The sequence below is a fragment of the Saccopteryx bilineata genome, chromosome 3 (assembly GCF_036850765.1).
Source record: "Saccopteryx bilineata isolate mSacBil1 chromosome 3, mSacBil1_pri_phased_curated, whole genome shotgun sequence".
NCBI classification, from domain to species: Eukaryota; Metazoa; Chordata; class Mammalia; order Chiroptera; family Emballonuridae; genus Saccopteryx; species Saccopteryx bilineata.
Window position 1 is genome coordinate 89,666,977 of NC_089492.1, and position 202,342 is coordinate 89,869,318.

Genomic DNA, 202,342 nt, shown 5'->3' on the forward strand with positions numbered 1-202,342 from the left:
GGCTCCATTGGAGCAAAGATGGCCCGGGCGCTGCGGATGGCTCTGTGGCCTCTGCCTCAGGTGCTAGAATGGCTCTGGATGCAACAGAGCGACACCCCAGAAGGGCAGAGCATCACTCCCTGGTGGGCATGCCGGGTGGATCCCGGTTGGGCACATGCGGGAGTCTGTCTGACTGCTTCCCCATTTCCAGCTTCGGAAAAATGAAAAAAAAATTATTAAAATACAGATCTAGATTCACAAGGACCATTACCTGTTTAGAAGTCTCTTGCCTGACCTGTGATGACCCAGTGGATAAAGCAATGGCCTGGAAGGCTGAGGTCGCCAGTTCGAAACCCTGGGTTTGTCTGGTCATATGATTGTGACACATATGAGAAGCATAAGTTCTAGAGGTCTAATGCATAGCACCGTGATTATAGTCAACAGTTCTGTATTACATACTTTAGAGCTGCTAAGAGACTAAATCTTACTGTTCTCACTACAAAAAAGAAAAATTGTGTGACATGATGGAGGTGTTAGCTAACATTATGGTGGTGATTATATTGTAGTATAAAAACATATAAATACTTTGTACACCTTAAATTCACACAATGTAATATGTCAATTCTATGGCAATAAAAAAAGAATTCTGGGTCAATTCTCCCACCATTGCTATTTTCATTTGTCTCAATACTTTTTATGTATACTGAATAAGAGTGTCATACAGTTTAGTAAAGCTCTTTTAAAAGTATTTTTTGGACCTGGCTGGTTGGCTCAGTGGTAGAGCATCAGTCTGGCATGTGGAAGCCCTGGGTTCAATTCCCAGCCAGGGCACCCAGGAGAAGTGACCATCTGATTCTCCACCCCTCCCCCTCTTGCTTCTCTCTCTCTCTCTCTCTCTCTCTTCTCCTCCCCTCCTGCAACCATGGCTCGATTAGAGCAAGTTGGCCCTGGTCACTGAGAATGACTCCATGGCCTCTGCCTCAGGTGCTAAAAAATGGCTCTGGTTGCAATGGAGCAATGGCCCCAGATGGGCAGAGCATTGCCCCCTAGTGGGTTTGCCAGGTGGATCCTGTTCGGGGCGCATGCAGGAGTCTGTCTCTGCCTCCCCTCCTCTCACTAAAATAAAATTGTTTTTAAAAATTATTTTTCAAATGTCATTCTGACGGTCCTGTGTAAGACAGGTATTATATTATCTATGTGGCTAGTCAGTAGGATAGACTGGATTCAAACAGTCTTCCTGTTTGAATTCAGACAGTTCTTCCTTGAAAATTACTCCCAGACTGAAAGCCTAGAGATGAGAAAAATGCTAGTGGCCTGTACAAACATGAGACTGTTCCTAATTTAAAAAAATTTTTTTTACTATACATAATATATTTTTTGTATTTTTCATTGAAGAAATATATCTTGGAGATCATTCCTTAACATATATAAAGTGGTTTCTAATTTTCCATCTGAATATCCCATTGCATGAATGTTTCATAATTTATAAATTTCCTATTATTTAATTAAAAAAATTTTTAAGCCTTTTAATTGAATTTTGGGGGTAACATTGGTTAATAAAATCATACAGGTGTCGGCCCTGGCTGGTTGGCTCAGTGGTAGAGCGTCGGCCTGGCGTGCAGAGGTCCCGGGTTCGATTCCCGGCCAGGGCACACAGGAGAAGTGCCCATCTGCTTCTCCACCCCTCCCCCTCTCCTTCCTCTCTGTCTCTCTCTTCCCCTCTCGCAGCTGAGGCTCCATTGGAGCAAGGATGGCCCGGGCGCTGGGGATGGCTCCTTGGCCTCTACCCCAGGCGCTAGAGTGGCTCTGGTCGCAACAGAGCGATGCCGATGCCCCCGGAGGAGCAGAGCATCGCCCCCTGGTGGGTAGAGCTTCGCCCCTGGTGGGCGTGCCAGGTGGATCCCGGTCGGGCGCATGAGGGAGTCTGTCTGACTGTCTCTCCCCATTTCCAGCTTTAGAAAAATACAAAAAAAAAAAAAATCATACAGGAGTCAAGTGCACAACTCTATAACACATCATCTGTACACTTCATTAGGCACTGACCACCCAAAAGTCAAGTCTCTCCACCACCATTTACCCCTCCCCACCCGCCTTTGCCCTCTTCCACCTCCCCCACTCCTCATTCTCTCTGGCACTCAATACTGTTGTGTCTGTGTTTTGTTTGTTTTGCTTAATCTCTTCACCTTTTTCACCCAGCTCCCAACACCCCTCCCCACTGATTGACAGCTGTCAGTCTATTCTCTGTATCAATGATTTAAAAAAAGAAGGAAATCTTACCATTTGCAACAGTATGGATGGACCTGGAGAGCATTATGCTAAGTGAAATAAGCCAGTCAGAGAAAGACAAATACCTATGATTTCACTTATATATGAAATCTAATGAACAAAATAAACTAACAAACTAAACAGAAACAGACTTAATTTCTGATATGCCGAGTTTCTGGAGACAAATGAAATAGGCAGCTCTCTAACTTTGAATAGCTTGCCAGTTTGAAAGATAATTGGTCCATAGTGGCCTAAGGCATTACATTGTCCTGTCCTTCTTTTGCAGTATTAGATCTGAATTTCCCAAATCTCCTTAAGTATCTTTCAAGTCCAAGCCAGTTCAACTTGGATGTCCTCTAAGTAAGATAGGGACTTTGTGTACATGACGATTTGAAGCACAATGCTGACACCTAGCGTACTGAATTTTTCCTTTTGTTCTATTTTTCTTCTGTCCCTTCCTTCCTGCTGCCCCTCCTTCCACCCATCCTTCCTTCTTTCCTTGTTTTCTTTCTTCTTTCCTTCCTTCTCTTTCTCTCCTCTCCTTCCTTTCCTCTATCATTCCCTCCTTCCAAGAATGGCTGTTAGGATATAGCAAACATTAATTGAGAACTTACAACATTTTAAACATTGTGCTAAGCACTTTGAACATATACTGCTCACAAAAATTAGGGGATATTTCAAAATAAATATGAAGTGATAAAATATCCCCTAATTTTTGTGAGCAATGTATGTATTTATCTTCCTTAAATATAAATAATTCTTTATCATCCCTATTTTGCAAGTCAGATTGTTTTATTGGACAGTTAACATTAGTTTATATGTATTCACTTGGAGTACAGTTACATAGACTTCATTCAAGACTATTCGTAAGTGGTAATGTAGAAAATATGAGAAATCTGAGGTCTGCAACTTTGAGCCAGGGCTCCTCTTGATTTAATATCTTTCTATGGCAGGATGTCAGCCCTTGCGTTACCCAGGTGCTTTGCTCTTATTCTCTCTTTGAGGGTAGGGAAGACTCTCAGAGTCTCTGGGTAGGTTCTAGCTACCTCTGAGATTTCATAAAAAAAAAAAAACACTTATCCTATGAGCGGCATACTTTATAGTGTATTTCTTTGTGGGGTGAGAATATCATTCTTCAAGTGATCTCATTTCTTCGTCTAAACTGGTGCTCCAAGAACCCAATGCATGTTCCTTTCTCATTTTTTGAAGGCAAAATATTTGTCATATAGTGGTTACTCAATAATGTGCTAAATATGTTAATGACAGGCTGAGAATCTGTTATTTCTTTTGTAAAGTTATTTTCTTTGCACCTGTTATTTACAATATACAAGTATTTGAGTTCAGTGGCTTAGCGCCTGGTGCTAAGACTATGATGTGAATACCATCCCAAAGTGAGCTGCTTAGCTTCTCTCTCAGAAAACATGGTTCCCAGGGTGTCGCAGTGCCTCCATTCAAGGGCTTTCAATGGGAATTTTTATTTCCCTTTCTCTTTTCCTTCTCTTACTGTTCCATTGTTTCAAATCTGCTATTAAGAAGCACCAACCGTTTTTATTCAGTGGGAATGGAATAGTTGGAGACAGGAGTAACAAGCTCAGTGTCACGCTTTTCAGCTAGCTTGATGGAACATAACTTGTCTGCTTCCAGGGCTTCCCTTTGGATCTGCCTGATTTTAAACCTTTGTATTTAAATCTTAATCATTAAACTTGAAAAGAACCTGTTAAAATAGTTTTAGACGAGTTCCTCAAGTTTTTTCCCCCTATTTCCAGTGTCTAGTATAAAATGGATTCTCATTGAGAGTTGAATATTATAGAATATTAAAATATAAGCTAACATTGATCAAATAGTTGGCATATGCTAGTTCTTTGCTTACTCTAGTACACACAATATCTCATTTCTCAATGCTAAAAGCGATTATTACTGTTTCAGTTTTATACTTCAGGAAACATTATCAGAGAAAGTAAGTTACTCATCCAGGGTCAGGCTCCAGATGAACATTTGACTCTAAAACCAACACTTTACAACTATGAATCCCAAGTCAAAAACTGAGCTTTCTTTTATCTCTGTTAGAAGAAAGAGAATGAAGTCTTTCCTAAGTGCCAGGCCTAGACTTTAGTGTGAAACTGTTCTCAGAACATACACGTGAAACATGTAGTATGGCCTTTTTAGATTGTACTCAAAAATATTCTCAACTCTGGATGTAGAGTGTTCTGCAACCCCTTTCCTGGGAAACTGTAGTAAATTAATTAAAATGTATGTGAACAATGACTGTTGTTTTCTTGAGTTAAGGACTTTTTAGGTAAAGTAGAAATTAGAGTTGACTTAATACCATGGTCTCCTTTACAGAAAATCAGATTCAATTATATTTGATTTTTTGTTGTTGTTCTGTCAATATGGTAAAATACATTGGCTGATTCTTAAATGTTAACTAAGTTTGCATTCTTGAGATAAAAGCACTTGGCCACCATGATGTTGTTATCCTTTTGATGTGTGGTTGAATTCAATTTGCTAACATTTTCTTAAGAACTTTTGCATCAGTGTTCATGAGGAATATTTGTTGATTTTTTTTCTTGTCCTGAGTTTCTCTGAGTTTTTGTTTGGTTTTGTTCTGATTTTATTTGATATCAGGATTGTGCTGGACTTATAACTTAGAAAATGTTCCTTCCTGTTCTATTTTTTATGAGTTTATATAAAATTGACATTGTTTCTTTCCTAAATGTTTGGTATAATCTGTAAGTGCAGTCATCTATACCAGGAATTTTCATTGGAAAGTATTTAACTTTAATTCCTTTAAATGATACAAGTAATTTCCCCTTACTAGTTTAAGTGATCTTGGCAGTTGTGTGTTTCAAAAAAACTATGTTTCACCTGACTTGTTAAATTTATTGACATGAAACTCCTCGCCTGACCTGTGGTGGTGCTGTGGATAAAGCATCGACTTGGAAATGCTGAGGTCGCCGGTTCGAAACCCTGGGCTTGCCTGGTCAAGGCACATATGAGAGTTGATGCTTCCAGCTCCTCCCCACCTTCTGTCCCTCCTCTCTCTCTGTCTCTCCCTCTCCTCTCTAAAATGAATAAATAAAAAAATTAAAAAAAAAAAAAGAAACTCTTCATAATCTTTCATTATCTTGGTATCTATAAGGTCTGTACTAATAGCCCCTCTTTTGCTCTTCTTACTAGTTGTCTTCACCCTTTTTTTTTCTGATATACTTGGCTAGGAGTTTATCAATTGTATTGATCTTTCATAAAATCAGTTGTGATTTCATTTATTGGGAATCAGCTATGATTCCAGCTTCACTGATTTATACTCTTTGGTCCTTGTTTTCCATCTTTATACTTTAAGTTGCTTTGCTCTTCTTATTCTGGTTTCTGAAACTAGAAGAGTAGGTTGTTAACTTGAAATATTTTCTGTTTACCAAAATAAGCATTTAAATTTTCCTCTAAGCACTGCTTTAATTAAGTCTCGTAATTATTTTTCATTTTCATTCAGTCCACTGACCCATTGATTATTTAAAAGTACTTTGTTTCATTTTCAAATATTTGAAGTTAGTCTCGATAACTATTCATTTTAGTTTAATTCTGCTGTAATCATAGGAAATATTTTGAATAATTTCAACCGTCCTCATTTTATTGAGGCAAGTTCTCTTGCCCAGCATATGGTGAATCTTGGTGATTGTTCCACATGGGCTTAAAAGACAGTACATTCTGCTAATGTTGGTGGAGTGAGCTATAAAAATGCCAGTTAGGTTAATTTGGTTAATAATATTGTTCAAGTCTTTTACATCCTTACTAATGTTCTATTGACTCATTCTGTCATTTATGAAAAAGTTCTTCTGAAATACCCAACTATGATTGAATTTGTCTACTTCCCCTTTCCATTTGATCAGTTTAAGGTTTTTGTATTTTGACACATTTAAGAATTTTTATTTATTGATTTATTTTAAGGAAGGAGGAAAGGGGGGGGGAGAAAGAAACATCAGTTTGTTGTTTCACTTATTTATGCATTCATTCATTGCTTCTTGTATGTGCCCTGACCAGGGATCAAACCTGCAACCTTGGCCTATCAGGACGACACTCTAACCAACCCAACCAGGGCTTGACACTTTGTTATTAGGTACAACAAAGTTAAGAAACTTATTTCCTCTTAATGAATTATCCATGGTAATATTTGTTTGTTTTTTATTAAACTTATTGGAGTGGCACTGGTTAGTAAAATTATTAAGTTTCAGGGTATTTGTTGATCAGAAGTATATTTTACGTGACACAGCCATTCCAGCTTTCTCTGGATCACTGTTTACATAAAATTGGGTGTTGCTTTTTTTTATCCAATTTTGACAGTATCTACCTTTTAATTATGGTGTTTGGACTATTTTCATTTAATACAATTATTCATGTAAACAGCCTTTTTCATAGTTGTTTCTACATGCGTCATGTGCTCTGTTTCTTTCCTCTTTTCCTAATTTCTTTTGGGTTCACTGAAGGTTTTTTTTATTTTTTTATTTTTTTTTTATTTTTTTGAGAGAGAGGCAGAAAGAGAAGCAGAGAGAGAGGAAGGGAGGAAAAGAGAGAAAAACATCAACCAGTTTCTCCACTTAGTAGTGCATTGCTTACCTCTCATGTGTGCCTTGACCAGGGATTGAACTGGTGGCCTTGGGCTCCAGCCAGTGACCTCGGGGTTGAGCCAGGGACCCCATGCTCCAGCATGAACTAGTTGTGCCACTTAGTTGTGCATTGATTGCTTCTCATATGTGCCTTCACCAAGGATTGAACTGACAACCTTGGGCTCAAACCAGTGACCTTTGAGTTCAAGCTGGCAACCTCAGGATCGTGTTAGTGACCTCTTGCTCAAGCTGGTGACCCTGAGCTCAAGCCAGCAACCCTAGGCTCAAGCCAGTGACCTCAGGTTTTGAACTGGTGACCTCAGCATTTTAGGTCGATACTCCATCCACTGTACCACCATTGGTCAGGCTGAAGGTTTTTTTGTTTTTGTTTTTAATCATTGATTGATTTTAGAGCAGAGGAAAGGGAAGAGGGGGAGAAAGAGAGAGAAACATCAATTTGTTGTTCTACCCATTTATGCATTCATTGGTTGTTTCTTATATGTGCTTGTATGACCAGGGACCAAACCTGCAACCTTGTCATATTGGGATAACACTCCAACCAACTGAGCTATTTAGGCAGGGCTCACTGAAGGTTTTTTTGTTTTTGTTTTTGTTTTAAGAAATTCCATTTTATTTCCATTATTGGCTAATTACTATATTTGTTTTGTTATTTTGACTTAGTAATTGCTAGAGTTTACAATATAGTCTTATCTTCAAATAACATTATACCACTTCACACTAAGAATCTTACAAATGCATACTTCCCATTCGCCACTCACGCACTTTGATATTTCTTCCATTTTACTTCTACATATGCTATAAACTCCATTATTAATATTTTTGCTTTAAACAATAGATTATTTTTAATATTTAACAATCAGGAAAACGTCCTTTTTATTTACCCACATATTTACCATTTCCCACATTCCCTTCTTTGTATGGATCCAAGCTTCCATCTGGTACTTTTTTCTGCTGGGAAACCTTATTTTACTTCTACTATTGGTCTACTAACAATAGATTATCTCATCTTTTGCCTGAAGAAGTGTTCATTTCAATTTTAATTTTTAAAAGTCTGTTTTTTAGGTCAAATATTTCCTGTTTGCAATTTTTTTCTTCTTCAGTACTTTAAAGACATCCTTCCACTGTGGTATAGCCTGCATAGTCCCTGGTAAGTCAATTGTCATTATCTCTGTATTTATTGTTTTCTCTTCCTCTGGTTTAAGATTTTCTTTGCATCTGTGGCATTCAGCGATTTGATTATAAAATGCCTTGCTGTGATTTTTTTTTTAACAGTCTGTTTAATCTACTTCCTGGATCTGGCTTTTAGATTTAATAAAATTTGAAAGATATTTGGACATTATTTCTTCAATATTTTTCTTGTCCCTTCTCTTTCCCTCTTCTTTTCTGGGACTCCAATTACATGTATGTTAAACTGCTTGATGTTATCCCATAGAACACTGATGTGCTGTGTATTCCTTCTTTGCTCCTCTTTACTTTTTGTGTTTCACTCCTGTTGGTCCTATATTTAAATTAAATCTAGTGCTAATATGATGTTAATCCAATTTATTGTATTTTTCATTTCAGATACTATATTTTTCATTTCTAGAAGTTTCAGTTTGGCCTTTTTTACATCTCCCACTTCTCTCACCATGCTATTCTATTCTGCCTCTTGGCCACATGGAGCATTATTTATGAGCAATTTTAATGTCCTCATCTGCTAGTTCTGGTACCTCTGGCATTTCTGGGTTTTATTTTGATTACTTTTCCCTGCTTTGTGTGGGTCATATATTTCTGCTTCGTTGCATACCTGGCTTTTTTTTTTAACTGAATGCTGGACTAGATTCTTTAAAATTCCTTGGAGTTTATTCTGGCATGGTTATTTGGAGTCAGGTGCACTTGGAGTCTTGCTCTTGAGCTTTTTACATATAGGTACAGAGCAGAGCCCTGGTTCCGGGCTAATTTAACCCTTTCTGAGGGTTCTCCCATATATTGTGATGTCTTTCTACCTCTGTCAGCTCAGGAAACCATTAGGCCTAATCCTTTACAACCTTTTTCCTGACCTCAGGAAACCATTAGGCCTAATCCTTTACAACCCTTTTCTGACCTCAGATAATTTCTTCTCAAACATGCATAGGTTGGTACTCACCCAAAGATTCAATGAGATACCTTTGCAGATTTCTAGAGCTCTTTCTCTGTAAAGCAAACCTTTCCTTTCTGGTACTTTGCTCAACAAATTTAAGTCATATTGGCTTCTGCACACTCTGGCTCATCTGTTCTGTGATGACAGGTAAAATATTATCTGGTATATTTTTTTCTTCTGTCACTCACTTGGCAGAACTAAAACAAAGAGTGTGATCATAAGCTTCTTGGCTATTTATTTTGAAAACCATAATTTAGGTACAAAAGAGGAATTACCTGGAAGATGTCATCAGATAGAAACTATGTCCCTAATCCAGTGGGCTACATAAATTCATTCCAGCTGTGGCGGGGAAGAGTGGCAGAGTATAAAGAGGACACAAGTGGGTCAGAAACAGATATGAGGAAGGCAGGCCAGCACCATGCAACACTACCCTCTACCTCCTCAGACCTAACCCCAGAGAAACTTTAATCCTCTTATAAGATTGGGAGTTTCTAGAACAGAATGGGCGTTAGTTATTTTCCCCCAAAGAAGTAAGCTGTGGAGAAAATCCCCATGCCCAACAGAATGCCAGGGAAATGAGCTGGGGTCCAGACACAGAAGCCCACTCAGATCAGCACACTGGGGCATAAGCAGAGGTTGACTTAGAGCTGGCAGTCATTTCAGGTACACCCTCCAATCACGGGTATGGAGGACCAGTCAGTGGACAAAAAAGACAATCTAAATGCAGCAGATGGAAGGGCCAATATCTCAGCAGATGTCTGCGGAAAGGGGAGACGACATCCAATGTCCAGCTGGAGTCAAACAAGGACCACACGTACTTAGAATGCCTAGCTATCATGTAAGTCACTTTTGTACTCAGACAACACATAGGAAGAAAGAATAAAGAAAAAAAGAACTGATAGAAAAATTTCTTAATCTGATTGAGACAACTTGGAATCAACTAAATTAGTTTTTTCTATCAAATTGTCATTAAGAAACCCAATAAAACCTGAGTTATTAAAAAATGGTAATATTTCTGTGTGACTTACAATATAGCATTCTACCCCTTATATATTCAGTGGATTATTATGTAGCCATAAACACAATTTGGAAGAACTTTGATCCATTGGTAAAAATCTTCCTGATGTTAAATTTTTTAAAAAGCAGAATACCAAACTGTTTACATGGTATGAGTCCACTTAAAATTATACATATCGATGTACACACACACACACACAGACACACACACACACTGGGTGGGGCAAAAGTAGGTTTACAGTTGTGTGAAAATAATATAATAAACAATACAAGAATAAACTGTTTTGCAAAATACAACTATAAGCATACTTTGCCCCACCCTGTATATATATACACACACAAATATGTATGCTCAAAAAGTCTTGTTATAATCTATAGAGCATGACACTCTTTTTCCCCTATCCTTTTATTTGCCCACTTATAAACATATCATTGGATTTCTTCCTGCAAAAGATTTTTTAAAATTTGTATGTTAGGATATGTCCAGGGTGTGGATAAGGAGAACTTACAGGCTTGCAGCACCAGCTAACATTTGCCCAGTTGATGGCGAAGGAAGGAGTTTCTTTCTGTCTTAGAACTCTTTCTAGAGTTAATGTAATTAAATGGCAAGATGTCTACATTCTTAAGAAGGCAAGGAGTATGGGGGAATTTGCATGGGTTACCATTTCAACGTACCCGGTACCAAAATAGAAAAACTGTTTAATAGCACTGCTATTTAAAAAGCACAGCCAACAGTTTTTAAATGATACCACTTCTCTAGGAATCAGAATGGCCGATGCCTTGATTTCTGTGCCCGCTTAAAGAACATCAATTCATTACCAAAAAAAGTAAACTAAAGAATTTGAATTCAGGCCCTGGCCGGTTGGCTCAGCGGTAGAGCGTCGGCCTAGCGTGCGGAGGACCCGGGTTCGATTCCCGGCCAGGGCACATAGGAGAAGCGCCCATTTGCTTCTCCACCCCTCCGCCGCGCCTTCCTCTCTGTCTCTCTCTTCCCCTCCCGCAGCCAAGGCTCCATTGGAGCAAAAGATGGCCCGGGCGCTGGGGATGGCTCTGTGGCCTCTGCCCCAGGCGCTAGAGTGGCTCTGGTCGCAATATGGCGACACCCAGGAGGGTCGCAACATGGCGACGCCCAGGATGGGCAGAGCATCGCCCCCTGGTGGGCAGAGCGTCGCCCCCTGGTGGGCGTGCCGGGTGGATCCCGGTCGGGCGCATGCGGGAGTCTGTCTGACTGTCTCTCCCTGTTTCCAGCTTCAGAAAAATGAAAAAAAAAAAAAAAAAAAAAAAGAATTTGAATTCAAATACCTCTTTTAAATCTTAATAAAGTAAAAGTTAACATTTTCTATCTCAAAATCATTAATTCAGAATTCTCCAAATTTCATAGTGGTTTTTTTAAATTTTTTTTTGTTTTTTGTTTTTAATTTTTTATTTATTCATTTTAGAGAGGAGGGGGGGAGAGAGAGAGAGAGAGAAGGGGGGAGGAGCTGGAAGCATCAACTCCCATATGTGCCTTGACCAGGCAAGCCCAGGGTTTCGAACCGGCGACCTCAACATTTCCAGGTCAACACTTTACCCACTGTGCCACCACAGGTCAGGCTTCATAGTGGTTTTAAGGGAATCTAGTTAACAAAAAATAAAAAACTTAAACTTTAGCATTTTCAAAAACTGTACTTTTGCATCACTTATCAATTTTAAATAAAATGTCCAGGAGTTTCACATGTATACTTTTTAAGTATATGAATAATTTGCATTCTTACATAGCCTAAAGGCAATCTATCAAGTTAAAATTTTGACTATTCTTATATATTTGAATTTAAGATAAAGTAACGATTCTTAAACTTCTGTGGTGAGGTGTATTCTTTCTTGCTTCCCTCTACATCCCACACCCACTACACACCACACAAAATGGATTGTAGCATCACCCTTGATAATGAATTCTATAATCTCACCGTGACTTTAAAAAAATTTCTAAAGGTCCCTTAATCTTTGAAACTTTCCCTAAGCAGAATCTCACCTACACCATGATGAAGTTACCTCCCTTTTTCTTCAGCAGACCTTCCCTGACTGTAAGGCGTGATGCTCCTGACCCTGCATGAGCTGTTTGCCCAGGTCATTACGGCTGCTTAAAACTATTGACTAAGACAGAAAGCAGCTCATCAGCACACAGAGCATGTTCCTTGTCATCCCTACAGATACAGTTCATCCTGATCCTTGTCATCCCTACAGATACAGTTCATCCTGATCCTTGTCATCCCTACAGATCCAGTTCATCCTGATCCTTGTCATCCCTACAGATCCAGTTCATCCTGTTCCCTGTCATCCCTACAGATCCAGTTCATCCTGATCCTTGTCATCCCTACAGATACAGTTCATCCTGATCCCTGCCATCCCTACAGATCCAGTTCATCCTGTTCCCTGTCATCCCTACAGATACAGTTCATCCTGATCCTTGTCATCCCTACAGATACAGTTCATCCTGATCCTTGTCATCCCTAGATAGTTCATCCTGATCCTTGTCATCCCTACAGATACAGTTCATCCTGATCCCTGTCATCCCTACAGATACAGTTCATCCTGATCCCTGTCATCCCTACAGATAGTTCATCCTGATCCTTGTCATCCCTACAGATACAGTTCATCCTGATCCTTGTCATCCCTACAGATACAGTTCATCCTGATCCCTGCCATCCCTACAGATAGTTCATCCTGATCCCTGCCATCCCTACAGATACAGTTCATCCTGATCCCTGTCATCCCTACAGATAGTTCATCCTGATCCCTGCCATCCCTACAGATACAGTTCATCCTGATCCTTGTCATCCCTACAGATACAGTTCATCCTGATCCTTGTCATCCCTACAGATACAGTTCATCCTGATCCCTGCCATCCCTACAGATACAGTTCATCCTGATCCTTGTCATCCCTACAGATCCAGTTCATCCTGATCCCTGCCATCCCTACAGATCCAGTTCATCCTGATCCCTGCCATCCCTACAGATCCAGTTCATCCTGTTCCCTGTCATCCCTACAGATCCAGTTCATCCTGATCCCTGTCATCCCTACAGATCCAGTTCATCCTGTTCCTTGTCATCCCTAGATACAGTTCATTCTGATCCTTGTCATCCCTACAGATACAGTTCATCCTGATCCGTCATCCCTACAGATACAGTTCATCCTGTTCCTTGTCATCCCTACAGATACAGTTCATCCTGTTCCTTGTCATCCCTACAGATACAGTTCATCCTGATCCCTGTCATCCCTACAGATCCAGTTCATCCTGTTCCTTGTCATCCCTACAGATAGTTCATCCTGATCCTTGTCATCCCTACAGATACAGTTCATCCTGATCCCTGTCATCCCTACAGATAGTTCATCCTGATCCTTGTCATCCCTACAGATACAGTTCATCCTGTTCCTTGTCATCCCTACAGATACAGTTCATCCTGATCCCTGTCATCCCTACAGATAGTTCATCCTGATCCCTGTCATCCCTACAGATACAGTTCATCCTGATCCTTGTCATCCCTACAGATACAGTTCATCCTGATCCTTGTCATCCCTACAGATACAGTTCATCCTGTTCCCTGTCATCCCTACAGATCCAGTTCATCCTGATCCCTGTCATCCCTACAGATACAGTTCATCCTGTTCCCTGTCATCCCTACAGATAGTTCATCCTGATCCCTGTCATCCCTACAGATACAGTTCATCCTGTTCCTTGTCATCCCTACAGATAGTTCATCCTGATTCCTGTCATCCCTACAGATACAGGTCATCCTGATCTCTCCACTTTCCTCTACAGCCATTTTTCTTCTTTTTAAAAAATAAATTGATTGATGGCTTGATTTTAGAGAGAGAAGGAGAGACACATTGGTTTGTTGTTCTTCTTGTTTATGTCAAACATTTTTAATTTTTCCTCCAAATCTTATTTCTTCCCATCATCATTCACGTGTGCCACTTACCTCAATTTTTTTCTACTCTTTGCATGCGTGCAGTCTAAAATCAAGCACAGAACTCTTACAAATGTTTATAGGATGTGTGAGGACTCTGAAAGATTGTTAAGATAGCCATTTTTCTCAAATTGTACATATACCTTATTGTGAGTGGATGGCAAATAGGCAGTTTCTATCTCCAGAAGTGATTTTTTGTCTCTTTTTGGAAATTTACTAATTTTTCACGAATAAAAGCATATCATAGAACAACCAACCAATCGTTAGCTTTTCAATGGTTTAGTTTACAGTGGTCAGCAAACTCATTAGTCAACAGAGCCTAATATCAACAGTACAACAATTGAAATTTCTTTTGAGAGCCAAATTTTTTAAACTTAAACTAGATAGTTAGGTACATTGTTATTAACTTAATTAAGGTACTCCTAAGCTGGCCTTTGCTAAAAACATCCTCAATCTGCTTGAGCCACATGTGGCTCGTGAGCCGTGGTTTGCCAACCACTGGTTTAATAAATGCTGTTGGTCAAACAGACCTAATTTATCCAAAAATATTTAAAATCAATGAGAGGCAATTCAAGACGGTAATGAAGGAAGATCCTAAACTTACCTTCTCCCACGGACACACTGAATCCACAGTCACATAGGAAACAGTTCCCTCTGAAGACACAAAAACTAGCTGAACAATTCCTCACCCTGAACAAACAAAGGCCACATGGAAGCGGCTGGAGGGGCTGAGACCCAACCCTGCATCAAACCCACTGCCAGCAAGCAACACCATTGAGGGGGTGGGTGGGTTCAGTGACTTCTCCCTGAAGAGGGGAGGGTTCCGACCTTACATCAAGCACCCCAACTTTTAAGACCTGCATCTGAGAGACAGCCTCTGAAACATCTGGTACACAAGAGTGGATGATGAGACCCAAAGGGCTGTGGTGAACTAAGAGGCCGCTCTTAAAGGGCCCGCATCCAGACCCACTCAGTCCAAGGCCCAGTGCACAACCAACTATTGGAAGGTGCCCAGACTTTATGTACAAGGGATGTCTTTGCTAATCTTTAATGAGGCAAGGGCAGAGGCTGATGGGGTACAATACCAGACCCAAGACCCAGGGCACCCTGCACCACACAGAGTGCCAGATTCTCCCAGTAGGGAGCCTTTACATGAGTCCGGTGGTGCTTGGTTTTTGTGGCTACCACCCAGGGCACACCCCTTGATCCCCCGGCTCTGGCAGGCAGAAGAGCTTGTGTCCCTGGGTCCCAGAAGACTGGCAACCAGAAAGAGTCCTTGGCTAACTGCCACCCCCAGGGCACCGCAAGGAGAGCAGACTGAAACACTCCCATCTTCCTAGAAAGAGGCCGTCTGGCTTGTCCTGGAGCTTTGGTTTGAGATGCAGGCCTCAGGTTTGCCACCTATCTACAGACCACGGAACTGCTCTCAGGAAACGTGAGCCAAGGCATGCTATCTTTGCATGCTCCCGCTACCTCGCTACAGCAGCCATTAACTCCCAAAAATGAGTTTATGCACCAGTCTGGAGCCACGATTTTTGCAATTACCACCCAGGTCCACTTCCAAAGCGCCTGGATCTGGTGGCCAACAGGACTTACACTTGTAGTCCTATAAAACTGGATATAAGCCCTGGCCAGTTGGCTCTGTGGTAGAGCGTCGGCCTGGCATGCAGGAGTCCTGGGTTCGATTCCCGGCCAGGGCACACAGGAGAAGTGCCCATCTGCTTCTCCATCCCTCCCCCTCTCCTTCCTCTCTCTCTCTCTCTTCCCCTCCCGCAGCTGAGGCTCCATTGGAGCAAAGTTGGTCCGGGCGCTGAGGATGGCTCCATGGCCTCTGCCTCAGGCACTAGAATAGCTCTGGTTGCAACAGAGCAACGCCCCAGATGGGCAGAGCATCGCTCCCTGGTGGGCATGCCGGGTAGATCCCGGTTGGGCGCATGCGGGAGTCTGTCTGACTGCCTCCCTGTTTCCAACTTCAGAAAAATACAAAAAACAAACAAATAAACAAAAAAACTGGATATAACCGGCCTGCCTTCCAATTGGCCTGAATGAATCTAGGTGCTGAGATCCTCCCCTTTGGGACACTGACAAGTCTTGACACACCTTCAAATTAAAAATAAAACAGGTTGCTCGAACAGCCACAAAGGTTTGAGAGCAACCAGAGCTAGGGCAGAGTAGAAAGATAAGGTTCATCTCAACAAGGCCACTCCAAGGCTGGGAGAAATGGCGGTTTCATCTATTGCACAGAAACCAACACAGAAATGAAACTGGACCACTGTCTTACACCATACACAAAGATTAATTCAAAATGCATTAAAGACTTTAATGTAAGACCTGAAACCATAACACCAGAAAGAGAACATAGGCAATTAGCTCCTTGCCATCAGTCTTGGCAATGACTTTTTAGATTTCTCTACAAAAGCAAAGGTAAAAAACAATATATAAACAAGTGGAACTCCATCAAACTTAAAAGCTTCTGTACAGCAAAGGAAATCAATTAAATGAAAAGGCAACCTGAATGGGAGAAAATATTTGCAAACCATGTATCTGCTAAGGGGCTATTTATCAAAAAACATACCTGACCAGTGGTGGTGCAGTGGAGAGTGTTGACCTCAAAAACTGAGGTCCCAGGTTCGAAACTCCAAGCTCAAGCCCAGGCTCAGTTGGCCTGAGCGCAGGCTCACCGGCTTGATTGAGCACGGTGTCACTGGCTTGAGCATGGGATCATCATTATGACCCCCGGGTCGCTGGCTTGAGCAAGGGTCACTGGCTTGGGTGGAACCCCCCCACTGCCGCCGCCACCACCACTGCAAGGCATGTATGAGAAGAAATCAATGAACACCTAAGGTGCCACAACTATGAGTTGATGCTTCTCATCTCTCTCCCTTCCTGTCTCTCTCTTCCCACCCATCCCCCAAATATATATTACATATTATATATATATATATGTATATATATATATATATATATAAACTCACATAACTGAATAGAAAATAACCTGAAAAATGGGCAGAAGGCTTGAATATTTTTCCATGGAAAACATACAGATGGCCACCAAGTACAAGATGCTCAACATCATTAATCAGAGAAATGAAAATCAAAACTAAAATGAGATCACCATATACCTTCGTGATGGCTATTATCAAAATGATAAAAAGTGTTGGAGATGTGGAGAAAAGGAAACCCTTATGCATTATTAGTAGGAATGTAAATTGGTGCAGCTTCTACAGAAAAACAGCATGGAGCTTTCTAAAAAAATTTAAAAATAAAACTTTAATATGATCCGACAATCTTATTTCTGGGTAGTTATCCGAAGAAAATGAAAATGCTAACTTTGTAAAGACATTTACACCCCTATGTTCATTATAGCATTATTTACAATTGCCAAGATACAAAAACAATCTAAGAGTCCATCAATAGATAAATGTATAAAGATTATGTGTGTATACATATGTATATCTATTTATATATAATATGTATATTATTCAGCCATTAAAAAATAATAAAATATTGCCATGTGACAGCATAGATGGACCTTGAAGGCATTGTGCTAAGTGAAATAAGAGAAAGACAAATACTGCATGGCCTCACTTACATGTGAAATCTTAAAAAAAAAAAAAAACTCAAAAGAAACCACCAAGCTCATAGGTACAGAAAAGGATGGGAGGCTGCCAGGGGCAAGGAGTGGGGGTGGAGTCAAAAGATATATGCTTCCAGTTATAAAGTCATGAAGATGTAATATACAGCATGGTGGCTATAGTTAATAATAATGTATTGTATATTTGAAAGTTGCTGAGATTTTAAAAGTTCTCATCACAAGAAAAATTTCTAATGATGTGTGGTGGCAAATGTTAACTAGACTTATTGTGGTGATTTCACAATACATGCAAATAACAAGTCATAACAATGTTATATGTCAATTATACCTTAATAATAATAAAGAAAAATCCGTGACATTCTTTCTTAAATAAAAGAAAAAAACATCAGTTGATAAATGACGATAAAACAGGGAAAGCTATATCCCTTCTAAGGTCATATAAGAGAAACTCAGACTGAAGTGTTACTTTAGGCTTGCAGAATTTGCCCTCCTGTACACAAAGGAACCCCATTCCAGAAGAAACTAAAAATCCATTTTTATTAGTGATTCTTGGAATGAAAACAACAGTTACATACATGTTTACAAACATTTGTATAAAATGGTTTTCCTTCCCTTTTAAAAGATATCTTTTCATTTGGAAAAAGATTGAAATATTACTTTATCATAAGCAATGAAGTCCATTACCATTATAAATGGTCATTTCTTCCCTTCACCCTTTTCCTTATATTTGATACACTTAAAGGCAACGTAAATTGGCAATGACATTTAGGACAGTTAACTAAAGTAGTATGATTAATGATAAGACTTTTCTTTTAGAAGATAATGCTAAAATTATAAGTACTAATTAAAAATTATAGTGCCTGACCTGTGGTGGCACAGTCAAGCATTTACTTGGAACAGTGAGGTCCCCATTTGGAAACCCCAGGCTTGCCTGGTCAAGGTACATACGAAAAGCAATTACATACAATGAATTGGTGTTTCCCACTCCTTCCCCCATCCCCTGCCTTTCTCTCTCTCAAATCAATCAATAAAATTTTTTTAATTACAGTAATTGCATACTTATAGGTATTATTCTCCCTGATGTATTTCAATGAAGGAGGATAAAGAAACAGAAAAGGAGAGAGAGGGGCAAGAAAGTGATTAGCTTTTTGAAAGGGGACAAGGGTTGGATTTTTCTGGGGTGCATAAGGCATCCTAAAAGACCACTACAAGGCGAGAATGTGCCCAACACCATTACTGTATACAAACATGGGGTTGCTGTATGAAGAGTATTAAATCTCCTGAGCTACAGTTTCCGTTAAAAAAAAAAAAAAAAAAAATCATGGCCCTGGCCGGTTGGCTCTGCGGTAGAGCATCGGCCTGGTGTGTGGGGGACCCGGGTTCGATTCCTGGCCAGGGCACATAGGAGAAGCGCCCATTTGCTTCTCCACTCCCCCCCCCCCCTTCCTCTCTGTCTCTCTCTTCCCCTCCCGCAGCCAAGGCTCCATTGGAGCAAAGATGGCCGGGGCGCTGGGGATGGCCCTTGGCCTCTGCCCCAGGCGCAAGAGTGCTCTGGTCGCGGCAGAGCGACGCCCCGGAGGGACAGAGCTTCGCCCCTGGTGGGCGTGCGGGGTGGATCCCTGTCGGGCGCATGCGGGAGTCTGTCTCACTGTCTCTCCCCGTTTCCAGCTTCAGAAAAAAAACAAAAAAACAAAGTCATGAGTAAGATACCAGAGGAGGAATAGATTACCTTCAGCCAGAAGCCACAGGTTTAGATTCCTCAAAAAAGTGTCTCCCAGGTATAAGGAATCTCCCTGAGACTGAAATGGGACTTCGGTTGTTTTAAGTATACAGGGAAAATACAACAAAGAAGAAAGGAGGGTGGACACAGATCAGTGTCTTTTCATATCAGTATTTTATTTTAGAGGAAATGCCTTTTTAAATGTTAGTAGATAATGTGCATTATAGAATTAAACCAGTAATTCTATTATATAATCACCTATGTCAGTTAACTAAAAGAGGGAAGGTGTTCATGAACTAAAAGGGAGCAAAAAACCAAAAATGTTTGCCATTTCCTGCTTTAGTTCTTAAATACATAGAATTAAAACATAGTTTCTTTTTCTTAGGAATTTAATTTGTGAGTTTAAATTTTTAAAAAATATTTTGACTTCATACTCATTTCTTATACTCTTCACATATAAATCTCATTATCTTCATTTGAAAGCACATTATTCTTCAATGAACTTCACAAAATCCATGCTCAAAAAACCAAGTATTTCCATTTTGCTTCACAATCCTTTATTTTACTAGGGTATTCCTAGGCTGGTCTGCAAGTCAGTACATGACTTGGTAAATAAAGGTTGATTCTCTAAGAATTTCAAGTGCTGTAAGCTCTCTTATAAGAGAGGGAAGTAAAGTATACTGCCCTATCACTGTACTACTCATCTTTGGCAGAAAAGACTAAAACTCGGTGAACTTAATTCCACTTCCAAATGTCTAGTTTTCCTAGAGGAAGCAAAAACTAACAGAGTAGAAACTAATAAGAAAAGCTAAAGATTCTACCCAGAAAGCTTTATTGTTATCATATAATACTGAAATTACTATAAAATTTCTACTAAAAATATTTTTCTAAGCCATTTTATAACAGGAGTAACTTCAATCAAATGAGTTGGTCACAGAAAACTGAAGCTATTGTAGATAGACATCTCTTCATTTAAGGAGGAAAAATATCAAGGAAAGGCAAACGTAATTATACCATATAAAAGCTGTTACTGTGTAGTAAACCAAAGTTCAAGTAATAAACTAGTAATGATTTAAATATTATCATTTGCCACATTTCTATTATCTAAAAAATTATATCTATTTTTAAATCAGCATAAATGTAGAAATTAAAAATTAACTTGTTAACGCAAAATCTCTACATTACATTTAGTATGTAAATTACAATTTTATTATTAACTCTTCTATAAATACCTGAGTGGAAACTGATATCCTTTAGATATCCAATCATAAACTCTATGCAAAACACCATGTCTAAATTTCAACCTGTAGAGCACTAACAGTTAGTCGAACTATCCCCAGTGCACAATATAAACATTTAGTTAAAAATTACTTTTGTCAAAAGATAATAAACATGAAAAATTCTAAGACACAGCAAAAATTGCAAATCAGGTACTGAAAGGTACAATATTTTCCTAATGCAGAAGCAATCATAGGAACCAGAAATTATAAAATTATCTGTGGCAATTATGGAGATCTGCTTTTTAAATAGACTTAACACTTATAAACAGCAGGAGACATTTTTAAACGTTAAAAAGATAAGTTGTACTTTACTACTTTGGACAGAGGTATTGCTTAAGTGGCCTACTGGTGATGAAACATGTAAACTTTAAAAAAGATAATTTTTCAAGCTTGTTTTACATCAAGTTATCACGAGACTGTTCACATTTAACACAAGTCAGCTTTCAGTAAAGACTTTTAAAAGATATTCCCCATTTTTAATCACATTGTATAACATTCCTTAATAAAAAGCTTTTAGTGTTCAGGAAATGGGACAGATTTCTTGACATATTTTAAAAATCATCTTTCGTTCTTACACCAGATTTTCAACCTACCATATTGAGATATTTGAAATGCCAAAAGCCTTGACTTTAGTAATAAATTAGGTAGTTTTATTTTTTGTTTTGTTTTCCTGAAGCTGGAAACGGGGAGGCAGTCAGACTCCCACATGTGCCGGACAGGGATCCACCCGGCGCGCCCACCAGGGGGCAATGCTCTGCCCATCCGGGGCGTGGCTCTGTCACGACCAGAGCCACTCTAGCGCCTGGGGTAGAGACCAAGGAGCCATCCCCAGTGCCCGGGTCATCTTTTGCTCCAATGGAGCCTGGGCTGCGGGAGGGGAAGACAGAGACAGAGAGGAAGGAGAGGGGGAGGGGTGGAGAAGCAGATGGGCGCTTCTCCTGTGTGCCCTGGCCGGGAATCGAACCCAGACTTCCGCAGCCAGGCCTACGCTCTACCACTGAGCAACCGGCCAGGGCTAAATTAGGTAGTTTTATTTATACATGCCTACAAAGTAATAAGATTAATTTTTTGAAGTAACTTGTATTACCTGTACGTACAAATGAATAGTTACTTTAACAAACTATAACACTTATTCCATTATACCACCACTGGAGAGTTGGGGAGCTTCCACTTTAGAGCAGTTTAATGTGTCTCAGGAGAAACATATTTTTCCCGTAAGCCATATTATGCAATCTAATCACCCAAATGACTGACCATTTTTAGCAGATAAATAACCTCAAATGTCAAGAAATGTCCTGCCATATATTCAAAAGAACATGGCAGAATCTGAAGGTACCACAAGGAAACTATATTGGGGGAAAACACTCTCTACACTCTCTAGTATTTTTGCTTAAAAATGAGAGATGTTAAAGATGTTAACTTTAGAATCAGAATAACTAATTAAAATATATTCTTTAAGTGTTTTGTTTTTCCTGTAGGGAAATATTTGTGCATAGTAATCTCAGGGTAGCCTTATAAAAATAAAACTATAACGTTGCTTAAGTTTATCTATGCTCCATCCCACAAATATAATCAATAAAGGACACATTTCAGATACATAAAGCACACGGGAAAAAGCAAGGAGACTGATAACATGTGCCTTATGTGAACATAAATTTCCCACTTAAAAAAAACCCAACATAAAAACCAGTATTTCTAATTTTAAAAAGATATCAAAGAACTATAAAAGATGTACTTATGATGCACTAAATTTAGAGCTTATTCGGTTTATAAACTCCATATTCCTTAATTCTTAATAAGACCATAAAATGTACTGACTTAAAGATCACAGAACAGAATTTGGGAAAATTATTTATTCTTACAGTCAATGTTAGGAAAGGCTAATCCTGGTCTCTTGCTTGCTGATAAGCAAGTCCTGGTAAGAAATGAGAAAGTTGGATTGAATTAGAAAATAATCTATAATTTTGTTTCAATTAAATTCCATTTTAATTTCTACCAAAATAACCACTGTGTAATTCTTAAGTTATCTGGATAATCAGTCAATATTTTTTAGAAGAAAAATAGATGTGAAAGAAAGATTTCCACATAGGATGTTTGCCTTGAATTTTTACCTAAGATTTTTTTACCTCAAATCTTTCCTTTGTTACAAAATGAGGCAAGAAAATTAATGTGGACATGATTATGAGGCAAATTAAAATAGTCCGCATATGAAAATACTTATCCAAAATAATTGTCATCATTTTTCGTATCCAAGAAAACACTAGTAATGACTTATTTCCCAAATCAAGCATGTTTTAGTTTGTCCCAGAAACAGGCTCTGACAAGGATTCAAAGACAAGAAGCTAATTTGGAAAGTAACTCCAGGAAACATTAATAAAGGAATGTGTAGTGAGACAGAAAAGAGGAGAAAGAAAATAAAACACATTTAAGAGTTTCCTGCTGTGAGCCATGAGGTCCAGCCCCATTGGAAACTCAGACAGTGTGAAATTTGCCTCCGATATCAGCAATAGGACAAGGAAGCTGGAATTACTATCTTCCAACACCCCCATCCATCACCGGCTGATGGCTGGCTCCCGTGGATTATCTTTCTAGCACTTCCACTCAGCCCTGCATGCAATCAAGGAAATCCAAGGCATACTCGCAGGTGCTTGCAGGACACTTTACACATGGACTAGAATGGTGAGTCAAGTGTCTGCTGCAAAGTCCTGCCATCAGTAATATATACCAAGTAACTTAAATTTCATTTTTGTCACCATCCCATTACAAAGAAGCAGTGCATTTTAATGCAAGCTACAGAAAAGACTTTTAAGGTCTAGAAGTAAACTTCCCAGTGAAGAAAATAGAACTCTGCAATCATTAGAAGTATTTTAATCCACCAAAAGAAATCTATATTTGCCTGAATTAATCAAAACAGACATTTACATGAATGATTCCCATTTTTATTGAAGTTGCAAAACCCCATTGCTTTTCAATTCAATATAATATCTCAAACAGCCAGCACCAAAAATAAAACACAGAATAACAATATAGGATATAGTACATATTTGTAACAGGATTGAAAATCAGAAGAGCTGAATTGTTGTCTGAGCTCTGACAGTAACTAGCCATGTAAACTTACATAAGTCATGTTATTTGTGTGGGCCTAAGGTTCTCTATCAGTAAAAATAAGATAATATCTGGCTTACTTGTTCTTGAAATTGAGAAAAGAAAAAGTTGTGAAACATTTTAAATTAAAAGTGCAATATATTAAATAAGATATTTTTATTCTGGTAAAAAAAACATCAAAGATAAAAGGCCCTTAGGAGTCATATTTTTTAATTCTAACTCGCATCTATTAAGAAATAAACTCTTCTCCAGAAAACAGCAGTGATTGACTCCAGCAAATCAGTAGCAACTCGCTGGCACAGCTGAGAATGGCTTCCAGTGCAAAGTTTCTAGCACTCCCCAGCATCTCTCTACTTGAGATCTAACTGGACATGTCACAGACAAGCAACAAAGAGTACATTTTAGTTAATTATTTTAAAACTTTGCAATACTTTTTACTAACAGTAAACACCATTAAAATACTGCAAAATATGAGCTAAGAATCATGAACCAATAGTTTCACATTTACCAGATCACTTACACACCATTAATTTCATTTGGCATTACACAGAGCCTAGGAATATTAAATTCTATCTACCCTCTTTAAAAATTAGTAAGGAAGCTGGTTTCCACAATTAAAAACTGAAAATGGGGGGGCAATTAAAAAAGTGTTTCTAATTAAAAGGTTTACGCTTTCCTGTCCTTTAGAACACACTTCGTATGAACTTGTTTTCCTTCAAAATTCAATTCATCAAAATTAAACACCAATTAAATGTCTATGATGTACTGCTAGATTCAAATGGATAAATTTTAAATGGAAAAAAAACAGAAAAAAAATTTCATTTATAAAATTAAGTTAAAATAATTTTATTAGATCTAGTTCAACAATCTAAGTATTTTGTTTTTAAAAAAATCACAAAACTCAGTGTCATATATCATTCTAGATATTGTTTTCATCTTTTTACTTAAATGTATTTAACATCATGTTCAGTAAGTGAGAGAATATTAGTCAAAAAAATTAAAGTATTTTCCAAAAGTTTACATTGGCAGATTGAATGAATAGAACTCAGGTCTGATTTATAGTCAAATACACTTGACCTTCAATAGCTTCTCAATAATGATATTTGTAGTCTCTTTGGTTTCATTATTAGGCTTACAGAGAAAAAAAATGACTACATCTAGTAAAGTCACAAACCTCACTTTACAGTATAAAATATGTATTTGAACATAATTTACAAGTTATATGAAAAACCAATTGAATTACATTATGGCTTTCAAAATTAGGAGAACTGGCTTTTAAATTTTTTTCCATTACAGTGGTACCTTGAGATACAAACAGACCAACATATGAATTTTTTAAGATATGAGCTGCAACTCGGTCAGTATTTTTGTTCGTGATCCAAGCGAAGTTTTGAGATATGAGTCGTGATTTGGGAAGCTGCCGCTAGTTGGCAAACGGGTCCAGTATCAGCAGTTTGATATACGAGTTGACTGACTTACGAGCTCGGTTACAGAATGAATTAAATGTTTTTTAATTATATTTATTTATTTTATTTATTTATTCATTTTAGAAAGGAGAGAGAGAGGGAGAGAAGAGAGAGACAGAGAGAGAGAAGGGGGAGGAGCAGGAAGCATCAACTCCCATATGTGCCTTGACCAGGCAAGCCCAGGGTTTTGAACCGGCGACCTCAGCATTTCCAGGTAGACGCTTTATCCACTGCGCCACCACAGGTCAGGCCAGAATGAATTAAATTTGTATCTCAAGGTACCACTGTATTTTTATAGGATTGGCCAAAACAATTACAATTACACATACACACACACACACACACACTGAATAAATCATCCTGGGTACAAACCACTCTGGGGTCACCATAGAACCCTCGGAATAATGACAGAACTAAAACCCTAAAATTCTTCACATGGTGCCCAACAAGCACACTATATCAACGAACTCATGATAGGCAAACAAATCCACCCCCAAGAGTGACTATTAAAAGGCAGAGGTCCCAGATACCAGCATTGGCTGAGGGTAACTTTACCAAATGAATAGCGTGGTCAGTGATGACTGTGACATGCCACTCAGTTCTATTCATAGGGTCAGAGAAGAGGAAGAGCGCAGAGAAAACATCTGCCAGCTGCTGCTGGTTCCCCTTCTACTATTTTGATAGTAATAGATATAAAAAAGGGAAAGCTGCCTCGGTACCCTTTTCTGCTAATGATATGGCTGTTTTAGATTCAAGAAGCATCTATGTTTAAGTAAGCTGTCACTTATTCAAAGAACAAGTTAAATTTATTTTAGTAAATAGAACTTTATCTTGTCTTTAAATGCTTTAACTAAAAATGTACATTAATTTTTCTAAGGGTCTAGTGTTCTATCACTAACAAGTAACAATCATCAATTTATAATGTGTTGAAAGATTGTTCAATGATCAAAGTCAATTTTTACTTAAAAATTACTTCCCTTATGAGATTTATACAAATGAAATGTTTCATTTTACTTGTACTAATTCCATTAGTTTTTCTTCAGTTTGGTGACCCATAATTTTAGATCTACACCAATTACATGCCAGGTGATGCTGCTGCTTATTAACAAGGATCCTACTTTAGAATCCCTATCTAGATTTTGTTTGAATACATTCAATGATTTTATGAGGACAGAGCCAATTTCACTTAGAAAGTCTCATATTAAACATTAAATATAGAACCAGAAACTTCCATCTATTCAATTAATTTTTCCATCTATAACAGAATAATTCTATTTCTTTTTATATATGATAGTCACTCAACTATATGAAGAAAACTCCTTGTTTTAAAACTTCTCCAAATAAGTATCATGGATTTCTTTGACTGCATCCCACTTTCCACAGCACTGGGGCCTTTCGGCACTTCAGCTGCCTCCCTAAGAACGCTACAGTTCATAATGCCCCTCCTTAAGACGTGGCACTTACAATTTAACACAATAATATAAAAGTTTTAGTCTGAATATCAGAATGCACGTGGTTTATTACATCTTCTAACCAATAATAGTTTTATAACTACATTAGGTCTTTCAGCAACTATATCACAGCACTTCCCAACTGCCAGTCTATGGGCTGATACTTGATGAAGTTTTCAGTGATCTAGAGTAAATGAGAAAAGAACAGTGTAGTAATTTTTTCATCAACTTAAAATTATTCAGCTTAAATAACTCTCTTATTCTGAGTTTATGTCCTTCCAAAATGTTGGGGTGTGTGTAAATAAAGTGATGGTGATACAAGATGGTAGTGGTTTTTCTATAAGTCTTGACAAAATAAAGGCTCATATTTCACAATATCAAATTATTGGTCAAGTGTCCTAGAATACTCAGGTAAAAAGGGCCATCTGATGCATTTTTTTCTACCATGTAGGTAGTTAGGTGTTTAGAATAACTTACTTGATTTGCAACAGCGAATCACAACCCCCATTCATCACTCTTAATTTATGGCAGCAAAGCAAACCTCCAATCAGCTCTAGCAAAAAAAGAGCTTCAACGTGCTTTAAACACAGCTCCTAAGAGTTCTTAGTTTCCCTTACACACTTCCCACTTACCTTTATAATCCTAAATAACCCAGCAAACTAGACTACTTCAACTTAAGAGAGGGTTGGGAGGTACAATCACCTGTTGCAGTTTAAATTATTAGTCAATAATTTGAACTACAAGTGAAATACACCATCTAGGACAGGGGACAGCAAACCACTACCCATGAACTAGAGCCAGGTCAATGTCTGCTTGCATTTGAAACACATTGTCCATGGCTGCTTTTGTGCTACAACAGCAAAGATAAATAGATGAAGCAGAGGCTGTTTGGCCTGCAAAATAATTACTACATGGTCCTTTACCCAAAACATTTGCCAACCTCTAATCTAGGGTAATGAATCATTTGCTACCAAAGAACAATTTGAAATCTACAACAAATAACTATTAACTCAGGATACCTACCATCCATATTAAAATATCTAAATATAAACACTGGAATATCTGAATAGTCCTTTACCTTACTCTGTATGAAGATTTGTTGCCCACCCAAGATGAAGAATTTACTTACCTGCTCACTGAGCTAATCTTTAACATACATTTTTCAAAAACTCACTAGTGAAATAGTGAAGAATCCATGAATATACTGCTCTGTGTAATCTAAGGTTTAAAAAAAAAGTCGCAAATAACTCAAAGTAAAATAAAAAAGCTACATAGAACTATATAATAATTCCCTTTACATTTTAGATTTCAAATACAAAACTTTTAAAGGCACTTAAAGTAGGAAAGCTTAAGTTCAACAATTTAGGTACTATTAACATTAAATAATACATATTAATTTTCCTTTTCTATTAAAAAAATTTTCATTTTCAGTATGTAAAGCTGAAATCAAGCAATAGATAACACTTCTAACTCAATTATGTGTCTTTTTAACGTAAGTGACACCAGAATTTCTAAAGAGTAAAGTCACAACATTAAAGTACTTTGAAACTGGAAAGTGCTAAAGAGATCACCTCCACGTTTTACAGATGAGAAAATTTTGATACAACATGAAATATTTATGGTAAGAAAATTAGTGGCAGAGGCAGAACGAGAACCCAACACTCAACTATCAGTTTGGAACTCTTTCTACTTAATGACTGAGAATAAAAGATATGCCCATATTCTAGGAAAGGGTAGATGATGTTAAAATAGTCTAGAGTTTTAAATGTACAGTTAACATACTAATAAGGTTACTGCCCACTCAACCTAAGCAACCCTTTTGTTTTTTATTAAACAATCAACTGTAAAATTACAGAAGGATAAAAAAATGATTCACCATAAAGCCACTCATTAATTAGAATGATCAAAAGAAATATTTGTTTTAACAAACTGTCAAAGATAAAAAAATAATAAAAGTGGAGAAGGAGCAGTATGAGTACTCATATATTGCTAATTTGGCACAAACTTTCTGAATAGTAATTTGGTCATATTTTAAAGAGCCTAAACATTTCTCAGCATCTAAACCAATTATCCCATTCCCATGAATATACCCTAAAGAACTAGTCTAACACAGAGTTCAAATTTCACATACAAAGACATCCATCTGCTATTACTTAAAATTGTAAAATATTAGAAACAATCTAATAGCCAAGGAGAGAACATATGCAATTATGGTATATTCATACAATAGAGTATTAGGCAGCCATTTTTAAAATCACATTTTCAAAGACATGGGGAAGTACTTAAGATGTTAAGTTATAAAAAGTAGAATATACAACTGTATGGTTGGTATCATCTCAATATTGTTATTATGCACACACGCAAAATCATATGCACACTCATACATATAAATAGCATAGACAAAGACTGAAAGAAAATACAAAAAATTATTAACAATGTTATCTCTGGATAGTGAAATTGCAGTTAATTTTTTTTCTCTTCTTTATACTTTTCAGTATTTTCTAAATTTTCCATAATAATCATGTATTAGTTTTGTACTCAGAAAACATTAAAAATTCATTCTATAGTCAATTTTGAAATTTTTATAGTCTATATAATAAATAAGGAATAAATATAGCACTCAAAAGTGTATTTAAATGATGGGAAATAAATCGGTAATATGTAAGAGTATAATTTCCATACATGTATAGGTGGGTAATTTTGAATCCAAAAGACAGTATCATTTAATCTCAATTCTTGTGTATAGAAAGTTGATATTTAGTAAATAAGAAATGCAATCTTTAAATAAAATTGGTGCAAGGCATCTAAAAATTGTGCTATTCTGGCATGACATTGAAGATAGAAATGTTCTCCAATGTAATAAAGATACCCAGTGTTAGATTAAAATAGGTATAATCTAGTACATGCATGGTGGCCAATAATTAACTAAGTGAATTATATTTTTTTCCAAAGTGACTATAATTGGTCTAGGCTTAAAGAAAGAAATACAACACCATACCATTATTTTAGTTGGAAGAGCCGCACCAAAAATCATGACAAAAATATTTTAGAACTATAAGAAAATCCAGTGGCTTTTTGTTATTATTAATGATTTGTTACTAAAAATTCAAGTCAAATTGCTTAAAGCACTAAAAAAGCATATAGCAGCAGTGTACGGTCTGCAATGATTTGAAAAACTCTAAGAACACTCTCCAATGTCTCCTCATTTGCAGACTACTGCCTATCAAACAGGATCTTTGAAGGAAAGGACTACCTCTGTGTTCTTTCACCAATCTTGAACGTACAATAGTAATGACACAAGTAATGTCACACACACAAAAACAAACTGTATGTAATTTAAAAAGCTAACTTTAAAATATGATTCTAATATTAGTGATAAAAAATCACATAAATATGCAAAATATAAAATACATCCTAACATTTTTATATAAGAGCTGATGTTTACCATTTTTAACATAAAAATTCTGAGATGAATTAATAAAAAAACAATTTTCATGTATACCACAGAGCAATAAGTTTAAATCAGACTATTTTGAGTTGTGTAGCCCTTTATTAGCAACTAAAATAGAAGGTATCTGTTGTACAACACGGGTAGTAATTGACTATAACTGGAGAATTATTATATTCTAATACAGACCATTTATAAATGCAATTTCTTTATTAAAAAGCTTCCACCGTTTTGTTTGTGTACAATTTGCAAAACTATTCTGAAAGCATAATATATGTGCACAAGTCTGCAAAGAGTGCAAATTTAGGATATGGTAAATGCTTTACAAGTTACTTTCAAAAAAATGCCACAGCTGGGCCATTACATTTCCATCTTTTTTGATCAAAATATTTGATGCCAGCCTTCCTTCCACTGCCTAAACTATAAAGCATTTTTTAATGAGTTGAAATTAAGGAAGGACTACACCTACTAGAAAAGAAGAGAAGAAAGTTCTATTAGTTTGAGGTTTTGGAATCCCCCAAACCAGGACCAGTATCTTGGTATGGGCTAGGTCAAGACCCCGGACAGAGTATGAGTATGTGCAGGTGGCATCCCTGAGGATTCAGAGCTTCAGTGGACCGTGAGCGCTCCAGCCGCGTAACTCACTGAACTGTCTTGCCAGTTTCTACACTGGCTTGACTGGGCATAATTCAAAAAGGAAAAGCTCATATTCATTCCATTCTTCTGGAGCTCTGTGATAGCCTAGAAAAAGAAAAATTTGGTTATAACAGACATCATGTAAAAAAAATGAGCACTGAGCTTTGTTGAAAAAGAATAATAATAATAATAATAATAGCACTCTTTGAATGTGTTAGGGGCTTATCTCTGTCCACGTTACAGCTGAAGCCTAGACCTTTCATGCTTCACCTTTTTCTTGGACTTCTTATCACCTCATGTTAGGTAGGAATAAATGAGAATTCCTTATTTAAGTCTATCAAAGAAGTTCTTCTAACATAACTCCTAGATAAATATCAGTCATCTTCCTCCCCTACCTCTCCTTGTATTTAATAAGGCCACTTAAAAAAAAACACCTAAACAAACAAGCAAACAAAAACAAGTAACTCATAGCATCTCTCTGTTCTCTAGACCAAACCTTTAGCTACTTCTACTATCTTGAAACGTTGGAGTCTTGTCTTTGTCTGATTTTGGTTAGGTCTGAAATATGTATAAATTAAGTTTCAAAAGGTATACCAAAATTTTTACTTTAATGATGTATTGGTTGGTCATTTATCTAATAAGAATGTTATTTAATTCAATTCAGAAGTTAGGAAATTAAGAGTCACTTATTCCAGTTTAAGTTTCAGGAATTAGTTTATTAAGCCCTTACCAGGCTTTTCTTCCAATTAGTCAATACTGCTTAAGAGAAAACCCTTTGTAAAAATCCACAATGTACTGTCTTTCACATCACATTAAATTAATACTTGGCCTTCCAATCCCTACCTCAGACTATTCTAGGCTATACTGCCTTCTCCATTATTTCTCTGCCTTTCCAAACAATGAGCCATATGAGTTCCTCCTCCCATTCCTGAGTATATACACTTTCTTCTTTAAGAGTCTTATATTTTCTTTCAGAAAATCCATACTGTTTTATTAAGAAAATAATGTTATTATCTCCTTCAAAATCCAGCTAATCAAGACATCTGCCTATTATCACATTCCTTAAATGAATTACCACTGTTTCTCTTGTAAAAACATACACACACCATCTGTCTTGCTTTACTAACTTATACATACCTAAAGTTCAAAAGCAAACCTTCCATTTATTTTTATAGAGTCTAGGACACTAAATAAAACCAAGAAATCTATAAGAACATAACCTTTTGAAAGGTTACTTTGGTTTATATTTATAAAGAGCATACTGGAATTGGCTGCGAATCTAGAGAAAATGGGTTTGTATTCTAAATAACTATCTGTTATTTAGAAAGTATTGGCCTGTCTTCCAGTGATAAATAACTATATTCAAGTAACTAAAACAATGAAAACCCAAATTATCTTAAAGGTACTAGAAAGAAACTGACTATATGTACCTGAAACCAATGCTAATAAAATATCACAGATAATCATAGGATTAAATGTTAAAAATCAAGGCTTCCTGCTCTGGCCAGTTGGCTCAGTGGTAGAGTGTTGGCCTGGCGTGTGGAAGTCCCGGGTTTGATTCCTGGTCAGGGCACACAGAAGTGCCCATCTGCCTCTCCACTCTTCCTCCTCTCCTTTCTCACTATCTCTCTCTTCCCCTCCCATAGCCAAGGCTCCACTGGAGCAATGCTGGCCCAGGCGCTGAGGATGACTCCATGGCCTCTGCCTCAGGTGCTAGAATGGCTCTGGTTGTATTGGAGCAACACCCCAGATGGGCAGAGCATCCCCCCTGGTGGGCAGGCCAGGTGGATCTCAGTCAGGTGCAGGCAGTAGTCTGTCTCTCTGCCTCACTGCTTCTCACTTCAGAAAAATACCCCAAAAATAAATAAATAAAAATCAAAGCATCCTTAGAATACTCACATTTAATAACACTCCAATGGGATGTCTTCCACATATAGTATTATGGTATTTCTTCAAGTAATTGCTAAAAGATACAGGGTCTAATTGTTCTATAATACTCATACCCTAAAGAGAGAAAGAGAGAAATGAAAGAAAAAGAAAAAAAGGACACAATTTATTATTTCCTATTTACATTTAGAAACTATTACTTAGAGCTAAACGCCATTAATTTTTCAATTAAGGAACATAATAAAATACATTAAATAAACTTTGTGAAATAACAAATTCATTCATTCAAAGCTAATCTCATTACAGTCAACTCTCAATAATACATACACTTGATTAACAGAAAATTTTTAATCCTCAGTTCAGTTTTCTCTGATCTCCTTTGTATGTTTTTATACCCCTTTTAATAGTTGTTACTTAGCTCATAATCCTCAAACATTTTACAACTGTATATTTTTCTTATATAAATATACTTATAAAAGCAAATCTGTTGTGAAAAGTTTCATAGGAATCTAAAACTTTTACAGAAATCTAAAATTAAATTTGCTACATGCCTGTTTTTCCCCATATCCACTATATTTCTCTTACCATTGGCATAACTAATTAAGAGTTGATTATAATTCAACTATTTTCATAACTATAGTTAAATATTAGAAGTGTGCAAGAGCCTGACCAGGGGTGGCACAGTGGATATAGTGTTGACCTAGGACACTGAGGACCCAGGTTCGAAATCCCGAGGTCACCGGCTTGGGAGCAGGCTCATGAGTTAAGAGTGGGGTTGCCAACTTGAGTGTAGGATTGTAGACATGACCCCATGGTCACTGGCTTGAGCCCAAAGGTCACTGGCTTGGCTGGAGGCCCCCCCCACAAGGCACAGATGAGAAGCATGTGAACAACTGAAATGCCACAACTATGAGGTGATGCTTCTCATCTCCCTTCCTGTCTCTCTTGCAAAAAAAAAAGTGTGCAAGACATTAAATTATCAGTAATTATCTAGGTATGTGATAAAAAGATACTATAAACTAAAAAAAATAGATTACATATTCTTAATTAACTTAAAGCCCATAAAAGAAAAGGTTAAACAAAATAGGTCTTTTAGGAACAAGTTAAAAAAAGAAAAGTTTCGCCTGACCAGGTGGTGGCGCAGTGGATAAAGCGTCGGACTGGGATGCTGAGGACCCAGGTTCAATACCCCAGGGTCGCCAGCTTGAGCATGGGCTCATGTGGTTTGAGCAAAGCTCACCAGCTTGGACCCAAGGTTGCTGGCTCAAGCAAGTGGTTACTCAGTCTGCTGAAGGCCCACGGTCAAGGCACATATGAGAAAGCAATCAATGCACAACTAAGGTGTCACGATGCGCAACAAAAAACTAATGGTTGATGTTTCTCATCTCTCTGCGTTCCTGTCTGTCTGTCCCTGTCTATCCCTCTCTCTGACTCTCTCTCTGTCTCTGTAAAAAGAAAGAGTGTAGGACTGGGATGCGGAGGACCCAGGTTTGAAATCCCGAGGTCGCCGGCTTGAGCATGGGCTCACCAGCTTAACTGCGGGGTCACTGGCTTGAGCATAAGATCATAGACACAACCTCATGGTCACTGGATTGAGCCCAAAGGTTGCTGGCTTGAGCAAGGGATCACTCGCTCTGCTGCAGCCCCCCAGTCAAGGAACATATGAGAAAACAATCAATCAACAACTAAGGAGCCACAATGAAGAATTGATGCTTCTCATCTCTCCCTTCCTGTCTGTCTGTCCCTGTTTGTCCTTCTCTCTGTCACGAAATAAATAAAGAAAGAAAGAAAGAAAGAAAGAAAGAAAGAAAGAAAGAAAGAAAGAAAGAAAGAAAGAAAGAAAGAAGGAAGGAAGGAAGGAAGGAAAGGAAGGAAAGGAAGGAAAGGAAGGAAAGGAAGGAAAGGAAGGAAAGGAAGGAAAGGAAGGAAAGGAAGGAAAGGAAGGAAGGAAGAGAAAAAAAGCTTTAAAATATTTTTTAATATAAAGGGGTGACACAGCTTAACAAAAAGCATTCAGGTTTCAGGTGCACAATTCTACAACACATCTTCAGTACTACACGTTATGTGTTCACCCCTCCAGTCAAGTCTCCATCCATCACCATGTATTCCTCCCTACACCCCACTCCACCTCCCCCAACCAACCTACCTACCCTACCCCCCACTCTGGCAATCACCACACTATTGTCCGTGTCCATTAGTTTTTTTCTCTTTTTTTGTCCTTTTTTGGCTCAATCCCACCAACCACCTTGCAAGCACCCCCACCCCCAACAGTTAAACTAGAAAACTTTATTTTCAAGATTTTCATTCAGAATCTAAGTTCTTAGACTACAATTAAAACAACCACTGACTCAGACACTTCTTTACACTAAACTCCATATTCTTCAAATGCATTCAAATAATGTGTTCATGATATATTAATATAGAGCAACTTTAACTGATCTTAATTAGGCAAGTAAATGATTCTAACTCATTCTTTCAGCAATTAGCTTACCTTGTTTTCTTATTGATAAAATACTTTACATTTGTGTTCAATAAAGTAGATTAATATTTATTGGAGAAATATAAATGGTAGCTTAACTAGAGAATTAACTAATATATTTTGTTTGGTTTTAAAATTGTATTTTGACATGTTTTAACAAAACAAGCAATGTGTAAAGCACCTAATCAGATGAACAGTCTTCTGAAAAGTGGTAGTAATCAGTTGATGACATACAAATATTGCAGTGGCAGCATCAAAATTTAATTAACCCTTTTTCAGAATATTCAAGCCCTTCATAAACATTATCACCTTCTTCTACAACTATATCTAAAAGATTAAGCATATGCATCTATAATCAATTACCAGTGTTTAATGCTAAATTGGTTTTCCCCTGCCAACTAAAAGGCTTCCACATTAATAGTCTCCACTGAATAAGCTCAAAGACATAAGAACTACGTAATTTAAAAGGTAAACCTAGCCGCAACTGGGTAGCTCAGTTGGTTAGAGCACTGCCCTGATATGCCAACTTGCAGGTTTGATCCTGGTCAAGGGACATACAAGTGCATAAATAAATATGTGGAGCAACAATTCTCTCTCTCAAATCAATAAATTAAGAAAAAACATCAAAAAATTTTAAAAGTTAAACCTAAGACAAACAATTAGTATTATAATTCTGGTGCAAAGAAAATCATGCAATCTATTTCTAAGTTAAGCAGTAACAGAGATGAAAGTAACAGATCTCTCCCATAAATACAGATAACCAAGATATAACTCCCTAAAGATGAAAAAGCTGAGACATAAAAAAGGCTAAAAGCTTGCCTCTAAATTTCTAACCTAGGTTCCTTCTCATTGACTACTCTGCTTCATATAGTGTAACAAGACTACTAACAATTTTTAAAATAATTGGCCCTGGCCGGTTGGCTCAGCAGTAGAGCGTCAGCCTGGCGTGCAGGGGACCCGGGTTCGATTCCCAGCCAGGGCACATAGGAAAAGCGCCCATTTGCTTCTCCACCCCCCCCCTCCTTCCTCTCTGTCTCTCTCTTCCCCTCCCGCAGCCAAGGCTCCATTGGAGCAAGGATGGCCCGGGCGCTGGGGATGGCTCCTTGGCCTCTGCCCCAGGCGCTAGAGTGGCTCTGGTCGCGGCAAAGCGATGCCCTGGAGGGGCAGAGCATCACCCCCTGGTGGGCAGAGCTTCGCCCCTGGTGGGCGTGCCGGGTGGATCCCGGTCGGGCACATGCGGGAGTCTGTCTGACTGTCTCTCCCCGTTCCCAGCTTCAGAAAAATACAAAAAAATAAAATAAAATAAAATAAAATAATATGGTATGCATATTATATGAGAACTCTTAATGCTCTTGGGTGAAGTCTAGGACAGCTTACCTTAAATAGAATTCCACTCATTAATAAATTATGTGACACTGAGGTTCCAATGTAAGATTTAATATTAAAATTTCAAAGCACATTTTTGGACAAACATAAAATTTATATTTTGACATGAGGAATTGAAGAAGGAAACTAATGATCCCACTTAAGAAAACAAAGAATTCAAAGCAACTGACCAAGAAATTTCATATCAAAAATATAAAGTTATAAATGTAGAGAAGACGCTACTAAATAAAGTGTTCAAAATGAAGAGATAATGGTTAAATTACAACAATAAAAAATTGTGATGATGGAATATAAGGGATTACATTTAAAATTTTAATTCCCTAAAGTGTATAATGTACCTACTAGGGCAAATCAATTTCATTACACTCAATTCTCTGACAAATACAATAGAGAGAAAAGTTAAGCCTTTACAATTGAAAATTCATTAAGTATACAAACAACAGCAATACTGATTATAAAATTGCAAAATGGGACATTCATTAACTAATACAGAACACTGGCAAATACGCTTTTGTATATATTTATGTTTTGATGCTAACAATTTTGAAATTACTATTACCAAAATTCCAAGATGATAAAAAAAATGCTTCTCAACTTTTCTATTTTTTAAAATAGTGGAAGATATGATCAGTGAATCTATGGTCCAGGCAATGGAAAACTTGCCTAGAGCCTAGGATACTGAGTATTTGTTTGCATGAATTTAATCTAGTATGAAGTAGTGAAGTGGGTCACTACCCATTCTGCCCTAAGATACAAATCACACATAATAAACATCAAAAGTCTATCCATCATAGACTGATTTCTGTGGAATTTAGTAGCTTCAGCAAGAAATCCTCAGACTGAAAGTTGACTCTCTACCTTGAGTAGAACAAGGGCAAAAGGAATCTATTGTGCTCACTCTTCAAGTAATGGGTGGAAACTTGCAATGTCAAATCTCAGTGGCAACCCTAAACTAAACAGGCAGTTTTAACTGACAGAACTGCAAATTGAGGACTCTAGTAAAACAACAAGTATCTTCCCTTTAAAAACAATTTATCTAGCCTGACCAGGCGGTGGCACAGTGGATGGAGCATCGGACTGGGATGCGGAAGGACCCAGGTTCAAGACCCTGGGGTTGCCAGCTTGAGCGTGGGCTCATCTGGCTGGAGAAAAAGCTCACTAGCATGGACCCAAGGTCACTGGCTCGAGAGGGGGGTTACTCAGTCTGCTGAAGGCCCGCAGTCATGGCACATATGAGAAAGCAATCAATGAACAACTATGGTGTCGCAACGAAAAACTGATGATTGATGCTTCTCATCTCTCTTCGTTCCTGTCTGTCTGTCCCTATCTATCCCTCTCTGACTCTCTATCCCTGTAAAAAAATTAAAAAAAAATCTATATATAATAAAATATTTAAATTTTATTTAATTTTAAATATTATCACCCAAAAGTAATCTCCCTCTAAAATAACAAACACAAAAAAGTAGCTAAACTTTTTAGAGGCCTTTAAGAAATAAAAATTAGAATCATGCCTTTTATGAACACAATCACCACATTATCAAATCATTAGGACTCATTTTTTTAAGTAAGAATATGCTGGAGCGGTGTACACATTTAGGGAAGTAAGATGAGAAAAGGAAATATTCTGGTTTCTGTAAGAGGCATCAAGATGAAATCTTATAGTGAAAGAAATTTTATGGAGGGAAAAAATCACCCTAAAGATAGCAGTGCTAAGAAGCAATGTACTATCTTAAAGATGACATACAGCTATCTTAAATCATTACCTTTTTTAAAACTACTAAAGAAACTATATTGGTATAAGTTCAAGAGAAAGAAGTATGAGTAGAAAAGGTGAACAATTTCACTTTCAAAAGAGTAGGAGGAAAGGAAGAAAAGTAGTTGAAGTTCAAAGAAAATGAAGTGACTACTAATAAATGTGGAAGGAAAAGAAGTTTTAAGGATGACTACAGTGACACTTTCAGGTTCTTTCTGCCAAATCATAAATAATTTATCAATGTCCATATTGAAACACTGGTCTCCATCAAAAGTAGTACAGAAAAAATAACACGATCATGTAATATATATAAAATATGTATAAGTATGGCTAATGTTTCAAGTATGTTATCTAAAAAGTTAACAAAAATCAGTATCTTAAAACATGTTTTGCTTTGGTCACTGTAATTACTGAAATTACTGTAATTACTGAAATTATAAAAAACTATTTATCAAAAAACATGGTCAGTAGCTGGTAACATCCTGACTTTCAGAATCCACATTTCCCATAACTAACCACCCCCGCCCAAATACAATATTTGGAAAATCCAGTTTGTTTCCATATATATTTTTTCTTTCTTTATGTTGTTTTTCATGTAATTAATTTCCAAGATATTCAAATGCTACATATATAAACATTTTGTAATAAAAACAGCTATTTTTCTTTTGCTTTTAGAATCTAGAAATACTTTCACTTGTTTTCTAGCTTTTTAGTAACTACATTTAGTAACACTTTTCTGGTAACAAAAAAGAAACAAAACTACATTAACACACAGATTCTGAACAGGTTAAATCTAAAATTTTATACTTAAAAATAATTTTCACTCTACCAAACTTTCAAAATATATTATTATAATTCAGCATTACTTACATTTTTGTAATACTTATACAGAGACCCATCACACTGTATCTGCTCTAAAAAGACTGCATATAGGAACTAAGATATTTGTTCTCAAATAAATGAGATTGGCCCTGGCCGGTTGGCTCAGTGGTAGAGCGTCGGCCTGGCGTGCAGAAGTCCCGGGTTCGATTCCCGGCCAGGGCACACAGGAGAAGCGCCCATCTGCTTCTCCATCCCTCCCCCTCTCCTTCCTCTCTGTCTTCCTCTTCCCCTCCCGCGGCGAGGCTCCATTGGAGCAAAGGTGGCCCGGGCGCTGGGGATGGCTCCTTGGCCTCTGCCCCAGGCGCTAGAGTGGCTCTGGTCGCAACAGAGCGATGCCCTGGAGGGGCAGAGTATCGCCCCCTGGTGGGCGTGCCGGGTGGATCCCGGTCGGGCGCATGCGGGAGTCTGTCTGTCTCTCCCCGTTTCCAGCTTCAGAAAAATATAAATAAATAAATAAATAAATAAATAAGATTATAACATTAAATGACACTTTAAAATACAGAGGGATATTCAACATTTGTTTATATAAGTCAATTAAGAAAACGCATTATATAAGAATCTGCCTAACAGTGAGTATACATATATATGTATGTATAAAAAATACATACATACGTATAAAAACAGAGTTAACCATTCTTACTATTTTATTTTAATCTACTTATTCTAATTCCCAGAATTCATTTATAACTTGAATTAAAAGCATGCAAATAAAAGAGCAGAACCTTGTGGACCATTTAAAAATTCTATAGATAAATAGAAATGTTTCAGTTAATGGACCACAAAAGTCAACTCCAAGTTAAATGTTATACCAAATATTAAAATCAAGTATAATATTATGAAGCAAATACCTGGTATTTATTCAGAAATTATATTCCTGGCTATTTAAATAAAAATTTTAAAGTTATAATCTGGTAACTTTGAATATCTAAAGTAAGGTAAATTAGGCCCTGGCCGGTCGGCTCAGCGGTGGAGCGTTGGCCTGGCGGGCGGGGGACCCGGGTTCGATTCCCGGCCAGGGCACATGGAAGGGGCGCCCATTTGCTTCTCCACCCCACCCTCCTTCCTCTCTGTCTCTCTCTTCCCCTCCCGAAGCCAAGGCTCCATTGGAGCAAGGATGGCCCGGGCGCTGGGGATGGCTCCTTGGCCTCTGCCCCAGGCGCTAGAGTGGCTCTGGTCAGGGCAGAGCGACACCCCGGAGGGGCAGAGCATCGCCCCTGGTGGGCGTGCCGGGTGGATCCCGGTCGGGCGCATGCGGGAGTCTGTCTGACTGTCTCTCCCAGTTTCCAGCTTCAGAAAAATACAAAAAAAAAAAGTCATTTAAAGTAAGGTAAATTAGATGCAGATTTATAAGTCAGCTAAAGTTCATTGGTTCTACTTACTTTTTGAAGTTTCAAAGACTTAGAAGCTAGCAGAAGAGGCAACAATTACAGCAAAAGTTATGATAACCAAGCCAATAAGTAAATGATACTCTTTTTTGCTCTGCCTAAAAGTAAGAAACCAAGATCTATCTAACTGATCATATACATCAAGAGAGGCAAATAAAGCTAATACTCAATATAAACTAACAATCAACATAGAATAGAAAGGCTAAAAGAATTGTTAAGTATGGATGTTTATATCTAACCCAAATAGAAAATAACAAAAAATATTCAAGTATTTAAATGTGAACACAATTCTAGAGAGTTCAAAGGATGCTATTATGTTCACTCACTTGAGAAAAGGCAAGCCAATGTTTTGGGGAAACCATCTTCCTTATGCTAAAAGTATCATCCACTGATTTACAAATTCTTACATTTGCAAAATTAAATGTTGCCTGATTAAAAGTTCACAAATGATTTAAAGAGCTAACAGAAAACAAGGGGAGAAAACAAGGAAATTTTGTTCTACTTCAACTGAGGAACCTCAGTCAGCCAGTTCAAATTTACCCACAAATCTATTTTAGGAATAAAGATGTCAGGACTCGTTCCATGCTACTGAAAGGGGCCCTCTAAGGTGGGTTATGGGCAAGTCTATATTGAAAAAAATTCAGATTATTTCAGTTGTAAAAACAGGACTGCTTACTACAGTAGACAATCTCATCTCTGTCCTGGCTTTAATTACCATCTATCATCTCTCCCTAAACTACTGCCAATGCCCATTGTTACTACTCTTGACCCTGTTACAGAACCCATTCCCTACAACAGCCAGGGTAACCTTTAAAATAATGTAAATTATATCATCACACTTCCCACTGCACTTACATAAATTTCCTACCCTGGAATATAAAGTCCTGCGTTATCTGATCCCTGCCTATCTTTTTTTTTTTATCACAGTTTGCACCATTCTTACCCTCACTTACTATATTCCTGCAACACTGGCCTTTTATCTTTTCTTCTAACACAAGCATCTTTCTCATCTCAAGGTATTTACACTAGCAGTTCCTTCAGTCTAGGTCTTCCCTCTAATCTTACTTGGTTTGCTCCTCCTCATCATTTATATCAGGGATCCCCAAACTTTTTACACAGGGGGCCAGTTCACTGTCCCTCAGACCGTTGGAGGGCCGGACTATAAAAAAAACTATGAACAAATCCCTATGCACACTGCACATATCTTATTTTAAAGTAAAAAAACAAAATGGGAACAAATACAATATTTTTTAAAAAAAACAAGTAAATTTAAATCAAGAAACTGACCAGTATTTCAATGGGAACTATGGGCCTGCTTTTGGCTAATGAGATGGTCAATGTGCTCCTTTCATTGACCACCAATGAAAGAGGTGCCCCTTCCGGAAGTGCAGCGGGGCCGGATAAATGGCCTCAGGGGGCCGCATGTGGCCCGCGGGCGTAGTTTGGGGACCCATGATTTATATCTCAGTTTAATGTTTCTCCTCAAGCATGCCTTTCTCCAATCAGCCTCAAATTATTTACCATCTCAAAACCCTTTTAATAGTTTCCTAAGTTTTTAAACAATGTGTATCTCCTTCTGTGAAATCAAATCTGCTTGTTTATTACCACATTTCCACCAGCACCTTCACTGTAAATGTACTAAAAAATAACTGACAAGGGCCCTGGCCAGTTAGCTCAGTCTCAAAATGACAAGATTGTGGGTTTGATCCCCAGTCAGGGCACACATAGTGTTGGGCAAATAAGTTTGTAAAATGTGATTTTTATGTTTGCTCACTTTGTTAAAAATGGGGCTGCCCACCTGAAATTGTTAATTACCTTCCTGCTTAAGAATGGCCATTGTTATGCTAATGTTGCTGGAGGAGGGGTCTTTGTGAGCCCAGGTAGTTTTTTAGAAGGAGAAGAAGAGGAAGAAGCCAAGATGAAAGGGAAGGAGAGAGAAGCCAGTTTTGCAGAGTAAGAAGCCATGTTGGCAGATGGGGAACCAGAGGTGACTGATACTAATGGGGGCCTTTGATTCTAGGAAAACTGGATGGATCGGGGGCTTTGGGAGCCCTGAATGGAAAGGGAAGTGTTTTCCAGCTGTGTGTTTACTCACTGGCCAGTTGCAAGGCTAGAATAAAGAAATCGCCCACAATTTTTTGGCTCCACTGTTTCTTTACCATCTGCCCGAACCTAATGGGAACCTGCATGTGAATGGCTGCAATGGCAGTGGCGCCTGGCCTTACACATGGGAAGCAATCAATAAATGTAGGACTGAGTGGCACAATAAATGGATGGTCCCCTTCCCCCTCCCCTCTCTCCATCTCTACCAATGAATAAAAATAATTCTGGCCTGGCCGGATGCTCAGTTGGTTGGAGCACTGTCCCTGAGTAAGGAGGTTGCAGGTTCAATTCCCCAGGTAAGGCACAGACAAAAGCAGCTCGCTGTTCCTGTCTCTCTCTCCCTGCCTCTCTCAAAAACATTTAAAGAAATAGAAAAAAACTGGCAAGATGAAAACCCAAATGCCTACTTGATTGACATCTCTACTTGGATGTCTTAAAGACAAAGCAAATATTCCCTAATAGGAGTTATGATCTCACTACCTACTAAGAAATTGTGTGTTTCTGATGTAAGTGAATAGCAACACCTCACCAGCAGCATAAACCAGACATTTTAAACCAATCATTGATAATTCCTTCTTCAAGTCCTATCATAAGTTTATCTTTTAATTTTATTAAATGCATCCATCATGTCCCTCTCTTCCACCATCACTACACCGTCCACTGTCTAAATTACCATTTCTTGTTTGAATTACCCAACTGGTCTATTCATTTCTCCTCTGGCATCCCTCCAATCCATTTGCTCCACTGCAAATATATGATCTATTCAAATTCAATCTAATTTTATCGCATTCCTATTTAATATTATTAAACATCCTGTTCTAGATTCTCTAGCTTCATTTCTCACCACTCCCCCACCCATTGAGTACTCACTGACAGGCTGATACAAAAAAAACAGATCCTGATTTCATGAAGCTTATAATCTAATACAGGAGGATATCACCAAAAAATCAGCAAATACTTAGTCATAGTCACATACTAGTAAGTCCTAAGATGAAAAATAAAGCAAGGTAAATTCACTGAACAATTCTTCAACATAGGGGAATAATGAAAAACCATGGCCACATTTTTTAGTTGTCCCACTAATGAGAAGATGCTATTGGGGGTTTTAATAGGTGAAGTCCAAGGATACTGACTACCCTGCAACACAGGACAGTCCCACACACAAAGTACTGTTCTCATCCCATGGTACCTTCACATGTCCATGTAGGTGAAAAACCTGCTTATAGGCCCTGACCAGGTAACTCAGTTGGTTCGAGTGTCATCCTGACATGCCAAGGTTGCAGGTTCAATCCCCAGTCAGGGCACATATAGGAATCAATCAATAATAGCATGAATAAGCGGAACAACAAATTGGTATATCTCTCTCTCTCACTATCCCTACTCCCTTCTCTAAAATTCAAGAAATAAAAAAAATTTTAAACCCTGCTTATAACTGTCTACATCCTAACTCCATTTTATATGCAAGCATAAAGAAGTTTTATATGATTTTAATATATAGATTTCCCAGGAATGAAACTATCTTACAAAGTGAAGAAAGACTTATACTTTGTTTACAACTTGACTAAGAATTGATCACCATTTGGCAAATTAAGTCACCCAGTAATGCAACTTAGTAATGTGAGTCACAAATACAAAATAACTGTAAATTTGCATTAGTAGTTGTTATATTAATGATACTATGCAGCATCTAACTACACTATGTATTTAACTAATAAGAGTTGTACCTGGGCATTTACATTATTAGGTATATATTACTATAAATTACTTTCATTTTATTTTTTTCTCATCTTCAATTAGAGTATTCATTTGACTTATGTATATTGGAAGGTCATCTGCACTAAAATTTACTCATTTGAGAAACATTTATTGAGCACCTACTTATGTTCTAATTACTATTCTTAGCACTTCAGACACATCAGTGAAAACAAAATATCCTGAATAATATAATTGTAATAAAAAGTAAATAAAACATTTAGTTTGTTAGGAAAAAAGTAGGGCAAGATAAGATGTTAGGTCGGTTGGGAGTGTTGAATGGGGTTGAGTGTAGTATAGGATGCAAAATTAAATAGGGGGTCGGTAGGCCTCACTGGGACAGTAAAAGCTGAGCAAAGCCATGAGGTGAGACGGCCAAGTGCAAAAAGGGCACAAATCTTAAGTTAGGTGCCTAAAAGGCATTACTGAGGAACAGTAAGGAGACCAGTGTCTCCACACTACCTCCTAAATACCTCTTATTCTCTATAATGTAATAAGTTATTTTTAAATCTGTTCAAAGATGAGACTGCAAGTTCCACTAAGTCAGAGACCATGTTTTCTCTTCATACTATGATCAATACTGCACAGAGTACCAGATACAAAGTACACCCATTAACCATTTGTCATATGAGTAAGCGATGAAAAAACCAGTCAAGTTTTCTGAGGCAACTGATAACTAAACCTCAGAAAAATGAGATTAGAGCTAGAAGCCAGAAAAGAATTAAACGACTGCAATGACAACATAATAAAGCCAAAAGGAAAAGTCAGTAAACTACAATCTAGACAAACTCCCAAACATAAAAGTATTAGGCCATAATTGCATTTAAAGTAACGAGATAAATTTAAAGATATAATAAAATCTCTTAAGTAACTAAATTTGCATTCATTCCATCTGGCTTTTAATAAAATATACTATGTGATATAGTCTACTTATAGGTTCAGATCCAGATTCCTTACTATACACCATGTATTATAGACTAAATAATCTTGTACTAAAAAATATACATAAAGATTTAGACACAATGGTAAAGTTGATTTTAACAAACACAGATTTAAAGGCTGATAGAGTTTAAAAATAATTTAGAGGATGTCTACTCAAGTCTCTCATCTTAGTGATGACCACCTAGGGACTCAAGAACTGAAAAGATCTGTCACAGGTCACCACAAGTTAATGATACAACTGCTAAATTTAATATTCTGTTCATGAGTAGACACCAAAATGATGTGTATGGCTTTTTAAATATTAAAAGTGCTATAACTGTCATACTACTTCAAGGAAAATGACAGGATCAATATCTACTGTTCTGGGCTAGGTAAAAATAAAATCGTTTTAAAATTCTATATTTAAAGTAACAAACTGAAATTCCATTTAAGAAAAATCTAAATGGCCAAAAAAAGAATTAAATAATACAATAAACTAAGAATTTGCCCTGGTTGTTTCTGCTTAGCAGTAAGTATTGGCATTAGTATCCTGTTGTCCCTAAAACTAACACACTCCCCCAAATAATAGCTAAAATTGTGTCTATTCTTAGGTAGTTTCATTAATCAAATAAAATTAAGATGAAGAAAATTTGTACTAATAGAACAGGGATTATTTTTAAAATCACTACTCATATGGTTATAAACTATATTTTGCACATTTAAAGATAAAGAACTATTAGTCCATTGTATATTTCAACATATTGTCTTGAATCACTAATCTGAAATTAAATTTAAAAATCTTAGAGCATTAAAACCCCACACCTGAAAGACTTACCATTTTATCTAGATGTTCAATGGATCTATAAATCTCCCCCTGGGATTCATCATAGTAACTGTAACGGAATCTTTGACCTTGAAACAAATATCATGTACAAAATAAAATAGGGAAAAATTAGAAGCTAAAAAGAAAGCAAGCGCTTACCAAATAATTTCAGTTCTCAAGGAAGGCAAAGCATAGCTTAAGCCTCTGAGAGAATCATTCCCAAGAGCCCTTGTACATAAAAATAAAAGGCATATTTGGGAAGGTAATAAATATATCACCAGTGTTTTATGATATTAAATAACTATTTCAAATTTTAAAACCTTATAGTCATGAGCAATACAAAAGACTAAGGAAACAAAACAGCTTAAAAGTTAGAAGCATTGTTAAATATATCAGTCTGTAATGGAAAGTAAACCAAAGAATATGAAGCAAGAAAACTTGGTACTGTGTCTCAATGTAACAAGTCAATGAAAGCTTAGCTTTTCCTGCACAAATGCAAAGATTTGATCTCTAATACAGAAAAAAATGCATAGATCAGAGATATATGTGGCTTGTGTGATTTTTATGACCTAAAAAAATTTTATCTCATTTTCACAAAACTTGCTACTCAGAAACGGATCAATACAAGTGCCTTAAAATAAAATTCACAAAAGAATATAATAAATAGTCCTACTCTGACAATAAAATCTCAACAACAGTACAAGCACAGAACATTGATGTTAACTGTTTTCCAGAGTATAAATGGAAGAAGCTCAAAAAGACAACCAAAAAAAACCACAAACCCAAACAAACAAAAAATCCATATCTAAACCCACATAACTAATTGTGGATTGTTGTAATACTGATTATGTTGCATCTAAACCTTTATTTCAGCCACACCTTTATTTCCAAGAACTCCTTACTTTTATATTTCCTTATTTTAAAAGATTCCCTGAAATGCACTTCTAAAGGTAGTATAGCACACCAATCGTGTGCACATGCTACGTATCTTGTGCTTCATTTTAAGAGCAAGTTCACATATCCAATTATTATCCTCACATCTGAGAAGATGGACGGATTTCTTTGGCTAGATAATTATGATTTTTAAACTTTCTGTTTATCTTGCTAAAAAATATAACCTTATAAATAATGAGCAGTGCAAAATTATAAAACCCTTTTTATGTCTTTTTGGAAAAAAGATGTCACAATTTTTAAAACTTCATTTACTCATTGATGCTAATAATCTTTGATGGTCACCTTTCTACAATATACATCATTTCCTCAACTGTCACATTTTACCTTTTCATATACATTACTATGTACAATTACTCAACATGGTAGTTCTTATTTTCCCCCAAGAACCATTATTAAATTAATACTGCATCTTACATGACATCCTATAATCAAGCAATAGGTTCTAAGAAAATTATCTGCTTTCTTAATTTAAAAAAATGATAAAACAGCTTTTTTGTAAACATTGAGGATTATAGTCCTTGCACTAAAAAAAATTCTTAAACAATGACAGTTCATCACTCAATAACCCTTATATTAAAATAATTCATCAGACATTTCTTTCAAAATTTAGGATTAAGAATAGATGTTTTTATCCTCAAAGAATTTATGTACTTTCTTCTACCTAATAATGAAAACTATATAATTTGCCCCATTTTTCATATTTGCCAGGTGACTGTCAGAAGGCTCAAAGACAAATCTAAAGTCTGTCACAATAATTTATTGATTCAAATAACTGGTATTAAAATTCTCCTTCAATTTCAAGTTCTTTTGAAAAAGCTGCCCAAAATCTTTGAATGAACAATTAAATGAATAATCTTAGACAAGGAAAATCTGACACAATGTCACTGTAGTAAGAATAATATCCTTGTAAGAAATGAAGATGAATATTCTTTGAACCTGAACTGCTTCAGATATATACTAATGTATTCTTTTTTCTTGCTTCTGGAAATAGCCATTAGTTTTAGCTGTAAATAATCCCTGTGACCAGGACTTAACTGTCTTTTCTGAAGACTACTACTCTTGGGTGTGAGAAAAATAAATGTACTTTGTGATTCCCATTTGCTACCCAAAAGTCTGTTTTGCTTATTTCGAAATTCAGAGCTACTGTTTCAAATGGTTGGAGGTGGCCAAACCGCCTTAATCCTAAATGAAAAGTATACTAGATTTTGAAATGCTGTCTTCTTCATATAGACCATTTATTTTAAAGGTAAGTTTCACTTAAAAACTACTTCTAAAGTAAAATTATATAGAATATTTGAAACTTTAAAATACTAAAACATGTAATTTAATAAAAAATACACAGAAAAGCAATGAGCCAATGTTCAATATTTTGCTACCTACTTTTTGCTACTCTTCAGTAGCCACCTTATCTTTGTAGTTGAAAAACTGAGTAGAAATATTTGATGAGCTCTAAAGAATCTACCTATTAAGAAGCTACTACATACAACTACTACATATCTTGTAACAGCTCAATATATGTCTTACAGTAATTTCTTCAATGTACAAACATTTTAAAAAATTTTCAGGAATTCATTCTGGTTAATATATATACAGAAAGTATGAAATCTAAAATAAGTAACTGCCGACATCTTAACCTATGTGTATGTATGTATTTGTGTGTTTGTGTGTATATGCATGCACATGCTAATACACACTTAATGTTAATTAAAAACCCATTGAAATTTGAGGCCAAAAGATCTTTCTTTGTTTCCAATTACTAAAAAAGTAAGTTTATTGAGATTTTATTTCATAAGCAATAAAAGAAATGACTAGATCATAAATGTACCTTTAACTAAATATCGTTGGTTTATAATACATTATCATTCCATGTACCTCATGAGCAGACCTATTTTGTCTTACACTATTTCTAACACTCAGTAAAGCTTATCTACCTGAACTGAACAAAAACAGTTGTCTATGCCCCTGGAGAACAGGACTTGTGCACTTTTATAAGTATGAAGAAAGCATATCACATAGTAAGAGAAAATTACTTACCTGAAACTTATCCTTTCAGAAGGTACACTGGGAAAATGGATTCTTTGAGCCCCTGTTTCAACTCCAAGTATGAGCTTTCTAGCTTTAAGAGCCATTGACACTGCCCCTAGGGGCAGCACAAGCTTTGGAACTCCCCTAGTGAGTATGTCAGTAGTTTCTTCAGGTGCCTTCCCTCAGTTCTTTTCAAATTCAAAAGATGAGAGGAAAAATAACCCAAGAAAAAAATCCTGTAAAGCAGAAACCTTACTCTTTGAGAGAAGGAGGGTAGCTCATTTGTGAATCCATTCCAGAGCACGCTTTCTGAGAAAAAGAAATACAGGTAAGTAATTTTCCCATCTCCAAAGGTGACTGGTGATTAATGAGTGGATTCACAGAGTGTGGAGAATAAGCTCCAGGGATGTCTGTTTAACACACAACAATCAACTAATGAGGACAAACATAACAATGAATGGTACAAGAACCAATGCTACCTTTTAAGTTCCTTGAAAAAAAAAGGTTAAAAAAAATTTTTTTTAACCTTAACATTAAGCTACACATTGAATAGTGGAATTAAACAATGAGCTTGGAAGGTTGATCTATAAACCCTCAAAAGATCAGTCAGTAAGACGGACTTTCAGACATATGTCCAGTAAAAACTGTACTGTTATACACTCTCTTAATCACTTTATATTTATATGTTAAAACATTTTCAAATATTTTTGAAATATTTTGAAATATTTAAAACTAAGAACCTATGAGGTAGATTGCTAAGGACCTAAAACTGTGGAAATTCTTAAGTAAAATCACTATTTAAAAAATGTATTTCACAAAGGAAACATATTCTAAGTACTCTAATCATTCTCATAAGAAAAATATATACTATAGTCCTTTCATTCTGAAATCTTAGTTATAATGTAAAAGTATTATTAGCCTTCTCTCAAACTTGGAAAGGATTAAAAAAACTATATAAATGAAATCAGTATGTATAAATATCAAAGGTAGGATAAGACATATTTCAGGAATTAGCTAACTTACACTCAAATCAAATTAAGTAATTCCAAAATAGTAATTCCCTCATAACCCAAGAGACTACCAGCAGAAAGGAAGAAGAGAATACATGAATAATCACTTTTTAATACATATTGAAGTAGAAATCTGAATAAAGATACAAAAATTTAGAGGAACACCATTTTTCATAGGTGGCACATATATATAAAAAAGAAATGATATAAACCTAGACAAATATAACTTTACAGATAAAAACTGAAAATTTTTAAAGTGACAAAAGTAAACTTTATTCATATTTTAATATAATTCATCATTAATATTTACCAAGTAAATTTATTGAAATCGATTTGTACTTAAAACCACTATAAAAGGAAAATTAAACAGAACTATGAATCCGCTTTTAAATAATATATTTCTGTTAGATCCAATTTCTCTTAGAAACTTCTTTAAAGTTAGTTAACTGAAAATTCTGTTAATGAAAGCTGTTAATCTAAATTTGGAAATATAAATTTCATGGAGGTCAGGAAACACAAATATTAACAGTATAGATGGAGAAAGGAAAAATGAAACTTCAGAAACTGAAATGAAAATCCTACTAATTACAAAAACTAAAATAGACCCAGACAAAATTCTCCTATATGGAACCATCCAATAGAATGTGGAACTTGATAAGGTACACAAAGGATGGGGACAGCACCATTTAAACATAATAAAAATCAAACACTAGCAGCAAATGTCCTTTCACCTATGTCACTCTTCCTGACAGTAACAGGAAAGCTGAAAAGAGGGGGATCATTATGAGCATTGGTGGGGAAACAGCATCCAGTTGGGCTGACTAATGACTATATAAAAGGCAAGAACTGAAATGCGGGGGTTCTGTCTGCAAGGCAATTCAAATGAGGGGATGGAAAGGAGGGGCCTAGCAGAATCTAGGTTCTCAGCTCTCCCTTAGCTCGCCTCACCTCAAGGAGAAAACTTGAGAGTATTTTAGTCTTTCTACTTATTTCTCTAATTATCTAATTTAAGTCTGAATGAAGCTAAATGGGATATGAAAGATGAACAACTTTAAAGCAAAATATACTTTTAAAAAAAAAAGGAAGTCATTCATGTAAATGGACACTGGCTAACGAAGTCAACAAGGCAAATTTCTTCCGACTACATACAGGTCTCCCAACTGTCTTTATCACAAGTTTCTCCCTTTACTTTCCACAGAAGCTGGACAATATATTAAAAGCAACAATGACTAGAAATGAAAAATGTCACAGCCAGTATTGTCATATACTATTAACATAAACAAAATTCCACTGTATATAACTGAGTAATTTTATCAACTGTACCATAATCAATTAAAAAAACAGCAATTTATAAATGTGGGATATGTTAAGAGACTCACTCACACAAGAGAAATTAAAGTCTCTAAGTACCTGAGGAACTAAATTCTTTCTGTGGGATGATTTAGAATTCTTTGGTATCATTACTTCAGCATGGTAAAATCAAACTGTACAGAATCTTTAAAAAAAAGGAGAGGAAACCACTAAATATTATCTTCATGAGAAAAAGCTAAATTTTTGAGATGAGAATGTAGTGCTCATTAATTTAGAAAAGATGACTAATGCCAATAAAGCATGAATTTGAGAAATGTGAGACAATTTCTGAGGCAGTTTAACCCATAACTAGCCAACGATTCATATTACTACTTCAATAGGCATGTAAAATAGAAAATAAATCTTACTTTACAAGTGCAGCAGTTACTATAGATATTACTATTGTAGAAAAGAGACTACCAATTTTGGAAGAATATCCATGTAACCCCTTCAAATTACTCCAAAACCTCAATCAAATTTCCTAATAATAAATAGTACAGTGCTTCCTGTAAGTACAAAGTAAGCACTTAATACACATTGTTAGTGATAGTAATAATGAAAAAACAAACAGCTGGAAAAGTTCTATTATTTAATCACCAAACGTAAATATAAATGTTTTAGTCTATGTTTAGCTTCCAATAAGCTAACTTATCACCAGAAAGTCCTATCTTACATCTTAAATACCAAAATTTTCAAGAAATCATATAAAATGACCTAAATAATTTTCTGAGAATCTAGGTAGAATGTAAAATAAAATTCATTTTTCTCTCAACATTATACTAAAATATAGTAGTGCAGTAGAGTTTGTTAATGAGGTAAAAAGGATGATACCACCGAAAAGAGCGATATTAAGGTGTCCACTGATGTTTTATGTGAATTTATGTTGTAGTTGATTGTACATGGTGCCAATCTAGAAAAGCTTACTTAGATTCTGAAAAACTGTATTATGAGAACCAATTATTTAAATCATAATGTAATTTAAAGTGATTCATAAGAGCCTTAAAAGAGAAAAGTGCTTTAGAAGTTTTAATTCATGCTTCAAGAATTTTTAATTTCTAAAGTATTTTAAAGTATTATTTATTTAATTTCTAAAGTATTATTCCCAATGTAAATTTACACTACTAAAGAAAAATAGCCCTTTTTTCATTATAATACACCTCAATTTTTAAGATCAACTGTTACTAAACTTCCAAATTCTCAAGACACTCTTTTTAAGTGCCTACCCTCAGATGTAATATACTTATGTCCATAAAAAATTAACTTCTGCCAAAGGTAGCCAATACAACTGGTTATTAATTTAACCCTTTGAGTAGTGAATTTTTTTCATGCTCGCTGACCCCCGGGAGTGAGTTATTTTTGTTTTTTTAATGAAATTAGTTCCAGTTACAGTTTTATTAACTTAAAATCATGTTTATTTGATAACCAATTTATGGAAACAGGAACATACATATGCCTTCTTTTAATGTTGTCTTACACATTTTTTAAATAAATCAATCATACTCTGGATGGTCAGGAGGCACGAAGATGTACATGAACATTCATGTATATGAACATTCGTACTACTCAAAGGGTTAAAGAGCCCTGAGAGCCTCTCAGGATGTCTGGCAAGGTAGCACAACTACCTGCAAACCCTAACCCAGGGCTTTCAACCTCAGCACTACTGGTATTTTGGACAGGATAATTCTTTGACATAGAGGCTTTACTGTGCGTTATAGTATGTTTAGTTAGCAGCTTCCTTAACTGTATTCACTAGATGCCAACAGTATCCCGACCTCCCACCCTACCCAGTTGCGTTTATAAAAAATGTCTCTAGGCATTTGCAAATTCCCCCTGGAGGACAATCTATGCCCCATTTGAGAAATTAGTGACTTAAACAAAATTATTTATCTATGTCATTAGGGAGGATGGGTCTCTCAAACTGAAATCTCAAGGCCACTCATAACAAAACGTAAGAGAAGAAAATACCAGACTAACTAGGCCAGGTGAATGATGAATCAACTCTGGCAATCAATGGGTAAGATGTGAAAATACAGGGCTCCCTATATCTCATTGAGGATGTTTTTCTGGCCATTCTAATACTCTGCCTTAAAATGTATGGTCTTATGCCTTATGTTTTCTAGATAATCAAAGAAATAACTGAAGGATGAACAGATACTGGCACCCTTAAACCAATGAACACATAAGTCAAAGAGATGTCCTATAAAGAAAAGAATTCAGAAATATTCTAAAACGGTAAATGAGAACACATTTTGTCCAAAGAAAGAATTTGAAAATCACAATTTACTAAAAGAGGCATCCACAAATGTCTCACAATCTATTCACTATGAAGCTTCCTTATTCTTTTAATTCACAGTAGTAACAAAAATCACTTAGGAGTCCTTACTCTTATGAACCATTACCAATGAAGACCACAGTGGTACTAGCCAACGTGTTACAGTCTTTGGAGTACAGCTTTAAACTGATGGCAATTACGGGCAAATACTAAGCACTAAAGGAAAAAAAGAAAGAAAAAAGACTTTACAAAACAGGAAACGTGGGAAAGAACTGCCACTGCACATGATACTCTTCCATGTTCTAAAGAAGAAAATTTGTTTTATCCACCAAAAAAACCAACTTCGGGCATCTACCACACAATTCTAACTGGAAATGGGGTTAAAAGATCTTATCTGCCACTAATGTAAGTGTCTAAGCAAGGATGCCCTCACAGTGTGAATCCAATTACACCAGTCGCCTTTGGAAATGTATCCATAATCCACTATTATAATCTGATCCTTTTTAAATGCCCAAAAAACTTTTTATTCACTTTTAAATATTGCTGCTAAAAGTAAAACTTTCCAAGGTAAGTGATAAAGCACTGAAAATCAGAGCTTAGAATGAAAAGATACCTTTAACCACAGTATATAATAGCTACCATGATATGTTAAAATCTAGAACTTACCCCAATGGCAGAAATCAGAAGAAACCACAAAGAGATTACTAGGATCCGCTAGATATTTACTGAAGAGTTTTCCGAATTCCTGTTCTTTTGACTCACTCAGAGCTCCAACCAGTACAGGAATAATGGTAAACTCATCCTTATGGCTTAAAGAAAACAGAAAAAAAGTGTCACTTAAGAAGTATAAGAATAAAATAGTTTTCAATGTGTTTGCACTAAAAGGTGGAACATTTATTAATACATATGATATTGTTGAATTCTTAAAATCTATAAATTAAATGTTTAAAGAAGACCATTTAAAATATAAGAAGTACAAAAAATGAGAGGTATAAAATACTCAAAATATCCATTTAAATTATAGAAATGCACAATACTTCTTTAGTTAAACAAAGCTATTTTACTACAGGTAAAATAATATCCTCAAAAATAAAAATAACCCCATCAGACAATCACCACGTCAAGTCTTCTCAACTAACCATCAAAGCTAGAATCATCTGCCCAATCCTGCAATTTTAAAAGCACATTTATAACTCTTCCTCACCTGTTTTAATCCTATCCCATTATTAATACCACCATTTCTGGCACTTGTTCTATAAAACTGACAAGTGAGACCTACAACACTTAATATTGGCTCCATAAAATTCACCAACTACACTTTCTCCTATACTAATAAACAGATACAGGACATCTGAAAATACAACTCAAAATCTGACATTTGGGGTGAACACAGAATTCAAGGAAGTAGGTATTAATTTCTAGCAGCAAGAAAAAGACACCATGGCCACCCCTACCCACAATGTTTATGACATATCCACAAGTCCCTTTCTCACTCTACAGAGATTCACAGATTTATGGAAAAGGAACAGAGCAGATTAATAAAGAACTATGATGGGCTATAAAGAAATAGATGTTTTTCCAAAACCTTTCGATTTTTCATTGTAGTGAAATTTTACTTACATATATTCAATATTATTTATATTCTAAATGATCTCAGATTTGGAATTTTAGAAGCATGAAATCATGTTTGTTTGATCTGTTCTGAACAGGACTTAAGGGAGAAAAAACCACCAGTATAATAAATGCCTTTTAATATGATAATCTGACAACTGATGCAGGACAAACAGAATTCATAAAAAAGTTCTTTAAAATACTAAGTTTAAGTATTCCCCAAATAAACGTTAGCCCAGCTTCATAAAGCTAAATTCAGGGAACCCAAGCGCCTCCCCCACAAAGGCCCCCTTACCCTTGTCAATTGCGAAATAAACAGATCATACAGATCTCCAGTCCCTCTGCAATGCAGGGGCTTCTTGGGCAGAATCTGCATCTATGGAGTAAGAAAAAAAGAGGAAGCTGGCAGAGGAAGCTGCCAGGGGGTATTTCTTTCTCTGACTCTTATCCATTTGCTTAACAACTGCATGAGTGAATAGGGGCTTTTCAATAAGTTAAAAGTGCTTATCATTTCAAAGAAAAGAATTTGAGCTCTAGTAAAAATTCTAGAAGATTGTTATGACCTGTTCTAACTTCAAGTGCCACCTACATAAATAAATACACTAAGATCATCGAAGTTTGCAAATTATAACATGGTAGGAAAAGTTATAAAGAGTATAAAAACAAGAAGTCAGGAGAAATGGGTTCAAGTATTATCTCTACCATCTACGAATGTTGAGTGCATGGCTAAATCACTAACCTAAAAATGTCCTTATCTATAAAATGATCATAACTAAAATACCTATTCTATAAAACTGTTGCAAAGCAAAGAATACTATAGGATAGTATTTCAACAATAGCTGGCCCACTCTGAAGAAACAACACATGTCTACCCTCCACAAAAGCCACCAAACCACTCAACCTATCTGAGCTTGCAAATCTATCTATAAAGAGGTAAACGTCTCATATTACCTAGAAATATAAGCTTTGATTCAAGATTCATCTACCTCTGTCACCTCCCTTTTTAAACAATTTCTTGTTGTTCTCTATCCTCACAAAGCATGAGTTAGAGAAGAAAATTTAGCTTTGGTGGTAGGCAACTAGAGACATGAGCAGAGCAAGGATGATGGGCCAGGTATAGGTCACCAGAGCAAGGACAAAAGGTCAGATGGACCAGGTATAGGTCACCAGAGCAAGGACAAAAGGTCAGGTACAGGGGGTTAACAGGGTTGAAAGCCTCAAATGCCTAGCAACAGGCAAACTGAGACAACAAAGACCTTGCCCCCAGAGTGACCTTTTCTTCCCTGCCATGTTGCTGGCCATGTGAGTTAGACCCCCCTTAGAGGTGAAAACAATGGGGCCAAAGAAGAGCCCATAAGCAATAAGCCCCCAGGACAGTGAGGTTCTGACCAGTATCAAATACATCTAGGCTTCAGTTGTGTTTCAGCTCCAGGCCCAGAAAAGCAGCAAACCAAACAACTCCACAGCCCACCTTAGCACCAGCAAGCTGCATTGATTAAGGACCCCTTGCCCTGCCACCAACCAATCAGTGGAAACCACAACCCTGAAAGGACATACCTAGAGAGCTGATGAATATTCTATGAAGATCTCTCCCCACCCCATCTCCCCTAAAATCTTCACCTTTAAAAGCCCTTAGGAGGGAGGACCCAGGTATTCATCCTCCAGAGTCTTTGCTCCCCCCACAGTCCTCCAGGCTCCTTTTCTGTGCCTTTCTCTTTCTCCTAAGCTCCAACAGTCCTTCTTTGACCTCTGTGACTTTCTAAATAAACTTTCTCTTATAGTTTGAGATGACTCTGAATTCTTTCCTAGCCAGAACTCAAATACCAAGGTTGTTGAAACAAAGTTCAGTCTGCCCCTGCCTAACACCTGGTGCCATTTCTCCCACCGCCAACAGCTTTGGTATGTAATATGCCCAGGTTTTAGAATCAATGTGTAAAGTTGGTTCTCCCTAGTGAAAGAGTACAAATAACAATTTATGAAACTGATAAACTGTCAAAGACAACCATTTTGTGCTCCAGAAATCGACCAAAGGCAAAAACAAGATTAGAGTTTATTCTTGAAAATGACTGAATTTCTTGGGAGGAATAGTGGAAGTCTGGCATTTTAGGAAGACCTATTTCCATGTCCCTGCTCCACTCCCATGGTCCTTCCAGCAAGGTGTGGTTGGCTGGGAAAATCAGGTACTTCACTGCTAAAGGGAGCTGACTGATTCGAAACTGAGAGCAGAAAACCCACACCCAGCAGGAAGTAGAACAGTATGCAACTCTTGCTTGAAGCCTGAGAGTACTGTACCAGTTGAGGCAAGCCACAAACTGAAAGACTATCTAGAAATTTAACAGGGAAAGGAGAGAGGCATAGAGCAACTTGATAAATTCACATATTCTGAGGAGAGAATTGATATTCTCCACACAACCCTGGCTAGAAGGCACTGCCAAGCTCCCCAACAATGCCAGCTAATTGGGATGGTGAGATCATGCGCAAGGAAAAGTAGAGACCTGAGAGACCAAGCTCTCACACATCCCTGGCTGAATAGAAATCTGCAAGAGGACACAGGGAGACCAGAAAAGGTCCAGTAGAAACTGAAGGAGGCAAACCTGAAAACAGCCTGAACTTTCAGAGTGTGCACCAAAACCCACAAACTATCAGCAGAGGGAGATGGTTAGGGTTAGGGATTAGGGTTAGTGTTATAGTCATGCCTTACTGGCTTGAGATATGCAAGCACAACTGCCAACCAATCATCAGCTAAGCACTAAGCAATGCAGTACTAAGAAATCCAAAGCAAAAACACAAGCAAGAATATTTAAAAAGGGCCCTGGCCGGTTGGCTCAGTGGATAGAGTGTCCACCCAGCATATGGACGTTCCAGGTTCAATTCCTGGTTAGGGCACACAAGAGAAGGGACCATCAACTTTTATTCCCTTCTCTCTCCCACTTCTCTCTTTCTTCCTCTCCTGCAGCCAGTTGTTCCACTGGTTCAAGAGTCTGCTGTTGGTACTGAGGATAGCTTGGTTAGTCCAAGAGTCAGCCTCAGGTTCTAAAAATAGCTCAATTGATTTGAGCATCGTCCCCAGACGGGTTGACAGGTAGATTCCAGTCAAGGCACATGTAGCAGTCTATCTCACTATTTCCCCTCTTCTAAGAATAAAAAAACATATAAATAAATAAATAATTTTTATAAAGCTGTGGTAGACAGATTGTGTAGTCAGAATACATGAAAGTTACTTTTTAAAATAAATGAAAGAAACAATCCCTACCACCTACCAAAAAAATTAATAAAATCAGAATCTAGCTGGTATAATGTACTACTATGTAAAAAGTCTAGTGTCAAGGAAAAATTATCAGCCAAAGGAAAAACTGGAAAAATGTGACCCATTATAAAAAGAAAAAAAAAGTCAGTAAAACTATATCCGAGTGGGACCAGATACTGGCTTAAGTCAGTGGTTCTCAAAAGGTGTGCGCCAAGGTGCACTGATGTGCCCTAGAAGATTTCCAGGTGCGTCCTATGGTATTCCAGAGAAATATGTGCCTGTTGGGAACCAAAAAACCAACAGGGTTTTTGGAGTTTAGATTTTTGGGAGACAGAGGTGTGGGGAATTGGCTACAAGCTGATAGTCTGCCCAACCCCCCACTTCACTTGCCTGATTAGGCTGCAAAAGGCTGTTAAGCTGTGGTGCTGGATTGTTTACACTACCCCCATGTTCCCTGGAAAGACCAGAGGAAAGTTTCTTCTATCCTTTGTTTGGTGTAAAGTTAAGATAATATGTATGGTGGGGGTTTTGGATTGATGATTAAACATAAGGAATTGTCTCTTAAAGTCTTTTGGATTTCTATAAAAGAAGAATATGTGGCAATATCTTAAAAAGCTCTGAACATTTTACTACAATTTTCAACATCCTATTTATGTGAATTAGGATTTTCTACCCTCAACTCAAGAGTAAAAAGAGAGGAGATCCCTCCGTAAGCAGAGAGGGGGAAGGGGCAACACTGGTGTCTCCACTCTTCCTCACTTAAGGTGGGGGCCCAAGCCCGGTCAGCCGATGTCTCCGCCTCGGCCTCTAAGGGGCCGCCCGGAGGAGGTGGGGCCTGGGTGGGGGAGCTGACTTCACACCCCTCCCCCTCTGGCCACAGGCCCTTCAGTGAACACCCCACCTGCCCCAGTGCAGCAGGTGGGGGAGGCAGCTGAACAGCCCAGAGCCCTGCTGCGGAGCGGGGAGGAGCGCGGCCAGCAAGGCCCCCCATGTTTAAGGGCGTGCAGGCCCCAAAAGGGAGGAGGCTGGGGGTGGCAAGGGAGAGCACCGACTCTAGGATTGTGTCCCCCACTCCTTCACCATTCCCCCCCCCCAAAAAAAAAGTAAAAAGAGAGGAATTCTTCAATGTATTGACAAGGAAATGAGAGTTTGCCTTTCAAATATATGCCCAAACATTGAAGAAATCGCTAGGACACATTAGGCTCATGTTTCTCATAAACACAAGAATGGAAAAACTTAACACATTCGCACTGGATCTGCCAAATTTACTAAATCTTACTAAGGATGTATCTACATTATAAATAGATAACATTTTTTAGCCCCTCTTTTTTATGAATTCTAAAAAGCACAACTCAAAAAGTATAACATAAAAATGTTTTAATATCAGAATAAATTTAATTTTGTCATACTTATTTCATTTAATTACCATAAAAGCACGCTTGGACTTTATATTTTCTTTAATATTTGACTTAATTATTATAACATATTTCTCAGAAATTTGTATATAGTGCGCCTACAATTATTTATAGGATTTTAAATGCACCCCGACTTCAAAAAGTTTGAGAACCACTGGCTTAAGTGAAGACCTCAAAAACAGTTATTATAAATATATTCAAAGAAATAAAGGAAACAATACTTAGAGAAGTTTTACCATATATAGCATCATATATATGACAATGATTAAACAAACAGTAAATATCAACAAAGTAACACAAACTATTAAAAAGAATCAAATGGAAATTTTAGAGTTCAGAAGTATAATTACAAGTATAATTACTTATCTTTTCATTTTCTTAGTGGTATGTGTTAAAGAGCAAATTATTTCTAAAAATTTATTTATAAATTTTATTTTAGTGAATTGAAACAATCACTAGATGGTCTGAAGAGCTAATTCAATATTACATAAAGAATCAGAGACAATAAAGATAAAATAAATTATCCAATCTGAGGAAGAGAAAAAAAAGATTGAAGAGAAATAAACAGAGCATTGGAGACTTGTAGACAACACAAAACATACCAGGAAGCAGACAATAAAAGTTCCAGAAATGGCACAGTATAATTAGAATAATGGCTGAAAACTTTCCAAATTTAACAAAAAAACATTAATCTACAGACCCAAGAAACTCAACAACCCAAACTAGGATAAGTGGGATAAAGATTCCCACTTTAATATTCCATATTGAAATTGATGAATACCAAAGACAAGCAGAAAATAAAATCTTGAGTGCAGCAAAAGGACAGTAACTCATTATTGACGGAACAGTCTTTTCAACAAATAGTACTGGGATAACTGAACATTTATATAAAAAATAGTGAACGTAGAACTCTACCTCATACCACACACACACACACACACACAAAAACCTCAAAATGGATCACAAACATAATTATAAGAGCTCAAATTATAACATTTCTAGAACTGGGGTCAGTAAACATCTTTTGAAAGGGGCCATAAAGTAAATATTTCCGGTTTCCTGAACCATACAATTTCTGTAGCAACTCTTCAGCTGTCACTGTAAAGAGAAAACAGCCACAAATAATACAAGGTGGGACAGAGGTAGCTTTACATTTGTGAGTATGTGAAACACAGAGTCTATTGTATTTTACATATTAATTATTGTATCATTTTCCATACAAACAACTGTAAACCTACTTATGCCCCACCCTGCTTATGAATGAACAGGTGTGGCTATTTCCAATAGAATTTTTACAGTAACAGGCTATGGGCCTGATGTGGTTTGCATGCTGTAGGTTGCTGATTCCTATTCAAAAAGGTAAAATTTTTGTGAGCCTGGACTAGGCAAAGGTTTCTTAAATATGATATCAAAAGCAGAATCTGTATAAGAAAAAATTAAAGTGAATTCATCAAAAAATTTGCTCTTTGGGGAGGGGAGGATGCATTCGGGGTGACCCTAGAATCTATGTAAACACAATTAATTAAATAAAGAATTTGTTTTTTAACACATACCACTAAGAAAATGAAAAGACAAGTATTATAATGGGAGCAAATTTTTGCATATCAAAACATATAGATGAATAAATAACTTGTAACCAGAATATATAAAATCTCTTACAACTCAGTAAAAAGACAAATTACAAATTAAAACTAGGGCAAAAATATATGAATAGACTTTTCTCAAAAGAAAATATGCAAATGACAAATAATCACATGAAAAGTTGCTTAACATCATGAGTCACAGGAGAGATGCAAATTACTGCCAAAATGAGATTACATTACATATCTATTAGAATAGTTATAACTGAAAAGACCGATATTGGCCAGAATGTGGAGAAACTGAAACACCCGTGCATTGCTCCTGGAATATAAAGTGGTGTCATCACTTGGCAAACAATTTGGCAGTTTCCGAAAGAGTTACAACATAGACTTATCATGACCCAGCAATTCCATTCCTAACGACCTAGTCAAAAGAAATGAAAACATATGTTCATATTAAACACTTTTTATAAGAATGTTTTTAACATTACTCCTAAGAGCCAAAAATGGAAATGATCCTAATGTCCAGCAACTTGGGAATGGATAAACAAAATGTGGTATATTCATATAATGGAATAACTACTTGGCAATAAAAAGGAATGAACTACTGATACATGCTACAACATGGATGAACCTCAAAAATAGTATGCTAAGTGAAAAAGGACAGACACATACGACTCTATCTTGTATGATCCCATTTATATGACAATTCAAGAAAACAAAAATCTATAGACAGACAGCAGATAAATGGTTTACTGAGGTTGAGAGTGGGAGCAGGAATCTGCCCTCAAATGGAAACAAGATAGCTTCTTGGGGTGATGAAAATGATCTAAAACTAGAGCCCTGGCATGATAGCTCAGTCAGTTGGAGCATTATCCTAAAGTGCAGAGGTTGCCGGCTCCATGCCCAATCAGGGCACATACCCTGTCCCTCTCTTGTTCTCTCCCTTCCTCTCTCTAAAAAATTCAGTAAAATAAACATAAAAGAAAATTATCTAAATCTAGATTCTGAGAGTAGTTGTACAACTTTATAAATTTACTAAAAATCATTGAGTTGTACTTTTATGTAGATGAATTTGACAGGATGTAAATCATATTTCTCAAGCTGTTTTAAAAAAAAGAAAATCTATTTTTGCCACTTGCAAGTTCTGCTACCTGCAGTAGATTGCTTAAAACTATCCTAAGCCTCAATTTTGTCATCAGTAAAAATAGTTAATAATGTTTACAATGCTCTTGAATAAAGAGGAATGAAATGTTTTATCCCTTCTTTTCTGTCCTATACCTTACACTAGGGGTAGTCAACCTTTTTATACCTACCGCCCACTTTTGTATCTCTGTTAGTAAATTTTTCTAACCGCCCACCAGTTCCACAGTAATGGTGATTTATTTATTTATTTATTTATTTATTAATTAAAGTAATGGTGATTTATAAAGTAGGGAGTAACTTTACTTTATAAAATTTATAAAGCAGAGTTACAGCAAGTTAAAGCATATAATAATAATTACTTACCAAGTACTTTATGTCAGAATAAATCTTTATAAAGGAACTTCCTATAGTTAAATCTATCTTTTTATTTACACTTTGGTTGCTCTGCTACCGCCCACCATGAAAGCTGGAACACCCACGAGTGGGTGGTAGGGACCTGGTTCACTACCACTGCCTTACACCATGCAATAGAAAATTAATACATCTAAGACATGTAACAGACTAAAAAGAATTGATATCCCAGAACCAATAGTGGGGCAGTCTCTTTAAAAACAAACAATATGGTCCTGGCCAATAAGCTCAGTGGGTCAGTCATCCAGAAACACCAAAGTTGCAAATCTGATCCCCCATCAGGGCACATACAGGAAGTGACCAATCAATGCACAACCAAGTGGAACAACAAATAAATGCTTCTCTCACTCTCCCTCCCTCCCTCCCTACATCTAAAATCACACAATTAAATATATATATCACCAATGGTCCTAATGGCACAGAGCATGAAAAGTCTAAATTCTAATGTAAAAATTCTAACATAAAAATGTGAATTCTACAGAAAATATATAGTTGATTCTACAGTTAATAATACTGTATTGCATATTTGAAAGTTCTAATAGGAGATCTTAAAAGTTCTCTTGGCCCTGGCTGCTTGGCTCAGTGGTAGAGCATAGGCCCAGCAAGTGGAAATTCCAGGTTCAATTCCCAGTCAGGGCACACAGGAGAAGTGACCATCTGCTTCACTCCCACCCTTACCCTCCTGCAGCCACAGCTTGAATGAGCAAGTTGGCCCAAGGCACTGAGGATGGCTCCATGGCCTTGCCTCGGGTGCTAAAATAGCTCAGTTGCCAAGCAACAGAGCAGCGACCCCAGATGGGCAGAACATCAGCCCCAGATGAGGTTGCCAGGTGCATCCCAGTTGGGGCACATGCGGGAGTCTCTCCACTTCCCTACTTCTTACTTGATTTAAAAAAGAAAAAAAAAGGGTCCTCTTGACACGGAAAGAAATATGAATCTTAATTTAAGTATACCAAATGATAAGAAAATAATCTGCCAGTGTTTTTGCTTAATTAGTGGTACATAAATTATTTAAATCGTAAATTGATAACATTTTAAACTAGATGAAGTACTGTATACAAATTGTTATTTGCTTATTCTTCCCCTGGAATTAATTTGTATATCTGTCCCCTGAACAACATTAATGAATATGAGAATTTTCTTCTTTATACAAATTCTTCCAAGTTCCTAAAGATTTTAGAAGCAGTCCAGAGCTTCTGAAAGTGAGAATTAAACAAATCATAACTAAGCCAGTAAGAAGGAAAATTATCCTTATGCCTAAGGTGCTAAAGCGGTTGCCAGAGTAATATCATTATATTATAACTTGTGCCCCTTTCCTCTTTTAGACAGAAAATAATCATGGGGAAATAAAGAGGATAAAACATATGTAGACAGCCTGACCAGGGGTGACACAGTAGATGGAGCATCGGACTGGGATGCAAAGGACCCAGGTTCGAAACCCCAAGGTCGCTGGCTTAAGCGCAGGCTCATCGGCTTGAGTGGGGGCTCACCGGCTTGGGCGTGGGATCATAGACATGACCCCATGATCACTGGCTTGAGCCCAAAGACCGCTGGCTTGAGCAAGGGTTCACTCGCTCTGCTGTATCTCTTCCCTTCTCTTTCAAGGCACATATGAGAAAACAATCAATTAACAACTAAGGAGCTACAACAAAGAATTGATGCTTCTCATTTCTCTCCCTTCTTCTCTGTACTTATCTGTTCCTCTCTCTGTCTCCAAAAAAAAAGTAGATAAAAAATATAAATGCCTTATACTACCTCTTTTTTTTTTTTTTTAAAGGGACAGAGAGGGAGTCAGAGAGAGGGATAGATAGGGACAGACAGACAGGAATGGAGAGATGAGAAGTATCGATCATTAGTTTTTCGTTGCAACACCTTAGTTGTTCATTGATTGCTTTCTCATATGTGCCTTGACTGTGGGCCTTCAGCAGAGCTAGTGACCCCTTGCTACAGCCAGCAATCTTGGGTCCAAGCTGGTGAGCCTTTTTTTTTTTTTTTTTTTTTTTGCTCGAGCCAGATGAGCCTGCGCTCAAGCTGGCGACCTCAGGGTCTTGAACCTGAGTCCTCCGCATCCCAGTCCGATGCTCTATACACTGCGCCACCGCCTGGTCAGGCCTTATACTACCTCTTGTTCATCCTTTTCATGGTCATAGAAACTGAAATTGTTCCACTATGACAAGCAAAATCATTTTAGCCATATTCCCGAGATCCTCCATACTCTATAATTCTAAATAATCTCTTGCTGACGTATAGGTAATACTCAAAGTGTATATGAAAAAGGAAAACTCAGAAACACATAAAGAAAATCTATATTTGTTCTAAAATCTCAGAAAATAATAACAAAAAAGACTGAGCTGTAAGACATATGCAGAAATATACAAATAACCATGAGTATAAAAGTCACAGGAAGGCCCTGGCCGGTTGGCTCAGTGGTAGAGCATTGGCCTGGCGTGCAGAAGTCCCAGGTTCGATTCCCGGCCAGGGCACACAGGAGAAGCGCCCATCTGCTTCTCCACCCCTCCCTCTCTGTCTCTCTCTTCCCCTCCCGCAGCTGAGGCTCCATTGGAGCAAAGATGGCCCCAGGCACTGGGGATGGCTCCATGGCCTCTGCCCCAGGCGCTAGAGTGGCTCTGGTCGCAACAGAGCAACGCCCTGGATGGGCAGAGCATCGCCCCCTGTTGGGCGTGGCGGGTGGATCCCGGTCGGGCGCATGCGGGAGTCTGTCTGACTGCCTCCCCATTTCCAGCTTCAGAAAAATACAAAAAAAAAAAAAAAAGTCACAGGATAAGAATACATTAGAAAATGGCACTGTTCTTGTGACTGTTGTTTCAGCTGGACAGACAGAAAATCTCAGACTTGTTTCTATGTCCTGTGACAGACAATTCCACTGTTAAAGGCTGCCTATGCAAGAACAGATCTTACTTTTCTCTAAGCATTTTTAATATCTGAAGACCTTAATTGAGGCCACAATCAGAAAGGAAATTAGGCCCTGGCCGGCTAGCTCAACAGTAGAGCCTCAGCCTAGCATGTGGAAGTCCCGGGTTCAATTCCCGGCCAGGGCACACAGGAGAAGCGCCCATCTGCTTCTCCACTCTTCCCCCTCTCCTTCCTCTCTGTCTCTCTCTTCCCCTCCCGCAGCCAAGGCTCCATTGGAGCAAAGTTGGCCCAGACGCTAAGGATGGCTCCATGGCCTCTGCCTCAGGAGCTAGAATGGCTCTGGTTGCAACAGAGCAACGCCCCCTGGTGGGCAGGCTGGGTGGATTCTGGACAGGCGCATGCGGGAGTCTGTCTCTCTGCCTCCCTGCTTCTCACGTCAGAAAAATACAAAAAAATAAAGGAAAGTAAAATCTTAAAATCTAGTACCAACCTAAGCTAGTAATAAGGGTTAGGATGGCATGTAAGTGAATCAAAAATTTAGAAAGTTGGAATGGCAATATGGCAGCCTGGAATTGGGAAAGAGGAATGGGAACTCTGTAGTACAGTTAACATAGCAGGTCTGTTGTACAATCTTTACAACAGCGGTTCTCAACTTGTTTCTGATGGCTTTAGGCGACCCCTGTGTTTTGGTCGTTCGACCCCCGCTGGGGTCGCGACCCACAGGTTGAGAACCACTGCTTGTGTGTGTGTGTGTGTGTGTGTGTGTGTGTATTTTTCTGAAGTGTGTGTGGAAACTGGGAGGCAGTCAGACAGACTCTTGCATGCGCCCGACTGGGATCCACCCGGCACGCCCACCGGGGGTGATGCTCTGCCCATCTGGGGTGTTGCTCTGTTGCGACCAGAGCCATTCTAGCGCCTGAGGCAGAGGCCATGGAGCGATCCCGATCCCCAGTGCCCAGGCCATCTTTGCTCCAATGGAGCCTCGGCTCCAGGAGGGGAAGAGAGAGACAGAGAGGAAGGAGAGGGCGAGGGGTGGAGAAGCAGATGGGTGCTTCTCCTGTGTGCCCTGGCCGGGAATCGAACCCGGGACTTCTGCACGCCAGACCAACGCTCTACCACTGAGCCAACCGGCCAGGGCCAAGAACCCCTGCTTTAGAAGGACCTGCTTGTAAGACTATCCTTGGCTGACATCTGGGAACTTGGCTTTTACAATGTTCCTTATGTTGACTAAGGCTGTTTTACCTTCTTGAGACACTGTAGCAGCTTGCCCAGATTGTGTATAAAAAGGTGATTACAGCTAACACCTGCTTTCCTTCTGGGAGTCTGGAATTTCAGTAGTTGTGGCTAATTACACCAGTAGGGTGTACCTATATAATCAGCCCCCAATGAAAAAACCTGGATTTTTTCATCTTAAAAGCAGGCTTCCCTGGCCAGAAACATTATGCACATGTTACACAGCTGGTGTAAGCATGTTCTATTCACCCACCCCTATGGAAGGTTGGAATGTCAGAAGCCTGCACCTGGATTCCTCCAGATTCTGTGTAATGTGTCTTTTTCCCTTGCTGGTCCTGCCGTGTATCATATTTTTTCTAATAAACCAGTTAGGAATACCACTGTGAATCAGTCTAGTGAGTCTTCAAACATGAGGCTGGTTGTGGAAATCTCAAAACAGGTGTTAAAGGGAAATAAAGGAATCTTAACTACAAGCGTTTTAGAATTTCTCTCATTTCTTCTCAATTAAATTCACTTTCAGACCACAGTTACACACATCCAGACTTTATGCAGAATACTCTTGCTGTGAGAAAGAACAAACTAAAACGATCTTGAAAACATCAGGCAGAGCCAAAGAACTGGGGAAGGGAGAGGAGAGAGGGAGTAAGGTAAACTAGTTATCAATGACAACTAATATTAACAGTTAAGTTATTATAAATCTGTACTGTTTGATCAGTTAAGTAAATCTAATCATATTCTCAAAATTAATCCAAAGGCTCTATCTTTCTGAATTTCCATTTGAGTGGGAATAATGATAAAGATTTTACAAGGGTGGGCATATTTCAGGTACTAGAGAGCTATACTAAACTCTATTTTGTAAAATCAACCCTTTGAAGCAAAACAAACAAAACATCCTGCTATGTATTGGCCAAGTTGACTAGAGAAACTCCAGTATTTTGTTAGAAACAAGTCAACATTTCTATGTCCTATATTCTTAAACTTTTGCATTTTCTTAAAATCATCTTACTCCTCCATATTTAAACATTTACCAATTTCTATTGGTTTTAACCTTTAAATGTCTCCCGCAGTCTGCTCACTTTGCTATCCCAATCATCTCTACCTAAGTTCAAAGCCACCATGGTTGCTTTACTAAACTATTTCTTCTATCTCTTCCTACTCTAGCCCATCCTTCACAGTACCATCACATCATCAGGAGTAATATTCTTATTGTCAAGTTCTAATAATCGCCCTCCCCACTTTACTAAGGAACATTAGCTAGGTCTGTAACAAGCATGGAATAAAACACAAATATTTTAAAATGACTTTCAATGCCCTCCATCATCTGGTCTCAACCTACTGTTCCAAATTTCTAATCCTGTCCCTCTCATTCTATGTCTCTACGGGTCACTTACCCAAATGCCTCCAACCCAAGTTAATATCATAAATGGGAAAAGTTAGATAAGGCATAAGATAACAGGAAGTGACAGGACCAATATCCAACTAAAAATGTTCATATACATTGAAAAACTTTTTCTAACTATAAGGCCAAACAAAAAGCATCTAAAAACAGAATTCAATTAGCCAAGCCTTTCTTTTCTTTCTCTTAAGAAAAAAAAAATTTCACATACTTTACAAAGTGTTCCCCATTATTTCCAAGACCTACATAGCACTATACATAAATAAGCATTACAATATTATTGACTATATTTCCTATGCTATACTTTATACATCTCCAAAAAATAATTTTGTAACTGGGAATCTGTACTTCTCAATCCCTTCACCTTTTTCACCAAGCCTCCAACCCACATCCCCTTTGGCAAACCAGCAGTCTGTTCTCCATTTTTACAAGTCTATTTCTGTTTTGTTTGTTGTTTTGTTTGTTGTTTAGATTCCACATAACTCATATGGTATTTGTTTTTCTCTGACATTTCTTTTAGCATAATACCCTCCGGGCTGTCACAAACGGTAAGATTGTGTTCTTTTTTATGGCTAATATTCCACTGTAATAAAGTACCACCACTGTTTTATCCTCTTGTCTACTGATGAGCACTTGGGTTGCTTCTATATATTGGCTACTGTAAATAACACTGCAATGCACATAGGGGTGCATATAATCTTTCAAATTAGTGTTTTGTGTTTCTTTGAATATATACCCCAAAGTGGAATCACTGGGTCATAAAGCAGTTCCACTTTTGATTTTTGAGGAACTTCATACTGTTTTCCACAGTGGCTGCACCAATCTGTATTCCCACCAGCAGTGCCCAAGTTTCTTTCCTCCATGTCCTGGCCAACATAAGTTCTTAAAATAAGCCCTGGGTTTATCTACTCCTATATTTTGTGTTTACAATACTCCCCTCCCCACAAAAACCTCTGTACCACTCTGTGAAAATCAGAGCCATCTTCAAAGTCCATGCCACTGCCTCCAATATGCCTTCTCTGTGCTTCCCTAACTAACTCAGCTGTTATCTCTTGGCTTCCACTTCCCTTTTTTCTGCTCCTATAAACTCTTCAATTGTACTTATTACATTTTGAGTTGTATTACATTTATTTATATACATTTCTTAACTCTCCAAGTCTATATGCTGAGAAACCACAAAAAGTTTCCTTATTTTTGTATTCCCCATCAATCCTTTTTTCAAGGATTAGTATTATCAGGTCGCTCTATAACAGGGGTCCCCAAACTACGGCCCGCGGGCCACATGCGGCCCCCTGAGGCCATTTATCTGGCCCCCACCGCACTTCCAGAAGGGGCACCTCTTTCATTGGTGGTCAGTGAGAGGAGCATAGTTCCCATTGAAATACTGGTCAGTTTGTTGATTTAAATTTACTTGTTCTTTATTTTAAATATTGTATTTGTTCCTGTTTTTTTACTTTAAAATAAGATATGTGCAGTGTGCATAGGGATTTGTTCATAGTTTTTTTTTTTATAGTCTGGCTCTCCAACGGTCTGAGGGACAGTGAACTGGCCCTCTGTGTAAAAAGTTTGGGGACTGGCCCTGGCCGTTTGGCTCAGCGGTAGAGCATCGGCCTGGTGTGCGGGGGACCCGGGTTCGATTCCCGGCCAGGGCACATAGGAGAAGCGCCCATTTGCTTCTCCACCCCCCACCCCCTCCTTCCTCTCTGTCTCTCTCTTCCCCTCCCGCAGCCAAGGCTCCATTGGAGCAAAGATGGCCCGGGCGCTGGGGATGGCTCCTTGGCCTCTGCCCCAGGCGCTAGAGTGGCTCTGGTCGCCGCAGAGCGACACCCCGGAGGGGCAGAGCATCGCCCCCTGGTGGGCAGAGCATCACCCCTGGAGGGCGTGCCGGGTGGATCCCGGTCGGGCACATGCAGGAGTCTGTCTGACTGTCTCTCCCCGTTTCCAGCTTCAGAAAAATGCAAAAAAAAAAAAAGTTTGGGGACTCCTGCTCTATAACATTTGAAAATTTCAGGTTAGCCAAAAGTTAACAATTTTTAGAATAAATATCATCTTAAAAACAATTCAATTTTTGCCTGACCAGGTGGTGGCACAGTGGATAGAGCGTCGGACTGGGATGCAGAAGGACCCAGGTTCAAGACCCTGAGGTTGCCAGCTTGAGCATGGGCTCATCTGGCTTGAGCAAGGCTCACCAGCTTGGACCCAAGGTCACTAGCTCGAGCAAAGGGTTACTCGGTCTGCTGAAGGCCCGCGGTCAAGGCACATATGAGAAAGCAATCAATGAACAACTAAGGTGTCGCAATGAAGAGCTAATGATTGATGCTTCTCATCTCTCTCCATTCCTGTCTGTCTGTCCCTATTTATCCCTCTCTCTGACTCTGTAAAAAATAAATAAATAAAATCTTTAAAAAATAAAAATAAATAAATTAAATAAATAAAAAAACAATTCAATTTTTACATAACTTAAATAGTAAAACTTAAGGGGGAAAATTATTATTTGGGAACCAAAATGAGTTTTCTTTACTAACCTACTTAATTACTCCTCATATTTAAAACACATTATTGTTAATTTGTGATTAATAAAAAAACATCAGAAAAGGAATCTCTTGTGTATTTCCGAGGAGGCAGTAAAGGTAAAGGAAAAGAAAGTCTTTTTCCTATCCAAAACAGCAAGTTTACATAATAAAATCAGAGCTATAGACTACTAAAAGTCCTTCCAAGAGAAGAAAAATGATATAGGTCAGAAACTCGGATCTAGATAAAGAAAGGAACACATTAGAACAGGAATAAATTAAGGTAAAATAATATCTTTAGTTTATGTTATTTCATTTTTCTTAACCTTTATTGATCTAACAGAAAACAATTCATTCAAAATAATAATAGTAACAACGTGTTTGATAATTATAGCTTATGAATGATGACAATGTTATAAAGGCAAGAAGGAGAAATTAGAAATACTCTGTTATAAGGTACTTGTACAGTTTTATTTAAAAGTGCATTTACGCCTGCCTATGGTGGTGCAGTGGATAAAGCATCAACCTGGAACGCTGAAAAGTGCATTTATATGAGTGGTAAATGTATGCTGCAAACTTTAGGCAACCACTAAAATTTTTAAAAAAGGAAATAAGTATAATTAATATGCTGGGGGAGTGGTGAATACTGGAATCATATAAAGTACTCAATTAAAACAAAACAAAAAAAACACCAAAAAAAAAAACCAGAAGGCACAAAAGAAAAAACAAAGGCAATGAATAGGAAACAAAAAAGAATATGGTAGATATTAATCCAACTATATCAATAATCATATAATAGTTAAATAAACTGTGATACATTGATAAAATGAAATATTATTCAGCAATAAAAAATAAGCTATTAAGCTCTAAAAAAATATAGAAATCTTGATAGTATATTACTAATTTAGAGAAACCAACCTAAAAAGGCTATAAAGTATATGATTCCAACTATATGATTATGGAGACAATAAAAAGATCAGTGGTTACAAGAGGTTGAGGGGAGCGGGTTGGGGATAGGGTTGGGATAGGAATGAACAGGTATAGCACAAAGGATGTTTTAGGGCAGTGAAACTATCCTGTGTGCTACTACAATGGTAGCTATCAGGCATTTGGCAAAACCCATAAATTATACAATGGTGAACAAAATTTTTGTTGCATCCACAAAAACACTTGTTCTTACCTAATTCGAGTGTGCTGATCTCAAATATGACATTAATTTTTCTCTGTAAGCTACATTTTATTTTGCAATTCAAGATTTTAGGTTTTCATCTTATTGTAAAATTTTCAACATTTAGTTTAACATAATGAAGTAGGATGTCTTCTTGGGCATCATCTTTGTGAAAATATAATTTATATAATGCAGTAAATACACTAATACACTAAAAGATATGATTGCATCAGAATTTGTCTACAATTTCAAAATAGATCATATTAAAACACTTATTTTAATCATAAAACTTGCGCAAAACTTATTTAAATTCTAATCAGGCAAAAATATGCGTAACTCTTGTGTTTTTGTACTTGTTGAGGACAATCTCATTTGATGCTCCATCAGTAGTCTGCTCATCGCTATCAGCTCCAACATTTTCAGGAAACTTATCAAAGTGACTGTTCAGGAAGTGAATCTTAACGCTCATGTTACATCCAAATGTTATGGAAAGCCAACAGCATCCTTTGAACCAGAAGTTCACAGTTTTCTGCTTTTTTATTGCCAAGAAAGTTCTTTGTAACTGCCACAAAGGACTGCCATGCTGCTTTCTCCTCCTTATTCATCTTCCTGGAAAATTCTTCGTCACATATGAGGGTTCGAATTTGAGGTCCATTGAATACACCTGCTTTTATCTTCTCAAAAGACAAGTCAGGAAAAGCAGAAAGAATATGTTGAAAGCATTCACTTTCTCTATTCAAAGCCTGAACAAACTGCTTCATGAAGCCAAGTTTGATGTGAAGTGGGGAAAAAATGATCCTGTCTCGATTAACTGCAGGTTCATTCACAATATTTTGCATCCCTACTTCTAGAGCTTCATGTTTCGGCCGCTCCTTCTGTGTCCAGTGTTTCTCCCGAGCTCGGCTGTCCCACAAACACAGAAAGCAAGGAACTTCATGAAACCTCTCTGTTGTCCTAGCAGGAAATTTACCATTTTAAGATCCACACAAATGATCCAGTTATGATCCTCATACTTCAGAAAGTTGAGGACAGTTTTTATGTCATTATAATCTTCTCGCAGATGAGTTAAATAACCAATTGGAACTGCTGCATAAACATTACCGTTGCACATTTCAGACTTCGTTTAGAGCTGTCAAGAAATAGCCGCCATTCTGTTGGACTATAAGTGGTAACACCTAGCTGGCTGAGAATACTACTGGTATCATGGCAGTAAACAAAGTGTTTGTCTTCGGAAAAAAGTCCACAAAAATTTGTTCACACTTCCTGAAATGGGATACTTTAGCTGACCGGTGAAGTACATTCTTTTCTTGAAGCCTGGAGGCTAATAATTCAGCTGCTTTCTTTGATAGGCCCAAATCTCTTACTAAGTCATTCAATTCGGGTTGGCTAAACTGCTGAGGGGTTAATGACTGCTTGGCATCAGAAGAAGACCCTTCAGATTCTACAACCATTTCCTCATGCATCTTATCAAAATACACTTGCTCATCATGTTCACTTTCTTCGTCCTTAGAAGAAATAAAACCATTGAAAACTGGAACCAGGAGTGTCTCAGAGTGTGGGATAAGTCGTATTGCTGAAGAAATATTAGGATATGCGATCATATGCCGTTTTTTCTTGCTGATACCCTACCCTTTGTATGGATCAGACAGAAATAACAATCACTGCTGTAGTCCTTAGGTTCACGCCAAACCATGGGCACGTCAAACCATGGGAATACCAAAAGGCATTCCTTTGCGTTTTCCTTTTGTCCAGTCACGGAGCATTTCTTCACAATTATGACACAAAATATGAGGAGTCCAATTCTTGTCTTGATCGCCAAGGGGAACTTGAAAATAGGTAATATATGCAAGTGTCACAAATGATGTAATATTGTGACATTGAAGTATGTAATAGCCACATATATAACAATGTGTCAGGACTATTCTTACATTTACGCCTACTCAGAGAAGCTATGATTCAATCTTAAAACAAAATAAGAGGATGTTTTTATCAGATAATAATATTTTTCATTTAAAAACAACTATAATTATGTAAAAGTGATGTTTGTAAAACATTAATTGCCTTGTGGTTATGTTCAATCCAAGAGTCGTTGCCCTTTAACTCCAATTTAAAAACCAATGCATGCCATTAAGTGTAACAAAAAGAAATTAAAATTGCATAAAAACTAGAGCATTCACCAAAAAAACTATTTCAGATTTGGAATCAGCGATGCAGAAATATATAGAAACAGTTCTAAAGCCTCATGCAACAGAAAATGAAAAAATAAAATTTGTTCCCCAGTGTTATATAACACAAAGAATGAATCCTAATTAAACCAGAACTGTAGTTAATAATAATGCATCAATATTGGTTCATCAATTTTAACAAATGTCCCATTTAATGCAAATAGTAAAAACTGGTTAGTTAATAGTGTTCGATACCACACAAAGGCATCTGATAGCAGTGTCCCCATTCAGGTAACTCAAAAATACAAATTAAGTAAACATAAAAATTATACATGAGTTAGTTTAATTACTTGGCAAACTATGCAAAATAAAGGTTTGGTTTTTTTAGAGTCTAAGTTTGATAACTCCAAGAGTTATCAAATCCTAACCACACTGAATTAGTAAGATCGGCTACAACCTTAAAGAGAAGATGGAACATTTTTTTTTATTTTTTTATTTTTTTTCATTTTTCTGAAGCTGGAAACGGAGAGACAGTCAGATAGACTCCCGCATGCGCCCGACCGGGATCCACCCGGCACGCCCACCAGGGGCGACGCTCTGCCCACCAGGGGGCGATGCTCTGCCCATCCTGGGCGTCGCCATGTTGCGACCAGAGCCACTCTAGCGCCTGGGGCAGAGGCCACAGAGCCATCCCCAGCGCCCAGGCCATCTTTGCTCCAATGGAGCCTTGGCTGCGGGAGGGGACGAGAGAGACAGAGAGGAAAGCGCGGCGGAGGGGTGGAGAAGCAAATGGGCGCTTCTCCTGTGTGCCCTGGCCGGGAATCGAACCCGGGTCCTCCGCATGCTAGGCCGACGCTCTACCGCTGAGCCAACCGGCCAGGGCGGAACATATGTTTGTTAATTGAATTTATTGGGGTGACACTGGTTAACATAATTATACAAATTTCAGGTGCCCAATTCTATCACACATCTAGATGGACATATTTAAATACACTGTACTGTGTTTCAAACTGTCCATGTTCCAAAATATTGACAGTAACAAAGTATTATATGGCTAAGATAATAATGATACTCTACAGTGAACATCAACAGTCTTACAGTGCCGTATTTCTCAAATGAACTCTTGCAAATTTATTAAAGCATCCTATATACTCTGTACATTTTTCTACACAAAAAGCACTGAAATTGGGGCAAAGGAATTGTTCTGTATCTTGACTATATGGATATATACAAATCTGCATTTGTAAACACAGAATTTTATGAGATAAAGAGTACATTTTACTCCAGGTAAATTACATCAAAATTACAATTTTAAACTGTAAACTAACAGTGAATAGGAAGGAGGAAAAGGAAAGTGAACAGTAAAATACAAAGAAGAAGAGAAGTTGGGATTCAATATTGTTCATTTAAGAGTTAACTTTTTTCAAGATAGATGGTTTCTACATATCGTTGTTTAACTCTTTCAAATGCCATTACTATATGAATTTCAGTGGTAAAGATAATATATGGAAAAAGGATCAGAAAAAGAACATAAGATATAATCTCTTATTTACATATTTTTATTTATACAAATAAACACATATAAGTAAAACCTCACAAATACAAACATGCATATATTATGTCAGTATATGCATAATTTTCAATGTCAGTAAACACTGGCTAGGGAAGCAGAGAGGCTTTCTCTGTTCACTTTGTACTTCTTGATGCTGTTACCTTTTCAAACCATGTACATGTATTTTTTAAATTTCAACAGGGTTAATGAGCAATGGAAATATATTCATGATATGAAAAGCAGTAAAAAATTTGACTTCATTTTCAGAAAAATATTTAATAAAAGTATTGAAAATGGGAAGATCGTTATTAATTCATTTAGCAATTACTGAAATCTTTTTGTGTACCAGGTACTACTGTGCTGGGTACAGAAGATACCAAGTACACCAGTGCCCTCTGGCAGAGAACATAATAGGTAACTACCAGAGAAGGGCAGCAGACTATATTAAGTAATTAAACAAAGAACCATTTAACTACTGTGGTACTATATGGTAAGCTGTTAGTAAATATAGTCACTACAAATTCCTCTCACCTCTGAATGCTCATTCCACTCCCTCCCATCAAAAGTAAAGCCTATCCTTCTCCCTCCCCTTAGACCAGGGGTCTCAAACTCGCGGCCGTGCGGCCCGCCCACCAATTTTGTGCGGCCCGCAGACTAATCAAACTTCGTGGATTAATCTGCGGGCCGCACAAAATTGGTGGGCGGGCCGCGAGTTTGAGACCCCTGCCTTAGACCAAGCTTTGCAACTTGCTTTGATAAGTAGAATGTGGCATAGGTGATACTGTACCAGTTTCAAGCCTAGATATAAAGAGGCCTGGAAGTTTCTACTTTTGCTTTCTTGCTACTATGAACTGCTGTGTACTTCATGATAGTTCAAGGCTATCCTGCTTATAAGGGTCACCACATAGACCCTTAAAGATAAGAGACAAAAGATGAAGATAGCATCAAGATGAGAACTCAGGTGCCTCTGTAGACAACCAACATCACAGCCCCAGACAGGAAGTGAGGGCATCTAGGAGCCTTCAGCCTAAGTAAACCTGACTCAACTGGCAAATGAAACAGAGACGAGTTGTAGCCCCTCATCCTTGACCAAATTTCTAACCCACAAAATCACAAACAAATAAGCACTTTGAGGTGATCTGACATGCTGTAACAGATGACTGAGCCAAAAAATGGTACTTGGAAAGGGTACTATTGTAACAGAAACCTAAAACACGCAATACTGGCTTTCAACTCATAAAAGCAGGCAGTAGTTGATCGGGCAACAAGGAAACTGGAAACTGGAAGAGCAGTAAGGATGACTATAGGAGGCTTGAATAAGGGTGACCCGTATTATATGCTGGCAGAACAATCAGCATACTTGTCACATGAAGTAACCTGAAAGATTAAAAATATAACTAGTGAACCTGCAGATCTAGCTAAGAAGATTTCCAGGCAAAATATTCAGAGTATCAAAGGCTTCTTTACGCCACGTATGAGAAAAAAGGTATAAGAAGAAAAGCATGGCCTGACCTGTGGTGGCGCAGTGGATAAAGCGTCGACCTGGAAATGCTGAGGTCGCCGGTTCGAAACCCTGGGCTTGCCTGGTCAAGGCACATATGGGAGTTGATGCTTCCAGCTCCTCCCCCCTCTCTCTCTCCTCTCTCTCTCTCTCTCTCTCTCCCTCTCTCTCTCCTCTCTAAAAATGAATAAATAAAATTAAAAAAAAAAAAAAAAAAGAAAAGCATGAACCACAGAGTTACAAGCAGAATTTTTTTTTAATACAACTGATCCTTTGAACAACATGGGTTTTAACTACACAGGTCTACATATATGTGAATTTTTTCAATAAATACATACAGTACTATAAATGTATTTTCCATATGATTTCCTTAATAACACTTTATTTTCTATTTTATTGTAAGAATATAGTATATAATATATATAACATATAAAATATGTGTTAATTACTAAATTACTAAAATTCTGCAGCACACCAAAATACACCATATTTTTTGCTGATCTGACCAAAAAATAGGTATAATTTTGATTCATTCACGTGGGATGGCTATTGTGTCGGCTGTTTTGATTTTTTTATTTGACAATGTAAGGGAAAAGAGGTCTGTGCCTCTAAGTAGTCAGGGGCTGCATGTTTTAAAAGGTCATATAGTACACCAGCCTGCCGCAACACACCAGTTGAAAATCACTGGTCTAATAGAATGCACTTGTAATCTGATATACAAAGAACCCACAAAGTGTTTAATGGCGTCCTATTCGTTTGGGGGGACACTTTCAAATGAAACAGGCCTAAAGAGGCCTTTAGGCTGTTAAAACTGTCACATACACAAAGCAGACTGAAATTGCTACTCAGGTGCAAACAAGGCCCATTTTAGGGAGAGGAACCAAGAGCCCAAAGGACTCAGCCACAAGTCAAGAGAAATAATGAATTGTAAAGCCACTACCAGAGACAAAACTAAGTCAGAATAAAGGACATTCTCTGTTCCCTGGTTAGATTTCAGAATTGCTTTAAACCAAAGGCTGCTACATGCTTCCCATTCTCTTTCACTCTCTAACAGGAGTATCAACTGGGGTTAACTGTCCCTATCTCAAAATTATATTGAGTGTCTGAGGGAAAGGAATGTAACTTTTTTTAGTTAACAGGTATCTAAATAAAGAGAAGCTATACCCAAGGAGCCTCATCCACATCCCAATCTAATGTAGAACATAAGATAATGGACTTTGAATCTGAGATCATTACTGAATGCTATTTCTGGGCAACATAGGAATGTGTACTGCATGTTGGAGAGATATGAATTGTCCACCAGAGGAAGAACTATGAAAGTCCATCTGCAAAGACGGCTGCCAACAGTTCCTCCTATTCATTTACACACATGCTACTCTTTCTCCTTCACTATAATCTTGGCTGACAGTGAATTCTGCTTTGAAAAACAAAATGCAATGAAAACGATGCTATGTAGTTTCAGCCTAGGCCTTAATAGGCCAAGAAACATTGATTTTGTTCTCTTGCTACCCTGAATCACCATGTAAGGAAATCTAGGCTAGCCTTCTAGTGAGAGACCAAGAGTGAAAGACCTGTTTAACGGACAAAAAGGCCACCTAAAGAACAAATGAAGTGTCTTTAAAGCCAGCGTTAGATCTTGAATTTTTCTAGCCTGTTCAGAGCCACCTCAGTCAACATCTTGTAGCAAGGTGTTCCCTGACCCAAAAATTGTGAGCAATAAAATTGTTGTGATTTTAAGCCTCTAAATTTTGGAGCAATTTGTTTCTCACTTAATGAGTGTGGCAAAGGCTACAAAGGAAAACTACTGGGTACTTTCTAAGTCAGTATTAGGGATTCTAATGTAATCTGTGATATAGGGAAGATTTTCTTAACAACTGATATGCTTAATAGTAGTTATTTAACACTATTTAATAGAGGGGAAACTATGAACAGGAATTTTATTTGTTTTAAATTTCTATTTTTAAAAAATTTTCCACAATGCATGTTTTACTTTTGAAATAACAAAAATGCTATTTTGTTAAAACTTCTTTAAGGATATTGCTGGCAGTTTACTGTTTCTATTGTTTTGAAATCTACTAAGTCTAAAATATTTATTTTCTAATGACAAAACATCTCAGCAAATAACGAAAGTTTCCTATTATCCTACATAGCTAAAGAACGGAAGGTTTCAATTGCACTAACGCTCCAAGAAATAAACATCACATATTGCTTTAACAATTTCTGAAGAATTAGAATGCATTAACATATAATTAACCTAAAATTATACTGCTTATAATTTAGTATCACACTGGTTTTTAGAAACTTCTGCAGATTTATGCAGTTCCTCATAAGTATCATTGTAAACAGATATCAATAATGTAAGAATGAAAGAATAATACTTTAACAGAATTAGTAGTGGAAACAATCCCAAAATTCTGCAATAAAGAACTAAAACCAAAAAGACAAAATTACACAGAAGTAATGGAGATACATACATGTTGGGTTAAAAAGAAATCAACCACAAAAGCACAAGAGGATAAAATAACCCAGCATAACAATATGAAAAAGCCTTGGGTTTGCGCTGACCACCATACATTCGCCACAACAGCACAAAAATGTTAATGTAATCTCAAATTTCATTAATGCAATTAACTTAACAAATATTTACTGAGAACCTAAAATGCACCATGTCTTTACTGACAGAATACAGTGATGAGAACTAGAGAAGGAATAATGTCATCATATTTAAAACTAGTCAAACTATATATGGAATATTAAGTCATAATGGAAATGGTTGAAAAAATGAAAGAAATCTGACCTTCAAAAGGAAGACATTCTACTTTTAAAACTGACCTAAAAGAAAGCTTTTAAAACAATTCTTTCATTGTACCAAAATAAATTAATGACTGCTAGGTGACTGGCATTGTGCTAGGCACTGAGGTATAAGCGGAGAACAAAATAGATATTGTCCCTGTCCTCACTCTACTTAGTACTACTGAGTCTGCTGAGTGCCCTATCACTGGAAGACCTTTAGCAGATATCAAATACTAATCTATCAATCATATTATAAAAACAATTCATGTACTTTATGTAAGGTTGAAATAAATAACCTCTGATGCTGTTCCCAAATCTAATATTTTATATTACTTACTATGGCACTATACCAGATAAGAGTATAATTGTTATTTTAAGATAAACAAATGTCTAATGAGTAAAGTAACAGGCAAACCAACAAATACACACACATATATACAAACACACACACAGGGTTTTTTAATATTTCCTCCTATTAAAACAACCAGCTCAATTCATATGTTCAGCCTTCATAGGCAAACTATTCAAAACCAACTTCAATCCACATTAAGAAAATCCAACCTCAATTTTTTATTTCATTTCAAATAATTTTCCAGAACTGTGAGAGAATAAATTTGTATTGTTTTAAGTCAAAGAAAAAATTTTTAAATCTCCTTACCCTAATGATTATCTTACCCTAGTTAAAATAATTCCAAAGAAATTATTATCTATGATTTCTCTGGGATTTCTTATATTAATCAATATACCTTTCCATGGCTTTAGCTGTATAAGGCAAATGCATTTCAATACTGTGTTCATCTTCATCTGTCTGCAGAGACATGCGTTCAAACATTCCTGTCTTCCATAGTTCTCCGTAAACTAAAGAGATTTCAAAATATAGTAAAACAAATATATTAATGTATATCCTTATCCTGTGATACTCCATCCAGTAACACAAAACTACATGCTTTGGCAAGAGACAGAAGCACCACATAATATTATCCTTCATTTTCTTTTCCTCTGTTTTTATTTAAAAAAAAAGAAAAAAATAGCTTTTTACATACCAGACAGAACAATAATACATGTAATAACTTACTAAGCATTTTTATGTTACATAGTTACATAAGTAATCATTTAAGCTTTTCATCAGTTCCTTTTATTATATCAAAAATCACCTTCAGGTCTAAGCCTTTCCTTAACTTGAATCTGCCATGCTAACAAGAACATAGTTGATTAGAACTCCTACTGAAATATGGAAAAATCTACTTGCTCATGAAGTTAATAATACAGTTTTTGAGTTTTGCTTTGCTTTTTAATAAAATAAATAGGATTATTATTTCATACCTCAGGTTCTGGCCATAGTAAGAACAGAAAATTCCCTCTAAGAATACTGTTTCCTCAAAATTAAAAATAAAGCTTACAGGCTAGATTGGAACATAAATTCACCATAATATTAAAATGAGCTAGTAATTCAGACCTTTCTGATGAATTACATTTAAAATTGAATATTGTACAGAAAGAAAATCATGGAATTTAATATGTATAAAAATTATTATATATGAGTATTTTTATGTTATAAAACTGAACCAATATTTTTATAACTACATCAAGTTAATGGGTTTGCCAATATCAAAGAAAGAATTACAAATGGTACTCTGACTATTTTCTACAAAAATATACCTTATTAAAAATCTTCCATTCCTTCTCTGGCAGGCTATCCAATACCAAAACTGTCTGACTGTCACAACAAAGTTTTAAAAATTAAGTATGTCCTCTAAAACTAGCTCAGGGAGTAAGGCTAGTAAAAATACAACTTCATTAATAAGATAAATTCTAACAAATGGCTAATACTCCATAATACTTAAAACCCCAAATTATAGAAATTTAGGCCTAAAAAAATAAGAAAAAAGTAGGTGATCATTTCCTTTGTAAATGATTTTTTTTACTGTACAGAAGTAAATTTTGTAAAATTTCTTGGAACAATAGGCAGTCAACATACTTAAAATATAATTTGATGAACTGAAAGGACACACATCAAGTCCATAGATAAAGGTGGTTACTGGTGGAATGTAAACTGATTTGGATGAGTTCAGATGAGGAGGAAATTCTGAGTCAACTGTGGATGATGAACACATGAATATTTGGAACACTATTTTCTATACTGTTTTGTATTTTTTAATTATTCTCCCCAATCCTCCAAAAATACTGTGTAAAGTAAAACATTAATAACACATTTTTTTACTTTACACATTCAATATATAAAATGATTACCCAACTAAATAAAAACTGGGATTTCTATGGGAAAAAAATGAAATCAAAATAGATGATTTAAAAAATAAAATAGACAAGATTTATGTAGCACTTTTCCTTCAGAGTTTCACAACTACAGTCTCATTTTTACCATAAAAATCATTCAAGAAGAAATAACGGCATTATCACCATTATTTATATACACAGAGGCAGACTAGCATGCCCAAATCTTTAATCCAGTTGTGATGGCTTCTAATTTCTTGTCTCACAGTACAATGAGTGCATGGTACTTTCCTGAATATAAATGCAACCGCTAGTTTGGAGACTAGTGGATCTGACAGATTTTTGTGGTTGGCAGAAAAACTGTGATTGTCTTTTAAGCATATAAAAAAAATTTTCTTTGTTTTCATTTTTTGTAAATGAGTTACAACAAATTTTATTTTTTAATTGAGGTATTATTTTAAAATTCAGATTTATACTTTAATTAACTTATAATTCCTATTTTTAAAAATACCTTTAGCTGTTTAAAAGCTGGGTGATTTCTATATACTTACTCTTTTGGTCAATACGAAGGTCATATAGAGGTGTCCTATATATATCCACACTGGAAAGTGCACATCGAGAGAGGGGCACATGATGAGAGGGCCCAAGGATGAAAATTCTCCGGCTAGGAGATACACAACAAAAAACACAGAACAATTGCACTTCTCACAAACCTTATTAAATAAAAGAAAAAAGAAAGTAAATCTTTAAAATTACATATAGTACTATTTTTCTTGATTGATTTCACTGCCTACTATTACGTGCTAAATTGTGTTGCCCTAAAATTCCCACATTGAAGTCTCACCCCAGTACATCAGAATATAACCATATTTAAAGACAAGGTCTTTAAAGAGGTTAAGTTAAAAGGAAGCCATGATGGTAAGGCCTGAATCCAACGATGTCCTTGTAAGAAGAGGAAGAGACACCAGGGTTGCACAAGCACAGAGAGATGACCATGTAAAGAAGCATCAAGAGGCCTGACCTGTGGTGGCACAGTGGATAAAGCGTCAACCTGGAATGCTGAGGTTGCCAGTTCAAAACCCTGGGCTTGCCAGGTCAAGGCACATGTGGGAGTTGAGGCTTCCTGCTCCTCCCCCCTTCTCCCTCTCTCTCCTCTAAAGTGAATAAATAATTAAAAATAAAAATAAAAATAAAGAAGCATCAAGAGGATACACATCTGCAAGCCACCGAGAGAGGCTTCAAGAGAAACCAACCCTGCCAGGACCTTGAACTCGAACTTATCAACTCCAGAACTGTGAGAAAATCAACTCCTGTAGTTTCAGCTGCCCAGTTTGTGGTACTTTGTTATTGCAGCCCTGGCAAACAAATGATTTGTTCCTCAGTTAATTAAGTTCATTTCTTTATCTCTGTATTTTTGTTGGAAGGCCTTTAAAAAAAACGTGTGCAACACACAGAAATACCAGTTACTAATTACCTACAGTAAACCAACTGGCTATGCTTAAACTCATCTCTGTATTCACAATAGCTAGAAAGTTTTCAGTAACTACAGTAACTGAATTTTAAACATTTCAGCTATTAAGTAAAATTTCAAAATTCTAACACATTCTAAACTCGCCTTCTAAGGGCTACTACATTTTCAATAAAAATGCATAATAGTATAGGTTCTACAAATCCAAGCAAAGTATTATGACAAAGAAGCATTCTGATAAAGCTATTTTCATATTTCTTCCCTGGCAGAGAAAAAAAGGTATCTTGTGGAGAAGAATTCTGTGTAATAAACTTTCTCTGTTCCCATTTAACTAGAAGTCCTTCTCAAAAACAAAGAAACTTGATTATGTATTACTTGCACTGTAGGCTAAAGAAAATAATTAGGCTACACTGTAGCCTGAATCATTACAATCCTTTTATCCTGACATCAAGAATAAAATTAACTTCCTTTCATTTTATCTCAAGCATCCCTACAATCTAAATTCCCAAACTATCCATTTTCTCTGTTCTCCCAGATTCACATGAACGAAACTTACACACACCACACTCACACACAAACTTACTAACCCAAAAGATCAAAATACAGAGAAAGAAGGAAATATATGATTAGCTATGTACCTAGAAAATTAAGGGCTACTCATTGCTCAATTAATGGATTAAGACTAACCCATGAGTTAGTTCTTTCATATCAAAACTTGCAGGCCAAGAATGTGTGTGTTAGCAATATATTTATTTTGATAAAATTCTATTACATCTAAGACAATTAACCTATTGTCTGCTGTATGTTATTTGCTTTTTGGAGAGGGTGGGAGATAAGAAAGAGATGAACAAGAAAAAAATCAATTCTCAATTTAGATCCCAGAACCTCCTCACTAAACCACACACAGCAAACATCGAAGACTGCATCCCTAGGCTATTTATAGTGAGAAACATAATCTCTTTTCCTGTTCCTCCCACCACCGATAATACTCACTTTTTGTCATCACCATTATGATCAACTTAATAACCATTTCAGAAAAAAATAAAATCTATAGATTGCCCCCCAAAATTGATTAGATTCCCAAATGAACATGAAACACCACTATGTTCTCCTATCTTAACAGCACATCAATATCCCCATGATGTTTGAATTAACATCTAATGTGAGGCATAGATAATAGTGACTCTGAGTATTTAAGTTGCCTAAGGACAAATATTTATATGAACAAGAGAATCAAGTACAGAAAAAAGCATTGTTATGTTTGAGGAATACATTTCTAGGAAAAGATAGGGGAATGGGATGAATATTTAAAATCAGAGTACTCGTGGGAATCCAGGATAATTAAAGTATGAAAAGACTTTTAGAATATCAATCTAAACTCAAGGTTAGATACATTTCATAAATAAGTGTAGCAAGGTCTTACAGTGGCCAAAAGATGAGCAGAGCACTACTCCAGAAATAAAGATCACAAGTTCAGTTTGAGAGGTCTAACTGCCTCCTCGAATACTGACTATTCATTCACCTTGCTCGTCATTTTGTCAGACCCAAGCTAACTGAAAAGATGCAGAGTGCTGGGGAAAAGACCTCCCTCCAATCTGAATTATCCAACTGTGTATCCAGCAGATACTTCCCAATTAGGTAGAAACTCACCGAAGACAACATGGTGAAGTTCCACATTTAGTTAAGAGAGATATTAGGAAAAAAGAAGCTTAGGTCCCATCAACATAAAAACCTTAAAAGTGATATACCCAAAAACAAACCAAAAAAGTCCAGGTATCATTAAAGTTTCAAGAAAAAGAATATATTAAACCAGAAGTAATCACAAATGGGTCTCTGTTAGCTGGGTGCTAACAAAAGGAGTACTAATAGTGAAAATTAAAAACACAATTTCTTTTATTTGTGCAAGATTGCTAGATCCACAAACAGCAAGGCCATCGAAATATTTTGTAGAGAAATGAGGAATAAACACATTAAAAGCAATGCTACTTCCTCTCTATTTCCTAAATTCCAAGGTGCTTTGTCTTTAAAGAAGTAAATATTAGCATGTCATCACTGATGTCACACATGTAAAAGAAACCTTTACTATGAAAGAATGGGAGAAAAGTAGTAGGCATTCTCTTAGAAATAAATGTAGTTCACATATAATACCTCCAGAAAATTCACATTTGTGGAGTTATTTACTATGAGTGTCATCTGTGAACCCAATACATAAGTTACCTGAGTGCCCTCATAAATATTCAACCACTTATCCTAAATAATGTAACACAAGTAATTTTTAAAAGGTTTTTCATGGCAAGTGCAGATATTTTAATTAAAGAATACAATGTCATGTGGCCCCAAATAAGATTCCTTTTTGATCTCTTTTCTGACATGCAAAACTTTCTGAAAGATATGAATCAAGTTACTATCTAAGGAACTCAATTGAGTTTATCTTTATTTTATTAAAGTTTTAGTAATGGAAAAAGACTTTGTAACTATACATACAGAAAAGAACTTAACTAAATGTATCCTTTAAAAAAATTTTAAAGGCCCTGGCTGATGGCTCAGTGAACAGAGCATTGGCCTGGCATGCGGACATCCCAGGTTTGATCCCTGGTCCGGGCACACATCTACATCTCTTTCCCTTCCTCTCCCCCTTCTCTCTCTCTTCCCCTCTCACAGCCAGTGGCTAGACTGGTTCAAGTGTGGGCCCCAGACACCTAGGCCAAGCACTGGCCTCAGGTACTGAAGATAGCTTGGGTGATTCAAACATGGGCCCTATATGGAGTTGCTAGGTGGATCCCAGTCAGGGGATAAGCGGGAGTCCATCTCTCTATCTCCCCTCCTTTCACTTAAAAAAGAAAAAGAAAAAATTTTAAATAGCTAGACAGGTTGCTAATTTTGAAACATAAGTTGGACACTATCACTCTCCTACTTAAGAAGTCTTTCAAAGGCTTTTCATGATCAGAGGATAAAATCCAAAATCCTTAAAATGGGTTCTAATATCTCAAATAAAACAGCCCCTTTTTGTATTACTCTTCCCCTTGATCACAATACTTTTGTGTACACTGGTCTTCTTGCACTTCCTTGATGACACAAACAACTTTGCCTACTTCAAAGGCTCCACATGTTCCTTTTGCTTGGCTTAAAAATCATCTCTCCTAAGATGCCTTTCTCAAGGACGTATCCAGACCTTAACTACAATCTAAATCCAATCACCCTGTATCACAGCAGTTCTCAAAGTGTGAACTGTGAATTCCTCAAGAGTCTTTCAAGAAGTCCACAAAATCAAAACTATTTTCATAATAATACAAAGAAGTTACGTGCCCTCTCCATTGTGATGGTACCTGCACTTCCAATACAAAAGTGAGGCTGGGTAAACCGCTGGCACATCAGAACTACTGTCAGGGTAATGGAATCAAGATGTACTAACAGTCATGTATTCTTCACCTTCACCTACACTAAGTCTTTCTTTAAGAAAACAGTTTCACTTAATTTCATTAAATCTTAAAATTTGAGTACAATTTTATAAAAATATTCTGTGACAAAATTTGTAGTAATAAAAGCATGAAGTACTCTGCATATAGAAGGATGTCTCAGAGGAAAGAATGTGTGACTGTGAGTTGTGAGCTAAACAACTTTTTTTATATAACACAATTTTTACATTAAAATATGGCTGTAGACAAATTATGGTTATTCTAATTTAGGTAGCTGGTAGAAATTTTCTAAGATGAACAAAATGAGCCTGCCACCTCAAAGAAAACATTTGACATATTTGTTGCCAATCACAAAATTGAAGCTTTCAAGTGAAAATTAGACTTTTGCAAAACTTCTATCCCTGTGAGATTGACAGCTTCTCAATAATTAAAGATTTTTCTGATGAAATTGGTGGTTATCTTACAAATGATTTTTTTGACACTGTATGATAAAATTCCACATTTGAAAAATCTACATAACACAATAAATAAATACTTTCCAAATGTTCCATGCAAGATGCTACAAAAATCATGTGAAGGTAAAAGATCCCTTTAGAGGGCAAGACAGTACGAAAGATGATCCTGGTTGACAGGTAGAAAATGGATTCGTGTGAAAGCTCAGAATGGAAGCTAATGGTATAGAATTCAACCTTCTCTCTCAGAGAAAGTTAAATTTATTATTTCTGTATGCTCCTCATAGTTTCTAAAAGTTTCCCACATTTTCTCAAAGGACTCTGAAGACACTTCAAATCTAAGAGAGGGGCACTTCCAAGAGAATATGACTGTCTATTATTTTTAACACTCGGACCTTCATATTTATCTATTCAGAATTCAATTATTATATATTAATTATAAAAAATAGGCTGATTATGTCATCATCTATCATTTGTCTCTCTTTTTACTAACCTCCTTCATCATTTTCTTAGTCCTTGGTTCTCTTTCCTTTTTATTCCTTTTATCTTCCATTTTCATTTTTCCATCTACTTATTTAGCACGAGCTTTCCACTTCTACCAATATTGGCTCTACATCTCTCTATGTATTATTCTAAGGTCAAATTTAATTTCCAATACATCATCATCAATAAAAATTCTGCCAAATAGAAAAAGATTTGTAAAAAGCTGTTACACAAACTAACCTTAACAACAGCTGGTTTACAGGTCCAGGGTCAAATAAAGAAAACTTCTGAAAATCTTTCCAATCTAATTTCTATTTGTTTGCATTCATGAAATAATTTAGCTAAAATTATATATTAAACATGTATCAAGAAATATTTGTTAATGATGTCCCTCAAATCATCAAATATAAGGCAGGGCTAACCAAAACCTCATCAATCTGGCACATTATCATTTTACTTATTATTTAAAAGTTACTAAAAACAATTTTCAACAAAAGTGTCACAAAATGTGCAGAACAACTACATAAAACCAAAAAAGAGCAGTTTTATTGTTTTTAAAAAATTGAACAAATTGCTCAAAGGAGAAAGAATAGGCTGCGGGTGAGATTATTTTTTAAACTCAACGCTGCTCTGAGTTACTTTTCAATGATGATGCTTCATCTCTACTAGTACAAATGTACTACTATTACAAGTACAACCACTAACAATCAACGTTAAACAGAAGGGATAACTGATTTTTATCTATTCACATAGTGTGTATGCAACTAGCAATACAGACTGGACCCTGATACTGATTCACATGTAGTAAATTAACTACTGTATTTAAATAAAATGCTGGTCAGAAAATTAAGTAATTTGGGTGGCTATTTCCAGCAGAAATTTTTAGAAGTTGTCATCTCTGTTATTTTAGAAATTAGCTTTTTAAAGTTCACAAGTTTCTCATTTTAGAAAGTAGTATACTACTCAGTCTCAATTTGCCAGAAAGATGTTTATAAAGCTAATTTCAGAGATGACATTAAATTATTAAATGCTTATATGCTTCAAACACCATATCAAATACAGTCAAATTCTAAAATAATTCAGGTACCTTATTCTGTCAATGAAAATGTATTCTTTCATTAACCACAACTTAATAAGTACTATAAAGAATTTTAACTTACAAAGTGATTAAAACAGAATAAAGGGTTCTGCATTTTTCTTAAAAATGCTCACCACCAGGTTTCCAAAGAAAAAATTTAAAACCAAAATATTTAACCATTAGTGTTCTTGGACCCAATTCCAACGTATGTGTGTTGGGTGGGGGTGTTCTCCATACCTCCAAAAAGCAATTCTTGGGACACTCTCTGCCTGGAGATAATATCAGATTCCATAAGTTATGGGTTTTGTCCTGCAAGACTGTCCCCAAACCCCGGATTCAGATGCAGTCAGAAGCCCAGGTTGTAACCTATCCTTCTGACCAGATGGCTATATGAATCAGGTTCCCATGACCCCCACTCCTTGGGTTCAATTAATTTGCAGAGCGGCTCAGAGAACTCAGAGAAACATTTCACTTACAAAACCACTGATTTATTATGAAAGCATATAACACAGGACAACCAGTCAGAAGAGATGCCTACGACAGGCCTGGGGAAAGGGAGTGGAACTTCCATGCCCTCTTCAGGGTGCCACACTCCCTTAGATCTTACCAACCTGGAAGCTCTCTGAACCCTGTCCTTTTGGGCTTTTATGGACGCTTCATTACATAGTAATGACTTATTAAGTCATTGGGCACTGGAAGTTGATTCAACCTCCAGGTTTCTCCCCACTCCCCAGAGGTCAGGAGCAGGACAGAAAATGTCCAGCCCCCTCATCATATCATTGGTTCTCCTGGCAACCAGCCCCTATCCTTAGGTGAGATCCAAAAGTCACTTCACTAAAACTCTCTATAACAAGAGCCATCTTTATCATACTCAACACTTAGAGAATTTCAAGGGTTTTGGGGACCTGTGAGTCAGGAACTGTGGACTAAAACCAAATATATATGAGAATACATTTTGGTCATCTGCATGACCCAATATATATTTCTTATAAATCACAATATCACATTAACCTTCTAATATTTCCAGAACTAAACATTTTACCAACCAAAGGAAAGGTTAAAAACTAAATGTTCAGACAACAAAAAATAGAATTAAAGCTTTCTATAACCTATAAAAGATATAATCAAATTTATAAAAAGTAAAATTCCTATTGAAATAGAGAATAAGTATGCAAAACAAATTACTTCTACAATGACAAAGCAATTATGATATCATTCCCAGCATCATTCTAACGCTATTACTTACGTAACAGCTGGATCCACTTGTTTGTAAGCATGAGCAGCACAAGACCCGCAGTACGTGTATCCTGCATGGCTACAAAACAAAATATTTTTAAAACTTAATCAACAGATTAAAAAACCAAGATATTCTGAAAAACTTTTGAAAGAAATATAACTATGGCAAACATAACAATTGAATGTATATATTAAAAAGCGATGTGACTAATAATGAGACTTCTAAATGATAATTAAAAAGATAATTGTTCTGTATTCTGATTTTAAATTTTAAAAAGGATTCTGTAATTTTTTTGGTTGGAAGAAAAGATAAATTTGGAGATATTCAAGGCTTACACAAAGTTATTAATGTAACACTGATGATAATGAGTTTTTTTCATTCCTTTTCAATATCATTAGCAGACTATAACATAACAATGGTAAGACCAAGAACAAGTCAAATCAGACCAAAACAAATACCTTTCAACAACTCATTTCCCTCTGTGTCTTTAGTGCTATGACAATTGACTTGGCCTTCTGTGTATTATGCCTTTCATTTCTTCCCTCCACTACACATGCCTTTTATCCTCTGCTTTCAGCATTAGTCTGGGTCTCTTAACACCAGGGAATGACTGAATCTGGAGCTCATTTTTCTTTCTTGACTCATTCAAGTTATGGGAGTCTACAAAACATTTGCCTTACTGCTTTCTTATTAGTGGCTGGTTAGTGGTTTACTGGTAAATGTTTAACAACTGGTTCTACAGAAAAAAAAAGTGTGTGTATAAAAATATATATCTAAACATATGTATAAATATGTGTAGATATCACATCTATACATATGTAAATAAGCTTAATATAAATTCTACTTAAACGATATGTACCACACAATTTATAAATAATAAAAAAAATGTAATACTCTTTATTGCAAATTCCACATAGTCAATTAACTGTCACAGAATGTTTTCACTGATTTTAGCTTAGCTCTTTTATTCATAGCCAAGGAATGGCTGCCACTGACAGGAGTGAAACAATGAAGACCATCACTCATTCAACTATGACTTGAATGACTTCTTTACTGATTAGATAAGTTTTCAAATACTAGGAAACTATTTCCTTCCTCACTTTTTTGTGCTATTCATAATGTAAAGGCTACAGACACAACATAATTTTATGTTTAATTTGTATTATTAACCTTTCCCCATTACTTTCTTACTTTTGTATCTTACAATACAAAAATCAACAAAAAGAAAAATGCTCTGATTTGTAGTATTAATTTGTCAGTTAATGTGGAGTACATTGTTCCCCACCAGGGCCAATTTTAAGATGCCCAGTAACAAAAAGACAAAACAGTTTTGGAGAAAACATTTATAAAGCATGTGTCTGACAAAGGACTTATATCTGAATACTTTTAAAATGTAAAAACAAACAATCCAATACTTAAAAAAAAATAGTGCCCCTAGTCGGCTAGCACAGTGGTAGAGCACTGGCCCAGCGTGTGGAAGTCCCTAGTTCCATTCCCAGTCAGGGCACACAGAAGGAGCATCCATCTCCTTCTCCACCCCTCCCCCTCTCACTTCTCTCTATCTCTCTCTTCTCCTCCCCTCCTGCAGCCATGGCTCAGTTAGAGCGAGTTGGCCCTGGTGCTGAGGATGGCTCCGTGGCCTCGGCCTCAGGCGCTAGAATGGCTCCAGTTGCAACGCCCCAGATGGGTAGAGCATTGCCCCCTGGTGGGCATGCCCTATGGATCCCGGTCAGGTACATGCGGGAGACTGTATCTCTGCTTCTCACTTCAGAAAAATACAATAATAATAATAATAAATAAATAAATAAATGTATCATTAAGTATACCACCCCTCTTAACCTCCATCATGAGGAACTAATTCATGAAAGGACCAAGATCATAGTCAAAGCAGAGAATTTCTAATACATACTTTCCTTTATTCTGGCACCCAGATATATGGTATCGAAGAAAGCCACAGTAATTACTACCAAATCTCACCACTGAACCTTCCTGTTCCTGCCCCCTTCTCTTGCTAATAGAATTTATGATTCTATATTTATGTGGAAACAAGGTTTCATTAACCCTTTGAGTAGCACGAACATTCATGTACGTCCTCGTGCCTCCTGATCATCCAGAGTACTATCGTACAAAAATTTTTATTTTAAAAATGTGTAAGACAACATTAGAAAAAGGCAAATGTATTCTCCTTGTTTCCATAAATTGGTTGTCAAACAAACATGATTTTAAGTTAATAAAACTGGAACTGGAACTAATTTCATTTTTTGTAGAAAGAAACTCACTCCTGGGGGTCAGCAAGCATGAAAAAAACTCACTACTCAAAGAGAGTCAGGGACCAATCCTAATAAAAGAGGCTTCACCAGGCAGCATCTAGGCTTTTTTCTTTTGTGCCTAACAGCCAGAAGACCAATAAAATCTTGAGCTCTATAGATACTTGAGTATGTATCAGAAAATTGTGTCCCACTCAGACTTTTCTTTTTATTTTAGAGACAGAGAGAGAGTCAGAGATAGGGATAGACAGGGACAGACAGACAGGAATGGAGAGATGAGAAGCAATCAATCATAAGTTTCTCACTGCGCATTGCGACACCTTAGTTGTTCATTGATTGCTTTCTCATATGTGCCTTGACCGCGGGCCTTCAGCAGACTGAGTAACCCCTTGCTGGAGCCAGCGACCTTGGGTCCAAGCTGGTGAGCTTTTTGCTCAAGCCAGATGAGCCTGCGCTCAAGCTGGCGCCCTCGGGGGTCTCGAACCTGGGTCCTCTGCATCCCAGTCCGACGCTCTACCCACTGCGCCACTGCCTGGTCAGGCACCCACTCAGACTTTTAAATCTATAAAATCCTTACTACAAAATCATCCCTGCTAGCTTTTACTGGTCACCCTGACTCCCAGTGTAACTTTTCACGAAGGCAGATACAAAATTATATTTTAATATTTACAATTAGTCATTAGGCTAAACCATGCCTCTAAAAACTGATCCTTTATTTTAACAAGGAGTACTTTAGTTTCTCCCTTTACTCCTACACAGCAGACTTTTCTACAAAAAGTCCAGCTCCTAACTGTCCAGAATGTCTGTGCCCCCACAGAGCTGCAATCAAATGAGGATACAAGGCCATTGTCCATGATCATTCACTGGGTAAGTGAGAGTTTCTCACAAAGCAACCCTGCAGTATGGTACAATTTAAATTCCCATGTCAGGAAAATTACCAATTCCTACATGACATGGACTTTCACTTGTTCAGTCTCAGACTGCCAAGATATAGGTGAACAGTGTAAACTGTGAATGCCAAGAGTTTACCACATGTTCCATCAGAGGCTTTTGATCAAAGAGGGAATAATAAAAGAGTGCTTACTTGGATTCAACAGAGTCAGGTTCTCATACTCCTAGTGCTACTTTAATGGCAGAAAAATTGCAAAATAAAAAGATTGGACTGGATGAAATGAGAAGATTGGACCAAATGAAATAAGCAGACCTCTAGTAATAAGAAAAGTCTGTAAGATCTACTTAAGCTAAAGTATGACTCAGCAAGCTAGAAACCTAATTTTAAAGCACCTGTGAACATACAGGATCAGCCTGAATGACAACTGGCACTGAACTATCTGCAGAAGCAGCAGCCTCCACATGGCCTCTCTCCATTTTATTTTGCTGCACCGAGCATTTTATTATTTTCTTTCAGAGGCACTATTCAATGGCCCTCAAGATTCCTGGTTTAATAAAAAATACTAGTTGATGAATATATTCCACCCAAAATTCCAGGTTAGACAATTATTCAGAATACTTTATTTTTACAAAATGGAATCTCACAAACATTAAGTAAACAATAATATGAGCTAAAGAGAGTTATTAAAATTACTCAAATCAAACAAGAATAAACTAACCACAATGTTGCATATCTAGATATTTTACGCTAAAATATACAGGATTTCAGATGTTGCCACGAATAGCCTACTGCTTAATATAAACAAAGATGAGAAAGAAACAATTGCACACCTCTAGTAACTTCAATTTAATACATAATGTATGAAAATTCATTGTCTCACAATATACAATGGTAGAGCTCTACAGGTAAGCTTAACTATACACAAACCAGTCTTCTATAGAAATATTTCTTACCCTTCTATTTTTAACTAGTTGGGGTTTTTTTTGGATTTTTTTTTTTTTTTTTTCCTGAAGTGAGAAGCAAGGAGGCAGAGAGACAGACTCCCACATATGCCCGACTGGGATCCACCCGGCATGCCCAATAGGAGACGTTGCTCTGCCCATCTGGGTCATTGCTCTGTTGCAACTGGAGCCATTCTAGTGCCTGAGCAAAGGCCATGGGGCCATCCTCAGTGCCTGGGCCAACTTTGCTCCAGTGGAGCCTTGGCTGCAGGAGGGGAAGAGAGAGAGAAAGAGAGAGAAAGGAGAGAGAGAAGGGTGGAGAGGTAGATGGGCACCTCTCCCGTGTTCTCTAGCCTGGAATCGAACCCAGGACTTCCACACACTGGGCCGATGCTCTACCACTGAGCCAACCGGCCAGGGACTAAACTAGTTTTTATATTAAAAGTAATACATGGCCTGACCAGGTGGTGGCACAGTGGATAGAGCATCGGACTGGGATGTGGAAGACCCAGGTTCGAGACCCCAAGGTCGCCAGCTTGAGCGTGGGCTCATCTGGTTTGAGCAAAAATTCACCAGCTTGGACCCAAGGTCACTGGCTCAAGCAAGGGGCTGCTCGGTCTGCTGAAGGCCCGCAGTCAAGGCACATATGAGAAAGCAATCAATGAAACAACTAAGGTGTCGCAATGCGCAACGAAAAACTAATGATTGGTGCTTCTCATCTCTCCGTTCCTGTCTGTCTGTCCCTCTCTATCCCTCACTCTGACTCTCTCTCTGTCTCTGTAAAAAAAAAAAAAAAAAAAAAAAAAAAGGTAATACATGTACACAATAAAAAAGTCAAATAAAGAACGGTAAACAGTGGAAAGTGAAAGCATCCTTTATTCCATACTATTCCTAGTAATTAACTACTAACAAGTTAAAATTTATTTTAAATGTATTAAGGGGGCTTCATAGTCACAGTACTTGCTATATAGTAAAAAATAAATAAGCCCCTTCCCCAATTATCTGATTATATTTTCATATTCAGTAAGAGGTTTCTTAAATGATGCATGCCTGTACTGCTCCATTCTAAGGGTTGCTAAGCTATTCCTTCATACTGCAAGACAAACAACACTTTAGGCACCAAGATGTCTAGCAGTCATGATAGAAAAGTTTTTGGAACTCCTAGTTCAGGAGATCATTTAAATATACAGTGTGTCCAGTAAAGTCACAGTGCACTTTTGACCGGTCACAGGAAAGCAACAAAAGACGACAGAAATGTGAAATCTGCACCAAATAAAAGGAAAAACTCTCCCAGTTTCATACCTATTCAGCGCAGTTCGATGTGGGCTCACACACAGATTTTTTAGGGCTCCTTAGGTAGCTATCCCGTATAGCCTCTACAGACTCGTTACTGACTGATGGCCTACCAGAACGGATTTTCTCCACCAAAATGCCGGTTTCCTTCAACTGCTTATCCCACCAAGTAATGCTATTCCTATGTGGTAGCGCTTCGTTATAAATGTGTCAATATTCACGTTGCACTTTGGTCACGGATTCGAATTTAGCAAGCCACAGAACACACTGAACTTTCCTCTGTACCGTCCACATCTCGACTGGCATGGCCATGGGCTGCTCCGCTGTATACACGGTGTTACATCATCCTACAGAAACTGGGAGGGTTTTCCTTTTATTTGGTGCAGATTTCACATTTCTATCGTCCTTTGTTGCTTTCCTGTGACCGGTCAAAAGTGCACCATGACTTTATGGACACACTGTATATCCCTGGGACACATATTGTCTTTTGAAATTCAAACAAAGAATACTTTTTAATCAAATTATTTTGAATCCCCCAAATGTGCCTGCCTATATGTCATATAGGTTAGAATTCATTAAGATTGATGGCCTTCATCAGGTAGCTCACTTGGTTAGAGCAATGTCCCGAAGCACTGAGGTTACTGGGTTCGATCCCCGGTCAGAGTACATACAAGAATAGATTGATGTTCCTGTCTCCCTCTGTTCCTTCCTCTCTCTCTAGAATCAATAAAATAAACATTTTAAAAAATTGATCAACAGTTAAAAAGACTGATCAACAGTTGGTTTACAAGTCAATATTTATTCTTAATGACATCATCCTATTTAATCTACATCAATATAAAAGTGAGCAATCTAAGTATTTTAAAAGTGTGCTATCTAGGTTCAGAGTTTGTTTTTTTAAGATTCCCCTTATATAATGTACAACTATAAAGAAAAATCTAAGAGCTGATTCCAGAGAACTAGAATTTATAAAATTTAAGGTATGTTTTTGATAGACTTGTTTTGAAATAATGTAGAAATCTTAAAATTTTAAGTTTTCTACTTACTATATAAGCATATTCTTACAAAAAACCTTCATGCTTATATATCAATAAAATATTTGTTGTTACTTTTCTACCTCAAAAAAAAAAAAGTAACTGCAAAGGAAAACAATTACTTCTAAAAACCATATAATAATACATGGCTGTAATTATCTATATATGCATTAACATAAAAAGTCAGTATATAACAAAAACATACACACCAAAGCCAAAACTATTTTCAAATATCTATTTTAAAACTTATGGTAACCTGGAAATCTTTTACAAATCAATATATCTGTAACATAGACTCAAACATTTCATTTCCCAGCCACTGCCAATGATTTCAATTTTTAACTACAAGAAAGAAACAAAAATCTAGCTACTTTTTCATGAATAACTAATTTTAACTTAGTTATATGTTGATTCACCTCAGTTCCCACATTTAGAACAAGTTTTAACTAGGAAGGAAGCATACCATACTAGTCAAGTACCAGCAAACTAATGAGCAAGACAATACAACCTATCTCATGATACAGACCCACTGTTTCTCAACCAATCAAGATTCTCACTTATACAAACTTCCCCTCTTACCCCTGTAGCAATTTTTCTTTCTCTGCTGGGTCATTTCATCAGCATTGTAACACTTTACTATCTTGCACCTTGAATAAAAATTCTCTTCTGACACCATACTCCCACTGTCTTGTTTCCTTAATTTACAGCAAAATTCCTCAAAAAAACGATCCATATTCACAATATTCATTTCACTCTCAGATTCCTACTCTGAACCCACACCGATCATGCATTTATCCCTACCACTCCAAAGAAATTGTTCTTATCGAGGTAACCAGTAATGGTTACACTGCAAAATCCAATGACAAATTCTTGGTCCTTATTTTATTTGCCTGATTGGCAGAATTTGACACCACTGATCCTTTTCTCCTCCCTGACACATTTTTCATCTTTTGCTTCCTAGAGACACCACTCACCCTTGGTTTTCCTTCTTGCTCGAGGTCCTCCTTCAGTAACTCTTTTGCAAATGCTCATCTTCATCCTGCCCTCTAAATAAGGCTGGCTTGCCTAAGGGGGCTTAGTCCTTGAACCTCTTCTCTATATTTTATTTCCTAGGTAACTATAGCCTGTGATATATACACCAAGACAGCCTAGCCCTTCTTCCCTGTACTACAAATTCATGTATCTAGCTGTCCATTTGAAACCTTCACTTGGATAACTAATAGGCATCTCATCATTAACATGATCAGTCAAATCCTAGAGCCTACATACACACTTGTACACCCACCTCCACCGGTTTGCTCCTTATCAGTGTAAAAGCAATTCCATCTTTCCATTTTCACAGGCTTGACTCTTCTATTTTATTGGTTCTTACCTTCAAAATTTATCCAGAAATAAACTGCTTCTCATCACCTTCACCACCAGCCTTAATCAAAGCCACTGTGTCATCTCTATTCTGTACTAGTGTAATAAGCCTCCTAAATTGGACACCCTGCTCCCACAAAACAGAACATCCATACAGCAGGCAAGAGGAATCCTTTTCAAACCTAAGTCAGATCATGTCACTTTTCCACTCAAACTTCTCATGATTTGCCATTTCACTTGATATAAAAACCAAAGTTTTGGCCTGACCTGTAGTGGTGCAGTGGATCAAGCACCGACCTGGAATGCTGAGGTTGGCGGTTCAAAACCTTGGGCTTGCCCGGTCAAGGCACATATGGGAGTTGATGCTTCCTGCTCCTCCCCCCTTCTCTCTCTCTCTCTCTCTCCTCTAAAATAAATAAATAAAAATAGTAAAAAAAAAAAACCCCAAAGTTTTTAAGCTAGCCTACAAAGCCTCTCCTTGGAGTGGCCCCTGCTGCCTATTTCATCCCTTACTCTTTGGCTCACACACGCCACTGCAGCTACACCGGCTTCCTTGCTTTTTCCCAAACACACTAAGAATACCCTGGAGCCTTTGTGTTCCCCATCCTAAATCCTCCATTCCTGGGTATCTGCATAACTTCTTTCTCACATCATTTCGGCTCAAATGTTACCTTATCAGGGAGACCTATTCTTACTATCCTATATAAACTAGCAAGTCCCTACCCATGTTGTCACTCTCAATCCTCTTATCTGCTTTATTTTTCTTCTTAGCACTCATCAGCACCTGACACAGAATGTAATTAATTGTTTACTGTCTGTCTTCGCTGGGTACTAAAATACAAGCTATGAGAGAAGTGATTTTGATTTATTCAAAGAGCATCACAAAGAAGAGGACCTGGCATTTATCCTGGTACATATTTGCTGAATGACTAAATAAATAATTGCAAGTCATTATGCTGAAAGTTTTATACAGATTAGCTCATTTAATCATCAAAAAACTATGTGGAGGTACTATTATTATTCCAATTATACTAATGAGACAAAGACACAAGAGATTAAATACTTGTATGTCACAAAGCTTGTAAGTGGTACAGTCTCCTGTGTCTAATTTAAAACATACAATGCAGTACTTAACAAAATGTTTGGCACACAGAATACCTAACATTTATGGAACACTTATTACATGCCAAACATTAATGAAGGTAGGCTCTTTATGTGTAGTTACCATTTAATTCTCATATTGTTTAATAAATGGTTGCTTTTATCATTTTCACTAGTTTTTATCAGGGTACCAACCTTGACTCAATAGAAGTCATAAAAGATGCTGTTGTGAGAAGAAACTCCACAAACTCCAACTTTTACTCTTCTCAGAAAAATGTTAACATGTGCTTAAAAAACAATGTGTTTTGAATATTAGCACTGGAAACCAAATTAAAATTAACTGAATTCATATCATAAACAGACACATCATGAACTACATCTTTTCTATCTTTCAGTTCTAAAAATCCCTCTAACATCCAAAGACAAAAAATTCAGATTTTCATTGCAAAATGTATCTAACCCACCGGCAAAATTCCAGTTGCTACTCCATATTGCACCATATTATGGTCAATGCATATTTTTCATTTTAAATTAAAAATTATCTGGATTAAAGTAGGTCTTTTTAATGTTTTAAATAGAATTTATTAAATTATAGAAATTATTACTGAAATCACCAAGTTTACCTAATGTAAACACCCTCTGCTTTAAAAGTTTTATTACCAAAAGTCAATTTGAAATTACTGCATCTGAGAAAATAAAGTAGACAATTTCCTTTATCCATGAGTTAAAGTAAAGTGAAAGCCACTGGATACATGAAATTTACTGAATATAATTTTGCCAGCTCAAAATATCATTTGGGTTTTGATTTATAGCTCAACCTACAGATAACTCATTCTTTATTAACAATTAACATATGAAATATCTGGGTAAAGTCCCTTAAAACTTACGGTGCAATAATGGCTCTAGCAGGTCTTTTTGTAGACTGCACTTGTGAAAGCCAACCTTCTAGCTGTGCATTCAGCTGCGGTCCTATAAAAAGAGAAAGAGGGAAACTGGAGTCAGCAAAGAAATGTACTATAGATAACACACATGACACAAAACCCTCATTGAACCTATCTGGGTCTAAAATAGCTTAATGGGCAGTGGGTCATCAGTTTGGGATGTTAATGTTTGAAAATTAATCAATTACACGCAGTCTCTAGAAAGCAATATGGTAGGCTGATTAAACTAAACTTGCTTTTATCCATTTGCTTATTTATTTACAAGTCTTTAATCCAGAACAACAATAATACAACCCTACAATTTGATGGGGTAGTGAAACAAAATCAAGTAAGAAACAGAAACCTGTTAGTATATGGAGAAAAAAATTATTGAGTGAATATTCTTTAGAGTACCAAAACCTGATTAAATCACTAAAATCACACACATGCAGTGATCACTCCCATATCCAATAACCTTTTCTTCTCACCACGCCAGCCCCCCCATGACTGGATCAATAATCAGTAGCTACACTACCTCCACAATCTCAATTTCAAGCATCCTACTCTCTTCACTTCCTATCTTTCCAGTTCACTCCTAGGAGTCTGTTGATTCAAAGACTCTGCTCTTACAACTGTGCCAGTCTCTTGTACTAACTTGTCCCTTTTTACTAGATCATTACCATTAGCATCCAAATATGAGATACTAGCACATTGTTTTCCTCTCATTTCCCACCATCTATCATGCCCTCTGTACTTCTCACCCATCCTGAAACTCAATCATTCCCTTGCCCCATTTCTGTGCTCCTTTCCTTCTCCACAGTCAAATCATAGAACCAACTTTCCACTTAACACAGTACCTCCACCTGAACTGCTGAATGGGACTGAAGAGAAACACAACCATATGAACTTCAAAATTATATCCATACATTTCAGCAGACCATTATCTTTAAAATAGAGAATTATCTCATGTTACTTCTGCTTTTACCTTAAACCTTCATCCCCTTCTCACTCCAAGCAGATGACCACATTTTCATCTTGCCAAGGAAAAACAAGTAGCTGTGGGTGGCCAGCCGTCCTGGTTTGCCTGGGGCTTTTCCAGAGTTAGCACTGAAAATCCTAAATCATGAGAAACCTCAGTCCCAAACAAACCTGAACATTAGTCGCCCCAAATTGAGAAGAGACCTACTACTTCTTCCCACCATTTATTCTGCTTTCCCACCTGTTTCAACAAACTGTCCTTGCTCCTATCAAAAGCCAAACAAATTAATTCTGCACTGGGTCCCACTGTTTTTCTTACTTAAGGAGTCTGCTCCTATAAACTGTCCCAGCCTCCTGCACTGGCTTGTTCTTTTTACTAAACCACTACCATCAGTGTGCAAATATACAATACTAGTAAATTGATTTCCCCCAACTACCACTCCATTTCTCTGGACCCTCTTTTTCTCTCTTTTTAAACTTTTACTCATAAAATATTAAAACATTACAAATATCTAGATAATAACAACAAAAACCCGTGGATCCACTGCCCAAATAAATTAAATCTTAACATTCTATCTTATTTACTTAAGAAATGAAACATTATGTGTATATCATACATTGTTTTTGTTCCTTTTTATTGCCACAATTTGTTTATTCCTTTAACTGTTGATGGTCAATTACACTGTTTCTAGTTTATAGCTGCTACAAATAAACTTGCTATTAACATTCATATACAAAAAATAAATAAATAAAACATTAAAGACAATTGAATGCCTTGCTGATACCATTTGTGTACTTCCCTTCTGAGAACCACTTTTATTTTAATGTTCATCACTGCATTAGACTTTAATTAATATATATATATCCATAAATATGTGTATTATTTTGTTCTGCATGTTTTAAATATTATATAAATATACTATATATGTTCTTCTGCAACTTGCTCCAGTCGCTCACTTTTTAAAAATTCATGTTGATATACATAACACTAATTCACTCATTCTCGATGCTATAGAGTGTTGTAATGTATGAATAGACCCAAATTTATTCATCCTCCTGTTCACAGACATTTTAGCTGTTTCCATTGTTTCACTGTTAATAGACAATATTTCAAGTCTCTTATGAACATGTGTTAAAAGTTTCTGTGGGATTTATTTAGAAGTACTAGAGCACAGGGCACACACACCTTCACTCCTATTACAGTACTGCTAAATTGCCTGGTAGGGCTGTCAGATCAATTTACGCATCAGCATAAGAACAAAGAAAAGTACGTTTAATTCTCCCTGTTAAAAATAAAAGAGAAACCCAATATGTACTTTTCTTAGAGCATTTTCTTTAGAAAACTTATGATTGTACCTTCTTTCTCTGTGCCTTTGAAATGTATATAAATCTTTTTTTTTACAGAGTCAGAGGGACAGACAGACAGGAAGAGAGAGAGATGAGAAGCATCCATTCTTCATTGCGGCATCTTAGTTGTTCGTTGATTGCTTGTTCATTGATTGCTTTCTCCTATGTGCCTTGACACGGGGGCGGGGGGACTATAGCAGTGAGTGACCCCTTGCTCAAGCCAGGGACCTTTGGGCTCAAGCCAGTGACCCTGCACTCAAGCTGGTGAGCCTGCACTCAAGCCAGATGAACCCATGCCCAAACCAGCAACATCAGGGTTTCGAACCTGGGTCCTCTGGGTCCCAGTCCGACACTCTAACCACTATGCCACTGCCTGGTCAGGCTGAAATGTATACAAATCTTTCAAAAAGGTAAATGAGCTTCTAACTAGCAAATCAGGACTGTCCTTCTCAAGGACCTGGTAGCCATCTCTCTGAAATGTGATCATCAAGGAAGACAGCTGCCTCTTTCTGCCAGTTTCTGTGGAAGGGCAGGAGCGTAATATGAGCAGACCCACCTAGCCACACAAGGCAATTTCAAAATTACCACCTGTCATAAAAACGTTCATTGTTCCTTTGGATAAAGCCAATTAGCTAAAGACAATATACCCCAATTACCAAGTGAATTTAGGATAAACTATGCATGACAAATGTTGCCTTCAAGTCTTCTAACTTGAGCACTATTTTAGTTTTATCTGGAGAGGATGTAGGTAGTCGGTTTTATCCACCTAACTACATAAAAGGATGAGCTCTCTTTAGGTCTTTGCAGTCCCTTAGCAGATTACCTGTGATACGTATCACAATCTAGATTAACGCTTATTTAAAACTAAATTTTTCTTTCTCTTTTACCCTTGAAGGGAGGTTTTCTGAGATGAAAGGGAGTTTTGATTTAAATTATATTTTTACCACATCACAATCATAAAAAATTCCCATTTCCAATGATATGTTGTAGAATTGGGCACGTGAAACCTGTATCATTTTGTTAACCAGTGTCACCCCAATAAATTCAATAAAAAGGAAAAAAAAGTCCCATATCCCTATATCTTTATCAATATTACTCTCAGAATTTTTAATTTTGCCAATTTGATGGGTAAGACATGGTATCCCTTTGTTTCTTCTCATTTGCATTTTCTAAATATCCACTAAGATTAATTGTGTACTGATTTGGAAATCCTTCTGTATATATTTAGGACTATACTCATAAACAAGTCAAGTTTATGACAGCTCATCTATAAACTGCAAAAGTATCAAACAATGTAGTATTTTTATAAAACTTTATGAACAATTATCAAAAACCTCATATGAAACAATCTCATTATTAACTCAAGAAAAAATAGTAAACTAAATATTTAGCTACCTAATTAGTTTAATCTTAATTTAAAATAAGTATTGTTCTAAATATTTTCATATTACAGGATATCTGCAAAACAGAAATTTAAAAAAAATATGTAAGAGCAAAAAAATATCTCCAATTCAGACACCATACTGCCGCCAACTTCATTGATTTTAAGCACTAAACCAAGTTTCTTATAAAGTCCTTCTGGCAAAGAACCGATTTCTACAGAAGGGTCCGATGGTTAAAATCAAATTCCAATCTATTATATACGGTTGCTTAATTATTGATCTATAAAATGTCAAGCATAACAATGAAATTGAGTTCAGCCACAGAGGCTGATTATTTGGCAATATGGGTATCATTAATACATAAAGACAATGGAGAACATGTGCTTTGTTTTTCAAAAACCACTGGATTTGAAAGCACACTAATGAAAGATGAAAGTTTCACACACCAGGACAAGCTAACAGGAAAAACATATTTGATTAGGAGAGGAATTCCAGTGTTGTTCAAATTATTCCACATATAAAAGGTTAAGAATGACCAACTGCGACATTTTTTACCATTCTTTTTCAAGTGGTTACCTGTGTATTAGCAGAGTTCCATAGGACTGGTTAAGACAAAATAACAAGACAAAGCAGAAACAAAATATCATAATATAAACCCAGACAAAAGTAGGCTGTCAGCATCTAATATTTTGTTATTAACCATTCTGTGAAATCTGTTCAGACCAAACTAAGAAATAAACTGACCTGTGGTAGAAAAACATGCAAACAGTATGCTAGATTTCTTATAACAGTGGCTCATAAATCCCTGAATTTCACAGGCCAATAAAATTTCAAAAGAAATTTAGAACACCAATACAGGGTTGCCATGCCAATACTTTATTTTAACAAAAAGGACATTTAAAACATATCAGCCATCTATCTATGATCACCATGAATTTATAAAATATAACACCAAAAAGTAAAAAGGGCACAATTTTTTTAAAAAAATTTATTGATTTTAGCTATAGAGGAAGAGGGAGAGAGAGAGACAGAGACAGAGAGACAGAGACAGAGACAGGAACATCAATCACCATCTGGCCTTAAGCATAAAAGAGCACAATTTTTAAAATAATCTCAATCCCTTAAACTGAATAAATCAACCTTATTTCACTGACTCCAAGATATCAATATATAAAGGTATACCATCACTTTATGAATCACTAAAAAACAAAATAAAAAAATAAACATACAAAAAGAAACACTTCCCAATTAAGCTAAGACATATGGTTTCTTATCACTTAGAATTTTTTACTTTATATTTTTTAGAGAAGCTCTTTTAAACTTATTTAGATATAATTTTTCATATAACACTCTTGTACTTATATAAAAAATACAAAAGAAATGCAAGGTATTCCTTTTTTTTAATAAATAAATTTTTATTTTAATGGGGTGACATCAATAAATCAGGGTACATATATTCAAAGAAAACATTTCCAGATTATCTTGTCATTTAGTTCTGCTGCATACCCATCACCCAAAGAGAGATCGTCCTCCGTCCTCCGTCACCCTCTATCCAGTTTTCTTTGTACCCCCTCACCTCCGCCTCCCCCTCTCTCTCCTCCCCCCCCCATAACCACCCCACGCCTTTCCATGTCTCTTAGTCTCGTTTTTATGTCCCACCAATGTATGGAATCCTGCAGTTCTTGTTTATTTCTGATTCACTTATTTCACTCCACATAATGTTATCAAGATTCCACCAGCCCTGGCCGGTTGGCTCAGCGGTAGAGCTTCAGCCTGGCGTGCGGGGGACCCGGGTTCGATTCCCGGCCAGGGCACATAGGAGAAGCGCCCATTTGCTTATCCACCCCCCCCTTCCTTCCTCTCTGTCTCTCTCTTCCCCTCCCGCAGCCAAGGCTCCATTGAAGCAAAGATGGCCCGGGCGCTGGGGATGGCTCCTTGGCCTCTGCCCCAGGCGCTAGAGTGGCTCTGGTCGCGACAGAGTGACGCCCCGGAGGGGCAGAGCATCGCCCCCTGGTGGGCAGAGCATCACCCCTGGTGGGCGTGCCAGGTGGATCCCGGTCGGGCACATGCGGGAGTCTGACTGTCTCTTCCCGTTTCCAGCTTTGGAAAAATACAAAAAAAAAAAAAAAAAGATTTCACCATTCTGCTGTAAGTGATCCGATATCATCATTTCTTCTAGCTGAATAGTATACCATGGTGTATATGTACCCCATCTTCTTTATCCAGTCTTCTATTTTTTTTTTACAGTGATTAAAAGCCTTTAAGCAAACTCTTGGCCAATACAGCAAGAATCCATAAAAGAGTAGTGTCCTTAACATGTTCCCCAAGTCCAAGTTGGCCCCATCACCATGCCAAATTCCTGAAAAATGCAACCCAACCACAGTTCAGTCTGTTAGGAGCTGTCACAGGGAGCAGGAGTCCAGGAAAAGTCCACATCCAGGAAAAGTCCTCATGGCACTGGAATTGTTGTCACCATTCTATACTTTGCAGCTCATGTCCAAGTCCCAATGACCGCTGCTTCTAGCTGGTAATGATTCAGGTAGACTGGAAAATGCAAGGTATTCTTAAAATTTTCTTCGAAGTCCTTTAAACTCAAGAGTCATCAGTAATCCTTGTTTTTCCATAATACCATCCTCTGTATCATTTAAAGAATTAGTGATGCAATATTGTCTTTGAAACACTGGTTCAAGCACCTGACACACACTGTCCAAGTCTTGACGCCACACATTTCTTGATCTTACCAAAAGGTATCTCCAGAAGATTTAATTAATAGGTTTCCAAAGACAATCCAGAGTTGGTCATCTCTTCCATATATGGCATGTTAATTGAAACCTCAGTGGGTTGCAGTTGTCTAGTCAAAGCCACAGAATTAATAACTGAGTTCACAGACATGTAAGCAGTGACAACTATTTCACAAACTAACAAAGATTTTTAAGCCCTGGCCGGTTTGCTCGGACTGGCATGTGGAAGTCCCAGGTTCAATTCCTGGTCAGGGCACACAGGAGAAGTGCCCATCTGCTTCTCTACCCTTCCCCCTCTCCTTTCACTCTATCTCTCTCTTCCCTCCCACAGCCAAGGCTCCACTGAAGTAAAGTTGGCCCAGATGCTGAGGATGACTCCATGGTCTCCGCCTCAGGCACTAGAATGACTCCAGTTGAAACGGAGCAATGCCCACCCCCTAGTTGGCATGCCGGGTGGATCCTGGTCAGGCACATGCAGGAGTCTGTCTCTCTGCCTCCCTGCTTCTCACCCTAAAACACATTTTATTGCTATGCTGTTTACAAAACTTACTATCTTATTTTAGATACATCTCAAGGGATGCTGTTTGTTTTTATATATCTATGATAGGGCTCCTCACACAGAAAGTTAAATGCCTTTGGGAACACAGGAACACAAAAATTGTCAAACTGAATCTGATCTAAAACCCATCTAGAGCAATACTGCATCAAACCAAAAACTCTTGCTGTAAAGAATACTGACTGTTTTCAATATAAACCTCAAAGGTTAGGCCAAATTCAAATATCTTGGATTTCTTACTATCCACTAATTAATTTAAACATTGAAAGAATTTATTTATATTTTTAGCTGAACTCTGTGGTTCAGAATACGATTCATAGGGACAATTAACCATCCAAATGAACACTCTTTAGTGTATACCAACCTTATCACAGTTAGACAACTGGAAATCATTTACCACTTTCCTGCTCATTCATATACAGTTTCTCAAAATTTTCTCTCCTCTTTCTCTCTTTCACTGAAAAGAAACAAAACAAAACAAAAATACTCACAATCCTAAAGGTATTTTATATGTTCCTGCAATTAAATCTTTTTAACTAATGGGGTATAATTCTTTCTCCTATAATAGTCAAAAAGCAGTCTATACGTTAGGCTAGGTAGTTAGTTAGACATGAGCTGGGACAGGCAAAGGAGGGGGAAGGGATGAACTACCCCCATGCCTTCCAGGTATGCAGGATCTATCTCACCACACCCAGACTGACAGTCTCCAGTTCCCTGATAAAGACAAAGAAATGAGAAGCTAAAAAGAAAAAAAAAAAAAAAAACAACAGCCTGATCAAGCGGTGGCTCAGTGGATAGAGCATTGGACTGGGATGTGGAAAGACCCAGGTTCAAGACCCCGAGGTTGCCAGCTTGACTGCAGGCTCATCTGGTTTGAGCAAAAGCTCACTGGCTTGAGCCCAAGGTCGCTGGCTCGAGCAAGGGGTTACTCAGTCTGCTGAAGGCCCACAGTCAAGGCATATATGAGAAAGCAATCAATGAACAACTAAGGTGTTGCAACGCGCAACGAAAAACTAATGATTGGCCCTGGACAGTTGGCTCAGTGGTAGAGCGTCGGCCTGGCGTGCAGGAGTCCCGGGTTCAATTCCCGGCCAGGGCACACAGGAGGGGCACCCATCTGCTTCTCCACCCCTCCCCCTCTCCTTCCTCTCTGTCTCTCTCTTCCCCTCCCGCAGCCAAGGCTCCATTGGAGCAAAGATGGCCCGGGCGCTGAGGATGGCTCTGTGGCCTCTGCCTCAGGCGCTAGGATGGCTCTGGATGCAACAGAGCGATGCCCCAGAGGGGCAAAGCATCACCCCCTGGTGGGCATGCCTGGTGGATCCCGGTCAGGCGCATGCGGGAGTCTGACTGCCTCCCTGTTTCCAGCCTCGGAAAAATGAAGAAAAAAAAAAAGAAAAAAAACAACTAATGATTGATGCTTCTCATCTCTCCATTCCTGTCTGTCTGTCCCTGTCTATCCCTCTTTCTGACTCTTTCTGTCTCAGTAAAAAAAAAAAAAAAAAAAAAGCAAGAATGGGAAAGTCTAGGAAGTAAAGCCCATAAAGAGCTAAATTCTGTAACTAATCAGGGCACACACTCTCGTGAGTGAGTTACCCACTCAGGTCTTCCTAAGTGTATTCCTGAACGGCTATAAACCCTTGCTTTGCTTGCTATACTGTGTCTCTTGATTGAATTCTTTTTCTCAAGCAAGACAAGAATCGAGGTTTGTCTTTTCACCAGTAACATACAGACCAGAATCTCCTGTTGTGTTTATTTAAGAGAGAGATATCCTTATCTCACCCCAGGGCTATGTCATCATGATCTCTGGGGATAGCTACCAGAAGTTTTTAACAAGCTTCTAACAAGCTCTCCAAGTGACTGAGAAACACATTAAAATGTGAGGCCCACAGTCCTAAAGGAGTTTATGGACACATGCTAGGTGAATGAATGAATATATATGAATGAATGCAGCAAACAGATTCCTGACTGGTTTATAACTGATATTTTTCATTACAATAAATAAATCAGCCTGGCCTGTAATGGCACTGTGGATAGAGTGTTGACTTGGAATGCTGAGGTCACCGGTTCAAAGTCCTGGGCTTGCTCAATCCAAGGCACATATGACAGGCAATCAACGAAAAACTAAAGTGAAGCAGTTATGAGTTGATACTTCTTGCTTCCCCTGCCCCTTTCTCCTTGCTCTGTAAAATCAATTAAGTCTTTTTAAAATAAATAAATAAATCATAATCTATAGGTTATATAAATGCATGGGTTTTTACATCCAAACTATATACTTTGAAGCCATAAGTGATCCAATGTATTTAAAATTTACTTATTTTTTTAAAGGTTTTATTTACTGATTTTAGAAGGAGGAGAGACAGAGAAAGGTGGTGGGGAGGAACAGGAAGCATAAACTCATAGTTGCTTCTTGTATGTGCCTGGACAAGGCAAGCCTAGGGTTTCAAAATGGCAACCTCAGCATTCCAGGTCGACGCTTTATCCACTACGACACCACAGGTCAGTCTCTTCAATCCTAATGACAAAGGAAAATGAACTCAGATTCATAAAAACTAAGTGGTACACACACTCTCTTTCAGTCCAAAAATTTTTAGGAATGTAACAGACGAACAATACAACATCCATAGTCATCTCAAAACTCCCATGTCCTATTTGTAACTTAGACTGAAGCGTCTAGAACAGGGGTCTCAAACTCGCGGCCCGCCGAACAATTTTGTGCAGCCCGCAGACTAATCCACGAAGTTCAAAATATTTTGGATAAAATTAAGTAAGCCTAGGGGCCTACTTGTATTTTTCATTTCTCTAGCATCTTGCTCTGCGGCCCACATGCTGAGTTGAGTTTGAGACCCCTGGTCTAGAAGATACATGTTTATCCTTTAACACAGGGACAAGTACTTTAGAGAAGGAAATATAAACCAAGATCATAAAAGATAACCACCTGAAGTGGTCAAATGCCTAAAGTTGGGTCCAAAATACTTCTTTAATATTTAACCAGGCATCATTATTTTCTTCCCATTGCAGCTAGCATGGTTTTATTTTCCCTTTGGGTTACAATCAGCCAGTTGACACTAGTGAATATGCATAAGTTAGTATCAAATTCAAAACAATCTGTGAAAGGAAAAAAAAAAACATAATCTGTGAAAAAAATAAAACAAGTCTGCCTTATTGGAAAAAATCAACACTAGAATAACACTTCCCACACAAGGTAACACTTCTCAGGCAACTGCTAAAAAGTAAAATTTTTTTAAGAAAAAAGGAAAAGTTAGAATTTTCATTTTTCATATATTTTTACCACAAAACAAACATGTGGACATTACCAAATTCTCAACCTATCCTGTATAATACAGATTTTCTTCTCTAAGAGTTTTCACTTATAGAATTTGATAAGAAAAAATAGATCAGGTCCAGTAGACTGTACCAGATGAAACATAGTAAGACCTTATTAATAGCTTTCTCTATAATTTTCCAATGAACAAAATGTAAGTTTCAATAGTTTGTGTTTTTCAGGTTTGTTTTGTTTTGTCTTTGGTCTATCAAGGACTTCAGTTAGTCCTCACTCTAACTTCTCCAGCAATCATTTACCACATAATCTGGAAAAGTTAAATTGTTTGTTGAAGCAATTAACTATAATCTAATGCAATTAACTAAAATCTAATACAATTTTTGTTTTTTGTTTTGTTGTGGCATGTTTGAGGCCTGCTTTTGTCTTTCATTAGGCATTGGCACTGCATGTGTCAGCTCATCCATCTAAAGAATTATGTTTCTGATTTTGCAACCATAAAATGCAAACAAAAAGAATCACAGCAAGTTCTTCCTTGATAACTAGCCAAGAAAACCCGCCTAATGCAGACTGAAAGATGGATATGCCAGGCATGAAATATGCAAAAAAGAAAAAGTAGTCAGGCATTATAATCATCAACATAAAAGACTTTCCAAGGAGTTCTGAGATTGATGCTTTAAGGGAAAAACTAAGTTTGGACAGTTAACACAGAAGCTGAGCTATATGTATGCACCCACTCTGCCAAACCCCTTCCATATTCCTGTGCACTGTTGAAGAATATTTGAGTTTGCTTATTCCCAGAAGATCACACCAGAAACGGTTTGAGAGCCAAAGCTATGCTTAGGCATTAGCACTTTTAAGAAACCTTAGACAATTGTCACTGATACCTTTTCTGGAACTATAGCAGCCACAAAACTTCTATAAAAGATATAAAAACTCTCTCCTCTGACCTGTGGTGGTGCAGTGGATAAAGCGTCAACCTGGAATGCTGAGGTTGCCAGTTCAAAACCCTGGGCTTGCCTGGTCAAGGCACATATGGGAATTGATGCTTCCTGCTCCTCCCTCCCCCTTCTCTCTCTCTCTCTCTCTCATTCTCTCTCCTCTCTAAAAAAAAAAAAAAAAAAAAAAAAAAAAAAAAAAAAAACTCTCTCCTAAACCCATCTACACTTAGGTCAATTTGAGAAATGACAGACAGGAAGATAGATAACCACTCAAAACAACCTTAATTCTATAAGCCAGCATTTCCCAAATTGTGTTAAGCCAAATTAGAATAGAACTTTGTTCCTGAATAAATGGGAGGGGAGTAAATGAGAGTCAATGATGACTAAACTTGGGGGCTAGAAGAATTATAAGTAGTATCAGTACCAATGATGGAATTAAAAAGATGATGAAGTCTGTTTTAAGATGACTTTCAGCCCTGGCCAGTTGGCTCAGTGGTAGAGCATCAGCCCGGCGTGTGGATGTCCTGGGTCAGATTCCTGGCCAGGGAACACAGGAGAAGCACTCATCTGCTTCTCCACCTTTCCCCCTCTTACTTTTCTCTCTTTCTCTCTCTTTCTCTTCCCCTCCTACAGCCAAGGCAAAGTTGGCCCAGGTGCTGAGGATGGTTCGATGTCTCCATGGCCTCTGCTCAGACACTAGAAAGGCTCCAGCGGCAACAAAGCAATGCTCCAGATGAGCAGAACATCGCCCCCTAGTGGGTATGCTGAGTGGATCCCAGTCGGGCACATGTGGGAGTCTGTCTCTCGTCTCCCCACTTCTCACTTCAGAAACATACAAAAAAATAATGAAGACTTTCACTTGCACACTAAAAGCTATAGGAGACAATAAATCAACCAAAGATGTGCAGCTGGTAAAGAATAAGAGCCTTAAGTGGAGAAAAAGGAAAAAAAAAAAGAAAAAGAAAAGATCAAAGACAGAAACATAGGGCTCTGGCCAGTTGGCTCAGTGGTAGAGCGTCGGCCTGGCTTGTGGAAGTCCCAGGTTCAATTCCTGGTCAAAGCACACAGAAGAAGCACCCATCTGCTTCTCCACCTTGCTCCTTCTCCTTTCTCTCACTCTCTTCCCCTTCAACAGCCAAGACTCCATTGGAGCAAAAGTTGCCCCGGGCACTGAGGGTGGCTCTATGGCCTCCGCCTCAGGTACTAGAATGGCTGTTGCAATGAAGCAATGCCCCAGATGGGCAGAGCATCACCCCCTAGTGGGCCTGCTGGGTGGATTCTGGTTGGACACATGCAGTAGTCTGTCTCTCATCTCTGTTTCCCACTTTGGAAAAATACAAAAAAATAATAATAATAAAAGACAGAAACATAGATGTCAGAGTTATTTAATTAATATGGTTAAAGAAAAGATAATGAATAAGAACTATGTGAGTACAGACTGATGATGGCATAAATGTTAAAAATTTGAGTATTAGGATACAGACACTTGGCATACCAGTAACAAGTTGAGCCAAGGAGGGAGAAAAGAGGTGTAGCACAAAAGAAAGAGGGAAAATATAGTACAAGAAAGGCAGAGATGAGATCTTAAAGAAGACTTAACAGAACCTGCAATGAATGAGAACAAAGAAAATGCCAATCAATATACAGGGGTGGGCAATAGGAGGTTAAATTACCAGTCATCGGGAAGCCGGCTGGCCACAACTGAAGCCCAGGTGTGAGCTCGGTCTTGCCTGGCTGGGGAGGAGGGGACATGCAAAAGTGGTCAAGCCTAGCTGCTGCTGCCTACAATCTAAACGGCAGGGGAAGGGCAGGAGCACCGGAAGGGGCAGAGACCCACGTGCAAGGGCGTAGGAGCGCAGCCTTGCCCTTCAGCAGAACCCAGGCTTGTAGCCTGACAAAGGAGCCAGCTCCTCCCATTGGAGTGGAGAGAAAGCCCAGAACAGGCAGAGTCCCGTGACTGGACATAGGCACGCTGCCCCGCCAAGGCTTGCAGCCATGCCACAAGCGAGCTACTCCTGCAGGGGCGGGGGAAAGCCCAAAATCAGATGGAGTCCAGCAGCTAAGCAAAGGTACTCACCCCTGCCCTCAGGGCCGAGCATAACCACACCTGCGGGAGCGGGGTGAAGGTAGAGGCCACCCAGGCTACGAGACTTGTACACCTGAGGACGTGATCACAGCCACTCCCATGAAGGAGAGGCGGAAATCACAGCAACAGCCCCAGTAGGCTGGCACCAGCAACGCCCATACCAGAATCCCTAGGCAACAGCAGCAGAGGAGGTGGTGGGGCAGCAGACAAACCACACCTAAGGAACACAGAAGCCATACCCAGTGGACTCCAGTAGCCAAAACCTTCTTTTACAAAGACAAAATAAGAAGGCAGAGAAATGCAACACAAATGAATCAAGACAAATCCCCAGAAAAGAATCTGAATGAGTCAGATATAACCAAATTACCAGATGCAGAGTTTAAAATAATGATTGTTAGGATGCTCAAAGATCTTAGAACAACAAGAGATGGTCATTATGAACACCTAAATAAAGAGATAGCAAATATAAAAAAGGACACTGAAATAATAAAAAAGAATCAGTCAGAAATGACAAATACAATATCAGAAATGAAGAAAACAATGGAAAGAATTAAAAGCAGGATGGATGAAACTGAGAATCAAATCAGCAAGTTAGAGGACAAGATAAATCAAGGCATGGAAGCAGAGCAGAAAAAAGAAACTCAAAAAGTCTGAGGAAACTCTAAGAGAGCTCTTTGACAGCATGAAGAGAAATAACATCATCATAGGGATTCCTGAAGAAGAAGAGAAAGAACAAGGGACAGAGACTTTGTTCAAACATATCATAGCTGAAAACTTCCCTAAATTAAGGCAGAAAAATGTCTCACAAGTTCAAGAAGCACAGAGAACACCATTAAAGAGAAACCCAAAGATACCTACACCAAGACACATTATAATTAAAATACCAAAGCTAAGTGATAAAAAGAAAATATTAAAAGCTGCTAGAGAAAAAAAGGCTATCACCTACAAAGGAGCCCCCATAAGGATGACTTCGGACTTCTCAACAGAAACACTTGAGGCCAGAAGGAAACGTAAAGAAATATTCAAAGTAATGCAGAACAAGAGCATACAACCAAGACTACTTTATCCAGCAAGGCTATCGTTTAAAATTGAAGGAGAAATAAAAAGCTTTCCAGACAAAAAATAAACTCAAGGAATTCACTATCAACCAAACCAATGCTGTAAGAAATGCTAAGGGGTCTGTTGTAAACAGATCAAAGGGGAAAAAGAATATAGCAAAAGAGGAATACAGTTTTAAAGAATAAAATGGCAATAAACAACTACATATCAATAATAACCTTAAATGTAAATGGTTACATGATCCGATCAAAAGACACAGGGTAGCTGCGTAGATAATAAAACAGGACTCACACATATGCTTTCTACAAGAGACACACCTTTAAAACAAAAGATGCACATAGACTGAAGATAAAAGGATGGAAAAAAATTTTCCCGGGTTCGATTTCTGGCCAGGGCACACAGGAGAAGCGCCCATTTGCTTCTCCACCCCTCCACCGCGCTTTCCCTCTCTGTCTCTCTCTTCCCCTCCCGCAGCCAAGGCTCCATCGGAGCAAAGATGGCCCCGGCGCTGGGGATGGCTCTGTGGCCTCTGCACCAGGCGCTAGAGTGGCTCTGGTCGCAACATGGCGACGCCCAGGATGGGCAGAGCGTCGCCCCTGGTGGGCGTGCCGGGTGGATCCCGGTCGGGCGCATGCGGGAGTCTGTCTGACTGTCTCTCCCTGTTTCCAGCTTCAGAAAAATGCAAAAAAACAAAAACAAACAAACAAACAAACAAACAAAAAAAAAAAAATTTTCATGCAAATGGAAATGAAAAAAAAGCTGGGGTAGCAATACTTATATCAGACAAAATGGACTTTAAAACAAAGGCTATATATATAGGCCTGGCCGATTGGCTCAGTGGGAGAGCATCGGCCTGGCGTGCAGGAGTCCCAGGTTTGATTCCTGGCCAGGGCACACAGGAGAAGCACTCATCTGCTTCTCCACCCCTCCCCCTCTCCTTTCTTTCTGTCTCCCTCCCGCAGCCAAGGCTCCACTGGAGCAGAGCTGGCCTGGGCGCTGAGGATGGCTCTATGGCCTCTGCCTCAGGCACTAGAGTGGTTCTGGTCGCAACGGAGCAACGCCCCAGATGGGCAGAGCATTGCCCCCTGGTGGGCATGCCGGGTGGATCCCGGTCGGGCGCATGCGGGAGTCTGTCTGACTGCCTCCCCGTTTCCAACTTCAGAAAAATATTTTTAAAAAAGGCTATATAGTATGAGATAGAGAAGGTCACTACATAATGATAAAGGGAACAAATCCAACAGGAAGATATAACCATTATAAATATCTACGCACCTAATATAGGAACACCTAAATATATAAAGCAGACTTTGATGGATTTAAAGGGCAAGATCAAGAGCAATACTATAATAGTAGGGGATTTCAATATCCCACTAACATCACTAGATAGATCCTCAAGAAAGAAAATTAACAAAGAAACAGCAGACTTAAAGGACACACTAGATCAACTCGACTTAATAGATATCTTCAGAACCTTTCACCCTAAAGCAGCAGAATATACATTCTTTTCAAGTGATCATGGTACATTCTGTAGCATAGAACACATGTTAGGGCACAAAAGTGGTGCCTCAACAAATTTAAGATTGAAATGATATCGAGCACTTTCTCCGATCACAATGGCATAAAACTAGAAATCAACCACAACAGAAAAACTAAAAAATACTCAAACATTTGGAAACTATATAGCACATTATTAAATAACAAATGGGTTAACAATGAGATCAAAGAAGAAATTTTAAAAATCCTAGAAATGAACGATAATGAGCATACATCAACTCAAAATTTATGGGACACAGCAAAATCAGTTTTGAGAGGGAAGTTCATAGCATTACAGCATATCTTAAGAAGCTAGAAAAAGATCAAATAAACAACTTGACCCTGCATCTAAAAGAACCAGAAAAAGAACAGCAAGTAAAGCCCAGAGGTAGTAGAAGGAAGGAAATAATAAAGATCAGAGCAGAAATAAATAACATAGAGGCTAAAGAAACAATACAGAGGATCAATGAAACCAGGAGCTGGTTCTTTGAAAAGGTAAACAAGATCGATGAACCTTTAACCAGACTCACCAAAAAAAACAAAGAGAGAGGACTCAAATAAAATTAGAAATGAGAGTGGAGAAATAACAACTGACATAACAGAAATACAAAATATTGTACGAAAATACTATGAAGAACTATATGCCAAAAAACTAGACAACCTAGATGAAATGGACAAATTTCTTGAAAATATAATCTTCCAAAAATTACTCTGGAAGAATCAGAAAACCTAAACAGACCAATTACAACAAATGAGATCGAAACAGTTATCAAAAAACTCCCAAAAAAGAAAAGTCCTGGGCCTGATGGCTTCACAACTGAATTTTACCAAATATTCAAAGAAGAACTAACTGCTATCCTTCTCAAGCTATTTCAATAAATTCAAGAGGAAGGAAGACTTCCAAGCTCCTTTTATGAGGTGAGCATAATTCTGATTCCAAAACTGGGCAAAGACAACACAAAGAAAGAAAATTATAGGCTAATATTCCTAATGAATTTAAATGCTAAAATCCTCAACAAAATATTAGCAAACCTGATCCAGTAATATATGAAAAAAATCATACACCATGATCAAGTGGGATTTATTCTTGGGAGACAAGGCTGGTACAATATTTGCCAATCAATCAATGTGATTCATCACATAAACAAAAGGAAGGAGAAAAACCACATGATAATTTCAATAGATGCAGAAAAAGCATTTGATAAAATCCAGCACCCATTCATGATCAAAACTCTCAGCAAAGTGGGAATACAGGGAACATACCTCAATATGATAAAAGCCATCTATGACAAACCCACAGACAACACCATACTCAATGTGCAAAAGTTAAAAGCAATTGGCCCTGGCCGGTTGGCTCAGCGGTAGAGCGTCGGCCTGGCGTGCGGGGGACTGGGGTTCGATTCCCGGCCAGGGCACACAGGAGAAGCGCCCATTTGCTTCTCCCCCCCCCCTTCCTCTCTGTCTCTCTCTTCCCCTCCCGCAGCCAAGGCTCCATTGGAGCAAAGATGGCCCGGGCGCTGGGGATGGCTCCTTGGCCTCTGCCCCAGGTACGAGAGTGGCTCTGGTCACGGCAGAGCACCGCCTGGAGGGGCAGAGCATCGCCCCCTGGTGGGCAGAGCGTCGCCCCTGGTGGGCGTGCCGGGTGGATCCCGGTCGGGCGCATGCGGGAGTCTGTCTGACTGTCTCTCTCTGTTTCCAGCTTCAGAAAAATACAAAAAAAAAAAAAAGTTAAAAGCAATCCCCTTACGATCAGGAACAAGGCAGGGGTACCTCCTTTCACCACTCTTATTCAACATAGTTCTGGAAGTCCTAGCCACAGCAATCAGACAAGAAAAAGAAATAAAAGGCATCCAAATTGGAAAAGAAGTAAAACTATCATCATTTGCAGATGATATGATATTGTATATAGAAAACCTTAAAGTCTCAGTCAAAAAACTGGACCTGATATATGAATTCAGCAAGGTGGCAGGATATAAAATTAATACTCAGAAATCAGAGGCATTTTTATATACTATCAATGAACTATCAGAAAGAGAAATTAAGGAAGTAATCCCCTTTACCATTGCAACCAAAAAAATAAATTCAACCAGGGAGATTAAAGACTTGTACTCAGAAAATTATAAAACATTGATAAAAGAAATCAGGGAAGATATAAACAAGTGGAAGCATATACTGTGCTCATGGTTAGGAAGAATAAACATCATTAAAATGTCTATATTACCCAAAGCAATTTATAAATTCAATGCAATACCGATTAAAATACCAATGACTTACTTCAAAGATATAGAACACATATTCCAAAAATTTATATGGAACCACAAGAGAACACTAATAGCCTCAGCAATCTTGAAAGGAAGAATAAAGTGGGAGGTATCACGCTTCCGGATATCAAGTTATACTACAAGGCCACTGTACTCAAAACAGCCTGGTATTGGCATAAGAACAGGCATATAGATCAATGGAACAGAACAGAGAACCCAGAAATAAACCCACACTTTTATGGACAAAACTGATATTTGACAATGGAGGTAAGAGCATACAATGGAGTAAAGACAGCCTCTTCAACAAATGGTGTTAGGAAAATTGGACAGCTACCTACAAAAAAATAAAACTAGACCACCAACTTACACCATTCACAAAAATAAACTCAAAATGGATAAAAGACTTAAATGTAAGCCGTAAAACCATAAGCATCTTAGAAGAAAACATAGGCAGTAAGCTCTCTGACATCGCTCGCAGCGATATATTTGCCGATTTATCTCCACGGGCAAGTGAAATAAAAGACAGAATAAACAAATGGGACTATATCAAAGTAAAAAGCTTTTGCACAGCGAAAGACAATAAGAACAGAATAAAAAGACAAACTACACAATGGGAGAACATATTTGACAGTATGTCTGATAAGGGGTTAATAACCAAAATTTATAAAGAACTTGTAAAACTCAAACCAGGAAGACAAACAATCCAATCAAAAAATGGGCGAAAGAAATGAATAGACACTTCTCCAAAGAGGACATACAGATGGCCAATAGGCATATGAAAAAATTCTCAACATCACTAATCATTAGAGAAATGCAAATTAAAACCACAATGAGATATCACCTCACACCAGTCAGAATGGCGCTCATCAACAAAACAACACAGAAAAGGGCTGGCGAGGATGTGGAGAAAAGGGAACCCTCCTGCACTGCTGGTGGGAATGCAGATTGGTGCAGCCACTGTGGAAAACATTATGGAGATTCCTCAAAAAATTAAAAATCGAACTGCCTTTTGACCCAGCTATGCCACTTTTAGGAATATACCCCAAGAACACCTTAGCACTGTTTCAAAAGAAATGCACCCCCATGTTTATGGCAGCATTGTTCACAATAGCAAAGATCTGGAAACAGCCCAAATGTCCGTCAGTGGACAAGTGGATTAAAAAGCTTTGGTACATATATACTATGGAATTCTACTCAGCCATAAGAAATAATGACATCGGGTCATTTACAACAACATGGATGGACCTTTATAACATTATACTGAGTGAAATAAGTAAATCAGAAAAAACTAAGAACTATATGATTCCATACATAGGTGGGACATAAAAATGAGACTCAGAGACATGGACAAGAGTGTGGGGGTTACGGTATGGAGGGAAGGAGAGGGTGGAGATTGGGGAAGGGGAGGGGCACAAAGAAAACCAGTTAGAAGGTGATAGAAGACAATTGGACTTTGGGTGATGGGAATGCAGCATAATCAAATGTCAAAATAACCGAGAGATGTTTTCTCTGTAATATGTACCCTGATTTACAAATGTCACCTCATTAAAATTAATTTTAAAAAATTACTAGTTATCATTACCTAAAAGATAAATTATAAGGATACAAAATAATAACAATAATATAAGATAGCCTAACCAGGCAGTGGCGCAGTGGATAGAGCGTCAGACTAGGATGCAGAGGACCCAGGTTCAAGACCCCGAGGTTACCAGCATGAGCACTGGCTCACCTGGTTTGAGCAAAGCTTATCAGCTTGGACCCAAAGTCGCTGGCTCGAGCAAGGGATTACTCGGTCTGCTGAAGGCCCACGGTCAAGGCACATATGAGAAAGCAATCAATGAACAACTAAGGTGTCGCAACGCACAACGAAAAACTAATGAGTGATGCTTCTCATCTCTCTGATCCTGTCTGTCTATCCCTATCTATCCCTCTCTCTGACTCTCTCAGTCTCGAAGAAAATAAAAAATATTAAAAAATAATAATAATATAAGATAAATAATGCAATAATTAATAAATAATAATACCAGAATAATTCTGTTTTCATACTCACAACTGTAAACCTACTTTTGCCCACTCCCGTATGTGGTAATGATGAGAAATCAGTAACCTTAGAGTGATTATTTTTCAGTGACTAATGGTAATAATTTAGTTTACAATTAATTTGACAAGGTAAGTTAGAAGAAAATGGAGAGAGCAAATGAAATCAGTCCAAGAAGAACTGAAAGCCTCGTTTTCCATCATCTCTAGGTCTCCCAACCTGACGTGTCCAACAGCTCAAATAGATCAATTCACTGGTCTTATAAAATACAATCTTAGGCATTAACAATCATAATTTTATCTCTCACAACAAAGAAAGCCATCTACTAATGTCATGACAAAGTCAACAGTCAAGCATATTTTTGGAATTTAATCCAAATACATAGCAAACAACCTGAATATAAAAGTGTATTTTTTGGAAAAATAAACAGTTTCTAAGATTTTCTCTTCACATTCACATTAAACATGTATTACGGTTAATAATACTGTAGCTAACTCTACAGAACTCAGGCCAGTGTTTCATGTTCTAAAGGAAAGTAATAATTAAAAATACTAGCATTTGGTATGGGTAGCATAGCTTTCATCTAAGGACACCAAAGCAACTTTTAAACATCTATTATTATGGCTTTTCTAAACTATCCTATTTGCTGTAGCAGAATACAAGCATGAACATGAGTCCATTCTACCCTAATGACACATAAAATATTATTTATTTAAAACATCTGTGATAAATACTCAATAACTACAATAAATGGGGATAAAACAAAACTTACTCTGAATAATATACTTCAGAAAGAAAAGTAAAATGTTCTTAATTTGAACTTCAGTAACTGTCATCCAAAAATTTTGAACCAGACTAAATATTTTTATTCTAGTAACATACTATAAACAAGGTAACAAATGCAACAAAAGTGTACCGGTTTCAGTCACTTTAATATACTTGATGATCAATTCAAAAAGGTAATAGCATAGCAGAAAGAACTGCAAACTAGGAGGACAGGAAAAAAAATTTACAGGGTACCTATGTTATGATGACAGTAGTGGGTTCCTTAAAAAGTTATTCTTGGTTAACTGTCATAGTAATCATATAATATAGCTATTATCTATAGCTTACAAAAAAACAAAAAAGCAAAGCTTTTTCAAGTTCTATAAAGCTAACAAATGGCAATGCCAAGATTTTGAAACATGTTGGATTATCTCTGAATTGTGGGGTTGTCCTACTACACAACACACTGCCCACTCTGAGAGGCAAGTGATCCAGGTTATACATACGTCTAGCTTTCCCATACACCTGGGTCTCAATTTCCTTTTCTGTAAAATAAATACGGTAAATTCAATTATGTCTGTAATCCTAGGTTACTGTAATATATACTAAAAGGTAAAACTGTCTAGGTCAGGGGTCGGGAACCTATGGCTTGTGAGCCAGATGTGGCTCCTTTGATGGCCGCATCTGGCTCGCAGACAAATCTTTAATAAAAATAATAATGTTAAAAATATAAAACATTCTCATTTGTTATAATCCATTCATTTCCTACCGCTCATGTTCATGGTTGTGGGTAGCTGGAGCCAATCACAGCTGTCCTCTGAGATAACAACAAATTTTTATTGGATAATGCGTAATGTACACGTTGTATGGCTCTCATGGAATTACATTTTAAAATATGTGGTGTTCATGGCTCTCTCAGCCAAAAAGGTTCCCGATCCCTGGTTTAGGTTGATGCTTAAAAAATATAACTGACCTGACTAGGTGGTGGCGCAGTGGATAGAGCGTCGGACTAGAATGCGGAAGACCCAGGTTCGAGACCCCAAGGTCGCCAGCTTGAGCGAGGGCTTATCTGTTTGAGCAAAAGCTCATCAGCTTGAGCCCAAGGTCGCTGGCTCAAGCAAGGGGTTACTCGGTCTGCTGAAGGCCCACGGTCAAGGCACGTATGAGAAGGCAATCAATGAACAATTAAGGTGTTGCAATGCGCAAGGAAAAACTAATGATTGATGCTTCTCATCTCTCCGTTCCTGTCTGTCTGTCCCTGTCTATCCCTCTTTCTGACTCTCTCTCTGTCTCTAAATATATATATATTATATATATAACTGAATATATATATATATATATAACTGAATCATTTGAATGCATTTTACTAACCAGGTATGACTCTGTGCAATAAGCTTTCATTCTATACTTTCTTCAATGTTATCAGAAAACTAAGAAAGTCAAAATTGGATTGACAGAGCAAACACCAAGAATCTCTTTCCTAAAAGTGAGAAAAGAAGAAAATTAAGTGCTATATGAGACAATTTAATGACTCTTAAGAAATTATACTTTTTTAAGTAAAAGGAGGGGAGATAGACTATGGCATGTGCCCTGACCAGGATAAACCTGGCAATGTCCATCTTGGACCAATGCTCAAAATAACCAAGCTATCATTAGCACCTGACGCTGATGCTGAGACCAACCAAGCTATCCTCAGCACCCGGGGCCAATGCTTGGACCAACTGAGCCACTGGCTGCAAGAAGGGAAGAGGGGCGGGGGTGAGAGGGAGGAGAAGAGACACAGATGGTTGCTTTTCATGTGTGCCCTGACTGGAGATCAAACCCAGGACATCTACATGCCAGGCTGACACTCTATCCACTGAACCAACTGGCCAGGGCCACATTTTTTTTATTTTAAAATATTCTGAAACAAAGCATTTTATAATAAAGCTTTGAGAACTATGACTCTCAATGTATTTTAATCATTAAAAGATTCATCAGAGGGCATTTTATTAATTGCCAACATTATTTAGAAGACTTTGATACTTTGATTTTTAAGAGAATAAAGATCAGGGCTTCTTGGCTAAATGGTGGATTCCACATCTAGGGCAGGAAATGTAAAATGAACCTGGATCTCTTTTTTTTTGTGTATTTTTCTGAAGCTGGAAATGGGGAGAGACAGACAGACAGACTCCCGCATGCGCCCGCCCGGGATCCACCCGGCACGCCCACCAGGGGTGATGCTCTGCCCCTCCGGGGCGTCGCTCTGCCGTGACCAGAGCCACTCTAGCGCCTGGGGCAGAGGCCAAGGAGCCATCCCCAGCGCCCGGGTCATCTTTGCTCCAATGGAGCCTTGGCTGCGGGAGGGGAAGAGAGAGACAGAGAGGAAGGAGGGTGGGGCGGGGGTGGAGAAGCAAATGGGAGCGTCTCCTATTTGCCCTGGCCGGGAATCGAACCCGGGTCCTCCGCACGCTAGGCTGACGCTCTACCGCTGAGCCAACCAGCCAGGGCTCTTAAAAAAGAAATTTAAAAATATAATAGGGGGAAGTAATGTGAGGGGCAAATGTAAGGGGGAAAAATGAAACAAGCTGGCAATGGACAAATAATTTCGTTGTTCTATGATATGTAAACAGAATCCACTCTACTTTCTCTCCACTTTTGTAAAAATCACAGAATTTTAGAGTTAAAATGAACTTCAGCCTGACCTGTGGTGGCTCAGTGGATAAAATGTCAACCTGGAACACTGAGGTCACTGGTTTGAAACCCTGGGCTTGCCTGGTTAAGACACATATGAGAGTTGATGCTTCCTGCTCCTCCCCCTTCTCTCTCTCTCTCTCCTCTCTAAAATGAATGACGTCTTTAAGAAAAAGAAAGAAAGAACTTCAAATATTAGAGCATGGTAAACTAGAGGGAAAGAAAAGGAGACAAAGCCAGAAATACCTGAGAGTGTCACCTAAACAAAAAAATTTTCTGAGTTTCAGTTTATCTATAATAATGAAAATAAAACATTTATATGGGATGGTTTAGCATTAAATGGAATAACACATATAAAAACATGTTTCCTAAAAGCCAACACTTTTCACTTTTCTAAAGTACTAAGGAAATACTAGCTGAACTGGCCCAATCTCATTTGAAAAGTAAGAAAACTAAAGAAGCTCCTCCAAAGTCTACATACATTAGCTCCTCTTTCCTGATACCACCCACTGGTTCTCAGTTTATAAGCTACCTTCCCCATGTATGCAGAGTACACGCTATGTACTCCCATGCTTACGTGGAGACTTGTTTTAAGATGCACAGAATTTTGTAACTTGCCAGTCACCAGTTACCGCTACTAGCTATTTGCTGATTTATAATTAGAGTCCCTAATAGACACCCTTCTTTTAAATAATGAATGGTAGTTACCACCATTTTTTCATACAACTACTATCCTTTAAAATTAGCCTGATATTCATATCCCAGAAAAAGCTAAATTATTTTATATTAGCTTTCCATGCATTTCAAAGATCTCACATATACTGTTTTAGTTAAAATTTATCTAAAATGTAAGCTTAAAATCTTTAAAAGAACATTGTATTTAGGCAAAACAGCCTAACTCAGATGTTGCCACACTTGTTAATGGTATAAAACCAATATTCTGTCAGTGGTTATCTTTGGGTGTCAAATTATAGTACTCATTTCAGCCATCTCTATACATTCTAATATTTTCTACAGTAACCAAGTAATTTTATGATGGAGGAAAAACAACTTTATATAAATATAGAATAACAAAGGACTTCATTGTATAAAGGAAGATAGAAACAATAATAAATACTAAATTGTTACTGACATAATTTCACTAAATGAAATGGCTATGTAAGAGATGTTAATAGCTCCTAATCATCTGGCAGTAAATCAACAGTAACTATATTTAATAGAAGTATAATTCCTTAATAAAACTCAAAAAAAATTTAAATTTATGTTAGTGTTTAGTAGAAGGCTTTAAATTTTTGTTTTGCTTTGTTTTGCTGTTTAAGTAAAGAGTTCCAAAAGTAGTTTTTTAAATTACTGTTCTGGCCTGACCAGTCATGGTGCAGTGGATAGAGTGTCATCCTGGGACACAAAGGTCCCCCGTTCAAAACACCAAGGTTGCCAGCTTGAGAGCAGATTCACTAGCTTGGGTGCAAGGTTGCCGGCTTGAGAATGGGATCACTGGCTTGAGCTCAAAAGTCACTGGCTTGAAGGCCAAGGTCACGAGCTTGAGCAAGGGGTCACTGGCTCAGCTGGAGCCCCCTGGTCAAGGTACATGTAAGACACAATCAATGAACAACTAAAAGTGCTGCAACTGGCCCTGGCCGGTTGGCTTAGTGGTAGGGCGTCGGCCTGGCGTGAGGGAGTCACGGGTTCGATTCCCAGCCAGGGCACACAGGAGGGGTGCCCATCTGCTTCTCCACCCCCCCCTCTCCTTCCTCTCTGTCTCTCTCTTCCCCTCCCGCAGCCAGGGCTCCACTGGAGTACAGTTGGCCTGGGCGCTGAGGATGGCTCTGTGGCCTCCACCTCGGGCTCTAGAATGGCTCTGGATGCAACGGAGCACTGCCTCAGATGGGCAGAGCATCACCCCCTGGTGGACGTGACGGGTAGATCCCGGTCGGGCGCATGCGGGAGTCTGTATGGCTGCCTCCCCATTTCCAACTTCAGAAATATGGAAAAAAATAAAATAAAATAAAATAAATAAAAGTGCTGCAACTATACGTTGATGCTTCTTATCTCTCTCCCTTTCTGCCTGATTCTCTTTCTCTTGCTAAAAATAAATAAATATAAATAAATAAATAAATAAAATTAAAATTACTGTTCTGACCTCTATTCTCAAATATTATCTTGAAGATCCCTCTGATCAGGATACTTAGCAATGGGTATCAAAGCTCACATGTGCCAACCAAGAGTCAGGAGTTTTACCTGTGTGTCTCAATCTGTGGTTCCAAAGCCTCACTCAAGAGAATTAGGTGGTGTGTTTAAAATAAAACTTCAGACTTCCCAAAGCCTAACCTAAAAAGACTGAATATATATCAAAATATAAAGCCACAACCTGGCAAATAGCACTTCACAGATTATTTTATTTCTTCTTAGTATAAACTTTAAATACCTTCCTGCAGCCAAACCATGAAATCATCACACATCTTTTAAATAGGTCCAGGTACCCATCTTGTGAAGTAATCCTACTTATCTGATTCTGTCTCACTTAGCAATATGATGCATCTGCAGACCTGAGCTCCTTCTGGCTTCACTAACACCAAGGGCCCCAGCGCTGCCTACACCCAGGCAGGGCTGAATGCAAACAGTTTCTACCATGGCATAACCGCCTCTGATCAGGAACTCTCATGCAAATCTCCTGACTTGAATGAAGTCTCTGAATCCTGCACTGCCTACAGCAGGGGTCTCAAACTCAACTCAGCATGTGGGCCGCAGAACAAGATCACAGCCATTCGGTGGGCCGCACTAGGTCTACAAAAGGCAACTGTTACGCAACACTTTTCTCACTGCAGTTGAAAAACAAAAAAAAATCAGTACAACAAGCACAATCGTACATGCAGTTTACTCAGTGTCACAAAACGACCAGAAACTGTAGTTCGCATCACAACTGCTGTTAACTAAGCTAATATCTAGCTAGGATGCTAGAGAAATGAAAAATACAAATAGGCCCCTAGGCTTACTTAATTTTATCCAAAATATTTTGAACTTCGTGGATTAGTCTGTGGGCTGCACAAAATTGTTCGGCGGGCCACATGCGGCCCGCGGGCTGCGAGTTTGAGACCCCTGGCCTACAGTATTACCCTAACTGTATTAGCAGCTTCCCATTTCCTAGTAGCAAACAGTCCAGATACTAGACAACCTCTGTTCTGTTAGTGACCAAACTGTAGAGCAGCGAATTTCAACTGATATGCCACAAGATTTTTTTTTTTTTTGTATTTTTCTGAAGCTGGAAATGGGGAGAGGCAGTCAGACAGAATCCCGCATGCGCCTGACTGGGATCCACCCAGCACGCCCACCAAGGGGCAACGCTCTGCCCACCAAGGGGCGATGCTCTGCCCCTCCAGGGCATCGCTCTGTTGCGACCAGAGCCACTCTAGAGCCTGGGGCAGAGGCCAAGAAGCCATCCCCAGCGCCCAGGCCATCTTTGCTCCAATGGAGCCTCGGCTGTGGGAGGGGAAGAGAGAGACAGAGAGGAAGGAGAGGGGGAGGGGTGGAGAAGCAGATGGGCGCTTCTCCTGTGTGCCCAGGCCGGGAATCGAACCCGGGACTTCTGCACGCCAGGCCGACGCTCTACCACTGAGCCAACCGGCCAGGGCGCCATAAGAATTTTTTAAAAATGCAATACCTGACTATTTAGTCAGGAGCAATGACCTCTTTTCCCTTAGACCAGTGGTTCTCAAACTTTTTGAAGTTGGGGCACATTTAAAATCCTACAAATAACTAGGTACACTATATACAAGTTTCTGAGAAATATGTTATAATAATTAAGTCAAATATTAAATAAAAAAATATAAAGTCCAAGCATGCTTTTATGGTAATTAAACAAAATAAATACAACAAAATTAAATTTCTTCTGACATTAAAAAAACATTTTTATGTTACACTTTTTGTTATGCTTTTTAGAATTCGTAAAAAAGAGGGTTTAAAAAATTAAAAAATGACAAAAAGTTATCTTTATCTATCTATCTTATAGATAGATAGATAGATATACATTCTTAGTAAGATTTAGTAAATTCGCAGGTCCCGGAGCAAATGTGTTAAGTTTTTTCGTTCTTTTGTTTATGAGAAACATGAGCCTGATGTGTCCTAGCGATTTCTTCAATGTTTGGGCATATATTTGAAAGGCAAGCTCTCATTTCCTCGTCAATACATTGAAGAATTCCTCTTTTTACTCTTGTGTTGAGGGAAGAAAATCCTAATTCACATTAATAGGATGTTGAAAATTGAAGTAAAATGTTCAAAGCTTTTTTAGATATTGCCACATACTCTTCTTCTACAGAAATCCAAAAGGCTTCAAGAGACAATTCCTTATGTTTAATCATCAATCCACGATCAGTGGATATAGCTGCCAGTTCTTCTTCTTCTGTTAATGTTAAACCAAAATCACTTGAAGCTTCCATGAATGGGTTTCTAACCCAATCCTATTGTTCAGTGTTAAGTGATGGAAAATGTTATAAATTAAATTCTGCCCATCAGCCTTCAAGTCCTATTTTATTTACATTTAACTTTTGCTCACTTCCAGAATCAGATTCTTCAATATCACGCTTCTTTTTGAGAAATCTATCCATTTTATTTGGGTGTATTTATCTAAAAATAATAGAATGATGTGTTAATAATAAATATAATGATGTGTTAACAAAAAGTAGTATTTCTGTAATGAAATGGTATAAGAGAGTAACTATATTTATTTTTATATCTGGGCACAAGCTGCAAACCAGTGCAGCTAGTAATTCCAGGTCCTGAGTAGGAACAGTGCAGAATTAAGAAAATACGCGAAATTAAGAAAATATGGGGTCCGGAGGGCCCTGTAATTGCTGCTGGCAAGACCAAAGTGCGTTCAAAAACCGCATCTTGATTTATAGGGTAAAGTGAGGCCATTAGCAAATCAATGAGATCTCTGATCTCATTTCCAAGGCAACCAAGGATTTTACCAAGTGCAGAAAAACCCCACCATACTTATCATCTTAACTTTACACCAAACAAGAGATAGAAGAAACTTGCCTCCAGTCTTTCCGAGGAACATGGGGGGTAGTGTAAACAATCCAGCACCACAGCTTAACAGCCTTTTGCAACCTAGTCAGGCAAGTGAGGTGGGGGGTTGAGCAGACTGTCAGCTCACAGCCAATTCCCCACACCTCTGTCCCCCCAAAATCTGTTGAGTTTTTTGGTCCCCAAATAGGCACATGTTTCTCTGGAATACCATAGGGCGCATCTGGAAATCTTCTATGGCACACCAGTGCACCCTGGTGCACACTTTGAGAACCACTGCCTTAGACTGTAAAATAAAAAAATGATAGCAGCCAATACAATACTCATCTGGCATGAATGAATCAAAATTACATCTACTTTTTTAGTAAGACTGGCAAAAAATATATTTTTTGTCATGGCACAGAATTTTAGTAATTAGTTTATATGTGCCATGAGATGAAAGATTGAAAATCACTGCTGTAGAATGATGAATCCTCCAAGAAGCGCCTTAGATTAATTACAAAGGAGGCTTCCTTCTCTTTCACTTTTCATCTTCTTAATTACAAAACTACCTTCCATGTCATACCCTTGCATTCCCAACTCCACACTTTTAACATTGACTTACATCAAACTCCATACTTTTAACAAAAACTTATGAATGGATTCTTAGGATGTTATGCATTTTTCTAATGACTCAAATTAGCTGCTAAGTAAAAATTAAAAGTTATGTACATACTTACAGTCTGTTTTATCTATCATGGCTTCAACATCTAAAAGCCCAGCATTTCAAACTACAAAACACCGATAAACTTATGAAAAGTCTATGGACAGATAATAGAGTAACAAAATCTGAATCAACTCTATCTTCTGTTTCTAACTGGATGACACACAGAAAAAAACAATGGTCATGAGTGACAGAAATATGTCATAAAACCATAAAAGTTCTAAGGGGGTATATTGATTTGTCTTAAGCCTCAACAGGAATTCCATAAGAAATAGCTTTTCCCATTTAAACAGCCTGCAATAGGAAAGCAAAACTAATGTAAAACATTAAAATGTTAAAAATAAATAAAGACCAGTTTGGCAAGTATGACACCTAAATTATGCATTCCCCGGGGGACAAAACTCCTGTAAGCAGACAAAGCCAGGTTTCAGGAGACTTCTCATCTCCAGATCAGTGCAACAGAGACATGACTCAGCAGACAACGTAGGATCTTACTGGACCCAGTTAAGTGAAAGCCTACACTCCTTCTGAACCCATGCCCTACCACCTAGACCAGTGATGGGCAATCTTTTGAGCTTGGTGTGTCAAAATTCGCCAAAAAACCGAGCATAACTCGGGTGGTGTGTCACTTTGAGAAAAAAACCCATAATTTTGTGATATTTAGAGTTTAAATAACAAAAATGTATAATTGTAATACTATATAACTGTATTCAATAAACCAAAAACTAATTACTTAACTTACCTGCTTAGTGACTTCTTTGTTTATCTGTCAGTCGGTTTCTTTTGTTGGTCTTGATATTATTTAACTTGTGTGGGGTGCCGGGAACTAAGATAAGTGAGGGGGAGGGGGAATTCTTTAACTAACCTGCCTATTAGTGACATTTTTGTTGCTGAATTTCATTGGCTAAATCTTCAGTTGAAGGTTGGTATTTTGTACACTTCAAGCCCAAGCAAGTGCTACTAAACTAACTTCATCTGTCAATCTGTTTCTTTGTTGGTTTTGATATTATTTAACACTGAGAAGAAGGTCTCACAAAAGTATGTAGAGGAAAAAAATGTGAGTAAAGCCATTGCTCTATTTTGCAGGGTGCTAAAAGTGTCTGGTAATCGGTTCCAGGCACTCTAAATTTCCTGTTCGTAGTGGCACTCCTCTCGATTCTCCAAGAGGCACCTTTCCAGATTCTCAAGCTTTGACCTCAGGTTGATAAACAACTGAGCCCAGATGCTGTTTTGAAATTCTGCAAGTTGCATCTTATGTAAATTAAGATGGCTGCCACTATTTCTAATGGCGGGAAACGGCACACATAGCACAGGCCCTCGCTTCTTCCAGCGTCCCCCGCACTTATCTCAGTAATGATGGTCAATTAGAAATCCACGACACCCCAGAACAGTAGATTGGATGATGATGGTTGCTGTGGTTATGTGGTTGCTGGTAATGGCGATCACAGGGCCCCCAGAGATGCATCCCCCGTGGCATTTCACTGCTCCCTGTTCAGCCAGCCAGAACTGAAGTCAAAGATCCCCTAACGGTCTAACCAGAAGTCCCAGAACTAGATGCTCTGTGCTAGAGTTCTGTTGTTTTGGCCTACAGACCTCTGGCACAAAGTGTCTACACTACAGCAAATGTTTTATCCTCAGCTACTGCACCTGGCCATGCAGGAGCCAAGGATGAAACATCCTTCTTGGCATGTGGCCCCATACTTCTCTGGTATGCGACCACGTGTCATTGAAAATGCCTACGTGTGTCAGTGCTGACACACGTGTCATAAGTTTGCCATCACAGACCTAGACACACAGGATATGCCACCCAGACCTCAAGAGTACTTGTTTACACATCCTTTGGTAGATACCTAGAAAAAGGCATTAATGTCCTATTTCATTTCTTCTCCAGCCCCCATGTGGGCTGAGCACTAAAAAACAGTGTCTTTGCCTAGAAACAAACCATTCCTAGAGAGACTAAAAGGAAAGGAGAAAGGAAGCAAGTTCACTGCAGTGCTGAGCAGAATAAGTAGTCTATACTCTCAAATATATACACTTCATCGTGTCAAAAATTAAAATGCACAGCGGTAGAGCGTCGGCCTAGCGTGCGGAGGACCCGGGTTCGATTCCCGGCCAGGGCACACAGGAGAAGCGCCCATTTGCTTCTCCACCCCTCCGCCGCGCCTTCCTCTCTGTCTCTCTCTTCCCCTCCCGCAGCCAAGGCTCCATTGGAGCAAAGATGGCCCGGGGGCTGGGGATGGCTCTGTGGCCTCTGCCCCAGGCGCTAGAGTGGCTCTGGTCGCAATATGGCGACACCCAGGAGGGTCGCAACATGGCGACGCCCAGGAGGGGCAGAGCATCGCCCCCTGGTGGGCAGAGCGTCGCCCCCTGGTGGGCGTGCCGGGTGGATCCCGGTCGGGGGCATGCGGGAGTCTGTCTGTCTCTCCCTGTTTCCAGCTTCAGAAAAATGAAAAAAAAAAAAAAAAAAAAAAAAAAAAAAATTAAAATGCAGAAAATGTCAAAATACGTAATTATAATGACCTAGCATTAGCAGTGACTAACAAGCCACATTTCTAAAAATTACTAAAATATATGTACTCGTATGTTTAAAATATAGGCAATTTAAAAAGAATCCACAGGCCTGTCCAAGTAGCTCAGTTGGTTAAAGTGTCATCTCCATACACCAAGGTTATGGGTTTGATCCCCAGTCAGAGCAGCACATTGCAGGAATTAACCAATGAATGTGTGATGGATGGTACAACAAATTGGTATTTCTCTCTCCCCCCTCCCTTTCTGAAATCAATCAATTCTTAAAAATTAAATAAAAGGAATCCAAAACATCCAGATATTGAAGTACACACAACCACTTTCTTTTCAAGTGACCCATAAATTATTAACAAGGTATTTAATTTCCAGATTCTTATATAGTTAATTTCAATTACTTTTACTGAAATTGGTGCTCCTCAACTAAACAATGAATCAGGGAAAAATAAAGTGGCAAATGAGAAAGCAAATTCTATTTAAAATTTTTAAATAGAGTTGAAAGTAGATAAGCACTCAAGCACAGCACAACAAAACTGAGCTTAAAAGCCTCCCCATATGCATTCCAAATTCAGAGGGCAATATGTCAAACCCTAAAGAAAGTATTTTCAAAACCAATATAAGGTATTCAAGAACACAGCTTTGACATATGAGTAATTACATATGTCAAATTAAAGGGAATATTTGTTTCTAAAAACTCACAATATTAATTACTATCATCATACTCTTGCTATTTATACAGATCAACATAAAACACACCGTTTTTTCTTTTAGAATTCCAACCTTTAATTTCCTGATGAAATAAATTTTCCACAAGAAGAAAAATCTTGAGATTTTAAACTTGAAATTTAAATGAGACAGGATGAACAAAATAAAAATGTTTACAAAAAACATTACTAATATTCCATATGTGGCTTTTTATTCTCTTTTCCAATAGCAAGCAATTATTGAACCCCTTGTATGTATAACACACTAATTACATAAAAACGGTATCAGTGAGCCAGACAGTGGCACAAAAGATAGAATATCAACCTGGGACTCTTAAGTCCCCAGGGTCGAAATGCCAAGGTCAACAGCTTGAGCGTGGGCTCATCTGGCTTGAGCGCAGGGTCACCTACTTGAGTGTGGGATCATAGACATGACCCCATGGTTGCTGGCTTAAGCCCAAGGTCTCTGGCTTGAGCAAGGCATGACTGGCTCAGCTGGAGGCCCCCAGTCAAGACAATACACACGAGAAAGCAATCAATGAACAACTAAGATGCTGCAACTATAAGTTGATGCCTCTCATCTCTTTCCCTTCCTGTCTGTCTGTCTCTCTCTTTCTCTCTCTCTCACACACAAAAAAATAAAAATAAAGAACAGTATCAGTGACAGATATCTCCATCAAGAGGCTTATCTAGCCTGACCTGATAAGGTGGCGCAGTGGATAAAGCGTCAACCTGGAAATGCTGAGGTCGCCGGTTCGAAACCCTGGGCTTGCCTGGTCAAGGCACATATGGGAGTTGATGCTTCCAGCTCCTCCCCCCCTTCTCTCTCTCTGCCTCTTCTCTCTCTCTCTCTCTCTCTCTCCACTCTAAAATGAATAAATAAAAAATAAATAAAAATTTAAAAAAAAAGAGGCTTATCTAGTTGAGGAAATAGCTAACACAAGGTAAGATACACGATGCTTGAGGAAGGATTTAAGAGTTCAGAAAGAGAGAAATTTGGAAGAAAAATGGACATAAATTACGTCTTAACGTAGAAGCAGAGAAGCAGAAAATGGCAGGGTACTTCCAAACAAAAGGAAGCAATGAACAAATGAACAAAGGCACAGAAGTGGAAATGACAATAGCAGTTGCATGAAACAGTTTGCATAGTTGAAAGGGGAAGAGTCAGAATAAGTGACCTATGTTGAGGTGTTTGCTTGTTTTTCCATATAGACAGACAATGGGGAGCCATAGAAAGTTCTTATGTTTAAAAATGTGTTTTAGCCTGACCTGTGGTGGCGCAGTGGATAAAGTGTCAACCTGGAAACACTGAGGTTGCCGGTTCAAAACCCTGGGCTTGCCTAGTCAAGGCACATATGGGGAGTTGATGCTTCCTGCTCCTCCCCCCTTCTCTCTCTCTCTCCCCTCTCTATAATAAATAAATAATAAAATCTTAAAAAAAGAAAAAAGAAAAAAAAGAAAAAATGTGTTTTAATTACCAAGAGCAACATATTGAAACGTGCACTGTATAGTTTATGTACATACATGACTAAAAAGTTTAACTTTATGTATTTTGGATTTACGATTATCTTGCTTTTATTGATCTTAAAGTATGAAACTCCATAAAATAAAAATTTTACAAGTCCTATTATGTAAAGCCTTACATGGGAAGCAGTATGAAATGGTCATTTCTAGTTCCAACTGTGGAGCCAGCAGGTTGGAACACCAGCACAAATTCCGTGACCCTGAATAACCTAAGTCTCAGCTTTTTCATATAACTGTGTACATATTAACAGAGAAATGCAAGTGCAAGTCCCTGACATGTAGTAAAGACTCAATAAATGTTAGCTATAATCATTAAATAGAATCCAAATGCCCTACCACTAATAGTTAGCTCATCTGAACTTGGTGAAGATTCACAGGTACTTATTTTCTACTTCTCAAAATTATTAGTGAAACATACCTGTAGTTAAAAAATATGTCCTGATTAACTGATATGTAAAAACCAACAGTTTATCACTACACCAAATAATGGACAAAATGGTATGCAGGCTGTATCCAAGTCCTAAATATAAAATATCTCAACTCTGTTATTTAAAAACATTTTTTAACTGAAAACTTATAATTAAATTATATTAATGTTAAAATTCATATTAGCAATGGAATTTTCAAATAGTGTAAGAACTTTTTTGATTTTTAAATCACTGCTCTTCATTCACTGTTTAGGATAAGCATATTAACACCTAATCAAATCTATGTCTTTGAGTTCTCTCTGCCATTTCACATCTTCCTATTATAATCAGAATAAAACCCAAACCATTACATCAACCCTACAAGATTCTATACAATGTAGTCCTAGCCTCCATCTCCAACCTTCTTCACTGTATTTCACCCATATGTTGTCTCTAACTAGAAATATCTCTCCTTGAGAACTTCAAAGCATTCAGATTTCAATTTAATTTTTATGTCCACATAAAGCAGTAATTTCTCCCCTAGTCACTTCTGTATTACCTCTTCACCATATCAAATGAAGAGACAAGTAGTGCTGTGGCCGGTTGGCTCAATAGTAGAGCGTTGGCCCAGCATGTAGATGTCCCTCCCCCTCCCTCCCTCCCTCCCTCCCTCTCTCTCTCTCTCTCTCTCTCTCACTCCTGCAGCCATGGCTCGATTGGTTCAAGCACATTGCCCTGGGCTCCGCTGACCTTCCACCTCAGGTGCTAAATATAAATAGCTCTGTTGCTAGCACAGCCCCAGACAGGCAGAGCATAGGCCCCAGATGGGGGGTTGCTAGGTGGATCCCGATCAGGGAGCATGAGGGAGTCTCTCTCTATCTCCACTCCTTTCACTTGGAAAAGAAGAAAAAAGAGAGAGACAAGTAGTGGTATAAAGCTTAATATCATGACTCTTACAACCCAGCTAGCTGACTTGATCGGGAATGGCAGTCTGAACACGAGAAGAGCCAACTTACAGGCTGACCAACAGCCACTGAGGAACCCCCGGGAGGCAAAGAATTCCACACAGAGCAGAGATGGAGACTAGTAATCAGTCTGTGACCAGTCAGTTCCCTCCCTTCTTTTCAAGTTTAAGTTAGCCAATAGCACCAATTCAGAAAAATCAGATCCTGAATCATGGAATGGCAAAGTACTAAAGTGCAGTACTCATCATAATCATTTGTAGTGCTTTTCTTTTATTTATTTATTTAATTTTTTGGTGACAGAGTCAGACAGAGGGACAGATAGGAAAAGACAGACAGGAAGACAGGAAGGGAGAGAGATGAGAAGCATCAATTCTTCGTTGCAGCACCTTAGTTGTTCATTGATTTTTTTCTCATATGTGCCTTCAGTGGGCAGGGGGGCGCTACAGCAGACCAAGTGACTCCGTGCTCGAGCCAGCGACCTTGGGCTCAAGCTGGTGAGCCTTGCTAAAACCAGATGAGCCTATGCTCAAGCTGGAAACCTTGAGGTCTCGAAACTGGGTCTCCACATCCCAGTCCGATGCTCTATCCACTGCGCCACAGCCTGGTCAGGCTTGTAGTGCTTTTAAAAACATAAACAAGGCCAGACTCCCCATCCTGGAAGAGACCAACTGACTCAACAGATCTGGCATAGGGTCCCACAAACAATTCTAATATATAGTCTCTGGTTGAAACCACTATATTTAGTGACTGAACAAAGGACAGTTTCTGCTAATAAGGCAACAAGATAACCCAGTAATCAAAGTTCATGGGTTTCCTAAATGGCCATTCATTTCCTCAAACACCCTGTCTTTCCTGACACCTTGCTGTAGAGCAGTTGAGATTTCTATGTCCCTTACTTTCTCATAATAAATATCCATTACTTGAGATAATCTACACCTATCTCTCTGATTTATAATCTCAACAATACGTATCGCACTTGCCTGGTGAAAGCCATATAATCCAGATGTTAATAATCATCAGATAGATGCTCTTCTTTACCACATTTGGTCTCATTTTCCAAAACTCTGTGATACTTATATCAATATTGTGCTCAAAGTTCAAATTTTTACCAACTGAAACCACACACAAGAAGCAAAGGAGAAAGCATCTGCACTGACAAACTGGTATCAAAGTCTACATGTGAAACTCCTGCATCTTACCCTTAGGAAAGTTTCCTAGAATTCAAATCAAGACTTATTTCACTCAATTATAATAAATGTATGCTACTAGCAAACACCCAATAGATGAGAAGCAAAAACTGAGAAGGGGAATAAGAGACTGACAGCTACAAATAGGCACAATGACATCTACAAGAAATACACACAGACACACACACACACACACAGTTTTCCACCTCACCCAAGAGGACAGGGAAAAGCAGCTGTAATGTTTAGTAACTTTTCAGATATTTTATTAAAAACAATTAGAACTGTACGTACGTCCTCTGGTTGGTAAATCTGTTTCACACAGAAGTATGGGTTAACAATTCTAAGCCTGCTTTATTATAAGGTCTACCGGAAAGTCCTGTCCGTTTCTATCACAACAAGTTTTGACACATAAGTACATGTTTATTCGGTGCATGTGTGCCTCTCTATTTTTATCACTTAATGTATACATACTGACGTAGCAAATTAACTAAAACAAAGTTGATTCACGTTAGTCTTATGTGTGAAGCGATAGTGTACCCATGGCTACTGATAAAGTTCATTTACACCACTGTAATTTTTACGAATTTCAACAAGGAAGAAATGCTACAGAAGCGTGTCTGTGGCATCCATCATATTCCTCGGACTTAGCACCCTCGGACTATCACTTGTTTTTGACCTTACAAAATTTTTTGAAGGACAAAAAATTCAAAAATGAATAAGATATCAAACAAGCACTGGTTCAATTTTTCACATCAAAAGAGAAAACATTTTTCAAAAATGGGATATACAAATTGCCCTCACACTGGCAAGAAATCATTAATAATAATGGCAATTATATTATTTAATAAAGTTTATTGACGGTAAGAAAAATTTGTATTTTGTTTTATCCCAAAAACGGACAGAACTTTCCGGTAGACCTTATATATATACTGCGGTTGAACAAATGAGTATATGGATAGTAGATGGTGGACAGCCCTACATTCTCACTATTAAAGAGGGATGTAAGATAAGCAAGAGAAATAAGATAAAGTAATGGATTAGAGTTGTAGAAATGAGTATGAACTCATGGTTAACTGAATATATATAAGACGAATATAGAAATAGAGATGTGCCTGACCAGGCAGTGGTGCAGTGGACAGAGCACTGGAATGGGACACTGAGGACCCAGGTTCGAAACCCCGAAGTCACCGGCCTGAGCGCAAGCTCATCAGCTTGAGTGCAGGACTGCCAGCTTGAGCGTGGGATCATAGACATGAATCCATGGTCACTGGCTTGAGCCCAAAGGTCACTGGCTTAACTGAAGCCCCCAGGTCAAGGAACATATGAGAAAGCAATCATTGAACAACTAAGGTGCCACAACTATGAGTTGATACTTCTCATCTCTCTCCCTTCCTGTCTGTCTGTCCCTGTCTGTCCACCCCCTCCCTGTCTCTCACTAAAAAAAATGTATAGAGGTGTGTGTATATAAATTAGTAAAAATAAATATATTTTCTGTTTCTATCCAAAATCAGGGCCTACAAACAATGATACCAAATAGCAATAAAAACATCCAGTGTCCAGCTCTTTAAACCTAAACACCATTTCTCAATAAAAGAAAGCAAGAACCCTTAGAGAAAGAAATGGCACATTCTGTGGCTGGGGCAGGGAAAATACAAAATAAGCATAAAGTATCTTATAAAAGGAAGGAAGTGCTCCAAAGTCAAAAGACTGAGACATGTCAAGGGAATGCAGGAGCCAATCTGAAAGTGCTCCCAATGGCCAAAACTAGAAACATGAGCAACACAAAAATAGTGTGGGGTTGGATTACACTCCAAACTATCAAATAAAATACATATTTCCATATTGATAGAAATGACTGAATAAAAAGAAAAAGTGCTTATCGATGGACAAATGGATAAAAAAGATGTACATATATATACTGCTCACAAAAATTAGGGGATATTTTATTGCTTCATATTCATTTTGAAATATCCCCTAATTTTTGTGAGCAGTATATATACAATGGAATATTATTCAGCCATGAGAAGGAAGTAAATCCTGACATTTTTGACAGCAAGGATGAATCTTGAGGTCATTATACTATGTGAAATAAGTCAGACATAGAAACAAATACTGTATGATCTCACTTATACATGGAATCTAAAAACATCAAATTCATAGAAGCAGAAAACAGAATGGTGGCAAGGCTGGAGGATATGGGGAGAAGTTGGTCAAAGAGTACAAACTCCCAGTTACTGAGTAATTTCTGAAGATCTGATATGCAGCATAGTGACTATAGTTAACAATACTGTATTATGTACTTGAAAGTTACTAAGAGAGAAGATCCTAAATGTTCTCACCACAAAAAGGCAATAGTAATTATGTGAGGTTGATGAAGGTTTTTACAAACCCTCCCCTGGTAGTCAGGAGGATTTTACAAACTCTCCTGTGGGAGTCATTTTGCAATGTATAAAGGTATCAAGTCATCACATCGTATATCTTAAACTTAAACAATGGTCTATGTCAATTATATCTCAATAAAACTGAAAAAAGGAGGTATGTCATTATTTTTTTAAATAGATGTTATTTATTTCCAAAGCTATAATGCTAAAAATGGTAATCTACCTGAAATACTTAATCTAAATGACTTCTCCTTGGATAGCAAAAACTGTACCTATTTATATATTATATTTATTTTCCTCCAGAAATTACTGTTGCTCCCTCTTACATTGGTCTTAACAACCATTTAGAATCAAACTCACTTTTTAAAAAAAAAAATGCCACAGGTAATTTTATAAACCAGAAACCCTACTCTTTATGTGATGTTTAACTTAATAATCTAGAACAGCCTGACCAGGGGGTGGCACAGTGGATGGAGCGTCGGACTGGGATGCGGAAGACCCGGGTTCGAGACCCCGAGGTCACCAGCTTGAGCACGGGCTCATCTGGTTTGAGCAAAAGCCCACCAGCTTGAACCCAAGGCCGCTGGCTCCAGCAAGGGGTTACTCGGTCTGCTGAGGGCCCGTGGTCAGGGCACATATGAGAGAGCAATCAATGAACAACTAAGGTGTTGCAACGCGCAATGAAAAACTAATGATTGATGCTTCTCATCTCTCTTTATTCCTGTCTGTCTGTCCCTGTCTATCCCTCTCTCTGACTCTCTGTCTCTGTAAAAAATAAATAAATAAAATAAAATAATAATTAAAAATAATAATAATAATAATAATCTAGAACAAAGTTACTAATGTAAACTCTTTAATTATTAATAAATATAACCAAACACTTTATTAAGTTTAAAATATTTACTGAGTAACCAAAACAATTTTCTTCCATATAGTCTTTTCCACTCATTCATCTATTTATTTAGTGAAGTTTACAAAATGCCTATTACATATCAAAACTGTTTCTGGTACTGGGGAGACAACAATAAACAAGACAGGCACAGGTATCTGTTCTCATGGTGCATATTCTAAAGCAGGGGTCCCCAAACTAAGGCCCACGGGCCACATGCAGCCCCCTGAGGCCATTTATCTGGCCCCCGCCGCACTTCTGGAAGAGGCACCTCTTTCATTGGTGGTCAGTGGAGGTCCATAGTTCCCATTGAAATACTGGTCAGTTTGTTGATTTAAATTTACTTGTTTGTTATTTTTAATATTGTATTTCTTCCCGTTTTGTTTTTTTACTTTAAAATAAGATATGTGCAGTGTGCATAGGGATTTGTTCATAGTATTTTTTATAGTCCGGTCCTCCAACAGTCTGAGGGACGGTAAACTGGCCACCTGTGTAAAAAGTTTGGGGACCCCTGTTCTAAAGGATGGAGGCAGACAGTAAACAAAGTAACAGCAAATTGTGACAAATAGTAAGAAAGAAATAACAGAACTACTTATTTCATGACCACTCTATGTGCAGTACAGAAAAAGGGAGTTTAGAAAAAGACAGGAAAGGCATCCTAATCAAATTACGTGTCAACTGCATTGAGACCTGAAGAATAATAATGGCAAGAAAGAAGCTGGGGGAAGAGCAAGTAGAATGGCCCTGAGGCAAGGAGTTGAGCATGTTAAAGAATAAGGAGAAAAAAATAACTAGTTTTATGAATCTTAAAATACCGTATAGTGAACAGGGGGGGAAATTATAAAAGATGAGGTAGGATAGGCAGGCATAAGCCAAATCATGTAGGCTATTTACAATCAGAAGCTTAACTACAATAGAAAATTGTTAAAGCAATAATCACTAAGCAGTACATTATCTTATTAACATATATTTTAAGTTCCAAAACATACACTTGTAAAGTTAAGCACACCAAGAAATATAATTAAATATATAATTTAAAGCTAACTCTGTCATCAGATATTTGGCAAGTTGTTGTTAGACCAATAACATAATAATCTAGTCAGATTAATCATTCGATCATTCACAAAGAATTTACTGGGCTCCTGCTCTGTGCCAGACACTGCTTTGGGTGGCGGAAATACAAAATGATAGTAGAGATGCCACCTTCCACTCTGGCCAGTATATACAAAACTGAAAATGGTGATGTCATTTTCTACTGAGTAACCAAGTTTCCTTTCTAACGGCTCAAAGCACCTTTAGTGTATGGTAAAAATGAACCACCTATCAGCAATTTTAATTAATTGTTTCCAATAGTTCCACAAACACTTTGAGAAACAGAGGTAAAGGAGGTAGTTATCAAAATCATTTATGATTTAAAAATCACATTTCCGAGCTCTGGCCAGTTGGCTCAGTGGTAGTGCGTCGGCCTGGCGTGCAGAAGTCCCGGGTTCGATTCCCGGCCAGGGCACACAGGAGAAGTGCCCATCTGCTTCTCCACCCCTCCCCCTCTCTCCTTCCTCTCTGTCTCTCTCTTCCCCTACCGCAGCCGAGGCTCCATTGGAGCAAAGATGGCCCGGGCGCTGGGGATGGCTCCTTGGCCTCTGCCCCAGGCACTAGAGTGGCTCTGGTCGCAACAGAGCGACCCCCTCCAGGGGCAGAGCGTCGCCCCCTGGTGGGCATGCCAGGTGGATCCCAGTGGGGCGCATGCGGGAGTCTGTCTGACTGTCTCTCCCCGTTTCCAGCTTCGGAAAAATACAAAAAAAAAATAAAAATCACATTTACCCATTATCCTCTAGAGCAGTGGTCCCCAACTCCCAGGCCACGGACTGGTACTGGTCCGCAGAGAAAAAATAAATAACTTACACTATTTCCGTTTTATTTATATTTAAGTCTGAACGATGTCTTATTTTTATAATTTTTATTTTTTATTTATTCATTTTAGAGAGGAGAGGGAGAGACAGAGAGAGAGAGAGAGAGAGAGAGAGAGAGAGAGAGAGAGAAGAGACAGAGAGAGAGAAGGGGGGAGGAGCTGGAAGCATCAACTCCCATATGTGCCTTGACCAGGCAAGCCCAGGGTTTCGAACAGGCGACCTCAGCATTTCCAGGTCGACGCATTATCCACTGCGCAACCACAGGTCAGGCCCGATGTTTTATTTTTAAAAAATGACCAGATTCCCTCTGTTACATCCGTCTAAGACTCACTCTTTTTTTTTTTTTTTTGGAAGACTCACTCTTGACGCTAGTCTCGGTCACATGATACATTTTTATCCGTCCCACCCTAAAGGCCGGTCTGTGAAAATATTTTGACATTAAACCGGTCCATGGCCCAAAAAAGGTTGGGGACCACTGCTTTAGAGAATCTTGTCAAAATCACCACTGTAATTGATAGACAGGGTACATAATGTGGTGTATGTGTGTGCAGAGAAAGAGACGTTAAGTCTACAACCAGGGTGCGCCCAATCTTGGCTGATCTCAGAAGCTAAGCAGGATTGGACCTGGTTAGTACTTGAACTGGAGAAGAGACACTAAGATCGATAACCACTACAATAGAGTGTTCTTGGTGTTCTGTGGGTTTCTTTTTATTTTAATTACCAAGGAAGTAATAATGATTTCTACAAATCAGCATTTCTCCAAGTAACATCTACAGAATCCTGGGAAACTACCCTTTCAGAAGGTCCGTTAAGTCAAAACAATTTTCATAAACCCTACTAAACACATTATTTGCTTTTTTCAAAGAACTGGTGTTTGCCTTGATGATCAGAAGTATAGGTAAAACTGCTGGTATCTCATTAGAACTAGCTCCAGCCTGATCAGGCGGTGGCTCAGTGGATAGAGCATCGTACTGGGATGCGGAGGACCCAGGTTCGACACCCCCCGAGGTTGCCAGTTTGAGCGCAAGCTCATTTGGGTTGAGCAAAGCTCACTAAGTTGGACCCAAGGTCGCTGGCTCAAGCAAGGGGTTACTCAGTCTGCTGAAGGCCCACGGTCAAGGCACATATTAGAAAGCAATCAATGAACAACTAAGGAGCTATAACAAAAAAATGATGATTGATGCTTCTCATCTCTCTCCATTTGTCTGTCTATCCCTATCTATCCCTCTCTCTGACTCTCTCTCTGTCTCTTAAAAAAAAAAAACTAGCTCCAAACATACTAGTACTCATTACATTCTTCATTATCACACATTCACTGAACTTAAAAATAAAAAAAGCCAGTTTCATTTAAGAATTCTTTGATGTAGCCTGACCAGGTGGTGGCTCAGTGGATAGAGCGTCGGACTGGGATGCAGAAGGACCCAGGTTCGAGACCCCGAGGTCGCCAGCTTGAGCGCGGGCTCATCTGGCTTGAGCAAACAGCTCACCAGCTTGGACCCAAGGTCGCTGGCTCCAGCAGGGGGTTACTCGGTCTGCTGAAGGCCCACGGTCAAGGCACATGTGAGAAAGCAATCAATGAACAACTAAGAAGTCGCAACGCGCAACAAGAAACTGATTATTGATGCTTCTCATCTCTCTCTGTTCCTGTCTGTCCGTCCCTGTCTATCTCTGCCTCTGTAAAAAAAAAAAAAAAAAAAAAAAAAAAAAAAAAAATTTCTTTGATGTAGCTATAGCTGTAAATATTACACATTTTATTAACTCTCAACCTCTGAGTACCCACTTTTTAATATTCTGTGTGCTGAAATGAGAAGTATAAATGGTTGTCTCAAGGGAAAGCACTTATATAACTGAGCTGCAAGCCAAACTAGCCACTTTTTAATAGAACATCATTTTTCCTTTTTTTTCCTTTTCTTTTTTTTTTAAGAAGAGAGACAGAGAGGGACAGACAGAAAGGGAGAGATGAGAAGCATTAACTCATAGTTGCAGCACTTTAGTTGTTCATTGATTGCTTTCTAATATGTGCCTTGATGGGAAGGGGGGGCTCCAGCTGAGCCACTGACCCCTTGCCAGCAACCACGGGCTTCAAGCCAGAGACCATGGGGTCATGTCTACAATCCCACACTCAAGCCAGCAAGCCCGTGCTCAAGCCAGATGAGCCCACACTCAAGCCTGTGACCTCAGGGTTTTCAAGCTGGGTCCTTAGAGTCTAAGGTTGATGCTCTATATACTGTGTCACCACCTGGTCAGGTGGAACACCATTTTTCTTGAAAGACTGACTAACAAATGATGGCTGCTTAATCTTGGATATTTAGCAGATGTTTCCTATCAATATCTATTGCTGACTATATAAAATTAAAGCTTTGAGAAAATTTTGCAAAACTTGTTTCTACCATGTGGACTTTAAAGCTTCCCAAATCAAAGACTTTTCTGATGAGAATGGTGATATTAACAAATGTGATTCCTTGACAATAATGAAATGTGTTAACACTCAAAAGATTTGGAAGATCTGCATGACCCAAGGAACAAATATTTTCCAAATGACTAATGCCTCGTGTTAAAAAAAAAAATCCTGCATGATGAAAGATCCATTCAAAGTAGAGAATAGACCAACTGGTTTTAATGAAAAGAGTATGAAAACTTCATTGCTATGATTTCAAATTCCATATTGCAATTAATCTTTCCAAAACTGCCTTAAGAGGTACGCCATTAGACAGTGTTGACAGTTTCACAGGCATATTAAATATTTGTAACTTATAGTTTTGTCAACTATATTCCAATAAAACATTTTTTTAACTACCACTTGGGTTTTAGAATAGCATCAAAGAAGGATATCCACAACTATGTGAAAACTCTATTAAAATACTCTATCCTTTTCCAACTACATATCTGCAAGATACCAGATTTTCATCATATGCTTTGAGTAAAAGAACCTGTAACAACAGAGTGCGTGCAATAACAGCTACGAGATTCCAGCTGTTTTCTATTAAGCTAGACATAAAGACAGTTGCAAAATATGTAATAAATGCCAATCTTATATTTTCCTTGTTTTTGAAGAGACAGTGATTTTCATTAAAATGCTACTTCTATTAACATAAGTAGCATTTCTAATGAATTCATCATTGTTATTTTTAAATGGGTTTATTGTTATTTTTAAAAGATACTGTAGATGTAACCAACATAAACAAAAGCTCTCTGGAGTTACTAATAATTTTCAAAGAATGTAAAGGGATTCTGAGACTGAAAAGGTTTTTTAAAATTTTTTCATTAATTAGAGAGAAAGATGAAGGGAGGGAGGGAGGGAGGGAGGGAGGGAGGAAGGAAGGAAGGAAGGAAGGAAGGAAGGAAGGAAGGAAGGAAGGAAGGAAGGAAGGAAGGAAGGAAAAAGGAGAAGAGGAAGAGGAAAGGGAAGGGAAGAGACGGGAAAGGAAGGGAAGGGGAGAAAAGGGGAGAAAAGGAGGAAGGGAGGGAGGGAGGAAAGGACGAAGAAAAGGAGGAAGGAAGGGAGGGAGGGAGGAAAGGAGGGAAGAAAGGAGGGTGGGTTCTTTGGGAGGAAGGAAGGAAGGACGGAAGGAAGGAAGGAAGGAAGGAAGGAAGGAAGGAAGGGAGGGAGGGAGGGAGGGAGGGAGGGAAGAAGGAAAGGGGGAGGGAAGGGGGAGGGAAGGAGAAAAGGGAGGAAAAGAGGACGGAGAGTAAGAGAGGAGAGAAAAAGAGACAAGAGCATTGATCTGTTTCTGTATGTGCCCTGACTGGGGTTTGAACCAGCAACCTCTGTGCTTTGGGACAATGCTCTAACCAACTGAGATATTTCACCAGGGCAAGACTGAAAAGTTTTAAAACAACTGCTGTAGATCTAATAATATTTTATTATTTAGCTATTCAACTCTAGGTTACCTTATTGAGTGCATGATAAGTATCTTCCTTGAAGTACAGTATAAGCAATGACCAAGAAAGGGGATGTGATGATGGTAGAATAATGAGTCTTACAATATGAAAATATCAATTATTAAATTTGTAGAGTTCAAAAAAGCAAAGACTAAAACAATTCCAGACTATGCTACCATTTCCTGAAAACAGGGAGGAAATGATGCCAGACACATATGTGCTTGTATATGCATAAAAAAATTTTTCAACTTGCCTGGCCTGTGCTGATGCAGTGAATAAAGCATCAACCTGGAACGCTGAGGTCACCAGTTCAAAACCCTGGGCTTGCCCAGTCAAGGCACATACTGGAAGCAATTACTACAAGTTGATGCTTCCAGCTTCTCACCCCTCTTTCTCCCTCTCTCTCCTCTCCTCTCTCTAAAAATCAATAAAAAAAACAAAAAAATTCAGCTGATATTTAAGAAATTGTTCAAAGCGACCACCTATAAGGGGAATATGAAATACTCAGGAATGGTATAGAAATGACACTTCTTAATGAATACCTTTAATTTTTAAAACATATAAATGTATTCAATTTTTTCAATTTAATTTAATCTACTTAGAAAATAACCTTAAACCAATACTCAGCCATGATTCAAATATATTTTTTAATTTCTAGGTTACTCTGATCTCAGAAAAAAATTTTCCCCTTTTTCATGGCTCAGAGGCAAAATAATATTAAAAATACTTATGCCAGAAGAATAAGCACTGGTCAATCTGAGTTCTAGGACACAAACGGAAATGTTTTATAAACTTGTAAATAAATCTGTCACCTGAAAAAAACTAAATAGTAATAAATAAAGAAATAAATGAAAAAATATTCAAGTGAAAACAATTATTTTATTAGCTCTTTGATGCTTATATACTGTTTTTTTAATTTTTGCATTGATTCAATGGGGGGGAGCAGGGAAGAGAAAGAAAGAGAAAAAGAAGCATTAACTCATTGTTTCACTTAGTTGTTACATTTAATTGTGTACTCACTGCTTCTTGTCAAAGTCCTGACTGGGGTCAAACCTGCAACCTCTGGCACAAATGAATGATGTATCTACTGAGCCACCCAGCCAGGGCCTGCTATCTAACTTACTTTTAATTGGAATCTAGAAAGCAAAGAGGATAAAAAGAAAAAATATTTGACATAATAATAAAGTGTATTTTCCAAACTTGCTGCAAACTATAGCCTACACCAGGCGTGGCCAACAGTTTTTGCCCCCAGGCCAGATTAGAAAGAAAATTTTTTTCAAAGGCAGGATGAAATACTAAAATTATAAAATGTTAAATACAAAAACAATTCGTTTAAGTAAACAAAATTTTATTATGTCATTTATGAATAAATGTGAGTGAAAATTTTTTAATTTACAATATTATTTTAATAATATATTTTAATAAAAATATAATTACATACCATATAAATATCCAAACTGTATCACAATCAATCAAAACAATATTTAATTAATAGAATGAGCTTAAAAGGGTTATATCGCAAATAAAAAAATTATTTCGTTTTACAAACAGCCTGGACATGTTTTCAGTTATCAACTGCAGCTATTGTCTATGCTACAATGCCACTTGATTCAGCACACTTGACCACAAAAATAATGAATTGTTTGACCTTGGGTGCGCACTGGCAAACTCCGCCTAAAAGAATGTGGGTTTCACATCATGCTAAACATCAAACAGTTCCTATCAGACAAGTACAAAAGTTGTAAATCTTTATAATGGAATTTTTTAAAAAAATAAAGAAGTAGGCCCTGGCCGGTTGGCTCAGTGGTAGAGCGTCGGCCTGGCGTGCAGAAGTCCCGGTTCGATTCCCGGCCAGGGCACATAGGAGAAGCGCCCATTTGCTTCTCCACCCCCCTCCTCCTTCCTCTCTGTCTCTCTCTTCCCCTCCCGCAGCCGAGGCTCCATTGGAGCAAAGATGGCCCGGGCGCTGGGGATGGCTCCTTGGCCTCTGCCCCAGGCGCTAGAGTGGCTCTGGTCGCAGCAGAACGACGCCCTGGATGGGCAGAGCATCCCCCCCCCCCTTGCTGGGCGTGCTGGGTGGAACCCGGTCAGGCGCATGCGGGAGTCTGTCTGTCTGCCTCCCTGTTTCCAGCTTTGGAAAAATACAAAAGAAAAAAAAATACAAAAAAATAAAAATAAAGAAGTATCGCGAATCCATTCTACCAATTATTGGAAGTTAACCCTAGATTAGTCACACGCGGAATTCTTTTCCGCGTATCACTGCCTTCTTAAATATCTCGATTTCCAATAATCAAAGACGCTTCTGCTTCTGAGTAGCTGAGATTTTAAAGTAGCAGAGAATATTAAAAATTTAATCACAGGCCACATAAACTCATTACGCAGGCCGGGCCGTATGTTGGCCATACCTGGCCTACACATTTAAGAACCCTGCTGAATCCCAAACAGAATAAGACAAAGAAAAGACACATGATAATAAAATAGCAGGAAAATGGTATTAAATCTTAAAGCAACCAGAGGGGGGAAAACACAGTGTATTTGGAAGGACAAATACTTTAAAAATCACAGAATTCTCAGAAGCTGCATGAGCAAATAAAAAAAAAGTAATGGCAATATACCCACTGAATTCAATGCCTACCAAACTACCTTTCAAAAATGGGGTAAAAAAAAACTGCAGTAATCAAAACTTCGTGTTAGTGGCACTGGATAAACAGACAGACCAATTTGGATACAACTGAGACCCAAACATTTATGTCCAATTGATTTGAACATTCAATGGCAAAAGAATAGTCTCTGCAATAAATGGTGCTGAGACAACTGGGTATCCACATGCAAAAGAATGAAGTTGGGCCCCAATCTACCGCATATACAAAACTTAACTCAGAACAGATCAACAACCTAAATGTAAAAGCTAAAACCATAAAATTCTCAGAAGAAAATACACAGGCAAATCTTCATTATCTTGGATTTGCCAATGGTTTTATTAGATGTAACACCAAAGCATGAGTAACAAACTAAAGAACAAATAAAACTGAATTTTATAAAAATTAAAACCTTTTGTGCATGAAAGAATATTACCCAGAAAGTAAAAAGACAGTAGAAATGAGAGAAAATACTTGCAAATCATATATCTGATCAAGGATTAAGTTCCAGAATATATAAATTCTTACAACCCGCCTGACCTGTGGTGGCGCAGTGGATGGAGCGTCGACCTGGAAATGCTGAGGTCCCCGGTTCGAAACCCTGGGCTTGCCTGGTCAAGGCACATATGGGAGTTGATGCTTCCAGCTCCTCCCCCCTCCTCTCTCTCTCCCTCTCTCTCTCTCTCTCTCCCTCTCTCTCTCCTCTCTAAAAATGAATAAATAAAATAAAAATAATTAAAAAAAAAATTCTTACAACCCAATTCAAAAATGGACAAGGGATCTGAATAGACATTTCTCAGTGATGATATACTAATGGCCAATAAGCATATGAAAAGATGTTCAACATCATTAGTCATTAGAGAAATGCAAATCAAAACCATAGTGATAAAATTTCAACTCAGAATGGCTATTATCAAAATAAATGTTCTCAAGGATGTGAAGAAAGGGGAACCCTCATCATGTCTCAATGGTAGAAATGTAAAATGCTGCTGCAGCAATCATTTGGGTGGTTCCTCAAAAAGCTAAACATAGAATTACCATATGACCCAACAATTCCTTCCTAGATAAATACCCAAAAGAATTAAAGGTAAGGACACAAGCAGATACTTGTACACCAATGGTCACATCAGTATTAATCACTAAAGTCAAAAGGTGGAAACAACCCAAATGTCCATCAAGAGATGAAATAATAAATAAAAGATGGTATATACATATAATGAATATTATTCACCCTTAACAAAAGAAATGAAATTCTGATACAGTCTACAACATGCATCCTGCTTGAAAACACATTATGTGAAATAAGCCAAACATAAAAAGAGAAATATTGTATGGATCCCTTTATATGAGTCATCAAGAGTAGGCAAATTCATAGCTAAAGAAAGTGGAATGAATGGTGGTTGGAATGGACTCATGGAGGAGTCAACTGGCACGTTAATGTTTAATGATAAAAACGTTTAGCCCTGGCCTGTTGGCTCAGTGGTAGGGCGTCGACCCAGGTTCGATTCCCAGCCAGGGCACACAGGAGAAGCGCCCATCTGCTTCTCCACTCTTCCCCCCTCCTTTCTTTCTCTTTCTCTCTCTCTCTCTCTCTCTCTCTCTCTCTCTTCCCCTTTCCATTGGAGCAAAAGTTGGCCCAGGCACTGAGGGTGGCTCCATGGCCTCTGCCTCAGGCGCTAGAATGGCTCGGGTTGCAATGTAGCAACACTCCAGATGGGAAGAGCATTGCCCCCTAGTGGGCATGCCAGGTGGATCCCAGTTGGGAGCATACGGAGTCTGTCTCTCTGCCTCCCTGCTTCTCACTTCAGAAAAATACAAAAAATAAATAAATTTTTAATAAAAGAAAACATTTAAAGATGAAAATTCTCTAAAGATTGATACTGGTGATGGTTGCAAATAATATGAATGTACTCAATGCCACAGAAATGTATTTAGAAACTGGTAAAATAGTAAATTTTATGTTACATACATTTTACCACACAAATGTGTCTTTGTATCTCTGGAGTTTTGCAAATAGTTTATGCTAACAATGTGATTTACTGTGAACTGTTTTTGTTCTCCTTGTACCACACTCTATCTCCTGGGTCACACTGTATCAGTATGGCCTCTGCAGGAGAGAGGAGGGCTAGAGACTGAGTAGTTAAGGTGCTGCTCCATGCTGACATGAATGACCTCCCAGGAAAACCCTGGAAACCAAGGCTAGGTGAGCTTCCCTAGTTGGCAATTCTTCATACTTATTGTCAAATATCACTGACAGATCAGCACTGTTGAAACAACTCCACTGAGAGAAGACACCTGCATGTTCACACATGGTTTCTCTTGGGACTCCAATGTATGCACCTTTTCCTTTTCCTGATTTTAAGATATGGCTTATTTCTTTACCAGTACAACAGCTTCTCTGAATTTTCTGAGTCCTTCTAATAAATGATCAAACCAGAAGTGTTCTCAGTGACCACTGACACAGATGAAAAAGTATTTACCATATGAAAGCTGGATTGGCTTTATTAATATTAAACAAAAAGCACTTCAGAACAAGAAATATCACTAGAAATAAAGAGGTGCATACATAATGATAATCAATTCATAAAAAAAAACATAATCCCAAACATGCACATCAAATAACAGACATTCAAAATACAAGAAACAACAAATCAATAAAAACTAAAGAAAAAAAATTCCAGAGTTATACTCAGAAATTTCAACACTGCTCTCAGGAACTGACAAATATTAAACAAAAAATCAATAGGAATGTAAGAGATTTAAATACAGTAACACAACCTAATTAACATTTAGAGAGCATTTCACCCCACAACTACAGAAAACATACATTACTCTATTTTCAAACGAACATGGAACACTCACCAAGACAGACCGTGTAAGAGCCATGAACAAGTCTACTGTTAATTGTCTCAATCCAAGGGAGAAAACCAGATTCAACATTTCCTGAACTTACTTGACCATAAACCCTTTTCGCAAAGGCTTCTCTCAAAAGGCTTCTGTTTCTCAAAACACTTGGTAAAAGTTATGCCACCCATTTTCAACACTTCTTCCTATTTCTCCTCCTAATCATGACTAACAAAACAAGGGACTCAATAAAAATATCCTTTCTTAATTACCCATCCAGGATTAGTCAATCTTATAAGTATTCATAAAAGTCCTAAAGCAGGAATAGGTTTGACATTTGGAGAACAGCAAGGGGGCCAGAATGACAGGAACAGCCTAAGGTAAAGGGTAGGAAGTAGGAGATGAAATCAGAAAGTTAAACAGAAGTCAGAGCATGTAAGACCTTCTAAGCCTTGGTAATAATTTTGAATGTAATTCTAAGTATAATGGGAAGTTTTTGAAAAAAGGATATTACCTTATTTACATTGCTAAAGAATCTTTCAGGCTACTATGTAAAGAATAGAATGGAAACTAAGCAACTGGTTAGGCACCTTTGGCCCTAACATGAGAGATGGCTAAGACCAGATATAAATGTGTTTATCAGAGAAAAAATGCCAGGCAAACCTATATATCGTATTGAGGTGCGTTAAAGCATTTTCTTCTCTTGAATTCCAGGACATCTCATTCTCTTACCCATGAGATGCTTTATCTGTCTTCCTCACATGATTACCCTTACTTCCCCAACCTCTTCAAGTTGGAAACATTTGAAGGCCCAGTTGCTGAACCTTTTTTTTCTAGCTCCTCTCATTTCTACAGTGATTTTATCCACATACTTGGCTTTAAATATATCATCTATATGATGATAATTCAATTTTACATCTCCTGTCTAGGCCTTTCCCCTAAACTCCTTATTCATACATACAGTTGACTATACAGTAAACATCGCAAACATAAGAAAAAACGAAATTGAGCTCCTAACCTTCCCCCTCCAAATGTGTTTCTCTTAAATCTCCCCTCAGATAATATCAATTCCATTATTGCAATTGTTCAGAGATAAAGATAAAATTTAAGAGATATCCAAGACTCCTCCACTCTCTCACACCCCACGTCAAGTTTGTCAGCAAGTCCTTTCAGCTCTACCTTGAAAATATATCCAGTAACCAACCACTTGTTACCCACCCCCACTGCCATGACTCAGTCTAAGCCATCATCATCTCTCACTTGGATTACTGCTTTTTTTTAAACTGGTCTCTCTGGAACTGCCCTTGCCACTGCCTTCACCATTCCCCAACTATATACGCTCAACATAGCAGCCAAGTGATTATAGTAAGCCTAAATTAGATCATGTCATGAAGTGCTCAAAACCTTCCAACAGCTATCTTACTCAAGTAAAAATCCTTACAACGATCTTCAAGTGACCACATCTTTGTGCCTCTGCTCCAGGCATTTACCTCTTAACTTCATATCAGACTACTTTGCCCCAAGTCACTTCATTCCAGCTTCAATGGCCTACTTGAGTTTGTCAAATATTGTGGGTCTACTCTAGTCTCAGGACCTTGGAACTTGCTGTGTCCCTAAGCCTAAAATTGTCTAGCCCTTAGAATTATATAGAATGCAAGCATGTTCTTTTCACCTACCTAAAGTCTTTTTTTCACCTAACTAAAGTCTTCACTCAAATGTCATCTCAGTGAAGTCTTCCCTTTCCATAGGATTTAAAATTGCAAACTTCTCTCATCCTTTAACATTGCTAATGTGCTGGTTCTCCTTTGCTTTATAATTCTCTATAGCACTTTCCTCTATCAAACATACTACCTAGTTTACTAATTTACCTTATTTATTGCCTGTCCCCTCCAACTAGATTATAATCTCTAGGGATTTTTGTTTGTTTCACCTCCTGCGACACTCCTAGTCCCTAGAGCAGTACCTTTCACATAGAATCTGTTCAATATTGAATCACTGAATATTAAATAAAGCCGCTCCAGAAGTGTTATGCCAAATACAAATTCTGGGACTAATCTAATTAAAATACACCAATTCTTTTGTCACTATTTATAGCATATGAGTAATATTCCAAATTCATAAATGTTTTTATAATTACAGTTTTATTATTTTATAATCTATGATACTTACTTACTTGACATTTATAGCTTACTGATTCCAAATAGTTCAACTTTTTACTTACTCTTGGCATTACTATAAATAAAAAGATCAGAGAAGGCTTCAGCTGGAAGGCCTAGGTTCAAATCCCAGGTCCACCATTTACCAAGGGTATGACTCAGGAAATTTAGCCTCATTCTAGTTTTTCAATAAATACCAAGGTAGAAGTGAATTAAAGACCAGCCGGCCTTACCTATCCTGCACCTAATCTCAATATTATTGTGAAAATAAAAAATGTATAAAAATATGCTTTATAAACTATAAATGATACACAAGTATGAGTTAAATGCCTATACTATAATATAGAAAAACCTGAAATAGAACAGAAAAGTTCATGTTTGGAGCAGCATATTTCACCATACCCCCCTGCCCCTAACACTAAACTCCAGCTTTGGAGTCAGACTGGCTCTTCCACTTACTGTACCTTAAACAAGTTACTCAACCACTCTGAGTCATTGTTTCCACATTCATAAATAGATATAATACCAACCTTGTAGCATCCTTTTGAAGATTAAAGATTATATATACACAGATGTAATGTACCTATGAAATACAACATTTTTGTGTGTGTGTGACAGAGACAGAAAGAGGGACAGATAGGGATGGACAGACAGAAAGGGAGAGAGATGAGAATCATCAATTCTTCATTGCGGCACCTTAGTTGTTCATTGTTTGCTTTCTCATATGTGCCTTGACCAGGGGTTACAGCAAATCAAGTGACCCCTTGCTCGAGCCAGCCACCTTGGGCTCAAGCTGGTGAGCCTCGCTCAAATCAGATGAGCCTGTGCTCAAGTTGGCGACCTCGGGGTTTCAAACCTGGGTCCTGAGTCCCAGTCTGATCTACTGTGCCACTGCCTGGTCGGCAAAATACGTTTTTATTTGTTGTCTACTTGTTCTTTCAGATGGAAAAAAACTCAAGCAAATGCAGATAATATAAACTACACCCCAGAGACAGGAAAAATGATTTTGCGAGGAAATTGCATGTGAAAGGACAAGAAGGAAAGTAAGAAAGAGCTAGAGGCAATCAAGCAATAATCTCAACAGTTTTCCTATTAAATTTGTTCTATCTTTGCCTTTCTCTAAGGTAAAATGAGATGCAAAGAAAAATCAGCACACAGAGCGCCATATTTAGTAACCCCAGAAAGTTTATTTCAAAACTATATATTATATATATAGTCTTTTCTCTTCAAAGGAGAGTAATTCTTAGTCAGTCTTTTGATTTCTCAAACACCATATATATTTTGACACTCTAAAACTCAAGTACATGCCCAAAAAATAAGTGTCATGGTTTTCCAACTTTAGATTCCTGATAAAACTGTATTAAATGTTTAGAAATGACATAATGAATAAAAACTTAAAAAGTAAAACTGGAATTAGACATATATCATATAAATACATCAAGAATGCTTTTTCGCCTGACCAGGCGGTGGCGCAGTGGATAGAGCGTCGGACTGGGATGCGGAAGTACCCAGGTTCGAGACTCCGAGGTCCCGCGCGGGCTCATCTGGCTTGAGCGAAGAGCTCGCCAGCTTGGACCCAAGGTCGCTGGCTCCAGCAAGGGGTTACTCGGTCTGCTGAAGGCCCACGGTCAAGGCACATGTGAGAAAGCAATCAATGAACAACTAAGAAGTCGCAACGCACAACGAGAAACTGATGATTGATGCTTCTCATCTCTCTCTGTTCCTGTCTGTCTGTCCCTGTCTATCTCTGCCTCTGTAAAAAAAAAAAAAAAAAAAAAAAAAAAAAAAAAAAATGCTTTTTCAAATCATTGGACTTTGATATATTTCCCCATTCCTCAATTCTAAGACACCAGCAATTGTAAGATGCACCATAAATATAAAAAACATTTTCCGGGCCCTGGCCGGTTGGCTCAGCAGTAGAGCGTCGGCCTGGCGTGCGGGGGACCCGGGTTCGATTCCCGGCCAGGGCACATAGGAGAAGTGCCCATTTGCTTCTCCACCTTCCCCCCCTTCCTCTCTGACTCTCTCTTCCCCTCCCGCAGCCAAGGCTCCATTGGAGCAGATGGCCCGGGCGCTGGGATGGCTCCTTGGCCTTTGCCCCAGGCGCTAGAGTGGCTCTGGTCGTGGCAGAGCATCGCCCCCTGGTGGGCAGAGCGTTGTCCCTGGTGGGCGTGCCAGGTGGATCCCAGTCGGGCACATGCGGGAGTCTGTCTGACTGTCTCTCCCCGTTTCCAGCTTCAGAAATAAAATAAATAAATAAATAAATAACCCACATTTTCCGGGGGTGGGGGGGATATCCTTCCCACGTTAAATATACACTTAGATATAAAGCATACCAATTTCAGAAAATATTAAAATGTAAGGGATCCCTCTGAGATACTGAAAAGGTTCTATTTCTTGATCTAGGGTCTGGTTACATATGTTAAATTTGTGAATATTCATTAAAGCATACACTCAATTTGTATGCTTTTTGCAGATGTACGTTTACTTCAGTGTATGTGCTGCCAAAGCAAGTACATGTATGTTTACTTCAACAAACAAACCTATTTAATGTGCCACTACTTCAGACACAGCTATCAACCAGACAAATTATTTACCTAATATGAAAGGTTAAAAAAATAAAGCTTTTTCCCTAACCAGGCGGTGGTGCAGTGGATAGAGCGTTGGACTGGAATGCAGAGGACCCAGGTTCAAGACCCCAAGGTCACCAGCTTGAGCACAGGCTCTCTGGTTTGAGCAAAGCTCACCAGCTTGGACCCAAGGTCGCTGGCTTGACCAAGGAGTTACTTGGTCTGCTGAAGGCCCACAGTTAAGGTATATATGAGAAAGCAATCAATGAACAACTATGGCATTTCAATGAAAAACTAATGATTGATGCTTCTCATCTCTCTCCGTTCCTGTCTGTCTGCCCCTATCTATCCCTCTCTCTGACTCTGTCTCTGTAAAAAAAATAAAAATAAACATAAAGCTTTTGCCTGGCCTGTGGTGGTGCAGTGGATGGAGCATTGACCTGGAATGCTGAGGTTGCCAGTTTGAGACTTTGGGCTTGCCCAGTCAAGGCACATACGACATGCAGGCAAGGTATAACTAAAGTGAAGCAACTATGAGTCCATACTTCTTGTTTCCCCCTTTCTCTGTAAAATCAGCAAATAAGATCTTTTCTTAAAAATAATATAAAGCTTTTAAAAGAAAACATAAGAAAGTAACTTCATGACATTGAGGTAGGTAAAGCTTTTATAAATGGAAACAAAAAAGCAATTACCAATTAATAAACTGGACTTCTTTAAAATCAAGAATTTTTTAATTGATTTTAGAGAGAGAGAAAGGAAGAGAGAGATAGAAACATCGATCTGTTCCTGTATGTGCCCTGACCAGGGATTGAAACCCACAACCATTGCATATCGGGTCAAGGCTCTAACAAACTGAGCTATTCAGCCATGGTTAAAATCAGTAATTTTGATTCACCAAGACACCAAGATCCTGAAAGAACAACTACAAAGTAAAAGATACTTGCAACACATATATCTAACAAGATTGTATCCAGAATACATAAAGAATTACAAATCAGTATGAAAAGAAGTAAACAGCATAATTTAAAAAGGACAAAACACTTTACACTTCAAAAGCAGAAATCCAAATGGCCAATAAACACGGTGTCCCTAATATGAAAACATGCTCAACTTCATTAGTAACCAGGTAAATTAAAACTACAGTGCAATAATACCACACAGCCTTCCAGAATAACTAAAAATAAAAAAGACTGACAACACCAAGAGTTGACAAAGATGTAGAAAAACTGGCAATCTCATACACTGCTAGTGGGAGTACAAATTTGTAAAACCACTTTGCAAAACTTTAACAAAATCTACTAAAAATGAACATATCCTGTAACCATAACCATGACCTAATAAACCCACTTAAGATACATACACAACAAAATGCATGTTCACCAGGTAAAAAATTTACAAAAATGTTCAAAATGTTCATAGCAGCAAAACTATAAACAACCCAAATGTCCATTACAGACAGTAGAATGGACAAACTGGTATATTCACACAACAGAGAATGGTACATTCACACACTGAGAATGCTTACTATAATACGACATGGATTAATCTCAATTGTAACATTGAGCAAAAGAAGCTCAAATAAGACATATTAGTACAGGATTCTATTTATATATAGTTCAAAAACAGGCAACAGTTATCTAGTGTTAGAATTCAAGGAACACATGGGTGAGGAGATGAGAATTGCCATACCGATATTATCTTGAGCTAGGTATCGATTATGTGAATATGCTTATTTTGTGAAAAAAAAAATGGTCATCAATATATGTTACACTTCTTTTAAAATCTTACATTAAATGAGGTCCCCAACTGTGGATCAGGATTTCTAATCCTTTCTCATCTCCAAGATTCTTCACCAACACTATGGTCAGAGACTTAACTGAAACAGTCCTGTATCACTCCACTGCTCTTCAGGATTTAAGCATCAGTATCTCTCCATATCTACTACAGCCACACACTCTAATATTCATTTATTCAAATACTTATTGAATAAGTACTATGTATAAAACCTGTGCCAAGTACTTAGGGTATAAAAAAATGAAGAAGATATGATCCCTGGCTTAAACTTATAATCATATAGAAGACCACATACACAAATTGCAAAGTAAATATATAGCGATAAGCACAGGATATTATAGGAGCACAAAGGAACATCAAAACAGTCTGGGGGAAGCAAGACATCAGAATAGGCTTCCTAGAGAAAGAGAGGATGGGTGAGGGAGAGAGAAAACATCAATTTTTTCGACTTATTTATGCATTTATTGGTTGATTCTTGTATGTGTCTTGAGTGAGGATCAAACCCACAATCTTGGTGTATTGGGATGATGCTCTGACCTACCCGCCAGAGCAACACCTGAGTCTTTGAAGGTGAGTAGGAGTTATCCTGACAAAGTGCATTCCAACAAAGGGAACAGCATGGTAAAAGTACAGCGTATTTAAAGAAACAATGAACAGCTGCTAAATGTTGCTTAAGGGTAATAGAGGCAAGAAACGGGATAGGATGGGATGGGTGGGGGGAAGTGGCCAAAGAGATAGGAAGATGCCAAGTCACGAAAGCAGTTATTAGACCTTAACCAACTGGCTCGAAGGGACAGTGAGGTTTATGTAAAGACATTATGTGGTCAGATAGATTATTCAGGGAGCAATGCAGAAGATGGAGTTAAGGGGGATAAGGCTGACAGGAAGAAGGCCAGTTAGGGACCAGTTATAACTGTTCTGCAGGAGATAAAAGGGCCTAAAGTAATGAAATGAAAGCAAACCTGGAGAAAATATAGAGTACAGACACATTATGCTGCTGGTCTACAGATCACCAACCTATACTCGGGGTTGGTAAATTTTTTTCTGTAAAGGACCAAACAGAAAAGGTTTTAGGCTTTATGGGCCACATATGGTCTCTATCACACTCCCTGGCTTTTGTTATTTTAAACCTTTTAAAAATTAAAAACCATTCTTAGCTAGTGGACTTTTTTTTTTTTAAGGCAGCAGGCTGGATTTGTGAGTGCAGTTAGTTTGCTGATCCCTGCTGTACATCCATAAAGAAGTAAGGATTAACCTTCCTATGAGATTAATTTTCCTAAAATGCTATTCGAATTATTAGTCCCCTGCTCACAAATTTCTCCACTGGTCCTGACTGCCTACTGAATAAGTTAAATCTCTATGATGCATAGCATTCATAGACATCTATAGTCTAGCTCCAACCAGGCAGATGAACTACACCCCTCTGAGAACCTTCCATTCTTACTAACGTGACCTACTTCTATTTCCCTGCCTCTGTATCTTTGTGGTGTTTCCCCATGTTGTTTCCTCCTTTCCAAACCTACACAAACACCCTTCCTTCAAAGCACAATTCAAATCCTACACTGAAGTAATTTCACCCTCATCACAACTCCTAGAAGCTCTGTCTCAATTATTCTGATATTTACTTGCTGTCTTGAGATATTGCTTACTTCGAATAAATTGTATATTCCTTGAGGGCAGGGAAAAAATTGTACTTCTACCAATAGATCTAGCATATAACAAGGGGTAAATAAAAATGAAGATAGAGGTGTATATGTATGTAATATATGTTATACATATATTATACATGTATTATATATTTTACATATATGTTATATATGTATATACACACACTTTTTTCTAAACTAGCTATTAACTGAGACACAGGTGATTTCACTTTTACCTTATATCAGTAATTGAACACTTTAACTCCATACACACAATTTGAATGCCACAGGAACCACAGAATAACAATCCACAAGTACATTACTCTTCTATTACATGTTTTTGGGACTAGTTTACAATGGAAACCATAATAATACAAGAATTTTTCCAATGATAAATGTTATCAATATAGGTACACTGGGATAATATTAAATATAGACATTACTAGGCCAAGTCAAAGTTTACTTACCTATATTTTTACTTATTTTTAAAATACAAAATAAAATTTTACAATTAAATTGTTTTAAATTCACCCTTAGTATTCAAATTCAAAGTCTCACACACGCATACATACATACACATACACAAAAGTCACACATGATCTGAATTTTTTAACAATGAAGTCCTCTGCCACAATTCACATCACCAAAATGGTATTGTTGAACTCATTCAGAAATTAGGGAAGAAAATATATTTTACAATTTTAAGAAAATAGTCCATTTTAGTTCACTATTGATAAGTAGCTATAACAACAGAATGTTTTGAGCTAGATTAATGGATTCTTCCTCTTACTTGAGATTGATTACTGAAAAAGTCTTTTCCAAGTCTGAAGTGTGAACTATGACTTATTTTACTATACAAAGAATGTTCAAGAATCTATAGAAATTCCTCCAGAATCACTTGCCTACATTTCAATATCAAGTACAAAAAAGTTTAAAACATTTATAGAAAGGTATAAAAAAACAAAAGCAAAATAAATTAACCAAAAGATGGCCATGAAAGTGAATAATGAAACTTTTTAACTCTTCAAAACACATTGAAGAAAGTTTAGTAATTTATAACGCTGAAAATACTATTATTCACTGATAAATTGAATATTAACAATACATTAATTGGAGGACAAACCCAGGAAACAGGGACTCCCACTTCTCAATTCCTGTTCTGCCACTGGCTTAGTACATACAGTCTTGTGCACATCCCATATGGTGAACAAAACAAGCCTAACTGACATTCTAAAGTTGTGAGAAGTGATTGTTATGAAGTACTCTAGGACCATGAAGGAAAGCCAATGTAACCATTAAATGTCATTTAGTTAATACAAAACTGTAGCTACCTGTTAGGCTTGCCAATCCAGTCATCAAGATTCTTTTGTGTCTTCTTAACACTGAACATCTTCAGTGAGTCAGTAAAGTGCGTGTATTTAATGAGCTAGTTTAGCAACCTCAGAGAAATGAATTTTCTTCTAAGTCTTTTTTTTCTTATCCAACTATTTGCAAAGGAAACCATATGCTGATTCATATTAAAATTAGGTCTAGTTATTGATAAGCCAATACCAAATGACTTAAAACTATTAGGAATCACAGTGGAACTTTGTTAATGGAAATGTGACTCCTGAAAGTAATCCCAGAAAACAATCATCCTAAGAAGAGCTTTATTAAAGGCAAAGTCCCTACACGTTTTTAAAGAGCTGAAAAATGGTTTTAGACAGTGTAGATAGAAGACTAAATTAGCTCAAAATCTAAGCTAATTCGTTAGGTAGTTCCAGCACCTGCTCGGTGTTGAGTGAGTAGAGACTGGTGAGGTTGCTCAGGAAAAGTGCTGATGCCACCTTCAGCTGCCCCTTCCGTGAATGACAGTAACAATGCAAACACTGACAAAAGATCTGGGAGGCCACCCTGAGCCTCTGCCTAGCAATACTTCTGCCCTACCCCCAACCCACAGAGCTACAAATCCCAGCAGAGGCCCTCCTCTCCCAGGTCTCACACGCGGAGACCTTGTCTCCAGTTTGGCAACGTGGGAAAGTACTCCCCTTCACTCCGTTCCGGACAGCTGAGCACCTTAAAGGGGAGGGGAAAATGCTGCTCTCTCTACACTGACAGGGGACAGGGACACTTCCTCTCTACGGACGGCGAGTAGGACCGGGTGTGCAGAGACTCCGGGAACTCCCAGGTCTCGGCAAGGAAGGGGACGCGAGTGCGTGCGTCCCAGGGCCAGAGGCCGGAGGGTCGCCCGGCCCGGGTGCAGGAGCGAGGCTCGGGCGCCCGGCACACCGTCCTGCCGGGGGCGGCAGCACTCGGCCGCCGCTTCCTGGGCGGCGGGGGAGGCGACAGTAGCCGCGGGTCCGGGAGCACATTCTTTCCTCGAGCCCGGTCCCGAGGGACGGCGCAGGCGGCCGGGGCGGCAACTCTCCCTCTCGCCCAACTCCAGGGTGAGCGCGAGGGCGGCCGGCCCCGGGCTGCCCGGCGGGATGCCGCCCGGGTGGGGGGAGGCGGCGAGGCCGGCCTGGGTCCGCTCCCTCCCCACGCGGTCCGCGGCCAGAGGCCGTCCGCGCTCCGGTCCCTCCCGCCGCCACCGCGCGGGGCAGGGCCGCCGACCTCGGCCGGTCGGGCGCGCGGCCAGGCGGCAGTGGCGGCGGGCGGGCCGGCCGGCCTGGGGCCCTACCTGAGGCTGTGTACCAGCTCCCGGCGTGACTGGCTTCCCGGCAGACCACTCGGTTGGACATCTTGGTGCCTGTGCCGCCTATGGTGCACGAGGATGAATGAGGAGGAGGCGGCGGCGGCGGCGGCAGGAGCGGCTCCGCAAGGGGACGAGACACCGCGGGCCCAGCCCAGGAGGAGGCGGCGGCGGGGAGGGGATCAGCCCGGCCCAGGAGGAGGAGGAAGAGGAGGAGGCGGCGGCGGCCCAGGAGGAGGAGGAGATGGCAGCCGGGGCGGTGGCAGCAACAATCACCACAAACTCCGGCGACCGCCGGAAGATGGGGCCCGCGGCGGCTTCACCGGAGCCCGGAAAGCCCTGGCCCCGGCCCCCGGAGTCGCCGCTGCTCCCCAGCCCGGGGCTGGTTCCGCCGAGCCGCCCCCACGGCCCCCTCCCCTCCCAGCTAGCCTCCCGGAGCCACCGCCGGTGACCCCACCCCCGTGACTCCGCGCCCGCCCCCTCCCCCCACCCCCAGTGGGACGCCCGGCACCCACCCCCACCCCGGGCAGGGCCCTCCTGCCCGCCCGGCCGCCGGCCTGCCGGCCCCGCCCCGCCCCTCCTCCGGCCGCGCGGCGAGGTTAAAGGCGGAAACCGGACAGGCCAGACGGCATCTGGGGTCGGGCGGCCCAGCGAGGAGGCAGTGGCTGCTGCAGCTCTGCGCACACAAAAGCCCAGGGCCGGGGCCTGAACCGGGGAAGACAGACCCGGAGAAGAGCCAACGCTTCCTTACTCGCCACTCTAACGGGTCCTGCCCACTGAGCATGCCCAGCAACCGCTGCCAGGCCCGCCGAGGAATCTCAACATGCACGCTCCGCTCTCCGCGGTTTAGAGGCAGCAGAGGCTGGGAGGGGAGGGCTCCGGGAGCAGGACGCAGCCGCAGGGCAAGCCCCCTCCCCCAGCCAACTTCTTTCAATGAAGAGCACCGGAGGGCGCGCAGATGCGGCTTTCTACCTGGAAAGTCCAGGTCCACCTTCCTCTTCGCATCATACATAGGAATCCTTAGTGCATCGGCACCCAGGGGTTCACAACTAGGGACGCAAGTATGTGGCCACCCTGGAAAGTTTATTTGTATACGCAGACACACGCTGTTCTGCCTGTGGTCCTGCAAACGCTGGTTTGTGCTTCACGGGACCATCGTTACCACTCACTCTCGACTTTGACATTGTAAACATTTATTTTGTTTCATGTTAAACTTATGTGGGTGCGTGTTTTAACTCCCTAACTAGACTGTATGATATATCTAGCCTCAGTTATTCTCATATATAAAATGGGGATAATAATACTAGGATGTCCCTAGGATTAGGAGTTCATATGAAGCAATAAAATATCCCCTAATTTTTTTGAGCAGTATAGTTCTGGCGGGACTGCTTGGTTGGTTGGAGCACTGTCCAAAGGTTTCCGGTTGGATCCTGGATCAGGACAAATAACAAGAACAAATTGTTTCTGTCTTTCTCTCTCTCCCTTCCTCTCTTTCTAAAATCAAATAAATTTAAATAAAATATAAAGCATGACATAGTAGGCATAGAGCAAACATTATTCCAACCCTTTATTATTTTATCAACCCCAATATTCCACATAAGGGTCAGGAGCAAAAAGTCTGTTAAAATTAGAGGAATTACAGCAAAACATATCTTTCTTGGAACTCCCAGGAAGTGTTATGAAGTAAACCATTACAAAATTGGGAAGAGAGTAACAAAGTTACGTTATCTTCAATGAACACTTGAGGTTAAAAAGTAAAATTGTTATAACATAATCTCACAGTAAGCAGATCTTTGGTAGAGTCCAAAGCAGACAACTGGCTAATATTCAAGTTTCCCTAGTAATAATGTACATTTTTTTTTAATAGTACTGTTCTATTTCTACACCTCCCACCTTTTTCAACTTTAAGGTCCAAGGATCTTGTGTGAGATCCCAGTCCTAAATCCTGGTCAATTACTGGAACACTTCTTTCACATCTTTGTCTGCACTGTTACTAGGCTAACATATCTCGACTGAATCTACATACATAACTCTACTCAATGTCTAATCCTCTCACTTCCCCACTAACCAGCCCATCTATTAGATAATGAAAAAAAAATGTACATGCCAAGTAGACACTAGGGATTAATAGAAAAAGGAGGGCTGGCGCTCTGATTCTATGGCACTCTTCCTGTAGTACTAAACCCAGTGTTAACTGATGAAATGATGAACTCTTCATTGTAAATTTCAAGAAAAGGAAATATGGGTGATATGGTGTTGATAATGGTGATAGCTCTTAAAGTTAATTATTGCTGATTCTGTTTCTATGGACTAAAAAAGGAGGGGAGGGAACATTAAATGCAATTAAGTTTCGTATCTGAATACAAGTAATCTTCATATTCAAGCAGGTCAAACTAGAAAATCAGATTTGAATCCTGGCTGTCACTTATCAACTAAGTGATCATGAGCACCTTAACAAGCCTCAGTTTTCTCATCTGTCAAATGCAAACAGTAATATCTAACTCACAGGCTTGCTATAAAAATTAGGGTTTGTGAAAACAGTTTACAAGTTATTCTTTGTAAATGTTATTATACTCTGCTCCCAGCAACAATCCTAAATCTCATTCTAAACTAGTAATCTAATTTAAAATGAAGCTTCCATCCTATTAGAATGCTCAGTTGGAGGCTTCTCTCCCAAGGGATTTTTCTTACTGGTCAAACTCAGTAAATACCACACTGCCAGGTGAAGTGAAAGGTTAGAGAAACTCATGTTATCTCTAGAATGCTTTCAATATATTCCATCATTACTCCACCTGTCCATATTATTCTGGCTACCTTATTCAAAGACAGACTTAAAAGAAGTTGAAACTATATATTCACTTACCCACCTTCCCTAATTTTTATTTTTTTACCAAAGGAGACAGGAAGGAAGAGAGATGAGAAGCATCAACTCATGGTTGCAGCACTTCAGTTGTTCATTGATTGCTTTCTTATACATGCCTTGTTGGGGGGGTGGGGGGAGACTCGACTCCAGCTGAGCCAGTAACCCCTTGCTTGAACCAGAGACCTTGGTTCAAGCCAGCAACCTCAGGGTTTCGAACCTGGGTCCTCAGCATCCCAGGATGACGCTCTATCCACTGTGCGGCTGTCTGGAGAGACCCCCACCTTCCCTAAATTAAGGAAGATCCATATAATACAAAATACTCATTTGTATCCCAGGAGAAACTTGTCTGGTGATACTGTACAATTACCATGTTATTATTATTAATTTCCATTATACCCACCAGGGCTTTCGGTTTGACACTCCATAAACATTCATTTCCAATCTTTTCAAATAAATCTCGTACATAAAGCTGATTTTTAAATAAATTTGATTTTTACCAAATTTATTAATACTATTTAGAATTCTCAAAAATTAAATAACTGAATCAAAAGATTTAAAGTTTTTTGAAATTTATTTATTAGAGAGGAAAGGATAGAGAGGGGAACATATATCTGTTCCATGTGCCCCAACCAGGGACCAAACCCACAACCTTTCACTATCTGGACAATGCTCCAACCAACCAAGCTATCCAGCCAGGGCAAGATTTATGGGGTGTTTTTTTTGTTTTGTTTTGTTTTTTTCATTTTTCTGAAGCTGGAAACAGGGAGAGACAGTCAGACAGACTCCCGCATGCGCCCGACCGGGATCCACCCGGCACGCCCACCATGGGGCGATGCTCTGCCCATCCTGGGCGTCGCCATGTTGCGACCAGAGCCACTCTAGCACCTGGGGCAGCAGCCAAGGAGCCATCCCCAGTGCCCGGGCCATCTTTGCTCCAATGGAGCCTTGGCTGCGGGAGGGGAAGAGAGAGACAGAGAGGAAAGCGCGGCGGAGGGGTGGAGAAGCAAATGTGCGCTTCTCCTGTGTGCCCTGGCCGGGAATCGAACCCGGGTCCTCCGCACGCTAGGCCGACGCTCTACCGCTGAGCCAACCGGCCAGGGCCTGGGGTGTTTTTTTTTAAGAGTTTATATTTATTATTTTCTTTACAGAGACAGAGAGAGTCAGAGAGAGGGATAGAAAGGGACAAACAGACAGGAACGGAGAGAGATGAGAAGCATCAATCATTAGTTTTTCATTGCGACAACTTAGTTGTTCATTGATTGCTTTCTAATATGTGCCTTGACTGCAGGCCTTCAGCAGACCGAGTAACCCCTTGCTCAAGCCAGCGACCTTGGGTCCGAGCTGGTGAGCTTTGCTCAAAACAGATGAGCCCGCACTCAAATTGGCGACCTCCAGGTCTCAAACTTGGGTCCTCGGCATCCCAGTCCGACGCTTTATCCACTGCGCCACTGCCTGGTCAGGCGATTTAGTTTTTTAAAGGCTGACAAAATTTTTTTAATTTATTGGGGTTAACGAGTTTTTCCTTTTTCTTCTTCTTTTCCAAGTGAAGGAGGGGAGATAGACAGATGCCCACATGTGCCCCACTGGGATCCACCCATCTGGAGCTGATGCTCTGCCCATCTGGGCCGATGCTTGCAATCAACGTATTTTTAACATCTGAGGTGGAAGCTCCATGGAGCCATCCTGAGACACCAGGGCTAACACACTCGAACCAATCAGCTATGGCTGTGGGAGGGGAAGAGAGTAAGAGAGGAAGGAGCAAGGGTGGAGAAGCAGATGGTTGCTTCTCCTGTGTGCCCTGACCAGGAATTGAACTTGGGACATCCAAAAAACCAGGATGACACTCTACCACTGAGCCAACTGGCCAGGGCTGACAAGTTTTTCTTTAAAGTTGTTATTCATTAGAGACTGCCCCTTTTATCTCTCGTGACCTATTTTCCACTACTTTATAAAGGGGTGGGCAAAAGTAAGTTTATAGTTATGAGTATGAAGTTTATTCTTTTATTATTATTGTATTATTATTTCATATCCTTATTGATATATCTTTTAGGTGTTTTTGTTTTTTGTATTTTTCCACAGTTATAAGCAGGGAGGCAGTCAGACAGACTCACGCATGCACGGGACCAGGATCCACCCGGCATGCCCACCAGGGGACAATGCTCTGCCCACCTGGGGCGTGGCTCCGTTGCTGCCAGAGGTGGAGGCCATGGAGCTGTCCTCAGTGCCTGGGCCAACTTTGCTCCAATGGAGCCTTGGCTGCGGGAGGGTAAGAGAGACAGAGAGGAAGAAGAGAAGGGAGAAGGGTAGAGAAGCAGATGGGCACTTCTCCTGTGTGCCCTAACCGGGAATCGAACCTGGGACTTACACACGCTAGGCCAACACTCTACTGCTGAGCCAACCAGTTAGGGCTTCTTGTGAATACTTTATAAATAGAAGATTCCAATATTTCAAGGTTTTTCCTGTTCAAATATTTATAGGTCTGGCCCTGGCTGGGTAGCTCAGTTGGTTAGTGTCATCCATACATTAAGGTTGTGAGTGTAATCTCCATCAGGGCATATACAAGAATTAACCAATGAGTGCATAAATAAGTGGAACAGCAAATTGATGCCTCTCTCTAAAAATCAATTAAAAAAAAATACAGGTGGCCTGACCAGGCGGTGGAACAGTGGATAGAGTGTCAGACTGGGATGCGGAGGACCCAGGTTCAAGATCCCGAGGTCGCCAGCTTGAGCACGGGCTCATCTTATTTGAGCAAAGCTCACCAGCTTGGATCCCAGGTCGCTGGCTTAAGCAAGGGGTTACTCGGTCTGCTGTAGCCCCACGGTCAAGGCACATATGACAAAGCATTCAATGACAACTAAAGTGCCACAACAAAAAACTGGTGTTTCTCATCTCTCTTCGTTTCTGTCTGTCCCTATCTATCCCTCTCTCTCTCTGTCTTTGTCCAAAAAAAAACAACAAAAAACAACCCAGGTCTCCAGCTGTAAATCAAAACCATATCACCTCCCTACAAGTGTCACTCCTAAAATACATTTTCCCTGTATTAAAGAGAACTATAAGGGCTCTGGCTCTGTTGGATGGACAGTCGTAATATGCCAGGGCTGCAGTTCTATGCCTGGGCACATAAAAGAATCTCCCAGTGAATGCATGAGTGGGTGGAAAAACAAATCAATGTTTATTTCTCTCTTCCTCTTCCTCTCCCTTCTTCTCTCTCTAAAATCAATCAATAAAAAAATATTTAGAGAACTGTATGACATACTTCATCAGCTTTAAATTTCTAACTTTGCCTTCACGTGTTCAGCATGGACACAAGTGTTCTGTTGTTGTTGGACACAAGTCTTTAAAATGCTTCCAAAGCAGGGAGTCTCAACCTTAGCAACACTGACATTTTGACCTGGATAATTCTTAGGAAGGGATAGGGCACACAGGCTTTCCTGTGCATTGTAAGATATTTAGCAGCATTCCTCACCATTACCCCACTAGATGCCAGTAGAACCCCACCTTACTCCAATTTTAACAACCATGTTTCCAGACACAGCCACATAGCCACTAGGGGAGGGGGGCAAATCACTCCCCATTGAAAACTACTGCTCTAATGAATGTCCTGCCTGGCTCTCTTCAGACAATTTTCTCTTTTCTTAATGAGTTATCTCAATTTCTTCATACAGGAATAAGTGAGCAAACCCCAAAAAATGGACTGTTGTAAAAAGAAGTAAAAAACAATGATGTTAACTATTAACTAGCACAAGTACTTCTCACTTAGCTATAAGCAACATATTGGTAGAAGTGGGTTTGAATACCCATTCAAACACTTACCTGTGTGGTCTTGAGCAAGTCACTTATCCTCTCCAAATCTGTTTCATCTGCAAAATGGGAATAACAATATCTACTTTGCAGAGTTGCTATACTAGAAATAATTTATGTAAAATAATACTCTGCCTGGCATGTAGAACTGCAATTGTAGCTATTATTATATTATTACCATAATGGCTAATAGCATAGGAGGATATTGTACACCCTCTGTAGTGCTTATACCAGTATTCCTACTTTACTGTACATTAGAATCACCTGTGATAGTTTTCAAAAATGGAAGCTACCCAGATCCTACCTACTAAAAGGTATAGAAACAACACTGAAAAAAACTAAGATTTTTAATTATACTAGATTCTGATGTATTTTCATGCTGTTGTAAAACTGTACCATTCTGACACAAAAACAAGTCATAAAAGTAAATGAACCACATAAATTAATCATATAGAAAAACTAATTTACAATAATGACATTTAACAGTTTATTTTGAAGATCATTTTAAAAACAAAGTTAAAGACAATCTGAGAAAAATTGCACAGTATACACTCATTAAATAAGTATGATGATTAAATCAAAATAAGAGAAATATGTTATCATCGGCAACTCTGGTAATAAGTCGTTGTCCTGAAGGTTCTTATACTTCCAAAAAGGAGAGGAAATCATGGCAAGAAAGCTGCCTCTTAATCATGTAAATCTATAGTAGAAACCAAATTTCTATGTTCTTCCCAATAAGTCAGTTTCGATCTTCAAACTGTGCCTTGTTTTTTAAAAGATATGCTGCTAGAAATTCAATGGGATTTGGTGGTCTGTAAAGGAAAAGAAATCCAAAATTTAAAATTTATATTCTGTATGAGTTCATTTAAATATATTGTTCCATAATAAAAATGAGTTATCTTTTAAAGTTTAATTTTTTTTACAGTCAAAGGCCATTGGAATATAGTAAATGTATGTCTGAATCTGCTTATGAACTCAATTCTAAAACACAAGTTTCAAAAGTGTACTGACAATTGGATGACAATTATCCCAGGGGAATAATGACGTGAAGGGACCACAAGTGAAGCTTCTGCAATACTAGCAGCATTCAGTTTCTTGATCTAAGTGCAGGTTACACAAGTATGCTTGGTTTCTGAAAATCCATCAAGCTGTACATCTATAGTATTCTTAATTTTCTCTGAGTATTATCCTTCACAGTAAGAATACAAAAACAATATAGGAAAATGGTTACAGCCTCACCAAGACATGTAGACGAACTCTCTAAGTGACTAATCAAAGAAAGCAATATTCATTTTGAACAAGTTCTGTGTTGTTGTTGTTTTTGTGAGAGAGACAGAGAGAGGGACAGACAGACAGGAAGGAAGAAAGATTAGAAGCATCAATTGTTCATTGTGGCACCTTAGTGGTTCATTGATTCCTTTCTCATATGTGCCTTGACCGGCAGGCTACAGCAGACCGAGTGACCCCTTGCTCAAGCCAGCAACCTTGGGCTCAAGCTGGTGAGCCTTGCTCAAACCAGATGAGCCTGCACTCAAGCCGGTGACCTCAGGGTTTCGAACCTGGGTCCTCTAAGTCCCAGTCCGATGCTCTATCTACTGTGCCACCGCCTGGTCAGGCAGTTCTGTGATGTTTCTTTTAAAGACATTTCTATTTTTCTTCAAATAACTTAAATCAATAATAGTTCTAATACTGCCACCACACAGCCCACCTGAGTAAACATAATATTTTAAAATTAAAGGGTGTCAGTCATTTCATATTTATTATTTTTACCTAACTTACCCTTGCTGAAAAAACAAGTAAAAATGAAAAGTGGGGAGTAACATCTATTTAAATCCTACAAGGAAAAGGCATACTGATAATCGATTTATAATGGTCTCAAAATACCCTTCTAATATTTTGAGAAATATACAGTGACAGAAAATAAGTTGACTTTGGATGATGGGTACACAATGCAATTAACAGTTCAACTGCTATAGAGATGTTCACCAGAAACCTATGTACTTTTATTGATCAATGTTACCCCATTAAATTAATTTCTAAATTAAAATACTCCTTTAGTAATTTAAAGTCTTTTAATGGGCTAGTGTTTTTCTATATTAATTTACTTACTCATTTTCCAGACTACTTACTTTAAAATTATATTTACTAATAGCATATTACATAAAACTACTTCAAATTCTTTATTCTAGCACATAAAGTAATATTTAGAATTTCAAACTTTAGCCTTTTTTAAAGAAAAAATAAATTATGTCCATACTTCAACTGCCAGTAGTAGAGCCATAAATAAATAAATCCTATTTTATAAATACAACAATCTAGAACAAATATTTAATGTGTATCATATAATTTTATGTAAACAAATTAATACATTCATTTAAAAAAAATTTTTTTAGATTTTATTCATTCATTTTAGAGACCAGAGAAAGAGAGAGAAAAAGGGAGGAGCAGGAAGCATCACCTTCCATATGTCCCTTGACCAGACAAGCCCAGGGTTTCAAAGCGGCAACCTCAGAGTTCCAGTTCAACACTTGATCCATTGCCCCACCACAGGTCAGGCTAATATATTATTCTAAATCAATAATTCACCCTAACTGTAAGATATAATTTCATCAGGTTCCTTACCAAGTTGTATCAGTGTACTGTTATTCATTATTATTCTTTGAACAAAACATAATCTTCACCAGTAGGAGAGTGCATAAAAAAGATGTGGTACATTTACAGAATGGAATACTACTCGGCCATAAAAAAACAAATCTCGACTAAGAGACATGGACAGGCGTGGGGTGGTTACGGGAGGGGGGGAGGAGGGAAAAGAGGAGGGAGAGGGGGAGGGGTACAAAGAATACTGGATAGAGGGTGACGGAGGACGATCTCTCTTTGGGTGATGGGTATGCAACAGAACTAAATGACAAGATAACATGGAAATGTTTTCTTTGAATATATGTACCCTGATTTATTGATGTCACCCCATTAAAATAAAAATTTATTTATAAAAAAAAAACACAAATCTCACCTTTTACAACTGCATGGATGGACCTGGAAATTATTATGCTAAGTGAAATGAGCCAGTCAGAGAAAGACTATATCACATGACCTCACTTATATATGGAATCTAATCAACAAAATAATTTAACAAACAAGATAAAAACAGAGGCATAGATATATAGAACAGACTGACAGATGTCAGAGGGCAGGGGTGGGAAAGCTGGATGAAAAAAGATGAAGGCATTAAGCAAAAAATAGATATGTAAGACACACAGACATGGACAACAGTATGGTGACAGCCAGAGAGACAGGGAATGGGGGAGGTGAAAGTGGGCGGGGAGGGGAATAAATGAGGACAGAAAGAGACTTGACTTTGGATGATGTGTGTACGATGCAGTATGCAGATGATGTTAAATTTTAACTTGAAATATGCATGGTTTTATTAATCAATGTCATGACCAATAAATTCTATTAAAAAAAGAGCATAATCTTCATCTAATAGATGTTGACTAATACAATTTATAAGAAAGTAAGTGTTTTTACCCTGACCAGGCAGTGGCGCAGTGGATAGAGTCAGACTGGGAGGTGGAGGACCCAGGTTCGAAAACCTGAGGTCACCGGCTTGAGCGCGAGCTCTTCTGGTTTTCGCAAGGCTAACCAGCTTGAGCACAAGGTCGCCGGCTTCAACAAGGGATCGCTCGTTCAGCTGTAGCCCCCCCCCCCCCCCCCCCCCCCGTCAAGACATATGAGAAGGCAATCAATGAACAACTAAGGTGCTGAAACGAAGAATTGATGCTTCTCATCTCTCTCTCCTTTCCTGTCTGTCCGTCCCTCTCTGACCCCTCTGTCTCTGTCACCAAAATAAAAAATATATATATTTTTTTTTTTTTATTTTACAGAGACAGAGAGTGAGTCAGAGAGAGGGATAGACAGGGACAGACAGGAACGGAGAGAGATGAGAAGCATCAATCGTTAGTTTTTCGTTGCGCGTTGCAACACCTTAGTTGTTCATTGATTGCTTTCTCATATGTGCCTTGACCGCAGGCCTTCAGCAGACCGAGTAACCCCTTCTGGAGCCAGCGACCTTGGATTCAAGCTGGTGGGCTTTCACTCAAGCCAGATGAGCCCGTGCTCAAGTTGGCGACCTCAGGGTCTTGAACCTGGGTCCTCCGCATCCCAGTCCGACGCTCTATCCACTGCGCCACCGCCTGGTCAGGCAAAAAAAAAAATTTTTCATGGGATTTGCTTACACAAAAATTAGATAGAATTGCTGGGTAAACATATACACAGGAAAGAGAAAAAATTGTAATCTTGTCAATAAGGAAATGTAAATTAAAACAATTTGGCAAAAAATGTTTATAACACTCATGTTGTTGAAGCTATGATATCATGGAAGAATTTTTTTTTTTTTTTTGCATTTTTTTTTTCTTTATTCATTTTTAGAGAGGAGAGGGAGAGGGAGAGAGACAGAGAGAGAGAAGGGGGGAGGAGCTGGAAGCATCAACTCCCATATGTGCCTTGACCAGGCAAGCCCAGGGTTTCGAACTGGCGACCTCAGCATTTCCAGGTCGACACATTATCCACTGCGCCACCACAGGTCAGGCCTAGAATTTTAAAAATAAACTTTTGGACATAAACATGATACTAAGTGTCAAACACCATAAAAATAGTCATGCCCTTTTAAGCAGCAAACTATGGCCCTGGCCGGTTGGCTCAGTGGTAGAGCGTCGGCCTGGCATGCGGGAGTCCCGGGTTCGATTCCCAGCCAGGGCACACAGGAGAAGCGCCCATCTGCTTCTCCACCCCTCCCCCTCTCTTTCCTCTCTATCTCTCTCTTCCCCTCCCGCAGCCAAGGCTTCATTGGAGCAAAGTTTGCCCCGCTGAGGATGGCTCTGTGGCCTCTGCCGCAGGCGCTGGAATGGCTCTGATTGCGGCAGTGACGCCCCAAAAAGGGCAGAGCATCACCGGGTGGATCCCGGTCGGGCGCATGAGGGAGTCTGACTGCCTCCCCGTTTCCAACTTCAGAAAAATACAAAAAAAAAAAAAGCAGCAAACCAAATCTTGGGAATTTATCATATGAAAGTAATTAAATAAAATAAAGGAAATTGAACCTAAATTTTCAACAAGTAGCTAAATTAATTGTAGTACTATTATAATTTAAAATATAATCATGAAGTCTATGCAGAGATATGAATAAAGCTTTATAATATTAAGTAAAAAGGAAATGTAAAGTTATAAGCATACCATCATTACAGATCTTTATAAATATGCATATGATCAAAGACTCAGAAAAATTGCCTGACCAGGTGGTGGCGCAGTGGATAGAGTGTCAGACTGGGATGCAGAGGACCCGGGTTCGAGACCCCGAGGTCGCCAGCTCGAGTGCGGGCTCATCTGGTTTGAGGAAAAAGCCCACCAGCTTGAACCCAAGGTCGCTGGCTCCAGCAAGGGGTTACTCGGTCTGCTGAAGGCCCGCGGTCAAGGCACATATGAGAAAGCAATCAATAAACAACTAAGGTGTTGCAACACGCAATGAAAAACTAATGATTGATGCTTCTCATCTCTCTTCGTTCCTGTCTGTCTGTCCCTGTCTATCCCTCTCTCTGACTCACTCTGTCTCTGTAAAAAAAATAAAAATTAAAAAAAAAAAAAAAAAGACTCAGAAAAATTAAGTGTCTGAGATTATGGCAGACTTTAAAAATATCTTTAAGGCCCTGGCCGGTTGGCTCAGTGGTAGAGCGTCGGCCTGGCGTGCAGAAGTCCTGGGTTCGATTCCCGGCCAGGGCATACAGGAGAAGCGCCCATCTGCTTCTCCACCCCTCCCCCTCTCCTTCCTCTCTGTCTCTCTCTTCCCCTCCCGCAGCCTAGGCTCCACTGGAGCAAAGATGGCCCGGGCGCTGGGGATGGCTCCTTGGCCTCTGCCTCAGGCGCTAGAGTGGCTCTGGTCGCAACAGAGCGACACCTGGAAGGGCAGAGCATCGCCCCCTGGTGGGCAGAGCATCGCCCCCTGGTGGGCAGAGCGTCGCCCCTGGTGGGCATGCCCGGTGGATCCCGGTGGGGCGCATGCGGGAGTCTGTCTGACTGTCTCTCCCCGTTTCCAGCTTCAGAAAAATAAAAAAATTAAATAAAAATAAATAAAAATAAAAATATCTTTAATATCCACCTGACCAGTGGTGGCACAGGTTCAAAACCGAGGTAGCCCGCTTGAGCATGGGCTCATCTGGCTAGAGCTCAGGCTCACAGCTGGAGTACAAGGTCACCAGTTTGAATGTGGGATCACAGAAATGATCCCATGGTTGCTAGCTTGAAACACATGGTCGCTGGCTTGAGTAAGGGGTCACTGGCTCAGTTGGAGCTCCTTGGTCAAGGCACGTATGTATGAGAAGCAATCAATGAACAACTAAAGTGCCACAACCATGAGATGATGCTCCTCATCTCTCTCCCTTCCTGTCTGTCTCACTCCCTACCCCCTCTTGCTAAAAAAAAAATATATATATATACACACACACACACACATACATACACACACACATACATACACACACGCACCTTTAATATCCATAAAATTTTTATATTAAAAAAACTACATATAACTAATGATATTTCAATTAGAAAAGTCTTTATTTTGCTTTCTCTGGTAACTCCTTATGCAGATACCATTATCTTACCTTTCCTTTGCAAGCACAGCAAGTCCCTGTAATAAGATAGGCACAACAGTCTGATCCAGGTAGGCACGAGTTGGCAAAGACTGGAGATCAACTTTCTGTTTTGATGACTTTTCTGCATTAATCTTCTCATTTTCTACTATCCTCTAGTGAATTCAAAAAACATGCATGAATATTACAAATACTTACTTTTGAGTGCTAAACAAAAATTAATGGAAACATGATACTAATAGAAAAGACAAGCCAATAACTAAAAACTAGTATTGAACTGTAAAACCCCTCTCTGCCAACATAAAATAAAATCAGACTTATCTAAATTCCATTCAAGCTTCTTTTCTCTGAAAGCACCATAACTCCTCTTTTAATGTCATATCTCCAGATCATTCTCTTTCTCACTTTCCTCTGCCTTTTCAGAAGTAAATAGAAGTCTTTCTTTTTTTTTCATGAGAATACCTTCTTACAGCTTCAAAAAATGTGGACATGACACTAAGTAGCACTGAATCACAGAGAGAAAGCTAGTCCTATTGCAATTCTTTTATTACAGATAATATCAAGGACAAAGTCTCAGTTTGGTGCTAATATGTCTTTTAATATTTCTGTACCACTTGCTTAACTCTTAACACAGAGAGTCGGCTTTGGGCTGAGAGCCTTTCACTGGCAACAGAATTCAGCTAAAATTTATTACCACTGTTTTATACTCAGCTTTCATTTTTATAGTTACCCTCTGCCCAATGAGAATGTGTTTTCCATTTATATGAATGAAAAAAAAATAGTAAGTAAAGAACAAACAAAAAAAAAAAACAGGGAATATGAGTAACATAGAAAAAATTATTAATGTAATAGCCACATCAAGTTTAGGAAACAATGAATAACGTTCTACGTGTTAAGAATCCCCAAATTTGGGGCCTTTCACATAGATTCATTTGCCATCCAGAACATCAAAAACTACTTCAAGTAAAAAATTTTGTCTTCTTTTGAAAATTTACCAATTTAGAAATTTAGAAAAAAGTGGCTATCTAAAACACTATTTAAGAGCATTACCATTCAAATGAATGTTTGCTCCAAACATACTCAAACTGAATACAAATGAATCCACAATAACAAAAAAAACATTTTTCTATATTTAGTATTTTTATATTTTATTTTACAAAAAGTGAAAAAAACTATATCAGGCAACTACTCTAGTTTTGCTTATGATGTTTCCCTCTAATTTTGGGACTTAATAAGAAAATAATTTTCTATACATAATTAATGTATAAAATAGCTATTTGCCCATGGATTACTTATTGGTCATCAGTAAATTTCAACAGACAATACTATTTTTTCAACAAAAATAGTCAGTTATATGACACTCCAATGCCTTCAATAAGAAACAGCAATACAAAAAAAAAAAAAGAAACGGCAATACATAAGCAACTTTTATAAATCCTATAATCAACTACTTGGTCAAATCCTCTCGTTTGCTTCATGCAAATATTTACTGAATATTCACTATATGCCAAATTGCTATGCTTAATTTTAGGTAAGTCAAAATCCTAAATTAATTTTAAAAATATATACAAACTACTATAAAAAATAATAAACTGTTAAGAGTGTAGAACAGTGATCACAAAAAGAACAAAATGACATAAATCTATGATTGCCCCAACTTAATGCTTTCTGCCTGGAGCACTTATAGGAAGCAATTAAAGAAAAGGGAACCAAAGCAGAACCCAGCTGTCTCCCTGAGTTGAGAGTTAAAAACCCAGGGAGACCAGGCTATCTCTAATATGAAGGGCACACTGAAGGCGAGTCATATGGAGTCATATGGAGAGGCGAGAGCTGCACAGAGAGGAAACAGCTGCACAGAAGGACACTAAAGACTGCCTTCCAGTCTTCTGGTGAGTACCTATCAATGCATGGCTATGAGGGAACTACCCAGACCAGGGGAAAAAGCACATGAAAGAAGCAGGAGGCACAATCCCTGCCACTCACACAAGCCAGGACTCCTTCACGTTTCTATGACCCAGAATGGGAAAACCTCATACTACATAAAGCACTGGGTTGAATATGAAAGAAGACGAAATGAGACCTAAGGTAAAGGCTTGTCTAGTCTAACCTAACAAAGCTCAAACCTCAAAACAATCAAATTGTTTCCAAGTAACTTAACTATGTCCTAGAAGAAAGCTAAAGAATGTTTGAAGGCAGCATGGCTGAGTAGCTCAGTTGGTTGGAGCATCACTCTGCTACAACAAGTTGCAGGTTTGATCCCCAGTCATAGCACATACAAAGAAAAACCAAGGGTCTGACCAGGTATTGGCACAGTAGATACAGCATCAACCTGTGATGCTGAGGTCCCAGGTTTGGAACCCCAAGGTCACTGGGTTGAACATAGGCTCACCCGACTTGAGTGTGGGATCATTAGCATGATCCCATGGTTGCTGGCTTGTGCTCAAAGGTCACTGACTTGAAGCCCAAGGTTGCTGGCTTGAGCAAGGAGTCACTGGCTCAACTTGAGCCCTCCAGTCAAGGCACATAAGAAAAGCGTCTGACCAGATGGTGGCGCAGTGGATAGAGCGTCGGACTGGGATGCAGAGGACCCAGGTTCGAGACCCCAAGGTCGCCAGCTTGAGCGCGGGCTCATCTGGTTTGAGCAAAGCTCACCAGCTTGGACCCAAGGTCACTGGCTCGAGCAAGGGGTTACTCGGTCTGCTGAAGGCCCATGGTCAAGGCACATATGAGAAAGCAATCAATGAACAACTAAGGTGTTGCAACGCGCAACGAAAAACTAATGATTGATGCTTCTCATCTCTCCGTTCCTGTCTGTCTGTCCCTGTCTATCCCTCTCTCTGTCTCAGTAAAAAAATAAGAGAAGCAATCAATGAACAACTAAAAGGGACAAAATTACGAGTTGATGCTTCTCATCTCTCTCACTTCTTATCTCTCTCTCTTTAAAAAAAATTGCCAGGTGGACCCTGGGCAGGTAGCTCAGTTGTTTAGAGCATTAGCTCATTACACCAAAGTTGCAGGTTCAACTCAAGTCAGGGCACATACAAGAAGCAACCAATGAATGCATTTTTTTTTTTTCAGAGACAGAGAGAGAGTCAGAGAGAGGGATAGATAGGAACAGACAGACAGGAACAGAGAGAGATGAGAAGCATCAATCATCAGTTTTTTTGTTGCAACACCTTAGTTGTTCATTGATTGTTTTCTCATATGTGCCTTGACTGTGGGCCTTCAGCACACCGAGTAACCCCTTGCTCAAGCCAGCGACGTTGGATCCAAGCTGGTGAGCTTTTTACTCAAACCAGATGAGCCCACGCTCAAGCTGGCAACCTCGCGGTCCCGAACCTGGGTCTTCCAAATCCCAGTCCGATGCTCTATCCACTGTGCCACTGCCTGGTCAGGCGAATGCATAAATAAATGAAACAGCAAATCAATGTTTCTCTCTCACTATCTCTAAAATCAATTTTTTTTAATTGACTGCCAAGCAGCAAAGAAGCAGGAAAATACTACTCATAATGAGGAGAAAAATCAATCCACAGAAAAAGCCAGAATTGAAACAAATGATAGAGTAGGAATGTATGTCATTAAACCAGTTATTACAAGATATATTATATGTTCAAGAATATAGAGAAAAGCACAAATAAATTAAACACAATACTAAAAAAAAACCTGAATGGCTAAAATTTTTTCAAAACCATTAAAACTCTAAACCTATAGATAAAAAAAAACTCAATAAATCCTAAGCACAAGAAACATTAAAAAAATTTTAAAGTCACCATGACACATCATAATCAAATTATTTAAAACCTGAAATAAAATTTTAAAAGTGCCAAGAAAAAAGGCATTCAATTTGAAGGAGCAAAGATATAAAAGACAGTAGACTTCTTGTCAGATATAATGTCAGCCAGAAGAAAACGGAACAAATCTATACCCAGCAAAAACATCTCAAAAACAAAGGCAAATAAATGGCTCCTTACCAGCAGATCTGAACTACAAGAAATGTTAAGGAAACCCTCCCTGACCAGGCAGTAGCACAGCGGATAGAGCATCAGTATGGGACACAGAGGACCCAAATTCAAAACCCCAAGGTCGCAAGCTTGAGTGCAAGTTCACCAGCTTGAGCACAGGGTTGCTGGCTTGAGTGTCAGATCATAGACATGACACCATGGTCACTGGCTGGAGCCCATGGGTAACTGGCTTGAGTCCATAGGTCATTTGCTTGAGCTCAAAGATCGCTGACGGGCCCTGGCTGGTTGGCTCAGCGGTAGAGCGTCGGCCTAGCGTGCGGAGGACCCGGGTTCGATTCCCGGCCAGGGCACACAGGAGAAGCGCCCATTTGCTTCTCCACCGTCCCCTCCTTCCTCTCTGTCTCTCTCTTCCCCTCCCACAGCCAAGGCTCCATTGGAGCAAAGATGGCCTGGGCGCTGGGGATGGCTCCTTGGCCTCTGCCTCAGGCGCTAGAGTGGCTCTGGTCACGGCAGAGCAACGCCTCGGAGGGGCAGAGCATCGCCCCCTGGTGGGCAGAGCCTCGCCCCTGGTGGGCGTGCCGGGTGAATCCCGGTCGGGCGCATGCGGGAGTCTGTCTGACTGTCTCTCCCTGTTTCCAGCTTCAGAAAAATGAAAAAAAAAAAGACAGCTGACGATGGCCCTGGCTGGTTGGCTCAGCAGTAGAGCGTCGGCCTGGCGTGTAGGGGACCCGGGTTCGATTTCCGGCCAGGGTACATAGGAGAAGCGCCCATTTGCTTCTCCACCGTCCCCTCCTTCCTCTCTGTCTCTCTCTTCCCCTCCCACAGCCAAGGCTCCATTGGAGCAAAGATGGCCCGGGCGCTGGGGATGGCTCCTTGGCCTCTGCCCCAGGCGCTAGAGTGGCTCTGGTCGCGGCAGAGCAACGCCTCGGAGGGGCAGAGCATCGCCCCCTGGTGGGCAGAGCCGGGTGAATCCCGGTGGGGCGCATGCGGGAGTCTGTCTGACTGTCTCTTCCCATTTCCAGTTTCAAGAAAGATAAAAAAAAAAAAAAAAAGATCGCTGACGTAAGCAAGGGGTCACTGATTTGGCTGGAGACCCCTAGTCAGGGTACATAAGAGAAAGCAATCAATGAACAACAAAGGTGCTGCAATGAAGAATTGATGCTTCTCACCTCTCTCCCTTCCTGTCTGTCGCTTAAGCAAATAAATAAATAAATAAGAAACTCTTCAGGAGGAAGAACAATGATAACAAAGAGAAGTTTGGATCTACACTAAAGAATGAAGACCCCAGAAATACATATGTAAAATATTCCTTTTTCTTATTGTTGAAATCTCTTTAAAAAATAACTTTTATTTATTTAAATATTTTATTTATTCACTTTAGAGAAGGAAGAGAGAGAAAGAGAGAGAGAGAGAGACTGAGAAGGGGGGAGGAGCAGAAAGCATCAACTCCCATATGTGCTTTGACTGGGCAAGCCCGGGGTTTCAAACCCCGTGACTTCCATATTCCAGGTCAACACTTGATCCACTGCGCCACCACAGGCCAGGTAATAACTAAACTTTAAAAAAAAATTTTTAGCCTGACCTGTGCTGGTGCAGTGGATAAAACGTCGACCTGGAAATGCTGAGGTCACCGGTTCAAAACCCTGGGTTTGCCTGGTCGAGGCACATATGGGAGTTGATGCTTCTAGCTCCTCCCCCCTTCTCTCTCTCTCTCCCTCTCTCTAAAAATGAATAAATAAAAAAATTTAAAAAAATTAAAAAAAAAAAAAGGAATTGAGGAAGTCTTCCTCCAAATCCGTAATTTAAAAAAAAAAAAAAAAAAAAAAAATTTTAAATACCAACCTGTAGGGCTTATAACTTGTAAAAGTAAACTATGTGAGAGGAAATGGAAGATTACTATAGTAAGATTCTTATACTATAAATGATAAGATATAGCCCTGGCCAGTTGGCTCAGTGGTAGAGCATCGGCCTGGCGTGCAGGAGTCCCAGATTCGATTCCCAGCCAGGGCACACAGGAGAAGTACCATCTGCTTCTCCACCCCTCCCCCTCTCCTTCCTCTCTTCCCCTCCCGCAGCCAAGGCTCCATTGGAGCAAAGTTGGCCCAGGCACTGAGGATGGCTCTGTGGCCTCTGTCTCAGGCGCTGGAATGGCTCTGGTTGCAACAGAGTGATGCCCCAGATGGGCAGAGCATCGCCCCCTGGTGGGCATGCCGGGTGGATCCTGGTCGGGCACATGTGGGAGTCTGTCTGACTGCCTTCCTGTTTCCAACTTCAGAAAAAAAATAAATAAAAATGATAAGATATATTATCACTTGATGGTAAGTTATGATAAGTTAAACTTGCATACTACAGTGTGTCCCTAAAGTCATGGTGCACTTTTGACCGGTCACAGGAAAGCAACAAAGACAATAGAAATGTGAAATCTGCACCAAATAATAGGAAAACCCTCCCAGTTTCTGTAGAATGATGTGGCAGCATGCGCACATGATGACATAACACTGAGACTACAGCGGAGCAGACCACGGCCAAGCCAGTTGAGATGTGGACGGTACAGAGGAAAGTTCAGTGTGTTCTGTGGCTCGCTAAATTCGAATCCGTGACCAAAGTGCAACGTGAATATCGATGCATTTATAACAAAGCGCCACCACATAGGAATAACATTACTCGGTGGGATAAGCAATTGAAGGAAACCGGCAGTTTGGTGGAGAAACCCCGTTCTGGTAGGTCATCAGTCAGTGACGAGTCTGTAGAGGCTATACGGGATAGCTACCTAAGGAGCCCTAAAAAATCTGTGTGTGAGCCCACATTGAACTGCACTGAATAGGTATGAAACTGGGAGAGTTTTCCTTTTATTTGGTGCAGATTTCACATTTCTATCGTCTTTTGTTGCTTTCCTGTGACCGGTCAAAAGTGCACCATGACTTTATGGACACACTGTATAAACCCTAAAGCAAACACCTTAAAAAAATTATAATAGTACAATAAATAAAATATAATCATAATAGAATAAACAGCAGTAGCCGTATGATAATGGCTTCCAGACTTTCATATATCACAATTAGATATAAAATAATACAATAGAGGAAGAAACTAATATAGGGTTAATTCTATTTTACCAACCAAAACTGTAAAATTAAATATAATTATTATTTTCCTATCACTATTAATTTACAAAAGAACAAGCATTTTAAAATTATGGAAGCAGGACCCTGGCTGGTTGGCTCACTGGTAGATCGTCAGCCTGGCCTGTGGATGACCCAGGTTTGATTCCCAGTCAGGGCACACAGAAGTGCCCATCTGCTTCTCCACCCCAGCTCCTCTCACTTTTCTCTTTCTCCTTTTCTCTCTCTCGCCTTCCTTCCTGTAACCAATGTTCCGTAAGAGCAAGTTGGCCCCAGGGCACTGAGGATGGCTCCTTGGCCTCTGCCTCAGGCGCTAAAAAACGGCTTTGGTTGCAAAAGAGCAAGAGCCCCAGAAGGGCAGAGCATCGACCCCTAGTGGGCATGACAGGTGGATCCCAGTCAGGGCACATGTGGGAGTCTGTCTCAGCCTCCTTTCCTCTCACTAAAATTAAAAATATATATATATATAGAAGCAGGAAGACCAATCATCAAATAATGTATCATTTTTAAACACTCACTTCATTCTCATTTTTTTCTCACTTTACCATGGAAATTGAGAAAAAGCATTTAGGTATCACTGCTCTACAGTAGCACGGTTCTGGAATTATACACAAGCACCATCAAAAAAAAAAAAGGACTGCTAATGCCTAAAAAAAAGTCTCTTAAATGACTAGAAAACAGCCTGATCTGTGGTGTAGCACAGTGGATAAAGACCTGGAATGGTGAGGTTGCCAGTTAGAAACCCTGGGCTTACCCAGTCAAGGTACATATGACAAGCAAATACTACCAATTGATGCTTACTGCTCCTGCTCATTCCCATCCCACCCCCCCTTCTCTCTTTTCTCTTCTCTAAAAAAAAAAAAAAAGACTAGATAACAAAGTGCTGTATATCTTTATCTGATTCAGCAGAAGTTCAACTAAAAACTGCATTAGGAAGAGAAAGATTCTCTTATATCAAAGCAATATATATTATTAGCAACTTTACAGACACATTGTAGTCATTCCACATGCCAGCAAACTGTAGGAGTCGGTCAAGATCAGAAATAAAATTTAATTGTTCTTTAAAAATGTCAACCTGGCCCTGGCCAGGTAGCTCAGTTGGTTAGAGCACCCTCCGGATATGACAAGGATGCAGGTTGAATCCCCGGTCAGGGCACACACAAAAAACAACCAATGAATGCATAAGTAAATGAAACAGCAAGTTGATGTTTTGCTCTTTCTCTCTCTCCCCTTATCTCCCCCCACACACTCCTTTCTCCTTCCTCTAAAATCAATAAATAAAAATTTATAAAATAAATAAAAAATAAAAATGTCAAACTACTTAAGTTTAACACACAGCTCTCCACTTACCCCCTGGTAACTTAAACAAGTTACTCAATTTCTCTGAGCCTTACAGGGTTCAAGATATATGCAAATCATTTAGTAGTGAGCGTGGCAAACAGTAAAAGGGCTAACAAAACACTAACAGCTGTTACTATTACTCTCCTCATGAAGGCTCCTGCCCTCACTTATCCAAACTTCATCACCAGTAATGTCTTTCTTTGTATAGAAAACCCATACATCTTCAGAAAGCCCGTTCTCCTAACCAATTCCACATAGCTCTGGTTAATTCATTTTTTCCCAGCATTTACTCCTTCATTTACAAAATAACTTGTATTTTTATAATAACGTCTTAGCACTTATATGAAAAAGCTCTATAAATTTACCTTCTTTTTCATATTTTTCACATGTACTTTCTGAATTCAGATTTAACCATGTAAGGCAAAAACAGTCTCTGCTATGTGTGTTATAGCTCCCAATGGCACTTGACTACTAAACTCTGCAAAGAAATCAACATTAAATGCTGGCTACACCAACAAAACTCTGCTACAAAGACAATGAGTTTCTTAATTGTAATGTGCCATCTTTCCAAAGCAATATCCCAACAAATGCAATAGCCACCAAGCAAAATGATTCTTTGTTTCCATACATCACTTTCACAAGTTCCACTTCTTGACTCAGAATTAATTTGTACGTCCGTATACCACAAAGTGTTAGTACCGCTAATAAAACAAGCTACCCATAATTTGATAGTATTTGCTTCATGATGATAAAGTCTTCCCTTGGGCAAAGCAACCAAGTAAAAATGGATCCCAAGTTTTCTCCGGCTCTTAAGAGACGCACAGAAACGGCATAGGAACTGGGCGAGTTACCTCGACGTTTTCTGTGAGACCGTACTCAGAGTGAGGATTTTCTGCAACCTAAAAAACAAAACACAGGTCACAGATATCAGCCGGCCTTTCTCACAGCACATCGCCACCTTAAATCCAGGGCCTCCAGGTACCTGCGTCTGTCCCTCCAGCATCTGCTCTGGCTCCATGGCGGACCCTGCAAATCACAGTCCCCGGATACCAGTCTTGGAAAACAAGAACAAGGGTGAGTTACCCCGGCGATTTCAACACTAAGACACCAGGACGGAAAAAAAAAGAAAGAAAAAGAAAAGACGCCAGGATCGAGTCCAGCCCAGCCCCCGACCGCGCCCCTCACCCCGACCTGGGCACGGGATCACTCTGAGCAGTAGAGGAAGCAGGGTGGGACACACACCGCGACCCCGCGAGCGCGCGCGTCAGGTCCGGAAGCTCCACGATCCCAAGCTGCCACAAGAAGTGGTGAAAGAGGATAAGGGATCTGATTACCCGGGCGGAGCACTCCGCTGCTAAGAGCCCTGCAGCGCGCCACCAACTCCCAGCACAAACCGCTTCCGCCGTAAGTGACGGATGTCGCACGACTAACGCGCTTGCGCAGAACTCCCCAGCGGGCGTGGAGTGAGGAGAGTTTCTGACCGTCCTGGAGTCTACCTGCCTCTCTGGGTTCGCAGGCTATCCTAGGAAAGGTCTGGTCTCCGCGTCTGTGAGAGAATCTTTCCTCGACCTGCCCAGCCATGCTGAGCACCACAACTGCAGACCCACTGACCAGCCAGCCCTCGGTGCTGGCTGAGAGCTTCTGCCCCAGCTTTTCGTCGCGGAACCGAAATCACTTGCTGGGTAGTTTTTTGTTGTTGTTGTTGTTGTTTTTTAATTTATTCATTTTTAGAGAGGAAAGAGAGAGAGAGAAGGGGGGAGGAGCTGGAAGCATCAACTCCCATATGTGCCTTGACCAGGCAAGCCCCAGGGTTTCGAACCGGCAACCTCAGCATTTCCAGGTTGACGCTTTATCCACTGCGTCACCACAGGTCAGGCCTGGGTAGTTTTTACTATGAAATCTCAGACCCAACCTCGACAGTCTGCGAAAGGATATCAATATTTTACGCTAAAGCTAAACAAAGAAGCAGTTGTTTTGGAGTTTCGTAATAAGCTTTTATTCAGACCCTTAAATCTGTGAATATGTGATGGTAACCATATTTCACGCTTCTATCAAGATTAGCAATATGCAACTGGCTTTCCAAACCGTGATACTGTTGACACTATTGTTTTTGTAAAAAATACAAAGGATAGCCTGACCAGGCAGTGGCTCAGTGGATAGAGCGTCAGACTGGGACGCAGTAGGACCTAAGCTTGAAACCCAGAGGTCTCTGGCTTGAGTGGGCAGTTGAGCGTGGGATCATAGACATGATCCCAGGGTCGCTGGCCTGAGCAAGGGGTTACTCGTTCTACTGTGGTCCCCCCACACACTCCCCAGTCAAGGCACATATTAGAAAGCAATCAATAAACAACTAAGGTGCCACAACAAAGAATTGATGCTTCTCATCTCTCTCCCTTCCTGTCTGTCCCTATCTGTCCCTCCCTCTGTCCTTGTCACAAAGAAAAAAAATACAAAGGATAATTTGTCTCCTGCACACATATGAAAATACTTATAACATTATTATTTTTAAAAGGTAGAAAAGAAAAAAAAAGTAAAAGACAAGTTCATTTTCCTAGCCTAAAATCTGCATGTAAAAACATCTAAAGTAAATAAAGTTTGTTCAGGAGCTAGACTTGTGGATATGTTTTAAAAGTTTTATTTTATAATGTATGCTTGATTAGTATTGTGATTGGTGACAGCTATCATATGGCACTTTGAAGATTTTCCATATAAGACTGATGCAAAGATGGGGATGCATAGGTACAGGATATAGAAACTGACTAGTACATTTATTAACTCAAATTAAGTTTAAGTGCTTTCCTGGAGTGGGAAGTAACAGCAAGTAAGACCAGAGAATAATTGGGGAAACTTAAGAAAATAGTTACATGGCCTGACCAGGCGGTGGTGCAGTGGATAGAGCATTGGCCTCCCATGCTGAGGACCCAGGTTCCAGCTTGAGCGGGGCTCTGCCAACAAAAACATGGGATCATAGATGTGACCCCATGGTCGCTGGCTGGAGCCCAAGATCCCTGGCTTGAGCAAGGGGTCACTAGCTTGGCTGGAGCCCCACCCCCACTCCCATCAAGGCACTTAAAAGAAAGCAATCAATGAATAACAAAGGTGCCACAACAAAGAATTGATGCTTCTCGTTTCTCTCCCTTCCTGTCTGTCTCTCTCTCTCTTGCTAAAAAAAGAAAAGTTACATGCATCATTATATTATAATTCCTACATTTCTCAATACATAGTAAGTACTCAATATATATTACCAAATTATGGAAAATATTTGAGAGCTGTTAATTTCCACTTTCTGAGTACTGACTGTTTTAGGTAAGTAGGAAACGAGACTGTGAGCTCCTTTAGAGCAGGGACCTTGTCTTATATATCTTTGTACTTCACACACTTGGTACATTGCAGGTGCACACATTGAGTTGAGCTGATCCATAGTCAAAATTGGATATTAACATAGACACTAACACTTCTGAAGATTAAAAAAAAATCAATGTAAAAATAATTACTGAAGGGATCAGCCAGGTTTCTCTTAACCTAGAGAAGAATTACTACTGTGGTTTACAAAAACTCTTCAAGTATTTACATTTACAACTTACTAATTGAAAGTCAAAGAACAAGTCGTTTTAGCAGAGATAGGGAAAAAACTGACAGCTAGAAATGATATCAATGAATTAGCAAGAAAGTAATAAGAAAAATAAAGTTAATTGAAGATGTAAGGTCGGTGGATAATGGGGGATGGTCTTGTTGGGAACTCAGACCCATCCGGAAACTTTGGCTAGGACCGCCCACAACCAAGAGCACCAAAAGAAACCTCCAGGAACCCTTTAGAAAAGAGCGACAACTCCATCAGCCAGTGAGATTTCACTACGTCATATTAGCTCGCTCACCCTAGGGACCCTTTAAATATCCCTCACACAGTTTAATCCCTGCGACTTCTCTGAGCCCTGCCCCACCCCACCCTGGACTAGAGAACCTCATCGGGTGGGAAGCACTCTGTACTCAATAAACCTTTTATTATTCCACACTTCATGGCTCCGACCCCTTCCTTTCTCGCTAGGGAAAAATACCTTACAGAAGATACTGCAGAATGCTTAGTTTTGATAGGATTTAAAGATTCTAAAGAAGCCCTGAGAACCATGATTATGACAGAATTTTCCATGGCAACCGTGACTATGACAGAATTTTCACTGAAATGTACTATTTAAAGAGCAATATATTAAAAGAATGAGAAGAACATTTAACTCTAACACTGGGGGGAAATTTTTTTCATTTTCTGTTGCATGAGGTTTTAGAAATGTTTCTATATATTTCTGCATCGCTGATTCCAAATCTGAAATCGTATTTTGGTGCATGCTCTAGTTTTTATGCAATTTTAATTTCTTTTTGTTACACTTAATGGGATGCATTGTGGGGGTTTTTTTGTTTGTTTTTTTAAGATTTTATTTATTCATTTAAGAGAGAGAGAGAATGAGAGAGAGAGAGAAGGGAGAAACCAGTGGGGAGGAGCAGCAGGAAGCATCAACTCCCATATGTGCCTTGACTGGGTAAGCCCAGGGTTTTGTTTTTTGTTGTTGTTTTTGTTTTTGTTTTTGTTTTGTATTTTTCTGAAGCTAGAAACCGGGAGAGACAGTCAGACAGACTCCCGCATGCGCCCGACCGGGATCCACCCAGCACGCCCACCAGGGGGCGACGCTCTGCCCACCAGGGGGCGATGCTCTGCCCCTCCAGGGCGTCGCTCTGCCGCACCAGAGCCACTCTAGCGCCTGGGGCGGAGGCCGAGGAGCCATCCCCAGCGCCCGGGCCATCTTTGCTCCAATGGAACCTTGGCTGCAGGAGGGGAAGAGAGAGACAGAGAGGAAGGAGGGGTGGAGAAGCAGATGGGCACTTCTCGTGTGTGCCCTGGCCAGGAATCGAACCCGGGACTTCTACGCGCCAGGCCAATGCTCTACCACTGAGCCAACCAGCCAGGGCCGGCGGCTATTTCTTGACAGCTCTAAACGGAGTCTGAAATGTGTTCTGCTATCAACGGTAATGTTTATGCAGCAGTTCCAATTGGTTATTTAACTCATCTGCAAGAAGATTATAATGACATAAAAATTGTCCTCGACTTTCTGAAGTATAAGAAGCATAACTGGCCTGACCTGTGGTGGCGTAATGGATAAAGCGTCGACCTGGAACTGCTGAGGTCGCCGGTTTGAAACCCTGGGCTTGCCTGGTCAAGGCACATATGGGAGTTGATGCTTCCAGCTCCTCCCCACCTTCTTCTCTCTCTGTCTCTCTCTCCTCTCTCTCTCCCTCTCTGTCTCTCTCTCTCTCCCTTTCTCTCTCCTCTCTAAAATGAATTTTAAAAAATTAAAAAAAAAAAAAGCATAACTGGATCATTTGTGTGGATCTTAAAATGGTAAATTTCCTGCTAGGACAACAGAGAGGTTTCATGAAGTTCCTTGCTTTCTGTGTTTGTGGGACAGCTGAGCTCGGGAGAAACACTGGACACAGAAGGAGTGGCCGAAACATGAAGCTTTAGAAGTAGGGATGTGAAATACTGTGAATGAACTTGTAGTCAATCGAGACAGGATCATTTTCCCCCCAGTTCACATCAAACTTTGCTTCATGAAGCAGTTTGTTCAGGCTTTGAATAGAGAAAGTGAATGCTTTCAGCATATTTTTTCTGCTTTTCCTGCCTGCTCTTTCAAGATGATAAAAGCAGGTATATTCGATGGACCTCATACATGATGAAGAGTTTTCCACGAAGATAAATAAGGAGGAAAAAGCAGCATGGCAGTCTTTTGTGGTAGTTACAAAGAAATTCCTTGGCAAAAAATAAAGCAGAAAACTATGAACTTCTGATTCAAAGGATGCTGTTGGCTTTCCGTGACATTGGATGTAACATGAGCATTAAGATTCACTTCCTGACCCTGGCCGGTTGGCTCAGTGGTAGAGCGTCGGCCTGGCGTGCAGGAGTCCCAGGTTCAATTCCCAGCCAGGGCACACAGGAGAAGTGCCCATCTGCTTCTCCACCCCTCCCCCTCTCCTTCCTCTCTGTCTCTCTCTTCCCCTCCTGCAGCCAAGGCTCCATTGGAGCAAAGTTGGCTCGGGCGCTGAGGATGGCTCTATGGCCTCTGTCTCAGGTGCTAGAATGGCTCTGGTTGCAACAAAGTGACGCCCCAGATGGACAGAGCATCACCCTGTGGTGGGCATGCCGGGTGGATCCCAGTCGGGCGCATGCAGGAGTCTGTCTGACTGCCTCCCCGTTTCCAACTTCAGAAAAATACAAAAATAAAAATAAATTGCACAAAACAATAATAAAAAAAAAGATTCACTTCCTGAACAGTCATCGTGAGAGGTTTACCAAAAATCTTGGAGCTGTTAGTGATGAGCAGACTACTGCTGGAGCATCAAACGAGATTGTCCTCAACAAGTACACAAACGCAAGAGCTACAAACGCAAATTTTTGCCTGAATAGAATTTAAATAACTTTTGAGCAAATTTTATGATTAAAGTGTTTTAATATGTTCTATTTCGAAATTGTAGACAAATTCTGATGCAATCATATCTTTTAGTGTATTAGTGTATTTACTGCATTATATAAATTATTATAGTTTCACAAAGATGATGCCCAAGAAGATATTCTACTTCATTGTTAAACTAAATGTTGAAAATTTTACAATACGATGAAAACCTAAAATCTTGAATTGAAAAAGAACTGTAGCTTACAGAGAAAAACTAATGTCAGATTTGAGATCAGCACACTTGAATCAGGTAAGAAAAAGTGTTTTTTGTGGATGCAACAAAAATTTTGTTGCCCAATGTAATTGAACTTGTATCAAACTTTGTTCAGGACTCTTACCTGCTTCCATTATGTCCTATTATGGTACTTACTCTACTTTACTCTACTTTGTGTTTGGTTTACAGTTAAACACAGATAAATTTTGAACTGTTCAAAGGCAAATATTATATTCATCTTTATATTTGTTTATTATATAAAATAAATATACTTTCCAAAGGAGTAACAGTATAGGGAAAACGAGCACTGTCACCAGTGTTCTACAATCCAGACTTCCTGTCTTTCTTGAGGTTCTAAGAGTTAGTAGAAAAGATTCCGGAACTATAATTCTAGAATCTAGAATAATAAGAACTGTGCTTGCCTGACCAGGCGGTGGTGTAGTGGATAGAGTGTCAGACTGGGATGCGGAAGGACCCAGGTTCGAGACCCCAAGGTCACCAGCTTGAGTGCGGGTTAGTTTGGTTTGAGCAAAAGCTCACCAGCTTGGACCCAAGGTCGCTGGCTCTACCAAGGGATACTCGGTCTGCTGAGGGCCCGCAGTCAAGGCACGTATGAGAAAGCAATCAATGAACAACTAAGGTGTCGCAATGCGCAACGAAAAACTAATGATTGATGCTTCTCATCTCTCCATTCCCGCCTGTCTGTCCCTGTCTATCCCTCTCTTTGTGTCCGTTAAAAAAAACACCAAAAAAAAAAAACTGTGCTTGACCCCCTTTTTACATACTTGGTGAAAATCCCCTTTATAAAACATTAACTTATTAGAAGGCAATATCTATTTAGGAATAATTCAATATTTTTAGTAAAGAAACATTAGATTTGGGAATAAGTATTAAAACCTGGTTTCTTCACTTGTTTGCCATGTAAAATTAAGCAAATATTAAATTCTTCTGAGCTTCATGTTTTTTCACATATAAAATTAGGATAACAATTCTTCATTGAGAGGATCAAATAAGATAGGATGAAACTGCTTTGTAAAATAAAATTGCCCATTTTATCTATGCCTGACTACTTTGATAATAATGTTCTATCATTTTTGTTGTTGCTTCTATTTTTTTCTTTTAAGTAATTTGTGGAAAAAAGAGTGCTCAGCCTGACCTGTGGTGGCGCAGTGGATAAAGCGTCGACCTGGAAATGCTGAGGTCGCCGGTTCGAAACCCTGGGCTTGCCTGGTCAAGGCACATATGGGAGTTGATGCTTCCAGTTCCTCCCCCCTTCTCTCTCTCTGTCTCTCTCTCCTCTCCCTCTCTCTCCTTTCTATAAATGAATAAATAAAATAAAATGAATTAAAAAAATTAAAAAGAGTGCTCAGAGAAATAACACAATTCAGCACACATGCAAACACGCACACAAATGTGTTTGCAGAGAAATATGGTAGAATATATTGAATGTAAATGGGCCCTCTGAGCGCAGTTTGTGGGGAGGGACCCCAGCTACCTTTCAACACAACCTAGAAAAATATATTTCAGATTTTTAAAAATTATTTTTTATTTATTTATTTTTTTAGAGAGGAGAGACAGAGAAAGAAGGGAAGAGGAGCAGGAAGCATCAATTCCTACATGTGCTTTGACTAGGCAAGCCCAGGGTTTCAAACCAGCTACCTCGGCATTTGAACTTGACACTTTATCCACTGAGCCACCACAGGTCACATGTAGTTCAGATTTTATAAATCACTTTCCAAGGAAGAATCTTTTGGTGGCTAATATAGGAAGACAACCACTCCACCTATAGCTCCCTTGTCTCCATTACCCAAGCACTCTTACCACCGTTGGTCTCCATTACCAAACCCCATACACAAGCACCCTTCCCACCATCCTCATCTCAGAAATGTTGGTATGTATATCAAGGAACATACAAAATGAGTTTTTTAAAGATGTGAATACAGTACAGTATTCTAATTTTTATGATATAAACATGATCTTAGCAATGAGAGTAATAAAAATAAAGAAAAGACTCAACTTATTTTCAATCTAATTGTCAATTATTTCTGCCATTTCTCATAACAGATTATATTTAGATTTTTAAAATAACTTCCTAAATGATTCAAAAAATTTTAAAGTTGACTTTATTATTTTTCTTTTTAGAATCCAAATAAATTTGTTTATAAGTGAGTCATGGTTTGGGGGTTTTTTTAGAGAGAGAGAAGGGGAAAAAACATCAATTTGCTGTTTTTTTTAATTAATTAATTAATTTATTTATTTTTTACAGAGACAGAGAGAGAGTCAGAGAGAGGGATAGACAGGGACAGACAGACAGGAATGGAGAGATGAGAAGCATCTTTAGTTTCTCATTGCGCATTGCGACACCTTAGTTGTTCATTGATTGCTTTCTCATATGTGCCTTGACCGCGGGCTTTCAGCAGACCGAGTGACCCCTTGCTTAAGCCAGTGACCTTGAGTCCAAGCTGGTGAGCTTTGCTCAAACCAGGTGAGCCCGCGCTCAAGCTTGCGACCTCAGGGTCTCAAATCTGGGTCCTCGGCATCCCAGTCCAATGCTCTATCCTTTGCACAACTACCTGGTCAGGCTGTTTTATTTATTGATGCATTCTTTGCTTGACTCTTATACATATTTGCCCTGATGGGAGATTGGACCTGCAACCGGGGCATATCAGGACAATGCTCTAACCTATGGCGCTACCTGGCCAGGGCTATACTATAGTTTTTAATAGGAAAAGATTGGGAATAGGTTAAATTATGGTATCTCAGTACAATGGACTACTGTGTAGCCATTGAAAATATCAGGTAGCTCTGTACGTGCTGGCATATAAAGACATTCACAACATAATTTTATGTGAAAAATGCATATTGTAGGAAAATCCATGTAGTGAGATTCTCTTTTTGCACATATATATTTGTATATGCAAAAGAAAAATTCTGGAAAGATATACAACTATTTTTTTTTTTACAGGGACAGAGAGAGAGTCAGAGAGAGGGATAGATAGGGACAGACAGACAAGAATGGAGAGAGATGAGAAGCATCAATCATCAGCTTTTCGTTGCGAGACCTTAGTTGTTCATTGATTGCTTTCTCATATGTGCCTTGACCGTGGGCCTTCAGCAGACCGAGTAACCCCTTGCTCAAGCCAGTGACCTTGGGTCCAAGCTGGTGAGCTTTTGCTCAAACCAGATGAGCCTGTGCTCAAGCTGGTGACCTTGGGGTCTCGAACCTGGGTCCTCTGCATCCCAGTCCGACACTCTATCCACTGCGCCACCGCCTGGTCAGGCGAGATATACAACTATTAATACTGGTTACCTGTGGAGAGAAAAAATGGGAAGGGGCAGTCTTTACTCTTTACAAACTTTTATATTGTTTGAAGACTTTTTTTATTAAAAGCATAAATTTGTCTTTAAATTAAAAATAAAAATACTTGGGTAAATTTTATTTTATTGGAAAGTATGTAGTTTTTATTATATGAAACATGCAATAATAGCAAAGAATATTTATGCGAGTAATGAGTCTAATCGGTTGTATGATAGTATGGAAAGAAAAATCTTGCCCTGATCAGATAACTTGGTTGGTTAGAGCGTTGTCTGGAAGCACAGAGGTTGCCGGTCAGTAGGGCACATGCAGAAGCACTGTTCGTAGTTGGTATTTGAGATTTTTGGCCACTGCAATAGACTATGAACTTGATCTTAGTCCCTACTATTTGTTGGACAAGTGAATCAATAATATGCACCACAATGTAGACTCAATACAGAAATATAGTTGTTTACACTTAAGCTTTTGATTATTAACACAGATAAATGATAATAATTGCCTAATTGTTACTTTACTCCTCCCATCCCTCACCTCCAATTATGTTTTTTTAATTTGTTTCTCTTTTAAGTTTTCTGCCTTTTTCAGGATCAGTCATCTCCTCTGTTGATTCTAGGTGTACCATTTTATTTATTTATTTATTTATTTATTTATTTATTTATTTGAGAGAGAGAGAGAGAGGCAGGAGAGACTGGAACACTGAGCTGTTCTTATCTGTGCCCGTACCGGGAAATTGAACCACAATCCCCATGCTCCAGGACTAAACTCCAACAAACTGGGGGCTTAATTTTTCTTTTTCTTTCCTTTTTTTTAAGAGACGGAGAGAGGAAGGGAGGTAGAGGGTGGTGGAAGGGAAGCATTAATTTGTTTTTCCACTCAGTCGTGCATTCATTGGTTGCTTCCCATGTGTGCCCTGACCAGGAGATTGAACCCATATCCTTGTCATTTTGAGACAATGCTCTTAACTTACTGAGCGAACCAGCCAGGGATACTTGTCTTTTTCATTTAAAAGATGTCTTTAGCCTGACCAGGTGGTAATGCAGTGGATAGAGTGTCAACTTGGGACACTGAGGACCCAGGTTCGAAACTCCAATGTTGCCGGCTTGAGCACAGGCTCACCAGCTTGAGCTCAATGTCACTGGCTTGAACGTGGCATCATAGACATGACCCCAAGGTCACTGGCTTGAGCCCAAAGGCACATATGAGAAAGCAATCAACGAACAACTAAGATGCCGCAACTATGAGTTGATGCTTCTCATCTCTCTCTCTCTCTGTCCCTACCTGTCTCTTCTCTCTCTTACTAAAATAAAATTTTTTTTTAAATAAAATAAGTCTTTAATATCTGTCATTCGGCCCTACTTCAAATAATCCAGCATCTTTCAAGCTAAAGGTTTAGGGAGTTCTTTAGAAAAAAAGTAGAGCTAAAATATCCAATAAAACTATTTGATGGGAGTTACTTTGTAAATAGATTAATGGGTTAAAGTGATAAAATGACTGAATGTCCTGGATTAGTTAACACAGTACTCAGCTCCTCCTTTTTGTCCCAGTGAAACTGGCCCAGATTCCATTCAAGATTAAGTGTTCTCCAAGTTCTCATCATCTGAAAACTGGGAGGCTGTCAAACTGTAAGTTAAATAGCTGAGAAGGTTAGGATCTTCAGTCCAGACAGCTTATAAGGCCAGGGTAATGTTCAGGCACTATTTTCCTTGAGACAAATTTAGGAAGATGGTAATTCAGAAAATGTGTTTGACCCATTTTACAAAGGAGTTAACTAGTTAAAGAACTTCTTCCGTATCACACAGGACCAGAATACCAACTCCATTCTTTCTCTCAATTCCATATTTTTTCCATACCCCCCTCCCAAAATATGCCCAAGGTACAGAAAAGTACAATCAATACTAAGCACAATTGGATAGCAGAAAGTTAGCAAGTGAGAAGCCAGAGACCAAAAACTCAATACCTGGATGACCAGGAATGAAAGATAACACCTCGTCCAGGGGCTAAATATGTGTTTATTTCATAATTAATAAACAAAAAAGACTACAATAAAGTGTTTTTCTCTGGCATCTTCTGATACCCACAGTTATAAGTTCAATCTCTGGTCAAGGCACATAGAAGAAATAACCATGATAGCATGAGTAAGTGGTACAGTAAATCAATGCTTCTTTCTGTGTGTGTCTGTTTATTTTCCTTCCTCTCTCTCTCTCTCTCTCTCAAATCAATCAATCAATTTTTTTAAAAAGGTCAATATGCCTGACCTGTGGTAGCGCAGTGGATAAAGCATCAACCTGGGAACACTAAGGTCGCTGGTTGGAAATCCCAAGTTTTCTGGTCAAGGCACATATAGGAATTGATGCTTCCTGCTCCTCCCCCCTTTCTCTCTCTCTCTTTCTCTCTAAAAATGAATAAATCTAAAAAAATAATAATAAAGACAATAACACTTAACTCAAATAGTGATGACTAAATAAGACAGTAAAAGTTAAACTGCTTAGCTCAGAATATGGTTCAATGTTAACTAGTAGTCATCCTTATCATTGTTGTCCCCTTACTTAAGAATATTAATTTATCTCATTGTTAAAAGATGATTTTTATAATTCAGCAAAATAGTTAGGAAATGCTCTTTTAGATAAGCCATCCATCCTAAGCTCCAATCTGAACTTGAAATAAAAGGAATGTCTACACATAATCACTGTGGCAGATTACTTACAAAGATGCCATAATAATTCCTTCTATCCCTATGTGGACAGAAGCATATATATATTCCTCTTTACAATGTGACTGCCACTCCTTCATCAACATGTAGTTTTAGCCTAACCAGGCAGTGGCGCACTGGATAGAGTGCTGGACTGCAATATGAAGGACCCAGGTTTGAAATCCCAAGGTTGCTGGCTTGAGCGCGGGCTCACCAGCTTGAGCACAGGTTTGGTGGCTTGAGTGTGGGATCGTAGACATGACCCCATGGTGACTGGCTTGAGCCCAGAGGTTGCTGGCTTGAAGCCCAAGGTTGCTGGTTTGAGCGTGGGGTGCTTTGCTCTGCTGTAGCCTCCCAGTCAAGGCACATATGAGAAAGCAATCGATGAGCAACTAAGGTGCCACAACAAAGAACTGATGCTTCTCATCTCTCGCCTTTCCTGTCCGTCTGTCCCTATCTGTCCCTCTCCCTCTCTGTCAAAACAAAACAATGCAAAACAAAACACATGTAGTTTTATTTTTCACATCCATTACATTGGAGTTACTTTGATAAAAGAATCAACAGAAGTGACATTGTGCCCTGGCCAGATGGCTCGGTTGGTTAAAGCAGTGGTCCCCAACCTTCTTTGGGCCATGGACCGGTTTAATGTCAGAAAATATTTTCACGGACTGGCCTTTAGAGTGGGATGGATAAATGTATCACATGACCAAGACAAGCGTCAAGAGTGAGTCTCAGATGGATGTAACAGGGAATCTGGTCATTTTTAAAAAATAAAACATCGCCTGACCAGGCGGTGGTGCAGTGGATAGAGTATTGGACTGGGATGCAGAGGACCCGGGTTCGAGACCCCGAGCTCGCCAGCTTGAGTGCAGGCTCATCTGGTTTGAGGAAAAGCCCACCAGCTTGAACCCAAGGTTGCTGGCTCCAGCAAGGGATTACTCAGTCTGCTGAAGGCCCGCGGTCAAGGCACATATGAGAAAGCAATCAATGAACAACTAAGGTGCTGCAACGCACAATGAAAAAAACTAAAAAATGATTGATGCTTCTCATCTCTCTCCGTTCCTGTCTGTCTGTCCCTGTCTATCCCTCTCTCTGACTTACTCTCTGTCTCTGTAAAAAATAAATAAATAAATAAAAATTAAAATGCCCTTTAAAAAAAAAAAGGAAAAAAAAATAAAATAAAACATCGTTAAGACTTAAATATAAATAAAACGAAAATAATGTAAGTTATTTATTCTTTCTCTGCAGACCTGTAACAAATGGCCCCTCGGACTGGTACTGGTCCACGGCCTGGGGGTGGGAGACCACTGAGTTAAAGCATCATCACAATACATGAAGGTTGCAGGTTCAATCTCCAGTCAGCACACATACAGGAGCAGGTCGATGTTTCTCTCTTTCTTTCTCTCTATAAATTCAATAAAAATTTTTAAATAAAATAAAATTTATAAACAGACAACACTTAAAAAAATTACATTGTTCAATTTTGGAGTTTAGGTTTCAAGAGGCTTTGTTGCTTCCACTGATACTCTCTTGGAAGCCAGATCCTATATAAAGAAGTCTGGAGTACCAACTGAATTCGGTGCAAATTGCTGATTCATAAAATTGTGAGTAAATAAATACCTGTTATCTTAGTAAGTTTGAAGTGGTTTATAATACAGCAACATATCTACAATAATCACCATGTTTGAATTATTTTTCAAAATATTAATCTTTATTAAGTGAGTCCTAAAATCGGCCCTGGCCAGTTGGCTAAGTGGTAGAGCATTGGCCCAGCGTGTGGAAGTCCCAGGTCGATTCCCAACCAGGGCACACAGGAGAAGCACCCATCTGCTTCTTCACCCTTTCCCCTCTCCTATCTCTCTGTCTCTCTCTTCCCTTCCAGCAGCCAAGGTTCCACTGGAGAAAAGTTGGTCTGGGTGCTGAGAATGGTCCCATGGCCTCCGCCTCAGGCGCTAGAATGGCTCCGGTTGCAATGAAGCAACGTCCCAGATGGGCAGAGCACTGCCTTCTGGTGGGCATGCTGGGCATCTAGGTGGATCCCGGTTGGGCACATGCAGGAGTCTGTCTCTCTGCTTCCCCCGTTTCTCACTTCAGAAAAATACAAAAATAAGTAAATAAATAAGTACTAAAATCAAGGCATCAGGGTAGGTGTAGAAAGTGAACTACTGTCTTGAAGTAAGTTTATAATTTACATCAGGAGATGATAAAGCATTTAAATAACTATCACACAAGGCAACATATAAGAAGAGCCATAGAGTAACACAACTATATTGTCATAAGAATTTAAAAATGGCCCTGGCTGATTAGCTCAGTTGGTTAAGAGAATCATCCTGAAACAAAAAGGTTGTGGGTTGGATCCCTGATCAGGGCACACATGGGAAGCAAACAAAGAATGCACAACGAAGTGGAACAATAAATGCTTCCTTTTCCTCTTCCCCCTTTCTCCCTTTCTCTCTCTGTCTCTCTAAAAATCAATAAAAATTAAGCCCTGGCCAGATAGTTCGGATGGTTTGGAGCATCCTTCTTTAGTGCAAAGGTTGCCAGTTCAATTCACCAATAGGTACATTCAGGAGCAGCTCAATGTTCCTGTTTCTCTCTCAAAAAAATAAAAAATAAAAATAGGGTCATTTTGCCTGACCAGTGGTGGTGCAGAGGACAGAGCATTGATCTGAGATGCTGAAGTTCTAGGTTGGAATCCCTGAGGTCATAGGCTTGAGTGCAGGCTCATCTGGTTTGAGCACAGGGTTGCTAACTTGATCCCCAAGGTCGCTGGCTTGAAGCCCAAGGTTGCTGACTTGAGCCCAAGGTTGCTGGCTTGAGCCAGGGGTCACTGATTAGGCTTGAGCACCCCCTTCCCATCATGAAGGCAAGTATGATATGCAATCAGTAAACAACTAAAGTGACGCAACTATGTTAATGCTTCTTATCTCTCTCCCTTGCAGTTGCTCTCTCTCTCTCTCTCTTGCTAAATAATAAAAAGAAAAAAATAAGATCATTTCTGCTGGAGGTGATAAGGAAAGAATTAATCATGAAGATAACATTACAGTTAAGCCTTGTAGATTTTGACAGAGGAGTTAGGAAGAGAAGCAATTCTAAGGGGAAGAAAAATAACCTGAGGATAATTGTGTTCCTGGGAAATAGCAAAGAATGCTTGGAAACTTGCCAGTGGTTCATTTTAGTTGGATGACAGTGTACGTATAGGTGCGAGAGAGCCCTTCTTCATTTAACAATATCAAGTAGCAACTTCATTCCAGGAACTGCCTATGACTCTTTTTATGTAATAGATGTGGAAGATGAGTCACTAGCCCAAGAACACAGAAAGCTGTGGAGCAGGAATCTTTTTTTTTTTTTAACATTTTTTATAGTGTTTTTTTTTTAATTTATTCATTTGAGAGAGGAGAGAGAAAGAGAGAGAGAAGGGGGACACAAGAAGGGTGGGGCAGGAAGCATCAACTCCCATATGTGCCTTGACCAGGCAAGCCCAGGGTTTTGAACCGGCAACCTCAGTGTTCCAGGTTGAGGCTTTATCCACTGTGCCACCACAGGTCAGGCTTGGAGCAGGAATCTTAATTTAACCAGCCTGCCTCCAGAACCACTCTACTACTCAGCCATCGGTTGATCAGGTTAAAAAGTTAGTTAGGTAAAACCCTGGCTGGGTTGCTCGGTGGATGGAGCCAGTGTGACAAGGCTGTAGATTTAATCCTGGTCAGGGCACCTATGAGAAGTAGCACAATGAGTGAACAACTAAACAGAACAACTAAGTGGAATGACGAGCTGATGCTTCTCTTTCTCTCTCTCAATTCAGTGGAAAAATTGATCAAGAAAAGAAAACAGAAGAGAACACTCAAGGATATGGATAATAGTGTGGTGACTGCCAGAGGAGGGAAGATGGGGGAAGGTGGAAGAGGTTATGGCAGATAAATGGGGATGGACCGAGACTTGACTTGAGGTGGTAAATATACAATACAGCGTACAGATTATGTGTTGTAGAATTGTGGACCTGAATCCTGTATAATTTTGTTAACCAGTGTCATCTCAATAAATTCAATAAAAAGGAAAAAAAGAGAATATGTGCAGTATGATTACATTTGTGTCAAAACCAGGCAAAAAATTGCAATATATTGTTTAGAGATAACTACATACATACATGCAAAACTAAAACAAAATGCAAAGGAATGATGAATATAACATTCAGAAGAGCGGCTTTCTGTAGAGGAGGAGAAAGACTGAAATTAGGGAGGGCCTCACAAAGTGCTTCAAGGAGCTCTTTACATTCATTTTTCTTAAACTGGATCCTGTTGATTATTTTTCTTTATACATATCAGTTATGTACACGTACACCTTGTTTACATGATAAATGGGTAAATATAATAACTTTCATGCAACAAAAAGTACTATGGAGTTCAAAAGAGAGAAGTCAGGAATTGAAATGAATCAAGAATTTAAAGAGAGCCTGACCAGGCACAGTGGATAGAGCGTCGGACTGGGATGCAGAAGGACCCAGGTTCGAGACCCCGAAGTCACCAACTTGAGCACGGGCTCATCTGGTTTGAGCAAAAGCTCACCAGCTTGGACCCAAGGTCGCTGGCTCGACCAAGGGGTTACTTGGTCTGCTGAAGGCCCCCGGTCAAGGCACATATGAGAAAGCAATCAATGAACAACTAAGGTGTCGCAACAAAAAACTAATGATTGATGCTTTTCATCTCTCTCCATTCCTGTCTGTCTGTCTCTATCTCTCTGACTCTCTCTCCATCTCTGTATATAAAAAAAAAGAATTTAAAGAGGGAGGACATTTTCAGCATGAGCAACTCCAATAAGCAGAGAGGTAGGAAAGTGGAGTAGAGAAGTAGGAGGGAAACAGGGAACAAGTGGTTTTTGCAGTTGCCTATACTTGTAGGGAAGTAGTGATGGCAAAAAATTAAAGTTATTGCCAGAATGCTGAGATTCTTGGAAGCTGTCATGAAGTATTTGTAAACCTCATGATGTAAAACAATGATGACTTTGTATCAGTTAGAGTTCCTTAGTTTTAGGCAACAAAAGAACAATTATGGCTGACCGAAATAGAAAAAACAGAAGAGAGAGAGAGAAAAAAAGATAGGGAGATGACTGAAGAGGGAGGAGGGAAAGAAAAAGGGAGAGGGAGAAAGAAACAAATAGAGAAATAGACTGAAGAGGTTACATTATCAAGTGACCAGTCTAGGAACCTGGCATCTCTGGGGACCTCAATGAGATGAACTGATAAACCAGCTCTAAGCGCTCAGTTCCTACAACCTTCTATCCCACTGTGTCTCCATCCAAGATTCCAGTTCCTAGGAGAGTATGATTGACCTAGAATTTCCACCTCTGTGATCTGGGAGGTGGAGTTCTGTGCTTGCAGTTCACTAGAATACCTGCAGCAGGGGTGAGTAGGTAGAACCCCAAAGGAAGGGAC

The 202,342-nt window shown here is 38.8% G+C and overlaps 2 protein-coding genes and 1 long non-coding RNA gene across 9 annotated transcripts; 1 reads left to right on the plus strand and 2 right to left on the minus strand.

Annotated features, from left to right (window-relative positions):
• Nucleotides 1-23,459: 23,459 nt before the first annotated feature.
• Nucleotides 23,460-162,778, minus strand: MEMO1 (mediator of cell motility 1). 3 transcript variants are annotated; one of them, XM_066266849.1, is made up of 9 exons: nucleotides 162,451-162,778; nucleotides 100,376-100,457; nucleotides 90,608-90,676; nucleotides 83,016-83,128; nucleotides 80,979-81,090; nucleotides 54,297-54,439; nucleotides 46,032-46,108; nucleotides 32,548-32,652; nucleotides 23,460-30,753 (listed from the first exon to the last, which is right to left on the minus strand). In XM_066266849.1, the coding sequence occupies exons 1-9, from the start codon at nucleotides 162,509-162,511 to the stop codon at nucleotides 30,622-30,624; spliced, it is 894 nt and encodes a 297-aa protein (XP_066122946.1). In that variant the 5' UTR covers nucleotides 162,512-162,778; the 3' UTR covers nucleotides 23,460-30,621. The 3 variants fall into 3 exon arrangements, with proteins under 3 accessions (XP_066122946.1, XP_066122944.1, XP_066122945.1); XM_066266847.1 differs by lacking the exon at nucleotides 162,451-162,778 and adding an exon at nucleotides 99,684-99,775; XM_066266848.1 differs by lacking the exons at nucleotides 80,979-81,090; nucleotides 83,016-83,128 and having other exon boundaries at nucleotides 162,451-162,645.
• A 6,824-nt stretch (nucleotides 162,779-169,602) lies between these two features.
• DPY30 (dpy-30 histone methyltransferase complex regulatory subunit) lies at nucleotides 169,603-185,920 on the minus strand. Of its 5 annotated transcripts, none has more exons than XM_066266852.1 (5): nucleotides 185,530-185,613; nucleotides 185,178-185,249; nucleotides 185,047-185,094; nucleotides 175,783-175,925; nucleotides 169,603-169,941 (listed from the first exon to the last, which is right to left on the minus strand). In XM_066266852.1, the coding sequence occupies exons 2-5, from the start codon at nucleotides 185,211-185,213 to the stop codon at nucleotides 169,869-169,871; spliced, it is 300 nt and encodes a 99-aa protein (XP_066122949.1). In that variant the 5' UTR covers nucleotides 185,214-185,249; nucleotides 185,530-185,613; the 3' UTR covers nucleotides 169,603-169,868. The 5 variants fall into 5 exon arrangements, with proteins under 5 accessions (XP_066122949.1, XP_066122947.1, XP_066122950.1 ...); XM_066266850.1 differs by having other exon boundaries at nucleotides 185,178-185,221; nucleotides 185,530-185,594; XM_066266853.1 differs by having other exon boundaries at nucleotides 185,438-185,576.
• Nucleotides 185,788-200,868, plus strand: LOC136330282 (uncharacterized). The gene is made up of 4 exons (XR_010730268.1): nucleotides 185,788-185,877; nucleotides 198,160-198,290; nucleotides 198,406-198,515; nucleotides 200,717-200,868. It is a non-coding gene; the product is annotated as an uncharacterized lncRNA (long non-coding RNA).
• Nucleotides 200,869-202,342: the final 1,474 nt, after the last annotated feature.

What these genes read in the sequence shown, in the direction of transcription:
- DPY30 (XM_066266851.1), bottom strand. Translation starts at nt 185,776, where the DNA reads ATGGCTGGGCAGGTCGAGGAAAGATTCTCTCACAGACGCGGAGACCAG. An exon ending in CAGCGGAGTGCTCCGCCCGG is followed by an intron (nt 185,250 to 185,529) that starts GTAATCAGATCC and finishes TTGTTTTCCAAG; the next exon opens with ACTGGTATCCGGGGACTGTG. An exon ending in TGCTGGAGGGACAGACGCAG is followed by an intron (nt 185,095 to 185,177) that starts GTACCTGGAGGC and finishes TTTGTTTTTTAG; the next exon opens with GTTGCAGAAAATCCTCACTC.
- MEMO1 (XM_066266849.1), bottom strand. Translation starts at nt 162,511, where the DNA reads ATGTCCAACCGAGTGGTCTGCCGGGAAGCCAGTCACGCCGGGAGCTGG. An exon ending in GAGCTGGTACACAGCCTCAG is followed by an intron (nt 100,458 to 162,450) that starts GTAGGGCCCCAG and finishes CTCTTTTTATAG; the next exon opens with GACCGCAGCTGAATGCACAG. An exon ending in CCATTGGAGTGTTATTAAAT is followed by an intron (nt 30,754 to 32,547) that starts GTGAGTATTCTA and finishes TTCTTTTTCTAG; the next exon opens with GCTATCACAGAGCTCCAGAA.